Source organism: Eulemur rufifrons, chromosome 19 (assembly GCF_041146395.1).
Source record: "Eulemur rufifrons isolate Redbay chromosome 19, OSU_ERuf_1, whole genome shotgun sequence".
Taxonomy (NCBI): domain Eukaryota; kingdom Metazoa; phylum Chordata; class Mammalia; order Primates; family Lemuridae; genus Eulemur; species Eulemur rufifrons.
This window is the reverse complement of record NC_091001.1, coordinates 26,172,818-26,416,610: the sequence shown is the minus strand read 5'-3', so window position 1 is coordinate 26,416,610 and position 243,793 is coordinate 26,172,818. Positions and strand designations below refer to the sequence as shown.

The following is a 243,793-nucleotide window of genomic DNA, read 5'->3' as shown; positions in this document are numbered from 1 at the left end:
TGCATTCTGTTGGCTCTGTGTCTTCCTGTGCTTTAAATTCCTATGAGTTGTCTTTTGTTAAATCCCTGTCATTTTAAAAATTGGGGGGAGGGTAGGGAGAAAGAAAGACTGAAAAGGTACATAAAATGTGCTATAAGGAAAAGTCTTTAGAAACATAATAAAGTAAAATCCCATTTACACATGGCCAGGCCATCCAAAAGGAAAGGAGCCATGTTCTTTTATGGACCAACATACCAAAGCTTGCTTTCTGTAATATAAAAAAAATAAACTCAAGCACCAAACTTTTAGTGTTCCTACTATTTGATTTTTAGACACAATCATGTAGCCATTACTGAAGCTGTGCTTTGTACTATTAAGAGTTAAAGGTAGGGAATATTCTGCATCTAGAAGACATTCCTTTAAACTTTAAAATAAATGGCTAAAATACAGATGTAAATCCATTTATCATTTTTCATTTAAAACTGGTAACTTACAGAAACCAAACAGTATTCTTGTCTATCAAGAGGCACAGATTTGCTGAAGAGTAAACATGAAATTGTGCCATTGCTCTTACAGCCCACATACCATAGGTTTAAAATACAGAGAAAGAGAAGTATGAGCTCATTCTCCTGTGAATGGAAACATGCTACTTGATGATAGTAGACTATGATCAATTTCTTTTCTATACATATATAACTTTGAAAGAGATTTACTTCCAAGAGATACTTTTACCAATTTGCTTCGAGGTAGTTGGTATCCACCTGTTTTACAACTGTTCATGGGTCAGGTCATCATCACAAATCTTTACAATACTAGCTTTCTAAATCACACAATGTGTTATATATTAAAACTTTGTGCACAGAAATAAAACTGGGGACAATTATGTATTTAAACTTAGGGCATAAAAAACTCACAAAATACCATTAAAGAGAAACATCAAAATCTGTACTGCAAAATTCCACAATGGTCTGGTGTAAAACACGTAAAAAAAACATACAAAGAATATAATCAATGATTAATGCTAATGATTTAATATAAAGACATCACAGGACTAGAAATATTTCAAGATCAATTGATAAACGCTTATTGTTCAGCAGAAAGAACGCTGACATACAAAATAAGGATAGTGCAAGAACTGCATTCTATTTCTCTTCACTTTTGACATTTTGGTTATGAACTGTACAGCTCGCTAGAGATGCTGCTGTCAAATTGAGATTCCATTCAATGGGACGATTAAGGCACATCTTAATGGGGCTCAAAGGGCAACTTGCTGTATTCCCATCAGACAAATTCAGTTTCTCATCAGCTTTCATTTGTAGCATGCTGTAAGAAAAATTGTAAGGCATTTTAGTTTTACTTTAATTTCAGAAATTATCAATCTTATAAAAGAACATTCAGTAATATCATTGTTTGGACCACTAACCATTATCATAGATAAAACATTTACCATCCTGAAAGTACAAGAATTTTATCTCCTACCTCCTTACTGAACTGAATACAATGAAAAATGCCATGTAAGCTTGGTATCTTGAGAGGACACTCACCACTGGACAAAAAACTTCACTGCATATAAAAATTACATCACTATATATCAGAAAGGACATTATTTAACATTCTGAGCATGGCAGGATTCAACCATTTTAACTTGTCTTTTAATGGACCAGGACCAGAGCCACTTTGAGAAAAGAAGGAATTAACATTTGTTGAACGCCTTCTATGTTCTAGCCACATTCACATGTATCATCTCATTTGAATTTCACAAAAGCAAGGTTGGTATATTCATCCTCAAAATAAACAAAAAAATCATGTCTCAGTTAAATACAAATATGCAGTCACCTGCCTGGAATTAGAATACAGCTCTTACTCTTTCTCTTGTGCTCATCTACTAGATCTGTGATGAGGCAGGTAAGTCATCAGGAGTAAAAAATACGATTTTGATGGTGAAAGAGTAACAAGTTGTCTAGACTTGAGGCCAGCTCATCAGAGGAACACATACGGCATCCACTGAATACTAATTCTGGTTGCCTGGTTCAAAAAAATTTTATGTTAAAGGAAAAGTTGGCTTATTTGGATTTATACTAGGTTGGTCAGATTTCAACATTGTTCCCTAATGTACACCCTCTGTTTTGGGCAGACTGGACTGGTGTCTTAGTTCACAGACACAGTGGGGTCAGGAGTATAGTCCCTTCTGTTCCTGAATGTTGTTCCCACCTAAAGAATCTTGTCTTCCACCCTGCTTAAGCAAACCTTACCCATGCTTCAAAGCCTAACCCAAATCTCACATCTCTAAACTTGTTCTTAGTATTTAGTAAAACATTAATCTCTTCTAGATCTGAAGGAAAGAATGTTAACATTCTTTTTTTCTTTTCTGCTTAGTCTAATATCAATTCTGAAAACATTCTTACCTCTATTAAAATAAGCAATGCTGAATACACAGTACCTGCTCAAAAATTCAATAAATATAAAACTCATAGTAAACATGTGGGACAGAGTGCTACTCTTTAGAATAATAGAAACTTGAGCGTCAAAAGAGTAGTTAGTCCACCTATGTGTAAAGCACATGTAATTGCTCGTTGTAAATATCACTTATAATTCATGCCTTCAGAATGTTTATATTTAATAGGTTTCTATACATTGGTCATTTGACATATAACTGTGGTTAGCTCAATTAGACTACATCACTCCTAAGCTTTCTCCAACTGCAGGTGTACAAATCTATTAGTAATGAGCAAACAGGTATCTAGTATATGAGTGACATGACAGAGTTGGGAAGTCCAGCATTCAGACTCTAGTAGATCGCTCCTTGCAACCTCAACCGACTGACTCATTTGCCATTCAACAAGTCAAACTTGTTATTAACACCAGTATCATATTCTTCCCAGGAAAACAGTCCCACTTTAACTTCCACTTAATGACAGGGTTTCAATTTGTATAAGTTAGATACTAGACAAAATGACAAACTACCAGGAGCTTAGCACACATCAAAAATAGTGAATCATTTTTTAAAAACCAAAACATAGAGATGGTGATTAATAAATATTTAAAATAAATCATGGCTTGATATGTGACAAATGGAAGAAATCTAAATACAATATTCTTGTATCAGAAATCTGATTTTTGAAAAAATTTACATTGGTTGTTAGACTGAGGTCCTCAGGGACCTCAAGTTTTTGTTTTTCAAGTTAGCAAAACAGATAAAGCAGTAATATTTTCCTTCCTTCAAGGACTGCTAGTCTTCATATTTTTATTACTTGTATTTGCAAAGCAAAAGTGTTTCATGAACACCTTTCTGAGAAATTCTAAGGCAAGCTATAAAAATACAACTATTTTAATCAAAATAGCTTGGTAGGTAAGTATATGAAGTATTAAACTCAAAAAAAAGAAAATGAAGGCATAGCACAATAAATCATGGTCACAGATAAAAACAAATTTTGATTTTTTTGCTATTTGTTTGACCAAGATATATTCATCAGAGAATAATAATACTGTACTAACATTATTCTTTTCAATACCTTACGGCAGTTTTTTCTAAAGTAACTTTTCTAGACTGTTATACTACAAATTTGGGTACAGAGACCCTAGGGGTACATAAAACTATATGTATGGGAAGAAAATATCAATTAGTTATGAAAAGAACCAGATGTTAGTAATACACAGATTGACGTGTTTAATTCATAAATATACACTTTAAGAAAAACCAGTGGGTGTCCAAAATTTGGGTATTACTGATCTATGGAATTCTAAGGATAGAAGAACACAGCTATCTTTTGAAATGCTGGGACCAGAGGCATTGGAATATTAGAGCTAGAAAGGACCTTTCTAGAATTTTTTTTTTTAACAGATAGGGAAACTAAGGTATACAAAAATAAACTACCCTTTCCATGGTGTCTTAAAATCAGATGTATGTGGACTAATGAAAGAAACAACCTGGTTTTCTGATTAATCTAGTACTTAATCAGAGCACCTTTCAAGTCCATTTTCAATACCCGAGTCAGGTTATTTAACATTTATTGAGTACCTGATAGAAAGTACTTTTGGGATACAAAGATAAGGAAGACATAGTCCATGCTTTCAAAGAGTTTGTGGTCTAGAGGAAGTTTTAATAATTCTTTTATGTTTGGAAATTAAAATTTTGACCAGTTAGGTTCAATGTCAGAAATTTGTGGTTTAATCATACATTATACAGTTTGAAAGATAAATGTTGCTCAACTTTTCTTGACATAACTTAAAATTTTTTTTGTCTTTCACATGTTTTAAAATGGGTAATACATTTTTAAAATTAAAATCAATCAGTACAAAATGTTACACAATGAAAAGAAGTCTCTATTACTACTCCTAGTCCCTCTTCTGGGGCAACTATTATTACCATTTTCTTGTGTATTCTTCCAGATAGTCTCTTCACATTGAAATATGTACACATCTGTGTTTAAACTAACTCCCTTCCCCCTACACAATTCCATATACTGTTCAGGATCTTAATAAATATTTTTGATATTGTTTCATATCTGTACAATGAATACTTGATTCTTTTAACAGCTATATTCCACTCTGTGGATAAATTATAATTTATTTCATTAGTCCACAATTGACAGAGACTTTTTGGCAGTTCTATTGCATAAAATAGCAATGATGAATATTCTTGCATGTGAGCAAGCGTATCTATAGAGCTGATGATGTCTAGGAGAATAGCTGGACCAAAAGGCACTTTTAAAATTTTGATAAAAGTTACCAAAATGTCCTATATAGACTGTGTACCATTTTATATTCTGACCAACAATGTGTGAAAATGTCTTTCTTTCATCACACACTAGCCAATAATGTATAATAAAACTTACACATCTCTAAAAATCTGAAGGTTAAAAATTGGTATGCCATTGTTTTAATTTGCATTAATCTTATAAGAAAAGATAAGCATATTTTCATGATTTAGAAGCTTTTTGTATTTCCTCTTCTATATTCTTTGCCAGTTGAGATGATGATCTTGTCGATACGTAGTTACAAAAATTCTTTGTTCTATAGTGATTTACAATTCCACTCCCCTCCCATCCTGTCCAGTTTATTAGTTGTTTATATGTGCTTATGGTGACTTTGTTATAAATCCATTCTAAATTCTGTGTCAACAGATTTGTTAGTCTTACGGCTTCTTTGTTTTAAATCATGATTAGAAAGCCGAAGAAGCAGCATTTACGTCATCTGTGAGAATGTCATTATATATATCCATATCCTGTATTCTAATGAAAGCTCAGCATTAGTATATATGGTCATACTCTTGAGAGTACAGAGTTGGGGAAAAGAATGTAAAGACCTGGGTCCAAGTGCTGCCAATATTGATAATCAGCCTGTGACCTTGGACCACCTTAGCCTTCAGCCTCATTTTCTTCATCTGTAAAGAAAAAAAGTCACCTTCCCTACTTACCTTATAGAGTTGTTGTGACAATCTAATGAAAGCCAATTAATGTGCTTTAAAACCTTAAGGAGCTATATACAAATGCAAAGGTTTAGTTTACCATTGCATATTTTGGTGAAAGGAGAAAGTGGGAGGACAGGTACATATAAATAAGGCCTCTTCTCTCTCTGTCAAACTAGGAACCTAAATGGTAGGGGAAGGCTAAACAAGGTCTAAAATGGTTATCTGAACATCTAAGCCTAATTTCAAGATTGCAGTCCCTAAGATGGGACCAATACATGGACCCTAAGATGGAGTCCAGCTCTACCCTCCGAATGGAAGTTTATAGAGTATACGCATTTATAAAATGTAAAAGATGGAAATCTTTTGAGGGTCATGGAAATCCAATTATCATTTGTGATTTAATGACTACAAATGTAATACATCTAGCTCTAATAATTTAAACTTGTTTTACTTATCACTGGAGATATTGCGATGATTCATTTCTGTCATACAAACTTTAATGTTAGCTAGCCAACTTGCAGGAGACAAATTTTGGTGCAACCAAGACAAATCTGAAAATATCATTTATAGAACAATTGCTACATGCCACGCACTATGTTAAAAGGCTTTTTACATTGCCACATTCAATCCTAACAATCACCCACTGAAGCTCAGGGAAGTAAAATGACTTACCCAAGTCATATAACTACTAATAATAAATGGAAGTTTTCAGCGGCTATGATCTATTACCCTGTATGTACTGCATAGTAACTTTTAGATTGTTCTAATTCTGTCATGATTCTCCCTTCATGTTAGTACTCAATTATATATTTCTTCAGAATACTTAACATGTGAGATTATTATGAACAAGTGTGTGGTTTACAGGATTCAGAAGAAAAGGGCTACAGCTATACCCCTATCCAGGAAAGCTATATATTTAGCACATGAATTTTCCTCATGGTGTTAACCAAATAAGGCGCTATTACTTGTATCCTTCACTTCCTTAAGGAGAATAAAAGTGTTAGGGCATAGACTGACATGTTTTTGAGAGCTACCATATATTCCTTAAGAATTTCTGGAAACACAAGTTCATATTTTCAAAGGGAGAAGTGAACTGTGTGCACAGATAAACTGGATTCCGGTATAGGATTGGGACTTTGAATAGTTATTGTAATATACCAAACAGCATCAAATTTGAACTCATCTGTTTAAATCCATATTCTGCATGACAGTTTACTTTCCTCTGGAAATGGTGTCTTCTAAATGTTAATAGAGTAAAAATTCACTATTTTGGTTATTATGGTTAGCTCTATCCTGTAGCCTGGTGTCTCCACAAATCTTTTGAAACATCTTACAGGGTTGTTAAATGCACAAAACTAGATGAGAGAAACTTCATGAAGTAGATAAGTATATTCCCATATTTTTGATGCAATAAAAGTTATAAAAATTACAAGTCATTAGTCTGCTAGACTGATTGTGATGGTTCCTAGGTTCCAGGAAGTCTAGAGGCCCTTGCCACAAAGCAAAACGTTTTCAGTTCTATGAGGAGCCAGCAAGAGTTCATCAGCAGGTCTGTGTGGAGACTGCAGTCAGAATTTACTCGTCCTTCCCTCCAGCTCTTAACTAGTACCTACCTAGCATATTAGGAATATAAAAATGAATGTGATGGTGTCTGTCTTCAAGGGTTTTCCAGCTTGGTAAGGAGGCAGGGAGAGAAAGTATTCATATATTACCAGAATAAAAAAAACAGTATGCAATAAATACAAAAGAGTGACTAAGCACTAAGGTATTACAGAAAAGGGGAAGATTAATCCCCAGCAGAGTGAGGAGACTAGTGGAAGAAACATTTGAAAAAGGTCTTTAGAGATGAAGATTTTAGTAAATTGGAACAGAAGGAGGATTTGTAGAGCCTGAGTTCTGATCCTGAGTCCAATCACTGACCAGCTGAGTGGACATTCCTTAATCTTTCTAAGCTTTAACTGGAGAGTGAAGATTAAAGTCACCACCCCTTAATGGTAATATGATTAATAAATGAGTTTATGTAAAGCACTTTGTATAGAGAATGGAATGCATCTAAAATGCCTGGCCCACTGACTGGACACATAGTAGGAACTCAATAAATGTGAGTTAATGTTATACTATTAACAAAACATAAGAAAATCAAAAGGCACATGTGTCTTCATTGGGGACAAAATACGGCAGATTTGTGTATGATTTGTTTCTGCAATGTCCACCGTATTAGGTATTCCTATAATTTTTATAGACAGATAATACAATGATTTAGTTTGTGTAGACAGATAACACAACAGTATAATTTTGAATTCCTGGGCTTAAAGGGGGTCATATACAAGAACCATAAGATCTACTCAGGTAAATGTGGTTTGTCGAGGTGACCACAAGGTCTAAAATTTGAGTAAATCCTTTCTCTTGGTTGGCAAACAGCTAAGTTTAGATTGCACTTTTTTTTTTTTTTTTAAAGATAATTTATTCCAAGACTGAAATTTTCCTTCGGTAGGCTACTGATGTTAAAGGCTTTGGTAGATTCAGTGGGAGATTTTATAGATTTTTTTTTTTTTACTTGCTTATAATTATCCAATGTGACTACTTGGAGTAGAACAACATGGTGGTTAAGACCAAATCTTTGAAGTCCAATAGTCTTGGAATATAATCCTAAATTTGCAATTTACTATAGCCAATTTTAGGAAAATTATATTAATTTTTCTAAAATATAAAAATGACAAAGATTGGCATACTGGTAAGTGTGTTTAATAACTAGTAAGTGCTGCGACTATTAGAGCAAACCACGTTAGTCAAGAACTCATAAGAAAACATCCAGAATGGAAAGAACAGTTTTCTACTAAGAAATGGGGTATCTGAATTTTTAGTCAAATGGAAATGAGAGAAATTATAGTCAGATAAAGGGCACAAAATCAGTAGTCTTCAGAAATCAATGAACACAGTTTGTACTGCTATGCAATTTAGAAATGATTCTTGGACACATAGGAACAAAAAGACTTTTCCTGAATTTCTTAAAGAGCTTGTTTAATTAGTACGACACAAGTGAACTGTGCTTAAAGTAGTATATATGTAATGGGTATTCAAATATCTAATAAATATAAATATGATTCAGCTACCTTTATAAAAAGAATAAAGATAAGAAATTTTATTAATGTGAAATTAAAAGCAATTATAAAGTTATTGCCTGATATAATTTAGAATGTTTTGGGACCCTGTTCCCATTTGCCTTCTTAAGAACTTATTAATGATCATAATCCGCTTCCTCTCTTTTTTTGATATACCCTCTAGAGCAAATTGATTGCATTAATATGCCCAATTCTTTAGCCATCCCTAAATTCACTCTTTTTGCCTTATAATTTGGCAATGTCCTCCCATTCTGTCTTACTTATGTAATTTGCTCTAGCCAATGGGATGTTAGCAAATATGACAGAAGCTGAAGCTTGAGAAATGGCTTGGGCAAACCTGCTGGGTAGATGTGAGACACGTGGAGCAGAGATAAGCTGTCCCTCCCGATAGCCATCTAACAGCAAGACATGTGAGGGAACCCAGGCACGATCAGAAGAACATCCTAACCTTATTTACCAACTATAGACCCATGAGTGAAATAAATGCTTATTTATTTCAAGATAGTAAGTTTTGGGGTGGTCTGTAATACAGCAACAGCTAAAGAGACATCCCTTCTCAATTAAAACAACTAGAGGTCCCTTGTTCTTTAAAAAAACAAATAAAAACTAAGACTTTACTCAATCTTTCATTTTCCTTGAGTTAACACTCTAATCTCTAAAAGCTAAGGTTACTTTAATGAGTTATCCCTTACTTGCTATCACCATTTCCTTACCTACACATTCCTTAACCTACTAGAATCTGGCTTTCACTCCACGAAAACAACACTTACTAAAGCCAACAATTACCCTCACATTGATAAATCCAATGAACTTTACTTCTCTACCTTTTGCCCTCTTGGCAACATTCAACACTGCTGACCATTTCTTCTGCTATGGACTTGTGTTCCCCGTAAATTCATATGTTGAACCCCCAATGTGACTGTATTTGGAGATAGGGCCTGTAGGAGGTAATTAAGGTCATAAGGGTGGGACTCTAATCCAATGGGACTGGTGTCCTTGTAAGAGAAGGAGAAACCACCAGAGAGTCCTCTCTTCATGTGAGGACACAGTAAGAAGGTGGCTATCTACAAGCCAGGAGAGGAATCACCACCAGAAACTGAACCTGCTGGACCTTGACTTTGGATTTTCCAGCTTTTAGAACTGTTAGAAAATAAATTTCTGCTGTTTAAGTCATGTAGTCTGTGGCTTTTTTTTTTTTTTTTTCCTGTGTCTGGCAGTCCAAGCAGACTAAGGAACCCTCTCTTTCTTGAAACTCGCTTCTTTTGGCCTTTGAGAGAAAACATACCAGTGGCTTTCTTCTTGCCTCTTTCACTGCAAGTCATCCTACTTATTTGGGTAATGAATGTTGGAATTTCCTTTTTTTGTTGTTGTTGAGACAGTCTCACTCTGTCACCCGGAGTAGAGTGCAGTGGCTTCATCATAGCTTACTGCAACCTTCAACTCCTGGGCTCAAGAGATCCTTCTGCCTCAGCCTCCTGAGTAGCTATGACTACAGGCACTTGCCACAATGCCCGGCTGATTTTTTTGTATTTTTAGTAGAGAAAGGGTCTCCCTTGTGCACAGGCTGGTGTCGAACTCCTGAGTTCAAGCAATCCATCTGCCTCAGCCTCCAAGAGTGCGAGGATTAGGGCCAAATGTTGGAATTTCTCAAGGATGAGTTCTAGGCTTTCTTTTCTTATTCTATACCTTCCCTTTAGGGGTCCTTGTTCATACTCACAGTCACAGTCATCAGTGATGTCCTAGATATTTCTACTCCATCCATAGCTTATGCATAACTTATTCAGAAAGGATTTCCCTAACCTAATGCAGCTCCTCTTAGAAACTCCTTATGTCGTCCAATTTCATTAACACAGAATTCATCACCGTTTTGTTTTCTTTTTTATTGTTTTTCTCTCTCACTGAGAGACAAGCTTGATGGGAGTAGAGATCCTTGTTGATCTTGTTCGGCATTTTACCTGTAGTACTCAGTATATAGAAACTAGACAAATATTTGTTGAAAGAATAAATCTAGGAGTTCTGCTTCTGGCCATAATGAAGTAACAGAGATCAGATTGACCCTCTCACTTTAAACAATTTAAAAAAAGATAAAATATAGGAAATAATGGTTTTAAGACACTGGATGACAGGAAGTGCAAGATGACAGTGATCCCTGAAAGAAGGGAAACAAAAGGGACACCCTAAAAACCACTCTAGCTTACTGCCTGAAAGTCTCCGGTCTGCATGGTAGACAGAGGAACCCAAGAGAGCATGGAAATACTCCTGAGCTGAGGAGAGAGTTTGGAGAGAGAGAGAGAGAGAGAGAGAGAGAGAAAGAATGGAAAAACTTCCTAACACATGGGGCATTTAGTAGTGTCCTTAAGCAGATATTGGAATTGCCTGGATGGCTTCTATAGTGCGGTCAACTTAGCCCTAGAGCAGGGCTTCTCAACCTCAGCTCCACTGACATTTGAGGCCAGATAATTCTTTGTTGTGGGGGTCTGTCCTATGCATCATAGAATGTTTAGTAGCATCCCTGGACTCTATCCACCAGATGCCAACAGCACCCTCTAAACATGAAAATCGAAAATGTCTCCACACATTACCAAATATCCTCTGTGGGGCAAAATCACCCCTAGTTGTGAACTAATGTTGTGGACTAAAAGCTCTTCTGGCTCTGCCTCACAATGTACAAAAGTGAGACTTATAAGAATCAAAATGTTTCTCAATTAGTTAGCAGTGTCCCAGAACAAAGCCCCAAAACATTTAAAGCATTACAAAAAAATTCAGTGTACAACAATGTAAAATTCACAGGGCTTGGCATCAAAAATTACCAGTCATGCAAAAAATAAGAAAGTAGGATCCATAATGAGAGCAAAAATCATTAACAGGAACAGATAAATAAGTAACACATTATAAAATTACTACGTGAGAATGTTAATGCAGGTATTTGAAATACACTCCATAAGTTCAAGAAGTTGAGAAAGCACGAGCATGAGGACAAACATGGTACATACAAAGGAGACTAAATTTGAACTTCTGGAGATGACAAATACAATTTATGAAACTAAAAATATCCTGGATGGTATTAACAGAACATCAGACTATGTCAAAGAAATGGTTAGTGAACTTAAAATCATAGGAATAGTACTATCCAGAATGAAAAAAAATGAGATAAAAAAGTGAACAAACATGAATAGAGTGATCTGTGGGATAAAAATATTAGGTCATTAAACATGAAATGTCTGATTTCAAATCAAAAGTGTAGTTTATTATCTCTCAAACAAGAAGCAGTACAATTAATCAAAGCATGCACCTAAACTATTGATACAGTTTTGCCATCTTAACAGTAGCTTGTTTATACCAGCAGCAAAGAAGCCTGGAGGTGTTTTCCAAAGCTTGTTGAGAATGTTTTTCCTTGTAAGAAGTGGTCCAAAGCCTGGAAGAAGTGGTAGTCAGTTGGTGCAGTCTGGTGAATATGTTGGATGACAGAGACTTTCCAAGTTCAGCTTTTGTAGTTTGAGCAGCGTTGTGGTTGAACGTTGTCTTGCAAGAGGATTGGCCTGTCTCTATTGACCAATCTCAGCTGCTTAATCACAAGCATCCTCATCATTTCGTCCATTTGGTTGCAGTAGACATCTGCTGTAATTGACTGACCAGGTTTCATGAAGCTGTAGTGGATAATACCAGCGCTGGACCACCAAACAGACACCATTAGCTTTTTTTGATGAATATTCAGCTTTGGACTGTGTTTCAGTACTTCTTTATCCAACCATTGTGCCAAACACTTATCAAAAAGAATCCATTTTTCATCACACGTAACAATACGGTGTAGAAATGGTTCACCTTTATGTCGAGACAGCAAAGAAAGGCCAGCTTCAAGACGATTTCTCTTCTGATGCTCATTTAATTCATGTGGTACTCACCCATCTATGCAGCTTCTTTATCTTGTCCATTTGTTTCAAATGGTCCAATATTGTGGAATAGTAATGCCAAACCTTGCTGCTAATTCATGAGTCGGTTGAGATGGATTCACTTCCACTACAGTCATTGGCACATCCTTCCCAAACACTTTGTTGATATTTAGAGCCATCTGCGCTGCATTGGTTCCATGATGGAATTCATACTTGAAAATAACACAAAGTTTTGACTTATCCATAGTTCCACAAAAATTGCTCTAAAAAAATTTGAAAGATAAGCACAAGCTAAAACGTGCATTTGCAAGACAGAGGATGTATCTTCACAATAAAAATAAAACAAGAAGTGTTAAAGTGAAATGTCAGAGATACTAACTGTCAAAATTAGTACTTAAGGACATTTCATACTTAATAACCTAATGCATGTGACTGAAATCTCAGAAAGAGAGTGGAAAGGGACAGAAGTATATATAAGAAAGTAATGGCTAAAAAATGTAAAAATGTGATGAAAACTATAAACTCACATATTCAAGGAGGTCAACAAACCCCAAGCAGAATATACATGAAGGCAACCATGCCAAGTCCCTTTATAATCAAACTGCTAATAACCAGAGATAAAGAGAAAATCCTAAATGCACCCAAAGGAAATGAAATATTACATACAGAGGAGTCAAATATAAGAATGACAGCACGTCTATCTTCAGAAATACGACAAGCTAAAAGACAGTGGAGCAACATCTTTCAAATACAGAGGATCTCTGACTTATGGTTCAACTTAACAATTTTTCAATTTTACAATGGTGTGAAAGTGATAGGCATTCATCAGAAATTGTTCTTTGAGTACCCATACTACCATTGTTTTTCACTTTCAGTATTCAATAAATTACATGAGATACTGAAAACTTTATTATAGCATAGGCTTTGGGTTAGATGATTTTGCACAACTGTAGACTAATGTAAATGTTTTGAGCACGTTTAACATGTAGGCTAGGCTAAGCTATAATGTCTGGCAGGTTGGGTGTATTAAATACATTTTGACTTATGCTATTTTTAAATTATGATGGATTTATCAGGAACTAACCCCATTGTAAGTCAAGCAGCATCTGTACTAAGAGAAAAATATGGTCAAATTTGAAGTCCACATTCAGGAAAAATATCTTTCCAAAAAAAGTGAAATAAAGACTTTCAGATATACAAAAACAAGGCTGAGTGAAATGATCAACAGCAGACCTTCACTACAAGATATGTTAAAGGAAGTTATTCAGGCATAAGGAAAGATATCAGATGGAAATCTGGATCAGTACAAAAGAAGGAAGAGCACCAGAAATGGTAAATTTGTGGAAAAAAGTACTTATTTTTCTATTTTAAAAATCTCTCTAAAAGATAACAGTATAAAGTAAAAATAATGGCTATGTATTATGGGGGTTATAACATTTACAGAAGCAAAATGTAAGAGGCAATAGTACAAAGACTTGGAGGGAGGAAATGCAAATGTATGGCTGTAAAAATCTTAAGTTATCCATGAAGTGATATAATATTATTTGAAAGTATACTCTGATATGTTAATGATGTACAGTATGAACCTTACAGTAACTACTTTTTGAAAAGCAAATTAAGAGATTAAATAAAATAATAAAACACACTGGATTGATCCAAAAGGCGTCAGGAAAAGAGAAAATTGGGGAAGAAATAATAGGTAGGATAAACAGAAAATAGAAAGATTGCTGATTTAAGCCCAATCATATGAATGGTCAAATTAAATGTAAGTGGTCTACTAAAAGGCAGAGATTGTCAGATTGGATAAAAAAAGCAAGCCTCAACTATATGCTGTCTAAAAGAAACTCGCTTGAAATATAAAGACACAAATAGGTTAAAAATAAAAGTATGTGAAAAGATATACTATGAAAACACTAGTGAAAAGTAAGCTTGAATGACTATAATAGTACCAGATAAAACAGATTTCAGAGTAATGAACATTTGCAGGGATAAAGAGGTTTATTTTATAATGATAAAGGAGTCAATTCATCAAAAGTATGTAAAAATACTAAATGTGTATGCACCTAATTATAGAGCAGCAAAATTCATGAAGCAAAACCTGACAGAACTGAAAGGATATAGAGAAGAATTCACAATCATAGTTGTAGATTTTGACACCCTCTTTCAAGACTAGATAGAACAAGTAGACTGAAACTCAATTAAGAATGGAAAAGAGTTGAACAGCACTATCTACCAACTTGCTTAACTGACACTGATAGACACTCAACAGCAGCAGAATACACATTATTTTTAAGAATCTACAAAACATTTACTAAGATTTGGATAGATTCTGGGCCATAAAATAAATCTCTGTAAATTCAAAAAGATTGAAATCATACAAAGAATATTTTACAACTACAACAGAATTGAATTAGAAATCAGTAACAGAAAGTGTCTGGAAAATCCCTAAATATTTGGAAACTAAACAGCATATGTCTAAATAATCCATGGATTAAACAAGAAATCACAAGAGAAATTAGAAAATACTTAGAATTTAATGAAAACGAAAATGAAAACATAGGAGAGCAAACTTTGTCGGATATAGCTAAAGTAGTGCTTAGAGGGAAATAAATAAACTTATGCTCGTATTAGTAAAGAATTAAGCTTCTTTCCAACACTACAACACTTTATACCAGTGGTTCTCAAAGTGTGGTCTGTGGACCAGCAGTGCAAGTACCACTTGGGCTCCACTCCATACCTACTCAATCAAACTCAGTGGGTATAGCCCAACAATGTCTTTTTTCTTCTTCTTTTTTTTTTTTTAAACAAGCCCTCCTGGTGATTTTGATGCACACTCTAGTTTGTGAACCACTGTTCTAAAGTAGAAGAGTTCTCATCTGGGCTACCACAATGGTCTCTGACTTCACTCTTGCTCTACATCCTTCATTCTTCACAATGCAAACACAAAGATCTTTTAGCAAGGAGAATCTGATAACATCATATACCTTCTCCAACCACTTCCAATTGTAATCTGTACTCCACGTGGAATGAGAAGCTACCGAAAGTACATAAACTTCTACGCATGGTTTACAAGAACCCGCACAGTCCATTCCTTTACTTATTATTTCCCAATCCTCAGCAACCTGACATCCTCTCTTCCTTTCTCTCTTAACACACTGGCCATGTCTTATCCCTCTAACCTGCCAAGAATCTCACACTTCAGCATTTTCTCACATGCAATTCCTTCTTCCTATCAAGTCATTCCTATCCTACTGCTTCTCTGCCACTTGGCCTAGTTAATTCCTACTCACCCATCACAGCTCCGCTTAAAGGACATTTTCTTAAGGAAGTCTTCTCTCACTTGACAAAATGTCCCTATAATAAATTCTGATAGCACCACATACTAATTGAGAACTTACCAGATTTGTGTAATTATTTACTCAATGTCTGTCTCTCCAAAAAAACTTGAGCCATGAGGGCAGGTACTGTATCTGGTTTTGTCTCTCATTATTTCCCATTGTCTATCATACTACCTAACACATAGGAGATAAACATTTTTGAATAACTTAATTGAGTATACAGATATAGGCTTTAGAGTATGGCCTTCTATGCTTCTATAACACAGAAATAAAGTAGTAAACAAATGTATTTTCCAAGTTGCCTGGAACTACGAAAAAGAAGCCAAGGTTCAGTTTAAAATACAACAAATACAAACAAGAGAAAAAAAGCAGCAAGATGAAATCATTCAGACACCTACCCTGCCTTCTTTTTTCCTTTCTTCTTCTTTTTTTTTTTTTTGGTTTGGTAATTAAACTGTAGGTGAAGTCACTAGGCTTAACATTATGATAATTACAGAATATTCAGCTTCACAACAAAGAGAACTATTTACTGCCCAGGAAAAATGAGGGGAAAATATGGTAGCCAGGAGAGCTGAGCTGAACTAAGAATTTTGAATTCTTAAGTGAAGAAACAGAGAAGGAAGAAAACAGGAGGAGAAAAAGAAGGGAACAACTGGACCTTGAGGCAGGAATTTATCATGGTATGAAGCATTAAAATTAATCTCTTCCTAACAGATAGTAGCAGCTGGTTAAGGAAGAAAAGGGTGACCCTTGAACTTACCTCAGATAGAGAAAGCAGGTCGGGAGGCTGTAGGGAGAGAATAAAGATTTACAAAACAGAATAAAACTGGAGCTCATGGCTTCCCCAGCACCACTCTGCTGGATAGACAGATACTGTCCCATAGAGATAAAACAAAAAGAACTAACACATCGAATACACTGCATCATGTTGGAGAAGGGAGTGGATGGGGTGTTGGGGATGAACAGGACAGAATGATCTTAATCTATTTAAGGTTAAATAGATTTTATATTAAATTCTTTAAAAAGCCTATACTTTATTCACTTTTTTCTAGCCACCTCATATCAAAATTGTAGTGATATAAACAGGGGTCAGTAAACTTTTTCTCCAAAGGGCCAGGTAGGAAATATTTCAGACTTTGTGGGCTTTATGGTCTCTGTTATAACTACTCAATTTACCTTCAGTAGCACAAAAACAGCAATAGACAATATGTAAGTTTAAGAGCACGGCAGTGTTCAACAAAACTTTATTTATAAAACAGGCCATGGGACAGACTTCCTGATTTAGAGAATTCTATGTTCAAAAATACTTCTGTATTCTACAACCACTAGTATGGTGAATTAACCAAATTATCTTTCTTCAAGTTATACTAAGTCTGTTGCCAAAGTAAAAACAAACTGAAATATCTTTTAGGTGAGTTCCTTGAATTTCTTTGTGACTCTGATATTGAATAGAATGCTTGGTAAATCAAAAGAAAAGGTATCCAATGTTTGCTGAATAAGTTGAATGGTTTTCTATGAAAGATATGGGGCAATTAATAAAACAGAATATCCTGAAAACTCAGTAATGGTTGAGAAAGTAACAGAATATAAAACGTTCAAGAAAAACTCTAAGAAAAATTACCAAGACAAAGATTGTCAAAGTAGTTGTTATATATTTTATATTTTATATATATTATGGCAAAAGCTAACCTAAAACTCTTCACTTTACTCAATTTCTAAGAAAATTAGGGGAATTTGAGGAAAATTATAGGGTAAAACTCAATTGTAAACAGAATAGATATTTTAAAAATTTCTTATTTCATTAGAATACCTTAAGTAACAGAATCAACTTTTACTAGACTTACTTATGGCACTGGCAATTAGCAAAGCAGCAATATGAAACCCATATGAAAAAGAATGTCACATGAATTAATTTTTACATTAATCTATCTTCATTTCATCCGTTTTTGAGGAAATTAATGCTACAGATATATGCTTGAGGAAACACTGATCTTGTATATTTTCTTAGGTTCATAGTAAGAGATTTTTCATAGTTTATAATATAGATAGTAAGGCCTCATGAATTGACTGCTACCACAGCTTTTCTGTTCTTTACTCAACATGAAAAAAAAACAACTAACATACAAAAATACAAAAGACTGATCAGAACGTGAACATATTTGGCTTAAAGATATTTACTACAGCATTGTTTTAATGGGGAATGTTAATAAAGTACTTACAATATAATTTCGATTACCCTAACTTAATTTATGTACAACATGAACAAATCTAATATATAAATTAATACTTTTGCAGTTGTTACATTCTGGGAATATCATAGAAAAATATAGAGACTCTTTAGCAGGAAACTATGTAGAGTACTATATCTAATTATGTTCCCCATATAGTATTCTGTAGGATATAAACATTTGTAATTTTATACAGAGTTTGGGGAATGAAAATTAACATGCTAATGGGGCACTGCGACTCAGTAAGAACAGGTAAGAGAAAGGGGCATTCCCAATCTTATCTGACCACAGAACCCTTTGCACACAGAGCATCTTGCGGGGCGGGGGTGGGGGTGGGGGGTGTTCCCTGGAATCCATCTGCAGGATGCTCATGTAGCAAACTAGAACAAGGTGACACTGGATCACCTGGAAATGTTTTTCTATCAAAATCAAATTTAGAAAATCATCTACTCTATGCTTCATAGTTTTTCTAATAAATGATAATTATGATGTTAAATAACAGCACATGAAAAACTCTAAATTTGATACGATAATGTCTAAGGATATTCTGTGCAATGGGTGGTGTCAACCATACTAATTTTTAAAAAAACATTGTGTTGAATGTTCAAAATATATGGTAAAACATTCATAAGCAAGATCGCAGTCTTGGTTTCAGGTAGTTGAAGGAGTATATTACTTATTTTAAAATCACTTCATCAGTTATAATCCTATGTGAAAACCAGAATTCTGAATAGGAAAAAATGTGTATTCAGTTATTTTTGAGGACAGATGACAAAACAAGTTGACAAACTGAACATTTTTTTTTCAGTCATGTCAGAATCTAATTCAAAGTATCAAGTGAATTATGAATTTTTATGGGAAAATTTAATGTTTTAGGATGAGTACTATTAGTATAGTAGCTTCAAGTCCACATTAAGTTATTTTTGTCTTAAAATTTTCTTCAGAGGTGTCTAAAGTCCCCTTATTTACCTCTAGATATTTATCAATTAGGAAAAGGCATATGTTTGCTTTGAGAACTCAAAAGACACTGCTATTAAAAAGGTCTATAGTGTTATTTTCAGTAGTCACATTCCATTTTTAGCCATTATTACCTCAAAAATTATCTGCTGCAACTGGCACTTCACATATCCCATTTCCTGTCCTCCACCCCCAAAATCTATATTGCATGTTGCTATTAGGAAAGATTCTCTGAACTCTACTTTGATCATATAGCTTCTTACTAGTCACAGAATGAATACATTCTTAGCTTGATCTCTTTGTCTTTCTATTATACCCATTTGGTGAAATCAACTACTATTAAATTTAAGGGCCCACCTTTCTCCAAGCTTACATCCTGGCAGCTGAGATAAAACCACACAGCTATTGAATCCTGTATTTCTCAAGACAGCTATTTCAAACCTATCCACATTCCCCAATTACCCAATCCCACCATACTACTCTTAGATTATCTCTTGATTCATAGAAAATGGACTCTAATATCTCAATATTCTGACTACAAATTACTGCTTTGCATCCCTAAATATTGTTCATATTGTTCTCACAACCTTCTTGTTTTAAGAGAAAAGTGACCCTTCTGGTCAAGACCAATCTCTCTAACAATGCCCCAGATCCCACACCTAATAATCAACGTAGGGGCTTCACTCCATTTCCACTGCTTGCTATCTCATTTCTGTATCTTCAACCTTTTATTCTCGACTGGCCTCTTCCCACTGGAATGTAAATATATTCTTTTTCAAACCTGCCTTCAACTCCAGCTTACTCTAGCTACCTCTCTATTTCCTCTCCATCTATAGCCACTTACAGCATTTCTGTGCTAATTTTTATTTCTTCTTCCTACAATTACTCATCTAGCATCGAATAAGATTTCTGGCTCTATTATTAGTTCACCAAAGCTGCTCTCTCCCAAATCACTAGGTAACCTCTTGCTGCTATATTCAATGGAAGTTTCAGGGCTCACCTTAACTGACTCCTTATCAACAATTTACACTGCTGTCTTCTCCCTTCTTAAAACACATTTCCATTCATCACACTCTTCAGGCTTTCCTCTTACCTCTTGACAACTCCCATCAGTCTCCTTTTCCCTATATCGTTGGGGCTCTGAGATCCTAGGCTCTTTCAATCTTACACTGTCTGTTCCACTTTCTTGGCTTCAATTATTTGCTGACTTCCAAATCTTTATCTCAGCTCAGGCCTCTTTCCTGGGCAACAGATCCAAACTACCTAACTGCTTCCTAAATATCTTTTCTTGGATATCTCACTAGATACCTCAAACCCCTTACGTCTAAAACTGAACCCCGTAAGAGCATTCTCTCTCAGTGAATCTTACTATCATTTACCGAGATGTTCAAGGCAAAAACCTGGATGTTATCCCTTTATTCCTCTACTCTCTAAGACAATGATTTTACTTCATAGCTTTCTCTCAAATCTATTCTTTTCCATTAATAATACTATTAGGGCTTCAAACATTTTTTATAAAGGTGATATTGTTCTATGAAAAATGAAAAAAAATATTTTTAATTTTGTTAACTGATATTGACCTCAAAATTTGGGCTATGATTCCCTCAGTAGCTTTATCTTCTACCATTTTCCTACTCCCCCCCAACCCATGATTCCTATTTTATGTCTCAGTTCTAATAAATTATTCAATATTCCAAATAAGTTTGCTTTCTTTTGTTACCCAAATTTTCCACATGTAATTTGCTCTGCCTGAAATACTCCTCTTTTGACAACTTCTTTTTTTTTTCTTTTTTGAGACACAGTCTTGCTCTGTTGCCCAGGCTAGAGTGCCATGGTGTCAGCCTAGCTCATAGCAACCTCAAACTCCTGGGCTCAAGTGATCCTCCTGCCTCAGCCTCCCCAGTAGCTGGGACTACAGACACGCGCCACCACACCTGGCTAATTTTTTCTATTTTTGGTTGCCCAGCTAATTTTTTTTTCTATTTTTAGTTGAGACGGGGTCTCATTCTTGCTCAGGCTGGTCGATTTCTAATATCTAGGCATCCTTCAAGCCTCAGTTTAGATGTGACAATGTAGGAATCCTTCCCTAATTCCCTAAGTTGAGTTCAATTTCCCTCCTATGTACTCCCACAATCCATCTTTCTCTCTGATTATAGCACTCATCCTACTGAAATTGCTAATTCATTTTTCTATCCTCCATGAGATAGATGGTGAGCTCCATAAGAGCAAAAATCATGGCTTTAACCATTCTATCCCCTTAAAACATAAAATCCCAGTTAAAACATAAAATATATTCTATGGAATAAATAAATGATGTAGGTCTTGTTTTCTCACTTAGATGGAAAGGGAACTAAGAGCTGTAGGCATTCATTAAATATTTTTGAACTAAAGAATAGAATGGAATTGCATTTCCTCTTCCTCTTTTCCATGTTTATGCTTGACATACACAGCAGTTGAAATATGGTAAAGTACAAATTTAAAAACTCCTATGTATTAAACTATGTCTGGACAGTTAATCTTAAAATGTACAAAAAACAAGACATTCATGGTAGAAGCAAAACTTTTCATCAATAGAAATATTCCAAAATTTCATTACATATATTGCCCTAAAAATTTTTCTAGAAAAGTCCTGTTGTTAAAAGTCTCTTACGTCACCAGTCACTAATTATTATATGACGAAAAAAAACACATATGAAATAATGAGTTTTAGCATCATTTCTAAAAGGGCAAAAAGAAGTATGAAATACCAAGAATAATGAGAAAAAAAAAAACTTTAAGAAAACATTTAAAAATCAGGTAAATATAACAAATATTACTATAAATATAACTTTATAAGAATAATGTCCTTGAGTGATTAAAAAAAGAATGTTAAAAAAATAAAGAAGGAAAGTTATCAGTAAAAGATAAATAAAACTTTAAGCAGAACAGGAAATAGTACTAGTAATTTTAAAAATGAGAAAGATGAAAAACAATTCTTTGTATAATACTAAAAAAATAAAAGGATTTTGGAATTAATTTGAAAAAGTAGTAATTAGGCATCTTCCATCTTACTTTTCTAGAATGATTTCATATTTATTTAGTGGGGTAAAGAATCATGTTAAAATAAACTTTAGCATTATTTCTTAGGAAGACACAATGATTAAGAAACTAAAAGGACAAAATACGGTTCTGTTGTAAAGTGAATTAATGTAAAATACCTTAAACTGGAACAGCATGAAATGAGGATGACTTAAAGAATTAAAAATGAAACTATACATTTTATTTTCCATTCATGACAGTCTTTACAAAATGTGTGCATATTTTTAGGTGAAGTTTTTAAAAAAATCACTATCAGGTTTTTTCCCTTTTTTTCCTGACGTGTCATTTCTTATGTTATTTTTATTTACCCTGAGGGCAAGAAAGAAAGGTCATTTTTTTTTTTTAGTTTTGATTCATTTTTTATAATGTAGATTCTACTTGACCACCTTTAAAATTTTACGCATTTCATGTTAGATTTGTGAAATTTTACTCACTACATGCTAGATATTATTGAAATAAGCATTTTAAGGTTATTCAGTTAAATAATTGAGTTTTTGAGGCCACAAAAATTATTAACCTATTAAAAGTCTAGAATTTACTGCTTTTAATATTTTAAGACCTGCTATTACTTATTTTAGCTTTTAAATTAGTTTTATAAAAGGTAACAAAAATAAAGCCACCAATACTTTCCCAACCTTCAAAAAATACCCCTAAAAAAGATAATATAACAAGGCAACCATATGATAAAATATCCTTAAATTGCCAAATGTAACTTGGCACTCTTTCATGTTAAGGAAGAAATTTAATAAGCACTCCTACACTCCTAAATATCCTGCATTGTCCAGCACCTATCAATAAGCAGAGTTGTACATGCCGGCAACTACACTGTTCCTACGGTATTTTTGCTAGGTTCTAAAGGTTAACAGTCTTTCCCTAAAGTACCAAGGTCAGGTCAGCATAACTTAGTAAAGCACATAATTACTTGCCAAAGTAATTGTGGTGTACATTCTGACTTCAGCATTACCTTAACAATGAATTGTATATTACTCTTTCTTACTAAGCTATGGATTATCTGTGGAAAGGAATCCTCATCTTTATAATATCTGCAGAAATGAGCTCAATGTCTGATATGAAAAAAACCTACTTGGCCAGGTGCGGTGGCTCACACCTGTAATCCTAGCACTCTGGGAGGCCAGGGCAGGGGGATCGCTTGAGCTCAGAAGTTTGAGACCAGCCTGAGCAAGAGTGAGATCCCATCTCTACTAGAAACAGAAAAATTAGTCAGGCATGGTGGCATGTGCCTGTAGTCCCAGCTACTCAGAAGGCTGAGGCAGGAGGATCACTTGAGCCCAAGAGTTTGAGGTTGCCGTGAGCTAGGCTGACACCACGGCACTCTGGCCCATACAACAGAGTGAGACTCTGTCTCAAAAAAAAAAAAATACTCAAGTTTTCTGATTTATTGAAAAAAATTACTATACCACTCTTCAAATAATCAGAGTCTTAAAGTGGGTTCCAAATGGCAACAGCTTGACAGTGGATATGAGCTTGATATTCTAGGATTATAATATGTGATAGCCTTTATCAATTCAGCAATGAGGTAGTCTTTATTTCTTCTACATGGTCTCATAGTTATTAATTTATCAAGAGATAAATATGTATTAGCCTGTAGTACAGTAGTTAATTTGTAGTGACTTAGTCATATTTATCTGTCAAACTGTTTTCTGATTTTATACAGATCTATCAAATGAAAAAGCAGATGTTATAACTTTTATATTAATAACTTTTACATTAATGATATATTTTAAAGACGTTTTCTAGGTCTCTACTAAACATATTTTTATTTGTTTGAAATCCTGGATAAATTAAGAGGTGGGGAAACATACTGGTACATTTGGCAGCACCTAATTTCATGAGTTTCATACTAGGTGCCAAGAAATTAGGTTATCCAAATATTTTGGAAACAAATTAAAACTGAATCAGCTTTTCTTTTTCTACCTGTTATTGTATACTTGACTCAAGGCACCTACAATGAAACTTTAAAATTAATTAGAGAAGAACTTACCTAGGGATTTTGAAAAATAGTTTGCCATTTGTCCACTGTTGCAAGACTGTCGTTTATGTCTTTTTGTTGACATTTCTGTGGTCTTCCATGGTGGTCTTTTTCTTTTGTTCAAATTGCTAAGAACTTCAAAACTATCAGAAGGATTCTTGTCAAAGTTAACACATTTACTTAATTTACTATTGTCAAGTTGGCCAGCAAATTTATCAGTTGAACTATTTGCTTTAGCATTTTCTATTTCTTTAGATTGCTTTTTAAAAGAATTTTGCCTAGCAGAATGAGATCTTAAAGTAAATCGCTTTGATTCCTCTATCTGAGTCTGGTGATTACTTCCATTGTCAATAGATTCAGGAGAGTAAATGATTGTATTTAGCTTAAAAGTATTTCTGTGTTCAAGGTAGTTGAGCTTCCTCAAAAATATTCTACAATCTTTTAAGGTTTTTGACCTCCAATTATCTGGACATACATTTCCTAGTCCTTTTTCAAAATCTTTTTGGCTGCAATTTATTCCATTCTCTTTTGCTTCTGACTTAAATTTATTCTCTAAACTAGCATCTATTTTGAAGTCAGGCATTGCCACTCTTTGTTGCAAAAAGTCCTCCTTGATCTCAGGTGGCAAAACACACTGATTATCTACTGTGCTTTTTCCTTGGAGTGGGATGTCAGCATCTGTTGCCCCCTCAGTCTTATTTAAAAATTGGTTCTGGCAGAAAAATCTTAAGTTCCTCCTTTTAGAGTTCCAACCAACTGTACCATGGTTGTGCAGCTTTCCCTCTCTTCTCCATCTTTCATGATGCAACCTCTTAAACTCAGTCCTTTTTAACCTAGCTATTGCTAAATTACTTTTCACATTTAAGAGTGGAGAGCTAACCACTTTATGTAGTATATGCAACTTCTCTGCTGATTTTGAAGGAGAAGAGAGTGCAAATTTTTTAAAGTGCTTTCTGAAGGGGCTGGTATTAAAATCAGAATATTTCATCCCTAATTTGATTCCCTTAGTATTTATCACTTCCAAAGGATTTCGAGCATTTGCTTTTCTAACTAGTGAAAGAGACTGTGTTTCTGTTGTTTGCATAAACCAGGTACAGAGTTCATTCAAATCATATTTTTTCTGAAAAAGCATTTTTACTGGTGAAACTTCAAGTTCTAAAAGACAAGTTTCCAAAGGGCTTCCTATTTTGAAATGATCATTTCCAATGTATTCTCTTTTTTTATGAACACAATTTTCAACTTCATCTCCACTCACTTTCACCCAAGCGTTTGTTATTTGCTCAAATCTATTGTTTAATTCCTCTAGCAAGGAATCATTTGAAGTAGAAGTAGCCCACCACCTGAGCAGAGGGTTTGAGGAAATTATAGGGTCCAAGGATACTTCAGAAATGGGTACTAATTTATCTTCCAAACACTTTTTTGCATTCCTTGAATATCTAGTTCTTGGGGTATCTTTGGAAGCTATTTTTGTCCTTGACTGCCTATGTTTTCCCTTCTGACTTTTACCTTTTTGCAAATGGAGTTTATATGACTTATGGAGCACAGCATTTCTATAAATAAATGAGCTAGAAGATGCTAATGAATGTAAGAAATGCAGAGATGGCTTTCTATCCCTAACAGAATGTCTCAAAGGTATAGGAGCAACCATACTTTTTGATCCATTCTTAAATATGTCAGCTTTAGCGTGCCTTGTTTTATCCATCTTATTGCATTGTTGGTCATGCTTTTCTTCAGGCAGATTTTTTTCAAACATATTATTTTCTAAAGGAGGTAAGCAGCTGCTAATACTTACTTCTCTTTCCTGAGGTGAAATTCTGTTAATAGTCACAGATATGCCAGAAATTTTCACTTTTGCAGGTCTACCAGGCTTCCTACTTATTGCCAAAGGCTTATGATTTGGTCGAATAATGTTCTTGGAAGGCTGAGGTATCACAGACTTGTTCTTGATGGGTCTAACATAGTCAAAGCCAGATCCCAAGACCTCACTTTCAGTAGTCAAGCTTGATACAGCACTTATTCTTTCACCCAAGTCAATTTTGTGTTCTCTAATATTTCTGAGACTATTATATTCAGTTGGAAAATCGGCAACATTATTGCTTATAGACATAATATTGCTTATGTTTACACTTCCTTCAGAGACATGCCTTTTAGTTCTTCTTGACCGTCCATAAATAACAGTCACTGTAATACTTTTTCTATAAATACCTTCTTTTACTTCTGATAAGACAGATTGTGGGCTTTTCCTTCCAGCACTAAAGGAGTCACGTTGGCAAATGGTGATGTCTGTTTGATCTATTTTAGGCTTTGGGGGTCTCCCAATTGGTCGCTTGATCTGTTTCACAACTTGGGGACCTATTTTTTTTGGTCTACCTGGTTTTCTTTTAAAAGATGAATCAATAGCACTGCTTGAACTGTCCTTAGGTTCTTCTTGTGGCTTATCATTATTTATATTATCTATAAACATTGCAGAAGATTCTGTATTTTCTTTTGCACAATTAAATTTGTTTAGTTCCATTTGAAGGGTGTCAGTATAATGATTAGAACTATAATTTTCAAAGTTAGCATTTGGGATATCCTCATTTGTTTCTGGCTTTTTTTCAATTACATGGTGGTTTGTACATTTTTCAGAAGGAAGATCAACATATGATTGGGAAGTACCAACTGAAGTTAAAGTATATTTGACTCCTTCACTACTTTTAACCTCAGATAAAAACATGAGTTTGATAGGGCTGGAATAGTTGGAAAAAGAGCTTTTGATACCTTCATATTTTGTTGGCACATTTTCAACACTGGAAATCAAGCTACCCATATCTAAAATAGATGACTTTTTCAGATTGTCAAGTCTTTTATTATTCAAATCCACTGGAGGCATATGCTGACTTTTGATATTGCTGGACACTACCATAGATTTTGATAAACTCTGCTCTTTGCATGCCATTCTATTCAGAGTAAGAGTCATATTTCTCCCAGCATTTTGGTCTTTTCCATCAATTTCTATCATTCTCTTGGATGTTTTACATCCTTCTGATAATGGCTGATTATTCCAAGATTTTTTGGCCATATTTATTGTATCTTCCAAACGCTCTACAACAACTTGTAAATTAGAATTCATTGCAATTTTGTTTAGATCTATATTGGGTGAGCTTTCAATTGGAATGTTTTTCATTGAATCTTTTTCTTTTGTGGACTCAGATACTTTTTTGGCCTTAGGGGATTTTTTAAAAATGTAATTATTTGTTACATATATAGAATACCATCCTGGAGGCACAATATTTCGTTTAGTTCTGTTCAAAAGTCCGGACACATCACTTCTCAAAGGAATTTGAGTATTCTCTAATTTTGGATTCCCCCTATGATTTTGCAAATTTTTTTTTCCAGTTGCAGATTTCTCTTGTGACTTTCTTATGCTTATTTTCTCAGGCAAAGTTGTTTTTAAGCTTTCAGAAAATGTATCAAAAGCCAGGTTAGTTTCTAAATTAGGAAGAGGTAGTTGCGATGACTGTAATGCATAATTTGGTGAAAATGATGTTTCTGCATGATTTTTATCTTGAAGGCTTTTAAAATTTTGTAAAGAAGGCCCTTGGCAATCATAGAATTCTTCTTTGTCTGATAAAAGCATCTCATCATTGTGAATCGATTTCCTTAAATTTTTTTCAGTGTATTTTTTTCTTATAAAATTTTCACCAAGATTAGCAAGTTCTCTTTTTCTCTGTAAAGACTGCCTTCTACACATGGGTGAATCAGAGGAGTTGTGCATTGCGAATAGGGTTTCCTGACGCTTCCGAAATCTTGTCTGAATAATTTTATTTTCTACCTTTTTATCATGTTGACTCAGTAATTCCATAAAACTGTAATCACTGGCCTTTGCATTATGCAAGAGAGAGGTTATTAAATCTCCCAATTTTAGGTCATTATCTGTATTACAATCACTGCTAGTTAATTTTACAAGGTTTGTCATTTCTGTGGTTTCTATTGATTTTAATTTTTCATTAATGCGATCCATTAAATCTTGAAAAATTACAGCAGTTTCACCTTTTTCATGAATTGTAGCATAATTATTGCTGTCATCTGAGAGCAAAGAATCAGAGTTACTGGATTTTTTACTTTTATGTATTTCACCTTCATCATCACCCTTGTTGCTGCTTATTTCTGCTGGTGTGAGAGATGGAGGCTGGTTAATGTTTGTTTCAAGTTTATTTTCTAAGGATGAAATCTCTGAGATGACATCTTTCAATCTTTCAAATCCTTCAGTCTCTACAGGTGATAATGGTGGGGGTGAGGGACTTCGAGATCTACAAACATCCTTAAGACTGACTGAAAGGTCACATACTTCCCTTGACAAAAGAGGACTATGAAAGGCTGATGATGTAGAGTGAATGTCTGGTAACAGTGTAGAACAGCACCTGTGAGAATTACAACTGTTTGCAATTCCTCTATTCGCTACTGTCTTAAAGTATTCAATAGTTACAGTTTGGCAAGATAAACAATGCAAATCTTTAATACAGACTGACAGAGGCTCTAAACCAGGGCTTTGTCTTTCATTTTGTAAACACCCTCTTTCTGCCAGCCTATATTCACAACTACAGAACAGACCATGTAAATCATCTTCAATTAAAGGCTTTTGAGATTCTGAAGCCACAACACATGATGTATTACAACAGCAAAGAGAAGCAGCATTCTGCTCTTGGACTAGAAATTTCAACATAGCCAAAACTTGTTGCTGGTGATGTATGCACAAAGATTCCAAAACTTTGCATAATGCTGATTTTCCTTTTTCCATTTTAGTAGCTTCCTCTGATTTTGCATCAACAGTTGAACTAAAAATAAAAATCAAACAAAAAAATGAATTACAGCAAAAATACCATTATATGGAGTTATAATTTTAACAGAGTTTGAACAAAAGATATTGTGGTATTGCTGGATTCCTGACTCCTCTGGGGATCTGCAATAATGACCTCTCGATTATTGTTTAGCAAAAATATAATGAAGCACTGATGATAATTAATTTCCTATGACAAAGTATAAGAGTCAAAGCAAAGCCCTATTTTTGCAATATAAAAGCTGATGATTATATATGATTACATTTAAATACTGATAATGTTTAGTGCTTTGAAGATACTAATATTTTATGGGAAGTGCTTCAGGAGTTAAAATTTTTGTAAAGTAGACATTTTATAAGTTATTTTGATAATTATCAGTCCATATTAGTGCAAATAAGGAAAATAAGATGTAGGAGTAAAATCTTATCTTTATTTAAAATAGATATTTTCTCAAGGCAGTGAAAATGAAATTATTAAAAGAGAGCTTTGCATAGTCACAAGGAAAATGAAGGGATTTATGTTTCATATAAATAACAGAATGTCTTTTCTAAGATTAAGCGGTAGGCATTAGCTATTTAAGAATGAAGTGTATTTTTAATTGATTTTAAATACTGAAGTAATTACATGAAAACTAAAGGCATTACTTACCTAATTATTAAATTTCAAATGCTGGAAAATGTCCCCCTGCAGAAACTAATATAAATCTAACTTTAACTAAGACTCAGGATTGCTTATCAACCAATATAAAAGTCTACAAAAAAATTTTTAATCCAATACCAGTACCAAGAAGCAAAAAATATATTTAAAGAATTCTGTTTCAGAAAAGTATCTATTTTAATTAAACATATCACCAAACTCTGTACATGAAAAATAGCCTTTCATTTGTGATTCGTTACATTTGTTTGTGTTGTTAATAGTTCCTGGTTTACAGAAATTTTATTTAGGATTGGAATTGGGACATGCTAATTATGAATTGCTACTGAAGAATATATTTTGTTTAAATAAGGGATTATTGTGTTCATGCACATTAAAAATGAAAGGATTTTTCTTTTAAAACAAAAGGTGGAATATTTTTATTTTGTTGCTTAAAACTGACATAACCTGTTTCACAGATAAGTATGCAATATTTCATTTACATAAAAATTAGCTATTTGAATAGCAAAACTATGGGAGCAAATTTAAAACAAAATTTGATCAAAACTTCTGCAAAGTACTTAACTTTACTAGATTCAACCAATGTTTCACTAAAACTAGCATGAGATTTGAAATAAAGAAGCTATCAAACAAAGTGAGAAGAGATGTGAAATTAAAATTTTTTAAGTCCACTGCTGCCTCTAGACAGATGAAGATAGGACATGACCCCAGTAATCCCTTCCTTTCTGAAAATAAGTTTTTGTAAATTTTGTCATGTTTAGGAGTATAAAATGATAGAACTGACTCCTGGGATTCAATTAGATACTTCAAAAAATACATATATATATAGACAGCAAAGGCAAGAGCAAATTACTATCAAATATTAAGCTATAACTATATTCTTTTCCAGCAAATTGAAAGGGATAATTTTCATATAAGCAAAAGAAATCCCAAAATGTTGTGACAGACGCACTTCAACAGTTTCTAAAGTGATATTATGGCCTATTAAACATATCTAACTAATAATTAAAGAGAATTTACATGATTCTCAGAAAAATGTTGTACTGTATTTTTAAAGATTAATATTTTTATAACTGTTTCTAAAATGCTCAAAGGCTTTTATTCTGTTAATAAAGTAAGATATGAAGTAGAAATAATGAAAACTAATGACTAGTGTTAAGTATTCTGAATATAATTTCAATTTGATTAAATTCACAAAATTATGAACATTATGATTTTTATATCCCTTTTTTGACATTATAAGTAAGTTTATACTTTAAAAGTTTTCTTCTTGAGTTTATTACTTTTAATAATGGAATTTCAAAAATACCATGGCAGCCAGTAATTCCCATCTAATGCTGTATGAAGAACAGCTTCATAAAGGTACCAATTAGATATTCAGATATTAGATTATATCTTATATATCAGTTATTAGATAACTAAGTTCTCAAATTATAGAACTCCATGATATGCTTATTTGGCTTCTAATTGTTTCTTTTCTGTATTTCTTGCATGTTAGAGTCTCAAAGAAAAGTCTAATATATGAATAAAAAATAGTTGAATACACATGTAAGTCTCCAATCTAGAATTTATTCTGAAATGATTATATAAAGGTTCTAAAATTATATATTTCATAGATCCCTTGCAGATTTTTATTTCAATTTTTTTCTAACCTTTTCCTGTTTGATTCATAAACCAAAACATCCTTGTTTTTCAGTGTTACTATCCATTTTGCCCATTAGAAGCTTCTTGAAATAGCTCTTCAGAAAAAGCCAATTTCTAATACTACTTTTAATAAAACTGCCTAGAATGAATCAAAGAAGTCAGTGTAGTCAGGTTTTTTTCTTTGCTTTTCTTTTTTTTCTTTTACTGAATGAGTAAATCAATCACACACCAACAGTGTTGTAAATTTAAGTGCAAAAGCATTGAAGTGCTTTACTACAAATTACAACCTAGAAACACGTTAACTGAACAATTAAAATTCATACAATCAGATTTAGATATATAACAACACAAAGTAGGAACAGAATTACAGTACATTTACAACACAAGACAGATACATGAATTCATTAGAAAATATTGTAATAAATAATTCATGAATTATAGTGCAATTGATTTATGCATAAATAACTAATTGCCTAACAATCAGTTTATATTAACAAAATCTGTCAAAATCAAGGCAGCCACAGAGTTTTACCAAATTACTGCGACAATGGAAATACTGCAATTAAAAAACAAATACAAGTATTTGTACTGTAAACAACTAAAAAATCAGTCTCACTAAAGTTAGTATACAATTTAATATAAAATTGTCATTAGCTACCAGAAATGGTTTAAACAACTTTACTGAGCAGTAGTTTTCTAAAAACAGAGGCACTGTTTTTTTTCCTTCTTTTTTTTTTAAAATATAAAATACTTGAGGAACATTCAAATAAGTAGAAAGCACATAAGGGTTGCTTTCACCTTCATTAAAAGTCTGCTGAAACTGGATTTTTCAGAAAATTGTCAATTAATAAATAGTAACTGGTAACTAAATTTATAAAGTACTTTGAAAGTTTAACATAAAGAACAACTTAATAGAATCACTGGGGAGAAGGGGAACCCATAAATTTCCCTGCTTTTCCTAGTTTGTATAATCAAAAAGTTAACTCAATAATAGAAACATTTTGTTTCTTTTAAAAGTTATGGGTTGAACATTACCTATAAACTATGAAAAAATATTTTATTTTACTATTTCTGACCAAAAATAAATAATACAAGTACTAAAATGCTGCAAATTAACTATAATATTACCTATAAAACTACTGATCACTGTGAAGTCAATAGCAAAATGATCCCTGATTTATGAATCCTGTAAAGTTTTTGGTCAGGTCATCTTTTAAATGATACAAAAGTGTTCTGTAAGTTTCCCTTTACTATAAACTTCTCAATCAATTTATTAATGTAAATATAGTGTGAGGAATAAAAAAGCTCAATACAATATAAATATTATGCAATGCATTCAAACCCCCAAAGTTTTGCAAGTAAAATTCTGTATAAAGAGGTCAATAAAATTGTTTTGAAACATTTACTTTACCTTTAACTTTGTTTTTCAATGGGGGAAGGGGTAAATATATTAAATAATCCAAGTTCTGACCCTCACAAAATATGGCTTAACTCTTTAAAAAGGAAGATGACCCTGACATCTGCTGTTCTGTAATCTATTATGTATATTTTCTTGGGGGGCAAAAAAAGAGCAAGAGGATTCATACCCTAGTATGCAGGTAACATTAATAGCTGAAGAGGGTTCAGTATAGATCTCAGAGACCAAATAACTGCTTGGCTGTGTAACTTCTCTTCAGTTTCTTTAAACATATGTAAGCAGTTTTTAAATGTAATGGCCGAAAATCTCTTTAGTATTACATATATATGTGATTATTAAATACACACAAACACAAGTGTAAAAACACAAGTATTTGACAAGGTGCACTTATTTTTAAAATTCAGCTATAATTATTCCTTTTGGACTTAGGAAAACTGGCTTAGAAAAATGACCAGAACCTGAATTTTAACAGAAAAGGGGTGCTCGGAGAATTCTGAATATATAAAGCAAATCCCCACTATTTAAATGGAGGCACATGCTTTATAATATTTTACCACTAAAACTGCATACTCCATAAATCCAACATGGATACTTTGACCCATATTTTAAAACTGCTATATAAAAATTACTGGTCTCTCTTATGAGTATAGTAAAAGTTAAAATGCACTGCCCAGCTTCTAACTACCCAATTAGTAGAGTTTACATTACTGAAAGTTCAAAACAGCTTCAGTGTTAAACATCTGTAAATATATTCAAGACCCTGAACAAACTGCAAATTTGGTTATTAGCAAAATGATAATGTATCGCCCACCAAAATGAAATCTGTAATTCATTTTGATAAACTGAAAATGTTTTGAAATGTCACAGCAGCAAATATATTAAAGTTACACTGAGGTTTTTCAATAGTAGGAGTGTATCACAATCCTTAAAATTTAAAGTAGTCATAACATCAACTAACCAGCACATTTAAACCAAAATGATCATTCTCAAGCTTTTTCTGTGCACATCATAAACATGCTCTAAGTTGCATTCCAACTTTCTTTTCTAACCTTACACATTAGCTTATTTTTCAAATGAAAAACAAAATTAAATTATTTTAATAATTAAATTTAAATTATTTTTTGTTCTTAGTATTCCATCTTATATTAAAGGATTCTATAGCTGCTGGGGTTAACTATGTGTCAGTTTTTTTTAAAAGTATATACCTTATAAACCCCAACTTCCTGCTAAATCAACTATTAAATGATAAATATTAAATTTCATTATACATATCCTTTAAGGTTTTCTCTTCTCTTCCTGGTGGATGCACTTGAGTGCATTTTGTATTTCATAGAATGCACTGTAGTGTAATAATACTGTATATATTAATTTTTCTTAGTATGGAGATAACTGTCTATTTAACTTTGATTGGTTGTTTGACATACTTACAATAACTGTAAGTATGTTATATAAAATGTCTGCAAACTATTAATATCATATTTCTATTATAAGATGGTTCAACTGAATGGCTGGAATGGTCTTTCACCAATAAAAATGTTTCACTTGACAATTACTTGTTTTCCCACAACGCTTTATGCTATTGACTACTAAAGAAAACCTGAATCTTTTTCACCTATTTATACAAGGATTAAATACAAACTATCAGAATTAAGTAAGCAACTATATAATTCTGTCCACAGTGAAAACCCTGAATAAAACTTTTTTTCAAAAGGCATGTAAGTGGTTTTTGAACTGTAAAATTTCATGTCTCCTGTCAGAGTGAGCATTTGTAATTCCCACATGTGTGTATATAGACACACAAATACACACCTGTGCACATACGCACACACACGCAAACACACACACATACACACAAACATTTTCCTAACAAGTAATCTACACAGGCTTGCTGCTGTTTTTGCAGCTGCCAGTCCCTGAATCTGTCATATTATATAACCCAGTGTCTGGTAATCGTAGTTTCTTCTTCGGAGGAGTCTTCAGTGTTCCAGATCTTTCTTTTACCTTGTATTCTAAAGTGCTGTGAGGTACCCCATAAATTCCTTGTGCTTTGGAAACACTCATTTTTCCACTCATTACCATTGCAATAGCCTCTTCCATTATTTCATGATCATATTGCCGATAGCGGCCACGTTTTTTCCTGGGCTGCTTATTATCTTTTCGATCCAATCCATCTTCAGTATTTTCAGAGGTTCCATCAACTGTTCCATTTTTAGAATTAAGACACAAAGGAGAGAGGTCCCCATGTAGAAAATAAGAGTCAACACTTGAGTGAGTTACAGGCCCAGAACATTCTATTTTGTTCTGTTTAGGGAGTATATTTTTCAGTTTTTGGAGAGCTGATCCTTCTAGGACTGTAGAGGTTTTGGAAACTTGATACATAACATCCAGCAGACCAGAACCATCAGGTTGTGATTTTGAAACAGAACTTACTCGTAGCTGAGGAATTTTTAACTGTACAGTAGGATTTGAAGTTTCATATTGTAGGCTTTCATTTTTCTCTTTAAATTGAGTAACCATTTTCTGTAGAGTTAACTGATGGAGGTAAGTGGAAGCTGTTGGGAATTTTAATTCTGAGGTTTCAAGTAGATTTAGTTTACTTTTTTCTGTGCGCTCTGCTTGAGCTCTTGCCCACAAGGCTACTTTTTGCAGCACTGCACACGTTTCTTTACTGTCTTTATATGAGTAACTATCATTGAAATCTCGAGTTTTGTTTTTAAAAGATGCAGGCTTCCCTGCTGGTAAGGCTTCTAAGTGGAGAAGTAAAGTTTTTTGAGGTATGCCATAAAGTATGCCTGCTTTATTTATGTCCAGTGCTCCAGACTGAATGTCTTTCAAAGCTTTTGAGAGCAAACCATCTGCAAACTCAGCACTTCTTTCCACATAGTCCTCTCTGTTTCTGTGTAGTCTCCTGGATGGATGGAATGAAACGATGGTAAACTGATGCATGAGAGACTCTCACACAGCTATGGAAGGGAAGGGTCCACTCCTTTATTATACTCCTTGCTTAGGTAACATCACTGCTTATGACACTTTTAAGTCTGTGAGATGTGGTAGTTACTCCTTATCAAAGCAAACGCTACAGTCCTGGTAGGACAATGTGTCAATGATACGGTGGCCTCAACAGGCAGACCTTCCAAGAACATAAAATCCTAACTCAGTATTTATAAAAATATTCTCATGATGTTGCTATTCCTCTGACAGATGCTTGCAGAGCAACACTTATAATTTTTATTTGTACAATTAGAGTTCCATTATAAAAAATACCCAAATCCTAAAGGAGTTTTTGTTAGTAGAAACGTGACGTTACCGCTAAACAAGTAATAAAAGAGTCAACCCCTTTAAAGGAAATTTGTAGCAGCAAGAATATTTCCAAACACAAATATCCCATATTTTTACAAGACTAATTTTTCTCTAGACAAAAACTTAAAATCTGAAACAAGTAGATAAGTTATATTTGGATAAAATAATTTATTTGGAGATATTATAAATGTTATTTCTATTTCAAATGTATCATTGTAATTTTCAAAGTTTCTCAACAGAAAGCTTACTATACCTTATGACTCAAAACTACGATAGCCTTAGTTGAAACAAATTGCACTCTACATCTGAGATTTAAATGTGACAAAAAAAGCTGCCTACATAGTTAGTTAATGGGAAGATGCAAAAGTTATTAAAAAAATCCAAATATCCAACAGAACAGCATTTCACTACTGATTATTTATTTAAATTAATGACAATTTTCAAAACACAAAAGGACTTTTTGTGGTGATTACTAGATACGTTAAATCATTTGCCACCACATCTAAACACAATGAAAAACTGTAAACACTATAAACTAGCTTTAAGAATTAGTAAATACAGTACTTTCAGAATTTGTTCATTGTTTAAAAAAATTAAATATTGAATTACATATTTTCCTTAAAATTGCCTCCTGAATATTTAATTTAAAATTCTCTTACTCGTCCTGCTTCTTAGTTTGTATTCTATGATTAAGTTGGCAGTTCATTTTAGTAACATGAACTAAAGTTTGGTGATTGTTCTGATAACTTTTCTTTAACAGAAAGAATAAAAAAGAAAGAGAAAGGACAAATGAAAGGTATGAGAGAGACACACTCATGAGTGACAAAAATTCTGGAGGAAAACTATGTTATGTCAATACTACTCAGAATAGTATTAAGAGTTCTCTGCAGAGATAATTTTATATTAATATTAAATTATATTTCCTAGATATTGCTTACCCAGCCATTGAATTTTCAGAAGAAGGATCACATATGGATGACTCTTCAGATTTTATGCTGGTTTTCTTTGTAGAGAGATCTAACACTCCATCCCCTATAATTTTTGCAAGAGAAAAAACTTTATATTTGTAACAGATAGGCAATCGTTATATTTTAACATTTCGTATTTTGCTGATCTACTTGTTCATGATCTAAATATTAACACTCGTATTTGATATGTGGCCATTACTTTCTCATCTTACATGGTTTTAGCAACAGGAAATGACTGGGAAGGCACTATATAGGAAAAAATAAGAACAGAGGAGGAGCTGGCATTGCCAGGTGATATAAAAGAAATTAACAGACTATATGATATAAAATCTGTTTAAAAATCAACTCTTGGTCATCTTTCCCACCATTTTGGTAGTAAGTAGCCACTCGACTGCTCATTTATGACTGTTTTCCATTAAAGGCTGCCCAGATAATGCTTGAGGAAGGTAAGAGTGATATAAGTTACACAAAACAGAGAGAATAGAAAATGTGATGATGCATAAGAGAACTGAATAATTAGCATTTATTAGAACTAGTAATATTTGGCACATATACTTTAGGTAAACTGTGACTCTATGTATAACCAATGTATTTTCTAGAATGCACAGTGTAAAATTTTACTATATTAAATTATTGAAATGTACAATAGTGGAATCATTGCCTATATAATGTATTATGGTTACATACATGACTGGATAAAGACATATAACAATATAACATGAGAAAAAATAACCTGTTATAAAACTGCCTAAGCACTTGTTATTAAAATCAGTTATTTTTGTTATTATAATGAATTTACATAAATAAAACCGCAATGGTTTTTAAAATTTATAAGTAAAAAAATTAGCTGGGCATGGTGGTACGTGCCTGTAGTCCTAGCTACTCAGGAGGAGCTGGGAGGATCTCCTGAGCCCAGGAATTTGAGGTTACAGTGAGCTGTGATTGCACCGCTGCACTCCAGCCTGAGCGACAGAGCAAGACCCCGTCTCTCAGATAGATAGATAAAATATATGTTTTTACTGCCAGATAAAAAGCTGAAAATTTTATCTATAAGAAAGAAATTATTATGAAGAAAATGTTTAAAAATATACTAAGAAATTCAACTGGGATTAAAAAAATTAAACAGGGTTTTATTGTTACCCTATCAATCTATTTAATACTTAAATGCCTGGGAAGATACAAAGATGAAAAAACAAAACATCGTACCCATAACTTCCTGTGTAGAACTCAATGATAATTTATTGAGTGCTTACTATGTATACTGTTTTAGGCATTAGGAGAGCAGCAATTAAAAAAAAAAGTCACATAAAGGTCCTATTCTCATAGTGCTTAGGATCTAGTAAGATAATTGATACACCACCTACACCACCACCACAGCCACCAATTATGATAGTGATACCTAGGAAAATAATGCAGAATAAGCTGATAGACAAATGAGGCTAGGGCTGAGGAGGCTACTGTTTTATATAGTGTTATCAGTGTAGGCCTCTTTGATTTGAGCAGGGTCCTGAACAAGGTGAGGGTTACTGATCAAGCACATATATTGGGGAAAGCTTCTAAGAAAAACAGTTTGTACAAAGGCTGAGATATGGAATCATATCTAGAATGTACGAGGAACAGCAAAGAGGCCAAGGGTGGCTGAAGTGGCATTAAGCCAGGCTGAGATGAGATTAGAAATGTTGTAGGAAAAGGTCACACAGGGACATGTGGGCCATGGTAAAAACTCTGAATTTTATTCTGAGAGACAGAAGCCACTGAAGGATTCTAAACAGAAGACTGACATGATTTTAAAGGGTCAATCTGCTGTGGAGAGAATGGACTGAAAGGGGCTAAAGGTGAAACAGCGAAACCTGTTGGAAAGTGCTATGCTATTTCTTATCTCTGGGCTTTCCCAGTCACAGTTGGTTTCCTCTGCCTGGAAGATTCCTACCTCTGTCCTCCTTCTGCCCGCCCCCTGCATTCATCCTAATTCTCACCAAACCTTACTCATCATTCAATCATTCAGGACACAACTTGGACTTGGTTCCTATACCAGCAAAACTTACCTAAATTATTAATCATCTAGGCTATATTCTAGTTGCCAATATACTTACCAGTGTTAGCCACATATGTAAACTATGGGAAGGCAGAGACTATGTATATTTTACTTATCCATATATCTCCACTGCCTAGAATAGTGCCTGGTATAATATATTATTAATATAAGTGTTCAATAAATGTTTGCTGAATAGAATTTCAAAGAACTAGAGAAAATTCAGTGTGGCTACAGGTTGGAATGCCTAGATTAGAAGGGCAAAGGGAAGACTGGAGAGGCAAACTACCTGACACATAATACCTTAACAAAATTGTTAAAGGCAGTATCTTGCCTCAGTTTATCTATCCAGTCTAATTTTATGCTTAGTCTCCAACTAATCTCAAACCTCACATTTCTCATGTATCTAACCACTTGCAGCTCCTCAAACATGCTATGCAATGTCATATCTATCATATTGCAGCACATCATTCCCTCTGCCTAGAATGCTCTTTTCACCTATTCGACTTGTCAAACTTCCACTCATCCTTGAAGATCCACATCCCCTCAAACAGAAACTGCTTATTGTCTCCCTGTGTCAACAGCATCCTGTAACCACTTATAACACTATCGTGCAATTACTGATTTATGTAGCTTTTTCTCCCAAAAGATTGAATTCAAGGTCCGAGATCTTGACTTACTCATTTGTACTTCAATAAACATTAGTATAATGCTAGAATCTATTAAAAGAAGAAAGAAAGACTGTCTTTTCTTTTACTCTCATTTCTTTTTTAGAAATCAAAATTTTACTATTCTGAGAACTTATAAGACCATCTTCTTCAAGAAATGATTATCATCGTATTCGCTAATTTTGATTTTGTTCATGTTTTATGTACAGTTTATAGCATATAAAACACTTTTGCTAATTCAGTTATTCTTAAGTTCAGAACGAATTAGAATTAATGAAATTTCTTCAATTCTAAATCTTCTAGACTTTTGATATGTTCAACTTAATTATTCCACAAAGTAGAAGTAATAAAATGAAGTACAGAGAATCACTTCTTTTCTCTGCTTTACATAAACTATGTAAGCTAGGCTGGAGCTCCCTACTTAGGGCAATAAAAGTTTCTTTTCCTTTTTGGACCACTACTACACAAAGCCCTAGTTATAGATAATTTTAATCTGGATGAGTTAGACATAGCCCTGTTCCATCTTTATGGGACTTACCCAAATTAGGTCTATATTTCTGATTCTTTCTCTTTAGGAAATGTAAACAATGAGCTGATGGGAAATGTTTTTATCTCTTTTCTACAACCCTTTCTCCATATCTATGTTAAAAGTTTTGTTCTAGGAGGAACTGATAACTAAAATCACATATTATAGTTTGTATTTAGTGAAAATGGAAAAAGGTACTCCCTTCAACATATTTGTCACATTAAAATTCTCTTATCAATGAACATTTACATAGTAAATACAAGATACATAAATATGTAATAGTTCTAATATGTATTAAGGATTTTTAGATAAATCCTAGTTATCTATAGAAAATCTCACCTTTTGTTAGTGGTATTAACCACCTACACTAAACTATTTTGCTGGTATCCATGATTCCTTTTTGTATCATAAAGCCTGTGTAGCTCAAGAGCTAGAAAAATCAAAATAAGTTACCCCTAGAATTATCTGAATTAGAAAAGCAAAAACAGTAAAAGAGAAGGGTAGAGATAGCTTGGGAAGGATGGAGAAAAAGGAAGATCAGGAATGGGGGTGAAAGATATTTTCTTGCTCCTGCTGATGATTTATAGTTAGCTGAATGTAGATTACATCACTCTTTCACAATGGAGATAGCATATAACTAGGTTATTTTGTGTGTATTTTTCCAAGGTACTAATAACTAACTCAATGGATAAAAACTAAGCACTTATTATGCTATTATAGGGTTATATAAACTGAGTAGGGGGGGAGGTAATTAATTCATTTTCACCAGTGCATTCTCTGCATCCTATCTTATTATATTGTAATTTATTTCCCATTCACCTATTGGTCGATATCTAGGTTGTTTTAGTTTTTCACTGTCACAAACAATGCTGAAATTAACATCCTTCTCAATGCTTCTTTGTGTTCATGTGCCATAATTTCTCTAAGATATACTACTAGAAGTGAAAGTGTTGAACAGTGGAGTATGTATATTTTTCAACTTTAGTAGAGATTACCAAATTTTCCCACATCCTTGACAACACTTAGTGTTGTTGAGATTATTGTTTGATGAATAAAAGTAAACTGCAGGATTAAATGAACAAGAGAGTCCATTTAGTATGGTATTTATGTGAATTTTTAAAGCACAAAAAATTATTTTGTTTATAGATATATAAATAGGTTGCTTCCAAGGGTAAATAAAAGGATATAAAGGTGTCTTAACTGTTATTTCTAGAAATTCTTTAAGAAAAAAATCAGAAGTAAATATGATTAACACATTTATTAATTCTGGGCGAAAGGTACATAATTATTATGTTGTATTTTTCTATATATGTCTAAATTTTCCTAATAATCAACATAACATTGTTTTCATTTACTGGTTGGAGACTGAGATTCTCATAAACTGTGGATTTTAAAACATTCAATATGTTTTTTAAAAATTCAACACTGGCTCCTGTATTTTTTTGACAAATGTTGACTTTCCTTGCTTGCTGGCACAAGATGTTTTGGGCTTATCTTGTACATTTACTGGTCCAAACCGGGACTCTAAAGAGGCCTGCTTCTTTTTAAAGACAAATAATGTTTACAGACCACAATCCAGGTCTAGGTTTAATGCCACTGAGTTTTCATTACTTTTAGGCTATTTCAGTGGTCAGACTAGGAAATGTATATTTTTGAAAAGAAAAAATTCATGGTTCACACTGACATTCCCAATCTACATGTAATATTAGGTTTTTACTTCTTTGATTTTACTCTTGGCTGTCTCTTCTCTTACTCTGAAAATATTGGTTTCCTAACAATGTTATTAACATGATTACATATTTGATTTGTCCTATAGATTCAAAATAACAATGGCAATATTATTACTAATTTTACTGAAAGGAAGTTTAGGATTTCTTTAAAGCATTCCTTGCCTTTAGAATATATTCATTCCACTAAGAATGTACAGTCAAAATACTGCATAAAGTTACTTGGCAAAATTATTTTCTCGATATTATGTTACCAACATTATGCTACTAATCAGATGCAGCCTATTCATTTGTTATATTCTTTTTCAAATTTTAGGGATTGCTTTACTTTTTAGAAATTTTTATTCTTTGGAATACATAGAACATTTACATAAAACCACATAACAAGTTCTGCTCAGAACACTTCCATTCCTGTCCCCTGTGCCTCATTTATTAATACTTCATATCCTTCTTGGTAACCATCTTCATTAATTTTTGGTTTATCTTTCAAAAGAGAGCATGTAATATATACACTTCTGCATCTTGATTTTATCACCTAAAAATAAAACCCAGAAATGTCACTATAAAGAGATTATCCTCACCTTTTTTTCCAGATGTTTGTCTTCTATTGTGTGGATATAAATTAACCAGTCCACTACTGATGGATATATGGGTAATTCTCTATATTTCACTATTATAAATAATGCCCCAATGAATAACCTTGAATGCATATTGTTCCATATTTGTGCAAGTGTAATTATAAGCTTGATTCCTTGAAAGGAGACTGCTGGGTCAAGGGGTAAATGCATACTTAACTTTAATAGACACTGTAAATTCTCCTCCATAAAGACTGTATCAGTTTTTATTCCACCAATAACCCATGAGAATGCCTGTTGCTTAATAGCCTCCCCAAACAGGGTGTACTGTTAAACTTGAATTCTTACCAGTCTGATAGGTGTGAATCACATAACAGCAAAGTTGAGAGTCTTTTCCTATGTTTAAGTGCTTATAAAATTTCCTCTATGAACTGACAGTATAACTATGCTAATTTTTCTATCACACTGTTTATCTTTTACTTTTCAATTTTTTGAAACTCTTAATGGATTAGAATATTAGTCCTTTATTTTGTAATATGAGTTGTAAGTATTTTTTTGCAGACTGGCATAGTCTTTTGATTTTTCTCATGGTACTTTCTTCTGTGTCATGAAGACGTTTCTTATTTTTAAGGTGATCTTCTAAGCTAAGATACAAATGATGGAAAGGGGCAAGCCAAAGAAATATGAATGTCTGAAAGCAGAGTGATCCAGGAAAAGGGATCAGCAACAGTGAAGTGTCCTGAAGTGGAATAAGCTTGGTTTAAGTGTCAGAAGTAGACAAACAGTGTGATTTGCACCTACTAAGCCAGTAAGAAAGGGAAAGGAACAAGCCCAGAGAGGTAGGCAAGGATGAGATCTTAGTAGAGCTTAGTAAGCCACAGAAAGAAATTTAAATTTTGTCCCTAATGTAACAGAAAACTAAGAGAAAGATTTTAAATATAGAATATCAGCTTTTTTTTAATGCAACATGACCATAAGAACCCTATTTTGGCACATTGATAATTTTAAGGTTATAAAGTAGATATTATGAAAATTATCTCCTTGGGAAGAGAATACATGAGAAAATTTACAAGAAAAGAGAAAAATCTCAATGAACTGTCACTTAGAAACCCATGTGGTGGGTAGCCAAAACTTTTTGAGTACTAACATGATGTCATAAGTAAAAAAATTCCATCCATTATGTACTTAACACAAACTTTGTTTCATGTATAAAATTATTAAAAATATTATATAAAATTACCTTCACACTATGTATATAAGGTCTATATGAAACAAATGAACTTTGTGTTTAGACTCAGGTCTCATTCCCAAGATGTCTCATTATAGATATGCAAACATTCCAAAATCCAGAAAAAATGTGAAATCCAAAATACTTCTGGTCCCAAGCATTTTGGACAAGGGATACTTAACCTGTATGACAAATTTTTTGGAAAACATGGAATGGCTACAAAGGACATTGATTTCTTTTTTTTTCTTCATATATTTAATTAAGTTAAAGTGACGTTTTAGATGGTAACATTTATGGAACTTCTGAATTTAAAGTGCATGACTTTTTATTTATAATGATTTTCTTTATGAAATAGAAAAAAGAAAAATCCAGCTTATATATACCATAACAATTATATTTTTTGACACTTTATGATCTATGGAAAAAGTTTTGAATAATCTCTTGATTTTAAATGACTGAAACAATCTTCATACAGTTCCTCAAACATACCTGATTCATTCCTGCCTTCTGAATTTTGATATTTTGTCTTTGTATTTGATATTTCTTCTACCTTGAATGCCCTGACTGCAGATCTTCATATGCAGGATTTCTCATTATTCAATTCTTAGCTTAAATCACTTCTTCAGGGAGGCCTTCCTGACCACCTTACCTAAACAATCCTCCCCAGTCACTCTTGCTATTTTGCTGATTGATTCTTTTGTAAAATTAGGGGCATGCTGACAGGCATTTTGAAAAAAGTAACAAAGAACTTCTGGAAATAAAAAATATAACACATTAGAACCTCGAGACACAGGTTAAAAAGTGATTAAAATAGCTCAAGAGAAAATTAGTGAATTGGGAAATACTTCTGAATAAACTAATTAGGATGTAACACAAAGACACAAAGAAGTGAAAAATATGAAAGAGAAGATAAGAGATATGGAAGATAAAGACCATCCTGTCTCAATGGAATTTGACAGGAAATAAAGAGTTAAAATACATTTGAAAAGATAATGACTGAAAAATTTCCACAATTGATAGAGATATCTATCCTCAGTTTTAGGAACCCTATGACACCTAAGTAGAATAAATAAAAGAAATCCACTTCCAAATATAGCCAAGCCAACCTGATGAATACCAAAAGCAAAAGAGATAAAGAGAGAGAATTTAAAGAATTTCTGATCCAGAAGAAAATCTGAGATATAGGAAGGAATAATGAACAAGGAATATAATCATGTATGTGATTCTAAACAAAAATTGATGACATAGGACAAATAGTTATGTTTAAGTTGTAATGTCACAAAAAGAGAACCACAGCACTGATAAAATGGCTGTAAGTGCTAAGGCAGGTGACTAGTTAAAATACTCTAAATTTCTTATATTAACTGTTGTGTTAACTATACATTTAAAATTTCTAGAGTAACTACAAACAGAATAACAGTAGAGTATATAACCTCAAAATAAGCAAAGAAAAAAATGTAATGAAGGTAAGAAACTTAATCCAAAAGAAAATGAGGGAAAAAAGCATAATAAATAGGACACATAGAAAACACATAAGATGGCTGAAACAAATAGTGACAAAGGTGAAGAGTGCTACAAAAGAGTACAGGATAACGTGGGAAAATATAGTAAGAGGCCCAAACTAAATATGAGTTCAGAATTAATACAAATATAGGCTCTCTCTGTGTATGCGTGTGTGTGTGTGTGTGTGTGTGTGTGTGTGTATCCAATTTTGGAGATGTGGAGAAGGTTTTCCTAAGGAAGTGATGTTTAAAACGAGACCTGGAAAAAGAGTAAGATGTATATGGAAAAACTTGGCTGGGGTTGAAGGTAGCAGCAATGACATGAGTCAGAGTGTGTGACATATTCAAGAAACTGAGAAAAGGCCAGTATGAAGACTAAAGGGAAAGAGAGACACAAGATGGGACTGAATAGGTGGGCAGGGACTGGTTCCCGGAGTTAAGATTTTAGAATTTACCCTGAGGGCAAGGGGAAGCCATTTAATGGTTGTTAGCAGGTGAGACTATCTGGAATTTTAAAATATTACCTGTTTCCTTTATCCTTACAGTCAGAGAAGGTTAGATTAGAAGGGACACAAGATCATCTAGACATATGGTTTTATTTTTTCGGTTTACTAAAACATGGCATCTTCTCAAGCATGGAACAGAACATTTTCTGCCACAAGTCTTTAGCTTCAGAAAACAAAAGGTCAGCATAGAAAAACAAGATATATAACTCTATTAGAGGATATAGAAACTTTTTTTAAACTGAATTTTAAAAAGCATTAAGTATTTTCCTAACAGAATCACAACAGACTTACTTTATTAACATCATACTTAAGAATAACAGATATATGGCCCTCTTAACACTTCAGCTGAGGAGTTCACCTACCTTAATCACAGTCAAGAAAACATAACAGTGGTAGCAGCAACAAGGGATACTTAATGACAACTAAATATATCTCTGAAATTCACGTCTTATTCAGTGTTGCCTCTCAATTGTTCACTTGAAGCCTACTTTAGTATTAGCCCTGTACATAATTTGTTTAAAAAAATCTTAAACTAGGGTTCCAAAGCTTAATCTACTCATAATATTGTGAAGTAATTTTAAGAAATCTTAATTATCTCTTGCTAATTACCTTAAGGGAAAAAAATCCTAAAAATTTCAAGTCATTATAAGGCAGTGCAAGTGCATGTGCATTAGGACATTCATTATAATGACACTTAATGTTCCACATGCTGTTCTAAAAAGTATAAAGATATTTCAGAATATTTTCCATCCAAAATGTTTAAAGTAAAATTTCATTGCTAAAATATCATAAATCCAATGGTCAAATCTCAATTCTCATTTTAGTTATCAGTGGCATTTGAGAACAGTGAAGATTTTTAATCCAATAAATAAATCTAATATGTCATACATCATACTAAGCACTAGGAACACAAAAGTGAAAAAAGATAAGCTTCCTGCTCCCACAGGAAAATTACAACAGGGAGATAAACACGCAAACAATTACAATGCAGTGAAAAGTTTACTATAAGGAAAGTTCTACCAGAATATTCACTGGACTTCATGGCAGAAAACTATACCTACAAGGCTGATGAAGTGTTTCTGTTCCATCTCTGCCCACATTTGATCTTGTTTTGTATAGGACTGGTAAATTCTTCATGGTTGTCACAATAATGATAAAGTTTCTAAATTGCAAATTTCTTCCTGTACTTTGGAATTTAGGAAAAGTTTTTACTGTAGTAAACTGATTTAAAAAAAATCTTTTAAATGCTAAGATTATTTATATTTGTTTTTAAAGTTAATGTACTAGGACAAAAAAAGAATCACTGGTATGGGCAATGCATGACTTACTTTCCTACCAGTTTCTGAGGCTCAGAGTATTTATACAAATCTGAAGAATTTAAGACACACAAAGAAACAGCATCTAATTTTTGAAACACCTGGAGAGAAAGTACAATGGAGAGGCAAATGGGAATGTTTTACTCAGGATAACCATATTTTAAGTCAGCATAGAGTTTGTGAAAGGGAAGGCAAGGACACTGAGGTATAAGGAAACTGACTTATGAAGAACAATTAAAGCTGAAAAGATCTGTATGAAAAACAGACATTTAGAGAAACATAATAGTTTTTTTTTCTTTTTTGAGACAAAGTCTCACTCTGTTGCCCGGGATAGAGTGCCCTGGCATCAGCCTTGGTCACAGCAACCTCAAACTCCTAGGCTCAAGGCGATCCTCTTGCCTCAGACTCCCGAGTAGCTGGGACTATAGGCGCTCGCCACCATGCCTGGCTAATTTTTTCTATTTTTTAGTAGAGACTGGGTCTTGCTCTTGCTCAGTCTGGTCTCAAACTCCTGAGCTCAAAGAGATCTTTCCACCTCAACCTCCCAGAGTGCTAGGATTACAGGCATGAGCAACCACGCCCGGCCTGGGCCCAAAATTTTTTAAATTCTTAAGGAAACTATTTGAAATACGGGTTTATACCTTTTATCATTGCTAATGAAACTCTTCCAAAGTGTATATTGTTCAATAAGATGTTGATGGTGAAGTCATCATGATTATCAAGACATTTAAAAATTATTTTTAACATCTTTATTTTCCAACTTTAAACATTTTAATTTATATAAAGATCAGTACATAGAATGTACTAGTGGGTACAGACACACACACACGTGCACGCACACAGACACCAAAGGGTATGTGCTCCATTTTTCTTTGTTTGGTATGCAAGTAGTCACATTTTAAGAAATTACCAATGGTTTCACAAAAGAAAATCTGATCCTGTCACTTCTCTGCTTAAAACAATCTAGTAGCTTTCTGTGGCCCCAAGAAAAGTCAAAATCCTTAATATTTCATGGCTTTCTCATAATTTGGTCCCTATTTCTTTAGCTTCATCTATCACCATTTTCCCCCTTCTTCTCTATACTACAAACCACACTAAACTAAATGATTTCTGTCCCAAAGCAAGAATACTGGGATCACGTATGATCATAAGTCATCCAAAAACTAAAATTATGAAGATGATTATTTACAGATTTACATCCACTATCATTACTCTTTCCAACCTCAGGATGGTCACATATTTCTATACTTTGCCTAGAATATCACAATAATTTAAATAATTTACATTACTTGTGTTCTATTATACATATATTTGGATCTATCTTACTACTTAAATTCATAGAATCACAGACTCTAAGGACTAGAAATTTACTTTTAAAATGCCATTTATTTTAACCACTCATCTGATGCTTTTCAATATCTCCAATGATGAGGCAACCTAATCAAGAAATCACTTTCCTTTCGAAGAAATGTGCAATCTGTAGAAATATTCTTTCTTATACAGATCGGAAAACTGTTTCCCTCTAACGTCTAGCTAGTGATCCTAATTCTAATCAATGGACCATTCAGAGAAAGCTCAGTCCTACTTTGGTGTAATAGCTGTACAAATACTTATAGATCACTATCATGTTACTTCTAAGGCTTCTCTTCTGTGGTGGGTAAGGAATGGGAGGTGAAGAGTATGGAGAGACAAGTGTTTCAGTATCTTTTATGAGTTTGTTACTATATATTTAATTCTCACATTGCTTCAGTGATTTCATTATTATTATTGCCAAACTATAAATGCAGAAATTAAAGTTCTGATAGGTAAAGTTACTTGTTAAGTAACTTAAGTAGCAGAGCTGGGATTTCGACCCCCAGGTCTGTCACATACCAAAGCCTATGTTCTAGTCTCTTTAGAACTTCCTAAAAGGAGAGGAGATGTAAGGGAGTATAAAGCATGGAAAAGCAAATTAAAAATTCTAAAAATCCTCTGCTTTCCAATGTCCAAAATTCTACATACTGATTTTTTTCCCTTGGGCCTTATGTTGTAGTTATCGTTGACATTTCTTTCTCTGTTTTATAACTTATCTAATCATTATCTTAATATTTCTCAGATATTTCCACATAAACTCATGCAACCTGAAATTAGGGAACAAAAAGGTGAAAATTATTCCCATATTTCAGCCCCTCTAAATTTTATTGATCTGTTTAGCACATTTAAAAGGCTATCTTCTTCAAACATTGACTACAATACTCTTCTTTAGAGCGTGAACTAACACCACTGCCTTTTGGGATCAAATTTGATAGCTGATTTTTTTATGGCTTCAAGAACTGACAACACTATCCCTAATCGATGTTAACAAAAGCTGCTTGTTCTCTCTCTTCCGGACAAACCCTAATTTAGCATCCTTAAATTAACACTTAAAAGTCTTTTCTTGACTTCCCCTGTGAAGTCATGGTTTTCCTTTGATTAAACTGTCTTAGACAAGTCCAACACGGCCTTCATCATGAAAGGCTTTTATAAAAAACATCTCTATATAGTAAATTAAATAATTACATTATGTTTATCACACATATTACCTTTCCTTTGGTTCCCAGTTACATCATAAACAATGGGAAGGTAAATCATCTATTTTATTTCTGACCTAAGTACAAAAAACTGAACAGCAAGTACATAAAGTTTTCAGCTATAAAAATAATTTTTCTCATGAACATCTCTTTACTAGTATCCTTTATTTTTAAGTTGTCTGTTAGGATTCTCTTACAGTTTATTGTGAAAAGGGATGAGAACAACTCAAATAAATTCCTCTTTTATAAACAATTAAAGATGCAATACAAAAAAAGCTCTAAATTTGCATTTTTCTATAGTTCATGTTATATAGACAAATTAAGTGATATTACATCTAAAACAAATTTTCTTATGAATATAAAAAGTTCTATATATATATATTTAAGGATATTAAAGCATAAAATTATATATCACATGGACAAAAGAATTCTTACCTTGCTGAGTATTTTGTTCTTGCATTCGATTCACAGTGAGGTCTAAGGGGCCTTCCTGCTCTTCCTGGAGGGAGTTTTCCGCTTGATTCATTTGGATACTTTTACATATTAGGCTTGGTCCAATTGAACCATTTCTATTCTCTTGAATTTTACCGCTTTTTGAAATGTACTCAATTGCAAACTGACGTATCATCTTTTTCATTAATTCCTGAGCAACTAGGGGAATGTTAGGATCACAGTTCTGAGGAAGATCTAGGGAAGAAATAAATATAATAATCATTAAAAAAAGAGAAATGCAAATTACCAATCTTTAAACTTATTTTATTACAAATTAATGATTTCAGAAATCTTTTAGCATCAGTCCATAATTGACAATAGTTTCTGAGACTTAGCAATAGAAGCCTCATAGATTTAGCTTTATGATAATACAGCGATCAAAAACATGGCCTATTTAATCATTTCTTACAATTAAATATTCTCTGTCCCAAACTAAAATACGGACAATGAATTACACAGAATGACTTATTTTGAGAGTTTTAATATCCATTCATATATATTTTATTTGATATTAAAACATTTAGTGTGTGAACATAAATTTTATATATTACGTAACCATAAACAAGTGGTTTTTAACTTAATATAGAGTAAGAACATGCATTAATTATTTAAGGAAACATCTAAATTCATAACTCTGTATTCACTGAATTCCTCAATTCTGTCAAATGTGCATTTCATATATATCCTGAATGTCATCATCAGGGATGTTTTTCCCCCCAACTTTTTATATACAAAAATTTCGATCATAAAGAAAAAAATTAAAGAACAGTATGATACTGAGCGCCTCCATCAAGATTCAAGAATTGTTACTATTTTGCCCAATTTGCTTTCTTTTTACTACTAGAACCACTGAAATTGTAGAATCATGACATTTCAATCCTAAATATTTCAGCTTGCATCTCCTAAGACTCTCCTGTAAAATGACAGTACCACTATTGACAGTCTTAATCAATCCTCAAACCCAAAACATGCTGACCAACTACAACTATAATGAAGTTCAGCAGTAATAAATAATTATACGTGAAACTTGCACAACAGGTAAAAACAATTAAATGATTTTAAAATAAGAAGCATAGATAAGGATAGATCACTCATATACACAATATATAATAATGATATAGAGTTTTGGTATTGTGGGTGGTGGTGTTGGCTTTTTTACACAAATTTCTGGCCTTGCTGCAATCCCTTTATTTATTCTGCCCCTTTAGAGGTAGAGTGATTGGTAAATTGGGAAGGATGACTAGTGATACCTGGGTAGACTCCCTACTTCTTTCTCTTAGAAATGGACCTACTTCTACAGATACTAGTTCTCTGTACCTTAAATGTCTAATAGCTTACCCAGGCAGGCAGATCAGTGTTACATGAATAGGCCTGCCCAGATTCAGGGCTGTTGGAGACTGAAGGGGTAAGTCTCCCTAGTTTTGTGTTTCAGTATTAGTTAACACACTTGTCTGAAAGATTTGAAAGTTCTCTAACCAGTACCTATTGTTAATAAGTCCAAAACTCTAAAATGCAAAGTTTGAAAATCCACTATTTAGAGGTAAGGAGAGGCAACAAATCCACCTCTACCACAACTACCATCACAATTGGTAGCAAAATGTGACTTAAGCTGATATAAGTCTATTTATGATCCTGTAGAAATATCAATGTATTTGATCATAGGGTGCTATTTCAGACCTGGTGCAGATACTACACAATAAACATTGTATTATCTCTTTCAAAACAAAGAATTTTGAATTGTGAAAAATATCTGAGTCAAGGGACTAAGGGCCTATAAGAAAAAATAACATTTTAGCCTTCACTTTTATTCTTTGTTTAGAACCTGGCAGGGAAGAGGGGCACTGGAGTAAAGACCTAGCTATAGGTTAGAATCTTAGCCATCTTTATGAACATATAGGCTGGTTACATATTCTCTCCATGTTTTAAGTTTCTCTATTAAAACACAACTGGGAAATCATAATAGGGCTGCTCACAGGATGTTGTAGAGATTATATGAGATTGTAGATACAATACTTAAATCTGTACCTGGCATATTAACAGTTCAGTAAATGTTAGCTCTTATCAGAGGTCATAGAGGAAATAAGAGAAACAAAAAGATGCAGACTGAGCACTTCTATTTTATTTAAACCACAAAACGGCAAATAAGCAAAAATATGAGTGGTCTTTAAAAAGTTCACAGAAAATGCATATTATGAAAAAACTATGCATGGATTTGAAAATTTTTTTGCACCAAAACAAACTCTTACTAACTTGTTATAACAGGTCTGAACAGGACCTAGAGTTTAGGGAACTAAAAAGAATAAGACATCCCTTTGAAAAGAACTCCTGTGCAAGCAACATGAATTCTGATAAAATTGAAGCAAGAACAAACAAAAAATTTATGGTGAAGCTTTGATGGAAGAATGGTGAAATCACTGATCTTTACCAAAAGTTTATGGGGACAATGCACCCAAAGAAATGAGCAGGTTACAAATGAATAACTCATTTAGGAAGGGATGAGACAATGTTGAAGATAAAGCCCAGAGTAGCAGACCATCCATATCAATTGCAAGGAAAAAAAAATTCATCTTGTTCATATCCTAATTGAGTAGGATCAACAATTAACAGCAAAAAAATAATAGTCAATACCACAGACATCCTAAATGATTCAGCTTATACAATTCTGACTGAAAAATTAAAGTAAGCAAACTTTCCACTCAATGGGTTCCAAAACTGTTGAACCCAGATCAGCTGGAGATCACAACAGAGCTGTCAATGGAAATTTTAAACAAATGTAATCAAACTCCTGAAGCATTTCTTCAAAGAACTCTAATGGGAGATGAATCATGGCTTTAACAGAATGATCCTGAAGACAAAGCACAACCAAAGCAATGGCTACCAAGAGGTGGAAGTGGTCCAGCCAAAGCAAAATCAGACTGTCAAGAGCAAAGGTCATGGCAAAAGTTTTTTGGAATGCTCAAGGCATTTTGCTTGCTGACTTTCTGGAGGGCCAAAGCACAATAACATCTGCTTACTATTGGAGTGTTCTGAGAAAGCCAAAGCCTGAGCAGAAAAATGCCTGGGAAAGCATCATCACAGAGTCCTTCACCAGGACAATGCTCTTGCTCATTCCTCTCATCAAACAAGGTCAATTTTGCAAGAATCTCAATGGAATTATCATTAGGCATCCACCTTACAGCCCTGATTTGGCTTCTTATGATTTCTTTTTGTTTCCTAATCTTAAAAAATCTTTAAAGCACAGTTAATAATGTAGAAAAGACAACAATGACATGGTTAAAATTCGCAGGACTCTCAGTTATTTAGGGACAGACTAAATGGCTAGTATCATTGCTTACAAAAGTGTCTTGAACTTGATGGAGCAGCTATTGAGAAATAAAGTTTATATTTTTTACTTTTATCTTTTAATTCCATTTTCCCACAAACTTTTTTTTTTTTTTAAATCCACAAATAGTATTTATTTAAGTCTGTATCTCAAGGGATACCTTGATATTAACAAGGAAGCACAGGCAGAAGAAATAGGCCTAAATGGTTTTCCTTTGAGTCTTGCTTTTAGGTGGCTTGTCATCCTACTTCTACTCAAAGTCTGACCCTAGACTCACATTTCATAATACACTGTGAAGGTCTTTGCAGAGACAGGGCTTTCCTTTTGCTTGGAAGTCCCCTCATATTTATTAAGTAGTTTGGTAACTGGGAAAATATAAAGGGCACAATTTATAAGCCCAGGTGATACTTTCTTTGTCCAGAATAGATAGCATTAGCAAGTGTAACTAAAGTTAATTACCAAAACAGAAAATTTCCAAGTTGCTCATAAGAATTCCAAATATATGTCGTTTCAGAAATCTTTGTAGGCTTCTATGAACCTTCTTCGCTACCTTTTTAAAAACCTAATCTTACTTTTCATTATGTATTTAAAGGAGATACCAGCTTTACTTTTAGGTATTTTGGTTAACTGACCTGCAATTTATTAACAACATCACCTTATCAATTCAAAATGATTAAATTTGCTAGAAAGGAACACACAAAATTAGATTCATACCATGTCGTTTTTACATACTATTAAAATTTGGTTGGTATTAATCCAAATGAGATTGTGTAAATTGAGATGTTAATTGTAATCACTAAGAAAATTTATAAAAAAAATTGTAAAAGTAATTAAAATGGTACACTAGAAATAACTGAAAGAGAATAAAAAGAGATAGAGAAGATGAATAAAACCAAAAGTTGATTCTTTAAAAACATTAAAAAAAAATTACAAACCTTTAGTTAGACTGACCATGAAAAAAATTAAAGACTCAAATTGCTAAAATCAAGAACAAAGAAGGAGACAACCACCAATATTAACACAAAAGATTATCAGGAAAAATATAAAAAATGGCAATTCAATAAATTACGTAACCTAGATGAAATGGCCAAATTCCTGGAAGGACAAAAACTATCAAACTGATTTGAGAAGTGATAGAGAATATAAACAGACTTATAACAAGTAAAGAAACTGAATTAGTACGAAAAAATGTGCCACAAAGAAAGGACTAGGAACAGATGGCTTCAACGGTGAACTCTACCAGACACTTAATGGAAAATTACTCCTAATCCTTTACAAACCCTTTAATAAAAAGAGGAAGGAACACTTCCAACTCATTTTATGAGGCCAGTATTATCCTGATAGCAAAAGCAGACAAAGAAAGCATATGAAAACTATCAAATCAAAAGAAAACTATCCATTGTTAAGACGTATCTCAGAGATACTGTGAGTTTGGCTCCAGACAACCACAATAAACCACAATAAAGATAGTGATACAAACTTTTTGGCCTCCGAGTACATATAAAAGTTATGTTTACATTATACTGTAGTCTATAAAGTGTGCAAAAGGATTACGTCTAAAAAAGTAAAAACACTTTTATTTTAAAATGTTTATTTTTAATTTATTTAAAATTTCTTGCTAAAAAATGCTAACAATCATTTGAGTCTTCAGTGAGTTGTAATCTTTTTGCTGGTGGAGGGTCTTACCTCGATGTTGACGGCTGCTGACTGACGAGGGTGGTGGTTGCTGAAGGTTGGGGTGGCTGTGGCAATTTCTTAATAAGACAACAATGAAGTTTGCCACATCAACTGGCTCTTCCTTTCACAAAAGATTCCTCTGTAGCATGTGGTGCTATTTGATAGCATTTTACTCACAAGAGAAATTTTTTCAAAATTGGAGTCATTCCTCTCAAACTCCACTGTTGCTTTATCAACTCTTTATGTAGTATTCTAACTCCTTTGTTGTCATGTCAACAATGCTTACAGCATCTTCACCAGGAATAGATCCCATCTCAAGAAATCATTTTCTTTGCTCATCCATAAAAAGCAACTCCTCATCTGTTAAAGTTTGATCATGAGATTGCAGCAATTTAGTCACATCTTCAGGCTCCACTTCTCATTCTAGTTCTCTTGCTATTTCCACCACACCTGCAGTTACTTTCCCCACTAAAGTCTTAAACCTCTCAAAGTTATCCATGAGAGCTAGAATCAACTTCTCCCAAACTCCTGTTAATGTTGATATTTTGACCTCCTCCCATGAATTGTGAATGCTCTTAATGTCATCTAGAATGATGAATCTTTTCCGGAATATTTTTAATGTACTTTGCACAAATCTATCAGAAGAATCACTATCTATGGAAGCTATACCTTTACAAAATATATTTCTTTTATAATAAGACTTGAAAGTTGAAATTACTCCTTGATCCATGGGCTGCAGAATAGATGCTATGCTAGGAGCCAAGAAAATAACATTAATCTCCTTGTATATCTCTATCAGAGCTCTTGGGTGACCAGGTACATTGCCAGTGAGTGGTAATATTTTGAAAGGAATCTTTTTTTTGTGAGTGGTAGTTCTTAACAGTGGACTTAAAAAATTCAGTAAACCACGCTGTAAACAGAGGTGCTATATCATTCATGCTTTGTTGTTCCATTTATAGAGCACAGGTAGAGTAGATTTAGCATAATTCTTAAGGACCCTAGAATTTTTGGAACAGCAAATAACCATTGGTTTCAATGTAAAGTCACCAGCTGCATTAGCTCCAAAGAGAGTCAACCTATCCTTTGAGGCTTTGAAGCCAGGCAATAATGATTTCTTCTCTCAAGCTATAAAAGTCCGAGACAGCATCTTCTTCCAATATAAGGCTGTTTTGTGTACAATGAAAATCTATTGTTTAGGGTAGCCATTTTCATCAATGATCTCAGCCAGATCTTTGAGATAACTTGCTGTAGCTTCTACATTGCTGCTTTACCTTGCACTTTTATGTTAGGAGATGACCTCTTTCCTCAAAACTCATGAACCAACCTGTGCTACCTTCAAACTTTTCTTCTGCAGCTTTCACACCTCTCTCAGCCTTCATAGAACTGAAGAGACTTGGGACCTTGCTCTGGATTAGGCTTTGGCTTAAGGGAATGTTGTGGCTGGTTTGATCTTCTATCAAAATTACTCAAACTTTCTTCACATCAGCAATAAGGCTGTTTAGCTTTAACATATCATTTGCGTGTTCACTGAAATAACATTTTTAATTTCCTTCAAGAATTCTTCCTTTGCATTCATAATGTGGCTGTTTGGTGCAATAAGCCTAGCTTTCAGCCTGTCTCAACTTCTGACATGTCTTCCTCACTAAGCTTAATCATTTCTAGCTTTTGATTTAAAATGAGAGATGTGTGACTCTTCTTTTCACTTGAACACTTAGAGGACATTGTAGGGTTATTGGCCTAATTTCTATATTGTTTGGTCTCAGGGAATAGGAAGGCCCAAGGAAAGGGACAGAGATAGAAGAACAGCTGATGAGTGGAGCAGTCAGAATACCCACAACATTTATTAAAGTCATCTTCTTATATGGACATGGTTCATGACATCCCAAAACAATTACAATAGTAACATCAAAGATCACTAATCACACATCACCATAACAGATACAACAATAATACTGAAAAAGTCTGAAATATTATGAGAATTGCCAAAATGTGACACAGAAAAATGAAGTAAACACATATTATACTATTGGGAAAATGGCATCAATAGATTTGCTCAATGCAGAGTTGCCACAAACCTTGAGTTTGTAAAAAAAAAAATGCCGTATTTGCAAAGCTCAATAAAGTGAAGCATAATAAAATGAAGTTTGCCTGCATAGACACAAAAGTCCTCAACAAATTTCTATCAAACAGAATATAACAACACATAAAAAAAAATTGTATACAAAGACCAAGAGGGATTTAGGCCAAAAATGCAAGGTTAGTTCAACATATAAAAATCAATCAATGTAATACAACATATTAACAGAATACTGGACAAAAGCCACATAATCTCCATAAATGTAAAAAAAGCCCTTGACAAAATATAGTATCCTTTCATGATAAAGCACCAAACAAGCTAGAAATACAAAGAAACATCCTTGATCTAATAAAGCACATCTATAGAAAATCCATAGGTAACATCATACTTAATGGTAAAAGACGGAAAAGTTTCCCCCTAAAATCAGGAACAAGACAAAGATAGATGCTCTTATCATTTCTATTCAATACTGTACTACAGTGTTCTAGCCAGGGCAATTAGGTAAGAAAAATAAATAAAGGCATCCACACTAAAAAGGAAGAAGTAAAACTCTCTCTTTCTCTATAGGTAACATAATCTTGTGTATGTGTATATATATATATATTTGTATATAATGTTGTACATATAAATTTCTAAGGAATCTGTACACATAAACAATATTAAGAGCTAATAATCAAGTTCACAAGGTTACAGGATACCAAATCAATATACAAAAATGAATTTTATTTAGTACCAAAAAAATTACAAAATGAAATTAAGAAAACAATCACACAACATCACAAAGAATATTTATAGAAATAAATTTTAGAAAGTGGAAAAGCTGTACATTGAAAATTACAAACAGAATACTTAAAAAAAAGAAATATGTCCTGTGTTTATAAATTGAAAAACTTAATATTATTAAGATAGTAACACTCCCTAAATTTGATCAAAGGAATAACACAATGCCTACCTAAATCTCAGCTGGAATTTTTGTAGAAATTGGCAAGCTGATCCTAAAGTTCATGTGAAAAAGAAAGGGACCCAGAATAGCCAAAAAAAAAACTTGATAAAGAAGAACTAAACCAGATGATTATCACTTCCTAATTTTAAAATTTACCACATAGTACAATAGTCAAGACTAGGTATTACTGGATAAGGATAGGCATATAGATCAATGGGTAAGAACTGAATCCAAAAATAAACCCATACATATACAGTAAATTTATTTTTGATGAGTACTTAAACAATTCAAAGTGGAATAGAGGAGTCAGTCTTTTCAACAAATGGTGTTGGGACAACTGGATATTTATATGCAAAACAATGAAGATGGACCTCTACCACATACCATATACAAAAATTAACTCAATGTGGATCAAAGACAAATATAGGAGATAAAACTATATGACTTTTAGGAGAAGACATATGTATAAACGAATTTTCATGACCTTGGTTTAGGCAATGATTTCTCAAATTTGACACTAAAAGCACAAACAACAAGAACAAAATGGATAAATTGAAATGAAAAATTTTTCGCTCAAAAGAACATGTCAAGAAGTGAAAAGATAGCCCACAGAATGGGAGAAAATATTTATAAATAATATGTCTTATAAGGATCTAATATCCACCACATATGAAGAACTCTTACAACGACAATAAAAACACAAATGCCAAATAAAAAATGGGCAGATGATTTGAGTAGACATTTCTCCAAAGAAGATATTACTAATGGTTTTTAAGCACATAACAAAATGCTTACAAACATCATTAGTCATTAGGAAAATGAAAATCAAAACCACAGTGAAATACTATTTCATATCCAGCAGGATTGCTATAATAAAAACTACAGATAATAGCAAGTATTATGGAGGATGTGAAAAAACTGGATCCCTCATACAATGCTGGTGGGAATGCAAAATGGTATAGTTGCTTTGGAAAACAGATCAGCAGTTCCTCAAAATAGTAAACATAAGCTGGGTACAGTAGTGTAAGCCTGTAGTCCCCGCTACTCAGGAGACTGAGACATGAGGATTGACTGAGTCCAGGAGTTTGAGTATAGCTGGAGTGATGTAGCAAGTCCCCTTCTCCCAAATAAGGAAAGAAAGAAAAAAAGAATTATCATATGGGCCAGTAAATTCCACTCCTAGGTAGGTTATACCCAAGTTAGTGGAAAACATATGTCCACACAAAAATGTGTACTTAAATATTCACAGAGCATTATTCATAACGGCCCCAAAGTAGAAACAATCCAAATGTCCATCAACTGGTGAATGTATAAGTGAGGTATATCCATACAACAGAGTATTTATTCAGCCATAATAATGAGTTAAGAACTACTGTATGCTACAACACAGATGAACCTCAAAAACATCATGCTATATGAAGGATGTCCATTGTAGAATTCCTTTTATATGAAATGAACTGCCTTGAATAGGTAAATCTATACAGAGAAAAAGTAATTTAGTGGTTGCCAGAGCCTGAGGAAGGGCAGGAGAAAAATGAGGAATGACTGCTAATCTGCTAATGGTTATGAGGTTTCCTTTTCAGGGTGATGAAATATTCTAGAATCAGATAGTAGTGATGGTTGCAAAACTTTGTGACTATATTAAAAACCACTGAATTGCACACTGTAAAAGGATAAATTTTATAGTATGTGAATTACATTTCAATTTTTAAGAAAAGGAAGGAAGGATAATTCAAAGGGTGGAACCTCGAGCCCAGAAGGCAGAGCCAAGAACCACAGAGAATTATTCCCAGGCCTTAAAACCTAATCAAAGAACATCCAACATTAGCCAAGGTGGATTTTAGAATTGCTATGGAACAGTGATCCTAGTGCACAGCCCATTGCCTATTTTTGAACAGGAGTGTTTATAGTGGTTATCCTATGCCTGTCCCAAAAAGGCATGTGTGGGTAGATAACTTGTCTTTTTAGTTTCATAGGTCTATAGATCAAGAGGAACTGTAACTGAAGTGCTATACTTAAGGAACTACACCCAAGTAACTTCATTTGCACCTTGAACTGAATTATATAACAAGAGTGTGGCCTCTGAGATGGCAAGACTTTTGGAGGTCTTGGGCAAGGGTGAGTGCATTCTACATATGGGAGACATATAAATCAATTGATTCCCACATCCTTGCATTCATGCCCTTGTTTAGTACTCTTCCACACTGAAAGGCAGCATTTAATGCCATTACTGAGCTAATAAGAGTGATACCTGCTCTTAAAATCATCTAAGACAGGTATGAGCCACTGCATCTGGTTTGCACTGAGGTCTTGATGCTAAGTGTGGTCACTGCTAAGTGGTGTCATTGCTATGGTGTCTAGAATATTACAGTAGTTGAGCTAATAAATTATGTGTGTGTATGTATGTATGTATATATATGAAATCACAAGTTCTTATTAATACCTCCAATACCAATCTAATAGCACAGGCTCTTCCTTTCCTTTCCCCTTTCCGTATTTTTATTTCCTTCTCCCACAGCAGGCACTCTATCAGAATTACTACACCAAGAGCACTTCTGACACCCAATCTACTAAAAACAAGTTCAAAATGTTTATCCTTAGAATAAACTCCATTGAGAGGACAAAGTAATTAATTATTTGAATTATTTTTTCCTGTGTACTATATTATCAATATAATATACAGTTAGGTTCATTTGTTTTTTTGTATGCCATCACAGGGTTCTCTCCCCATCCTTATTGATTTTAGTTTTTAAAAATGTAAAGAATTAACTCATCTCAAAAGTCAAAACTTAGAGACAGTTCACTTATTTTCCTATACCTTATACCATCTTTTCACTCCCAAAGTAATCAATTCCATTAGATCCTAGTTTATCCTTTTGAGTAAAAATAAGTCAACAGATTTATGTATTTTTATTTCTCCTTTCTTAAAAGTTAACATACTATACATACCCTTTTGACTCTTGCCTTTTTCACTAATACACATCTAAGCAATCATTCTTTTCAGTTTACAGAGATGTTCTTTATTCTATTTTGTAGCTCCATGGTAATCTGTTGTGTATTTCTACCACAGACTAGTCAGCCTATCTCCATGGATGGGTATATAGTTAATTTCTGATATTTTGCTATTATAAATAATGTGGCAATGAGTAATTTTGTGCCTATCTATTTTCATGTTGTTAACCAAGTACTTTCAGATAAATTCTAAAAAGTGGGATCATTGGGTTAAAGGGTAACTACATATGCAGTCTTAAAACACACTATCTGCTGTTGTCTGAATGTGTCCCCCAAAATTCATGTGCTCTAAACTTAATCCCCAACACAACAGTTTAATATGTGGGGCCTTTGGGAAGGTGATTAGGTCATGAGGGATCTGCCCTCATGAATGGATTCATGCCTTTATAAAAAGGCTTGACAGAGGGAGCTTGGCCTTTCTCTTGCCCTTCCATCTTCTGCCATGTAAGGACATAGCATTCCTACTCGCTGGAGGATGCAGTGTTCAAGGCTCCATCTAGAAAGCAGAGATGAGGCCCTCACTAGACACCAAATCTGCCAGTATCTTGATTCTGGACTTCCCAGCCTCCAGAACTGCAAGAAATAAATTTCTGTTCTTTATATATTACCCAGTCTCAGGTATTATGTTGTAGAAGCACAAAACAGACTATGACATTGCCTAATGTCTTTGTAGGGAGTGTACTATTTTGTACTTCAAACAACAATGAAAGTAACTGTTTCCTCTTAGGTTTCCTAACAGAGTGTCATCAGGCTTTTAATTTTTGCCAATCTAATAGAAGAAAAATGGTACCTCAGCATAGATTAAATTAGCAATTCTTTCATAAATGTAAGGGGCCAAGTGAATATCTTATTTTTTGTGTGTAACACTCTACTTGTGCCTTTTGTCCATTTGCCTATTGAATGTTTTGTCTTTTATTCACCTCTTAATTTTTAAAAGTTCCTTATGTAATATGAAGATTAACTCTCTACTTGTAATATAAATTGCAAGTATTTTCTCCCAGTTTTTCAGATGGCTTTCAATTTTGATTACTGGGCTTTATTGCTAGACAAATTATTTTTTCTATTTTTAATGTAAATTAATCTTTTAAATGTAGTTAAATATTTTAAATCAAAGCAAGCCTTTGCCCTACATCCAAGTTACAAAAGAATTCACCAAAATTTTGTTTTAGTACTTATACGGTTACTTTATATTTAAATCTTTTATCTAATTGAAATTTATTCTGGTGTACACGAGCGGTAGATCTAATTTTATCTTTCTCCAACTGGTTTTCCAGTTTTCTTAAAGCAATTTATTAAATAAATAGTCCATCATTTCCCCAGTGATCTAAAATGCCACCGACATCATATACAAATTTCCCTGTGTATTATTTCTCCGTGAGTTTGCCTACCAATTCAGGTGCCAGAAACACAGCTTTAATTATAGAGGTTTAATATTATCTTGATTAGCTTGTATTAGCTTTAAAAAAAAACCTATTTTTTAAAATAAGCTTCTTAATTCAAGTATAACATACACAGAAAAGGAAAAAATTCCTAAGTGTTCATTGCCACGAATTTTCTCAAAGTGAACACGTGTAAAACTACTACCCAGACTAAGAAATAAAACACCACCAGAACCCCCCAGATTCCCCTCCCAGCTACACTCTCCCTATACCTACAGGTAACCAGAATCCTATCACCAAATATTATTTTTGCTAAAAAAAAAAAACCTACTCTTGCATATTTGTTTTTCCATATGCCAGCTCCTGAAGGGAGGGGGCCTTGGTATTTCTAAAGGGATATTAAATTTATATATTAATTTGGGAGAACTGAAATTTCTTGTATATTTATTTCAAATTGTCTCTTTACTGCTATTGTAAATGGCAGTATAAAATCTGATTATGTGTATGTGAATGCTCTTGAATGTTCATTTTATATCCTGATACTGCACTGAATTCTTTTACTATTTGAGTTAGTTTTATTATTAATTCTCTTGGTTTTTTATTATCATTTGCAAATAGAACTAGATCTATTTCTTCTCTTCCAACTTTATGACTCTAAAACAGTTTTCTCTTGTCTAATTGCACAAGCCCAAACCGCCAATACAATGTTAAATAGTGGAGACAGAGGACAGTAATGTCTTGTTCTAAATTTAGTGAGAATGCTGCCAGTGTTTCCACATGAAGTATTATGTTGGACTTAAACCTAGGATATATGAGTTTTATTATGTTAAGGAAAGATGCATCAATTCCTGTTCTATTGAGTATTTTTATCAGCAGCATATATTGAATTGTGTCAAAGGTCTTCTCAGCATCAGGGGACATGTACTTCATTTTTTTCTTCCTCCTTAGATTAATAGATGAATTATATTAAAGGATTTCCTAAAATTGAACCATTTTTACATTACTAGAATAAATCTCACTTGACTATGATTTATCATTTTGTTAATCTGGTATAGAATTTTGTTTGATATTTTTGTGTTGACATACGTATGACCATTCATTCTATAGCTATGTGTGTGAACTATCTTTACAAGATTTTTTTTTTTTTTTTTTTTTAAGAGACAGGCTCTTACTGTCACCCAGGCTGGAGTGCAGTGGTACAATCAGAGTTCACTGTAATGTTGAACTCCTGGGCTCAAGTGATCCTTCCATCTCAGCTCTCCTGAGTAGCTAGATCTACAGGTACACACCACCACAACCAGTTAAATTTTTTTATTTTTTGTAGAGATATGGTGTTTCTACGTGGCTCAGGTAGGTCGCAAACTTCTGGCCTCATGCAGTCCTCCGGCCTCGGCTTTCCAAAGTGCTGGGATTATAGGCATGAGCCACTGCACCTGGCCAAGATTTTTATCTAAATTAATGCCATACTCAAAAATGATTTGGAAACTTTTATTTTTCTATGTTCTGGAAAACTTTATGGAGCACTGAGATTATCTGATCTTAGAAGTTTTGGTAAAATATTCCTTTGAAACCTGGGCTTGGAGCTTTTGTTGAACTTTCTTGATACTTTTCTCTATTTCTTCTGAAGAAAATGGTCTAAGCTTTGTATCTCTTTTGGAATAATTTTCACAAATTGGATTTTCTAAGGAAATAATCCATTTCATATAAGTTGTGCAAAACAGAATCTTATGACTTTAAAAATTCTGTTTCAGTAGTTCTTCCCCCATTGTCATGTTTTGTATATTTATGTTTTCTCCCTCTCTGCTACCCCTTTCTCCTCCTCCCATCCCCACCCTCACTAATGAGGTTAACTACTGGTTTGTCTATTCTGTTGACTTTTTCAAACCACCAGCTTTTTTTTTTTTTTTTTTTTTTTTGAGACAGAGTCTCACTTTGTTGCCCAGGCTAGAGTGAGTGCCGTGGCGTCAGCCTAGCTCACAGCAATCTCAAACTCCTGGGCTCAAGCGATCCTCCTGCCTCAGCCTCCCGAGTAGCTGGGACTACAGGCATGCGCCACTATGCCCGGCTAATTTTTCTATATATATATTTTTAGTTGTCCATATAATTTTTTTTCTATTTTTAGTAGAGACGGGGTCTCGCTCTTGCTCAGGCTGGTCTCGAACTCCTGACCTTGAGCGATCCACCCGCCTTGGCCTCCCAGAGTGCTAGGACAGCATTTTTTTTTGTATTTACTTTTCAGTCCTATTGTTTTTTGGTCTTCTTCTGCATTAAGTTTGCTTTTATTAATATCTTTATTATTTCCTTCCTTGTTCTTTACTCTGATTTACTCTGTTGCGTTTTTCCTAGCTTTTTTTTGATGAGAATGTAATTCATTCTTTACTGATATAAATTCATAAGACTGTGAATCTTTTTCTAGTCACTGTTTTAATTATATACCCTAGCTTCTTATATGTAATTTTTTCATTATCAGTATATTTAAGAAATACTGCAACTTTGCTTTCTTCCTTTTCTCCCTAAAGCTCTTTATAAAAGTATTTACATTGCAGATGGAAAGGACTTAAAAACTTTTTTTGTCAATTATGCTCATCTTTATTGCATTATGTTGAACAAAAATTTTCGTGTATCCTTTTTACTTTATGAAACTTAGAATTTCTTTTTGACTTAATATATAAAACTTTTTTGTGAATAATTCCATGAGAAGAAAGTAGATTGTACATTATTTGGGAATAGAATTCTATATATATTCATAAGATATCCCTTGGTGTGCTTTTACATCTTTTATATCCTTACTTGTTTTAGATTCACTTATCTTGGACTAAAAGCGATGCTTTTAATTCTGTGTTTGCCCTTCTGAATTCTCTGTAGTTTGTGTTTATGAAGGCGGTTGCTATGTTACCTAGCACATAGATACTATAATAATAAATGTTATATCTACATTATGATTTATGGTCTTTAACATTATAAAGTAGCCTTGTTTGTTTTTTAATTTTTATTTACTTATTTATTTTGCCTGGTTAAAAATTATTTAATTCCACCCTGGCTGACATCAGGATTACAACAATCTTGGCTTTCTTATTGTTTTCACTTGCCTTCTGTACTTTTGTTCACTCCTTTACTTTTGGTCTTTTTTAATAATTTACTATTAGGTGTTTGTCTCATATGCATACACAACTTAAATGTGGGTCTTGTTTTATGAACCACTCTGGACATCTTTTAATAGGCGAGTTCAATCTTTTTTCCTACAATGACTATTATTGTCAATTTATATTTATTTTTCTTTCTCCATGGCTCTATTTTCTTTGCTTGTAAATTTTTTTAGTATTTAGGATAGTTTGTCTTTCTATTTATTGTCAGTTTTGCCTACCATTTCTTATGATGCCTTTAGTCCCCCCTTTCCTTAGTTAGGCTATTTGGTATTCAGCCTTCAAATGATACCATTGATGCCTACATAATACCTATGTGGCACTCAATAAACTCCCTTCTTCCATTTCCCCAGCTTTATCCTTAGATTAAAAACAACCAATACTCACAATTGCTCCTTTTGTCATTTATTAATTGCATGAAATCTGCCCTACAGTACTAGGGTCAACAAAGAGTGGGGCAAACGTGGCCCCACCATCACTTTTTGTAGATAAAGTTTTATTAAAACACATTCACACTCATTCAAAGGTACTAGGTGTGGATGTTTTTGTGCTACAATGGCAGACATGACAAGCTACAACAGAGACTATATTGCTGGCAAAATACACAATATTTACTACCTGACCCCTTGCAGAAAAAGTGTGCTGACTAGACCACCAGTAGACTATTCAAGTAAGGCTTTAAATATGGTATTTCCTCAGTTCTTAAATGTTTAATAATGTTTTGACCATTGTCATGCCTGAAATACAACTTAACTTGATACAAAAACTTTGGCTCACATATTCCGTCCTTAGTTTTTTTGAAAATGTTGCTCTGGGGTTGTCTGTCTTTAAATGTTGTTGAGAATTATGATTCATTTTGATTTTCATTCTCCTTTGTGACTTAGTCTTTTTGTCTTGAGACCCACAGGAATTTTTTTCACATTATTGTAGTTCCACCAGGATGTCTTAAAATGGACTATTTGGTGTCAATTATTGCAAGTATAGATAGAATGTGCTACGTAGTTTCAAATATTTTATTTCTATAAAGTTTTCTCAAATTATAGCTTTAATAATTATTGTGCTCTATTACTTAGTTTTCTTCTTTAGGGCTCTAATTACACATGTGTTGGATTTGTGTGTGTGTGTCTATCGCCTAAAGCAATAATTTTCTTTATCTGTTTTTTTACCACATTATTTCATTTTCATTCTCTTAGCCATTTTCACACCTTTCTCCAAGGACCCCTATTGTATTTTCAGTCAAATCTATTCTCCTTTGGGTACCCTAAAATTAAGTCCTAAGATGATTTGTTTTTCTAAAATTTTATTCCTGATTTTAGTCAATTCTCAATTCCCATCTTCCTTTTTGTCTACTTCTAATTGTCTGAATTTTGTATAAGGCATTTTATCATACCTGCAAATGCTTCTTTTAAGATTATATAATTCACTTTAGAGTATTATGATACAGCATTCTTCTGTTTGCTGGCTTTTCTGCTTGTTTGCTTTTACTGAGAATTTTCATAAGTTGATAATGCTTTGATCTTCACTATTTTTTTCTTCATATGTCCCATGTTTTGTTCATTTTGAATTACTTTATATTTCTAGACCAGCAGTAACTGTTAATATAAAAAAAAACCTGCTATCTACAGAAAGGATCTGGATGAACAGAACCCTCCTATGCTGGTATAGTACAGTTTCTTTAATTACGGGTGTGTTTTTAATGGCAGAGTGAATGGAACGGTTGATGTACTCCCACTTTTGTGATTTTCTTTTGTTTCTAAAGGACCCTTAATTTCTACCTTCTATTTATTAACAAGATCCCAAACATCCCTTCCAAGTCACCCCTGTCTCTCTGGGAAGTGGTACCTTGCCAAGATTGCTACCTCTGGTCTTATGCTCTTTTAAGACACTTCCTTTTTAATCCCTTAGTATCTAGTACCCAGACTTCAGTATTTCCCCATTCAATGTGGAACATTTTTTCCCTGGGCGCTAATTAAACGTGATGCTACATCTATGTGTTAACTACCTTCTCATCTATTTTGCACCATTTCCAAGAGACTTTTCAGAGCTAACTTTCTAGAGCTGTCGAATGTGGGTATTTTATTTTTTTTTCTAATTATGCTATAGAAATGGACTATGTATGGTTTATTTTCTCTCTTTATTAATTCATATTCTTTCTACAGGAAGAGAAGATTATGGAGAGATTTAATTATACTTTTTAAAGCTGAGGACACCAAAGAGCTTCTGTTTATGTGGGTTTTTTCCTATATTTAAAATATTTAAAATTAAAACTGAGAAACTTGAAAAAAATTATATATTCACTTGAAAATAACAAGCCTATTAAAGGTTATCATATATAATTTTCTGAAAAGTAGCAATATTTTCCAAAAAAAGAATTTAGCAAGAAAGGTGATATTACTTAATAACTTCGCAGATTTCTTTAATGTCTGGCTTAATGGAAGACTTTCATATCTACTTATACATTCAGTCTGTTAGGTATTTTGTTCTGATTGATGTATATAATAAAAATCTTTGTCTCGAAGACTGCGGTTGGAAATGAGAGGTATACTTTTAATAGGCATTTTAGGTATGTATGGCTATTAATACGTCACCAGAATTTGATGAATGGTAGTTTCTTAAATATTAGTTGCAATGTGGAATTTGAAACCATACCAATGAAGATTTCATACTCTGTTACACTAAATCCTTTGTTCTATCATGCAATTTGAATGGATCTTTTACCACTGCATCATTTTCTAACATTGATGCACTGGTCTTCTGGAAAATATTGTTTTATGTGATATACAGATCTTCCTAATGTTAACACATTTCATTATACAACAGCATAAAAAAAAATCACATCCATTAAATTCACCACCAATCTTACCAGAAGTCTTTATGTATTGTAAAGTTCATGGTGGCAAGGTAAGTCTTCCAAAATTCTAATTTCCATTTGAAAATCTGAATTTTATCACTGGCAACAAATACAATCAGTGGTTTTCCTTGTAGACACAAGCTGACTTCATTAATTTTTGAAAAAACGATTGCTATTCAGTTAACTATTATTCAAGGCTGAATAACAACAGTTTGTCTGTCAGTCATTCTTTCCAGTAAAAATGGTATTATAAAAGAGACGGCTAGTTCAGTTCACAACTTGGAAAAAAAAAAATACAAGTGCTTTTTCCTCAAGACAACCAGTGTAAGTCGGTATTTAGCAGAAGTATTTTATGAGTACTTTGCATTTTATTGCACAGAATATTTTTTAAATGTCTAAAACAAGAGTTAAAATTTAATAAATTCAAAAATTTTCTGCCTTCATTTAGTGCATTCTTAAATGGAATGTTTTTTTTTTTTTATTTTTATTTTTTTACAATGTGTGTGGTGAAGAACACAAGAACTACTTGGTATGGTTTATTGCCACTGGCTTGATTCATGATAAGGCACCAGCAATTTTCCCCAACATTGCTTTTGCAACATCAGAGTAAATGTCAACACAGCAAAAATAACAAGTAAAATCTTAGAATTTAAAAAAAAAAGTTTTCACCCTGTAGACTCCTTGAAAAAGTCTTAGGAATCCCAGGGTTCCATGTATCCATTTGAAGAACCACCATTTTACAGAAACTTAATATATTTTTATCCCATCATAAATAGTATACTGGAAGGCAATATGGAAGAACGGCTGGAAGTATATCGTTGTAGTCAGACATACTTGGAATGAACTTCCAGCTCTGCCCATTATAGGTTACGTAACTTTGGGCAAGTTACTTTGTAGACCACACTTCTGAAAGTGGTCTAAATAGTGTCTAAAGGAGTTGCCTCAAGGAATAAATGAACTAACAAACAGAGGGCTTACCAGGGCCTATCACGCAGTCCTCAAAAAGTAATAGTCAAATATTGTTAAAATGTTCATACTGCCCAAAGTGATTTACAGATTGAATACATTTCCCATCAAAATTCCAATGTTATTTTTCATGGATCTAGAAAAAATAAACTTCCTATGGAACCAAAAAAGATCCGAATAGCCAAAGCAATTCTAAGCAAAAAGAACAAATCTGGAGGCATCACATTATCTGACTTCAAATATACCACACAAGGCTATAGTAAGAAAAACAGCATGGTACTGGTATAAAGGTAGATACATAGACCAATGAAACAGAATAGGGAACCCAGAAATAAAACCATATGGCTATGACTACCTGATCTTCAACAAAGCAGACAAAAGCATAAAAAACAAATACCACATGTTCTCATTTATAAGTGGGAGCTAAATGAGAGGTATATATGGTTATAAAGAGGTACAATGGACATTGGAAACTAAGGAGGAGTCAGGGTGGCAAGGGGAAGAGGGATAAAAATCTACCTATCGGGTACAACGTACACTATGCTGGTAATGGGTACAGGAAAGCCCTGACTTCAGCATGATACAATTCATCCATATAACAAAAAACACTTGTACCTCCCTAAATTTTTTGAAATAAAAGAAGTTACAGCCAGATTATTTTATTTTTATACAATATAGCTGATTTCTAATAATGCCTACCAGGAGAAAAATATCAGACAAGGCAATAATTTGGGTAGATCAAAAACTTAATGAGCAAAATCCTCAAAGCATTTTATCAACAGTAATTTAATTAGGAGATGGCTCTGAGACTTAAGAGAAAGGAAGACTGTATTAATCCTTCCAAAGAGTATGCAGATGAGGGGAAGGAAGTAGGAAATAAGGTATAGAAAAAATTCCTAGAATTTTAGAGTGTAAAATTTCAGATACTGGAATATTGTGACATTTTAACTGTAATAATCCTTAAAAAAATATTGATCTTTTTGTCTTCTCTTTGCATTCTATTTCACTAATTTTTGCTCATAATTTCTTTGTTTGCCTTCCTCCTACTTATTTGGGATGAATTTTTTTTAACTCCTTCACTTAGATCTTTTGCTCACTCATTAAACTTCTAGTCTTGTTCTTTCTAATATAAGCATTTAAGGCTACAAATTTCCTTCCACCATGTTAGCTTATGCCTACATATTTTAAAATGTTGTATTTCTGATGTCATTCAGTGCTAAATATATTCTAATAGCCATTATGAGTTTCTTATCCCATGAATTACACAGATTGTATCTTAAAATTTTCATATTTATTTAAAGTTACCATTTTTGTTATTGATCATCATCTTAACTGAATTATAATCACAGAATACAGTATATATCAGTTTTTTACTTATTGATAATTTCTTAATGATCCACAATGCACTTTTTATAAAATTTCAAGTATACTTGAAAAGAATGTGTGTTCTTCAGTGATTGGGGGCTCAGGATTCTACATGTGCCCATGAGATCAAATTTGTTAACTTTGTTGTTCAAATCTTCTTTCTTATTATTAATTTTGGGTCTGTTTGACTTACTGCCTAAGATGTTAAACTCTCCATGATATTCTCCTTGTACATTTGGACAGTTTTTGCTTCATCTAATTTAAGGTTGTGTTATTGTGATCTATACATTTAGATTTATCATGGTTTTTCTGCTGAACATTACCTTTGATCATGATATAAAAATTCTCATATTTTTTGTCTTTAAAGGTCATTATGTCTGATGTTAATATGTTATTACACATATTCAGCCAGTCTTTTACTAGCGTTTATTTTTTTCCCCACCTTTCACCTTTTCAAGCAGTTCTTTATGAAGAACACATAGGTGGATCTGAATTTTATTCTAATAACCTATGTCTTAACTGGAGAGTCCATACTGTGTATATTTAGATAAATATTTCTATTTATTCCTACTTTTTTGCTTTGTCTATGTCTCAGTTTTTCTTTTGAAATTATTCTTTTTCCAATATTATTTTCCTTCTACTGGTTTGAAACTAACATCTCTAAATCTATTCTTTTGTTACCTAGCCAGGGAATTTTCATATGCATATTTTTCCTTGTCAAACTGTAGCATTAATTAATGTATTTGCCCTATTAAAAGGGATGTACAATGCTTTAATTCAAGTCACACTGTTCCCGGTTTACATGCTCTGTTGTCAGCATTACAGCTTTACTAAATCCCACAAATGACAAATGAATATTATTTTTGTTATTTTATACAGTCAGTGATTTTCTATATTTATCCCAACGTTTACCAATTTTCAGTATCATTCCTCATTGCACCATAGACTTCCATTCTGGGATTGTTTTAATTCTTCCTCATATCAGCCTCAGAGCTTTATTTCTAATGAGAAAGTATGTAGGAGGTAAATATTTTTTTAACCTGCAAATGTTCCTTGAAAGAGTTTTTATCAGAATATAAAAACCTGAATTAATAGTTACTTTCTTTTGCAGGAGTCCATTTTTGCAGTTGAGAAGTCAGCTAGTACTCTACTGTTCCACTGTAAGTAATGAGTTTTCTATTTCTGGTTGTTTTAAAGATTTTTCTCTTTCTCTTGGTCTTCTGCAAATAAGTCAGATGCGAATTTATTTTCATGCATCCTGTTAGGTAACACTAGGATCCCTGGATTCATATCTTTCATAAATTCTGGAAAATTCTCCAGGAGTATCTCTCTTAAAATTGACTCTCTTAAATTCCATTTATAACATTGTATCTCATTTTACTTTATCCTCCATGTCTCTTAGCACCTTTAATACTTTTCATCTCTTTGTTGCATTTTTCTGGCTTCTTCAGATCTTCCAGATCATCAATAAACCTCACTATGTATAGCCATTTAAAACTTTCATTAAGCTTTTAATTTCCATTATTACAGTTTTCATTTTTAGATACTCTATTTGGTTATTTTTCATCAATGGTGGGTAGTTTTTGAAAGTCTCTCTTACCTTGCACCTTCAATTTTTAACTTTATATCCCTTTAAATATAGTAAAACATATTCATGTTATAGTCTGTATCTTTTCATCACAAAATCCAGTCTTTGAAGGTTTGGTCCTGTTCTTTATTATTTCTGCTAACTCTTCCATACAGTGCCTTATTTGCTCATGTGTTTTATAATTTATCTTATTTTGGGGGGAGTAAGCTAATTTTTTTAGAACTTTATATTTGGGAATATTTTGAGGTTAAATTTTGGATATGCTCTGTTAGAGAGGCTATGCTTTTGGTTCTACGAGGCACCTTGGAGGAGCTATGAACCCAAGATGATTTTAAATTTAAATTCCAGATTTTTCAATTGTGTGAAATTTTTGAATTAGTGTGAATTTAGGTTCTTAAACATTGTGACAACCATCCAATGTTGAAATTACCAGGTGAGATTATCCCCTTTTGGATACAAATATATTTTCTTATTCTCTAATTTAAAGTTTTGTTCTGTTTTCTAACCTAGGATTTTTCATTGTTTCTTGACTAGTTCTAATCTTCCATATTTCCAGAAATAAAAGTCTTTCTTGGTTATAAAATTCCCTGTCATATCAAAAGTCATTTGTAATTAATCATACAAATTTCCAAAATACTGTAACTAATGATCCATTTACAAGCCAATTTTATTCATTCATTCATTCATTCATTCAGAGACAGAGTCTCTCTCTGTCACCCAGGCTAGAGTGCAGTGACGTCATCATAGTTCACTGCAACCTCAAACTCCTGGGCTCAAGTGATTCTCTTGCCTCAGCCTCCCAAGTAGCTGAGACTACAAGCACACACCACCACGCCCGGCTAATTTTTTTTCTATCTTTAGTCGCTCAACTAATTTTTTCTATTTTTAATAGAGACGGGGTCTCGATCTTGCTCAGACTGGTCTCTAACTCCTGACCTCAAGCGATCCTCCCACCTCGGCCTCCCAGAGTACTAGGATTACAGGCCCCAGCCACTGCGCTCAGCCCATGCCTGATTTTTAAAAGATATAATTCATATAAAGATTCAGAGTTATCTCTTTAGATAACTGAAAGATACTGAAGTGACTTAAGAGATCTATTGTCAATAACCTTTAAAGTTTAACGATATGGTGAGGCATTTAAAGTTTCTGTGGGTCTCTTCTGAGCAGCTCTAACACCATGGAAAAATTTTAAGAATCCAAATGTAGATTAACAAAAATGTAGTGATTTTTCAATGTTGTCATAATCTCACAACAATTCTCAGAGACTTACTATTGGATCCTCGTAAGACAAGGGTAGAGATGTCTATATCCCCATAGTAAAATTCTCCTTGGGCCAAAGTTATTCATTCTGAAAAGAAGCATCTCTTTATTTCCTTTTTGGCACATCTCTGTTTTCCAATGTTAAATAACTTCTAAAAAGCCTATAGCAATAATTATAACAAAAACTGTATTAAAGACAAAAGTCCATGATGTAATTTCGGAATTTTTTCTTCCTTAAAAAAGTCACTGAGTAGATGGCATACAAGATACCTCAGATCAGAGTAAGGAATCTAGTTTATATTCTATGCCTTTAAAAAAATTAGGATCAGCTGGATCTTTGAAAGGATCAATAAAATTGATAACCGCTAGATAGGATATCAAAAGTGAGAGAGAAGATACAAATTACTAATATCAGAAATGAAAGAGGAGCCATCACTGCTAATTCCATGGACATTAACAATATAATAAAGGAGTATTAAGTAAAACTTTATACCCACAAATGTGTTAACTTAGATGAAACGAAACAATTCCTTAAAAGACACAACCTACCAAAACTCACACAAGGAGAAACAGATAACCTGAACAGGCTTATATTTATTAAAGAAGTTGAACAACAAAATAATCTTTCAAAGCAGAAGGCTCCAGCCTAGATGGTTTCACTGGTGAATTGTACCAAACACTGCAGGAAGAAATTATACCAATTCCCTAAAATCTCTTTCAGAAAACAGAAGCAGAGGGAATACTTTATAACTATGGTCAGCATTACCCTAATACCAAAGCCAAAAAAAGATACTGCAAGAAAGGCAAACTACAGTCACTGTCTCTCATGAACATAAATGCAAGTATCTTAAACAAAATATTAGCAAATTGAATCCAACAATGTTTAAAAAGAATTATACACCACGACCAAGGTATCCTAGGTATGCAAGACTGGTTCAACATTCAAGAATCAATTCATGTAATCCATCATATCAACAGGCTACAGAAAAAAAAAATCATATGATTACATTAATTGATGCAGCAAAAACATTCAACAAAATCCAACAACCATTAATAATGCATGCTCTCAGGAAACTAAGAATAGAAGGGAACTTCCTCAACTTGATAAAGAACATCTACAAAAAACCTATAGTTAACATTATATTTAATGGTGTTAAACTAGATGCTTTCCCCCAAGATCAGAAACAAGGCAAGCATGTCTCCTCTCACCACTTCTATTGAACAGCATACAGGAAGGATATCGTAGGTAATGTAACTAGACAAGAAAAAGAAATAAATTAGGAAGAAAGAAATAAAACTGTCTTTGTTTGCATATGACATGACTCTCTATGTAGAAAATCCCAAAGAATTTACCAAAACAAAAAATATAAAAAACAAAGAAAAACTCTAAGAACTAATAAGTGATTATGGCAAGGTTGCAGGGTACAAGCTTAATATACAAAAGTTAATTGTTTTCTTACATACCAGCAATGTGCAAATGGAATTTGAAATTTAAAAAACACCACTTATATTAACACCAGAAAAAAAAAAAAAGGAAATAGGAATAAATCTAACAAAACACATATAAGACCTATATGAGGAAAACTATAAAACTGTGAAGAAAGAAATTTAAAAATCTATAAATAAATGGAAAAATATTTCATGTTCATGGATAAGAAGATATATTATTGCTAAGATGTAGTTCTTTCAAATGTGATCTATAGATTCATTGCAATCTCAATCAAAAACCCTATAAATTACTTTGTGGATATTGACAAAGTCATTCTAAAGTTTATATAGAAAAGGTAAAAGACACAGAATAGCAAACACAATAGCAGAGAAGACCCAAGTTGGAGGATCAACACTATCCAACTTCGAGACTTACTATTATAAAGCTACAGTAATCAAGACAGTGTGTTACTGATAAAGGAACAGACAAATCAATGAAACAGAACAGATAGCCCAGAAATACCAATCGGATATCAGACTGAGGTGGGGGGTGGGGGGTGAGGGGAGGGGATGGGTGTATGCCTACATGATGAGTGCATTGCACACAGTTTGGGGAATGGTCACGCTTGAAGGTGCTGACTGGGGGGGGGGGGGTGGGTATATGCCTGCATGATGAGTGCAATGCGCACTGTCTGGGGAACGGACACGCCTGGAGCTTTGACTTAAGGGGACAGGTGGTACATGGGCAACGTATGTAACCTGAAATTCTGTATCCCCCATAATAAGATAGAAAAAAAAACAAAAAAAACTAAGTTATCAGAGATTAAAACCGCCACGCCAGCTTTAAAAAAAAAAAAAAGAAAAGAAATAGACCCACACAGAGTCAACTGATCTTTGATAAAGGAGCGAAAGCAATCCAATGGAGAAAGGACAATCTTTTCAACAGTGGGGGAACAACTGGACACCCACATGCAAAGAAAAGAATTTAAACACATCTCTTATACCTTTCACAAAAATTAATTTAGAACAGATCATATATCTAAATGTAAAACACAAACCTTATCCACTAGAAGGTAACAAAGGAGAAAATCTAGGAGACCTTGGGTTTGGCAAAGACTTTTTAGATACAACAAAAGCATGATTTATGAAAAAAAATTGATAAGGTGGACTTCATTCATTACCAGTGGGAATATGAAATGGTACAGCTACTTTGGAATATAGTTTGGCAGTTTCTTACAAGGCTAAAAATAGCCTTACCATATGATCCAGAAATTATGCTGCTAGCTATTTCCCTGAATGAGTTGAAAACTTATGTCCACATATAAGCCTATGAATGTTCACAGCAGCTTTATTCATAACTGCTAGAAATTGGAAGAAACCAAGATGTTCTTCAATAGGTGAATGAATAAGCACACTATGGTACATACATAGCATGGAGTATTATTTGGCAATAAACAAATGAGCTATCAAGCCATGAAAAGACATGGAAGAAATTTAAACACATACTACGTGAAAAAAGTGAATCTGAAAAGGCCACATATTCTATGACTCCAACTCTGTAACATTTTGGGAGAGGCAAAACTATGGAGACAGTAAAAAGATTAATATTTGGAGGAGCTGGGGGTGTAGTGGAAGGAGGGAGAAACAGATGGAGTACAGGGAATTTTCGGGGAAGTGACACTATTGTGTATGATACTGTAATGGTGGATATATGGCTGTGCATCTGGCAAAACCCATAGGGTTGTATAACATATATAAAGTGACCTAATGTAAACTATAGACTTCAGTTAATAATGTATCCGTATTTGTTCATCAACTGTAACAAATGTAATAAACCAATGAAAGATATTAATAGAGAAAACTGAGGGAGTAGAAGAGGGAACACATGAGAACTCTTTGTATTTTCTGCTCAGTTTTTCTGTAAACCAAAATCTGCTTTAAAAAGTAAAACTTACTAACTGAAAAAAAAAGAAAAAGTCAAATTAAGTGAAAATCCATGATTTGATTTCACATATTTTTCCTTTAAAAAAACCATGCAGTAGATGGCACCAGAGATCCTTTACAGAATCACAAGATGCATTGTACTATTCATAATGCTTAGTTTTGATGTTGATACATACTTTTGAGATCCTTTTTATTCATTAATAAATAATATAATTGATACTCTGAAAAAGTTGTATTGAAGTCAAACAAATTTAGTTTCAAGTTTTATCATTCTACAAGTAGGTCAATAATCATGGAAATGTGGGAATACAGACCTGAAGAATTACGGAGCAACAGTAATTCTACATTATGGGTCAATAAAAAAGGTGCTACACAAAGCTATTTAAAAACCAAATTGCAACTCACATTTTGACAACCAAGTAGCACATTCATTGGACACTTCTTGACTACTAGTGAACAAGTACCTCACGAGTAAATTGTCTTTTCCATAGACTAAACACGATACCAAGGTATTTAAAATTTATTTTCTCCCCAGGCTGGAACAGAATAAAGTATTATGTCTTTATAAAAAACAGAGGGTGAAAGCACATTCATTACCCACCAATCAACTAATCACCCACCCACCAGCATTCAAACTGACATACTCAATATGCAGTTTAATAGAGAACAAATGATGTAGTCCTGACTTATAAAACAATCTCTTCCCCCATCTTCTTAATTTAGATCACTAAAAAGTGATCTTACAGGTCCTTATTTGTTAAGTACTTTACCCATTAATGAAGTCCCACTACTATTGGTAGTGACAGAAGAAAGAAGGGAATCAAAGTAGTGTCTGGAGAGAAGAATAAAATGTATTCTTGTTCTTTCAGATTTAGAATACAGTTTTCAAAAAACAAATTATCAATGATGGCAACACTAAAATAATATAAATCAAGTATATTAATCATTAATTACCATTACAGACTTTTGTATCTTGGAAAAGAATGACTACTTAACATTTATTTCCATGAAAAAAATACTACTCAGAGTTCCGAATGAATTAGTCAATAAAATATTAGAACATAATTTAACTATAGGTGAAGAACAACAAAAATAAGTAATGAAGTTAAGTCTAGGTACACAGTAATTGAAAACCAATTTTGGAAGTGAATCTTCTGAAAGTCTATCACATATTACTGGGTAATACAAAAATATGGCCACTGAAAGATCTCTGGTTTGTCCAAAAGTAAATGTATTAATCTTAATCTGTAAAACTAAACCATACACCTACACAGTGGGAAATATGCCTTGGAAAATATATGGCATAATGATCTTCAATTTTTTATAACATAATCCCCATTTTTAATTCAAAGGCATGCCAATAAGAGATTAGTCACTTGGTCCAGCAAATTTTAAACAGTAATATTGATTTGGTCCAAATATAAAGAAATTTTTTTTATCTGATTTACAGTCTTTCTGCAGGTAAATGTATGACTTTTTAAGGCCATTTGAAATGTTAAAAATACCTTCTGGACTCTCATCCACCTTTCAGGACCACTAGAATTCTGGATCTACCAGATTTTAGACATGATCTAATCCAATTTTACAGAGAAGGAAACAAAAATCCAGAAAGATCAAGTCAGAGATAGTGGGAAAGCTTAGAACATTGGTTTCCTATCTCCCAGATAAGTATTTTTACTACTAGACCATGTGATTTCACTCACAAAAACACTAGTACAAGTATCACTCCTTCTTCAAATCTATTTGGTTCTTGAGTCCACATAGTTTAGAAGAAAAAATTCAGATAGCAAGGGATATTGTAGAAGTTGATTCTATTTGGTTCCTGAGTTTTCAATAGCAAAAAATTTATTTGAAAATGTGTCTGAATTTATTAAATTTCTGAGTTCAGATAATGAGAGTTCAGAAAGGGATACCTATATTTTATAAAAGAGTGAGGGAGAAAAACTCTGATGCATCATTTTCCTTTTAGTGCATGCGTTTCTAATTCTATCCCCCTTTCCCTCTCTTTCTATTTTCCTTAGTAGGGGTGGTGTAATAATTAGAAAAGATCATTTCAGTTTCTCCCAACTACAAACCTGTCTTCATATATAATATCGTAGAAGGTTCCCAATTACCACCAGCAGAAGTATATACAGTACATTAAATAGGTTAAATTGAATAAATATGTTATATGCCAATACGTTTAGTACTCGTGGGTTATTTTTCACTACTTTGTAATAGTTTCATAATGTATTATTAAATTTATAGTCTTATATAATTTACATATAGGGTTAAAGAATTTATAAAGATGACATATATTACATGCCCTTTTAATCCCCTTGAACAATTCAGAGGTATTTATCCTCTGCTTAGGTTGGGTCTCTATTCCTTGTCCCTACTGCTTAATGCCCAAATAACATTGCTCTAGGATAACATTCTAGCCATTTTAAAGTTTTCAGACAAATTTTGCCAACATTCTATTGCAACCATTTTTCTAGCATGTTGTAATACACTTCTACTGCTAGATACGTCTCAAAAAAACAAGCTCCGGCATCCACATTATACCAGACAACTGGAAAAAGACACTGAAAAAGGAGGGTCTATTAAGAAATAAATGTTATCTTTCACAATCACTGAATTATATCACCAAAACCCAGTAATCCCTCAATGTAGAGTAGCATTAATAAATCTAACTTTTTAAAATATTTGTCAAAATAGAATGCAAGAATAGCAATAATCTCAATTTCTCAGATTTACAAAAAACACCTGATTTTCACTAAAGATTTCACCCTTCTCACCAAAATCTCCTGTGATAAAGATACTAAATGAAAAACTTTTTAGATTTCTTCTCCTTTTTTTCCCCATCATTCTCCAGGGAAATACATTAACAAGTGTGACACTTAAAACACAAAAGGCAAACAGCAGCACAAACCCATCCCCCCACAACTAAGCTAGAGAGCTGAGCCACACAAAAAGGAAATTTGAAAGTCATTAGATTATCAATTTATCTGTTGATAAGCCTAGTTACATATTTTTCAAATATAAAGATCTAAAGGGTAATACAACAGAACAAAGTCTGGTTCAGTTTTACATCTAACATGGAAGCAGCCAAGAGAGTTATTTGACCTGGGCCTCACACTTACAAATTTGCAACATGTTTAGAATTTTCATATAATTTTCAAATGAGGTATATATTTATGTGTGACACGAAGGTTAAAGAAGGTTAACCTTACAACTTTAAATTTCTATCCCTCTACTGGATTACCTGGATATTATAAATTAATATGTTTTATATAATAGGTTCTATAATCTTGTGAATACCATTTTATTTCATTTTGTAAATGTGTCTAAAGCTTAATTTGATATACAAAACATTTAAAATATATACAACAATATTTATAATCCACTAAAAAAGGAAAGTCGCCAAGCCTCTCTCACACTTTCAGATAATCCTCCCCCCCTTTTTTTGGTATAAAAATTTATTACACATAAAGAATATTACCACTAATGAATGCAGACAGACTAGCACACCATGGCATTGAATGGAAGATGGTTAGTTCTTCGGAAAGTGGACAGGTTTAGGTGGCTTGGGGCCTCATGCTACGCTGATTGGTCAGTCAGACAGGAACGCACATGCCAAATGCCACAGAGCACCAGGACATCAAGTGACTAGTCTGTGTGCCCATGCTGCCTTCCCCGCCGATCCGGGGCTTTCAAGAATGGCACACCCAGAAGCAAGCAACTGAATTAAAGGGGCTCTGTAAGGTGGCTGAGGCTTGTCTCTGAAGTCACGGCAACACCATTTAAGCAATATGTTTAATGGGATTATTTCCACAAACTATACACGAAGTTTCTAACCATCACAATTCAGTGAAGTACAAAACATTAAGTTACTGGCTGTGGGAAGAGAAGGCAGCACCAATAGTGGCATCTTCGAATCTGGTTGTGTTCTAGGGGGAAAGGGTAGGGAAAGGGTCTTTTTATAACCAAGCCCCTCATTTCAATGTACAAAAGAATTACTCTGATCAATATTAAACTGTATTGAAAACAAAATGGACTAAAAAGTAAATACTACTCTATGTTGTGGTGGAAGTGGGAGGAAAGAATGAGCCCTTCAAAGCAGGAAAGGAGACAGCTGGGGGAAGGTTCTGTGGCTATGACCCTAGGTAATCACTAACGCTGCTCCATTTTTACTTTTGGTGGTCTCAGGAAGGTCTGATTTTTCTTCTCTTTTTTTCCCTTTGTATTTGCTTGGAAGTTTCCCCAGCTGTCCACACGACCATTTCCACTTTCCTCAAAGTTTTTCTGCCACTCTCTCTCATCTGGCTTTTTCTTGAGCTTCAATCTCTTCTTCCCATTGTTGTTTCCTTTCATGCATCTCTTTGGCTTCTTTCTTTCCTTTTAATTTCGAGCTCAGCAAAGAGTTTCACGGTCTGTTTGTATACTCCTTGTTTAAACAACTCAGAATCATCCTCTACAACTATAGGTTTTCCTTCCTTAATTGTTTTTTTTTTTTTTTTTTCTCTTTCACAGTGTGTTCCACATATTCTTTTCCTGCCTAAATTACATCCAGGGCCCTCTTCGTTTGTTCCTGATCCAGTAGCAACTTATGAACTTTGTCCACAGCTTCAAGCCTTTTGTGTTCTGTCAGCGTCATCTCGACTTTTGTCAGGATGCACTAACATGGATAACTGTCAAAACTTCTTTTTTATGTCTTTATCTGTGACTTCAGGATCTATCTGAAGAACCTCAAATGGGTTCAAATTGAAGTAAGAGGAACCAGGATACGTCAGTCTTTTAATTTGATTTTTGGATGTTAGAACCGAGTCTCTCTTCTTTATTTGTTTCACCTCACTGTAGAAAGTCATAAACGCTTCCTCTCTGCTGCCTCTGCCACCTGAAGTCCCGCTCTCTCCTGAAGTTGCCATTTCCCTGGCCAGCCCCCATCTGACCCTCCTTTCTTATTTTCTTAGTCTTAGCTTAGTTTCTCCTATGTGTCTAGTTTCTTTATCTACCATATGGAGGGTATCAAAACTAATACAGCTTCAACCTCACAAGGTTAATCTACCCAACATATTAGGCAGGAGGTGTAAAGGTACTTTAACAAGGTTAAAGTACTATTCAACAAACACAAACATTGTGAATTGTCTGACAAAGGACTTATATCCAGAATTTATGAAGTATACCTACAAATAAACAACAGATAGCAAACCCAATTAACAATGGACAAATGACTTGAACAGATCCTTTAAAAGGGAAGATATACAAATTGTGTATAAGAACTTGAAAAAGTGCTCAACATCATTAGTCATCAGGGAAATGTGTAAAATGAGACACCAACAAGAATAGCTAGTAACAGGCTGATAACACTAATTGCTAACAGGGATGTGGAGCAACTGGAACACTCATGCATTGCTAACGAGACTGAAGTAATACATTTTTAAGAATGGTTTGGCAGCTTTTAATACATTTGAAACATACACTGACCCTACAATCCAGCAATTCCACTCCTTGGTATTTTCCCAAGACAAATAAAACAGATGTCCAAAAAGATGTGTGTAAGAATGTTCACAGCAGCCTCATTAATAATCCCTAGCAACAACACCTTTTAGAAACAGTAGAAAGACAGACCAAAGAATCAAAAATGATTCTAGTAATTTAATTCAGGAAAGTAGGAAGGTGTCAATGGCACTAACTGAGGGGTAACATGAAAAGAAAAAGAACAGGTTTATAAACGAAAATAAGTTTAGTTTCAGACTCACTGAACTTAAAATTCTTCCCATATTACATATGTAGAAATGTCTAGAAAATATTAAGAAATTAGGAAAGTGGCTGTGGCTCATCAGAGGTTAAGTGTTGAAGCCAGGAGAAGAGATGAAATCTAGAGAAAAAAAGACTAGGTATATGTGTACATAAATATACACATATATGTTTATGTAAAATCTAAGGACACAGTTCTTTTTTTTTTTTTTTGAGACAGAGTCTCACTCTGTTGCCCAGCTAGAGTGAGTGCCGTGGCGTCAGCCTAGCTCACAGCAACCTCAAACTCCTGAGCTCAAGCGATCCTTCTGTCTCAGCCTCCCGAGTAGCTGGGACTACAGGCATGCACCACCATGCCCGGCTAATTTTTTCTATATATATTTTTAGCTGTCCGTATAATTTCTTTCTATTTTTAGTAGAGATGGGGTCTCGCTCTTGCTCAGGCTGGTCTCGAACTCCTGAGCTCAAACGATCCGCCCACCTCGGCCTCCCAGAGTGCTAGGATTACAGGCGTGAGCCACCGCGCCCGGCCAGGACACAGTTCTTAAAGCATAACATTCTGGGGACAGCATGAAGATCAAATATAATAGTAAAAGAGGCAAACAGAATATTTAACTATTTTTGTGCAAGAACTCCTTTGGCAGTATGGTAAACTCTGTGGGCTCCTTCTCAGAATTATGTTTTTAAATGCATGAGTATTTAGAAAACCAATTATATTGAAATATACTTGTCAATTTTTTTAGAAAAATTGAGATGCAGTATATCTGCTTCTTTCTTAATGTATTAAAATGTAAGATCTAGTAATAAGTCTAATATCCACCATAATTTCAAAGTAGTAAGAATATAAACAATAATTCAAGCTATGACATAAAAATATTTATGATTTGTGGTACCATGGTATATCACAGAATATGTAAGATACAGTAAGAAGGACATTGGCTTGTTATAGTACAATACAGTAGAGATATAACAGGGAGAGTAATTCATGTGGTCTTGATTTACTTGAACAGGTATTATGAATACCACTGTTGTTTGTTGTCTACATTTACAGTTGAAGTAAATGTTACATTTCAACAAAGAGTTAATGAAAATAAAAATGTAATTAATTTCTTCTCCCATTGACGTTCATCGACCCATGGAATCCTACCCATCATTTTTTTGGGGAGTATGTGACTCACAGGTTAAGAACCCCTGAGCTAGAAAGAAAAATTAAAGAGACATAAAAATCTGAGAAACAGTATCATGAAAATTATAGCAGCAAAGTAGTACATGCCAATTTTAAATTGCAATGATAAATACTATATCCACTACTTCATTTCTTACAACTATGAGGTAGTAAAAGTCTCAGAGACAGATCAGAGAACAGCTTGTTAAGAAAGGTAAGGTAGAAAAGATTCAGAGGTTTCTGAATGTTTTCAAAAAAGAAAACAAATCTTTAAGAATGGATTCCCAACAGGAATCACTGATAACTACCATAACCATACACTGCCATACAATAATTATTCTGTATCAACATAGCCAGATATTCCACTCCCATCCTGCTTCATCCAGCTTCCACTTCTTATACAATCTGCTGATAAAATTCTACTAGGCAAGACAGATTCAGAACAGATAAATGATAATGGCACAAGTCTTTCAGTTGGCCTAACTGCTACCTTAGATATATGAAACAGTTAGTTATGGTACTGAACAGAAAGAAAGGTAAACCATTTTCCTCTTATAGGGATGCAGTCAGGCAATTTACTCTAAATACCTCCTTATCTGAGGATATCCTAAGATATACTCATCTCTCTCTACATAATAGTGCGAGTTGTAGTGGAAATCTGACTGGAAATTACTCGGAATGCTGAGTATTTCCCATGATGGGCTGTTTTTCTGCCTCCTCAGCAGTGATGGCATTTGCTATTAAGTATTAATAGTATCAATCTCTAACTCAACAAAGTAGTTGTTTAGATAATGCCCTTATTCCTATCATGGCAACCTTCAACAAAGTTTTGAAGTTATTATCCAGAGGCTACTGTGGGGAAATATAGTTGGGAGTGTCACAAATGTTTGACTTATTGTGCATACTCAGTCTAACCAATGTGCTACTCAAGAGATGTCAACACCTTTATTATTGTTATTATTTTTTTTTTTTTAGAAACTGCATCTCGCTCTGTTGCCCAGGCTGGAAAGCAGTGGCATGATCATAGCTCACTGCAGCCTCCCACTCCTGGGCTCAAGTAATCCTTTCACCTCAGCCTCTTGAGTAGCTTCAACTACAGGCATGCACCACCACACCTGGCTAATTTTTAAATTTTTTGTAGAGATGGGGTCTCACTATGTTGCCCAGGGTTGTTTTGAACTCCTAGGCTCAAGAGATCCTCCCGCCTCAGCCTTCCAAAGTGCTGGGATTATAGGCATGAGCCACTGTGCCTGGCTGTCAACACATTTAGATACGTTTTTAGATCTGCTACAGCTGGTAAAATTATTAAAAAGCAGACTCAACCTGGCACTGTGGCTCACGAATATAATCCTAGCACTTTGAGAGGCCAAGGCAAGAGGATCACTTGAGGCCAGGAGTTCAACACCAGCCCAAACAAAATAGTGAGACTTGTCTCTACAAAAAATAAAAAAATTTAGCCTGATGTGGTGACACATACCTGTAGTCCCAGCTACTTGGGAGGCTGAAACCAGAGGATCGCTTGAGCCTAGGAGTTTGAGGCTGCAGTGAGCTATGATGACGTCACTGCACTCTAGCCTGGGTGACAGAGTAAGACCTTGTCTCTAAAATAAAATAAAAATAAAAAGCAGACTCCCTACCAAAGAAAATCTAAGATTGCAATAATAGAGTGAAGCCCAAATAAGATTAAAAGTCTGTTGTCTATTGCAAATTAGTTAAATTAGTTTGGTAAGGACTGTTATGGATTACTAGAGGATTTAAATGTATTGTTTTCTGGTCATGACAAGACCATGCAGAATATTTAAATTCCATAGTAGCACACAGAAAGGTAAACTGAGGAGGCTTAATACTCAACTAGGAAGACTCATATTATTGCTCTTTCTTGCCTATTGAATATAAGCCATAAAAAAAGACCCTTCCAAATGTTGCTTTCCTACTTTATCATCTCTACTTTTAAATGGCATGAGACTCTCAAACAAAATGCAAATAAAGTACTATTGACAAGTATTTTAAAGAGTTATTTATGTAGAAAATACTGTAAAAAGCATAGCTACAGATGCACAGAGCTATATTTTAACTAAAGATCACCTTTTGTTTTTATAAGTTATTAAAATATTGTCTCTAATATAACTATGAAACTTGCTCAGGGTAATAAGAGAGACCCTGAGAAAGAATACATATTTTCTACTCTCTAGGAGTTAGCAATCTAGTATGGAGGGACACAATGTAAAGATTATATATTTCATGGAGGAGTACCTTGAAGTTCATTTTATCTTCAATTTCAATACTCCTGAGTATAGTATAAGAGTTTTAAGATGACAAGAGAATTAAGAGCACGTGACTTACTCTCCCTATTGTATCTCAATTGTATCCTGCTACTACAACAAGCCAATGGTTCTCCTTCCTATGTCTAACTCACATATTCAGTGATACCATGGTACCACAAGGTAACTTGATAAATATTTCATAAATGCATGATTTCTCACTCTTCAAAGGGAATAAGGACTGCATTACCAACTGAGTAATAAGCTAATCTTTTAAAATTTGTAGCCTACAGAAATACAAAAATGAGAAAATATTCCTTTATTCTCTCACACTTTATACCAATAGTTACTGAACAGTCACTGAAAGGAATTACCAAAGGAAAATTCTCTTCTGGATTTCTCTTCTGGAAGGAGTATGAGCTATTTGGTTCAAAGGCTGGCAAGAATGAAGACTTACACATTGCTTATGCTGCTTTCACTTTGGCTTACTATTTCACTACTGAACCTATACTGTAAAAAATAAATACAAAATCAAGCATAAAGTGTACAGATATAGGCTTTCTGAAGTATATTTTTATCCACAAATTTGACGGTCTCAACAGTCCACGCAGAATGAGAAATTTGTCACATCATAGGAATATAAACAACACAAATCATAAGATCTCTGCCTTTTATAATACTTTAGGATTTTGGGGGTGGGGGGAGTAAAGGGGAGAGAACTATATTATCATAAGAATCCATACCATTATCAATAATGGAAAATCATGTTGTACCCCAGTTACATATTTAAGTTTCATTTCTTACTCACAGCTTACTTAACGATTTAGTGAAAGCCATGTCCTATCACAGCTTCATATAGCTACTTATCTATATAGTCTTCCTTTAAAAAAGATATGGACACGGTATTTTCTTTTAGTGCTAAATCTAGTTTTCCCCTCTTATCCTTGCTATTGCCCACATTTTTTTTTTTTTTGCCTCTTTAAAGCCATGACCTGACCACTGTATCTGAATCTCCTAGACTCGTTAAAGCAAAAGTCCAACTCCCTTGTGACTACAGTTTTCCCTATTACAGCTTTTAGCTGTTAAATAGTCTTTGTAAATAGGCTCACCGATTATAGACTTCGGAAGTCTCTAAGAGTAAAACATATCTTCAGAGAAGAGTTCTTGGAACTTTGTTAAACATTCAGCTTATCAGTTAACAAAACTGAGAATGCACCTTAAATGTAAGTATATTATGTATAAAATGCATAGTCTTACTACTCTTACGAGCCAAACATCTCAAAGCACAGCATATACTTGGAGGAATGTTTATCAATGATCCAACCTTTTAAAGCCACTTATCTATTTTTTGAGACTTAATTTAGATAAAAAAACAGAATATGTATGTCCATCCACTTAACTGGGTCATATAAACTGCAATATAGCACAATACTCTGAATGCAAATCAGAGAATGAGGACTCCATTATCAATCCCTCATTGAGGAACTGCATTCTCACTCTTCTTCCCCCAAGACAGTATGACCTCCTTTATGTGACAAGGGTCATCTGATTTCGGAGTAACGGTGCCCACTGTCAGTCTATATATTAAATATTAGTAAAGGTTAACTTACATTTTATTTTTATTATGATTTTAAATCATAATAAAATTTTAAAATATTTTTAACTCTGAAGTAATTTTAAAGTTTCAAAAACAGTACAAAGAGTTCTTGTACATCCTTCTCCCAGTTTTATCCTAATGTTAACATCCTATATAACCACAGTAAAATTATTAAAAGCAGTATGATACTAATAACTAAACTATAAACCTTATTTGAAATTCATATTTTCCACCAATGTCCTCTTTCTGTTCCAGAATCCAATCCAGGATCTCACATTGCACTCAGTTGTCATGCTTCCTCAGTCTTTCCTTATCTTTTATGACCTTGACATTTTTGATGAGTATGGTCAGTTATCTGGGTAGAAGGTCACTCAGTTTATCTGATGTTTTCTCATAATTAGTTTGAGGTCATGCATTTTTGGCACAAATACTATATATGTGATGTACCTTTCTCGGTGCATCAAAATGGGGTACATGATATGCCACTTTCCTGGTGATGTTAATCTTGATCACTTGGTTAGCTTGGTGTCTGCTGGGTTATTCTACTGCAAAGTTAACATTTCTTTCCTTGTAAATAATTAATATCTTGGGGGAGTCATTTTTAGACCATCCAAATATCCTGTTTCTCATTGAACTTTTGCCCACTGATTTTGGCACTCATTGGTGGATGCAACAATTATTACTATAGTGTTTTAAGGGTAGTTTTTATTTCCTTTATTCTTTCTATTAATACTTTAAAAAATTGGAATCTTTCTGTAAGGAACAGCTGTTCCTTCTTTCTCATTATTTACTCACCCATATCACTAGGAAAACATGGATATTTATTTATTCTATAGTTTATAATCCATATTATCATAACTATTGCTACGTATTTTGTTGCTTAAATTGTTGCAACTTTGGCCATCAGGAACTCTTCCAGGTTGGTTCCTGTGTTCCCATTTTCTTGAGCACTTCCTTACTTTCTGGCAACACAAAATGCTCTAGACTCATCTTGTATTTTCCTAGCCCTAGTCATGAAAACGACGGATTCTTCAAGGAGCTGTGGGGTTCCTTTTATTGGAGAATCCTTATTTTATGAAGGATATATATCAATGTAAATAGAAGCCTTGCACTTTAGTGGATATCTTATACAAGATACAAGATATTTTAGACAGAACTTGTCTTAGTCCATTTGGGCTGCAGTAACAAAATACCTCAGACTGGATAGTTTGTTTCTCGCAGTTCTGGAGGCTGGGAAGTCTGTAGAAAAACTTTGTAAAACATTCTGAGCAGGCTAAGGATATAATATACAACTAGTCAATACCAAATAAGAGAAATTCAGAAAGAATTAGCCACTGAGGTTCTAAAGTACCTTAGAGATTAGGTAATTCTTAAAACACAATTGTAACTATATACTATTAAATGAGAAAAAATGAAAACTCATATATTAGAGAATGTTTAATAAAGTACTGTTGCTACAAAAACTGTATTTATAAAAATAATCTTTTATGTGAGAATAGATATTAGAAATATCAGATTCAAAATTATAATAAAACAGAACTTTTAGTCTTTTATAAAATCGTTAAGGTGGCAGATTGATTCAGAGGCTAGCTTTTAATTAATTTTTTTTTACACTGTATTTTATCATGCATAAAACTACAGTATATAGAGAAAATTATCTGGGAAAAAACAGCTGACCCACCAACATATCCCTCCTCTTCTTTCTTTTTATTTCAGTTCAGGACACTGGGAATATTTCAGTCCTTGGCTCATTTCCTTGACCATGAAAAGTTTTCTTTTTTACCGGGGTGTGATGGCTCATGCCTATACTCCTAGAGACTTAGGAGGCTGAGGTGAGAGGATAGCTTGAGCCCAGGAGTTCAAGACCAGCATGAGCAACATAGTGATAACCCGTCTCTACAAAGATAAAAAGAAATTAGCTGGGTACAGTGGTGCGCACCTGTAGTCCCAGCTACTCGTGAGGCTAAGGCAGGAAGATCACTTGAGCCCAGGAGTTCAAGGCTGCAGTGAGCTATGATTGTGCCATTGTACTCCAGCCTGGGTAATACAGTGAGATACTCTCTTAAAAAAAAAAAAAGTTTTCTTTTTTCCTTAAAAGGCCCTGAACTTTAGATTCTAACATCACCTAATTAAGTATGTTGGGCTATCTAAAATTTGCAAGTAGATTACAATCAAGTTAAAGTCTTACAGTTAAGATACTAAGAGGAAATATAGTTTTAAGAACTCTGGGGTTAGAGTTTTAGATGCATCATTTATGAGAGAAATCAAAATTTTCTCTTTTTATACTTTGATAAAGTACATCTTTAAAAAAAAACTAAGTGAAAGAACTGTCACAGCATTTTTACTTTAGTTATCTAACAACCTGCTGTTTTTAGGTACATAATGACACAGATTAGTACTATTTCTAAAGTATACAAACGATAAACATTGTGGTTTAATTTAAAATATCATGAAGAACTTAAAAACCTAAGGAGACAAAATTTAAAAAGAAATAAGAAAAAGAAAAATCAGAGAAAAGCAGACCTCAAAGACATGTAGATTTTCCAAGAAGTTTAAAAATACCAAACTCTTGTATTCACAGCATCCTCTAACACACACAAAAAACTTGTGGCAGGAGCACTGAATAAACGTGTAAACATCAGTTCTCATTAAGAAACAAAACCAATCGGACACGAAGGTGCACACCTGTAGTCCCAGCTACTCGGCAGGCTGAGGCAAGAGAATGCCTTGAGCCCAGGAATTCGAAAAAACCCACTCTAAAAACACATTATTTCATAGAACAAAATGTTAAGATATCTGCATATATAGCAACTAAGAAGGGAATGATGACCAGGAAACTGCTTTTGCATCATCTTTTGAATAGGCTCCTCCTTTATTTGCTCGGCCTCTTAACATATTTCTAAATTTTATTGCTGTGTATCAGCGGTACCCAGTCTTTTTGGCACCAGGGACTTGTTTCATGGAAGACACTTTTTCCACTAGGGGGTGTTGGGGTGGCACAGGCAGAGATGCAAGTGATGGGGAGTGGCTATAAATATAGATGAAGCTTCACTCACTCACACATCGCTCTCCCTCTGCTGTGCAGCCCGTTCCTAAGTTTTATGGAGGATGGTTTTTACACAGACGGGGGCTGGGGGCGTAGAGAGTAGAATAGTGGTTACAGAGCCTGTGGCATGGGAGCAATGGGGAGATAACGGTCAAAGGGTACACAATCTCAGTTATGAAGAATATGGTTTGGGTTTTTTTTTTGGAGACCTATTGAACAGTGTGGTGAATATAGTTAATAATAGGGTATATTATACATTTCAAATTGCTAAGGGAATACATTTCGAATGTTCTCACCACAAAAATGTTAAGTATTTGAAGTGATGAATATCTTAAATAGCTTGATTTAATTATCCCACATTGTACCATAAATCATGACATCACTTTGTACCACATAAATTTATACAATTATAAGTTCCCAATTTGCAACAAAAAAAATTTTAAAAAAAGAACAGTAAATTCATATATCTCTCATATCGCAGTCCCTGTAAGTTGTATTCTGACCAAATAGAACAGATGCTCACATGATACAGATTTTTATTTTTTATTGTACTCCTTTTGGCCCCGCACATAAAATTCTTGTTCCATTTTGTACATACAACATGTTAGAGGAAATCCAGAAAGGAAACTTTCATTTTTGCCTGGAAGTAATGGAGAAAAAAAGAAAAACAGGAATGGAGAGAAGATGAAACATTTCTTCCTTGAAGGATGATTTAGGGTTCATCAAGCAAAGAGGAAACACGAAGGAGCAAAAACACTGAAGTACATCTAAGTACAATCAGATTTCAGTGTGTCTCTACTGTTGAAACTAAACAAAGGTTCTTTGAGTAAGAGGATAATGGCTGTTTTAAAAAGAAAATTAGTGTCAAGATAAATATGTGGAAGGCTATGGTAAAGCCAAGAAAATATGACCACCCACCTGCATGGCCAATAAAAAAATTAATTTTTCAAAGTAGAATCAATGGGATTGAGGGGACTTGGTTGATTCAATTCCTCAACAAGTATTTTAGAGTGAAGTTTCTAGTCAGGGTAACTGGGAGTATAGGTTACTTACATAAGTAACCTTCCTTCAAAATTCTTGTGGGTTATATCTGGAAGTAGATAATCTAGATGCAGCCAGGATTATGAACCTGAAAAATCAACACTAGCAACACAGATTTTCTATCAACTGAATGTGAGGGCTTGAAACTGTAGGATTGGGTAAGACTGTCTAGAGAAAATGCATAAAATTAAAAGGAGGCTGAGAACCTTAAGAAAGAACAACATTTAGGGGATGAAACAAAGAATAAGAACCACCACCTTACCCCCACTTGTATCTCCCTCCTCATATTAAACAGAAAAAAACAGAGGAGAGAAAAAGGGAAACAAATGTTCAGAAGAGTAAAGAGAGAACTGGCAAAAAATGGTATAGTGAAAAAAAGAGTTTTTAAGAAAGACTGATCGATAAAAGTCAAACACTGTAGGATCTAAGCAGCCTAAGGGCTGAGGAGGTGTCGGTGTCCTTGTTTTGGGCAAATTAAGGGTTACAGTGGATATCTGGCTTTTTTTTTTTTTTTTTTGTACTCTTCAGCACCCAAGTCTCCTATTTTTAGCACCCTAACCCCCACTTTTTCCAGGGATTTAGCTGGTAGGTAGAAAGTACCACTAATAAAAAACATACACACTTCACCTGACAACTCTACAATCTTCTGCTTTTTATATACCTGGTCTGTTTGGGCATATTCATTTTCTAGAGAGCTATTTCCATCTTTTGACTACCTGTACCATAGATGTGGAAGAGGCTAGATCCATCCTTTTGTCTCTCTGTCCCAACGGTGCTGCAGGTGGGCAGGTAAATGTCTTAGATTCAGCCAATGGAATGATTCCTCTCAGGAATTGGAAAAACAAACACATTAGGGAAGCCATAAACCTCAGCGTATACATGACATATTTCTTTATTATGACCTGTCCTTGGCTGTGGTTCCTCTGTATTCCTAGTTTCCTTATTATTTGCCAAGCTTGGTCCTCTAGACTCTAGATAATTTTAAGAACCTTCAATACTCCATAGTCTCCCAATAACTTCCCGCTTTTCCTTAACAGCCAAAGTTAGTAACTTTGGCTAAAGAACACTGATACAGGAGACATCCATTTTCCTTTGCTTTCTTCTACTGGGGAAATTCTGCTTAACTATTTACCTCTATTGTAAAGCCTAAACTGGCAACAGTATATTTTCTTCTGAGCTCTCACTTCAAATAGAATTATTTGTACCATTTTTTGTAATTCCATAAAAATTTCTTAAATTCTTATAACAAACCTCAATCACACTGTATTGTTGTGTAACTTAGGTGAAGGAGGCAATGATTTAGTGAAGAGTTGAGTTTTAAAGAAATCCAGAATGGTTTGAGAAATTTAAGAATTGTGTAAACGATATAATTTGAAGATCACAATTCAGTAAGCAGTTTCTGCTGATAGTGAGGCTACAGCAGTATTCCTTGGTGAATTAAAAAAAAAAACTACAGTATTGGCAAATGTGTTTAAACCACTACACACATTTTCAATTTTGATGAACTACAGCTTTTACGGGGAACAAAATGCCACCTCAAATGGTTTTTACACAAGAAAGAACAGTGTTAGAACATCACGATGTCCAAAAGATAGCTCAACACTGCTTTTTAAGTGGAAATTGTAAAGATGATATTAAACTAAAACCTTTGTTTGGTATACCACTTCAAAAACTCCAGAGCCATTAAGGTAATGTTAAAGAGTAGAATACTTCTTTTATGAGGTTCACATCATAAAGACTGGGTGTAAAGAAGGTATTCATGATGTTGTGTGGAATTATTCTTCATGATTCATCGAAGAACATTATAAAGAAGGAAAACCTTCCAAACTATGCTATTCTGATAATAGACATTGCTTAAGTACATCTCTCTCTAGTTAATTGTTTTAGAAAATAATATTTAAATGTTTTTTTTGCCTACCAATTATTAATAAATGTTATTAATGCAGCCTATAGGCAAAGGAAATATCACATACTTCAAGCACATAGATGACAAATATCTGACGTGAGGTGTTAACACAACTGGCACTTTCTTTAATGCAGGATTTATGAAACAGTTTGATGACAAGATACAGTTAAGTCAATCAGGCTTGGAGAAAAGAATCACAACAAACAATAAATGGAGTAAGAAACAATCTAGCACATTTTTTGCTAACTTCCAGGAGTTAATGAACATGTTGAATGTCATACATCTTACTAAAGGAGGCTGAATTCAATGATGTAGAGTGACAATGTTAAAGAATCAGTAACATGACACTGTGAAAAGTTTATGACTGAGAAAATCTTTCAACTTAATGTTTATTGTTAGGAAAAGATAAAGGAGTCACAGATACTTGACCCCAAATATTTTTTAAAAATCTTAGATCATGTGGATAAAATGTTTGCTGTTACAAGTGAATCTGATCATGACATGAGAAAACTCATCACATTAAAAAATGAAACTATAAGCAGAGTCTTGGGTGATCAGGAGCTAAAAAAATACAAGTGAAGGGAATTTTAAAAATTCAGTTATTATGAAGTTGTTTTTTTTTTTTTTCATCTCATTGCGTTGTCTATGGCTTCAACTGATGGTTCAGAGCTAGTTCCATGGATTCAGACATGGATGAACCTCAGGAATTTACAATTTCACTGCTTCACAAGTTCACTCTGGTTTGGCTTAACTCACCACCAAACAACAACAGGAACTAAAACCTCCATCTCTTTTCTTACCACCAAATTTCATTCAAGGAATTCTATAATCCATTAATTAAACAGTTTTTAAATGTCTTGTTTATTTTGCTAAATGCTATTGGTGATCATGAATTATCTAACATCATTTCGTTATTTGTTTACATTATAATACCTGTTTCCTGGGTCAAATTATTTGACTGCTATTTCTTTGTCTGTAAAGAAACAGAGACAAATAATCTCTAAATCCCCTTCCTGCTTTAAAGTGCTATAATTTGAGATTGGTCTTTAAAGGAAAACAAATATTCTATATTACTGAAGAATGGGAATAGCAGACACCTACCATATCCACAATCCATAATTTTTCAAAATTGCTATTATTTTAATTCTTAAAATATATTTCTTCTAAGACCGCTATAGTTTGCTACCTCAACTTTTTTACATGTTCACTCAAATATCATCTGACTACCATATATAAAAAAGTGATCATCACCTCCATTCTCTACGTTCCCCTCTCTGCTTTGTCTCCACAGCACTTATAGATACTTGTGTATATCCAGCATGTGTGAGATTTGTGTATATATATATATACATGCATCTGACCACAAATATAACTAACTTTTTAATTATTAGGTTATTAAGTATGGAATGTCCAATTCTCTTAAGTACTAAATTTGACAATTGATATCTTTGACATTTCACTTTGACACTTCTTGTTTTATTTTTATCATGAAGGTACATCCCGCAGTCTTTCAAACACACGTTTTACTTTGTGATTATCTTTCAAATATTTTTTTAGAGCAATTTTTGTGAAACCATGGATAAGTCAAAAATTCATGTTATTTTCAAAAATGAGTTCTGTCATAAAACCAATGCAGTGCAGAAAGCTGAAAATATCAAGGAAATGTTTGGGAAGGATGTGGCTAATGAATGCACAGCATGTCGATGGTTTGAGAAATTCCATTCTGGTGATTTTAATATTGAAAATGAGCCACATGGGCAACCTGAGACCAACGTGGATAATGATGAGCTGAAAGCTGTAGTGGAAACAAATCCATCTCAACCTACACGTGAATTAACAGCAAGGTTTGATGTTACTATTTCAACACTATTGGACCATTTGAAACATACCAGCAAGGTAAAGAAGCTGGATAGATGGGTACTGCATGAATTAAACGAGCATCAGAAAAGAAATAATCTGAAAGCTTGCCTTTCTTTGCTGTCACAACATAAAGATGAACCATTTTTACACTGTGTTGTTATGTGTGATGAAAAATGGATTCTTTTTGATAATCCCAAGTGTTTGGCACAATGGCTGGATAAAGATGAAGTGCTGATACACAGTCCAAAATCGAACAATCATCAAAAAAAAGCTAATAGTGTCTGTTTGGTGGTCCGGCACTGGTATTATCCACTACAGCTTCACAAAACCCTGGTCAACTGATTGCAGCGAATGTCTACTGCAACCAACTGGATGAAATGATGAGGATGCTTGCAATTAAGCAGTTGAGATTGGTCAACAGAGACAGGCCAATCCTCTTGCAAGACCACATGTCACAGAAACAATGCTGCCCAAACTACAGAAGCTGGACTTGGAAACTCTCTGATATCTACCATATTCACCAGACTTTGCACCAACTGACTATCACTTATTCCAGGATCTGGATCATTTCTTACAAGGAAAAACATTCAATTCTTAACAAGCTGTGGAAAACGCCTTTCACAGTTTCATTGCCACCTACTCTCCAGGCTTCTTCACTGCTGGCCTAAGCAAGCTACCGTTAAGATGGCAAAACTGTGTCGACAGTTTAGGCACATACTTCGATTAATTGTACTGCTTCTTGTTTGAGATACAATAAACTAAACTTCTGATTCGAAATCGGGTATTTCATATTTAATGACCTAATAGCTATCTGAGGACAAGAAGGTTTTTTGTCTTTTTTTTTACTGGAATAGTGGCTGGCATGTAGTAGGAACTCAGCAGATCTTTGTGAAATTAATGAACTAGTCATAGAACTGAAATATGTTTTATAAAGGCCAACATGCTAATCTTGCTTAGGGGAAAGTCAAACTTAGGGAAAAGAAAGAACTAAATTTGTAGCATTCTACAAAAGAACACACAGGTGATGACACAATTGGTGAGTTCATGAGTTACTCAAGAAAATCGGGAAAAAATTATAAAAAAGATTTAAAAAACTGTAAGTTAATATTTATAGCATATATGGTTCTTCTGTTACTTCCACATAAAAGTGCTTCTTCCTATTTAGCACTTAAGTATAAAGCATATATACATAGATTGTTACATATAATATAGTTGCATACAGGCTACTTTCACTGTCTCCCATATTAGAGACAGAGTACAGGGAAGAAATATTATCCAAAGACAGATGGAAATTCAAAAAATAGGGTCCCAAATAGAATTACATCTCTTTTGACAATCAGGTCAGCAATTTTCCCTTTCACCCACTAGACTACACTTTCTCAAATGAATTAGAATATGCAAACAAATTTAGACAAACTCCTAAAGAATTATATAAAGATAAACAAAAGAGCCATATCTTCCCCCAAATTTAAAACACTTCCTCAAAAGGATATTTAGGCTGTGTGAAACCACTGAAAGAATAATTCAATGACGAAACGTCTTTGAAAGGAATATTTGCAGTATTTTGGGTTCATCTCCAAAACATCTTAGAATACCTGCTTGTCACCTTCAAGGAGTCACTAAGATGTTTTTCTAAAGATCTAGCATATTGTACTGTCAGTCTTTGTAAAAATTGTGGATGGGCAATCATGATTTTAAAGGATTGCTTTTGATTTTTAAAATACGTCTTTTCTAAAAGGTTTAAATGCACTCAATTAACTTACTATTACCTACACCAGGTGCTAAAGATATAGCAAAACAGACAAAATCGCTGCCCAAGTTGTTCCTACATTCTAGAAGTGGCAAATAAACACATTTTAAAAGAGAGGTCAGGAAGACAAAAAAAAAAGAAGAATGCAAAAGAGAGTGACTAGGGTGAGTTATTATAAATAGGGTGGTCAAGGCAGGGGTAATATCTGATCATATGAAGAAGTTAACAATGTGTACTGGATTCCAGACAGAAGTACCACCAAGCATGAAGACACTGATATGAGAATAAGAGTAGCACATTTGAGGAAAAGCAAAAAGCCAACAAGTCTTCAAGAGAATGAACAGTAGATGTGGTCAAAGAGGAGGCAGAACTATAGTTCTTAATAGATTTTTATTACATTTGATAGGCAAAGCCACTAGAAGCTTGTAGGCATAGGAATAATGATCAGATTTCAGCTTTAGAAACATAATATTTCTGTCTGTGTGAAAAAATGAACTGGTGAAAAAGGGGAAAAGTAGGGACAAAAAGACCAATTGGGAGGCTCTTCAGTAATAGAAGCCAGACATAGTAAGTCTTGGATTAGGGTGGTAGCAATGGCAATGATGAGACAAGGTCAGATTTAGGATAGATTTGAATGTAAAGACTTGATAATAGTTTGGATGTGGAGTATAAAAGACACTGAGAAATCAAGAAAGGCTCCTAGTTTTTGGGCCTGACCAACTAGGTTAAGAGTGATACCTTTTACCAAGATAGGAAAGGTTGGGAAAGTGAAATAGATTAAAATCAGGTGTTTTGTAGGTCATTCTAAGATGCCTGCTAGACATTCTGGTGAAGAATATCAAGTAAGTAGTTAGATATAAGAAGGTAAAGCTGGAGGAAAGGTCAGGATTACATTTAATATGTAAGTATCATCAGCACACACATGATAATTATAGACATAGGACTGAAAGAGGGCATTAAGTGAGTGAAGGTATATCAAGAAGAGAAGACAGCTGAGGACTAACTCCTGGGGCACTTCAATATTTATAGGTCTAGAAGATGAGAACCAGCAACGAGTATGCGAAAGAAGCTATTTCTGAGAAAGGTAAGAAAATGAGAAGGGTATAATTTCCCTGAAACTAAAGTAAAAAAGTAATTAATTCTATCAAATGATGCTGAACGGCTGAATAAGATGTCAACTGACTGGTATTCCTCTGAATAGGACAAGATGGAATTACCAATGAAATTGACAAAACAATTTTAGTAGAGTGGTAGAAAGAAAGGCTAAGTGGGATGGGTTGAAAAGATAAGGGATGGCAAGAAGTGGAGATGGTAAAAGTATGGACAATAATGAGTATTTATTAAACATCTACTGTGTGCCAGGTCCTTGAGATACATTAGTGAACAAAAATACAAAAATCCAATTTCTTACGGTCCTTATGTTCTAGCAGAAGGAGACAAATAAAAAACAATAAGTAAACTATATAATATATTTGAAGGTTATTGTGTTACAAAAAGGAAGGATTTTTTAGTTGTTGGAGGTTTGAGGAGAGAGATAAAACAACTACTTATAAGAAAGAAAACTGATTCGATAAGTGAGACTTAGAAAGACAACATGATTGGGTGTTTTACTCTACTCAAGTTCAGCTGTTCCATGGCAAGGTATAGTAAATGGGAGTTGAAATAAAACACAGATAAGATTCTAAGAGCCAAATATGACAAAGGGAGCAAGAGGGAAGGGAGTTAAGATTTTATATAAAAAATGATCATGATGATCAACCGCAGTATCTGAACCGAGTAAAAAGAAAAGCGAAGTCATGAGAAAACAATGAGCAGAGAGAAGTGGTGTGGTCAATAGATTGAAGGTTGCAATGAGGTAAAAAAAAAAATATGTATATATATTGGATACCTACATAAACAATCCCATTAAAAAGTGGGCAAAGGATCTGAATAGGTATTTCTCAAAAGACATAAAAATAACCAAGAAGCATATGAAAAAATGTTCAACATCACTAATTATCAGGAAAACGCACAACAAAACGATGATGAGGTATCATCTCACCCCAGTTAGAATGGCTACTACCAAAAATACAAAAAATAACAAATGCTGGCTTGGATGTGGAGAAAAGGGAACTCTTATACACTATTGGTGGGAATGTAAATTAGAACCGTGTTATGGAAAACAGTATGGAGGCTTCTCAAGAAACTAAAAATAGAATTACCACATGATCCAGCAATCCCACTACTGGGTATTCATCCAAAGGAAAGGAAATCAGTATACCAAAAGGACACCTGCATCCCCATGTTGACTGCAGCACTATTCATAATATTCAAGATAGGAAATCAACCTAAATGTTCACCAATGGATGGATGAATAAAGAAAATGTGGTGTGTGTATATAAATGGAATACTATTCAGCTATAAAAAAGAAGGAAATCCTGTCATGTGCAGCAAAATGAATAGAACTGGAGGTCATTATGTTAAGTGAAATAAACCAGGCACAGAAAGACAAATATCTCATGTTTTCACTCATATGTGGAAGCTCAGAAAGGTGATCTCATGGAGGTAGAGAGTAGAATGATAGTAAATAGAGGCTGAAAAGGGGAGAGGGATGAAGAGAGGTTGGTTAATGGGTACAAACATACAGTTACACAGAAGCAATAAGTCCCAGTGCTTGATGGCACAGTAGGGTGACTATAGCTAACAATATACATTGTAGTTTTCAAAATAGCTAGAAGAGAAGAGAAAATTTGAAATGTTCCCAACACAAAGAAATGATAAATGTTTGAAGTGATAGATATCTTAAATACCCTGATTTGATCATTACACATTGTATGCATGTATCAAAACATCACATGTATACCATAATTAGGTACAAATATTATGTATCAATAAAATAAATGAAGAAATAAAACACTATAAATACTGAAATGAGAATATTGGAATAAGATGATAGTCAGAAAAGGGGATGGTTGAAACTAGATTTGGGAGGTGGTAGAAGTGTAGGGATGTGTGAAAAGGTGGCTAGAGTAGAATGAAGGAAAGATCATTGGAGATAAAGAGATCAAGTAACTGAAAGGTCAAAATGTTGGATGTAATAGCTACATAGAATTTGAAGTCACCATGAGCTAGGATGGGAACAGTATGAAAAGGCTGGTAGAGATCTTCAACATGGTAATGTAGCTGGACTATTTTGATGTCATGTGCTTCAAAGGAGCTCAGAGTTTTGAGGGAGTAGGGAAAATAAATGATAAACAACTACAAAGATTTTGGAGGTTGCCTGCCAGTTTTATTGCCCTTATATTATGTAAAGTAAGCAATTAAAAACAATCAGCAAGTGAGAGGCTACAAAAGCATCCTTTATGAATATATAGGTTTCAATTACAGCAATAAAGTAAAGGAAACACTCAGAAAATAGACTAGTGCCAGGAGACATGGCAGAAAGAATTTGGTAGCTCATAAAGGGGAAAAAGACTGAGTCAAATTAGGAAATAAAAAAGGCAGAGAGAGATAAGAATCTGGGCGATGATGAACGACCTGGTACGTTTCCTTTAATTCCTTCTCTGTATGGTATCACAGGTAAAAGAGTGATTTTGTTAGAAATGCAAAGAAGTATTAAACTCAGTTCTAATTTTAAGTGTGTTCTTAGAATTGATTAATATCCTACAAGTACCTGGTAAGAAAAGAAGAAAAATCTTTTCATGAACACCTCTGAATGCAGCTCATGATGGTATGTGAATTATTTTATGGCACTAATATACAGTTAGTTCCCTAAGAAGTCCAAAAGGGCAAACCATATAAGAGAAATCCAAAGAATGACCACAATGATATCACAAAAAAAACGCTTGTATAAGAACCACTTAAGGCCTGAATGAATCATGTCAAATTTACATTGTCACTCAAGGATACCTGAATTTAGAGAAGAGCAATCTAAAAAATTAATACTGCCTGTGTCTAAGAAACCAAACATTTTATCATTAGTCACAATTCAATTGGTTAGTGAACTGCATGAGTATTTATTTCATGCTATAACACTTAAACATTAAGAGTTGGAATAAGAAAGGGCTTGAATTCAGAAAAGGCATGGAAAACTTTATATATAAAACCTGGCTATCGATTAATTTAGGGAAAAGGGTCGGTTAATAGGAGTTTTCAACTAAGTGCATCAAATCCATCAGGAAAGTCTTTGGGGGAAACAATAACCCAACACACCAGATTAGTAGTTACATGAATGCTAACCACGTGTGGGGGTAAAAGATGAAGCAGGAAAAGCATACTATATTTTGATGAAGGACAGTTTCATTTTATTATACATTTAGCAGTATGATTCACTTAGCTACTATGTGCATACTGTCCAATTTAGTGAAGTCCAGCAGTCTTCAATTTAAAAATAAAAGATGAGACATCTTCCTGAATCATAAGCCACTGACTTACATACTTCAGGTGACCAGGGAATGTGAAGTGAAAAGCCAAAATAGTTTACATTTCATAGCAACAGCTTGTACAGGGCATTTTATATCTACATGCCTATGTATATTCATAGTCAAAACAGACTGCTATTCAAACTATACACAGTAATATTTAAGTACAAAGCAGGGAAAGGTAAACTATAAGTACATGCTAAATAATTTATTAAATACTTCTTCAAATAGAACAAATGAAGTACTAATATTACTGAATATTTAGAGTAACTGGAAGACACCTGGATATAGTTTATCTTAGTATTCATTCATTCAAGAAATATTTACTCAGGACCTAAGATGTGACAGGTACTGTCCTAGATGCTGAGGGTTCTGCAATAAACAAAACAAAGTCCCTGTTTATCATGAAGTTTTCATTCTATTCCAGCATGCTAGTTAATTTCAGGGTTAACCTCTAGAAGAAATTCAATTTTGAAACATTTTTAAAGTACAAATATATAAAACTAGGTAAAAGTGTTTACCTCTGTACTAGGACATCCCTCACCCCCAATTCAATTTATTCAACCCTGAAAGAGTATTTTTAATTAGCTTCCAATTAGAAGGGATTGCCTGACCTGTATTTAGTTTAAGGAATAAGTTTCCTTCATTACTAAGAAAGTCGAAGGCCAGTTACATTCTTACAATCTATCTATTATTAAATACTACAAGGGAACCAATCACTAAAATTATTCACAGTTCATATAAAGGAAAAATAGAAACCTATGAGAAATATAGAGCCTTTCTCATAGTTCCTCTCTAGTCTGCCTAATTCAAATAAAATAATTCTAATCCTAGGCTGCTAAATAGCAGAGAATGCAAAGATTTTCTACTTAGTTCTTAAAAGAATCTAGGTGTTCTTCACAGAGAACATCTTCTATCTTTTTAATTTTTCCTTGATGGTTCAAATGTTCACAACCCATAGCTAAAAGACATGTTATTTAATGTCTCTGAGCTTCTTTCTCCCTACCTGTTAAAATGATAATAAGCAACACCTACATCTTAATAAGGAATTAAATTAAAGCATAAAAAAGGCATTAGTACTCAATTATAATTGATGACATCAATTATCATCACTATTCCAAGTAGTAATATTCTCAATAATAATAGCTTACATTTATCATTAGCACATCTCCAAAAACGTAAGTTGGGAAAGACAATAAATAAATAAAGTACAATAAGGATATTAAAAGATTTCTTTATATTTTACAAGATGATCAACATGCACAAGCTCCTCAAACTAAGCAACAGATTTAAAGTATCAGTAATACTAATGCCACCAATGTCCAGAATTCCTAAAAATGACCAAATTTTGGAAATCTTCAGGAAACAAAAATCTTCACTAAAAAGACATATGTTATTTGCTACTCCAAAGACTCAGAAGTATTTCCTGTCTTTAAAAACAAATTTCTTGGCTTTTATTTCAAAATAGAGTTAATAGTAGAACTTAAAAAAACAACAAATAAAGGAGTTATTATCTTCTAGCCCCATTGTGGTCAGATCATATTGGAAATCTCTAATTCTACTGAAAGAAAATTTTTAAAATTTAATAAAATGATAAAAACAAATCCAAGAAAACAAGTAGAAAAACCTTTATGTTTAATTAAATCTGGAAAGTGATGATGAACTACAAATAAAGAAATTAACAAAGATAAGACTTGAAATAAAGCAAAAACGCTAAGAAGAATCTTTAATTTAAAAATTCTGTGCAACCTTTCAAAGGATTTTGAAGAAAAAAATAAGAAATCTCCAAATGGAGAAGTCACTAAATATCCAAGAACACTCACCCAACCATTGGTAGGAGACCTCACGGAGACCCAGATGCTTGAATCAGCTGAAATAGTACCAAGTTTTTACTGATTACTCTTAATAGGGGAATGGAGCATAGGCTAACTCCATACTATCAAAAATTAAAAATTACTATTATTGATAATTCTAGTTATTACTATTACAAATGACTCAAAGGAAAATGAGACTGAGTAATGAGTTCCAAGGTAAATGAAACTTACTGTGTGTGTGTACGTGTAAATGTGTATGTTTTCTCCAGCTCTCTTTGTGATGTAAGTCTGATAACATAATTCTTCCTAGCGTAAATATACTGACAGAATACAATCTTCTAAATTAATGCTATAAAATTATTAAAGCATGTAAAATACTTGTTTCTTATTTTTTGAGATAGAGTTTGCTATATTGCCCAAGCTGGCCGTGAATTCCTGGGCTACCCCCAATCTCAGCCTCCCCAGTAGCTGGGACTATAGGCACATGCCACCGTGCCTGGCTATAAAATATTTTTAACATGGTTTAGACTAAAAATTTGAAAAAAGAATTTGTTTTAAAAGATAATGCAAATTTATCAACACTAAGTACTTCAGTAACACACAGGAAAAGATGTTCAGTCCTTTGCACTTAAAAAAAAAATACAGTTCTTCACTTCAGGCCTTTGAATTATACTAATAATTTTTATAATCAGAGGATTCCCATATTTCAACATAAAAGAATTTGTAACACTTATGACTAAACGAAAGACTCCCTTCTCAAAGATGAGGACTGTTTTAACATCATTGAATAAAAAAAAAAATGAAAGTTATCAATTTAATAGAAAACATCTGGTGACACCTAATTCCAAAGAGGAGAAAAATAGGGTTAACAACTAAATGACAATATGGTAATGTTTACTCAATCTCTAGAAGCTGAGAGATACAATAATCCACCTCCCTACCCCAACATATACTGTAACTCACTCCAAAGGTCCCTGTGGTAGAAATAAGACACTCTACTCCTGTAGGAACAGTCAAGAACAAAAAACGGAAGGTTCTATACTTCTATGTTTTTCCCAAGTAACTAAAATATAAAAACTATTTCTGCTTGATACATGTGTGTCAAGTAAGGGAACAAGTAAAACAAGAACTATCTGGTTTGAATCATTTAGACAGACAAGAAGTAAAAAGGAACATTGAATTTTTAATTCACATAAGCATATTCAAGCTACCAAATAAATATTGAAATAGCAAGCCGGCAAATATACTCCAAAAAGGCACATAAATGATTTAACTGTTACATTATTAGCGATAGCTTTGCAGTATCATATTATATATCTGTAACTTTTTGAATACCAAACAACTTTTGGAGTCTTGAGAACAGCAATAAAATAAGAAAGACGAGAAGCATAAAAATTTTAAAAAGGGGCCTATTCATAGACAAGGAAAATGTCAGGGAGATAAAGCCAGGGAGAGATTTGAGAATAAATGGTGAAAAGGAATCCCTAATCCAAGACCAGCACTAGAGTAAATGAGAATCCTACTGTCCCTAAAAATAAGAAGAAACTTTAAGGATAAAGAAATAATCAAAAATGAATTAGAGAGATTGGCATGTAAAAAACTTTCTTGTGGAAAAAATTGAAACATTTTAGATTTCTATGGCAAATTTTAAATGAGAAAACATACCAATATTACCTTTCTTTCGAAAGAGTGTATTTAGGTAATTTTCTGCTTGGTATTCAATCTTATCAGTGTTGGACTGGCCCTGAGATGATAGCTCCTCCGTTGGTGTTGACTGTGAAGAATCAAGAGATGGTATACAATCCTAAAAGTATAAGAAAACAACAACATACAAAATCACTTATTTAAACATGGAATTCCATTAAAAATGGCAAAAAGTTAATTCTCTAAATGCCCATTTATTCTTTTGAATTATATCAAGCTATATAGAGGGAACACAAAATTTGGGACAAGAGTCAGGAAAAAAGAAATTTAGCTTTGATAGAGGGTCAAAATAGCCTTATTCCTTAGCAAAATGGTATTAAAAAAAAAAAAAAAGGGAAGAGCAGATAAAATATACTTCAATAAATTCACTACATAGCGTGCCTGTAATGTAATCCTATCAGAGTTTTAACAACAAAGCAGGTATGTTTACCCACTAATCTGAACAAAATTGGTATAGGTTCTCAAGTTCCCATTTCTTCTCAGCCCTTCTCACAACAGTAGAAAAGAAATCAGGACTTCCCACCACATAAGATGCTGCTGGTTGCATAGGTTATGCCCTGCATACAGTAGACACTTAAATATTTCATCATTTACACAGGAGATAATTATGACATCCAAAAGACTTCAAGAATAAGTGAAAGGCTAAAAAATAGCACATTATCCCCTTATTATTGATTCCTAAGAAATCAGATTTTAGGGTGGTCTCAGATCAAAGTAGGCCTTCAAGTTCACCCCTGTATACATAAATATAAAATAGATCTGAACTGAACTTCATGAGTCAGGGAACAATAAGAAAGAAATGTGAAATAAATAAGCAAAAAAGATGAGTTTTCTAGCATTTTCACCTGCAAGTTAAGCCTAATGTTAGACTTTTAATATAAGACTTTAAAATATTCTTTTCATTTACCAGATCAAGTATTTAAACTTCCACTGTGAGTGACAAATTTTCAGAACAAATTAGATTTAAAAAAAAAAAAATTGTTTTACAATTGTGCATTAGTTTAAAAATAATTTCATAGCACTAAAACTTACACTGACTGCTTCTCTCTGTAGGTTACAAAATGAACATTTTTCATCCATAGACCAGTCAGTCAGCTCTTCTGGTTCACAGTCTTTAAAAGAGGGAAAAAATTCATTAAATACACTAACTTTTATTAAATCAAATAAAATTATCACTCTCCACAGCAATGGCTCATATTAAAAAAAAAAACTACTAAACAATAAGGGAAGAAGGACTAACTTCAAAATTAACTGATGACATCTATAAAGAAATAAACAGAGAAAGCTGTAAGGAGAGTAATTTTGCACTATTATGGGACAAAACAGCAAGAACAATGAGCTGTTTATAAATTAATAATTTTCCAACAATAGGATTTTAATTATCATCTAACCTTCTGAAAGATTCAATTTATCATTGTCCATTAATTTTATTTTCACTATGAAAGAAAACAGAACAAAGGGGAAGATATGGAGAGGAAAGGAATAAATTTTGCGTACCACAAAAGACAACACAAAATAGGGAAATGGAAGAAAGCACTAGAAATGCGCACAGATTTAAGAAAATGAAATTATGCCCAAGGAAACAAGTAGAAATCTATACCTCAAAAGTCAGATCAGATTTTTGTTACCTCGTTCAAAAGGCTTTGTTGCAAAAGTTAGAGTAAAAATCAGGTAAACAAATAAAGTATATTATTCAATACAAAACATGGATTTTATTTTCAGAAGAATATCTTATAATTCAACTATTGTATTAGAGAATTCTGGAAAACAAAAACATTTCTACTGAAGGAATTTTATGAAGTTATAATAACATTGTCATCCTAACCATACTTGGGTATGGACAGTGATTTCTGAACTTAACCCTTGCAGTAGAAACTCCCCCTGAATTCTTTCCCCAAATAAATCCATACATGAAACTCCAAACATAAAATTATTATCATCTGAGGCAGCTAAACTGTGACTATTGTGAAAAACACTGCTCTACTATAGTAATTTTCTCTCGTACTTTTGAAATACATAATGAATTTGAATATATGTCTCTGCTAAATTATACAGAAAATAAAGTTTACCTTTTTTGGAATCATAATGTATAAATACTAGTTAGGATCAGCCCGTAGGACCCCTCTGAATCAAGCCAGATATACAGATCAGAATAGATGATAATATAATTTGTTGGAATATAAAGAGGGCAGTAGTATCTCCCTTTGACTTCTTTAGTGGTACACAAATATAATACTAACTATTCACATAAACTTGGAAAGGAAATGTAAGTGCAGTATATGGTACTAGAAAGATAAGTGAATTTGAAGCCTCTCAAAATCTGGGATGGAATACCACTTACTAAGTTGTAAACTTTTCAAGCTACACAGTTTTTTGTTTTAATTACCTCATGTAAAATAAGGATCACATCCCCTAACTTCTCTGTGGGTCAAAAGAAAAAAATGAGAAAATACTTCATAAACTATAAAACACCATGAAAAGGCTAGTTACAAACAAGGCAGAATTACTAGTCACTGTTTTTTTTTTAATCCTGTACCACTGTATGTGTGTTTAATAAGGTTAATTTGCAGAAGACACATAATTTTAATTAAATATATGCTTAAGAAAATTGGTCACTTTCTGTAAACAACCTGACATATCAAAAAGCTTAAGCAATCTATACTATTAAAAATCAAGTCCTTATAGAACTGTAGTTATGTAGGCTTATGTAGATTTCAACCTTTCACTCCCTGTCTAGAAAAGAATCACATATACAGACTCTTGACTGTAAGATCGGCACAGGGTCTCTTACTAGGAAGCGTAGCTTTCTAATCAATGGAATGAATGGGGGAGAAGTGATAACATGCCATTCCAAGCTGAAGCTTTAAAAGGAATGGCAAGTTTCCCCCAGTCTTCTTGAGTTTCCACCATCCAACATAAAAGGAACTTGCCCCATTAAGCCATTATACTCCTCCAATCTTGGACCTGAAGTTCTTGTGGAGAAGATGTTAACCCCATCCAAAGTTTGAAGTCCAGCTGAACCAGATCACCCATAAGCGTATAACAGATTTTGGAATTGTTTGAAATGATTCATATCCCAAGCATAATATAATTTTGATAGGTCAAGAAAATCTTACTCCCCCTTTTTTTTATCATGGCCTTATGAAAGGATTTTTTAAAAAATAGCTGGTAGACCTGGAGAAGAGGTATTTCTGAAAAATGGTTGTAAGGTTTCAAGAAATTTCAGTGATAAATATGTTGACTCAAGCAACAGCTTTAGATTAAGATAATTGTCACTTGTAAAATAAAACTCAAGGCATGCTGAGATTATGTCACTTATTTTAGGTATTTTAACAGGAATTCTTCAAGAAAATGTTAATCAAAATAAATGCCTACATAAGTAAATGGCACTGAAAAATCAATTGAATACATAAAGGCCATTAAATTTTGCAGAGCTCAAAAGGTACAGACTAACTTACAAATATTTAATAATTACTCAATCTACATTAACTTTGGATGTTGAGTCAAAATAAATGATGGTGGGATATATTTTTTCTATTTGGAAAAACAGATTTTAAAAAAGCCAACTCTAGGACAGATATCCTCTCCTCTCTCCAGGTTATTTTATCATGTCACTAAACATTAAATAAATACCAGAATAAAACATTCATTTTATCTACCAAAATTTGACAATGAATCAGATGTTCCTCTCTAAAAGAAGTTATCTCTCTTTTTGAAACTTTAATATGTGAAGGTATAAGTTCAAAAAACATTAATTATATACCTTACAGAAATACTTTTATCAATAAAAGGCAATGTCATAATGAAAACTGATAACAAATGACTGACAAAGGTCAACCTTCCACCATGGATATATTCTCCTGTAGTTAAAAGTCTGGCTACAATCATTTTGCCTAATCCAGACTTTGAAATCAGAGAACCTTCACACTGAATCATGGGCTTCTTTACATACTAGAAGCGGCGTCAGGCAAGCTAACCTCTCTTGAGTTTCAGTTTCCTTGTTTGTAAAATGAAGAGAATAACAGCATCTGAAGGCTGTAGTAAAAATTAAATTAAAACATGTAACACACGTAACAAGTTGAACTTGTTTTCTTCTAAATAACCTCATTGTTTTCTTCTAAATAACCTCATTTGTTTTTAATATTTCTGTTCTTTTTAGTATCCTTTATCCATAGGATATGAATTTAGAGTTCCCAGAAACAAAACCCAATGAGAAATGAAAAAGGAGAATATTAAACAAGATTTTTTATAAAGATCATGAAACACTGATTATAACTGTGTTGATTTGGGGGGAAAGATACTTAATAGTGGGCAATGCAATTAAAAAATAATTTTTCATTATGAAACTACATATTAACTATATCAAAAGTATAGAGAAAAGAAAAATTATTCATAATCCCATCATCGAAAGATAATGATTAACATTTTGCTACAGATTCTCCCAGTCTATATTTTATTCCTTCTTAAAAATTAGGATCAGCTGGTTCTTTGAAAAGAGCAATAAAATTGATAAACCTCTAGCCAAGCCTGGCTAGTCAATTAAGAAAAAAGGAGAGAAAACACAAATTTCTAATATCAGAAATGAAAGACAGGCCGTCACTACTGATCCTATGGACATTAAAAGGATAATATTAATAAAAGAATATTATGAACATTATGTCCACAAATTTAACAACTTTAGATGAAATGGACCAATTCCTCAGAAGACACAATCTATAATACCATATCTCATACAAGGCAAAATAGATGACCTCAATAGGCCTGCATCTATTAAAGAAATTAAATCAATAACTGAAAACCTTCCAAGACATAAAGCACCAGCCCAGATGGTCTCTCTACAATCCGTTTCAGAATATGGAAGTAGAGGAGATATTTCCTCACTTATTCTATGATTCCATCATTACCCAAATACCAAAATTTATCTGAACAGGCACATCACCCAAGAAGATATACAGATGGCAAATGAACATATAAAAAGATGTTCAATATCATGTCATTAGGGAATTACAAATTAAGACAATGAGACACTGCTACATATTTATTATTAATAGAATCGTTAAAAATCTAAAACACTGACATCAAAGACTGGTGAGGATGTGGAGGAACAGGAACTTTCATTCATTGCTAGTGAAAATGCAAAATGATACAGCCACTTTTCAAGAGAGTCTGGCAGTTTCCTACAAATCTAAACATAGTCTTTTTACATGATTTATCAATGGTGCTCCTAAGTATTTACCAAAATGAGTTGAAAACTTTTGTACACACAAAAACTTGCATATGAATGTTTAAAGCAGCCTATTCAAAATAACTAAAACCTGAAAGTGACCAAGACTTGTTTCAATAGGTGAATAGATAAGCAAACTGGAACATCTGTACAAGGCATTATTATTCAGCAATAAAAAGAAAGGAGCTATAACACGATGAAAAGATCCAGAAGATCCTTAAATGAATATTGCTAAGTGAAAGAAGAAAATATGAAAAAGCCACATACTACATGATTCCAATTATATGACATTTTGGAAAAGAAAAAACTTTAGAGACAGTAAAAAGATCAGTGTTTGCCATGTTGTAGGGAAAAGGGTAGATTGACAGATACAGTATAGGAGATTTTTAGGGCAGTGATACATATTGTGTATGATACTATATACATGCATTTGTTAAAACCCATAAAACTGTACAACACACAAAGAATGAACCTAATGTAAACTATGGACTTTCATTAATAATAATTTATATAACAATAAAATAGTATTAGATACTCTGGTTTTAGTTCTATAATATTAAACGCCCTCACTTCATACTAGAAAACCACTGACCTTTGAGTTAATACACTAGGCCATGAGTTCCTAGTAAGAAGACATCTTATTTATTCATTTTTCTTTCCTTATTGCTAATCAGTATCTAACACAAAATAAGCATTCAAAATATTTCATCTAAAAAATCTTATTAAAAAGTCGTTTTGTTGTCCCTATCATCATAGTGTTAACAGTTGGAAAAAAGGATATTAAGCTAAACATAGTAAGTTTCAGTCAGTGTTGTAAGTCAGGGGTCAATAATCCTTTTCCATAAACAGCCAAATAGTAAATATTTTAGGTTTTGCAAGCTGTATGGTCTCTGCCACAACTGCTCAATGCTACTACTGTAATACAAAAGCAGCCACAGCCATCAATGAATAAGAGGGATCATGTCCAGCAAAACTTTATTAACGGAATAATTAAGTTTGAACTTCATATAATTTTCACAAGTCATGAGATGTTAATTCTTTTCAACTATTTAACAAAGTAAAAACCATTTTTAGTTCACAGGCCATTCAAAACAGTAAAGACACTGGATTTAGCCAACATGCAACAGATTGCAGACCTGATATAAATAATCCCTTTGATATGTGGACACACCTAGAGAAAAATCAATAAACACCTATCAACCGGTTTCCACAGGCCTACTGCACTGAGGTTCATGTCACATACAATCTGTTCCCACTGAGTAAATTTTTGCTTAAAAAGTCCTATGATGGCAGGAGAAGTGCATTTAGGGCAGATGGAAGAGAAAGAGAGGCCTAGAGTACTGGGAACTTTTCTGAGAGCCATAAATGTGTGAAGTTCATGACATTTAAAGGTTTTTGGAGACCTCAAAGAAGAGAGAATAGATATGCTTTCCTCAAAAGGACAAAGAGTCGTGAGACAGACAAAAGAAGACAGAAAACTAGGACTCCTATTTTGTTTCCAACAAATTAAAAATTAGCAGCACTCAAAAACCTTCTTTCAAAACCACTCAAACTTGGCGTGGTTCTGAATCAAAATTCAAAAATTAAAATGTAAACCTCCCAAAACACTAGTGTATATGATACATAAGTCTTCAACTTTAACACACATGGTGTGCCAAAGTTGATTTTTAAGGTATTAGGATGAAACTTAGAATATATTTTTCCACAGAAATAACAGCAGGTTTGCAAATTAAAAGTCTATTAAATTAAATGTAAATAAATACTACGCATTTAATTTCATAATTAAAAGTAATTTAGAACAATACAGAAGAATCCTTTGTTCTCGAATTTATTTGGTTTCTAAGTTGAGAATAGTGAGTAACAAGGGCTCAGATTTCCAATGGTTTACCTAAAAACATATACTAATTTAGATTCCTGCATACAAATTTGTATAGTGAGGAATATCTATACTCATAGTCCTAGCATCTAAGTAATAAACCATTTTTAATAATGGCAATAACAAAGGAAGCACACTTATGTAGAACAGGATGAGAAAAAAGCTGGAGATGTCTATAACGAATAGCTTCTACATGCTTTTTCAAGAGGCTCTAAACCTTGATAGCACTGGATTAAATTTCCTTCAAAACATATAGCTGTCTTCACCCTTGCACAGATTCAGGTTTATTATTATAATACCATTACTCTTTAGCTATCAACTTTGATTAGAAACTTTTTTAATTCAAAAAAGCAAGAAAAAAGATGAAGAATTTACCTAAGGCTCCTGGAGAAACAAAGTTTGAACATTTGGGGTAAAAGGTCAACGAAGCAAGTATGTACCTATGTGTGAGCAAAAGAATGCCTGAGATTCAAAGTTTAGCTAATTTTATAACTTCCCCCCCCAAAAAAGCACAAAAGAGAACATGAAGTACAAGATCTATCTGAAAAAGAATGGAATGCATATACAGCAATGGGATATTAAACGAATTAATTAGCTAAATTAATTATAGTATTTCCACAAATCCTGTGCAGCCATTAAAAATGATGACTTAGAACTTTACATACCCAAATGATATATAAGTGAATAAACACAACAGGCACAAAAGTGTGTGTGTATACACAAACACACATACACTCTGTATATATATGTATATACACACACTATGTATACAGTGTACGTGATTTTAATAAAAGAATAAATATATGCAAACATTTTATTTTACATTTATATAAAAATGTTAATAGAGGTTACCTCTGGGTAGTGGGATTAGGGGTAATTTTTTCTTTCTGGCTTACCTATGTTTTTTATTTTTCTAAAATGAACATGTGTTATATATAAACAAATAATATTCTAAAAATAAAATACGGGCATTTATTTCCTTAGAACATTCAGCCCTTTGTATAATAACTAATTTCTGAAGGAACACAAATATACATGTATACATAACTATATAAACAAATAAACAGAAGTGGGGGAAGTTAAGAGTGGGTAAGTACATAAGAGTAAGTAAACTGCAACCTGGGTTGCCAGAAGGCAAGGAAGTACATAACAGTGACTTCAAACACGAATACGGAAGAACAGCAAGTAAGAAAGGAAGGCTGAAGAAACATCAAGCATAGGTTAAATTATTGATTCTTTAGATTTTTCCTTTGTTAATTCATAAGCTCAGCAGAAAAACTCATGAAACTAAAATTAGTCAGCACTGCTTAGAAATATTATATACTAGATAAAAATATTTAATTCAGTGTAAAACTATGCTAAAATAAGAAATGACTAAAATTAAGAGATTTAAGAAAAAGCTTTCCTTAGCCATAAGAATGATAAAACATCGGAGCGGCACATTTTGGAGTTTCTATCCTTAAGGTCATGTTCTCCATAGATATCATTCATCTGACTGAAGACAGGTTGTTACAACAGTTCACATGTACTTTTAGCTCTATGATTCATCACTGAATAACCCTGCTCAACATTAATAAAGAATAAGCAGAAAACTTTTGACTACTCCCATCACCACTATCACTCTCTCAACTTAAAACACTTAACTAGTTAAGGCCAAGTATGGCAGCTCCCAACTGTAATCCCAGCACTTTGGGAGGCCAAGGTGGGAAGATTGCTTGAGCCCAGGAGTTCCAGACCACCCTGGGCAACATGGCAAGACTCTATCTCTACAAAAAATAAAAAAATATAGCTTGTCATGGTGGCACACATCTGTACTCCCAGCTGTTTGAAAGCCTGAGGCAGGAGTTTCGCTTGAGTCCAGGAATTTTCAGGATCCAGTGAGCTATTATCAGGCCACCACACTCTAGCCTGTGTGACAGCAAGACCCTCTCTCAAACAAACCTTTCTCTCTTCTTACTTACACAAAAAAGGACCCTTAGAGATACCTTTGGTCCCAGTAGAAAGGTATCAGAGTGTAACAGAAGGTAACAGAGTTAGCACATAAAACTGATCAGATACAAGATTCAGAAATAATTCAATCAAAAATCAAAATAGAAAATTTATACTGACACTACCCAACTTGTAAATGAATTGTAAGATAAAATTTCAGATACACCTATAAAAATGTTCTCTCCTAGTGCTCTACATCTCTAACCAAATAATAAAACAGCTAAATTATGGTATCACAGCAATTATATCACAGATCAAAATATTCTATGAGTATTTATGCTAGAGCCTTTGGAAGAGGAGGCTATAACAAATAACAAACAGTATTACGTAAACATAAAACTCTGAACACACAAGGCAGTATTTTGCAGAGTGGCAATCTGAGTTTTAGGCTGCCTGTATCATGAGCAACAGGAGAGAACAGCTGCAAACCTGTAACCTACATTACCATACAGGAGCTAGGCGCCCAAGAGCTTCAATGAGCTATTCAAACACTTTTGAACTCTGACTGGTTGCTAGGAATACACAGTTGAACACCATGTCCCTGACCTCAATGTTTAAGGACCTCAAAGATCTTAAAGCCACTGGCAATACATTTAAGATAATCCACAGGTTCTTTAAAAACTAGATGGGAAAAATTAAAAATCGCTGTGTCCCTATATTCCCATAGTCCCCATTCCCACTTCAAGGATAGTTTAAGACAATACAGGTTATGTGTCAAAGAAAGTGTTCATAAATTTGAGAGACCCAATAAAATGAAATTTCCTTTATGGTTCTATAATTTATAAAATTGAATAAAGTTCATCAGATATTCTACACTAGTCTATTATTACATACATAATATGATTAACATCACTGAAAAAATAGTTGGTTAAAATATATAATGCTGTCAGTTTACTCACCCATAGACCTGTCTTTCCAATATTCATAGGTTTCAGTAAAAAAAATACAAAGTGTGTTTTTAAAAGTTTAATATTTTAAAATTATAATATGTTTGATATTGAAAAAAAATCATACATAAAAAGAAATGAAAATCATCCATAATCTATACTTCAAATATAACCATCATGAATACATTTTTTGCTTTTCTAGTCCATTTACAATAAAAACATACTTTTTTCTATAAAAACAGGATAAATTAGTATACAGTATATGCAATATAACTTGCTTTTCTTCAATCTAACAATCTTTCTATGTCGTTAAGAAACTCTCCTGCATAATTCTTAATGTCTGCATATATTCTAATTCATGGATATAAAATAATAATTTATTAAATAGTCCCTTATTTTTAAATACATAATAGCAAAAAAATTTGGAAATAACCTTAAATGGACTACAACGAGCAGCCTTATATATATAATATATCTTTTGCACACTTATCTGATTATCTTCTTAAGATACTTAAAAGTAAAAATACTGTATAGGTATTTATTCTTTTTAGGTTTTTGATACTTATTGACAAACTGCCTCTTTTAGGAAAATTGTACTAGTAATACATAGGGGCCCTAAATTGTATTAAATAATGCACAAAAAGTCCTTTTTCCCAACCATTCCTTAAAAACATTAGATTTTATCATTAAAAATAAATTACTTTGAATTTGATAGTAAACCTTTGTAAGTTGTATAAAATATGATGGTAAGCATATTAAAAAACATTTATAAGCATGTTGCAACACTTTGGGACCATAATCTAATCCTAAAATAATAAATGGTACTCAATTTTTAAAATTTGTATAAGAAATATTAAGAATCTCATAGATAGCAGAAATAAAAAATCATAATTTTCAGCAAATATGAGAAAAAGCATTTCAGTACGGTTTAAAGACATAAGTCTGAAAACAAATTAGTAACATTATGATGAAATTACTACTTAGGAATACCCTTTAGATACAAGTTGAAAAGAAAATCAAAGCAAGTCACATCTAGTAAGAAATGTATTCCTGTTAACAAAATTTTTTTTGTTATTAATCATTACCAGCACCAATACTACCAATAACACCACCAAGAATACTTCTCCTTGGAATAACAGCAACAAAGGCTCTACTTATTCTCACCAACTATGCCAGTAAAGAGCCAAGTTTATAGATTAGAAATACGCTGAAAGGCTTAAATGACCTAAGCACCTTTCCCAAACTCAGTAAAAACTAGAAAAATTAGACTCTTGACTTTCCTCAATATTCTTTTCTATAAATTCTTCATTGAAAAAAATGTTTTATAATACCTCTAGCTTTTTAGGTATTAGAAAGAGATAGCCTGACAAAAACAGATAAAGGGAAGTCAATGTATTAGTTCACTTAGCCATAGATTCTCCCTTTCCAATGTTTGTATTTCACGAAGAAAAATATAAAAAGACTATAGAATTTAAGAAAACAGAAATAAAAATTTAGATGACAGCTTTGTACAAGACACTTATTTAAGTGAACATTCATTTAAATTTACCAATTCAATTAATTAAAATTTAATGATTGGATCAATCAACACAATAGATTTAATTAACATTTGTTTATCTTAATCCTATTTAAGAATAAGTTAGGGCATGTAATTTATAAAACAAAAAAATTGTATCACTAGATAAAAACAAGTGTCTCTATTATGATTTAGTGTAACAAAATATTTTTAAAAGACATTATGTAACCTAACAATTTATTTTAATTACTAATTTTAAAATATTTTCTAACTAAAATGGTTTATACATTCATGTTTAATATAAAGTTGATGTAAAACCACAATTTTTCATTTTTTAAATTGGGCAGGAAGTTAAATTTTTAAGTAAAATTTTAAAAATTACCTTCGAATAAACTGAGGTCTCTTCGTAGCCGTGGTCCATAAAGCCCTTCTAAAATACTCTCAAAACCTGTTTTTAAAGAAAGAAAAGTATATTAATCATAGGAAAGCTTCATTTCATAATAATTAAAAACTATAAACTCTATATCAATCAGCAAATTACTAATTTAACATAAGTATTATTTTTCCTCTAGTTGAATTAAGCTGAACTAGGCAATATACAACATAGTAAAGAGGTGCACGTTGACTACTAGAAATGACATGATTGTAAAGAAATCAAAATATTCAAATGCAAATATTCACTACTAAAACAAGTAAACAATTTTGTCATTTAGAAATATTCCCGAGTTAAAATATTATGGGCAGATTTCTTAGGTAATCATCTTGTAGAAAAGGGGAAAGATAATTAGAAGACATGTATTACATTTGTTTCCAAAAATATTAATTAAAAAAATAGCATCTTTAACCTCAATTACACAAATGAGTGAATGTCAATGGGGAGAAACTGCTGCTGTGAAAAGTATGCTGTATAAAATTTAAACCTACTGTAAAGCCTAAAACACAATAATTTGTTCACTGCTATGGACAGCCTTAAATTTTAGGAAAGAAAATTATTGAAAATCTTGTCAGGTTAACAAAACCCTAGTTCATTAATTTCCCAAGTATTCTACTTTTTGGACATACTAATTCTAAGATTTTACAACTTCCTATTTTGAAGTCTGTATCATATTCAATTTTAAACAATGAACTACAGGCATTCAAAAAAATGATAAGCATGACAAAATAACTGGGAAACCAAGAAAAAGAAATAAGGTAAACATATATGGCTCAGGGAGGGAAAAACTAAGGGTGGCAAGACAGACCCTACAAATGAAAGAAAAAGGAGATTTTCTCAGTGGTATTCCTAAATTGTAAAACATTGGTAATACTTTTATAGTAATATTTCACGAATTATAAGATGCTTTTGGAAATCATTTTAACGTCTCTAAACATCAAGAGTCAACTTAGAATCAACGATGTGTCATAGTCTAAAAGTGACCACATTTTTTCATTTAATAAAACATGAACTAATGATGCATCTTCAAACTAATAATATCTTAGGTTTGACAAAGTAAGGCAGTTATCATGGTATTTGGTAAATATGTACTGAATAAAATCTTTGTGAAATGACTTAGTCCTAGTTCCCATGAGTGGAAATTTCACATAGAAAAGTGAATGAACTACGTACCGCCAGAGCAAGCTTTCAAGAAAACTGTAGAAAACACTTTCATACCAGGTAGAGACTCAGATAGATTAAGTCCAAACTCTCCTATTACTAAGATATTCTATTTTGTTGTGATCAATGTGCTTCAAAAATATTACTGCAAATTACTGTTTTAGGATATTACTCTATGTTATGTTAGACAAAATGTATAGCCTCTCCTTGTATAAACTCACTGAATTTAAACAATGCGCATTTCCTGGATTAATGACTGAAGAGAAAAAAGCAAATAAGGAGATATACTTTTGTTCTATAGTGTTTCTTAATTCCTCAGTGTGTAAGACCAGGGTCTTACATATATCCTGTTAAAATTTATTCACACTGCATAGTGTTGGTGCTATCGTAAATGTTATCTTTGGTTAAAAGTCTTTTTCTTGCAAGTTTATAGAAATACAATGGATGTTTGCATACTAACTTTGTATCTACCAACAATGCTGAACTCTCTAATTATAATAATTTATTTATAGATTCTTGGAAATTCTCTACATATATAAATATATCATCTATAGATAATGACAGTTTTGGTTTTCTTTTCTTTCCAATCCTACTGCTTTCCCTTTTCTTGTTCTTGCCTTACAGCCTTGCTGGACCTCCACTGTGATGTTGAAAAGCAGTGGTGATAGCAGGCAGGCACTCTTGACTTATACACAATCTAAATGGGAAAGCATTCAAAGGATCATCATTAATAAAATGTTTGTTATATTCTTTTAAAATAAATACCACATCACATTAAAGAATTTCCTTCTATTTCTAGCTTGCCAGGAATTTTCTTCTATCATGAATAGATGTTGAATTTTATCAAACTTCTGAATCTACTGAAATAATTTTGTCCTTTTTCTTTTTTAAATCTCTTAATGAATTACAGATTGATTTCTAATGTTAAACTAACCTTCTTCCATTCCTGGGAAAACCCATTATCATGAGGTATTTCCACATGTTTGCTGGGTTTACTGTCCTGGTATTTCCTTTAGTATTATTTTTAGTATTTTAAAATAACTCCTTTTTGATTCTTCGATCTTCTCTATTGTGTATTATTTTCCTTATCCATTAATTTCTGTTCCTGTTTTTATTTCTTCCTGTTTTTTATTTTCAGTTTATTTTGCTCTTATTTTCAGTCTTCTTGAGATGGATATTTAGCTCATTAAATTTCAGCCTTTCTTCTTTTCCAATATAAACACTTAAAGTTATAAATTTCCATCTAAGCACTCCTTTAAGCTGCATCCCACAACTTTTGATACATTTTCTTTATTTTTATTATTCAGTCAAAATATTTCCTAATTTCCATTACAACTTCTTTTTTGACTCATGGACGTTTAGAAGCATATGTCTTAATTTCCAAATATAGAGAAACAGGGTGGATGCAGTGGCTCACGCCTATAATCCTAGCACTCTGGGAGGCTGAGGCAGGAGGATCACTTGAGGTCAGGAGTTCAAGACCAGCCTGAGCAAGAGGGAGACCCGGTCTCTACTAAAAATAGAAAAAAATTAAACGGGCGTGGTGGAATATGCCTGTAGTCTCAGCTATTTGGGAGGCTGAGGCAGGAAGATTGCTTGAGCCCAGGAGTTTGAGGTTGCTGTGAGCTAGGCTGATACCATGGTACTCTAGCCCTGGACAACTGAGACTCTGTCTCAAAAACACACACACACACACACACACACACACAAAAAAAACCCAAAAAACCAAAAAAACAAAAAACCCAGAAACAAAAAACAAATATAGAGAAATAGTCTACCCTTTTTTAAAATGAATTTTTAATTATATTGTAGGGCACAGAAAATGCCCAATATGATTTTAATCCTTTGAAATTTTCTAAGACTGTTTCCATGGTCAATAGAGACCATTTTTAAAAATCCTCTACATATGCTTGAAAAGAATATATATCCTGAAATCGCTAGATACAGCATTCTATATTTGTTCATTAGAGTAACATGTTAATTGTGCTTTTTAAATCATCTACATCCTTACTCATTTTTGTTCTATCAATTGTTGACAAAAGTACATAAAATCTTCCATAAGATTGTGGCTTTTTCTGTTTCTTTTTAGTTCTCTAAATTTTTGCCTTTAGTTTTTGAGGCTATGTTATTAAGTGCTTATAATTCTATAATTGTTATATTTTTCTGGTGAATAGAACATTTTATAATTATGAAGTGATCTATTTCTAGCCATGATTTTTGCATTAGACCATATGGTCTAATATTATATGGCTATAAACAATTTTTAAATCTCCTCTGACATTTCTGTCAGAACTTATTTTCACATTGCTTTATTAATGTAGCCTTATAGTAATTATAATAAAACATTTTAAGATTTGGAACCTATTGTCACAGGAAATAAGACAAATAATTTCAATTTATATATATTACTGTAAGTATGAAAGGGTGATCATAATGAGATATTTAAGCAAAAAATAAATAAGTGGGACAATGGACCAGCATCAAGGAGACAAAGCAATAATATTAAACATATGACAGTTAAGAAAAACTTGTTCATATATTCTTGTGTTAATTATTTATTTTTACTTTCTATCTTTCTTTATCTGTAAAAGGAAATCATCAGACCATGTCATTTTATTTCCTCACTCAAAAACTTATTTTTCCAATATGTATAAAGTACATAGACAGACTCTCAATGACTACATGGAACAGAGCTGCCCTCTGCCAATTAGAAATATTCATTTTGAATTCATGCCTAATAAAGAAAGAGACTTCTTTCATGCTAAATCTCTTAGAGTTGGTATGATAAAGCAGTTGGTGCTACCTTTAATAATAAAGGTGGGCAGGCTGGACTCTTTCTGAATGAACATAGTGACTGATCCAAGAAGTGGTCACATTTTAAGTGTGATCAATCACAGCACTTCCATGAAACTCAATATGTGACGCAAACAGAGACGTTAAATTTTATTTTGGGGGGGATCATAAGTTATAAAGGTTGTATAAGCTGGAATTCTTGCAGGTATTCTTCTCTCCTTATGAAGAGATTCTACCTGAGAATGAAGCCAGCTCAGAAAAAAGCAGCGCTGAGTGACGACAAGAATTTAGTAATTTAATAGTTACCAATATATTTGAGTTTAAATTTCCTATCTACTTTTGTTCTATTTATGTCAGGTTCTATAGTTCTATTTCTCTCCTTTCTTGCAAACTTTGGAATTGACCATCATTCCATTTTCTTCTTCTTCTATCAGTATCAAAATTATGACCTCTATTTCTATTCCCAGAAACTAGAAAACTAAGTCTAAAGTTAATAAAAATCTTTATCCATCCTTCCAAGACTTAGATTTCCTTCCTATTTATGTTATTGTTCTGTTTACTTCCCTAAACATGCTGTTCTTTTATGTTTGCACACATATTTATCACTTCTTTTTTCATTACTTTCTCAGAGCAACTATCTAGGATTATTTTCCTTCTGCCTACAGTATCTCCTTTAGTGAGCATCTGTTACTGATAACACATTTCCTAAGACTGATGAAAGGTACATAAGTTGGTTTCATTATATCCTATTCATGTTACACCCTTTCTCTTCTGTATTTTACATCTCTCTTTCCTTATGGCATTTTGGTTAATTTCCTCTACCATATATATTCCACTTTATGAAATTCTTCCACTGTACAATCTGTTCACAAATACATCCTTTTTAAAGTGAAATTTTTTGAGGCATAATTTTCAGATAATACAGTGTACCCATTTTAAGAATAAAGTTCAGTAAATTTTGAAAGCCCATATTTTCATTTACCCAAGAACATAACCAAGACAGAATATTTCAATCAACTCAAATAGTACCCTTGTGCCCTCCTGAGCAAATGCCTGCAACATCCCATACATACAAGTTTCTAAACATACATTATCATTTCTCTTGAATAAATACCTAAAAGTGTTATTTCTGAGTTGAATGGTAAGAGTTGTTTTGATTTGCGGGAAATATTTTGAGAAACTGAAAAGCTGTTTTACAAAATTGTTGCACCCTTTTAACATTCCCACCAGCAATGTATGACAGATCTAGTTATACTACATCCTTACCAACATATAACACTGTAAATCTTTCTGCCTTTAGCCATTCCAACTGTGTGCATGGTTATCTCACAGCAGTTTTAATTTGCAATTTCCTAATGACTAATGATTTTGAGCATCTTTTCTCTTGCAGTATCTTTATTTGGTTTTGGTAACAAGGTAATGCTAGCCTCATAAAGCAAATTAGGAAGTGATCATCCTTCTCAATTTCCGAGTTTATGTATTTATTATATATATTAATTATTAACCACACTTGGAATTTTCTTTGAGATAAGGTTTTAATTATGAATCCAGTTTTTTTAAATTCATAAAACACCACTCAAGTTATCCATTTCTTATTGAGTCAGTTTAGCAATGTGTACAATTTATAGCATTTATTGGCAAAAAATTGCTCAAAAGATAGCCTTATTACCCTTTTAACGTTTATAGAATATGTAGTAATATACCTTTTTCATTCCCGATATTGGTTTAGGTATCTTCTCTCCTTTTTTATTGATCACTTTGACCAAAAATTTAGTAATTTTAGTGATCTTTTTTCAAAATATCAACTTTGGGTTTCATTGATTTTGATTGTTCACTCATTTTCTATTTTTTATTTCTGCCCTTACTTTTATTATATCTTCCTTCTAATTATTTTTGTTTCATTTGCACTTATTTTTCTAAGTTAAAATAGAACCCTAGATCATTGATTTGAGACCTTTATTCTTTTCTATAGAAGCATTTAATTAATGCTATACATTTCCCTTTATTCACTGTTAGCTCCATCCTACACATTTTGAAATACTGTCTCTTTATTTTCATTTAGTTCAAAATGTTTATACTTTTCCTTATGACATCTTGTTTTACCCACAGAATATAAATGTATAAATATAAATTTCAAATATTTGGGCATTTTCCAGAAATCTTTCTCTTAGTGAATTCTGATTAAATCCATTGTAGTCATAAAACATATATAAGATTATCATTTTAAATTTATTGAGACTTGATTTGTGGATGGCATATAACCTACATTGATAAATATCTCATGTGCCCTTGAAAAGAATGTGTAGCTAGTGGGAAAAGTGTACTATAAATGTCAATTAGGCCTAGCTGATTGATAATGTTCTGTAAGTCTTGTATATCTCTATTCATTTTCAGTCCTGTTTTTCTCCTTTAAACTTCTGTTGCGTTTTGCTTCATGTATTTTGAAGCTTTGTTACTGGATACACATATATTTTATATTGTTATGTCTCTTTTGTGAATTGATATCATTATAAAATGTTTCTCCTTGTCTTTATTCTGAAGTCTATTATGTCTAATGTTATATTAATAACAGCCACACCAGCTTTCCTATGCTTAATAGCATTTTATCTTTTTCCACACCTTTAACTTTTAACTGATCTATGTCTTTACATTTACATTGAGTTTCCTGTGCAACATACACTTGAATCCTGAATTTTTAACGAGTCTGAAAATCTCTGCTTGCTTTTTAATTGAAACGTTTAGACGATGAAAATTTAATGTAATTATTCTTATTGCTAGGTTTATATCTATCATCTTGTTTGTTTTCTATTTGTTCCACTTGTTATACGTTCCCCCACCTTGCAACATTCTTTTGGGTTAAGTAAGTTTTTAGAATTCCATTTTATTGCCATTATTGACTTATTAGCTATACCTCTTAGTATTTTTAGTGCTTGACGTAGGGTTTACAATGTTCATTTTAACTTTTCACAGTCTGCTTTCAAATATTATTGTACTACTTAGTATATAATGTATGAAGCAGTATATATCCATTTTCCACCCCATCCTGTGTGGCATGGTTATACATTTCACATCTGCCTGTTATAAATCCCACAATACATTACTCTTACTTTAAAATAGTACCTTAAATACATTAAGACATTAGAAAGTCTACATTTACTCACAATTTACAATCTTTTTGTGTAAAGATCTTATGACTAAAGAACTTCCCTCTATATTTCTTGTATACTGAAAGTTTGCTAGCAGTGGATTCTTTTAGCTATTGTTTTTCTGAAAAAAAAAATATTGTCTCTATTTTAAAAAACTGTTTTTTGAGCATAAAATTCTAGTTGATAGTTTTTTGATCCCAGTACATTGAAGATATGCTTCCACTGTCTAATAGTTTACTTAGTTGCTGTCTAGTCTACAGTCTTTCTTTCTTTTGTTCCCCTGTATATAATATCTTTATCTTTAGCTGCTTTTAAGACTTTCTTTTTATCAATGACATTCAGCAATTTGATTATTACATGCCTTGGTATGGTTTTGTTTGTATACATTGGGATAAGTTGGGTTAACTGGACTTGCAGGGTTAACGTTTTCAACAATTTTTAAAAATATTTAGACATTATTTCTCCAGGTATTTTTTTCTGTGGCCCCCTTTTGTTCTGCCATTCTAATTATCCATTTGTTAAACTACTTGATATTGTCCCATGGATAACTGAGGCTCTGTTCATTTTTTTCGTAGTTCTTTTTATATCTGTGCTTCATTTTGGGTAGTTTGTTATTTTTCAAACTCATTGATCCTTTCTTCTTTCTTCTGCAATGCCTAATTTGCAGTGGAGACAATATATACAATTTGAAGAGTTTTGTTAATATATATAATTTGAAGAGTTTTGACATATGCACATACCCATGAAGCCACTGTCTTGATCAAAGTAAAAAAATACTTTCAACATCCCCAAAAGTTTCCTTGTGCTTGTTTGTAATCTATCTATTCCTCCACTCACAACCCTAGGCAAATGTTCACATGCTTTTGGTCACTACAGCAGATTAATTTGTATTTTCTAGAATTTCATGAAAACAGAATCTGATAGTACAGACTTTATTTTTTTTTTTTTTGTCATGGTCTATTTCACTCAGCAGAATAATTTTGACATTTATTCATATTCACATGGTTAACATTAGCTATTTCCCATTATATTCTATTGTATGGATATGCTACAATTTTCACCTATTCAGAAGTTGAATATATGTTTTCATTTTTATGTTTAAATAATAAACAGTGCAACAGCAACATTATAGGTAGGTTTATGTTTAGCTTTTTAAGAAACCAACCTGTTTTCAAAATTTTTGTGTTGTTTTACATGCCTGCCATGTGCTATCCATGTATGAAAGTTACTGTGGCTGATTCACATCCCCGTCATCACTTGGTATGGTCAGTTGTATTTTCTTCTGTTTGCTTTTTCTTTTCTTTTTTTTTTTTTTTTTTTTAAAAAGGTTCTAATGATTAACAATCATTCTAATATCACCATATCTCATTGGGGTTTTAATTTGTATTTCCTTGTTGACCATCTTCTCACATGCTTACTGCCATTCAGATATCTCTGATCTCATCTTTTGCATAATTTTTTAAGTGGCTTGTTTGGCATCTTATCATTGTATTGTAAGTGCTTTTCCTGTTTTGTTTTAAAATATATTCTGAATACAATTCCTTTGTCTAATAATACACATTGTGAATATCTCCTCCAAGTCTATGGTTTACCCTTTTGTTTTCTTAATGGTATCTTCCAATGAACAAAAATTATTAATTTTGATTAAGACCAATTTATCCATTTCTTTTCTTTACAGTGGTTGTTTATGTGCTCTAAGAATCCTTCCTCTACTCCAGGTTGCACAGGCTTTCTCCTAAATGTTACAGAGATTTAAGTTTACAGTTAAGTCTATCGCTCATTTTGATTATGTTTTATAGATGATATGAGAGGACTAACATGCTGTTTCTTTTCTTGGATGCCAGACATTGTGAATTTTACATTGTGAGTGCTGAGGGTTTTTCTTCCCCTTTAAATTAAGAGCATCAGACTTTGTTTACTCAGGAAGGAAGTTACTCGAAAATCATTTTGAGGTTTTTTTAAAAAAGACTTTTAAGGCAGAAGCAGAAAAGCCTTTCATTACTAAGTTTAATTTTCTTAGATCTCCACCTGGAATACCTCTTGTATTCAATGACTGCTTTCACTCCGGGTGGTGGAAACTTGAATGATTCCCAGGCCCATGTGAGTTCTGGAAGTTGTCTGCATTGTAAGTCCTAGAAACCATCCTTTCCCAATGGTATTATCTGTCAGGATTCATAAAGTGTCACCCTACACATACATGGACTGTTCTTCAGCCAGATTCAAGGACACCATATACTGACTTCTTGGCCCTACAAATTGCAGCCACTCACAAAACACTGAATGCTGATCTCTGTCTTCTCAAGTCAGTGAGTCCACTGGGCTCTTTTTAGTTTTACCCTGCTTGTGGCTGCATTCTGGAAATTACATACAGGCAAAGAAGCTGGGGTGATCATGGGCCTAAATCATTAGCTTCCTTCTTCTCAGGGATCATAGTCTTGTGCTCCCTGTTTTCCAATGTCTAAAAATTTCTGTAAATATAGGGTCCAGTTAGAGGTAGAAGTTCATCCTCTGGCTTGTTAATTTCAGCAATTTAATTTATACAAGTTTTATTATGCTCTTTTTCAAATATCTAGCACCTTTTTAATAACGCTCCATTCTTTACAGATACTTAGATCTGTCATTTATTTCTTTATAAAATATTTTAAAATCAGTATTTAAAATAAATTTAAATCAGTATCCAATCATTACAATACCTTGAGACTTATATTGTATGGGCCTGTTTCTGCTATCTGATGGTTCTTGCTCATCTTGCCTTCTTTGTGCAATTAATTCATTATTTATTGGCTTTACCCTCACTTTAAAGATTAGATTCCCTCAGGCCTAGTATGGAAGTGCCGGCCTCCAGAGAGTCCCAACATCCTTGAATAAATTATGTTACATAGAAAGGGGGAATTAGGTTGCAGATGGAATTAAGGTTGCTAATCAGCTGACCTTAAAATGAGATCATCCTGGTGGACCCAATGTAATCACAAGGGCTCTTAAATGGGGAAGAGGGAGGCAGAGGAGTCAGAAAAAGAGAGAGTCAACTAGCCACCGTTAGCTTTGAGATGAAAGAAGACCGCAAGCCATGGAATACTGGCAGTCTCTAAAAGCTTGAAAATGCAAGAAAATTAATCCTGGCCTAGAGCCTTCACAAAGGAATATAGCTCTGCCTACAGCTTGATTTTGGCCCAGTGAGACCCATTTCAGACTTCTGGCCTTCAGAACTCCAAGATGACAAATTTATGCCACTAAACTTAAGCCACTAAACTTGTGATATTTGTTGTAACAGTAATAGGAAACTCATACATACTTCTAACTAACTTCATGTCTTGAAGTTCCCTCACTGACTCAGGGAACAGATCTACTAGAGGGCCAGTCTGTGGCAAATTCAATATTTTTCTCCCTTTACTTTTTCTCTTCCTGCTCTGATTATCACCAAGGCAACCTTCTAGGACTGGGGAAAGGAAGGATGATTTAGATCTACATGCTTTATCCTGAAGGTGTGACCCTTTGATGTCCCAGCTTAATGTAAAGACAATCTTCCACAGGTCTATCTATTTGGACAGGCCCTGGCACTTGAATTCTGATCCTCTTGCCTAATCAGCCATGAAAATACAAATATATGGTATTAACAAATGACTTGTGCTTAAGCGACTTTTTATTTATTTTCTACTTACCTCTAAAATTTGCTTGCGTAGTCTCAACTGTCTTTTCAGTTCTTTGCCTCTTTTAGCTTTTTTTTAATACAGAATTTTTTAATTGCTTTTAGCAGAAAGGTTAATTTAGATAACTTAGGTCACCCTTCCAAAGACCAAAATTCCTAGTTCATCCAGTTTGATTATACTATAAAGTTCATTTATAGAAAGACATTCAGTTATCCATTTCCCTATTGAGAGCTGTCTTTTCATGTTTTTGTTATTATAAACAGTGCTGCCCTGAAAACCTTCATAAATATCTCATCCTGTTCAAGTGTTATAGAGTTTCTCCTGGGTGGAAATCTACAAGTGGAATTACTTGGCCTCAGGATATGAACATTTTCAACTTTACTAGATATTGCATTATATGGTTGAATCATTCTTACAATTTTACCAGCAATGTTTGGGTTCCTGTTTTCCCCAAATGGTCTCTAAAAGTTGGTATTATCAGACTTTATATTTGCCCAATACATGAATATAAAATTATTTATCATTTTAATTTGTAGTTCCCTGAATATTACTGAGGGTTAGCATATTTTCAAATACTCTATTTTCAGATTTCTCCTTTGGCCACTTTTAAACTAGACTGCAGGCCCTTTAAAAATTTAGGCATAGTTTTATGTACTCTGGTTAATAATGATCAATTTTATAAATTGCAAACCTTTCCAATTATGGCTTGACTTTTCATTTTGTTCTTTCATAGTTTTGTGTTGTTTTGTTTTTCGTTTTTATGTACCATAGTAAAACTTTTTTTATCTTGTTTTATGGTTTGTATTTTTTCTTATATAAGAAAAATTTTTGAAAAGTCAAAGATAATTATTTTATGTGTGTGAGTGTACATTTAGTTTTCACATGTAGTTCCTTAATCCACCAGAACTGACTTTTTATGAGGAGTACAATACAGATAACCAATTTTATCCCAAGCACCATTCTACCTCAGTTGATTAGTAGGCCACCTTTATTATTCATGAAATCCCCAAAATGTATGTGGGTCTGTATTTTTATAATTAATAACTTTATCGAGGTATAATTTACTACCATAAAATTCACTTACTTTCTGTCTCTACAGATTTGCCTTTTCTGGATACTATATATAAATAGAATCATATCATACATGTTTTGTGTCTGGCTTCTTTCACTGAGCATAATGTCGTTGAGGTTCATCCATGTTGTAGCATATATTAGTACTTCAATCCTTTCTATTGCTGAATGGCATTCCATGGTATGGATACACTACATTTGTTTACTGATTTGCCAGCTGATGGAACTCCACTTTTTGCTACTGTGAATAATGCTTCTATGAACATTTGTATCCAAGTCTTTGTGTGGAATATATTTTCATTTCTACTGGGTATGTATATAAGAATAGAATTCCTAGGTCATTTGGTAATTCTATGTCAAATATTTTGAAAAACTGCCTGTTTTCCAAAGTGGCTGCATCACTTTACGTTCCCACCAGCAATTTCTCTACATCCTAACACTTACCTTTTTTATCATAGCCATGCCATTGGATGCAAAGTGCTGTCTCAACTTCCTAGTGACTAATAACACTCAACATCTTTTTGTCTGTTTATTGGCAATTTGTATACATTCTTTGGCAAAATGTCTATTCAGATCCTTTGCTCGTGTTTCAGTTATTTGTTTTTTCATTATTGAGTTGTAATAATTTTTTGGAATATAAATCCCTTATCAGATATATAAATCAGCAAATATTTTCTCCAAACCTGTAGGTTATCTTTTCAAACACAGAATTTGTAATTTTAAGTCCAATTTATTCATTTTTTTTCTTTGTGGTTCTGTTTTTAGGCTTTCCATTGGTCTGCCCATCCACTTCTAAGCTGATACCACAATGTGTTAAAAAAAACACTATTTTATAATTTTTTAAAATATTCCCAATAACATTTTATGATTTTCTTAATAAAGATCCAACATATCATTTATTGGAGTTATTCATGCTTAACTTACAGTTTTTAAGACCACCAAAAATGTCAACTTAAAAAAAAAAATTTTGTTTCTTTTGGGTATACATGGATGTGGCTGATTTATATCCAAACATTTGCTAACTCTATTGGTTTTAATACATCTCTAGATTCTCTTACATTTTTCTACACAAATACCTGCAAAAAACCACAACTGTAATTCCTCTTTCAAATCATGTGTTTTCTCTTTTGTTAATTTTATTGTTTTGGCTATAGCTTCTAGTTAATGTTAATTGGTAATAGTGAGCATCCTTGACATTCTACTGATTACAAATGAAATTCTTCTAATGTTTTAAAATCACATATAATGCTTGCTGTAGATTTTTGGTAGATACCATATCTTTATCAGAACAGGTATCAGAGATACCTTTTGTGGTATCTCTTTTTGTTTTCTTCCAGAGTAACAGAATTTGCTGACTGGGCATATAGAAAAAGGGATGGGCAATGTCCAGGACACTAGATATTTCAATGAGATGAAAACAAGTTTATTGAGTGACAGAAAGTAGTGGGAGGATATTAAATTACACTAAAGTTTAAGATTTCAGATGTTGAAGAATTCTAGATACAAAGTCTAGGGAAGTATCTTTCAAACATTTGGAACACAAGTCCCATCCGTAAAAATTTGACTATGTACCCTCACTATCTGTATATATGTTCAAAATAGAAAATAAAATAAAGATGAAATTTTAAAAACAAAACAAAAAACAAAGTGGAGTTTAGAGGATACCCCCAAGAGTGCAATACTCTCCAACCACAGAATAATCTTTCTTTTTCTCTAAATTGTACAAGGTAGATTTAAAAAATTTTTTTCAAGTTTTATTGAAACTCAGACTTAATTAATTCAAATGTACTTCCTAATGTATGAATGTGTGTATGCCAAGTAAAAAATTTACTAAGCAAAGAAAAAAAAAATTTAAATGTCTTTGAAATAATCATTAGTTGATCACTCAAGGCATGTGTATTATTTATCTATTGCTGAATAACAAAAGACCACAAACTTAGTGCCCTAAAACAGCACAAATTTACTCATTCACAGTTCTTTAGGTCCGAAGGCTGGCACAATGTGGCTGGTTGACCAAGCTGAGTTCTCATCTGGAGGTGCTGGGGAAAATCTGCTTCCAAGCTCATTCTTGTTAGCAGAATTCAATTTCTTGTGGCTGTAGGTCAGAGGTGCTCATTTCCTTGCTGTCAGCCAAAGGCTATCCTCTGCTCCTAGAGGCCACCTTTATCCCTTGATATGTGGCTCCCTCCAATTTCAAGATAGCAACTGTGCACAGAATTTGCATCTCTCACTTCCTCTTTTACTACCAGCAGGAGAAAAAATTCTCTGCTTTTAAAGATATTAGGTCAGACCCACCTGGATAATCTTCCTTTTAATGTCAACTGTGCCTTTATGACATAATCTAATCACAAAGTGGCAGAGTGAAGTGAGGGGTTGGAGGGTGGTCTTGAGGGCTATCTTAGAATTTTGCCCACTACATCATGATATACACTTAAGGTAAGGTTAATTGTTAATGATAGTGGCTACAAATTTACATATTAAATTTCTATTTTATGTTTCCATTCTTTGGTCCCACTTCTTTTCAAACAATTAGAATTCCATTGCTTTTAACTTCATAATAGGGCTAATTTAAAGCATTTACATTAGGATAGGAGAAATACTGTCAGCTTTAAAATTTTCTTCTTGTTCACCTATGCTTGAATTTTAGCATTACCTTTAATCTGTGGTTTCTTTGTAGGAATCTCTGTAAGCTACTTGTCTATTTTGGGAACCGTACTTAAAATTAAATAATAAAGCAGTAAAAAATATACTTGACGGAGCCAGGCAAACTCCAATACCTTAAAAGTGAATGTAAAAGTAAATGTACCACTATGAAGCCAAAGTGACCTTCTGACACAGAACTATTACTAAGTTGTATGTTAAATTAGTAAAATAATCACTTTTTGTTGAAAAAAGCAAATATCTCCAAGATATTCTAATATTTTCTTCCCCTATCTCTTAGACTGAGTGGACTACACGTTGGAGACCATTTGTTAAAAGTATGGTCCAGCTTCTACCTAGAATGTTGAAAGCTGGAAAGAATGTCATTCCCATCCTATTAAGATAAAGCTGGATGATCTACAAAAAGTGTAACTTTTCTTAAACCCACTGGAGAGCCAATGTTACAAGATAATCCACAAGCTTGAAATCTATGAGAAAAATAGACACCACCAAAGAGATGGGCCATAGAAACTGACTCATCTGTCATATAGAAGTGGGTAAGAATTCAACTAAAATTTTTAACAAATTGCTACAGGGCAAGTGAGGGCCAATGTGAGAGTACAGAATCCCTGGAAGCTGCAGATATTCACTCATGGGCTCTTATCCACGGGCCTCACCAGCTGCTCACAAGAAAGAGTCTAAGAACAGCAGAAGACTAGAGAAAGTCTCTCTTAGTTTTACAGGCCTAGGAGAAGGGAGAGAATGCCACTGTGGGAAAAGCACAAAGCCCTGCCCAGTCCCTTCTCCCTTAAGGAGTAATAGCTTTAAGCTGCTTGGCATAGAGCAGCAAATCATGTCACCCGAAGAGCATAGGCAAACAAGACCCACTGTGACTTGGAGTAGGTTTAAAAAAAAATCTTTCTATCCCTGAGGAAGTAAGAGGACATTGTCCTCATCCTAGACCATTAGATGTCTCCTACAGATGGAAAAGGGTGAGATCACTGAGAAAACTCCACTCCTAAGGCCCATGGACACAAAAGCCTGCCTAAAACTGAGGCTGAATGAAGACATCAGAGAAACTCTTATCCCCAGACCCCACTACCAGGATAGGAAGCACAGAGCAACAAACATTAACAATCTACCACTGGAGAAAAAGTAATAGCTTGAAGAAACCCTCCATGAGGTGAGGTGCTGAAGGAAAGGTAAAGATTAAGTGGATCAGAAACTTTGGGGTGGGGAAAGCACTCAGCAAAACAACTCTCACCCTAAGTATCTGGTAAAATAAGAGGAATTTGAAGCTGGTGAAGGTAAATGAAGGTAACTACAGTAACAACAAAATCCAAATCCAGCTCAACTCTTGACTAGATAGATTCAACCCCCAATACTTATAGTCTAGCAGCAGAAGACACACATCCATTTCCAAACATAATGGCTATTCACCTCAGTGTCTGCTGTTGCACACATTATATCTGATAATCATTAAAAAATTACACAAAAAGAAAAAACAACTCACCATCAAAAAAGAAATTAACAGAAGCATTCAGACATGACACAGATGATAGAAATATCAGAAAGGAACTATGGAAATAACTATAATAAATATGTTAAAGACTAATGAAAAAGTAACATGCATACACACAAAGGGAATGTCAACAGAAACTACGGGAAAGTCAACTGGAAATTCTAGAAATAAAAACACAGTAAAAGAGATGAAGAAGGTCTTCCAAGGGTTTTTTGATAGAGTCAATACCGCCAAGAAATCAGTGAACTTGAAAAGAGGTCAACAGAATGTATTCAAACTTAAACACATAGAGTTAAAAAAAAAAAAAAAAAAAAAAGCGGAGGGTAAAAAGAATGACCAAGAACTATGAGACAATATCAAATTGTCTTAATATAAATGTAACTGGAATCCCAAAAGGAAAAGAGAGAATGGAAAAGAAGAAATATTGAAAAGATAATAACTGAGAATGTTACAAAAGTAATGAAAGACTTCAAATCACAGACTGAAGAATCTCAGAGAATATTAAGAAAAATAAATACTTGAAGAAAATCTTGAAAGCAGCCACAGGAAAAAAAGCCAAATTATATAAGAAAGAACAAAGATAAGTACATTTCATATCCAAAACTATGCAAGCTAGAAGACAGTGAAGTGACATCTTTAAAGTGCTGAAAAAAAGTGTCAACCCAGAATTCTACCTACACTCAGCAAAAATATCTTTCAAAAATGGTGAAATAAAGACATTTCAGACAAACAAAAATAGAGAGAATTCATTATCAGCAGACTTGCACTATAAGAAATGTTAAAGGAAATTCTTCAGGCAGAAGAAATGGTACCACACAGACATGAGGATCTATAGAAAGAAATGAAGATTCCCAAAAAATGGTCAAGATGGAGGTAAATAAAAGATACCTTTTTCCTATTTTCAAATCATTCTAAAAGATAATTAACTAACATAAAAAGTCATGAGTTTATAGCACATGTAAAGTTTTTGCTAATCATATGTCTGATAAGACATATCTAGACCATATAAAGGACTCTTAAACTCAACATTAAGAAAGCAACCAAATTTTTAAAACAACAGGCAAAAGATTTGAACAGAAACATCACAAAAGAAGGCACATGTGGACAGCAAATAAACACACAAAAATGCCCAATATAATTTATCATTGATATGCAAATTAAAACCCCAATAAAATAGCATTATATACCTATAAGAATGAAGAAATAAAGCTGTTAATAATGTGTGCTGGTAAGGATGCAGAGCAACTGGAATTCTCATAAATTGCTGGTAGGAATGCAAAATGGAAAACAGTTTGAAAATTTCTAAAGTAAACATACACTACCACATCATCCAACAACCTCACTCCTAGGTATATACCCAAGAGAAATAAAACTTACATTTATACAAAAACCTGTATACAAGTGTTCATACAGTTTCATTAATTATCACCCACTACTGAAAATAACTCAATGCCCTTCGACTGTTGAATAGATAAACAAACTGTGGTGCAAAGGGATACTATTCAGCAACAGAAAGGAACAAACTAGTTATATGTGGGAAAACATGGATGTATCTCAAACACATGTTGTGAAGTAAAGGAAGCCAGATTCAAAAAAGTATATATTGTATGGGGCAGATGTGGGTGGGGGAGGGGATGGGTGTGTACATACATAATGAGTGCGATGCGCACTGTCTAGGGGATGGACACGCTTGAAGCTCTGATTGGGGGGGGGGGTTCAGTGTGCGGGAGCAAGGGCAATATATGTAACCTAAAGTTTTGTACCCCCACAATATGCTGAAATAAGAATAAAAAAAATACAAAAAAAAGTATATACTGTATGATTCCATTTACATGATACTAGAAAAAGCAAAACTACCAGATCAAAAAGCAGACCCATGGTTGTCAGTGCCTGGATATGGGAAATGAGATGACAACCAAGGCACACAAAAGAACTTGTGGGGATGAACTGTTCTATATCTTGATTGTTGAGGAGCTAGTTACGTGTTTGTGCGTCAGAAATCACTGAACTGTACTGTCAATTATGCTTTAATAAACCTTAACAAAAATTTTTTTTTAAAAGAAATATGGCATAAGAGATAGTTTCTGAAGCAGGGAAAGTGAAGTTCTTTATTGAGAATTAAATGAACTGTGAGGTTACAATGCTTGTTGGGCTATCCTCAAGAACAATCAAATACAGGAATAATGTCAGGGATTAAGTAAAGATGGAAGACTAAAAATTAGATGTCAAAGTCATCAGTGAATGACATACAAAAAAATCCCAGGATCCTCAAAAAAAAAGAAAAAAAAAGCATTTTGTATAGGAGTACAACAATAATTTGAAAGCAAAAGCACAAGACAAAGTAAACACAGAAAAACTACTATTAAAAAGAAAAGCTTTTTGAGAGTAAATGTAAGGATAATGTGATATGTTCATATGAATATGACATTCTATAGAAGAGTTCATATCAGATGATAGTAATCCCTTTCCTATAAAATCAACATATATATGCATATATATGTATGCACATATATGGAAATTAGACAAAAATGAGAAGAAATGACATTTTGAAAATTGAAAAATTAATAAAAGAAATTATTTAAGTTAGAGTTAACCTGGATTTACCTAGTATAACCTCTCTCACTGAAACTGCCTATATTAAAATAACAGAAAGCCCCAAGGCAGGAACAGTGATATGTGATAACTCTGATTTCTATAGAAGTATAGATATAGCTAAAAGTTAACCAGCCATTGTTCCCTAACTTCCCTACTGCTGTAACTGCTGACAGCTTAAGTGTCATGTATCCTTTACAGGGGCAAGATTTTTTACTTTCCCCATTGCTTCCATAGATAACATCAGTATTATAAAACCTAAAACTGGTCTTTGAGATATCTTCCAGAGTTTGCCTTTAGGGGGAACCAACTGATGTTAACCAAACCAGTGGCCTTGCGTGGGAACCCACCCAACAAGTCCTGTAACCCCCTATCCAGGAAATGTCCCTGCCAAGAAGACAATTTCTGCTTCCCAACCCTATGAGTTCATTCCCAGCCAATCAGTAACCCAATTCCCCAGCCCCTTGTTCACCAAACCACCTATAAAAATCTTAGCCCCAAAATTCTCAGAGAGATGGCTTTGAGAAATTTCTCTTATGCCTTTGTCTGGTACCTTGCACTACTAAACTCTTTTTCCACTATAACTCCTATTGTCTCAGTATATTGGCCTTTATCTAGACAGTGGGCAAGAGACCTGGTTGGGCGGTAACATCATCACTAGTCAATTCTCCACTTTAGTCAGCTGCTCTTATCCTGTCTCACTTTTATTCCCAAACTCCTTTTTCTTTGCCTTTATAGGCTTCTACTCCTTGTCCCTCTCCATCCCTTCTTTTGCCTAACTCAAATTCTAAGAAAGCACACCTAATTAAACTATTCCTCATTAACATAACATCTGTTGGTCTTTAAATGTCTACTATACTTACTTGTGTCATATAATTTAAGTATCTAAGCTATATCAAAGAAGCCTTTCTAATCACAATGTAGCTAAATTCAACTGAGTTGAGAAAACTGGGTTCTGACAGTTATACATTCCAAATTTGAATATTTGAAATCAGAAATACCTTGGGAAATCTATTATTTCCATAAGACAAGTAATAAAGTAGCATTCTAATACATATTTGGCATCTCAACCTATTCCACAATAGACTCATTTTGCTGGATGGATTAACAAACTCCAAACCAAAACCACAATCAAAAAACCCACCTCTTTTTAGAAGATGCATCCAGATCTCTGGTAGGAAAAATATAGTCACCAAATCGATTACAAATAGGCAAGAGAAAGAGCATGCTTTTACCCCTTTTCCAAGGCACAAGACCAGCCCCAGGCAAAAATTTGTAGTCTTTCCTCAGGGGGAAAAAAAAATCATATCATCTTATGTTCTCCTCTTTGGCCCACTAATGCCATTTCTGAAGCCCTAAACTTTGCTGAATCTAATCTCTCCTCACTCTCACCCTCAAACAGAAGTATATCTAGATTCATGATTACAGAAGTGAAACATATCAAGCAATGGTGAGATACAGAGTATAGTGGGGTAACTAAGTAGAGCAGAGGTAAATCTCACTAATGACAAGTAATCATACTTGAGAGTAAGTACCATGCTGATGTGCTTTCTAAATTCCCTGCTCTGCTAATCATAATGCTAATTATTAAAGCTGACCTGATGGGATTAATACTGTGTTTTCGTAATGGAAATTCACCTTATTTTCATTACATTGTATCATTCTGACACAATGCTTTTTCTACCTACCTATAAATTTATCTATTTACCTTTCAAAAGATTTTTGAGTTGCCAGATTCAGTTCTATGTTTTAAAATGTGATTAAATGTATGCAATTATCACTTTAGTAGATCTGATAACTTTAACCTACATAACAAACTGACTCTGTCTTCTCCTAAGCACATACTTATCTAATGAAGTACTTCTTCAGTCAGTACTTGGATGATAAAGCCATTTAAGTGTCTCTTTTACTTCCATGCTGGCAAATACATACACCATAGTAAATATATGTAAAATTATAATTTATATAAAATTTCAATGCTTTGTTGGAAGTTTGCTATTAAATACTGACTCCTAGATTTAAATGTAATAGACATTAAAACAAAAGGTAACAACACAGACTTTAGGGTTGGGGGAGATACAAAAAGAAGGTGCCTGGAAAGGTTTTCCAGAAATGATGATGCTTAAGTCTTAACAGAAGAGTAAATGTTAGTTAGGAAAAACAAGGAAGGGCACATCATATATTTTAGAAAAGGAGAGCAGCATGTATAAAGACATAGGGACAAGAGAACTTGATATGCTCAAGAATAGCACTAGCCAATAGAATTTTCTGTAATGACAGAAATGTTCTGAATCTGTGCTGTTCAATACAGTAGCTAAGGAACTAATTTTAAAATTTTATTTAGTTTTAATTAATTTAAATGTCCATGTCTAAAAATTGAAAAAATATGGCAGGAGTAAAGAATGCAATGTGAAAGAAAGGCAATATAAAAGGCTGGAAAGATGTGCAGACACAGATCCTGAAGAGCCTAGCACGCTTGCCAAATAGTTAATTTTTATCCTGAGAGCCAGAATGAGTCATAGAAGGCCTTTAAGAAGTCAAGAAGCAGGATTACCTTTGCATTCAGAAAAAAAATCATTCAAGCAGCAATGGCAAACAGACTGAAATGCGAAAAGAATGAAGACAAGATGGTTAGAAAGCTTGCAGAAATACATCAGAGAAAAGACATGAACTTAAATTTAGGCAGTATAACTTTGCTTGAGTGAAAGGAGATAGCTTTGATCAGCATTAATACAATTAAATGGAAATAATGAGTGACACAGCTCATTCTTTTAAGGTGGCAGTGAGAGAAGTATTTGAGACATAGAGTAGATAAACATTCACTGAGACAGAAAATCCATGAGGTTTTTTTGTCTTGTTTTGTTTTGAGTGGTAGATACAAAAGAAGTCATTTTTGATTGGATATGTGGGCATAAATTAAACAAATAAATCAGGAAACATTTGCATATTAAAAAAGTCTTTATTACACAGACTGAGAAGTCATCAGAACCTAGGTGGAAGATGGAGCCTCATTCTCAAATTAATAATAACAAGTTTTCTTCAAGTATCAGAATCAAACTATTTTAAAATTACCATTTAAAAGTTGTTTTTCTATTTTAATTGGTAATACTGTCATAATATTTTATTATATTCAGCATTTCAGTACATAATAGAAGAAAAATTAATATTCCATCGCATACCATGCTACTCCCTCACACCAACCCCTGCTAACACACAAACCCCTCAAAAGGCCACAATGTATTCCACTTCAGGCATTCACAGAAGCTACTCCTTCAGCTACAATACATTCCAAGCCCCACTCCCAGTCCCAAAACATGTACAGATAATGCCTACTCATTTTTAAAATCTTGGTAAGAATCACTGCCTCAATTTAAAGTTTCATCTAATCTGATCTAGCTTTAGACTGGATTAGATACAGTGTTACACGTTTTGTATTATATAACATTTTGTATTATTCCTTTTGGAGTACTAATCATAACTCTACTTAATCACATGCAATTTTTTAATGCCTCTTCCCAACTAATCAATTATTCATTTAACAAATATTTGCATGTCTACCAGTTGTTCTAGAAGTTGGGGAGCCATCAGTGACTAAGAAGAGACAAGAATTCTGCCCTCAACTTGAACTGGGGAAAGGAGAGTAATAGAAAAAATTTTCACATAAATAAATCTTTATTTGATATTTTTATTGGATAAATGCCACAAAATTTTGTAAGAACCAAGGAAGCATGGATCATGTCATGATGCTTACTATGCTAGCCCCAATGCCTGGCCCATGTTAGGCACCAAAATGTTGAATAAATGAGGAAAATTTTCACTCTGAGACCCAAGACATTCATTTTCAAAACAACTTTTAGTAACAGACTATAGAAATGATCCCTGAAAGTATAGTCTTTCAAAACAACTTTTAGAATGCAGCCCAATTTATAAGTTAAAAATTGCCTGTTATTAATAATTAGTTTTCTTCACATCAAGTAGCTTTCTGAAATTCATAGCCATGTACTGTATTTATTTACATCCTACTTCGTCTTAAGGACAACTCATCTTTGTATCTTCCTTAGTTCATGCTTTTTCTATTTATTTACTTTCAGTGTAACTACTACCTCTCTCTTAAGCAGTTTCTTACTATCCTGTTTGGGCTGTTCTTTCTGTAAGTACATGTCAGATACATTTTCTGTTATGACTTAGGGATTATGGTGCCTCTATTAATAAGATGTCTTTATTACAAGGTCCTAGTCTGCCTAATCCCAAACATGCACTACTAGCATATTGTGGGAAGAGGCCAATGGTGCCACCAAATATCTGAAACAACCCCCCATTAAAAAAGAACTGTCCAGCCCAAAACGTCAACAGTGTCAAAGTTAAAGAAAGAGTTTAAAGAGTTAAAGAAATTGGGTCAACATACCTCAATAAACATTAAAAGAGAAAAATCCAAGGAACACCTTAATTATCCACCTAGTTACCTAATTTACATTTATGTAACAAATGGAAACCAAACCAGTCATAGAGAATTACTGAGGAATATGCACATGTACAAGATATATGGTTACCCTGTTGAAAGCTTAAACACAGTTGATTTGACACTAGAATAATTATTTCCCTGCATTTAAATGCTTCTTCACTGCTACCTACTGAGGAAACTAGTCCCACCCTCTCATTAGCATCCCCTGATTTTTATCTCATGTAAGTCTGTTTTGCCCTTTCATAAAATATAAGTTGGTAATGGATATGAAGTTAAGAGATAGGTTGGCGCTCCAGATTTGCCATAGTACTAGCTGTAGTGATCCTGGACAAATCACTAATTCCTCTTCTATAAGACTTAGAATATTATTAACACCTCATATATTGAAGATGTATTTTATTAAAACATTTAGTAAAACACATTGTGTTCTAGGTATAGAGTTATTCTGCAAGAAATTTCTTGGTAAAATGTAAGGCGATAAACAAATACTGGAAATACACCATTCAAATGTCTGAACTAAATTTACTTCTACCTGAGTACATAAGCACAAATTCAGGAGACATATTCTAATTAAGCTGTGCTCATATTATTTCCCTTTAGCTTTTACTAAGTTTATAAGTTACTCTTATAAAGCTATAATACTAGAATATCAATATTTATAGCACCAAGAGGCCTCATTTTATGCAAATCTAGTAGTTAAAAATCTAGATTTATATAGAAATGAAAAGACAAAATCTGGGGTTAACATGCCTTAAGAAGAAACTTATAATAATTTAAATGAAAGGTTTGTTGAGCACTGAAAATAATCAGACACAGAAACACTCAATATGTATCTTTTATGAAAGATACCTAGTACATAAAGTATAGCTTGTTCCCTACATTCAAATAACTTAGAAAATAGACTGTGAATACTACACAGAAGACAGAAAGCGAGGAAAAAAAAACATGTATCTCCAGAATGGAGGAAAGGGAATGGGACTGGCAAATTGTAGATGGGATTTCAATTTCATTTGTCATATTTTATTCCTTAAGATAGAAGGTGCTTGAATATACATTATATTAATCTGTACAACTTCTGGAGGCCTGATGTAGTTCATAAATAGGAAAAAAAAAAAGTTTTATAATTCCAAAGAGTAATTTGTTACCTTAAAGATTCACCTCTGTTGAACACCATTCCCAGAAGTACAGAAAATTTTAGGTTTATAAGAATCTCTTATTATCAAGGGTCTTATAATGGATATTGGAATCATTGTTCCAATCAACTTTTACCATTCAGAAGAGAAAACTATACTAATTCTGCTTAAAATTCTTCAATGGATCTCTACTGCCTACATGATAATATAAATGTTCTAAGATAGCATACATGGCCTTCTTTGATCTAACTCCTACCTATTCTCCAACCTCATTTTGTATCATCCCATCGTAAGTAAATTACATGCCACTTACAAGAAATAACCAACCCATTACATGTTGTTTACACATCTGAGCTTTTGCACACACTATCTGAAATATCTTTTCCCCATCTTTGTTCAATTGTCAAGAGTCCTGTCTTCCAAACTAGTCTAAAACATTTTCCTTCCAGTTTTATCACTAGCTAACAATTACTTCACCATATTAAACAATATTTTGTTCATAGTATATATAAAATACAAAGACCTGGTATATAAGTAAGTACTGCCTAAATGGTATCTCAGAGCCTTGTCCAATCTTATTTGTCAGAATTCATTGTTACCAACACCACATTCTCCAAACATATTCACATTCTATTTTGATTTACAACTTAAGACTTTTGGGAGAGGAGGAGCTAAAATGTTTAGCTCTTTGACAAAAAGAACAATATTACTGCCTTTGTATTGCTGTGACAGTGATAGTAATACACCTAATAAATGTAGTTGAATTTTATGGCTGATAGAGGATTTGGCTGACAAGAAGGAAGGACCATCTATATTTAACATAATGCTTTTTCAATAAAAGAGAACAGTTTTTAATAATAAGACGACTAATGTAAAAATGAGCATTTGTAGCAAATGACAATTTGCTTTAGAGAAAATTAAAACAGGTAACAAAGAAAGTCTTCATATATCTAAGAAAACATTTTTAGAGCTTCTAATAAATACCTGCCTTTAACTCATAGTTTAGTGGAAAAGAGACAAAGAACTAGACAAGATCAATAAACATTACATACAATGTCTGAGATGAGCAAGAATAAAAGAGCTAAAGCCTAAGAGAAAGTGGAACAAAGATGGTAAAAGGTACACTACCATTATTATTTAAGTGAGGTGAGGGAGAAGCGTTAGTAATGGACATGATGGTTAAAACAGCGATGAAAAATTTAATTTCAGAGAAGACAAATTCAGGACAAACAGGGCTAAAAATGTAAAAATATGCATACAAATTAAAGAAATAATACGTATAGATTACAGTCATGCATCCCATATAAACAATGCGATACATTCTGAGAAATGTGTTGTTAGATGACTTTTTCATTGTGTGAACATCATAGAGTATACTTACATAAACCTAGATAGTATGGCATACTGCACACTTAGGCTATATGGTATAGACTATTGCTCCTAGGCTACAAACATACACAGCATGTTATCGTATGAATACTGTAGGCAACTGTAACAATGGTAAGGTTTGCATATCTAAACATACCTAAACACACAAAAGGTACAGTAAAAATACAGAATAAAAGATAAAAAATGGTACACCTGTAGAGGGCACTTACCATGCATGGAGCTTGCAGGCCTGGAAGTTGCTCTGGGTGAGTCAGTGAGTGAGTGGTGAGTGAATGTGAAAGCCTAGGACATTACTGCATGTTACTGTAGACTATAAACACTACATGCTGAGGCGACACTAATTTTATTTTTTACTTTATAAACTTTTAATTATTTTAAACTTTTTAAGATGTAGCTTAAAACACAAGCACATCGTACAGCTGTACAAAAAGATTTTTTTAAATATTCTTAGTCTATAAACTTTTTCCTATTTTTAATTTTTTTTAACTTTTTATAAAAACTAAGACACAAGCACACACACTAACTAGGTCTACACAGGGTCCAGATCTTCAGTATTATTGTCTTCCACCTCCACATCTTGTTCTGCTGGAAGGACTGCAGGGGCACTAACGCATGGAGCCATCATCTCCTATAACAATACCCTCTTCTGGAATACCTCCTGAATGACCTGCCTGAGCTTCTTTTACAGTTAACTTTTTTTAAAAAGTAGAAGTATACTCTAAAATAATGATAAAAAGTACAGTATAGTAATGCATAAACCAGTAACATAATCATTTATTATCATCAATAGGTACTATACATACTTGTATGTGCTAGACTTTTATATGACTGACAGGACAGTAGGTCTGTTTACACTAGCAACACCACAAACACATGACTGATGCATCATGCTACAACATTATGATGGCTAAGATGTCACTATGTAACAGAAATTTTTCAACTCTATTATAGCTTATGGGACCACCATTGTATATGCAGTCCATCGGTGACCCAAATGTTCTTATGTGGTACATCACTATCCAAGATAAGTAACTTGAAAGAGTAATTAGTTTTCAAGGCATATGAAACTCAAAAGCACAATATACTATACACTCTGGCTTATCTCCTTGACTTAACTTTACCTAAATTCAGTGACTTAATTCTGTAAAAAGAAAGTGTTTTTAAGGCCACACTGGGTGGGAGGTAGGGGAGGAGAGTCAAAGTTTTTTAAAATTTCAACTCACTTTTGATATAGTTTCTCATTCATAAAATTCCCCAGCCTTGGTTCCAAATGTCTTTTGGCAATTTCCAAAACTCAAGACCACCCTTGAAGGACAAATATTAAACTTGTCACAAATAAGGTTGTTAAATGTGCCATGAATTATAAAGAAAATGTCTAAAAATACTTTACAAAATAGCTCTGTGGTAGAATGAATGTACGAAAGGGACAACACAGATGCCTGCCACATTAAAAATTTTTTACATAATTTGGTAATAACCCATTTTAACGTTAACTATGCACATCTAATCAAACAGAACACAGGCATAGAAAGTTTATTAACCAATTTCCATTAGATTTATGTTTATGTTAACTTGTTAGCATAGAAAGAGTGAATGTATTGAAAACTCATTCACTCAACAATTGTTAAGTATTCAGCGGGTGCCAGGAAGATAAGGAAGGAGAAAACATAACTTTTCTTTGCCCACATGCACACACGCACATATACATGCACACATTCTCTTTGAACTTGATGAGAAAAAGCAAGCGATTATTAACACAAAATAGCATAAATGTTTATGACAGAGGAAAGAGTGATATCAGTGCACACAGAAGGGTACAAATCCCGAATCTGGAGAGGCTAAAAAAAGGATTCCTGGAAAAAGTGAAATCTACTCAGCTACAATAAAGTTTAAAAATATTCCAGGAGTTGAATCAAAATTAAGAATGTATAATGTACAAAAATGTTTACTTTGTTGTTTGTAATAAACTGGAAAAAACCAAATACCCTTTAAAAGAATAGATGAATATTACATTTATATATTAGAATATTATAGAGCACTGAAAATGAATAAGCTATATCTATAGGCAACCACATGAATGAACCACATAAACAAAATAACTTCGTTGTGTTAAAGAATAAACACAAAAGAATACATAGTATATAATCCCATTTAAAGAAAGTTCCCCAAAACAGGCAAAAATAACCTATTGTGTTAAGAAGTCAGAATACTATTCACATTTCTGGTTGGGGGAGGGAGGGGAATTAGTAATTGGGTAGGGATATAAGGGGACTTCTGGGGGGTTCTATTTCTTGATATGGTGGTAGTTACAATAGCATGTTTACTTTGTTTAGGAAGGTGAAAATTTAGTCATCTGATACTTTTTTCTATGTAGTTATATTTTAAAAAACAAAACATGTTTATAAAAAACAGCAATGGAACAGCAGCTATTGTAATCTAGAAAGAGAAAATAAATATGCAAAAGCCCAGATGCACAGTGCTTGAGGATTCAAAGAGTTCAGCATGGCCCTTTAAAATGCTAAAAACAATACATATATTCAAGATTATTGTGAGGATTAAAGGACATAATACATGTAAAGCTCATACTGGTATAAGTTATTAACAAGTAGTCATTAAATGTTAGCTGCTATTATTACTATGCTACTATTACTACACTGTTTGATGGTGGTGCTCGAGGTAGCATGAGAAACAAAGGCTAAAGCATTATATACGGAGCAGGTTATGCTGAGCTTTCTAAATCATATTATGAATTTAAGAATTTATCCTAAGGTTATTGGCAACCAATGGAGATTTTTACGCATGGAGTAATATGAACACATTTGAGTTTAGGGAAATTATCCAATGAAAAAAAGATGTGAAGCTTAAAAACAGAAAAGATATTAAGAAGAAAGGGGCTATCAACAATCTTGCAGAGCAAGGTCCAACATACAGAAAAAGGAAGAATCAGAAAGGACTGATTTGAAAATCAGTACATAACAATTTTTGAGAGAATAGCTTATAATTTTCTCAGAGTTACATAGTTAACAAGTGACACCTACAATATGAACATAATGTATAAACTCCAAAAATCACAATTTACTACAACATCACAATGTAATACTTTCTATATAATTTTAACTCTACATAAATGGCAACAGGACATTCTTTTCAAAAACTGTTCATTAAAACGAAACTAAAAACTTTTTTTAAAGTCTCCCAGAATCACCATAATTGTTACCAACTACAAATTATGCAGGTGTGTGTAGATATGGACCTATACACACATCTATACACACACACACACACACTCACACACATGCACATAAAATATCTCTATTTGTATCTCCCAAAATTCAGATTTTGCAAGGCGTAAATTAATTTGGTGTGGATCTTTAATGAACATCCAAAATATAAATACCAAATTATCACCATTGCCAACAAATATCTAACACTAGTATGAAAACATTTTTATTAAGTTATTGTTATTTCAACAACAACCAAATAAGATGAATGCTCTGAGGAATTTCTACACATTAGCTACAACACTGTTAATTTGGTGTCTCTACAAGCTTGAAAAACAATGAACTGCTGTTCAGCATAAGCAATGAGTCTATTAGTAAGTGATACCTTCTTTGGTTTGCTAGACGAATATAAAATGTCAGATAGATAGACCCCAGACATAAGCAATGATTTCTTCCTACTGGTTTTAGAGCTATTCAAACTGCAGAGCATAAACAAGCTGTTCTCATTATGACCCTCTTCCCCCGCCCCAGCTTCTAGGGTCTAGCATTCAACTTTTTTGGTTTATAACTAAACCAAAAGTAGTCAACATCAAGCTAAAAGCAACAGTAGACATCATGATAATACTTTTTACCATTCTGGTGTAAATTCACAACAACTGCAAGAAAATGTGTAATCTGGGTTGACTCACATTAGAACATGGAATGAATTATATATAGTACATTAGACAACCAACGTATAAAATGTTTGGTTTTGATTGATAATTTTTATATTAAAAATTGGGCCAGAATTTGCTATATCATTAAACTTGGGTCACGGAAACAGAGATTCACTATGCTTTCTCCTATTTCTGCCCATATTTGAAAAATTTCCATAACGATTTTTAAAAATTATGCCCACATCTTCAAACATTACTCTGGGAAAGCTTTTGATTTCCTCCAAAGAAAGAGTAATCAGGGTTTGCAGAGGGTGGGTATAAAAGAGAACTCTAACAGTAAATTCACTGAATGGAATGTGGAAAGTAGCATTCCTCTGAATGCTACCGCTTAAAAACTAACAAAAATACCAATTTAATCCCAACTAAATATCAAAATAAGGATAAAATCCATTAGGACAATATTTAAAAAAATTCTCAATCTGACTATATTTTATTTGATCATTTGCCATTTTTGAGGAAAGTTCCAAAGAGATGAAAAGGTGATGCTCATCATTCTTAGAATTGGGATAGAAGGTAATTTTATATCCACACTAAAACTTAACATTAGCAATCTACTGTGGAACAACCTTGTCCCACTAACTCCACATTCTCACCACCACCCATTTTCAACTGTAAGAGCAAGAAATAAATCTGGGGATATTATTCTCTGATTAATCCATCTCAAGAGAATCCTTAACTCTGTTAATGTGCATTCAAATACAGAAGCCCCTGTTCTAACTCCAGGGCAGGAACAAAGGGCCGAGGAGACCTAAATCCAGGATACTTTACCCCCACCCCTGAAATTCAAGGTTCTAAAATAAAATGAGAACAGCTTTACTAAAGTTTTAAATGAAACAATCTGACCAGCAAGGGTAAGACTTGCTAATTTTTTAACCATATTTGACCTGGTATAATGGTTAAGATAGAAATATAGACCTGGATGTGAATTCTACCTTCATATTTACTAAGTGGAAAAGTCTTGGGCAAGTCATTAAGCCTCAGTTTCCTCATCTGTAAAATGAAGATAAAAATTTTACTATTTCATACATGAAAATTAAACATGATAATACACATAAAAACTTAGCATATATGTAAGACATGGTAAGCACTCAATAAATATGAGCTATCATTATTTCAAAGAGCAATTCTTGGTGCCAAAAAACCTGTAAGACAATTTATATATTATTAATTATGTAGTTTTAAGGGCTGAAAGTGATTAATTCACAAGAACATAATTTGTAGAGGGATGAAATTGCTTTTAAATACTTTTTTTTGGTAACAATCTTGAACTTATAGAAAACTTTTTAAATATAGTAAGAAAAACTTTTATTTTCCAACCATTTGAGAATAAATGGTCCACATAATGTCCCATCACTCTTGAATTCTTTAATAAGTATTTCCTTATAAAGACATTCTCTTACAAAACAACCATTAACATCAGGAAATTAACAATGACACATTATGCTCACTGCTATTGGGGTATCACTGCTCTTAAGCCTTTTCTCAGTGACCAGTACACTGTGCGTATATACCTACACACACATGCATATATACCTACACACACATTTATTAATACTTCTATATTTCTATACCTACATATAATGAAAACCACAAGTTTACACCAATATTTCATTTCCAATCCAACACTACAGACAGCATTCTAATCTTCCCTACTCCCGTATTTGTAATTCCCTTCTCAGACTATAAGAAGCCTGGCTCCCACTACCTTTAATATTTATTTATTTTGATCAATCTCCCAGTATGTAACCAATCTCTCCTTGTGGCTGTCTCCTCTTCCCCACATAGATACCCTCTCCTCACCCCTCTTGGCCCCAACACCCCTACCCCATGTGTAAAATCTCCTCATTCTGTTCAGGCCCCTATGCCCTCATGCCTGGTACCCCTCCTACAAGAATATCCTCCCTACCCTAATCAGGCTCTGACATCCCTTATTGTGCTGACCCTCCATTAAGATACCTCCCTGCCCTCCCACCAGGCTCTGATACCTTGCACTCAGACACCTTCATGTATGGACTCTCTTCTCATCCCATCTGAGCCTCAATACGCCCACACCAGACTGCAATTCTACACAGACACCCCAATACTCCCTGCTATCTGTGGGGCCCTGAGAGCTCATGCAGGGTCACTTCCCATCCCAAGTAGATGCCCTCCTCATCCTCTGACCCTGTTCCAGTCTGGATACCCCTTGCTCAACCACCCGACTCTCCACCATACCAGGACACTCTCCTTCACAGATACCATACCTGCTTGCGCTCCGACATCCTGTGTTAGCATACCCTTCTATGCAGACATCCTTTTCACCCCTCACAACTCCATCAACCCACATGGACGCTCTCTTCACCTTGTCAGGCTCTGACATCCCACTCCTCCTGCAGAACATGGCTCTGCCTCCCACACATCCTGTCCAGTATGGATAACTACCTTTGTTTGGTCCCACTTAATAATTTTAGTACTGAATTGTTCAGAAAAGAAAAAGGAAAAAGACATTGAAGAGCAATTGATGATATTTTGAAAAAGGAGATACCAGTGAATAAACTATATAAGCACCTATAATTCGAGCTAATTAAAAGAATAATGTATTTGTCAAAATACAGGCTTTTTTCCACTTAAAGAAACAGTACTCTATTCTTTTATACTAATTCCTTCTAAATTTAAAAAGTCAATTGAAAATTATGATACATGAGGAAGCCTTGTCTTTCTTTTCTAGCCAAACATGCACTTTACTTAAGTATCTTACATAGACCTATAGAAAATCCAGGGAGTTTAAAAAAGAAAAAAAAAAACCTATTAATTTTACTTTGAGAGTTTAAAAAATATAGCTAACTGTTCCAAACACTAAAATTAAGTATTTTTGTAACATATCCAGAACATATAAGTTTGACTTGTTTTCTGTACAATAATGATTGTATAGTTTCCAGTATACTTATCCCCAGATACAACCCTGCAAAAATTAACCCTGATTGTTAGAGGCATAAGACTTTTTCCTTGCTCCTGGATTCTATGAGAAATGATGATTCAGAAGCACAATCTGAGCCTCTTTTCACTCCTAGGTAAGTAAAGTTGACTTACCTGATGATGATTTTGGAATGAAGAACTGAGCAGACAAAGCTCAGTTTTGTTCCTCTGGTCCTTGAGAACGAGCTATCAAAGAAGAACATACTTGCAAAGACTCATATTCTGCTATGCCTCTCTAGAGTGCCTAGGACTGGATGGATAAATTGGCCTACCCCAGACCACCTGACTCTCCCACAAAGCTATTCCTCAAATCTGGCCTGTATCAGTAATAGAGGATATTTTGGCTTGCATCTTTCTCCTTGTTTTATTTCTCAAGTTGTTCAGAGCCCAGGGAGAAAAGAAGGATGCTATTTGACAGTATTTCAGCAATCTAATGTCTTAAGCAAAGACTGCTCATTTTCCCAGTTTTGACTTAAAAGGGCTGCTTTAATTTGAGCTTCTTAAACCTATTGCAAACAAAAAAACCCTTAAACCTGAACCAACAACAGATGTTCCAAATGAAAATAAGCTGACTTATCTGATCATGCTTATTACCCATTTAAAAAAAATAAAAAGCTTCAAAGGCTCATAATTCCTCCTTATAGAGGCCATAATTTATACTTCAAGTCCTACTTCTTACTCCCATCCTATACTCCAATGACCCTATAATGTTGAATACTTTCAGAATGTATCATTATTTAGACTTATTTATCTTTGCTTATACTATCCCTCTGCCTGTTCCCTCCACCCTACTTTCCTGCTGCATCCTCTAACTCAGGGATCAGCAAACTATGACTTGCAGGCCAAATCCACCTATTTTTAGAAATAAATTTTTATTGCAACACAACCATGCTCGTTCATTTATGTATTTCGTTTGCACTACAACATAGGGGTGAATAATTGCAATAGAGACCAGGAGGCTCTAAAAGCCTAACATATTTACTATCTTGGCCTTTACAGAAAAAGTTTGTCAATCCCTGCTTTCACTCAATCCTTTGAAGGCTAGTCATTTCGAAACCTTCAAGTCAAAATTAATTGCTTCCTCCTCTATCTTTCCATTATATTATACCAAGTCTAATACTTAACATCCCTAATCATTTTGAGCTCTTTAGAAGTAAGGTCGAAACTCTATGCCTTGTGTAAACAGTAAGCTTTTTGATCCAACCCACAGTTCCTGCCTGTCCCATAAAATAGAACTCCCATAAACACTTTTCACACTCTTGGGGTAAGTACTTTGGAAGAAGTTTCTGCTCTTTAGCCCTTAGTCAGTCCTCCCAAAGGAAGGAGGAATAATTAATATTGGCTACACCCTCACAGTTGTCCCTAGTGGGATGGATTAATGTTTTAAAAGTCATTTTTCATTAATGGCCAAGGCTCCTGCTCACTACTACCAATGAGAAAACTGAATGATAAATTCATTGGAATAAAGCTTACTTGTATTTTAGAAGAGGCCTGGAGCTTCAGCTATACTGTCCTTGATAGGTTGTTAAATTCAATTCAGGGGGTTAGGGGAGTTAAGGAAGGCCAATGTCTCATTTTGGCCCAGTTCCAAGTCATGTTCTTCAATGTAGCCTTACCATTAAAAAAGCTAACAATTTTGATTCCTGATTCCTATTTCCAGTTTAGAAGCCAGTAAGGAAAAAACATAGAATTATACCCTAATTAATTGTCACAAAGTAGGACTCAAGATATTTGATGATTGACTGACAACAGTAAATTAATTGTGAAAAAAATCATTCCTTTAAAATGTATAATGTAGCAATGCCACACATACCATGTGTTAGTGATTAACATGATTAGGAAACCATTTTTTGAAGAAAAAATGATCAATTTAGAGTTCATATTTAGACACTCAAACCAAGCCTAACCTATTTTTTATCTAATATAGCTGTCTCAATATTTTGCTATCAGCTCTCAGTTTAATTAAATTCACATATAAAAGAATCATGGATATCACTGATTCAGAAAAGTATTCCCCATGTTACTTAGTATTGTAAACGCTGTCTCCCATCTAAAAAACAAACATCCCCAGACCCCAGATGCCTCCAATTAGTGCTCCATTTATTTGTGCTTCCTCAAAACATAGCTCTTAAATGAGCAGTTTACTAGAAATGTTATTTCCACTTGCATATACCTTCATTACTTTCTAACCTATTACAATATGGCTCCCATCTCCATCGCTCTGTTGAAATTTATCCAGTCAAGGTCACCTAGAATAGGGGTGGGGAAACTTTTCATGTTGGAAGGCCGCATTAATTTAGCTGTAATCAAATAAGGCCGCATTCAATAAACTTCAATTAGATACACTTAAAAATGTACATCATTTTATAAAAATGTAACTACTATGTAGTTAATAATTTCAAAAAATAAAAACTATTTGTTAATTTTAAAGTTAACTAACATTTTAATGACTTTGTTGTGTCTGCTTTTTGTTGGAAAGCATTTGAATATTTGGTTGCAGCCTGGAGGTTTGCAATTTCAGCTGATCCTCTAGATGGGTATCATTTGTAACCTTAAGGGCATCTTGATTTGGTTAGGTAGGAGAATGTAGATGTGCAGCAATAAGTGGGTGAAAAGCAAGAAAGCATTTTTAGAGCATGTTGCCAAAAGTATGGGTATTCTACTGTATTTTTCCATATTTCAATTGGATCTTTCTTGGCATCAAACAATGATTTTAAAATATCAACCACTGAGAGCTCAATCAATTCCATCTGTAGTTCTTTAGGTGCCTTGGTGATATCAACTAGGTGAGGCAGAAATGCTAATTAATTTGAGTGTGATGTCATGATTCTCAAAGTCAGTGAAGCTTTCACAGTATTCTCCAATTAATAGGTCTATAACTGCTGTGTATCCTTCAAATGATTTGCATATATCATCCTGCTCATCAATGACCTTTGCTAAGTGGGGAAAAATGTCCATCCAAAATTTCCTTTCGAAGAATTATTTTGAAAAAAACATAGGTTTTTTTCAAAATGCTTGGATTTTTTGCCACATATCATATATAGACTTAGTTTTACCTTGCAAAGAAATATTCAAGTCATATTGATTTGACATGGTATCACAGAGAAATGATGCATTCCTACGGAATTCTTCTTTCAATAATTCACATTGCTGATTCTGTTCTCCATAAAAGTTAACTATCTGTTCTCACAGAGATAACATTTTGGTTAACACCTGTCTCTGCTATAGCCAATGCACTTCAGAATAATAAGGCAAATCCACACTGAATACCTCACCATTCAACTTTAGCATGCTATGAAACTGACCATGCTATGTTGCATTTGCACCAATATAGTTAACAATACTTATAACTTTTTGCAAAGTGTCACTTAAAATATTAGCGTTAGCACAGAGATTTTGTTGATGCAAGATACAATGAAAACAAATGAGAGCATCTGGATCTGTTAATACTTGTTTAATCTGCACAATAAACCCTTCATGTTTTCCTGTCATGGAAGGTGCACCATCTGACACACATTCACTAAATTTGCCAAACTCAGTCCAACTTCATGACATTTATCTTGAAAGCTGTTGATGATATCTGTTCCCCATGTTCTGCTTACAATAGTGCCCAAAGTAACTCTTTGTACCAAAGAATCTTCTGTTATGACCCAAATGAAGTATAAAACCTGCACCAAGTCAGCAGTATCAGTTGATCCATCCAAAGCAACTGAATAATATATATTTTCCTTTTGAAGTATTGTATCAAGTTGTTCTGTTAAGTTGAAGGCTAATCATGCTGCCAATCTGTCACAGGTCTCCTTGAAAGAGGCAGTTGATTTGTACTCTGAAACATTATCAGGGTCTAAGCATCCTGTAACTTTGACAATGTATTCTTTCTCAATTTCTACATCAGTGAATGGCTTCCCCTTTTCCCCAAGTACATAAGCTACTTTATAAGTTGCTTCAGTGGCATTATTTCCAGGTCTTATTGCTGCTTGAAAGAATTGTCTTTGCCTTTGTTTTTCATCTGTTAATTTCTGCAATACAACCGTTTGTGCCTCTCTCTCTAGTTTAAAATATGTATGGTCCTTATGAGTGCTATAATGCTGATGAGCATTGAATTTCTTTAATGTTGATACTGCAGTATCATGAAGCAAGCAAATCAACTTATTGTTGGCAGAAACAAGATAATACTGCAATTCCCAATCCTCATTAAAAAATTTGGTTTCCTCCTTTAGCATTCTCTTGGTCTTCTTTGACATGATGGGTTGTTAAGCAGACAGAATTAAAAAATACTGTCGAGCTGTGCAACTATTCACAAATTCCATTTCAAAGAGAAACACATTACACCGCTGTCACAAGCTGATAACAAACTGGTGTTCTAGACCCCCATAAACTCTTGTCAACCAGCCTTATGCAGTAGTGGTGCCAGCTGGGCAGGGAAGTTAGAACTAAATCATGAGCACAGGAGCCATCAATTTAGCCATTATGGCTTACCAATGTTCTAATTGTGCTAGTTAATCTGGGAGGATTATTTCATTGAAACTTATTTTATTCTTTGGCATTTTAAACACGTTCATTTTAAAAATAAAATAAAAACATAAAAGGTGAATAAAAATGTATCAATAAAAATAAAAGGATTTGTTCTGCAAAATTCGGATTCAGTCAAAAGGCCGCACTTAAGGACCTAGAAGGCCACAGGTTCCCAGGCCTGACCTAGAACTTCCATGTTGCCAAAAACAATGTATACTTCCCTGTTCCATGGTTCTTGACATCTAGTCAACATGTAACAATTCCTCTTTAATGTAGCATTCTTCACTCCTCTTGGATTTGGTGATACCACTCTCCCTTGGTTTTACTACCCAGCCAATGGCCTTACTTTTCTGTGTACAACTTTAGTGGCCTTACATTATGGATCCTCTTCCTCTGCCCAAAGAACGTGAAGATTCCTTAAGGTGTGGTACTGAGTCCTCTCCTCCCCTCTAGTTACACCATCCTGTACCCCTAGATAATCTCATCCATTTCCACGGATTTAAATATCATCTTTATGCTGATAATTTCCTAATTTATACCTTCAGCCCAGAAACCATTACAACATAAATATTATAGCATCTTTCATAAAAACTAAAAAAGCAAACATCTTAGGACAGATATTATCTCAGTTTCATAGATCACCACCTGTAAAAAGTGAAATGACTTGTGCCTCAGGTTACAATGACAGAGGATAAGAGGAATGGTTCTTTCCATTTAGTCCTTTCTACCACTTGTGATGACTTATCCTTTGTCCCTAAACAGTTCATTGCTTACATATAAGAACTAATGGACAAAGTTACTTCTTATGTACACACCTTGCAAATACTCATCAGAAAAGAACAGGCCAATCTGAATAAATGAAAAAAGTTGTCAAATTTGTTTTTCAATAAATGCTTTGAAAAAGACTGTAGGTTGCAGGTAAATTTTAAAGGTGACTTAGGATGCAGGATAGAAGATATGACTAAAAAGATGAAGAATTTGGGGCAATGTGTATAAAAAAGAATAAAAGCAGATGAAAAGGTTGGGTTGTCAAAAGAAGAAACTAGACAAACAGAGAAGCAGCAGTCTGCTAAACTGTGACCAACATGGTCAGGAGATTTTACTTGATGGGGAAAAAAAGACAAATGGGAGCTACTACTGCTTTGTAAACTATGAAATCAATGCAGATATTTCAAACAATGACTTACTGTAGGTTATAAATTAGACTAGAAGACAGTAAAACCAGTAATGCAGACACTGATATAAACCAGAATCTTATCTGAATCTGCCCAAGTGCCTACTGCATCAGAAAAACAATCCATGAGATACAGTAAAGAAAGTAATAATAGCTTGGCAACAGATTAAGGTAAAAGATATAAATAAATAAAAAAGAAGGAGGAAAATAAGCAAACACAACCAAGCAGGATAGGCGTTTCAATTAAAGGAAAGCTACACAAAAGGAAAGGAGATGAGATACAGAAAAGTAATTCCTCATTCTGCTTTGTTTTCTAGCAAACACACAAAATTCTCAAAACAAAATTTTTATTTAGCTTTAATTAAGAACAAAGTACTATTCTTCAAATACAAAGATGGCATTATTTTGTTAATACCATCTAGGGAAGAAGTAGGTTGGTCTGAGACCATTCACATTCTCTTATCTAGATTCTGTTCTGAATAAAAACTCTTGAAAGGATTACTTGATTATAGATTCAGAACTTAAGTATGGACTCTAATAAAATTAAGCAAGTCTCCAAAATTTTGGACCTATGACCTTCGTGCTGTTATCTATCTGCCATGAATGTTAGCCATATATATCAAAAGGAAGGAGTATTATTCAAAAAGAAAAGATACCAACTCCACTCATACAAAATATAGGATATTATAATGCAAAGATAAGACTTACTAATGAAGAAAAAAAAAATCTTCATATCCTTGCTGCTCCCCACAAGATTGGACCACGGTAGAAGATTGAAGACCAAGGTTGGAAGTAAAACAAGTTAGAGGAACGTGGAGGACACAACAAAAACTTCTCATGTGCACAGCTGATCAGGAAGAGGTGCACGCACACATGTAGCCAGCCAAGGAAGCACAAAGAGATAGCACTACCCAGAAATGAGGCTATGACATGTTAAGACTGATCTGTAACCCATATCTAACATCTACAAAATAAAAAATTTACACACTGCTAGGTCCTAAAGATGGCAAAATTTTAGCCTTCCAAGTATAAAATGATTCAAGAGTACAGACAAATTTCAAAATTTGTATGCAAAATTCATCAATATGCCTATTTTACACAGAAATATGGATATGTTAACCATCCAACTACTCATCAGCATCATAGATTCCATTTGTCCAATGCATGTTATTAGATGGTGCCACAATTTCCACCTTTTAAAATGGAAAACATATTTGCTAGTGCTTGAAAAAACAGTTAGTTGTACAAAGTTTTTGGGTAGTTGACCCATGTATACCAGTCCCAGCAATCCAGATTTCTAAGTAAATCTACTCTTTTGGGATTTACATGGTAACAGTGACAAGATGAGGTAGAAGTTAATGGTAAGATAAAAGAGCAGGAGGCAAGAAGCAGCCAGAAAGAAGTATCAAGCTGGTTAAAAGGAAGACTAAAATAGAGAGTAGATAACCAACAAAGAGTAGTTTTAAGAAGATCTAACAGGATACTGATTTTTTTTCAATGAACTAAAACTAAGTTCTTGTATTCAGTTACCACATAGCCAAAAGATTCCTTAGAATGCAGGAAGGTATCAAATGCCTTTTGGTCTTCTCAAATACAAAAAGCCAGATTAGACTAAGTGATACTCCATGATTCTAAAACTCTAGAGTTTTATGGCCCTAGAACACAGCTCATTTGAGCCCTTATTCTCTTTTCCTCTAACATGTCCCATGATCTTTTTATTGTTCATCAGCATTACCACCAGAAAGAATCTACCAGTAAAAACAAAGCTACTAATAACCTATGTAAATCAATAATAATAGCTAACATTAATGAATACCTTTCTATATGGAAACACATAGTAATGTCAACATATATTAATACAATTACAAACAACCCAATTATCTTTAATTTACAGATAAAGGAAATGAACTATAAAGAGGTAAGTAACTTATCTATACCAGTAAGTGGTAACACTAGGATTCAAACACAAGTAGTATAGCTCAAGAGCCTATATTCTTATTCACTGTTCTATACTATTGAATTAAAAGATTTGGGGAAAGATGAAATAAGCTATAGCTTTGGTTATTGTCAACAGATTTTAAGTAAGTGAAATCATGGTAATCAAGAGTTGGCTGAAGCCACTACAAGTATAGAACTGAACTGTCCAACGTGGTAGCCATTTTCCACGTGTGGCTATTAAGCACCTAAAATGTGGCTAATCCAAATAGAGATGTGCTACAAGTACAAAATACCTAATTTTGAAAACTTAATATTAAAAAAAAACGTAAACTAACTCATTAATAATTTCTATATGGACCAATGTTAAAACAATAATATTTTGAATAGGCTGGGTTAAATAAAATATGCTTTTTTAATGTGTCTATTAGAAGATTTAAAATTATATATTTGGCTTCCATTTTATTTCTACTGGACAACACTGTTACATAGGAAAGACAGTGGAGTTTATAGAATGATTTTACCCTAATCTTTATCATTTTGTTTTGCTGCTGTAACCTTAGACAAAACAATTACATGATTATCAGATTCTGTATCAGAAAAATAGAATTTAAAAACAGTCCTGAAACCTAGTGCTTAGATTGTTTTGTTTATATCTATTTTCCACTCAGAAGAATGGAAGCCACCTTGGAGAAACAGCTGATGCCAGAGCTGGAACAGGTAAAATACAAGATGAACCTGGAATTATCTTGGTATGGCAGAAAAATACTGGACACAGATTGATGAGGCTCCCATTGGCAAAACTTGGGACAATTTGAGAACCAAAATAATGACAGTAATGGATTTAACTATCGAATAAAATAAGAATCCATAAGTTCATACTGATAAAAAGTACTGACTAAATAAATACATGGAGATGGAAAAGACTGTTTTACAACAGAATGTCAACTAATAATTACAGAAGGAATGAAGTTAGAAAATCATCAATGGATGCTAAAACTTGTGGGTAAAATTTTGATAAGACTATGTAAATATACTATTCCTCAAATTATTTTTCCACAAATTGCATATTAATAACAAAGGGATAAAAAATAACTTTTGGGAAGAAATATGAATAATACCATCTTAACCAAATTTTCACAGTTAACATCACCAACATTGGGACAAACAACATTATGAATCTCAAGATATGATGTACTGAGAAGGATAGAACATCTCTTCACTGGTATTCCTGCCAAAATGCATAACCAATCTAATCATGAGAAAACAACAGACAAATTCAAATTTAGGGACATTTTACAAAATAGCTGCCCTGTACTTTTAAAAACTGTCAAGGTCAAGAAATACAAAGAAAGGCTGAGAAGTGTTCCCAATTAAAGACACTAAGGAGACATGATGACCAAATGCAATGCATGATTCTGGAGAGGATCCCAGAGTGCAGCAGGGTAGCTTACAGAGAAAATAGACAAAAAAGCAAAATCTGAATATAGATTATAAATTAGGTAATAGTATTACATTAACATTAAATCTTCTGGTTTTAATAACCACACTGTAATTAGGTAAGACAATGTTCTTGTTTTTAGGAAATCCTGAAGAATTTCGGGATAAAGAAGTATGATGTCTCAAACTGTTAAAAAAAAACAAAAACACATGGATATAGAGCAAGAATGATGAACAAATACAGCAAAATGTAAAACAATTGGTGAATGTGGTAAAGATATATAGGAGTTCCATGTACCATTCTTCCAACTTGTAAGACTGAAGTATTATCAAAATAAAATTTTTTTAAAATTGGCTTATGTCCCCAATCAAATATTCTAACAGTTTCTACAAGTCCTAATAATGTTTTACACTGTACTAATGCATTTCTTTTAGTCTAGGCTTTCCTGTTTTTAATGTCATGATTTATCAAATACTAATCAAATATTTCATAAGATTCAGGACTATATCTTCTGTTATTGCTCAATATCGTAATGAGAACTAGGATACTCTTTACTACATCAAGTACCCAAACATTTTGTTACATGAGCATACCGAAAACTATAGCACAGTATAGGATAATTATAGAAAACAGCAGAATTATAAAAAGTACCACATTGTAAATAGCGCTATTATTGGGACAAAGGGCTTGTAGGACAACCCTTCAATTAAAAGGAAAAAATCAAGAACGAATAAGAAGAGTAGTCAAAAATCTAAGGTAAAGAGATGAGTGTTACAATTAGAGGAAGGTAAATATCTCTTTCTATATAGAGTTAAACATTTTAGCTTTTCAGCTAATGACAAGTAGTCATGACAACTAACTTTCTCCTCATAAAATTAGAATATTATATGAGTTATAAAATGAATCAGATTACTTTAAAGAGTTAATTAAGAACTGAGATTCAAACCTCCACTAAGGGATCAATACTAATTTGCTGCACAACCATGATATACTGCTTACAATTTCCACCTCTCACTTAAAAATAAGACTTTTGGGTCATTTTCTTCCCCAAAGACAACAAGGATATTATTTATAAAAATGATTTTAAGCAATAAAAGCACTGAATATTCAATACACATATACTAAATATATCTATGTATGTGTATATATGTTTACACAGGTATACATATGCAAAGTGAAAAGAATATGGCTTTTTTGTAAAATATGTTTACAAAGCAATGACCATAAACATTAACAGCAAAAGGTAACTTAAAATAATTACACAAACTACATTTCATCCCAATTCCTGCTATAAATAAGTACTTCAAGGCCAGGTGCAGTGGCTCAGGCTGTAATCCTAGCATTCTGGGAGGCCAAGGCAGAAGGATAGCTTGAGGTCAAGAGTTCCAGACCAGCCTGAGCAAAAGCAAGACCCTGTCTCTACCAAGAATAGAAAAAAATTAGCCAGGCACACGCCTGTAGTCCTGGCAACTCGGAGGGCTAAGGCAGGAGGATCACTTGAGCTCAGGAGTTTGAGGTTGTGGTAAGCTGTGATGACTCCACGGCACTCTAGCCTGTAGCCTGGCGACAGACTGAGACTCTGTCTCAAAAGAAAAAAAAAAAGTATTTCACTCCTAAGGTATTGAATTGAAAAAGTCCAATCAACAAGTGTACACTTTGTTCAAAAGGATTTTATTATTTAAAAATAACAATGACAAAAACAAAGCATGAGATGGGTCTCAGTAGGACTCCTGACTAGGACTGGGACTGTGGGAAACAATTCTCAAATACAGTTAGAACTCAGGGAAAAAATTTCTTTTCACATACAGTACAATATACTTATACATTATATTAAAAGTGTAACATAAAGATTGTATTAGACATAACTCAATTTTCAATGTCTTTCAATGCTACTTGAGTATCCAAGTAGGTAAGCTGAAAAGATAGTCTAGTTCCCTTTTCCATCAAATCCGATTTTGTTTCATTTAATTAAAATTTGACTATTTTTCAAAAGTACATATATTTTTGTGATGAAAAGCCATACTTAGAGTATCTAAATAAGCAAGAAGAAAAAAAAAAAAACCAGAATATTCTAAAACGTAAAAACTGACAAAAGACAGCTTCAAATCATCGTGTGCTTTGACAAAACTTAACACTGGTAACATCGTGAGCTAGTGTTGCAATGCAACCTACCTGATTCTGCCTGAATGCACTCGGCAATTTCTAAATTCGTTTTCAGTAGAAAAGATCTTTATGTTCGCAATTATAAAAACGGTCCCATTTTGTATATAAGAAGCACAACAACATCTAGCTTTTTAAAAAATTATATAAAGAAAACCGTGAGGGGTTTTTTACACTTTCCGAACTAAAATCTACTTATGACTACTTGACTAAAGCTATTTCCCAAAACCTTTCCTTAGAGAAGACCAAAATACATTTTATAAGGGCAAAACAAAAACAGTAAATTGCTTAAACATCACTTAAATGCCCCTCATCAAAGTAACCTTTTTCTTGTACATGTTCCCATATTCATCGCATTCTGCAGCGCACATTTGTTAACTGAAGTCGTAGTAGTTTAACCTACTACGATTTCCTTCCCACTAATGAGAAAAGGAAAGATCACAAGGCATTAACCAAACAAATCTGGGGGTTGAGGGGAAGGGGCGCGAGGTGGCGCAAGAACAGATGCAAATAAGGTAAGGGAGTTGTTTTGTTAAGGCACTAAGGTTACTCCCCAACTCCAAATGCCAAGATTCACTCGACAGTAGAGCAAGCTGTTGTCACTATCCACTCCTCACACAATACAACCTTCCTTTCTACCTCTTTCCCTACACTCCCACCCAGAACCCCCTTCTAAGACAAACACCCATAATACGCCCCATCTCATAACCCGTGTTGGCCCCTCTAAACCCACTAAACTAACCTGCTGGGTAACAGCTCCATGCACACGTCTCACTCAGGCAAAAAAAAAAAAAAAAAAAAAGCGACTTCAGCAAAGTGGGGAGTCCCACCACCCACCACCTCCCGACACCCTAAAAAACCCACAGAATGAGAGCCCCAAGTCCAGAAGTTTGAAGCAAAACGATTCAGAGCCCACCAAAAAAGAGGACGGGGCTGCAGTTGGATAGGAGGTGGGGAGGGCGATGCGTGCGTGTGCAGGGAAGAGTCCATCACATGACAGTGAAGAAGGACCAGAGTCGTCCGGGCGTCCGCAAGGAAGGGGTGGGGGGTGGAAGGGTGCCGCTGCCATGGCAACACCCCCCATCCGTCCAGACTTCCAAAGAGGGAGGAAGAACTTCAAATCCCAACCGTCAGCGCTCGAGCGGCTCCTTCTTAAAGGGGTACACACCGCGCCGCCGCCGCGGAGCGCGAGAGGGCAGAGTTGGGCGCCCCCCGCCCCTCGGGCGACGCCCCCGCCGCCCCTTGCCCCTGCCGGCCCACCCGCAGCCCCAGCTCCGCGAGCACCCGGGGGGGGTTCTCTTGGTTCGGGTTCCCGGGAACTCGGCCGCTTCGTCCGGCCCGGCCCCCGGCGGCGAGAAGGGGGTGTGTGTGCGCTCGGCGGGGGCGCGGACCAGCCCGCCTTCCTCTCGCCGCCCTGTCCGCCGGCTCCCCTCTGCCGGGGCGCAGACCCGCCGGGCCGCTTTCTCCCTCCTGTCAGGGTGGACGGCGGGCGGCGACCGGTGCCGAGTAGTTTCGAGGAGAGCGCGAGCGAACGGCTTTCCCCCGGGCACTGCGAGCGGGTCCGAACTAACAGTTCCTGGGTAGCCCAAGAGCTGAGAAGGCGGAGGAGGGCGGACCGCGCCGGCCGAGGAGCCCCCAAGACAAAAGGCGAGCGCCGGAGCCGCCGCCGCTCCCATCTCGCTCCCCCATTGAACTGACCCGAACGGGAGATTCAACTAAACCCACAGCCACAAACTCCTCGGGCTGCGGCAGCCGTCGCCGCGCGGAGCCCGGGGCCCCGGCCCGCGTCTCTCTTACCTACACAGTGCATGAGACGGTGGCGCCAAGAGTCGAGTTCCCGCCGGAATCCTCTCCTCTCCGCCGCGCACCGAGGGCTCCGGCACTGAGCGGCGGCGGCGGCGGCAGCAGCGGCGGCGGCGGCCATTCTCTCTCTTCCCTTGTCCATCTGCGTCCCGCGTCACGCGCCCTCATTTACATACGAGCGGCGCAGGCACGAGGCAGGGGCGCGAGCCCTCAGCGCGAGCCCCGGAGCGCGCGCCCCCCCCCCCCGAGGGGGGGTTGATTGACACGTGTCACTACCTTCCCTCTGCCCTTCCCTCCCCCTCCCACCGCTCCCTCTGGGAGAGGCGGGGAGGGAGTCGGAGGAGAAGGAAGCAACCTGCCGCTTCCGCTGACCCCGCCTCCCCAGCCACTCCCCTCCTCCCCCTCCCACCGGAGTTTACTTAGGCGAGCCATACTGCTCCCGCCGCCCGCGAAAACCCTGAGTGGGAGCAGGAGCCCCGGAGCCCCGCCAGGAACCGGCGTGCCGACTAGCAACGCCTCCCTTCTGCCTTCGCGATGGGACTGAGACAGTCCGCAGACTTCACTTCCCAAGCTCCATTGCGCCAAGGCCCCGAAGCCGAGCTTGACGCCTTGGCGCTGTGCATGCCGGTCACTGTAGTCCAGCAGAAAGGGCCACTCACCGTTCCGCCTCGCACACTTTGGCTACCGGACTGGCCTTCGATTTCTCCGCGCTGCGCTGCCTGTGCTCTTGTCCTCCCACTCCCTGCGCCCAGGACCGTGCGCTGCCAGCGTTGCCGGGCCTGGCCCAGCTGCTCTGGCTTCCTTAGGCTCCGCGGTGGGAGGGTAGTGGAAGCAGAAAGAGTTGCCGGACCCCTGCGGATTCAGGCTAAGCTTTGTGTTTTAAGTGCCGGAAACTTTTCGGGGTCACTGTCATCATGCCACTCTACAGTTAAAGGTCAAGCAGGCCATTCGGCTGCATCTGAAATAACTACCAAACGACCAGAGAGAAATCCCAAAGTGACTTCGGCTTCCAAGGCGAAGAGATCTCGGAAAGGAAGAATATTTGCAAGGATTAGGGAAAAGATGCGGGTCTTTTCACCGAAAATTATTTACGGGGGATTTAGTGTAGCTGGCTGAAAACTACAGAAGGGAAATTTTTTTATGCTTCACAAAAGGTGAATTCCTGGAGGGCAGAGACCCACTGAGACTTCTGTACCGTGGAATCTTTCACTCTCCAGACCCCAGTACAGTGCGTGACACGGGATTAAGCACTTTACAAATGTTATAGAATGAATTCTACGCTGTGCTACAAAAAATAACTTCAGAGAGAGAGGACTCTTTTGATTAAATATAGACTCCGATTACAGCTTTTACTTTTGCACCAGAGTGACTGTGCGTTTGTTTCTATGTATCTGCAGTGTATCAAATCAAAGCTAAGCCACCCAAAGTTTACTGAGAAGTACTGTGTATTACTGTGAATTTATTCACAAGTCTGTGGGAAATATGTTTTAATTCTTACTGGAAGCTTATACATTTTTAGATTAGTACCACCTTCCCTGTTTTGTAGCTTATCCTTATCCACCTTCTTTCTTTCTCCCTCTATAAGAAAGTATTTCATTGTTCATCATTACCTCAGTAGTGAAGATGTAAATTAAAAATAATGAAGTTTGAAATCTCATAACCACCTTTTCTAGAATGGTCGCAATTGGAGAGCAGGTGAAATCACTAGTGAACATGCTTTTGGAATTATCAGTGGATGGTTTCAGTTACCAATTCCCCTCATTATTATAATTGACAAGATGCTTGGCATTTGTAGCTTTCCTGATCTCTTTTATAGTAATCTACATTAGTTAGGATGGCACAAACTATGGTGAAGTAACAAAGGATTCAAAAAATCACAGTGGTTTAAAACAAGTTTTGTTTCCTCCTTATCTACATGTTCATCTCTGGGGTAGGAGGCAGCTTCATTCCATGTGGTTCTCACCAAACTTAGGTGAGGTGGCTTAGGGAGGGTAGACTCTCTGGAACTTCTCCCCTTGCATGGTAGACAAAAGGAAGATGAAGAATAGCAAACTGGTTCTTACTAAAAGTGATACAAGTCAGTTCTCACGTTTCACTGACCAAAGCCAATTATACAGTATATCTATCTTCAGGGGGGTGAGGAAGTATAATCCTCGTAGTTGCCCAGAAGGAAGATAACAAGAATTTATTAGTGAATAACACCAAGGATTACTGTGATCCATCCTTCTAGTCACCAACTTACAATTGATTTTACTTGTGCGACAAAATACATTCACTCATCACAAAGTGAAACAATCCAAAGTTCTATTCCGTAATGGCATTGCTCTCAAAAACTCCAGCATCTCTGGGTGATGCTTGGTAGTCTCTATATTAGAACTTGATAAAGCTTCTCTTGTTATGAAGACCTATAAAGGAACAGTATCTACCCTCCCTAATCACACACACATGCACACATACTCAACATACATTGGTGGAACAGGGACAAAATAACCACGGTGGCTTAGTCCATTTTGTGCTGCTATAACAGAATACTACAGACTGGGTAATTTATAAAGAACAGACACTTATTTCTCACAGTTCTGGATGCTTGGAAAGTACAAGATCAAGGTGCTGGCATCTAGCAAGGGCCTTCTTGCTCTGTTATCCCATGGTGGAAATGCAAAGAGACGCCAAGACAGTAAAAGGGGGCCAAACTTGCCCTTTTAAAATGAGCCTGCTCCTGCTATAAGGAACCCACTCCCACAATAATGACATCAATCCATTTACTCCGCCCTCATAGCCCAATCACCTCTCATTAGGTCCCACCTCCCAACACTGTTTCATTAGGGATTAAGTCTCCAACACGTGCTTTTTGGAGGAAAAATTCAAGCCATAGCATATGGCAAACATTGCTATGTGAAAGGGGAAGAATGGGAGACACACATTAACAGTTTTAGCAAATATTTTACCACAGTCTCACTAACTTTGCAGCCTATAACAACAATTTCTCTGCCACCACCCACTGAGCCTCTAAGTTAAAGCCACATGTTTTAGATTTTCTGTTAGTCAGAATGGGCTAGGTTAGGCTTCAGTAACAAACTCAAAAGCCAGTAAACCCCAAATCCCAGTGATTTAATACAAAGGTTCATTTCTCGCTATACTATCTGTTCTCCAAAGGTCAGTGTGAGGAAAGATGGGAAGAACTATTCCATGTCCATTCAGGGACCAAGACTTAGGGAGCTCTGCCATCTGGAAAATCCCCAGTCACCATGACAAGAGAAAGATGATGCTGAATCAAGTCTCTTTCTTAATGGCTTCTGCCAGAAGTGACACATTTCAATGGATGGAACAAATTATATGGCCATGCCTAACTTCAAAGGAGTGATATATTAGATAGCTTTGCAGGCATAACAAACCACCCCAAAACTTAATAGCTTAAAACATCAACTATTTATTTAGCTCATGATTCTGTGGAATGATGGTTTGTGCTAGGCTCAGCTGGCCATTTCTGCTGGGCTTGACTGGGCTCACTTAGGTGTTTGTGGTCAGCTGCCTGTAAGCAAGGCAGCTCTGTTTCTGAGGGTTCACTGACAGTCAGCTGGGACAACAGAGCAATCAGGCCAGGCATCCCTCATCATCAAGAACCTAGCCCTAGCTTATTTATATGGTGACAGACACAGAATTCCAAAGAGCAGCAAGAGAGCAAGCCCTGGTGCACAAGCACTCTTCAAGTCTCGGCTTGAGTCACATTTGCTCCAGTTCCAAAGGCTAAAGCAAATCACATGGCCAAACCCAGAGTCAATATGGGAAAATAGATTCTACCTCTTAATAGAAGGATCTGGGAGTCACAAGGCAAAGAAGTTTGGACAGAAGGAAAGAAATAATTTGTGGCCACTTTTCTAGTCTATCACATTTGGAAAAATACAATGCTATCATGGTCTCCAAAAGAAGGAGAAATAGAGATATGAATAGAGCTAATGAATATCACACCTCTAGAATTTCTAGGAGAAGGGAAAGATTAAGGCCAGATGTGATGAAATATGCAAATGGAGTTAACTTTGGAATTCAGTTTCACTTAGAAGAGCAAGGAATTTTCCATAGCAAGTATCACAGAGTATATTACAATTAACCCAATGAACATAAAAGTAGGAGTCTAGCTGTTAATCACTGCACTCTAAGCTTCTCATGCTGGGCCAGGCCCTCGGTTGGTGACTAACATTTATTAAATGATTTGATAAATGTTTGGGATATTTATCAAGTCAAAGATAGAAAGAGGGTCATATCCAAGATTTCTCCTGCACTGATAGTCCAGTTACTCACAAAGGATTTTGATATGACAACAGGTATATGAAATGAACATGTTAATGTTTTTTGGAGAGATGTTTTCACTCTGCTATCTACTTCTTATACATGTTGTATCAGTTATTTATTGACGTATAACAAGCCAATCCATAATGTAGTTGCTTAAAGAACAACCATTTGTTATTACTGTCAAGTCTACAGGTCAGGTGGGCTGTTCTGCTTATGAGGCTCTGCAGATCTTGGCTGGGGTTGCTAATGCTGGAAGCTGCATGATCTAGGATGGCTTCACTCTGGTGTAGAGTTTGGCTCCCTGTTTGCTGGTGTGATGGGAATGACTGAGCTATGTGTCTCTTATCATCCAGAAGCTAGCTAGAGCTAATTTACACAGTGGCAGCTTGTGAAGCACAAGAAGAGGTAAATACTAATGTGCAAGTGCTTTTCAAGTCTTGTGCATCATATTTGCTTGCTACTATCCCTTTGGCCAAAGCAAATCACATGGCCAAATCTAAAGTCTGAGTGAGAAGACGCTAACAAATGACATGGATACAGAAAGGTATGAACAAATTGGGGTCATTTCTGCAATCAAACTACCACAAATATCCATCCAAGTTCACTATTATTCACCTAAAACTGATAAGCACGTCTGTAGAGTTCTTAAGCAGTACTAAGAATAGATATAAACTGGGATTAACTGGGATTAATTAAACTGGGATTAATTAATACTGAAATTAGGATAAGCATGTTTTCTAATTTTTTTTAAATAAAATCATATGCCTTTGACCTTGGTGCCTGAATTTAATACCATTTACCATCCACTTTCTCTTGCATCCAACCATGATAATAGGACCTGATTATCACTATTCTTTTTGTGTCCACTTGAAATCACTCCCCTGGTCTAACACATTATTTTCACTCTCATTTTCAACCTTTTAATAAAATTCCAATGTATTAGAGGGCTAATGATGGCAATTTGATCCAATTTGATCCAATTGCACAGTTCAGTATCAAAGTCAAATACAAATGTCATCAACAGCACCTAGACTGCTATAGTTTAGAAGGAATACGGACCATCTGGGTCAATCCCTTAATTTTGCAGATAGGAAAATTGGGGCCCAGAGAGGATGAACAATTTATGTAGGTCACATTGCTTACAAGTAGCATACCCAAAATAAAGATCAATTTCCTGATTCCTAATCTTGACTCTTTGCTATAATGAAAGTTGTCAGTAGTTTGGCACTTACACTCATTATTAATTCATTTAACCTTTGCCTTAACCTGAGTATTTTTATTATTATATTATCCCCATATCAGAGAGAAAGAAATATAAATTGGCTCAGAGAAGTTAAGCAACTTAAATAAGTTAACATCACCCAACTTGTTAGTGGTGGAACTAGAAATTGAATCTCTATCTTTTCAAATTTAACTACTACTTTTCACTGGAGAACAGAAAAGAAAGTGATAAAGCTGCCTGGTAAGGAATCAGAAATTGAGGAACCTGAATTTTGTCTGATTTGCAGAAGGGGCTACTGATAATATCACTATCTTTGGGGGAAGATAATGATACATACACAAAATTATGGTCTTCCAGTATTTGATTTGTCATTTGGTCAAACTGGGGTTTTTGATGTCCTCATCTGACACTCCATGCTGTGCTACTCCCAAGAAGCTTGTTCAGCACATTTCAGCTGATAGTGATTACTACTTTCTGTGCTCTTAAAACACTTCATTTGTACTTTTTCTTATGGGTCCTACTATATTCTTTCATGTATTATAATTATTTGTGAACATTTCTTACTGTTCCTCTCTGCCACCTTGTAGATTGTGAAGTCAAGGCCTGGGTGGGTAGTCATCATATCTGTACACCTGCATTCCACACTTAGTTGGTATCAAACAAACTTCTGTTGAATTGAAATGAAAAAGTAAAAAATTGCAATTTTTAAAAAAGTAAACATGGAAGATATAGGACTTCTTTCACCCCCACCGCACCCCTATTTTCAAACCCTACTCATAAACCCAAGCTTATTTTTCATCCCTGATTCAAAACAGTGGCAAAAGGAGATCACATGATTGCATTTTACAGAAGTTATATTTCAAATCAAGAAATTAACATCATTTGGCCTTTCTTTATGTTGGAACTCTTGATACAAACTAAGTCATAATATCTTATATGAATAAAGCATATTATTTTATTTATTAAAATGCCTTATGGAAAAGGCATTTTAATGGTAAAGAGGCCAAGCAATAAAGCTACGATGTGAAATACATTGGGTTAAAGAAGTTTATTTTAACATACTACCATAAGGAAGATTTATTTAGACTGTAAAATCTGATATTAATATCCACCTAGAAATAGATGTGAAATAAAGATAGAAAAGAACGAAAAGGTTAAATTATGTCATGATTTTTCCCTTATAAAGGAAAGATGTGAATGAAAATGTGGAGTTGATAAAGCTTTAGTACCTTTTACCTTGGTCAAAATTATATAATATTTGAAGATTTAAATTATAATAAGATTAAATTATAATTAATAATCACTTCTGCAACAGTGGAAGGTAAAGAACAGTCTAATATTATCCTATAACAGACTTTCAAATTCAATAGTCAAAATCACCTGATCTTATTCTTACATACTAAAGTCATGAAGCTCTAAACCTGAAACTTGAAAAAGAAATCTATGAAACTCTGAATCTATTTTGAATATCAGTGGTCTCCCCCAATCTCTTTCTCCATTGATCCCAGGCACTAGAACAATTGTAAAGCAGAGGACAGGGGTGCTAGTCAGAGATGGAAGCCTGGGGATAGGTTGAAATACTGTATCAGGAGCTGTGAAATCCACCACCTCCTCCAGACTTTATCTCCACCATAATGCAGCCAGACATTTTTATCCCAACCCTTGCAAGACATTTATTCTGTGGAAAATTGAACTGAAGAGATTATGGAGTTGAGGACGCCAAGCATAGTAGAAGGTATAGCTAACGTTATAGACTGAACACAGCTTATTAAGTAAAAATTTACTGACTTGCCCCTACCTTGTTCTTGAAACTTATAATCAGATTTATACCTTTCAGCAGGAAATCAGAGATCCTTCTCAAGAGAAACTCAGTCTCAGAGAAAAGACATACAAATACTGATATTTGAATGTCGTCCCAATGAAAAGCTGGCATTCTGATTGATCACACTTGAGTAAAACCTCCCAGTCATCAAAACTCACCCACTTACACAGAGCTTTCAATAAAACCTTTAAGGACTTCACTCATATGTATTGACATTTGAGGGAAACATCCAACTTGAAAGACAGAGAGAGACCAAACAAATGGATAAAAGGAATTCAGAGAAAAACAGAGACATTGCAGGGAATAGAAGAAAATTTCCAATTAATTATAATTATAATTAATAATCTCAAAGAGATAAGAGAAGATATTGCATCATTGAAAGAAGAATTACTTTGAAACAGGGTGCTATAGAAACAGAGAACAATGAAAAATCAAGAAAGGGCTTTTGGAAATTAAAAAATTTGTCAGATGAAATTAAAATTCAAAAGAAGTGGTGAGGAAATTTCTTTGAAGTAGCACCAAAAAAAAAAAAAAAAAAAGATGAAGATAGATAATAGGTGATATGAAAATTTTAAGATCAATCCAGTCCAATTATCTGACTAACATGACTTTCAGAAAGAAAGAATAAAGCAAACTGAGGGAAGAGTATCATCAAAGCAATAATAAAATTCCTAGAACTGAGAGAAATGAGCCTCTAGATTAATTTATTCACTCCAAGACACATAATTATGAAATTTCAGAAGTAATGAGAAGATTCTAAAAATTTTCAGAGAGAAAAATGAATGAATGAATAATAATAATAAACTTTGTGCCTTCCTCCACCAGCACTCAACTAAGTTACTTGGACATAGACAAACTCTATGAATGTTTATTGAATTGTATGAAGGCAGACTGTTTACTTAATCATTTTTAATTCCTCTATATTAATCAGACTTAGTTTTGAAGAACAGAAATTAAATTTAAATTTGCTTGATCAAAGAAAGGAATTTATTAAAATTCTGACAAATTCTAGGTGATACCGTTAGTCACAGAATGGATCCAGGGATTCAAAAATAACCTTTTTCCCCTGTCTCTCTCTCTCTGTCTCTCTCTTTTTTTTTTTGAAACTCAACAGAGGGATGTGGAAACAACCCAAGTGCCCTTCAATACATGAGTGGCTTAATAAAATGTGGTATATGTATACTATGGAATTTCCCCTGTCTCTTACCTCTGCTTGCTTCTTGGTTGTTACCATTCTTAGATCTCTTCATATGCTGGAAAAGGTGGTCATGAGTAGTTGCAGACTTAATCCTCCGGAATAACAACATCTCTTTTTCTGTAGTTACGAAAATCCTAGAGCTGACCAACTTTTATCAATTTCCTGAGTCAATTATTATGACCAGGGGAATGGAATATTCTGATTGGTTAGGCCTGAGTCACATGCTCAACTCCAGAATCATGGGTCAGCTTCATCCAACCACATGGTCTCAAAATCAAGGAGAGACACTTTCTCAGGGAAACACCAGGGCACCATTATCAGAAAAAGGGAATATATTATACCCAGATAGGCAAAATCAAATAGCAACTTTATTGAAAAAAAAATCACCTATTTTACTCTGACCTCTACTAGAGAGACAAATACTCCTCCAAACAAGTCTTTCAAAACAGAAAATAGTATTGGGAATGCTTGTCAAATATGACTTCATATCTCCTTTTATTTAATCTCTGAGCATTCTAACTTCTTGGTGTGTAAACTGTGTAGTAGCACTGTTCAATAGAACACCATTATCAGAAAAAGGGAATATATTATACCCAGATAGGCAAAATCAAATAGCAACTTTATTGAAAAAAAAATCACCTATTTTACTCTGACCTCTACTAGAGAGACAAATACTCCTCCAAACAAGTCTTTCAAAACAGAAAATAGTATTGGGAATGCTTGTCAAATATGACTTCATATCTCCTTTTATTTAATCTCTGAGCATTCTAACTTCTTGGTGTGTAAACTGTGTAGTAGCACTGTTCAATAGAAATATAATGTAAGACACAAATGCAAGCCATGTGTGGAATTTTAAGCTTTCTAGTAGCCACTTTTAAAAAGTAAAAGTGAAATTAATTTAAGAATATTTGTTATTTAATCCAATATATCTAAAACATTATCATTTCAATATCTAATCAGTATAAAATTATTAATGAGATATTTTATGTTCTTTTTTCTGTACTTTTTGAAATGCCATGTGTATTTTATACTTACAGAACATTTGAATTCAGATTAGCCACATTTCATAGCTCGGTTGATAGAGGCTATATTGTGCAGAGCAGTTCTGGACTGGGAAAGATTTTATAGACTACCAAGTGAAGTCCTCAGTTTTCTCCTTCCTTCTACCAATTTCCTCTCTTAAACACCTTCCCTTTCCATTCGAGTTATCTTTCTTCCTCCAATAAAACAGTCCAATGCATCAAATAGGACAAGGTTAATTTATTCACAGTCTTATAATTTGGAAAAGGGAATAAAAAGAAGTATTCTTTTTACTACTTTTCTACTTTTCAATTTTCTACTTTTCAAGAATACGAGCTGAAATAAAATGGCAAATCACACTGGTGCTTTCATTCAGCATGAGTTACAGCAATATGAAACAGATGAACATGTCTTGATGACAATTATGGTACTACTTGGCAGGCAGAAGTGAAGAAAGAATTTGGCTTGTTAGCATTAAATAGCTGCCCAGATAGGTTCTACAAAGAATAAGGAGAGTGAGAAGAGTCAAGCTATTCACATGCAGCTAATGAAATAGTTGCATCATGCTGTTGGGGGACTCTCAAATGCTAAGATAGAATACTCAGTAAACACACCTTTATTACGCAAAGAAGTCTTGCTTGCGCATACATTTGAGACTAAATCTTCAGATGTCCTTTTTTATATATTTTAAAAGAAGTATTTTTTTCTATTATGAATCCCTTGATCCAAGAGTTTATTTTGGCACTTTGAGAATTATGTAAAACTTATTGCCAAAGCAGCATTTTCATTTAACGCATTGGTTTCTGAGCACTCCTTAGGTTAAGAAAGATAAAAATAAAATAAAAAGCCCTCCAAAATGTCAACTACTTTGGGATGGATTTTCATGATTTTTCTCAGTTCAAACAAAACTGCAGTATATATAAAAATGTGACAGGATTTTATTTTGCAAATTTAGTATGATTAGAATTTATATACAGCTATAAAAATCCAGTTCATTTTTCACAGACATATCCTAAACAACTTGCATTTGTGTGAACTGGGGGATTTAATTTTTAAAAAGTCAATGTCAATACTTTATCATAAAATATGTCTTTTAGTCAGAAAGCAACACCTTACCATAAAAATTCAGTGAACACTTTGGGCACCTAATATTGGTCAAACGCTGTACTAGGTGCTGGGTCTTCAGAGATAAGAAACAGAATCTGCTCTTGCGATCACAGTGTATGTCTGTAGTTTTTCTTGCATTTGTAGACTTTTCTTTTTGTGAACTATATCTTGATTTTTCCCTGAAGACCATACCCTCTCCTATTCTCAATTTATCTGTTTCCTATGGAATTAACTCCATCCTCTGACTGTAGACTTGAGCAGGTGCCTCAGGACTGGCCAATCAGAACATTGCATCCACTGGTCATAGTGATTGGTTGGAGAATAGACACATTACCTAGTCTATGTCTCTCAGTGAGACCCAGAGAGATTTGGGAAGAGACTCTTGCTCTTTTCCACTAAATGTGCTACAACCATCTTGCAACTACATGGAGTCTGGAAACAAAACCAATACCAAAGAACAGAGCTCATTGAAAAGAGAGAGGGAAATCAAGCTCTGTAATGAGTTTGTCTAAAGCCAGTAACCTTGGACTAAAGTATAAGAAGAAGAAAGCAAGCCAAATGAAGGCAATTAGGTTGAGGGGGAAAGAGTGTTGGAGTTTAGAAGAATAAATAGAATTTTAACCAGATCATATAAGACTAAAGGCAGATACAGCATGATGAATGGGGAAAACCTCAAACAGTTCATTTTAGGGGGGGACATAAAGTGAGAATAACAGAGTAATCAGTGAAGAGACTGAAGAGATAGGCAAAGGACAGATCACAGAAGATCTTATCCTCCAGGTTAAGGAACACTGCACAGGGGGTAGCAGGATCACTGATATATTTTAAGCAGGAGAGTGACATGGCCATATTTTTATTTGGAGACAGAATACTCTAGAGGTGGTGTGGGATGGATCGGAGGAGTCTAGAGACAAGGAAAACAGAAGTCTTTATCGTTGTCCATTCCAATAAATAAGGTTGTAACAGGGCAAGACAAAAAGAATGTAAAGAAGAAATAAAATATTTATTTACTTTACTAAATTGGAGTCTAAAATATTTTTTAATCAAAGTAATACATACCCATGATTTAAGAATGTACTAGTAGAGTGGTTTATAATGAATGAATTATAAACCACTCTCTTCCTTCTTCAAGCCCAGTCCTATTCCCCAGAGCAAGCTACTTTTAACTTTTTAAACTGTTGATGGCTATTCTTCTGGTCAATTAGTACTGCCATATTCAATTGTACCTGAACAACCTGCAAAACTGAATGTGGCAGTCCTCGATTAGCTCCGTATCTCAAAATTGTATGTTTACCACTATTTCTTGACTTCAATTTTAGACATTATCAAACTTTTCACTTTCCCCTTCTTCTCCCTTTCAAAATAGTTATATCACTATTTTAATACATATTTTAAAATGGATTTGTGATTGCTACGGGCTGAAATACATCCCCCCAAAGTTCATGTTGAAGCCCTAAACCCCAGTATCTCAGAATGTGACTGTATAGGGAGATAGGGTCTTTAAAGAGGTGCTTAAGTTAAAATGAGGCCATTAGGATGGGCCCTAATCCAATGTGACTGGTGTCCTTATAAGAAAAGGAAATTTGCACACATGAAGCAATAGGAATGTGCACTCACAGAGAAAAGACCACGTGAGGACATTACAATAGGGCAGCTGTTTGCAAGCTGAGGAGAGAGGCCCAGAAGAAACCAGCCCTGCTGACACTTTGATCTTGGACTTCTAGCCTCCAGAACGGTGAGAAAATAAATTTCTGTTGTTTAAGACATTGAGTTTGTGGTTCTCTGTTATGGCAGTCATAGCAAACTAATACAGTGATTAAAATTTTAAAAGTATATGTACTATGCTTTTATTGCTTGTTTCATCAGCCACAGACAAAATATTTGATTCTCCGTTTCTCAAGATAAAGGTTTTTAGCATCCTTTCCTTTCCATTTGCTCTTTCTTACCCTCTCAGGTTCTACTTTTCATTCTCTGTACTTTCAAGTACTTTATTAAGTTTGATAACATTTACAATCTATTCCATAACCATATTTTAATCTATACTTTATCTATAGGTTGATCCTAAATATTGATAAGTAATAAAAGTTGTCTACTCATTATGACTATGTTCATTGAATAACCTAATAGTCTATTTTTTATTTTCTTTACGTTTTCAATTGCCTTGTTGTCCTCTTGCACTATGAATCCTAACAGAATCTTTAAGTTATTTTTAAGGATACTTGCAAATATCCTGAATTTCCACTTTCTCTAGATACCTCCTCTGGCAGTCCTCTTTTCTCCTACTCCAATATGGACTGGTTCTCCTTCATGTAGCAGGATTATATTCTCCAGGAATTTCCTGAAAAGAGATGTCTGAAAAGTAAGTTTTCTCAGTCTTTAGATTTTGAATGTTTTCTTATTCTACTTTATGTATGTTTTATACAGAACTTTGAAAAACTTTGCTCCAATGTCTGCAAACATCCTGAACTGCTGATGAAAAATGTCATGACATTTTGATTTGTATTCCTTTATAGGAATGTCTTAGTCTATTTTGTGCTGCTATAACAGAATACCACAGACTGGGTAATTTATAAAGACTACAAATTTATTTCTTATGGTTCTGGAGGCTGGAAGGTCTAAGTTCAAGCGGCACATCTGACAAGGGCCTTCTTGCTGTGTCGTCCTGTGGCAGAAGGCGTCACATGGGCTAAGGAGAGAGAGAGAGAGAGTGTGTGTCTGTGTCTGTGTGTGTGTGTGAGAGAGAGAGAGAAAGAGAGAGACACAGAGAGAGACAGAGAAAGTATGATCACAAGAGAGGGCTGAACTAGCTTTTATACCCAAACTGCTCCATGATAAGGACATCAGTCCATTCATGACAGCTGAGTTCTCATGACCTACTCACCTCTCAACATGATTGCATTGGGAATTAACTTTCCAACACATGAACTTTGGGGGAATTGTTCAAACCATAGCAAGAACCATTTAAAGAAAATCTTTGGAAGCTCTTAATGTTTCTTTATGCTGATGTGCTAAAATTTTATAATGATATATATACTTAAAAGAATCTTTAAATTTGAAGACTCATATTTCATCTCTGGGAAATTATACATATATATATTTTTTGGTGAAAATTTCTCCTATTCCATTTCTCCTTTTTCCCTTTTTTATACTCCTTGAAGTCAGGATTCATTCTCTGTTTCTTATTTTTCTTTTATATTTTTTCATTGCTGTCCTTTTCTCTACATTGTGGAATATTTCTTTTAAATTCCAAACTATTCTGCTAATTTTTTTTTTACTTTGAAAAAACTGCATTTCATATCTATATGTTCCTTGTAATACAATGACTGTCCTTTTTCATAGCATCTTATTCTTGCTTTATGTTAAATTTTCCTTTCAAATATGTCTGAGGATAGTAATTAAAATTTATTTTAAGTTAACTTCTCCTTCTTGAATTGTTTCCTATAGGATCCCTGTAGGATCCCATTCTCTTGTATTTGTGTATCTTATCCCCATGTTCATGCTTACAGTTGCCTTAAATGATTGGCGATCCTTAGTTATACCTTTATACTTAATGATAATAGAAAAACTGGTTGAAAACACTGTGTTCACAGACTGGGCTTTTTAACTATTAATAACAATCTATATTTTAAGGTGAACTGGTAGGGCAGAGTGTGGAGGGCTTTGCCCTGGGGCACTATTAGCCAGCTTTTGCTTCAGTTCTGCTGTGTAATACTTAATCCCCAAATGTCTGTGGTTTATGACAGCAGCAAATATCTCTCTTTTTCTCTCTCAACGTGATGGACCTGTGGATTTTCTAGATTCAAGTAGGCTTGGCTCCAGGTTGCAGGTCAGGCTTATTTATACTCCACGTTTGATTTTGGGATTCGAGGCTACCTGGAGCATGCTGTCATCATGAAGATGGCAGAAGTGCACAAGGGCAAGCAAGACAACATAAAACATTTGAAGCCTCTCCTTATAGCACACTGGCTAACATTTCATTGGTTAAATCAAATTACACAGCCAAAGCCAATGTCAATGAGGTGGGATGTGTATTCTGCCCATGATGAACCTTGGCAAAGATTATGGGGAGAGAAGGAAGAATTATACAATCTACCACAAGTACCAATGGCTATGGTAAACTGCCATAGTTTTCCTTAGATTATTTGCTTAATTCCTTTAGAGAGGAACACTATTTTTTTGTTTTACAGGCAAATACCAGACTTTTGTTAAAGATCATATACATTTAAGAAATAAACTCATATGTAAAGAATAACAATGCAATAGCATATAATAATTCCTCATAAAAAGCAAGCACTCAAAAAATATTTGCATAAATAAATGAATGAAAGAGTGAATAAAAAGAAAATAGTTTTTTAAAAGGGAACACTTGGAAAGATCTGGAAGTTTTAAAAATATTTATCTTTATTTCCTCCTAAATTGTTAAGTCAGTTTCAGAGTCATACATGAAAGTATACCTTATCTGCTCTGTATTTGTTCTCCTATTAAGTGGAATTTTTCAGTGAATATATTAAATTTTTGTCTTTACAATACATAGAAAACTAATTTAAGATTATTTGTTTCACTAAAAAATATTATCATGCAGGATAATTTGCTTGAAAACTTTAGGACTTCATAGTGCAGCTGCTTTAGAACTTAAATGGAAAATATTTCATATTGTAAAGGCCATAAAAAATAAATTTTTATCAACCATCTCACTTCAAAAGAGAACAGACTGGCCTGAAATACATGGAAAAATTCAACCACAAAGGTGACTTTTTCCTTTGCTTGTTGGACTACATCTACTGGCTTCAATTTAAGCCTGGATTTGCAAACATTCCAGAATTGGAAAGTATTTGCACAAATGATTTTATTTTCTAAAAAGTTTAAAAACAATTATTATTAGATAGTAAATTTTATTAAAAATAACTTCTTTGATTAAGCGATTTGGCGAAGATGAAAAATAAAAAAGCCATCTGGGCCAGCACTATGGATTCTATCCATGAAATGAGGCCAACTTCACGGCTGCTTTAGCAACCTTGGTTTGAGTTCTTTCTGAAAGCTTTCTTATTATAAAATGATGAATTTGGTAATTCAGTAATCTCAGTAATGTTAATGGAATGCAAGTTTATATGGTCATGGTGGCATGTCCATTTTAAAGTGTATGGTTTGGCTTCACCATCTTGTTTGCTTTGTTGAAATACTTTCCTCTGTCTGTCAGTGGGAGACTATTGTTGGAGGACAAATAAAGTCCTTATTCATGTCTTGGCCTGAATATACCTCATTGTTTCTTTGGCCATTAATCTTTGTATTTTAACTGGTATTTGAACCAGTTATTTTTTCTCCAAGAATGTCTATGACAGAGAATTGGAAAGATCTTACAGATGGGTGAGGAAAGTTTTTGTTGTCATGGAATGTTTCAGGTTTAGGAAGCTTCTATTCTTGAGAGTTTAAAACTCAGGAATAAGCTTGCTATTCATTGCTTGCGGAAGCATATTGGTGACAGCCATTAGTATCTAATCTCTGGATTTGTTTTGAAAGAGTAGTTTTATGTGGTAGGCAGCAAGGGAATTTTGCATAAAGTCAAATTTCTAAGGCTAAAAAAATGATTCCACAATATGTTTTTGTGAAAGCTCAGATGCCAATCAGCTATCACTGGTTGTGTTAGAGAGGACCCCCTTAAATTCACTGCAGTTTCTGCTTTGGAGTAGCAGATGTCTATTCAATTAGAGAAGAAAAAAAATAAAAAAGATGAAGCCGGGGAGAAGGTAATTGCTAATTGGCAGCGGGCAGGGTTACTCTCTTCTTTATCAGCCTCACCTGACAAAGTGAGATAATATCAGGCATGTGTATTAGTTTCCTATGGCTACCATAACAAAGTACCATGAACTGGGTGGTTTGAAACAAGATAAATATGTTATTCAACAGTTCTGGAGGCTAGAAGTGAAAAATCAAGGCATAGACAGGGCCTATTCCCCTCTGAAACCTGTAAGAAATCCTTCCTTGCCTCTTCCTAACTTCTGGTAGCTTGTGGAAATCTCTGGAGATCCTCAGCTTACAGTTGCATAACTCTAGCCTCTGCTTGCATTGTCATATGGCATTCTACTTGTGTGTCCTGTCGTCACATGGTATTTTTCTTATAAATACATCAGTCATATGGAGTAGGTGCCCACCCTAATCCAATATGACCTCGTCTTAATTTAACTAATTATATCTGCAATGGCAATGACTCTACTTCCAAATAAGGTCACATTCTGACATGCTGGAAGTTAGGACTTCAACATCATATATTTTTGGGGGCGTACATAATTTAACCCATAATAGAGTGTAAGGGGGTAAGTTCAAGAGCGGAAATGAGTCCTGTCAGGAAAAGAACTCTACGAGCCTGTGTATAGTCTGTATGAATTAGGAAGGATGCTCCCTCTGGTCTGGGTGGACACCTGCCAGGATTCACAGCAGGAGATCAGAGGACAAGCTGGATTTCAGCTCCCCACCTCCCCTGGGCATAGTGTCTTTATGCAATGCACCAACAGCCCAAATTAACTAACAGTGGCCCAGAGTCTGGAAGTAGATGATGATGGTGAGGTGTGGGTGGTAAGAACGTTAGCAAGGACAAGCTTATGAAAATGGAATATTTGGGTGGAGATGGAGAGAGAGAAGACAGTATGCATTCACGCATTCAAGCAGTATTTATTATCTGTTTATACTAGGCACTATGGAACTTGATATGCATCACGGAACAGATAGGAGTAGACATGTTCTCACTCTCTGTTCAGTTTTTCTACTTTTTTATGCACATGGCCAGGGGGTGGGCATGGGGGAATGGGGAAGGGAGGCTGACCCAAAGTGAAGTTCCAGCCCTCAGTCTACAAACTTAGCAGCTGCAGATGACTAATGTGTGTACATTGTCTCAGGTCCTCAATGACAAATACCCAGTAGAGAGAGCTCAGTAGTCCACTTTATTCAGTGTCGACTCTCGTCTAATTCATCGTGGTTGGACAATAGAGTTGACCTAGTACAAAGGCCAATACTTTGGGTGAAGTGGTATGAGAGAAGTCCTTAGTGAAAGGAAGCAGATACTGGTTATATGTCCCATAAATGTTTACTATGACTTTCAAGGTGACAGCTCTGGGGAAGATGGTCACTCATTTAAAAGTATAAGTTCTTGAATGTTTGCTTTAAAAAGTCCGTTTAGTTTATTTATAGTCACCTCTTCTTTACAATTTGTGAAAATTTGACAGAGAATTAATGGGCAAACAATTCATAGAAGACTGTAAGTGGGTAGCATAAATTAAGTATATGAGGAAGAAGTCTTAACAAAATCATTGCAGTAGATGAAGATTTATTATTTTTAATTTTGAAAGCAGGAGAATTTTTATCATGGCATTCCAAATAAGGGAATTCAGAAAGGTAACCAATAAAAAATATGGAAACTATTCAATACAATTTCCTTATTTCCAGAAACAATTAGTGAGAGAAAAAATAAAATTCAGAATAGCAATAAAAAATAGGCTTAAAAGCAGTGTTAACAAGAAAGTATAGCATCTAGAAAACTACAAAACTTTGTTGAGACATAATAAAAACAAGACTTAAATAAATAGAAATGTACCATGTTCATGGATGGGATGGCTTTAGTATACACAAATTTGTAGGCATGCAGAGGTGGAGGCATAACCAATCCTGGGCCAAATATAGTATTTTGTTCCCCTTGCTGGGGTAGTTGGTCCAAAATGTGAGTGCTCAAACCAAACTGAAGCATTCATAAACTTTCTCAGGATTTCTAAAAATTGAAGCTAGGAGAGACATTCCACTGGTTTTCAGGTCTTGGAGGTAAAAGAATGTGACTCTGGGACTTGTGTCGGCTATGTTTCCTACCATTTGGAGAAAATCAGTCTGTCATAGCAGAAAATGAAGCCCAAAGAGACAAGCATTGATGAGAATTAAAGTCAGCAAAAGTCCAGAGGTATCAAATTTCTGGGTCCAGTCACTAAGCTTTCTAGAGCTATTTTACTCCTTACTTTATCAATTTATATTCATTCTGTGAAGTACTTCGATTTCCTTCCAGTAAATCCTCATGTCTTTATTTTTATTTTTTGCAACACTTATTGAACGTCTAACACACACAGGACAAGTCTTCTTTTGCTCATTGAGCTTAGATTCTAATGGGTGATGACAGACTATAAACAAATAAATAAATAAACCACAAAATATTAGGTTGAGATAAAAGCTGTGATGAAGATGAAAAAGGATGATGGAGCCAGAAATGAAAGGAGGAATACTTTAGCTTGGATGTCAGGAAAGGCCTATCTGATGAGAAAACATTTAAGCTGAGACCAAAATAATAGTTTATTTATTTATTAAACAGATACTGTAACTATATGCCAGATGATATTTAATATGATTTACAAATATTAACAATTTTATCTGGATTTCTTTCACCAGCAGTGGAAAGAGTTCAGATTAATACAAATGTCAATTGTTCCCAAATTCAGTTTCTACCAAATTTCCAGGTTTGTCAAATTTAATGTCCAAAATCTGTAAAATATACAATTATAATAATTCCAAAAATATTATTTATTATTTATTGTATATCTATTTATTATTCTTTTTTAATTTTGGGGGAACATGAAATATCAAAGCAGCCAAAAATTTGGAAAAGCACAAATAATGGAGGGAAAATTGCCATATTAGATATTAAAATACATCATAAATATTATAATTAAAAATGATTGCATGGAAATGCTACAAGAATAGATAAGCTGATCAACATCAAAGTATAAATGACCTAAAGTGGGATCTTTGTATATATAAATATATGCAATATGATGATGGTGGCATTAAAAATGTGGCAATGGGAGAAATTATTATGTACATTAAGCTTGATAATTAGGTAACTGTAGTAAGCAGAATTCTAAGATGACTGCCAAGATTTGTGGCTCCTGGTATGGACAAACATTCTTCTAGTTATTTAGTCAAAGCTGAATCTAAGTGCCACTGTGAAGGAATTTTGCAGATGTAATTAAGTCCCAAATCAATTGACCTTAAAAAGAGGGAGATTATCCAGGTGCACCTGACCTAATCAGATGAGCCTGAAAAGGGACTAAGCTCTTTCTGGAAGGAGATTTTAAGGGTGAGCGGGATGCTGTTTGAGGGAGATTCTCCTTTGTTGGCTTTGAAGTCTCCAGGATGCCAGAGTGGCCTGCATTTGGCAGCCAGCCAGTAAATGTGGACCTCAGTTCTACAACTACAAGGGCCTGTATTCTGCCAACAACCTCACTGAGCCTGGAAACAGATTCTTCCCCAGAGCTTCCAGAAAGAAAGGCAGCTCTGCCAACACCTTGATTTTTTAGCTCTGTGAGAGCCTTAGCAGAGAACTCGGTCACACTATGGTTAGACTTCTGACCTACAGAGTTATGAGCTAATAAACAGATGTCATTTTAGGTTGCAAAGTTTCTTGTAATTTGTTAGGCAGTAATAAAAAACTAATATATTACATGCTTTAAAAAGTAAACATAGAGAATCACCTCTATGTAATACAGCAAAATAAACTACATAAGTATTGATGCTGTAAATGCAAGGAATGAAACCATAAAACCAGCCTATCTGATCTCAGAATGTGGGGATATTTTCCTTAATTTTTTATTAGGTAATATTTGATACAGAAAAGAATACATGCAATATATATGTATAATTTGATGCATAATCATAGAATGAACGCCTTTGAGCTCACCATTAAACTTAAGAAATAGAATATTACCAATGCTGTTAGAACCATCTGTGTTCCCCCAGGATCCTTTCTTCCTTGTCTGAGCCTTCACTTTTCTACTATGAGATAAACTATCTTGAAGTTAATGTTTACCCTTCCTTTGCTTGTGTTTGTATTAACAATAAACAATAAATACCATAGATATGTCCTTAGACAAAATATTGTTCAATTTTGCTTGTTTATGAGCTTTATAATATATCAGACTCAATGTAGCCTTCCGTAGCCTGCTTTCCCTGCCCCCCCACTTAAGGTTATGTTTTTAACATTTTATTCCTATTATTGCCTATAGCTTTATTTAGTTCATTCAATTTTAAATCAAATGTTGTCAATGTATTATAATTTATCTAACTTTATATTATTGCACATTTTGGTTATATTCATTATTTTTGTTATTATATTATAAAAAACACCTCTATGAATATTCTTGTACATGTTTCCTCGTTTCTCTAGAATATATACCTGAGAGTTAAATGGGTGGATTGTCGATATGTACATGTTCAACTTTTCTAGACAATGCCACATTCTACACTAAAGTAATTGCACCAAGTTATAATCCCAGCATTATTCTTGTCACTGTTTGTTGTTATTATGTTTTCTGATTTCTAATAATCTATTGGGTATATCATGTGCCTTATTGCAGGCTTACTTTACATTTGTCTGTTATTAATGGAGTTGACAGCATTTTCATATGTTGAACTGATAGCTTTCCTTTGCAGTTCAATGATTGTCCATATCTTTTGCACATTTTTCTACTGAGTTATTTGATTTTCTTATTGATTTAGAGAAGTTCTTGATGTATTCTAGATACTAATCATTTGTCAGTTATTTGTGTTGCTATTTTCCTCAATAGTTTCTGGTTTGACTTTTAATTTCTTTATGCTGTCTGTTATGGATTGAATGTGCCTACCCCAAATTTATATGTTGAAGCTCTCCCCCCCAATATGTTGGTAGCTGGAGATCAAGGCTTTGAGGTATAATTAGGTTTAGATAAGGTATTGATGGTGGGGCCCTCATGATGAGATTAGTGTCCTTACAACAACATATACTAGACAATGTGTACTCGGGAACATGTCTCTTTCTCTCTCTCTCTCTCTCTCTCTTTCTCTCTCTCGTTCCCTCTCTGTCTCTCTCTCTGTGCCATGTGGGAACACAAGGAGCCAGCCATCTGCAAGCCAGGAAGAGAGCTCTCACCAGAACCCAACCATGTTCGCACCCTGGTATCATGCTTCCAGTCTCCAGAACTGTGAGAAAATAAATTTCTGTTGTTTAAGCCACCCAGTCTATGGTATGCTATTATGGCAGTCTGAATAGACTTAATAGAGTCTTTTGATGAAAAGAAGTTCTTAATCTTATTATAGCAGAATTTATAAGTTTCTTCCTTAATGGTTTGTGTCTCATTTAAGAAATCCTCTATTATCGTAAGGTCATAAGATATTCTTCTATATTTTTCTTCTAAAACTTTTAAAGTTTTATCATTACTTGTATGCTTTTAATCCATTATAATTTGATTTTTATATATGACATAGAATAGGGATTTGATGTTTACTTTTATTTTTTTCACATAGATAACCAGTTGTCTCAGCATCATTAATTGAAAGTCTATTATGCCAGTTACCTGTACGATTGTCTCTGCTAGATGTCGAGATTCCATATGTGCAGGAGTTTGTTTTTTGGCACTTTATTTTGTTCCGTTGATCAATTTGTTTATCTCTGTGTTCATAAGACACAGAGACTAAATAACTCCATAATAAATCTTGATATTTGATAGGGCAATTTCCCACATTTTAATTTTCTTCTTTAGGGTGTTTTGCTATTCTTGGGCCTTTATTTGGCCATATAGATTTTAGAATCAGCTTGTTAAGTTCCTAGAAAAAAATCTGTTGAGATGGAGAAAAAATTTTTTGTTATAAAAAATTTCTAACATACATAATATAAAGAGAATAGTATATTGAATATATCAGTGTATCAATCAACTAAATTTAACAATTACTAACATTTCCCATATTGCTTCTCTGTTTTTTCATTGCTGAAGTATTTTAAAGCAAATCCCAGATGTTCTAACATTTCTGTCCTATATATTAATATTTCAGGAAGAATCTTTTTAAAGCAGGGTACATTTTCTTTTATATCCAAGATACCATATTATGACTAACATGGTTAAGAACAATTTCTTAATAAAATCTAATACACAGTCCATATTTAAATTTCCCTAATTCCCCCTCCCCCCCTTTTTTTGTTTACAGATGATCTGTTAACATCTAAGATATTAACACAAATAAGGTCTTCATATTGCATTTGGTTGTTATATTTCTTAAGTCTCCTTTAATTTAAAGAGTTCCTTCACTTTTTTTTTATGTCATTGACTTCTGGAAGAAACCATATCAACTGTCCTACAGAATGTCCTATATTTCAGATATATATCTAATTGCTTTTTGGAGTATCCTTTACCTTATTTCTCTATCCCTCGAATTTCAGATCTAAAGTCTTACTGTAACTCAAGTTCATGATACATATTAATATAATGTCTGGTTGTATCACTCTCAGTGATCCTAACAAAACTCACACAAAGTGAGGAAGAGGTAGGAGGAAAGAATGCAGGAAAGATGGCAAAAATATGGAAGAAAGTTTGTGTTTCGACTGATGCCACATAGTGGGAGGTGCGTGTGCAAAGCACAGAGTAATAGTAGAGAAGGTAGTTTCAGTGGGATGATGGTGCAGAAGATATACTGCTGTAGGTTGAGGGGTGAATAGAATTTATGGATATAGATACATGAGCATAAACTATTTCTTTGAGAAGCTTGGCTGAGATGGGAAAGATGTATAGGATAAAAATATAGGATATAGGGTAAGAATTAAGTCTTAAAGATTGGGTAGGATTTAGGTTGAAGAAAATAATGGTATAAAAATCCCAAGATGGAGGGGTATGTCGTGGTAACAGGCACAGATGTGGGGATGTAAATGGTCTTTCATGCTGGAGAAAATTATTTTTGTAAGGGAGTGGTGGGGCTTAAATATAGAAAGATAGTGTGTTTATTTTCTAGGGGTTGTCATAACTAAGCACCACTCACTGGCCAGCTTAAACAATAGAAATTTACAGTTCTAGAGGTGGAAGTCTGAGATCAAGGTGTTGGCGGGATTGGCTCCTTCTGAGGGCTGTGAGGAAGAATCTGTTCCATATGTCTCTCCTAGTTTCTAGTGGTTTGCAGGCAATCTTTGGCATTCCTTGTAGATGGTATTCTCGTGTCTTCCTATCATCTTCCTTCTGTATGTGTCTCTCTCCACATGGTGCTTTTTTTTTTATAAAGACAATAGTCAGATTAGGGGCCCACTCCACTCCAATATGACCTCATCTTGACTAATTACATCTGCAACAATCCCATTTCCAAATAAAATCACATTATGAGGTACCTGGGATTAGGACTTCAACATCTGAATTTGGAGGGACACAATTCAATCCATAACAGGTAGGTTGACACAATAATGTGGATGGCCTTGGAGGATATCTAAAACAGTTTCATATTTGTCCTATGGGAAACTTTTGAACAGAATAGTGATATAATTTAAGAGGTATTTCAGAAAAAATAGTTTGATAGTGTTTTGTTAGAGAGTTATGGTTGAAAGCTAACTTAAGCTCAAAAGTAATTTTTAGGGGAAGACCCTGGGTGAAGGAGATACTTTGAGAAAATTTTGATAGTGCCCAAAAGACAATTAATGATGGTGAGGTTATGCACATGAGTGATTTGAGGGTGATGACAAAAGCAAGGTGGTTGAGAGGGGAAGCTAGTTTTATAGGGAGGTATAGGAACATTTCTTGGTTTTGGCTGACCATCATCCAAACACTGTCATATTTTAGAAGGATTCCAAAATAGGAAGTCATGGTCCTATTGTGATTGTTAATTTTGTGTGTCAACTTCACTGGGTCACAGGGTGCCCAGATAGTTGGTTGAACATTATTTCTGGGTGTGTCATTGAAGGTGTTTCTAGGTGAAATTAACATTTGAATCAGGGACCTAGTAAAGCAGATGGCTCTTCCCATTGTGGGTGGGCCTCATCCAATTTGTTGAGGGCCTAAATAGAGCAAAAGGCAAGGAAGAGAGAATTCTCTTTTTCTCCCTGCCTGACTGAGCTGAAACATCAGTCTTTCTGCTCTTAGATTGCGACTTATAACATCAATGTCCCTGGTTCTTAGGCCTTTGGACTCAGCCTAGAACTACACCACTGGGTCTCCAGCTTGTGGCAACAAATTGTGGGACTCCCAAGCCATTATACACTTTTATGTCCTGTTGACTCTATGGAGAATCCTGACTACCCTCTACCTTCTACCAGGAACAGATAATCTCTTTCCAACCTTCTACAAACAGTAGCTAGGTATGTGACCTAAGCTGGGCACCTCCGATGCTCCCATCTGGAACTTTGGTTCTTCAGGGAGTGATGAAAAGGGGCAGTGGATGATCAGCAATTATTTTTTGTGGCAGAGTGACAGTCCAGCAGTATGATAGTCAATGTTTGGTGGTGCTGACATAGGGCAGAATCCTCAGCAGCCCTGGTCTGTGGTGGGGTTGTAGCTATGTCTTGGCTCCCCTAGATTTCTGCCTGTTTTCTGAGGTTGATGCCCCAGCCCTCCCGCCGATCCTCTGAGGTAGTCTGCATCTTCCAATCAATTCATTTTCTAGTTAAGTTGAGAGTTTGTTTCTTTTGTTTGGAAAGGTGGATGATGATGTGGTGTCAACAGTGACTGGCATTTTAGTCACGATGAATACAAAGCAAATAGCATGGCAATCACACAGAAAAGCCCGGAGTCAGCTGGATAAGTACAAGGAGTCAGGAGTGAAGGTGGATTTAGTTGTTATCTACCTAGATGTGATTAAAGCAGTTATGACAGTGCATGAGTTTGCTGGAGAGAGAGAGTATAAGAGAGAAAAGAATGCCAAGGGCTAATCTTTGGGTTACTCCACAGTGAGAAAATAAAAGAAAGAAATGAATAACAGCTTTCACAAAAGTGGGTGGAAAGATGATATAGTTCAATGATATAGATGTTAAGGAAGGAGCGAAGTTTAAGGAGAAGGTGAAGGGTCAAATGAATCATGAAGTGTTCAAGGAGAATGAGAACTAAGTATAATGTATTCAATTTGTCATTGGTAGTGTTTAAAAAAATTATAAATATCAAAGGAAAATATAATCAATGTTGTGATAATAACTAACACTCATTTGGATGTCTGCTATTTGGCAGAGGCCCTGGGATAAGCACTCTGTATATTATTGCATGTAAAATAGATAATATTATTATCTGCCTTATGTACACAAAGAAACTAAAACTTATTAAAATGAAGTATTAATGATATGCCTGTGTTCACATGGCCAGTAAGTTGCAGATCTGGGATGTAAATGTTTCTAGGATTCCTGAAGACATGCTCTCAACCACCCACCAGAGTTAATAAGTTTGGCAAGACAGCCATATTTGAATCATATTTTAATATATGCTTTAAAGTGGAATTTCTCAATTCTGTGAAGCCTTTTGATATAACACCCCAATCATTTTCTTTGCTGTTGATTCATTTGTACCTTGTATCACTTTAAAGTTTCATGATACTGGAACTTTGCCATTTATAAATGCAGTCAGATATGGCTATTTTCAAAAATAGGCTGTGATTATGTTGAGAATATTTGAATGATTTTTAGCATTAGAAAGTTTATTGAACTTTTATAAACCATAGGAATCTCTCTCTTTTTTTTTAACAATTTAGTTTGTTTTGACTTAAAAAATCTTGCACAATAACTTTAATGGTTTCCTTAATATTTACCAGAAAACAGATAAAAATCATGTATGCAATGAGTTACTTAGATGTACATATATAGTACTTACATACATGCAAAACATATATTTTCTCTATCTTTAGTATAATATTTTAATTTTAAGCCTATAAAGAGGAAACACATTTAGAAGTCATTATATCCCTTGCTTTTTTCTTCCCCCTCTCTTTCATTCTAGCATAACAGCTCATTCAGGTCTTGAAGTTAGACCACCGGGGTTTAACTGTTGTTTGTGTCATTTATTGAGTATTTGGCCATAGGGAAGATATTCAGCCACTCTGAGCCTGTTTCCTCACCTGGGAATGAAGATTATAGTTAATACCTACTTTATTGGGTTCTTGCAAGGACTAAAAGAGAACACTGGGAAGAGCTCAGAATAATGTCTGACACATAGCAGGTCCTCATTACATGCTGAATATCTTTATTCCAGGTTGTCCCAAACTCTACATAGTGGGCAGGGAAACTTGTTTTCTGGTCTTGCCATGGAGTTTGTTTAGAGCCTTCAAATTTCTACTGTCATCTTTTCTTCTCATTGGATGCCTTTTTGTCTCCATCTTTCCCACTTTTCATCAAAATATGACTCAGAGGTGTTTTCTGTATGGCCATCCTGCCTAACCTCAAGAATGTGACCATTTCATTCACTCAATGGGTTTCTAGATTCTTAAGCCAATTGTTTCTTACAGCTATATCAATCTAAAGTTCCATTGTACATCAAGTCTTATTTTTTTTCAAGTTCTTTTTCCCACTCTTATTTTTTGTTGTTATGACATGTTAGAAAAGTAACTGGACTGGGATTGGGAGATATAAGTTAAAATTCTGGCTCTGATACTAACGAGTTGTGTTACTTTGCACAAATCCTTTATGCTGTCTGGGTCTCATTTTTATCTTCTGGAAAATAAGGGATTGGGCTAACAATAAAAGCTAAGATTGACTGATTTCTGTGTGCTAGACACTGTGTCAAGCATTTTTGTATCACTTTTATGATAACCTATAAATTTGGCTCCATAATTATGCTCATTTTACAATGAAATAACTGAGGTTCAGACTGGCTAACTAATCTGCCTCTGCTTATCTATCTAACATTTGAGTTTGTACTTTTTATTATTTATTTATCCTAGGAGATAATGAAATTTTGGAATATGGACTAATATTCTGTTTGATTTTTTAAAAATAATTCTTGTACAAAGCATAACCAACAGTCTTGATTATCAATGCACTTGAAAACTAAAAGTACTTAGGTCTGCTTTGAGGAACTGGAGCTAACCAGACTTTGGATAAATTTAAAAATCAAACAAACTGACATATGAATATGGTCATTATAAACATTTTTGAAAGAATGCAACTATTTTTTTTAAACTGTTTTCAAAAGGCTTTTGAAAATACAAAACTCAGACTTTTGAAAATACAAAACTCAGACTTTTGAATTCAAAATTATTTGGTAATGCTTAGTCCTTTCTGTGCTTGTAGAACTAGGTCACTGAGTAATGTTCAAGACTTTTTTTGTTCTTATGTTGATATTGGGATAGAGTAGTATTTATATCTTAAAAATCTGATAAAGATGGTAAATTGGTGTTTACACAATCTGAAGAAAATAGACTATTACAGAACTCCAACAATCTAGACTATCTCCTAGAATTGAGCGGGTTACTATAGCCATAATGTCAGAAAACTGAGTAAAGTTTAAAAGGTTGTAAGGTCTCTACTTTCCTAACAGCCCTCTCTAATGGGAACTATTCAGACCACTGGGTACTAGTCTGAGTGCCTTCAGCAATAGTCACAATTCTAGAGAGTTCAAACCAAATATTCTGTAATCTGTAGAACAAAGCAGATTTCTTTGGCTTGATTTATTGCACCTACCAACATTTCCTAGAATTTGATTCACAAAACACTATTTCTTTGGGCTATTTAATGTTCCTTGAAAAAGGTGTTCTGTGTTAAGACACGTTTGAGTAACTCTGGGTGAAGCAAAACTGAAAGAAAAATGTTTAAAATTGCTGTTCTTCTCAGAGTTTAGTATTGAATATACATTTAATTTTTTGGCCAACAAATATTTGTTAAACACTTTTTATGGGCCAGACACTGTTGTAGTCTTTGGGGCAGAGTAGAAGCATCTTTCATAATTTTAGGGGAATAAGGGCCAGTGAAAATCTTGATCCATAAGCAAACAGCAAGGTATGCAGAGTTTCTCATACTTCTTTTTTGTTTTTCAGCAAAATGTTATCAATTTTATTTATTTTTCCCAGATTTATTGAGGTAAAGTTGACAAATAAAAATTGTATACATTTAAGGTGTATAACATGATGTTTTGATATACATGTACATTGTGAAATGATTATCACACTTTTTTGAACACAGAAATATTTTTTTCTCTCTCTTTTTTTCTCCTTTCTTCCTCCTTTCCTTCCTTCCTTCCTGTCTTCCTGTCTCCCTTCTTTTTTTTTTTTTTTTCTTTTTTTGATGGAGCATTTCCAGGGGCTATTTTTTCTGAGGAACATGCTTTGGGTAAAGGTAAGTCTACACAGATTCCCTAGATATTGTTTTTCTTGAAGAAGAAAAGTGATTTCTTGTTTTCCCTAAGAAGTGCAGATGTTAGAGAACAAGGCCAGGATGAGCAAGCAGTGAGGTGGACCCAACTGATGGCTTTCACACCAATGTTTCCTGGATGCACCCAGCCATGGTGTGGTAGCACTGGGAACATGGGGCCAAGGTGGGAAACGCAGTACTTTGATGTTGTGAAGGTTTTCGGTAGGTTAACATCAACAAGGATGCTGATGGACGACATTTATATTTATAAGTTTTCAAAATGCCAATTATCCAATTTGAATTCTAATCAGAGGTATTCTGTGAGCATTGCATCTTCTTTCCTGGCTGGGGGTGGGGAGATACCACCAGGAGACTACTCTGTGCTACAGGGTTAAAGCGCTCCAAGTGTCTTTTCTTTGTGGATGAGAACCAAGGAGGCAAAGGTTTGAGATGATGGGGGCAATGGTGGTGGGATGAGAGAGAAACACGAGTCAGGAACACAAGTTGGAGAACTGAGATTATTTCTAACCTAGAAGCCAAGTGTATAGGTTAATTTAAATCTTCCATATAAGTGGAGAACTTGCTGCCATAGAACCCTCAACACTGTTTTACAAAATGAGTGACTCATTTGTTTGTGGTGCTGGGATGGCATCGGGAAAGGACAAGACTTTGATGTTAGATAGACCTGGATTTGAAACTAAGCTGTTTCACTTTCTGTTGGACGCCTGTGGCTTACAATTACTGTGTTCTCAGCTATGTGCATAGGCTCTGTGAAAGTTGCAAAGGTGGAATAAACAGGAATTTCTTCTTCAAAGAGGTTATGATTTGAATGGGAGTTAAGGCATGTACTTTTATCCATGATGTAAGGTAGAAAACGAGTAAGTATCAAGAAAGTGTTATGAAGTGCTAACCCTATATTTTCAGTTTATAATTCCATTCACTTAAAATAATGAGGGCCTTTCATTCGTGTTTGAAGACTGTATCACAGTGAATCTAATTTCTTGATAAAAAGAAGTTTGTTGCAAAACACACAAAAATTGCACATATCTTCACTTTGGATATATTTCTAGCAAGTATTGCTTTATTTGTTAAAATTAGGCAATAAACAGTTAATGGTCTTTCTAATAATAAGCAATTTGAATAATTTGTATAGTATTTTTAAAGTTTCAATCTGATTTCACATCTGTTTTCTCATTTGTAAGGTAAGGAATGTACTAGCACTTCCATTTGACAGATGAGGAAACTGAGGGTCAAGGTCATTGGGCCAAATTCAGCAAATGAAGCTAAGCTGGAAATGAAACCAGAGTTTATTGGTTCTAATTCCTGTATTTATTCTTACAGATTGTCGTTTCCCAGCTTTTGGGCTTCCAAGCATTAAAAAGACTACAAATTTATGGCAAGAGATTAGTGAATACAAATCACTTTACATCAGAACCTAACTGTAGATTAAAGAAACACATTTTCACACATGTATTCACGATTATTTCTGCATGTAGCTAAGATGTGATTGTGATAATTATAATGTAATCTCATTTGACTGTAAGTAATTCATGTTTTTTTTAACCATCACATGGAGTGTTTTTATCATTATTATTATTCTTTTTAATATGGAAAAGGAATCCTTAATGACTGTTCTTCTACAAGGAATATTATCGACTGTTTTAAATAAAATGCAAATCAATCAAATTAAAACAGCACTTCAAAGAAAGTTTTAAGAAAACCCCAAATTTCCTGCTGGTCACGACTTTGGAATCCTGTGGTTTCTTTGTAATCCATAGTGCTGTTTTTAGTCTGCACCCAAAAGCCTCAATTCTCATATTGACACAGATGACCAAATTTTCCTTTTGACCAAGCTATTGATGAGACAAGGCACAAAAGTCTGTTTCTACCATTATTTTTGCAATTGCTGTTAAAGTCTTAGAATATTATAATAGTTAAGATTCAGTGATCCAGAGAACAAAAAAATTATCTTATAATTTTATATCAGAATGAACTAAAAACTGATTCTGCTACTGTTACATGAAATGATGAAATCTTTACAGTTAACTCCTAAGTAAAAAGAAGCAGCTTTTGAATTAGGGTTAAAAAAAAAAATCTGTGATATTTTGGGCCAGAAGGAAACAATGGCAGACCATGGAAAAGATGACTACCCAAGAGGAAGGTGAAGCAGGAAAGAGACTCCTCTTCCCATCCCCCTCCACACAAGTCCCCAATCGCTAGGATACTTTTGACAATGAAAGAAAGTGCTATTAAGAATTATGCTGGTATATACTGGACAGTCTGCCCCTAAAAAACTTAGACTCAGTCATGGCCTTCCTATTTATCATTGGCACAGGAAAGTGTCTCTCAATGTTGGTAGTCACTTGAAGTCTAAGTGGGTCTTTGGCTTTGTGTAAGAAAGAATTTAGGATTGAGTCAACAGTATAGAGTGAAAGTGAGTTTTATTTAAGAAAGTATAAAAAATCTATTCTATAGAAAGAACAGGGACAACAGGATCTGGGTTCAGTAAGGTACATTTTAGAGCAGTTGAAGAGTTCTAGAATTCCTTTTCTACTCTCTCACATTTGAACTTTGACTCCTTGTATTAGCAAAATGGCATGCAAGCTTAGTTGTTTTCCTGTTCAAAGACAGCAAGAATAAGAAATGCCTTTCAGTATGTGTTAGAGTGATACTTGCATTAACTTTTGTGTTTTAGCTCTCTCAAATGTCTCAGCATTATGAGATAAGCGGTTGACAGAAGAAAGTCTTGCCAAATATGCAAATAAGGGAGAATAATTTCAATAAAAGTTATTTTTATTTAAAGATAAATGTATTTTATTTCTTAAGGAAAGCAAAAAAGAAATTTAATTTAAAAAGATATTTTGTAAGAATTAGTATGAATACATATTTTCAAAGCATTTAACATTTTTCACAGTTTTCATTAAGTTCACCATTTCTTTTTTATTTTTTTATATGTAACTTGTTTTTATTGGACATTAAACTATACATGGCATTTAGAGAAATAACATGACAATGAGTTATGAATCATATTAGGAATCTGCACAATTGAAGGCTTAAATTTCACCTGTTACTGATTTTTTGTTATATGATTCTTCACCCTTTTTATCTTTTTTAAAAATTTTTTTTATTTCAGCTTATTATGGGGGTACAAAAGTTCAGGTTACATACGTTGTCCATGTACTGCCTATCCCCCTGAGTCAGAGCTCCAAGAGTGCCCATTCCCCAGACAGTGCGCATTGCACTCATCATGTAGGTATACACCCATCCCCTCCCCCCACCCCTCACCTCCCCGAGTCAGCACCTTCAAGCGTGACCATTCCCCAGACGGTGCGCATTGCACTCATCATGTAGGCATACACCCATCCCCTCCCCCCCCACCTCAGTCTGATATCCAATTGGTATCATTCCCAAATGTGCATTTAGGGAGTTCACCATTTCTTGTTACTAAATTTTTGTCCCATTAATTTAATTTTTTGTGTGTTTCTACTTCTTACTGGTTAATTATAGGTGAATTTATTTTAAAAAAGATGAAAATGTAGTACAATGGACACTATTCTGGTGATGGATACATGAAAAACCCCAACTTCAGCATTTATACAGTTCATCCATGTAACACAAAACACTTGTACCCTTTAAATCTGTTGAAAAAAAGATGAAAATGACTTTAAAAAGATGAAAACTTATAAAAGAAGAAAATTTATTTAAGAAGTGCGAAAGATTGACTATTCTGATTAAAGAACAGAGATATTCCCCCTCATGCAGTCGATGATGTACTGAGTATATTAGCCAGAGATCTTCAGATAGACCAACAGGACACATATAGATAGATAAATATAGACATAGATGTAGATATTTGAAAGAAGATTTATTAGGAAAATTGGCTTACATGATTATGCAGGTTGAGAAGTCCCAAGACAGGCCATCTGCAAGTTGGCGATGCTGGGATGTTAGTGGTGTGGTTCAGTCCAAGTCCAAAGGCCCGAGAACCCAGGGAACAGCTGATGTAAGTCCTGGAGTCCAAAGGCGGGAGAGCCTAGTGTTCTGATGTCCAAGGGCAGGAGAAGAAGAATGTATCACAGCCCCAGGAGAGAGAAAATAACCAATTCACCTCTTTTCTATTTTTGTTCTATCTGGGGCCCCAGCCAATTGGATGGTGACTGCTCACGTTGAGGGCGGGTCTTCCCCACTTAGTCTACTTAGACTCATATCCAATTTTCTCTGGAAACCCTCTCACAGACACTCCCAAAGTTAATACTTTACGGGTTCTCTAGCTATTGCTTAATCCAGTAAAGTTGATACCTAAAATTAACCATCACACTGATGTTTCTAAAGAAGATTTCAAAAGTATCCAGGAAAATAATTAATAGTGATTTTTAAATAAAAAAATAAAGTGCTATTTAATAACCAGAAAAAAATGTTGATGTAACATAAATACTGATTTCCCTATTTTTGGGAATTTAAGGAGGCTGGAACTGGTAGACTGTTTAGAATATTTTAGATATTAAAAGAATAGGGAGAGCAACTGGTCAAGTTTAAAGAATATAGTTGGAACTATATTTTTCAGGCTTTTAGATAGCTTAAGTTGTTTTTATTTGGTAAAAATTATATATTATTTAAAAGTTTTGCTCTACTTAAGAACAAATAAGATAGAATCAATTTTTGTTATTCATAGCAAAGTTCTATAAAGTCACTACAAACACTCAGTTAACACACACTAAATCATTACTTCTGGGGATATACAGGATTAGATTCCTTTGAGCCTCTGGTCATAACATTTGCATCAACTGATCAATAACCTTGTTTTTTGTGTGTTTGTGTTTAAAAACATCTTATTTAATATATATTGTTAATTCATTAACTTGAACTCATGGCCAACAGCACTATGACTCATGCATGAATGAAGCTTATCTAACATACCTATCTTCTCTGTGATTACAGCCTTCTTGGGCTTAGGAGCACTAGATAGCACTTCAGTGCTATGCTTGGGGACCATTTTAAACAGTGAAATTACAAAAAAAAAAAAAAAAAACCCACAAAAATGAGGCACTAAATAGACCATGAAAAAGACACTTGTTTATCGTATGGTAGCTGAAGTAAGAAGGTAGAGTGTAGCCTTGTTTGACCTCAGCTGGGAATGTAGGATTCAAATTTTTCACTGATCTGCTCATGCCTGCAAATGACTACAAAAGTGCTGCAAGTATCAGTTTTGGGGTTACAAATTAATTTTAGTGAGATGGTGAATTTGCAAATATGGAATCCATGAATAAATGAGGATTGACTGTCCTTTGTTCACCTGTGTGTCCCTGGTGACCGTAATGTTTTCTGGCATATAGTAGAAGTTTAATACATGTATGTTGAATAAAGGGAAATAGTGTCCCTTAATTTTTAAATGAATCCCATTTTATTGGTCTGTTCTGTTTTATATTCTTGAGAAGTTTATGATATTTTATAAATATTCAGTTAGCATGTAAATGTGAATATTCTAGAATAATATGAATGCTTGCTTGGTTAGGCTCACAATCATTTCCCCTTAGAACTGTGAAGATCCTGCTCCCTTACCTCTGGCATCTAAAATTGATGAAAATTCTTATGCCATTATAAATCTCGGTCTTTTGTAGTATTCCTCCCACTCTTTGTTTGAGGGGAGGCTTTAAGATTTTTTCTTTTCCTTGGAATCCTGAAAATTCAATATATGTATTTAGACTCTTTGAATTGGAACATTCATATCTTTTGTTAGTTCTGGGAAATTTTCTTCTTTTATTTTGTTGGTTTTCTTTTCTCCATTCTCTCTGCTATGGTTTATGAAAATTGTATTAAGTTTGTTCTAAACTTCTGAATCTAGTTGACATATTTCTTGAAGTTTCTTTTATACATTCCTTCTTTGTTCTTTTGTACTATGTTCTGGGAGTATAAGTTGACTTAAATTGCCAACTCACATATTTATTTTCAGCCATATTCATTATGCTATTCAGTCCATGTATTGTGTTTTTAAAATATATAAATAGTCATTTTGAACTAATTTTTATATATGGCATGAAGAGTACAACTTCATTTTTTTGCATGTGGATATCCAGTTGTCCCAGCATTGTTTGTTGAAAATACTAATCTTTCTCCATTGAATAGTCTTGGCACCCTTGTCAAAAATCAATTGACCATAAATATAAGGGTTTATTTCTGGACTCTCAATTCTATTTCATTGATCTGTATGTCTATCCTTATGTTGGTACCACACCGTCTTGATTACTGTAGCTTTATTTTAAGTTTTGAAATCAGGAAACTCTCCAGCTTTGTTGTTTTTCTTTAAGATTGATTTGGCTTTTCTGGGTGCCTTACATTACCATAAGAATTTTAGAATCAGCTTATCAATTTCTGCAAAAATGGCAGCTGGGATTCAGGTATGAATCACATTGACTCTGTAGATCACTTTGGAGAGTATTATCATGACATTCATAATACTAAGCCTTCCAAATCTGTAACTTTCCATTAATTTAGATCTCCTTTAATTGCTTTGAATAACATTTTGTAGTTTCCAGTGTATAAATCTTACACTTCTTTTGTTCAATTTGTTCCTAATATTCTATTTGTTTTGATGTTATTCTAAGTAAAATTATTTTAATTTTCTTTTTTTTAGTCTTTTTTTATTTTATTTTATTTTATTTTATTTTTTCTTATTTCAGCATATTGTTGGGGTACAAAAGTTTAGGTTACATATATTGCCCTTGCCCCCCTGCCCCCTTGAGTCAGAGCTTCAAATGTGTCCATCCCCTAGACACTGTGCATCGCACTCATTATGTATGTATACACGCATCCCTTCCCCCACCCACATCTGCCCGACACCTGGTCAATGTTATTCCTAAATGTGCTCTTAGGTGATGATCAGTGAAACCAATTTGATGGTGAGTACATATGGTGCTTGTTTTTCCATTCTTGAGATACTTCACTTAGTAGAATGGGTTCCAACTCTTTCCAGGAAATTACAAGAGGTGCTATATCACCATTGTTTCTTATAGCTGAGTAGTACTCCATGGTATATATATACCACATTTTATTAATCCACTCATGTATTGATAGGCACTTGGGTTGTTTCCACATCTTCGCAATTGTGAATTGTGCTGCTATAAACATTCAGGTGCAGATGTCTTTTAATAGAATGTCTTTTGTTCTTTTTGGTAGATGCCCAATAATGGGATTGCTGGATCAAATGGTAGGTCTACTTGTATCTGCTTAAGGTATCTCCATATTTCTTTCCACCAGGGTTGCACTAGTTTGCAGTCCCACCAGCAGTGTATGAGTGTTCCTGTCTCTCCACATCCACACCAACATGTATTGTTTTGGGACTTTTTGATAAAGGCCATTCTCACTGGAGTTAAGTGATATCTCATTGTGGTTTTGATTTGCATTTCCCTGATGGTTAGGGATTTTGAGCATATGTTTGTTAGCCATTCTTATATCTTCTTTTGAAAAATTTCTATTCATGTCCTTTGCCCACTTTTGGGGTTGTTTGATTTTTTTTCTTACTGATTTTCCTGAGTTCTAAATAGATTCTTGTTATCAGTCCTTTATCGGATGTGTAGCATGCGAAAATTTTTTCCCATTCTGTAGGTTGTCTGTTTGCTCTCATGACTGTTTCTTTGGCTGTGCAGAACTCATAATACTCTTTTAAAAATAATCCTTTTTATTTTTGTAAGCTTGGTAGAGATGGTTCTTTCTTTATTACTGATTTTAACAGTTTGAATCTTCTTTTTTTCTTGTTCAGTCTAGCTAAAGCTTTGTCAATTTTGTTGATCTTTATAAGGAGCTTATTTTGGGTTTTATTGATTTTTCTCTAATGCTTTTTGATTCTCTGTATCATTTGTTTCCATTCTTTTTAAAAATTGTGTTTGTTTTTATTTAGTTTGCTCTTCTTTTTTAACTTTCTTAAGATGGAAAGTTAGGATTCAATTTGAGATCTTTCTTCTTTTTAATATAGCCATTTATAGCTATAAATTTCTCTCTAAGCACTGCTTTAGCTGATTAGTTGCATTTTTATTTTCATTAATCTAAAAGTATTTTGTAATATACATTGTAATTTCTTTTACAACCATTAGACATTTAGTAGTGCATTGCTTAATTTCCATATATTTGTGAATTTTCCAAATTTTCTACTTTTGTTGATTTCTAATTTCATTCCATTGTGGCCAGAGAACATACTCTGTATGATTTTATTATTTTAAGTTTATTGATGGCTGCTTTATGGTCTAACATGGTTTATCATGGAGAATGTTCCATGTGCACTTGAGAAGAATATGTGTTTTAATGTTTTTGATGGAGTTGTATTTAGATGTCTGTTTGGTCTAGTTAGTTTATAGTATTGGGCAAGTCTTGTATTTTCTTGTTGGTCTTTTGCCTAGTTTTCCTATTTTGAAAGTGGAGTATTGAACTATGCAATAATTACTATGAATTATTGATTAAATGGTCAGTGCTTGTTACAAGTATTAGCAGTGATCTTTAATTCTTCATGTGGATTTAAGCTACTCTTTAGTATCATTTTATTTTAGCCTAAATAACTCTCTTTAGTGTTTCTTCTAGGGAAAATGTGCTAATGATAAATTCTCTCAGTTTTTGTTTATCTAAGAATATCTTTAATTCACTTTCATTTTTGAAGGATAGTTTTAAGGGATATAGAATTCTTGGCTGACATTCTTTTTCTTTCAACACTTTGAATATATTATTTCACTACCCTCTAGCCTCCATGATTTCTGATGAAAAATCAGCTGTTCATCTTATTGAGGATCCCTTGTATATGATGAGTTGCTTTTTGCTGCTTTCAAGATTCCTTTTAGCCTTTGTCTTTTAGTAGTTTGATAATGGTGTGTTCAAGAGTGGATCTTTTTAAGTTTATACTACCTAGAGATTATTGAAATTCTTAGATGAGTAGATCAATGGTTTTCATTAATTTTAGAAAGTTTTTTGGCTATTGTTTCTTCCCCTTTCTCTTTTTCCTCTCCTTCTGCAACTCTTATTATGTATATGATGATACACTCAATGGTGTTTCATTAGTATTTCTTTGTTACTCACACTGAATAATTGCAATTAATCTATTTTCAAATTCCCTGATTCTTTTTTTTGTCATCTAACATCTGCTGTTGAGCCCCTCTCGTAAATTTGCATTTAAGGTATTGTACTTTGCAACCCCAGAGTTTCTCTGTGGTGCCTTTTTATAATTTTAATCTATTTATATTCTCCATTTGTGCAACATTGTTCTCATGCTTTCCTTTAAGATTTTAGACATGATTTCCTTTAATTCTTTGAGCATATTAATAATAGCTGTGTGTAGTAAAGAGTTAACCTGGTAAACTTGGGATGTTTAAACGCTGTATATTATAAGGAAAGGATTGGCCTTTGGCCCCTGGGAGATAATCTCTAATTCCTCAGAATATCCTGATGATAAAATTGTCTTTGTATACCTGGGGCCTTGAGCCAATCCAGATAGTTTATGCTAACAATATGCTTTATGGTGAATGCCTGCTTTTGTTTGCCTGGGGCCCTAGGCTACGCTGTGTCATTTGACCACCGTGACAGGGGAGAAGGGTCTGGAGAATAAGTAGTTAAAGTCAGTCACATGATTCAGTCTACATTATTGACTCCCAGTAAAAATCTTGGACTCCAAGCCATGGTGAGCTTTCTTTGTTTGGCAATACTTAGTATGCATTGTCACAGATCATGGCTTGGAGAATTAAGTACTGACTGTATGATTCCACTGGGAGAGAACAACTGGAAACTTGGACCTTGTATCTCTTGGATTCTGCTATGTGTGCTTTTTCCCCCTTTCCTGATTTTGATCTCTATCTTTTCTCTGTAATAAACTGTAATCAGAAAAGTTCTCCTGAGTTCTGAGAGTCCTTCTAGTGAATCATTGAACCTGAGTATAGTCTTGGGGACCCTCAACACAAGCTGATTTAAAATCTTTACCTAGTAAGTTTAATGTTTGGATTTCTTCAGGGACAATTTCTATTGACTGCTGTTTTTCCCATGTATGAGCCATACTTTCCTATTTCTTTTCATGTGTTATAATTTTTAACTGAAACTGGATATTTAAAAATATGTAATATGGCAACTCTGGAAACTAGATTCCTCCTCCCCTCTTCTCCATGGTTTGTTGTTGTTATTGTTTATGTTTGTTTTTGTTGCTGTTTGTTTGTGAAGTGATTTTCCTGAACGAATTCTGTATGGTCAGTATTATTTTTTGTCACATGCAGCCAATTCAGTGTCTGCTCAGTTAGCTTAGTGGTCAGTTAATGATTCAACAGAGATTTCCTTGAATGCTTCAAACCTGTTGGTTCTCTCAGCCCTTGCCAAAGGGTTCTGTGTGCCTGTTTTGGCACACTTTCAACATTCTGGTTGTTATGATTTTGCCTTAGCCTTCATTTCCTGCTTGCACAGAGTCTCAGGTTCCACCAGAGGTCAGAGATAAGAGCCTTCTCAGTTCTTTCCTGGGCATGTGCACAGCCTTGTGCATGTGCTATGCATATGTTGGTGCTTTTTCAAAGCCTCCTATGGACACTTTCTACTTAGCTTTTAAATAAAAATTAAAGTTTTTTAGTTAGTCTCTTGTTTGCTTGTCCCAGTTGTTAATCCTAACTCAGACAGTTGTCACGTTAAATAATTGCCACTGATTTTTTTTTTTTTCCCCAAAAAATGATCTGGGGGAAAGATTGTTCATATTAATCGAGGTCCAAGTAAGGTCAAACACAGACAAGTCCTATGAGTGGGGGGCTTCCAGGGAGCTTCCAGACAGGTCAAATAATGATATCTTGTAAAGAAGATTTTTAGAAGCACTCCAAGCATGGTCTGCCCCTTTCATTGGCTGTGGGCTGCTGTTCCTTATTTGGAACTATGGCTTAGTTCCTTATTTCATTCAGGCTTCTAATCTAATGTCACCTTATCAGACTATCCTATAACAAATAGCATCTCTGTCTTCACTATCACTCTGACCCCTTACACTGTTTTTTCTTCATAACAGATTACTATCTCAATATATTTATTTTTTCCCTCTATAGCATGTATGAATGCCATGAAAGTAGCAACTTTATCTTGTTCATTGGTATATCCTCAGGTCCTGGAACAGTGCCTGGTCCATAATATGTACTTAATAAATTTTGTGGAACAAATAATTTTATGAATGAGTATCTGACATAAAATAGGCAGCCTGTTATTTTAATCTATAATTTTAATTAAAAAATATATCTGGACCCTAACTTCCTATTGAAGTTTGGGGAGTTAATGTGGAGCATGGAAAAATAATGTTTTAAAATGTAGATTTTTAAACTCAGTTTTTACAATTTATATTTTGTGTAACAACTGCTAGCAATGGGTAAAGTTCTCATTCTATTACAGGGTTGGCTTGCTGATTTGCCAGAAAAATTAAATAAGATAAGTGAGTATATAATCACCTGTTGAGTATCTACTATATTCTGTTTTCATACATAATCTTAATTAATCATTGCTACATATATGTAAAATGGAGATTATTATCCTCATTTTTCAGACAAGGAAGCTGAGGCCAAAGAGGATAGATTATCTGCTCAATGTTATTAATACAAATAATCCAATGAGGTTGGATTCAAACTTAGGTATTCAAACTCTAAATCCAGAGTTTTCTCCCTAGATTGATTCATTAATTAAAAAAATATTTCCTGAGCTTTATGTGCCAGGCTCTGTTTTAGGCACTAGGGTTAGAGCAGCAAATAAAACAGAAAAAAACTATCCTCGTGTTTTGCTACCTTTTAGTGGTAGTGGCAGGGGAGACATAAAAACAACAAATTAGCAAGAAAAAAATATAACATATTAGATAGTGATTAGTGCTATGGAGAAAATAAAGCAGGGAAGAATTATTCTGGAAAGGATATCGGTAACATTGGTGTTAATATTTTCAATAAGGTGGTAAGAAAAGACTTCTATGAGAAAGCTGAACTAAGATTATCTGGAGAAGGAACATCCTTAGCAGAAGGCATGACAGATGCAAAGGCCCTGAGACTAAGGGGTGCCTGATGTATTTGAGGGCAAGCAAGGAAGCCAGTGTGGATGGAGTGGAATGATCACGGTGGAGAGTGGCAGGAGATCAATTTCAGGCAGGTAAAGGAAAGGGAATTAGATAATTAGGGCTTTACAGGAGATTGTAAGGACTTTGGCTTTTACTGTGAATGAAATGAGTAGCTATTGGACAGTTTTGAGCAGAGGAATGGGGTGATATGATTTAACGTTTAAAAAGATTAATGTGATTTATGTTTACTGAGCAAGTTTGGCTTGAAAGACCAAAAGTCTGTCCATCTCAAATTTGAGATGCCTGACATCTTGAGTAGAAACATTGAGCAGGCAATAGGATAAAGAATCTGGAATCCAAGGGAGAGGTCTGGGCTGGAGATATAAATTTAAGAATTGTCAGCACATAGATGGTTTTTAAAGTAACAAGTTTGGATGAAATCACCGAGGGAGTGAGTGAAGTTGGGGAAGAGGTCCAAAGATTGAAACCTGGGGCCCCAACATTAAGAGAAACCAGACAAGTAGGCTGAGAAGGATTATTCCGAGAGGCAGGAAGACAACCAGGAGAATGGGGTGTCCTGGAAGCCAAGAGAAACAAGTGCTGGAAGGAGGAAGGAATAGTTAACTGTGAAAAAGGTGCAGAACTGGCATGCATGAAGGGGAGAGGAGAGAGAAATGTTTGGGGATAGATTCCTTTGTTTCAGCTGAGAAAGCTTTTCTTCACTCGCAAACCCTCTGTAAGTTCAGCCATGCGGTGATGTAAGGTGATGGGCTGGGTTGGGCGCCATGGTTGACTTGCTTTTGGGATGTGTAATCTCCCTCCGACCCTACTTTGCCCCGATTACTGATGATCCTGGCGAGGAACATTTCCGTGGGGATGTGTGCATTTGCTATGTCTGGCTTGTAGACAACTAAATACAAATGCTGCTTTATCAATTTACAGTACAATTGCTCTGTGGCCAAAAGCAGAATTGGAAGTATGTCTCTCATTGCCTTCGGGATAAAAGGCCAAGCTCCGGAGCATATCACATCAGCCTTCAGAAGATGGCTTTATTCTTACACACTCCCACTTCTCTACCTCCTGTCTCCTTCTCCTGCCACACACCCCGATGCTCCGTTCACACTGGACTGCTTGCCATGCTGTAGGCATGCTGTGCTGCTCTATGCCTCTGCCTCTTTACACATGCCATTCCTTATGCTCACAATGCTCTTCCTTGCTCTTCTGCTCAGGAAAGTACTGCTGGTCCTTTGAAGTCCTGCTCATGTGGGATTTTTACAATGAAGCCTTCTTGATCCCCTGGATGGAGTACTTATTTCTTTCTCTACTTCACTGTCTTTTATTGAATTTCCACATTTTGTTGCAATTGTTTACATGTCTGACATTTCTCACTGGATTTTATGGTCCTGAAAGTCAGGGGTCATATGTTACTTATTGCAGTATTCTCTTCTCCGTCAGGCACATAGCAGGTACTTAATGATAACAATAGTCAATTAAAAAAAAAACCCAAACTTTATAATATGGTCTTTGTGCTAAGTGCTTTTGCATGTATTTTCTTACTTTATTCTCTTAACAACTCTCTGAAGTAAGGTTTATTAGTTCCCCATGCTATAGATGAAGAAATTGAGATTCACAGTGATTATGAAATTGCCCAAGGTTGTATAACCTAGATTTTAAATATAGTTGATTACTGAGCCTGAGGACTTAATTTCCATTCTGTATATCTAAACACAGGAAAAGGAAGGAAGGGTTAGAAGTGGAAGTTCTTTATTGGTTTTCTGGATTCAAAAACTTCTATATCCATTTACCTTGTTTCTAGATGACTATGTGGCATCCTTTCTCTTGTTCTTTATCTAGGACATGTTCAATCTGTGTACCGGGCATGCCCAGATTGACATCTATGGCCAGGCCTGAGCCCGGGCAAAGGGTCTGTGTAGTCAGGAGTGGTGGGGTGAGAGAGAGGAGGGGAAGCAGGATGGAGGGCTACCACATTGTACAAGCCCTGGGAGAACCCATCTCATTGTGAGCTCATGTGAATGGTCCACTCAGGGCAGATGGAGGAGAGATGGGTAAATGTGACAGTCAGTCATTTGTGTTGACTTGATTAAACTATGATCCCCAGTTATTCAATCCAACATACATCTGGGTGTTACTGAGGAAGTATTTTGTAGATGTGATTAACATCTACAATCATTTGACTCTAAGGGGTTACTGTTCTGAATAATCTGGATGAACCTGATCCAATCAACTGAAAGGCCTTAAGCACAGACCCAAGGATTCCATGAGAAAGAAGAAATTCTACCTGTGGACTGTGGCATCAGCTACCACAAGAGAGTTCGCATCCTGCCCTTCCTGACAGCCTGCCCTATGAATTTCAGACTTGCCTAACAGGGACCTACAATGTTGTAAGCCAATTCCTTGCAATAAATCTCTCTCTCTCTGTCTCTCTTTCTGTCTCTCACTCTCTCTCTTCCCCCCTACCCCCAACACATAAACACACACGTACACACAAATCCTACTGGCTTTGTTTCTCTGGTGGAAAATTGATCAACACAGTGAGCAAGTCAAAAAGGTGACTATAGGAGTAGCCAAAGAGGAAAAAGTAGCTTAATAAAGGAAAGGAAGAGTGTGATAATATAATAATAGCTTCTATGAAGAACAGCTGAAGAATGGAAATGTCTAAGCAATTGTCATCGTCTATATCTCTGCTTACCTGCTTCCTCATCTATGCAATCAGTCTTCCTTTGCCTAGGCAGTTTTTCTTATTCTCTCCTGCCTGTTGTCACCTACCACGGCACAGGTATTTTAATTGCATGTAGATATGTTTGTAATCCCTCCCACCTCCTTCCCCATCCCCTGGTATGTGAGGTTGAGACCTGAGAGTATAATTCATCTCTTTATCTTTAGTGCCTAGCTCAGTGCTTGACTCATAGTAGGGGCTGAAAAACTTTTATTGATAAGTGAATGAGTGTTTGCAGCATTAGGTGCTCACAGATTCCCAGTCCAGGCTGGCCCATGGACCAGGGAGGGCTTCCTGAAGGAAGCAGCCTCTGACAACCATCAGCAGGAAATGTCAATCAATAGTTCTGGTTCTCTTCTACTCCATGCATTTGTTAGCACCTTCAGGAACACACACAATTCTGTGTCTCCTTCCTTGCAAGGTAACTCCACCACTGCCATTCTAGTGCCCCTAGGATATGGCATTCACTGCCTCCTGCTGAGACTATTTCACAAGAGATCCATGGGTCACTTAATACATGCTGGCACCTCTCATATGGGCATCGGAGCTGAAGAGCTTGTGGATATTTTCATTTTTATCAAAGATTTTCTCTGAGCTCCTTTTATTCTTCTCTTTGTTTGCACCAGAGTTTGAACCATTTCTGGTGCACACAGATGTGCTGGATACTTGTCCTCTCTTTGCCGGGTGAGATGCAAAGACACTTCCCTGCAGGAAGGATAAAGCAGAGGTTCTTCTCCAGGGAGAGTACTCACTCAACGGCTGTTCTGAGGCAGTCCAGGTAGTGACTTTCTCCTGCAGATGGGCTTGTCCCTCTGGTAGACTGAGAGTATGGACTCACCTGCTGGAACCAGCACAGAAAGGGAGATGCAAAACCTCTTCTTTCTCCCTTTAGTAATCTACAGTGTTTGAGCTTATTTTGTTGTGTCTTCATCTCATCTCTTTGTAGGAAGTGAAAGGAAAGAGGAATCTTACGATTATTTATTGAATAGAGAATTGTTGAAAGAACTAAAATTGATAGTAAAGATGAAAATACAATATAATTGGAGAAATGGCTAATACTAGGATTGGGCAGGAAATAATACACAGTGAGTCTGGGACATCTTGTAGTGCCCAAAAGTAAGGAAGTGTTAAAAACCAAACACAAATCCACATTGATGTGTGCATGTCAAAGGGGCACAGAAGCCAACTAAAAAAGCTGCCAATAGCCAAAGTTGGAACCATTTGATCAATAAAATAAATAAAATAGTACTGTATTATAGTCCAAAGTATAAAATATTCTTGAGTCCTTACTAATTCAGACAAATGATTGAGTAAATAAATAAATGGGAGAGATGAGACACATCTCCCAAGCAGAAGAATTTCTGATAAATTGTGTAGATACTGCATCCTAAAGCAGGGGGGGCACACCTCCTCGCTCCTTAAGAGTGGGCTTCATGTAGTCACTTCCTTCCAAAATGTAGAGGCAGTGTGGAAAGGAGGAAAAAAGAGTAACTTTGTGGCGAATAAACCTGACAAACACTACTTCAGCCAGGAGATCAAGGTTAACATTGACAGTGATAAATCATGTTGGCAGTATGTTCCTTGAATATGATGTAGTAAAAAAAAAAAAGGTCCTTTATCTCTGTGGTCTTCTTCCCAAAAATGCATAGCCACAGCCTAATCATAAGAACAACATCAGACAAATTCCAACAGGGGAGCATTGACAAGTACTCCTCAAAACTGTCAAGGTCATCAAAAACAAGGAAAGTCTGAGAAACTGTCACAGCCAGGAAGAGCCTAAAGAAACCTCATGACTAAATGAAATGTGGTATACTGGATGGGATCCTGGAATGAAAAAAGGACATTGGGTAAAAACTAAGGCTATACACATTAGTTAATAATAATGTATCAATACTTGTTCATTAATTACAAAAAAAAAAGCACTGTACTAATGTAAGATGTTACTAATAGGGTAAACTGTGTGCCAAGAAAGGTACATGGTAACTCTGTACTATTTGCTCAATTTCTCTGTAAATCTAAAACTGTTTTACAAAAGCCTGTTTAAAAAAATGAAGGGAAAAGGAAAAAGGCATAAGGGCCTGCTATGGTTATATAAGTATGTAGAATTAAGTGTGCACATGCACACACACACACACACACCCCCCCACCCCAACACCTTATGACCAACTGCTAAAATGAAGGATAAGATATTGCTTAGTAATTAGTATGTGTCACCTGCCTCTTGCCTCAGATATCTTCCTTGTAAGTTTTTGTCCACTGGAGTTTGATTACTGTTTCTCATGGCCATGATCTCTTGGAGAGAAAGGGAAACGGAGGGAGGGAGGGGGAGAAGAGGAGCTGCTGGGTACTGTGTTTACTTGGAACACTTTTCCGTCTTCTTGAAACTGACTCATTGTTTAACGTTGTATTTGTTACGGTTAAGATAGTATGAAGTAAGACTGACGGAGAAATTTCAGGATCTGAAAGGATTTGCTTAAAAAAGAAAGTGAGCGAGAAAGTAAACAGCTCATAGTCCAAACTCTTAGGATATCCTAACCCTCACTCCTTAATTTTCCATTGCCTTGGATGAAAAGGAGAGTAGCTACTCTGGTGAAGGAGATGTTTCCGTATGAGATTTACTGTGTCTTCTTGACATATGCTATTCAGTATGGACCAACAGTGGTCTAAACTCCCCAAAATGTTAAACTGAATTACCAAAATGAACAAACATTTGATAAAATGGTAAAAAAAAAAAAAGAAGGAAAAAGAAAGAAAGAAAAACTGCAAGGCAACTTCCTGGAACCTTAGATTTAGAGTAAGCTATACCTGAATTGAGAAATAAGAGAAACTGCAGAGTTGTTGAAGAATATACCAGAAAACAAGTAAGCAATTTACTGATGCATATTTTCCAAACCAAAGTCATGACACATGGGCTAGCAAGTATGAGGGTGTTTATAGAGACAGAGGGATAAAATACTTTTAACTGAGATTGCCTTGGGAAGTCTGGGTCACAGAGTCAACAGAAAGTGAAGGGGTGATAAGCTATTGATTCCACCATTGCTACTTATCTTTTGTGATTGACTTTAATTGACAAACCAACATCTATATTTTCTTTTTTTTCCAAACTAACCGAACATCTCTTTTATTGGTTGGCAATATGTCCAGCTAAAAAACACATTTCCCAGCCTCCCCTTCAGTTGGGAGTAGCCATGGGGTTGATGAACGAGATATGTATATCATTTAACATGGTTACGTTCAACATTTAACAAGGTATCCTGGCACATTGTAAGTATTCAATAGTAAATGGTGATTATTATTTCAAATGAATTTTTAAAAGCTTTTCCAATTGCAAAGAGTTATACGGTAGAAGGGATGATTCTTCTGATTATAACTGTGCCAGTTATTAAACTATTGTATTTCCGCTCCAAATCTTCTTTTCTATATAGATTCTGCTTTGCAACGTTGGGGCTGGGACTTTGCAAAGCATATTTCTGCTTTGTCAGTGGTCTCCCCTTACTCTTCCATTAGGGGGCACTAGAGGAAGATTGCGAGTGGAGGAGGAAATAGGTGCATGATTCTTCCTGTTTGCTTCCTGTTGGATTCTGATCTGCTTCCTGTTCCTGTGAGCTGCACTCTAGCGGAGCTTTTCCACCCTGGCACCAGCAGCGATTTCCTATAGTAAGAATTGAATCCACTTTGCAGTTTCTCTGGCGCTTGCTAATATTGTGCTCTGCTTCTGGGTTACCAGCACTAGCCACACCTCATCTTTTAGAGGTCTGTGTCTCAGGCCCATGGGGCCTTCTCTCAACACTTGTCACTAGTACCAGCTGAGCAGCACCCCTTCCTCCGTGAGAGTTTCACCTCTGCAGGGCCACTCCTCCAAGCTTCTATGTTTTAATAATTCCAGCCTCTTTTATTCTCCAGCCCTGAGGGATGTTAGCTGTCTCCTGCAAAATTTTCAGGAATTTTGCAAGTAGTTGGTAAACCACTGGTAGCTGGATATCAGCCATGGTGGGAGGATTTACACCATGGAAGTTGGCCAATGCTACAAGTAAAGATTCCCCAACCAGAGAGCTGGTTGTAAACACTTAGCAGCCCACCACTACTTAAGAGTTCTCTTTTTATCCATTCAGTTACATATTCATTTCATAGTAGTTATTTAAATAACTGGTGTGGTTTCTCTGTTCTGAATGGATGTTAAATGATTCAATAACCTTGTAGGGTTGTTATCCATCAATCCCAGTTGTACTCTAGGAAAACTGGTACCTATGTGTAATTTCTTTTTTGACAAATATTTTTTGTAAAAATTGCCTGACATCTAGAATTTTGGAAATATTCAATTAATATTAGTTGTGTTACTAACATAAGCTAACATTAGTAACATGAGTTGATGCTGGTTGCACCTCCAGGACATGTGCAGAATGTGATCTCACCTGTTTTAGAATGTCATTTATAATTCTGTCCTTTGTATAGAAGGACATGAGATGCAGCCACTAACTATATTTTTGTTTCTTGGAAAAAAAATCAAATCCTGTTTTAAGCATGTTAGGATACTCTGGGTCATAAGGTATCGTGTCATAAATTTTTTGTAGAAGAAACAACCATTCCCAATTTTGCCACTGGTATAGATTTGGTTTCACAAGTCAGGTGTCTAAAAAACAGGGTATACTTGATATTTCTGATTCCTTAAGATATATACTCTGGCTCTCTTGACAACTATATGCTTTCTGTTAGGCATTTGTTCTTCATTTTAAATGCATAGTTTTGCTTACTAGACTTGGAGAAACCTTTCTTTGGCTATCCAAAGCTTTGATCTTGGCTCAACATGCCTACGTGAGGCCCCACAAGGTTATATTCTGAAAAATGATGCCAACACTCTAATATAATCGTCAAAATGACTTGTAAGAAAAAGCAAACTTTTCACATAGATCCTATATTTAAAGATGCCTTTCTTCCAATAACATTCATTAAGCGACCATCTGTTTGCCTTTGATTATCATCTGGACTACTAATAAGCGAGTTTAATCTGAACAATGTTATTTGCATGCTACTTCTAAATTTAGTGCTTTTCAAAGAAGTCAGCAAGGCTGGCCTCCAGGAAACATTGACTTTGATGTAACATCTGGTTTTCAGGGAGTTTCTGTGTAGTGCCCAACTAGTGGGTGGACTAAAGGGCAAAGGGAAATCAAATCATTTGCCCAGAGTCATGTAATGAGTTAATGACTTAACTTGGCTTACTTGTTGTTTCTTTCTGTGGCTAAAAGTGATAGCCTGTATATTTCTATTCTGTATGTTGTATAGATAATGTATATGTAGAAATAGCACCCCCTTTCTCCCAAATAAACAAATGTGTATTAATCTGTAAGACTAATTATAGATTTATTTATCTGTATCTTTGTCTTTGGTGTTTCTTCCCTGTATTTTGAGAAGAAAATAAATTTCCCTGCATTATTCTCCTTTTCACTTAAAAAAATAGTTTGAAGTAACGGAAAACTGATATTACCTGCAAAATCTTTTGATCTTTCTGATCTTTTCTTCTGATCTGATTTTTTTCTTGCAAAGGAAATGGAGGATTAAATTGAGCGGACAACCCACCTGATTTGAGGGAGACTGGAAGGCATCATCAATATTCAGCCTTTTCCCCTTCTCTATTGTTTACCCCATTCTTCTTCTCTGGGCTCGGAAGGAGAATCACAGAACTGTCAACACCTAAAATGTGAGATTTTTAAAAAAGTTCAAGGTTATGATGCTTTTATTATAAAAACAATTCTTTTTTGTTATTTTACTGGGTCAGTACATTTTATAATCAATGTATGATTTTAACACCCTTGCAGCAATTATATCATAATATATTCCATCTGATTAGTGCTTTTAACTTTAAAGATATTTCCACATTTATGATTTAATTTAATCCTCTGTGGTTTTTATTATAAAATAATTTGCTTATTATGCATATTATATAGGTTTAGAATTGTTTTCTCATTACCAAAAGAACTGTTCCAATTTTTATACAGTCAAGCATATCTTATAAATTAAGAAAATTAAAATTATAATCTGACGAATTGTAATTTAAGTCTTAGCTCTACTGGATGTGTGATCTTGGGGAAATTATTAGATCTTTCTAACCTTCAGTGTCCTCATATGTGAAATATCTCAGAGTACTGAGAGAACGCAATGAGATTATATGTAAAGCTGATAGCACAGTGCTCTGATACACATTAAAAGGTCAGGAAGCAGTCCTTAATTTTCTTTCTTGTCCTTTTTTTTCCTTGTAAAGTGTATGTATCCTGTGCTGCTTCTTGCCTGACTCTTAAAGAGTTTATGAAAATCACAGATACATCGTGGAATGAGAGGGATCTTGGAAATCTTAGAAAACTTAATTAGGAAATTAAATGAAATGGTAAGGTAAAGACTTTTGGTATTTGGTTGGACAAGATCCCCTCCTGTTGCTTTAGGTGATGCCACCACGATTTACTTTAAGGGAGTTCTTTTTGCTCTTTTCTTTGTAAAAGGGAGCACTGTCAGAAAAGTGACAGGATCTCCCCTGGCCAAGGGCTGGGCACGGGACCCAAGCCATTTCAATTGTGTGCCTGTCCTAGGAATTTGAGTCCTGGTGAAATAACACAAAAGGAGGAAAATGGCTAAAGTTACTTATGGCCCTGAAGTGAGTATCCATCAGAAAAGCCATGTAGTACAAGGAGTGGCTAGGAGCAGAGACATTAGGCCAGATAGCCTGGGTTTAAACTCCTGCTTATGGTTTAAGTGATCACAGCCAGGGCAAGTTACTTATGGTTTAAGTGGTGACAGCTAGATACGTTTCCTGTGGTTTAAGTGACCATAGCTGGGGAAAATTATTTATGTTTTAAATGACCATAGCTTGGGAAAGTTACTCAGGGCTTAAAGTGACCATAGGTATGGCAAAATACTATGGTTTAAGTGACCATAGCTTAGGAAAATTACTTAACTTTTTTATGTCTCAGTTTCCTTATCTCTAAAATAGTCATCAATGGTACCTGATTCACAGGGCTATTGTGAGAATTAAATAAGTTAGAATATCTAAAGGGCTCAGAATGTACTTAGTCCATATTAAGTACGGTATATATTATAACCGAAACTGCAAATACTGGTAGTACTATTATGCTGCGTTCTTGCCTCAAGAGGCCCAGACCTAGCCTAGTTCCTGCTCTTCTCTGATGTCAATTCTCTAGTCTTCCCTTTAGTTCACTGCTGAAGGGCAGTGAACAAGAAAAGGAGTCGTGAGCTTTGAGGGGCAGCCGAGAAAGACCATATGGAGCATGAGTTCATAGTAAGGACTTCAGATTTTTTTTTCTAAGTGTGACGGGAACAGTAATATCCTGGAGCTGGTTAACACCACTCATGAGATTTGATTGTTAGTGTCTCTTCCCAAGCCAATGTTTAGTGATTTCATGCTGGCTATTAAACATTGATCAGCAAATCACTAGATGAGAAACTCTTGGAGGAATAAGAGAAGGACTGTGACACAATCTCATTTACCTTTTAGGAGGATCACCCTGGCTGCTCCGTGGAGATCCAGTTAGGAGACCAGTTAGGAGTCTCTTGCTATAGTTCTGGGAGTATTGATGCTGGTTCAGGGGTTGGGAATAGTAGCAGAGTATGTAAGAAATAGTGGAACATAGGAATATATTTTGGAAACTGAGTGACAGTATATGCTGATGAATTAAATGAAGGGTGGAATGAGAGGAGTCAAGAATGACTCCAGATATGAGTTCTAAGCAACTAGGGTAATGGAGGTGCTGATTATTGAGATGGGGAATACTGGGGATGTGGCAGATTGGGGTAGGTCCTGTATTAAAAAATTGTAGTTTGAATCTCTGTTTACAGGGTAGGAAAAACTGAGAAACAAAGGACACACTTCATTGGGAAGCGTGTCTTAGTCAGCTTGGGCTACTATAATGAAAATATCACAGACTGGTTGGCTTAAACAACAGACATTTATTTCTCACAGTTCTAGGGGCTGGGAAGTCCAAGATCAAGGTGCCAGCAGATTTAGTTCCTGGCAAGGGCCCACTTTCTGGCATGTAGATGGCTGCTTTCTTCTTGTGTCCTCACACAGTAGAGACAGAAAGAGAGAGTGAGTGAGCAAGAGAGCTCTCATATCTTCCTCTTATTATAAGGACATTAGTCTCACTATGGAGGTTCCACTCTCATGACCTCATCTAAACTTAATTACTTCCCAAAAGCCCCACCTCTAAATACTATCGCATTGGGGGTTAGAGATTCAACACTTGAATTTTGGGGGAATACAAACATTCAGTTGATAGCGAAGAGTAACTATTATTGAAAGACTATACAAAAAGGAAGCTGCAACCAGGAACTTGTCAGTTGGCAGAAACAAAGGCACTGATGAGAAGTCAGATTATTGCTGGGTGTGAAGAATCAGAATTGAAACTCTTGAGGGCAGGTATTAGCCTATTAGATTGAGAATTGGTCATTTCTTTTTCAAAATGTAAATAGGCTTCTACCTAACATTAAAAATGTACCTGTTGCATAAAGACCTTGAACAAACATATACACAGAGAATAAAAACATTTAATTAATTATTGCCTTTCTAAGCCTATGCCAGATTCTCACCAGTGCCCAAAGAAATTGCTGATTATAAAGTTTCTACTTAACATTCACCCTGATTCTTTCAGGCCACATTATTATAGTAGCAAAAATATAGAATAATGGTTAAGAGCACAGGTGCTGGAGCCCAGATGTCTGGGTTCAAATCCCAGCCCTTTCCATTTCCATCTGTGGGACCCTCAGCGAGGTGATGGAGCAGTTTCTTATATGCACTTGTGGGCCTCATGGCAGAGGGAAAATACACATGACCAACCATGTGTTAACTCCTAAAGCTTCTTTTCAAAAATGACAAATGTGACTCTTGCTCACATTTCATTGGTCAACGGCAGTTATATGGTCAAACCTAACATCACGGGGCAGGGATATCTGTCTCATGGAGAGGCAACACAAGCCACAAGATCATGCCTGATTTCTGTCTTCTTCAGGGAATGACAACAAATATTTTGAACAGTAATACAGACTGCTTGAGGGTGATACAGGTATAGGGTAATACATGGGCCTCATTTTTCACATCTAATGACATAGAGTCTTAAAGCTTTAGTTCCATGTTTATTACTGACAGCATCAAGATTCTCTAAGACAAAGAAAAATTCTCATTAACTTCTAGAAAGAACAGACCAGAGAATTATAGTCCCGGTGGCTCATTATAAGAGAATGGCTTTCCCATCTTAGGATTTTAGATTGTGTTGTAATAGCAGATTTCTTTCGGGGGCCTGGGTGTCTGTGGGTTTCATGTCTGGAGCTTAGGATTGCTAGCTAGTGCTTGGTTGTCTTCCCCTTCACCACAGGCATGGTGCAGAACTCTGCCACTCCTCTCATCCCCTGGGTCTCATCATTTTTTTCTATGAATCAAGGTAGAGCAGTTGTCATCCACTTGACTCACAGTCATGTTGTGAGGATTAATGAGTTAAAGTTTGTAAAATGTCTCCAGTTCCTGAAGGTTGATAAATAGAAGGCATAATTATTGGTATTTGCCCATCTTTATTTAGACTTGAAAGGCCTTTCTGGTCACATTTGAGATTTTGACATAAGCAGGCTACAGTGGTAAATTTAATTTGTTTTACCTCCGTTCTGTTTGACATTTCTGTACTCTCACCCCATCACAATGACTTTAAAGAAGGAATGTCAACCTTAACCTTTCATGTCTTCATCTGTTAAGATTTTTGGCATGTCTTATTGTTATTTTGTATATTTTATTCTACCATTTATAAAAACGTGCTCTCAGACCTCTGCTATTAGCTAACTATCACAGAGACTTAAAGGGCAAACTATAGTCACATATTTATTCTATATAGGACCTGGTAAGTTCATGGGGTGGTTAAATGATTAACCAGCATTATTTACAAACACAGGCTTCCAGTGAGCTCTCAATCTAAATGTCTCACTGCTAATTTAAAATAGAGTTCAAAACAAATGTTTATTATTAATATAGTCAGTGAATTAACATACAGGCACTTTACATCCCTGGCTCTACTAGATAGCATGTAGAGAGATGAGAGAGGAATACTCCCTGTGGAAGTTGTCATTTTAGAGATGTCATTTAAGTTAGCACTATTGTGTCCATTTTGACTTTTCCTTTGGGGCACAGAAACAAACTGTTATACTTCTCCAGCCAGACAAATTTGGTTTCGCTCAAAAAACATGCAAATAGATGGCTTCTATTGTCACTCATTGCCACTGTTAGGGCAGAACTTTTTGCAGATTCATGTTTCTCCTTTAAATCTTGCTTCTGCAAAGCTGATGCTGGTTAGACCCACCTGACTCCAACCATGAATTAATTGTCTTTCCTTTAGCACTAATGGAGGCAGGTTGGTATGGTAGATAGTAGTATTCAAGAGCTAGTTCATATAAAGCCCTATCTATTATACAAGGAAGTTCAAAAAGTTACATGTTAAATTTGAATCAGAAAGTTGGGGTTCATTTTGGCTCATTTCTCTATCCAGTCAATGAACATCTATAACGTATTCATTAGGTGTGGTCCTATTTATCTAGCATCCAGCGAGTCCTTGATTGACATCAGTTTATTCAGTATGCAGTGATTGAGTGCAGCAATGGAAGAAGCTCTGGGTTCGTTTTACCAGTCATCTTCGTATGCTGTGTACTGGTCATGAATTAGGCCTTCCTGGGATGGAGTAATTTAATGTATGTTAATTTCTACCTCACAAGCATTTTTGGAGAATTATAAAAATTAGATGCATAATTAAAGTATTTCCTTAGGCTCACTAACTTACATTCCTTGGCTGGAAGACTTGTTTCAAAGCTGAACAGTATTAATGACAATGAGCATCATTAGTAATTACTCAGCTTTGATTAAATAGACATTCTAAATTGCTCAATGTATTATTCTATTTATGCTTCCAAAATCCTCTGTGACTGATCTTGGGCAAGTTACCTACCTTCTTTGAATTCTGGTTTCTTTACCTACGCGGTGCAAATGATCTTGATTACCTTTTAGCATTGCTATAAAGACTAAACAAAACCATGCAGTCTTCATACAAGTATTTATTGAGTGCTTCCTATGTGTCAATCATTGAGCCAGCTTCTAAGGGTATATCCATGAAACAATTCTGGCTTGTCCCTGTCATCACGGAGATTACAGTCTAGGGAGGGAAAGAGATGTAATGAAGATTACTTTATTTTTAGAAACAAGGTCTATCCAGATTATTATTTAATTACACTTGTGATCAGTGCTTCAAGTAAAAAAGCAGAGTAATAACTACAAAGCTTCTTTGCTTGATCACACTCCTGAACCTTCTCCTAGGCTTCTAGGTTACGTCCATTATTAACTTCCTTGTAAAATCCAGTTTTAGCAAGAATTCTGCTGTAAGTTTAGCAAGAACCTCCCACATCCTCCATACCTGATTATGCTTTGATATCTAATTGGGCTACTCCTCCTCCACCACCCTAAATAAAATCTGCTTTTATCCCTTTATCTACAGTCTGGCTCTGGCTTTTCTTTGGTACCATGAGGGAGTCTTGCAGGGCAACTGACCAAGAATGTGGAGTCGAGGAAGGAAGGCTCTCTTGGGAAGGGGTCCTGTGAGCTGAGAACTGAGCATGAGTGAGGGTGAGACGGGGAGATTCAGGGGGGAACATTTCAGGCAAAGGAAATAAGCTGAGATGAGAAGGAGTTTGCACGTCGGCGAGCAAGAGCCAGAGGGATGTGGATACGCTCGCAAGACCTTTAGGAGTCTGATTGTGCAGGGCTTTGCAGGCTGTGGAAAAGGACTTTCAGTCTACTCTAAAGTTGTAGAAACCGCTGAAACATTTTTAGTAGATTTGGATTACAGGACCTCTTTTTATCTGACTCTGATAGCAGTGTTTATCACTGAGACAAGTTTAGAAGAAAAGTTTAGAAGGAGTTCAGAATGGATGCAGGAAAACCATTTAGGAGACTACTGTAGTTCTTCTCCAGGGAAGAAATGCTGGTGCTTTGGGGTGAGGGAGGTATCTGTGGATGGAGAGAAGGGCTGCGTTGGATGTGGTTGCTTGGGGAGAGGGAAGGGTGTGGATGCTGCCCAGGTCTTCTGGTATGAGCTACTGAGTGGATGTGATCATGGGGTCCTTACTAAGAAATGGGACAGTGGATGAGTAGACAGAGAATACTTTGGGGTAGACAGAGAACCCTAAGTTTATTTTCAGCTATGTTCATTTGAGGTGTCCATGAGACACACAAGTCAGGACAACAGGTACACAGTGAATATATAAAGATTCAGAGCTCAAAAAAGAGGTCTGGATGGAAAATAGATTGTGATGTTGAAGGGATGGTTATTAAAGTCATAGAATGACTGAGGTCGCTTAGGAAAAAGAGGATGTACGACCACACTGTAAGGAAAATCAATATTTAAAGGTTAAATAGAGTAGATGGGATAGACCAAGAAGGTAGGAAAGAATAGTAAAAAAAAAGATGAGAAGAAAACTAAGACTGTTCTGTCACAGGGCCAAACAAAGGGAGTTTTTAAGAAAACAGGAATGAATGGGCCTAAGGGATATTTTTGAAATGATGGAAATATTCTATAATTGGACTGTGGGGATGACTGAATGGCTATGTACGTTTACTAAAAAGAATTGAATTTTACATTGAAAAAGGATGAATTTTATGGCAAAGAAATTATATCTCAGCTGTAAAGGAAATAAAAAGAAGGCATGGTAATCATGTTGACAGTAGAAGAGGGATTGAGACAGATGAAGACTAAGAAGTATCTTTTCGTTTTTTTCTCTCAAAAGGAGACCTTCCTTAGAAAGGTAGAAGGAGCTGAGGACTGAGTGAATGGTGAGGAGTGATGATAGTGAGTTTGGACAACCCTTCCTAGACACTTGAGTGCTTTGAAAACTATAAATTGGATATTATATTTAGATTTTATTTCTTGAAAGCATAACAAGCTCTTTCCCTAGAACAGTGATTTTCAAAGTGGGATATAAGAAGAAATATTAGAACGTGTGGATATTAATTTCATCTAGTAATAAGAAGACAGCTTTGCCAATTTTTGATGTATGGATTGAGAGTGGGACTCTCCACTGGTCCATGAAGATTTTTCATGAACAGTGTGTATGGTGATGTGGGGAAAGTGTGGGAGTTTCACAAAGTAGAGGGTAGATGGTGGTACTGACCTTGTGAGCTTGTTCACTTCCAGTGAAATGTAGTATGTTCCAGTTTATGCCTGCGTAAGAAATTCCATAGGTTACATTATCAGGCTTTAATGAAATGAACCTTCAAAAAATGGACAAACTTTCTTAAAAATACTACTGTAAACAAATTGCATTATCAAAGAGAATTTTAGTAATTTAACTACAAAGAACAAGAAAACACCTCCTCCCTTTCTGGTACAAGTTCTCAGTCCGTCAACATTACAATGTTAAAACAATGGTTTGACCTGACCAGAAGTTAGCCAAAACACTTGGAACAATTACAACAATTTGAAATATGAATCTCATCCACTATTGTTACCAATAGTGTTACCAGACTTTGTCCCATTTGTTTTTTATTGTGTATATTGTGCCTTTGTGAACTATATTTTCTAGCGCCATAGATAAAGATATAAATCCATTAAACTCACATATTGAAATAAACTGAACACAGTAGCAAATCTTCAAATTGCCATGTCACAAAGTAATAAACCAAGGCTTTTAGAATATAATCAATGCATAATGACTGCATAATGCATTGCACACATTAAAATTAATAGTGATTATTTTTTGAAGAGCAAGATAATGTAAAAATGCTTAAAATATGTTTATGCTACCCCTACAATACTACTGTTTACCACCTTGGTCAGTTCAGGGCAAAAACTATAAAGGGAAAGTCTGTTTTTAGTATCTGCTTCCTGCCCTCCACCCAGGTCCCAGGAGTGCCTGTTCCCTCCAGCCTGACTTCCCGTATCCCTGTTCCTCCCAATCCACCCACGTGAGCTCACTCCTGAGGGCAGCCCTGCTTATTCCACTGAGTGACTATGGTAGCTGTAGATGACAACAGCAATTTGCAGGCACCCCTAAACATGTCCTTTGCTGTCCTGCCCAGGAGAGTGTAAATTGACAGTGCCTAGGAAATTCTTTAAAACTCTGCATAGCTGCTGACCTCCAAATCCCCCTTTTAGGAATTTGTCAGAAGGATATTTCTATAACAGGCTAGATTTAACTGTAAAAATATCACCTTGTTGATAATACAGAAAAATTGAAAACTATTTAAATATCCAATATGTAGGATTAAATTTTGATACTTATATGCAATGTATATGATCTCAGCCATCAGGAATGATGTTGTATTAGAACATTTAGTGATCAAGCTATTTGTATTTAGCAAAAAAAGTGGAATATAAAGTATTTTGATTCCATGATTAGAAAAAATGAATATGAATAGCACAAAGACTTGAAGAATATGCATGAGAACATTAAGAATCACAACCTTTTGGTTAGGATTTTATGGGAGATTTTTAATTTCTTTTGTGTGCATATCTAGATTCCTTACATTTTCTAGAAGAAATGTAACATGTTACTTCTGTAATAAGGAAAAATAAGTTATTGAAAAAAAAAATGGTCTTATTCCCCTTTCTCTCCTTCTCCCAAAGAAAGAGAAGTCAAAATGATTAGGAAAATCAGAGCTTTCAATGAGACTACTGTTGACTGGAAATGGTCAGGATCCCTGATGCTCAGGATCCTTCAGATATAACCCAGAACCTCCTCTCAGAACAGAAGGAAGGTCAGTGAGCATAGAATCGTTAGCAACGGTTACTGAGCACCTGTCAGTGCTAAGCATCCATCTGGGCTCTTGGAACACCGCAATGAACAATTTGATGTTCCTGGCTTCAGAAATTTTGCATTCTATTAATAGTGAGCAAAGACAGTCAATTATAAATTAATAAATATATAATGTCCCAGGTATGATACGATCTATGGAAAAAGCATAGCAAGTTAAGAAGATAGAGAATGATTGGTATGGTGAATGTGTGTACTTGCAGGCCACACTGGGGGCTAGAGAAGGCAACCTTGTGGAAAGGCCTCAAGGCAGAAGAGGGCGTGTGCTGTTTGAGGAATAGGAAGGAGGTGTGCAGTGCTACAGAGTGTCGGGAGGCTCTATCTGACAGGCATCCAGGGATCAGATCTTGGGGAGTCTTGGGGATCCTGGGAATCCCCAAGTGCTTTGGATTTTATTCTGACATGAGACACCCCTGGAGGGCTTGGAGCAGAAAAATGACATGGTTTGGTTTAAGTTCTAAAAGTATTAGTATCACCTTGACTGCTGTGGGGATGATGGGCTGTGGAGTTGCAAGGGTGGAAGCCAGGAGTCCAGTTAGAATAATAGTGTACTTGTTGGTAGGATCCAGCAATTCCCCTTCTAGGCATATACCTCCAAGAATTGAAAGCAGAGACTCAATTCTTTGATACTTATACAACAATCTTCCTAGCAGGATTATTTACAATACTCAAAATGTGGAAACAAACCAAGTGTCCATCAACAGATGAACTAATAAACACAATGTGGTATAGACACACAATAGAATATTATTCAGCCTTAAAATGGGAGGAAATTCTGACACATGTTACAACATGGATTAACCTTTAAAACATTATTCTAAGTGAAATAAGCCAGACACAAAAGGGCAAATAGTGTATGATTCTGATGATATGAGATACCTAGAATAGTCAGATTCATAACAAGAGAAAGTAGAATGGGGGTTACCAGAGGGTGGGGCTGTGGGTGAGGTGTGAGGAGGGGGTGGGGATGGGAAGTTATTGTTTAATGGGTACAGTTTCTGTTTGGCATGATGAAATAGTTCTGGAAATTGATAGTGGTGATGGTTGCACCACATTGTAAATGTACATAATGCCAGTGAATTGTATACTTAAAAATGGTTAAAATGATAAATTTTAAGTATATTTTGCCACAATTAATGATTAATTAATTAATTAAGAAAACACGACGACAGTGGTTTGAACTAAGAGGCAGAGGAGAAGGTGATGGGAAGTGTTGGATTTTGGATGTATTTTGAAGGTTGAGCCAATGGGATTTGCTGCTGGTTTAGATTTTTATGTGTGAGAGCAAGAAAGGAATCAGTGTCAATACCAAGTTTGTGGGCCTGAGCAGCTAGGAGTGTGGAGTTGTTGCTTCCCGAGATGGGGGAGGCTGAGGGAGGAGAGGGTAAGGGAATAAAGGAGAAGGTTTACTTCTAGACGTGCCAAATTTGAGAAGCTTATAAAGACATCCAGGTGAAGATGGTGAGTTATCCATGTGCTAATCATTGGTCCATCCAGCCAGGCCTTCCCTTTGGAAATCCATTAGAATCTTGCCACAAGAAGTACAGTACAGGGTCTGTTATTATAATAAGCAAATACTAAACATAAGAAAGTGTATTCATATTAATATCAGAAAAAATTAGAATTCAAAGCAAAATATACTATTAGAGACAAAGAGGGAGATTTCATAATGATAAAATGATTAATTCCTCAGAACAATATAGTTTAAAAGGTATACTTATACAATTATATCACTTCAAAATATAGATAGCAAATACTAACTTAAAAAAAAAAAAACATCAGTTATCCAAATTATGTCAGATTTTATTTGAATATGTCATATGAAACAAATAAACAACCAGATAAATGAGTGGATAAAATAAAGCAAGCCAGCCTTCCAGGACAATTGAGAAAGAGCTGTAGTGTTCTGGCGATTATCCCTAATGTAGAATTTGTGGCTGTGCAATCCAGGGCTAATTGTGCTTTTGAAATAAGTAGAATAAGTACATTCTGTTCATTATCTTTTATCACGAGGTGGCCCTAATTCACTTGCTGCCTGAGATAAAGTTTAATGGAAGAATCTAAGAGTCACCCTGACTCCTTTACCTGATAAATTAGGGTAATACAGGACTCAAATCTAACCCGAGCTCAAAGTTGTTAAATACTTTTAATTTTCATCTGTGTTTTGTGTTGGAAAATAATTTTAATATTAAAGGACAGCTGTAGACTGCTAATGACTTGAATACAGTTTGACTGTTTTCATGAAGTGCTCTGTGGGATGTCAGAATATTTAATTCAGGATGTTAAAAACATCCCAAAATGTCACAATAATTATATCACAGCAGGCAATTAAAACACTGGAAAATGCCAACTGACTAAGAGTGTTCCTTGTTATTTAGGAAACTATTAGGAACCTGACATATAAAGTAAAAAACACTGGTTATAACTTTCTATTTCAATAGACAATTCCATCATCATATATAAAACTGACACTTGATACAGTCAGGGTCGTGCTAAAAATGCAGCCTAAAGAAAGAACTAAGGAAGAGGTTTCTACTTGATCTTTAACTTTATAATATCTATATTCACACATTATAAAAAACATTGTTTGGTTTTATATATCATACCATATGTGCTGCAATACCCTCCACACAATGGTTGTGTTAATTATATCTTATGTTGGCAGCCTTAATTGATCTGATTTTACCATCTTAAATTATGGGAAATGGAATTATTTCCTCGTTTTTTGAATTGTACTTTTGTAAATCCTAATGGATTAACAATGTAATGCTGAAGACCAGGGGCAGTGTTTATGTAATCCCTGAGGATTAGAGTGTCATTCTCAGTGGAGATGTCAGGCACAGACTATGATGAGCTGGAAAGGAGTATATTCAGGCAGGGTGAGGTGCAGAAAACAGAGTGTACCCAGATCCCAAGAGTTTAACTGTAATTACAGGCAGGTGGTTATCTGGAGTGTAAGTGAACCATATTTGCCTGTCCAACTGTAACATTTGGAAGGACTGTGTTTATGGACAAAGAGCCCACAGGCTGCATTTTTTACCTGGAGCTGCATTTTGGGGAACTATGGCTGAGTTTAAAATGGGCCACCTAAAGGGTTAAATGTTATCTTTAACCAGCACACATAAGAAGGACTTGTTAAGATATATAATTAGCACCATAGCCTTCATAGAGAGCAAGAATTATTATAACCGGCATTTGTTTTTGATTTATGGGAAATATGATAGAAAACAACTGCTCTACCTTCAAGAAAGGTATATGATTAAATAAGGTAATGTCATAGAATGACTAACATGATGTCCAGCAGAGAGTAGCTGCTTAAGATAGTTTGGTTCCTTCTTTTGTTTGTGAAAACAGACATCACCATAAAGAACTGTGGTGTAGAGGTGGTATTTGGGCTGAGCATTAAAGGAGAAGTAGACTCGGTAGAAGAGAAAGACAATGTCTTAGAATAATGCCCAAACCCAGGGCACATTTCAGTGTATATACAATTTTCTTAAATTTTTCTTTAAGAAAAAGAACACAAAACGTTCACTATAAAAATGGAGAACAAAAGTGAATAATTATGAATGAGAAAAGAAAATACAACAAATAACACATTTAAAAAATCTGGCCAATACCACAAATATCCCCAAATCTAGAAAAATATATATATATTTTTATTAATTGTGTATTTGCCTCACTCCTAGAATACTTGATTTTCTTCATTTTTTTTTTTTTTGGGTCTGGGTACTTGTGATCATGTTTTCACATGACAATGATTTTGTAATATTTTCTATAGAGAGTAGAATGTAGGCTGATAATTCAATCTTTTCTTTTGCATTGTAATTAAAATGTGATTTTTAAAAATTAAATTAATTAATTAATTAATTTTTTTATTTCAGGATATTATGGGGGTACAAAAGTTTAGGTTATGTATATTGCCCTTGCTCCCCCTCCCGGGGGTGGGGGTGAAGAGGATGGGTGTATACATAAATAAAATGTGATTTTTAAAAAACATAACTAAATTTTAAGAAAAGTTTCAGTTTCACAGCTCATTATTTGTGTGCTATGTACATATTCGATACTGTTGTCAAATTTGGAGAAAGCTCTGTTAAATTTCTCCCAAATATGAGTTGTGAGATTTCAGGCCATTTCACATTTTCTTGTTCAGTGATGAATCTTTTCAGTACTGGTAGAGTTAATGACACGCATTAAGTAATTTGTCAATGACGTCCTCTTTGCAGCAGAGTGTTAAGAGTTAACTGTCATCTTTGCTGAAGTAAGATTTTCATGTAAAATCAGCAAGAAATTTAAGCCTTTTCCCAATGTGTTCACATTATTCACTCCTTTTCATTAAGTAGGTTAATAAAATATCTAAAAGCCTATTCATTACTTCTATTCAAAATTTACTTTTTCCTCTTAATCATTTCATTTGATATGATCTGAAAGCTTTTTGTTACAAGTTGCTTTTCAATATCAGAATAATTTCTGTTGATTTCATTCCTTATCTTTGCTTTCATTTTATACTTAATCATTTGAATCTGAAATTTATCAATTATTTTAAAAATAATTTAAAAGTGATGAGAGATGGTACTCTTCATATATACCCAAATTAGGAATCTGTAATTCCTCACTTGTTTTATGCAAATGTCTTTCCAAACGGCAATAAAAAAATTGTGGGTTTGAACTTTATCAAACATGCCGTTCTCATCAAAAAAAGAAAAAAGTCTTTCTTACACTGAGATGGCTTGCAATGAGTTCACCATACTTAGAGGTGATTGTGAATACCAAACTCAAACTAGATGTAGAGCCCCACTTTACTTCCCTTAGCTAGATCCCAAAAAGTGCCTTAGCCACTCCACCACCCATTGACACTTGAGGAAGTCTGAAGGAGGAGGACAGAGTGGAAAAGATAGCTGTCTTTACCAACTGCAATGAGAGGATCTTTCTCTTTTAAAATTTGCAACAACATGAGAATATGTGAACACCTTGCTAGGGCCCCTCCCAGGGCCTTGGAAAGGTTTCAGGGAAGTGGGGCCTTGGAGCTTAAGCTTCATTAGCTTTAAGGCAATTCTTCCTTTGTCCAAACTTCTTAATATAGTTATTGATGAGTTGGCTTCTGCTAACTTCTCCAGCTCAATCTGTCATCACTTTCTCTCCTCGCTTCCTCTGGCTGAGGCTTACTCGGTTTTCTTCAGTTCCTTGATGCTGCCATGCTCTGTCTTCCCCTGGGGCATTCGCCAGAGCTGTCCTCTGTCTGGCTAAATAGTCATTCTCCATGTGTCACTTGAGAAGACCCTTAGCTTTTCCTGACGACCCAAGTCTGAGATAAATGTCTCCCTTATTTGCTCTCATGGTATAGTACATTAATAATATTTAATAATAGCCAATAATTGATAATCTCATGGTATATGTAATATAAAAATACGTAAATAATATGTTATAATATTTATATTAATATAAAAATAATTAAAATCTGTGTTATATCCAGTTATTTAGTATATATGTACTTTCTCATCTGTATTCACCATGCTAGGTGAGCTTGTGAGGGTAGAGACTTTGTCTTTCTTCTTCTCCATTGTAACTCCACCTCCAGGCACAGTTTCTGGAACATTCAATAAATATTTCTTGAAATGTCGAAAGGAAGGGGGTAGAGTATTCCAGACTGAGGGAATAGTAATGCCAGGAGCGGCTTAAAAGATAGTATACTATAATATTTGGGAGCCTAAGCTCTGGAGTCGAATTTCTGGTGTTTAAATCCCAGGCCCATCAGCTGCATGACCGTAGGCAAGTTACTTAACATTTCTGGCCGGGCGCGGTGGCTCACGCCTGTAATCCTAGCACTCTGGGAGGCCGAGGCGGGTGGATCGCTCAAGGTGAGGAGTTCGAGACCAGCCTGAGCAAGAGCGAGACCCCATCTCTACTAAAAATAGAAAGAAATTATATGGACAACTAAAAATATATATAGAAAAAATTAGCCGGGCATGGTGGCGCATGCCTGTAGTCCCAGCTACTCAGGAGGCTGAGGCAGTAGGATCGCTTAAGCCCAGGAGTTTGAGGTTGCTGTGAGCTAGGCTGACGCCACTCACTCTAGGCAGGGCAACAAAGCGACATTCTGTCTCAAAAAACAAAAAAAAAAAACATTTCTGTGCCTCAGTTTTCTCACCTGTGAAATTGGGATAAAAGTAGAACCTACCTCATAAGGGTTGTGAAAATTAAATATGTCAAAACATGTAAAGTACTTAGAACAAGCTTGATACATAGTAAGCACCCAATGTTAGTTACTATGAAAATTCATAGTTTACTTGTTTTAAACTACTGTAATCTCTTTTCAGCTTCCATATCAACCTGACATTGAAAACATGAGGTCGGGTTTGAGCTAAAAGTCATTAGATATTGTTAATCTAACCTCTTCGTTTTACAGAGGAGGAAATTTAGTGCACAAGATATTCAATTGTTTTTCCTCAGCTTACTCAGCCAGCTGGGTGGTGCCAGGACCAGAACCCAGATCCTCGTGGGTCAAGCTGATGACTGTGGCACGTTTAGAACCAGAGCCTTGGTGAGACATGGCTTGAAGTGATATGAGAGCTAAAGGTGGTTGAGCTGCTCCCCAAAAGATCGTGGTTGTGTTTTGCTGTAGCACAAGTTGTCACCTGCCTCAAGGACTCTAGACTGCCCATTATATTTGCCAATCTTAGTACTAAGGGTCAGGAGCAAAAACAGATGCACAATAGACTTGTGACTTGTGATCCAGCCTATCCTGGCTTTATTCAGATGTCACAGAGGTTGATGCAATGAGTGGAAAGTGTGAAAAACTATCAAGATGATTCTAGGTTCTTCCTCTTAGCCTCCAAGTGGAAAGGCCACATGAATGTTACCTTCCTTAAATGTATCTTTGGTTTGCTTCTACGTGCCACACCGCTCTGAACTGGAGGTAACAGTCTCTTTGTGGAATTTGAAGCTGAGGCATGTGGAATTCTAGGGCTTGGGTATCTGAGGTTTTAGAGTTCCTATTCTTAGGGAGATATCACACACACAGAATTGGAAAGAAGCAGTTCTGCCTGAAATGTTTGGCTTAGGTGGCTGACTTTAGAATTCATCCTAACGTACTGTAACTATTTTACATGTCTTTTAAGATGTTGCTCACCCAGATGAATAGAAAACGCCTATTCACGCATAATTCTGTCAGGAGGGCTTCTTGCCACTTCTGCTCAAAGCGTAATTACTACTTCATTAAAAATGTGGATTTGTGCAACCCCTGTGGAAAGCATTATGGAGGTATCTTAAACAGATTCAAGTAGACCTGCCATTCGATCCAGCAATCCCATTATTGGGCATATACCCAAAGAAAAAAAGGTCATTCTGTAACAAAGACACATGTACCCGAATGTTTATAGCAGCACAATTCACAATAGCAAAGATGTGGAAACAACCCAAATGCCCATCAATACATGATTGGATTAGTAAGCTGTGGTATATGTATACCATGGAATATTACTCAGCTATAAGAAATAATGAAGATACGACATCTCTGTGGTTCTCCTGGAGAGAGTTGGAACCCATTATATTAAGTGAAGTATCCCAAGAATGGAAAAACAAGCATCAATTTATGTACTCACCAGAAAATTGGTTTCCCTGATCATCACCTAAATACACATCTGGGAACGACACCAATCGGAGTCGTGGGGGGTGGGGGAGGGGATGGGTGTATGCCTACACAATGAGTGCATTGCGCACGGTTTGGGGAATGATAACACTTGAAGGTGCTGACTCGGGAAGGGTGGGTGGGGAAGGGAGGGATATATACCTACATGATGGGTGCAACGCGCACTACCTGGGGAACAGACACGCCTGGAGCTCTGACTTGGGGGGAAAGGCGGTACAGGAGCAACGTATGTAACCTGCAATTCTGTATCCCCCATAACAATAAGATGAAATAAAAAAAATGTGGATTTGGTCCACTTGATTCTGGTACCTCTCTTTAACAATAAATTTCAAATGCTCCATTTAACTCAGGATTTTGGAAGACAAAAGATTGGTTGGGAAATGTGCAATGGACAATAAAGAGTTAACTATATTTATTTTACTAAACTCCTTCTGATTGAGGCCCAGCCCATGGATGGTGTGAGGCCGGTAGCAGCCCTGTGCACTGGGCCGGTTCTTCCTGGAGTCAGGTTGCTTGGGAATGCAGCCCAGAGTGGGTGGCAACCTCCTTCTAAGGCTAAATACCACACAAGACTGATAATCAACAAGTACTGTCATGCTGTGGGCCCCAGCTGTGGGGCTGTGGCCCGGTACGGTACTGGTCTGTGGCCTGTTAGGAACCAGGTGTGCATCACTGCCTGAGCTCTGCCTCCACGCCGTCTGTGGAAAACTTGTCTTCCGTGAAATCAGTCCCTGGTGCCGAAAAGTTTGGGGACCGCTGCCGTAAGGGAAAGTTGAAAAGAACTTTACCCAGAACAGTGCAAAGAGCACAAAGATAGACAAAGATAGATGGGTAGCTGGATGGATAGGACCAGGATGGGGGCCTGGGGCTGGTTGGCAGGCAATGACTCAGTCAGAAGGGGTAACACAGTGTCTGCATTTCATTTCAGCTCTGCTCATTTAACTCAAATATATTTAAAAAATATTTATTAAACGTTTACTAAGTGAAACTGTTTCGTGCTAATTATTGCGAATGTAAGGCTAACTAAGCTGTGGTTCTTGTCTTCAAGCAGCTTACTTTTGAAAGGGGCTGGTGGATATTCTGTGATCTGAGCCAGATAAAGATTATTTGAGGCTTTTTTTTTTTTTCCAGTTGTCCTTTTACTTTTATGTTGAACCATATCCTTCACTGGACTAATTGCTTCTCAGTGTCAGAATGTTTTTTCTCAGTATAGAACAACTTTAGTTGGTTAGAGTTCAATCTTTCACCATCAGTTAGAATTCAACTACTATCTATTTATTGCATTGGCTATTTCCGTTCCCACTTGTTATTGCACAAATGTAAGTAATGCAGGAAATGACAAAGTGAGAAGATGCTGTAAATAATGCCTTTTGCCTGTGATCACTTGTGAACGCTGTACTTTGCTGAGGTGGGAAGAGGTTTATAGTCACTCTTGTTTGGAGCAGGAAAAGACATATACTCATGCTTAGTGTTGCCTAGAAGACTACTCCTTGTCACTCTAAAGATTTTTTTCTTTAAGAGTATTTCCTGTCTCACATAAGCAGTTAAATTCTCTCTGAAATAGATAACATAGAGATAAGAGCTGTTCCTTGGGAAAAAGTGTAGCATCCTTAGGCTTTTCCTGCTTAGAGTCTTATGTATTTTCTCTGTAAGTTATATCTAAATAAAGTAATATTTTTATTTTTGTGTGAAGTCTGACTCATGACTATGAAGACTAAGTGATTAATTTTGTTTGCTTACAATCTCAAGTATTTTTGCAAAATTCCCACATTTCTACCATAGGGCTCTGTGTGTGTGTGTATAGATATATATATATGTACATTTACATTTTATGTTCTTCTTTTATGTAAATCTTTTAACTCTTCTGATCTTCAAATCTGCCCAGTGATGTGGCTAGGGTGTGTGAGACGACTACTCAAATACAGATTAGGAAACTGAGGCCCAAAGAGCTGGCTTGCCTTAGGTGGAAGTGATTAAGAGCAGAAATAGGACTCATTAGGTGTTTGTCTCCCTAGCATCTCTTCGCCCTTCTTTCAGCAATAACCAGCAAGTGTCTTTTGGGGAGCCATGCCTTCCCCATCTTCTGTCTGTGTGTACCAGATGGGACTCTACTCACAGTTTCCAGGATGTATCTTGTGCCACAGGCCTAAGACAATCACACTCTATTGTCCGGCCCAGTGAAGAGTTCAGAGTAGGTAAGTGACCAACATGGTCCCATTCAAAGGAATCCTAGACTTTGGGGGAGGTGTGTAGGAAATACATCTTCTTTTCCTCTGGGCTTGGAATTGGGAGGAGGTGGGGTTTCAGCTGCTTCCCACCACATGGAGTCTTGGACGAAAGCCAAGAGAGCAGAAGGCAGTGCCAGAGAAGAAGGAAAAAAAGAAATCATGCGCTGCTAGCACCATTTGAGCACCTACCTCCAGCCATACCTCAAAGTCAGTCTTACTTTTGAACTTTTTTAGTTCAGTGAAAAGCCTTTTTCTGCTCAAGCCTGTTTAGGTTGGATTTTCAGTCCTAAATTGTATAACTACATAGGTAAGTCACAGTTCCAATTTTCAAGGACCACAATTTCCCAATCTAGAAAAGCAATGTGCTTTTATACCTATTATAGCTCGAAAGTCATGATTCTATCTTAATCCTCTAAGGGTCATCTCAACAGCATGGTGAGAGGCAATGCATGTTCTTTGGTGTCTGACAATTTGGTTTTACTCTTAGGTGTGGTGTTTATTTCCCTTTAGCAAATAGCTGATATTCTAAGGCTAATTGAGTCTACAAAAGATGTATTATAACCCAAGATTTTGATTCAGAAATGGCCAGGGGATCATCTTTTAAAACATTGAAGAACTCCATCAAAAGTCGTCATTGGAGAAAGTAGACTGACAGGAACCTATGTGCTAAATCCATGCAGTATTTTGACATGAGACGATTTGTATTTTAGTATATAAATATAGTCAATTCCCTCCATGACGTGGTAAGTGTGACCCCAAATATTTAGTCATGAAAATTGTGGTGTTTTGTTGTCTTAGTGTTATGCAAACACAATATGTATTTTAGTTAGCATTGTAGTTAACTGTGCAGAGAAAGAAAGAGCAACATGTTTTTCCATTTATTAGATGTGTTGGGTGTAGCCTGATTAGCACAACAAAAATGCACATGATACACTGAACTGAGAAAGGCTTGAGTGTTACGAGAAAGGTCACTTTAAGCACTGCCCCTCTCCTCACAGAAGACTACACAAAGTGTCCCGGTGGGGATGCTGAGTGAGGGATAGGAGCACACTGCCAATTGCTTTATAGTCATCTTTGTTGCATTGTGAAGTTTGACTGTATTTGATGAAATGGCATGAACATCCTATTTAAATCCTCATGACAAATTAAATGTTTGAGGATTTCTAGAAAACGATTACTGATGGTTCCACAAACACATCAGGGCGTTTCATATTTCCACGCGTTTGCATATGCAGTTCCCCTAGCCTGAACTGCCGTTCCTTTCCCTTTTCACTGAATATACCCCTGCATACCTTTCAAGACATAGTTCAAGCACTTTATTTTACCTGGGCTCCTCCTCTAGGCATTTGATTGCTCTGACTAGGGTCCCACCACAGTGACATACATATATATTTACTGTAGAGCCAGTCAAAATATATTGTCCTATTTCTCTGTTCCCCATCTCTGGACTTTGAGGACCTTGGATTCAAGGACTTGCCTTATGCTGAGAGTAAGTGCCCAACACATGTTTACTTGATGAATAGATAACCTTAGTGGTCCTCATTGGAACAAACCTTCTAACTATTAATATAATTATAATGGCTACCCATTTTGAACACCTAATAATGGCCACGTAATTTATATGCATTGTAATTTATTATTATTTAATCTTTAACCCTGCAAAGTATATATTATCCCTCCCCCCATTTTATAGATGAGAAAACTGAGGCTCAGAGAGGTACAGAAGGTTGCCAAAGATGTCACTGGTAAGTGGCAGTGCAGGGATTCAAAGTGTGTGCTATTTCCTCCACATAATATCTCCAACTTTGCTTGAAATAGTTATTTTAAAAATTTCTAAAATGCTTCCTTTTAAACATTCCCTGAATATTCCCTCGAGGGTTCTGTTTCCTGCTAGATTTGTGCTACCTGCTTCCGTCTGCAAAATCAAATAAGCCACTTTGTGCAGATCCTTCCTCAGGAAATCTGGAAAACTGAGCTGTTCTTTCTAGGAACACTAACAATTCATCTCCATTTACTGGCTCAGCTTATGATATTCAGTTTAACTCATTGTGGTTCATGTTTCCCTGGGCTGGGGCTGTTAGCATGTTAAAGCTCAAGAAGTTTTCCTTCCCAGCAAATAGAAGCTGGAAACAGAAGCAGATTTTTGGAAAAGCTGCTTAAGAAAGAAGTTATTTCCGTAATTGAAGCCAAACAAACATTTTTATTAAAGCTATCTAATTCCAATTCTTTCTTTGCCTGCACAGATCTGGTCCACACCTGTTATACGCTGCGGCACACTTTACCCAGTGATTGCCGAATGCGGGGCTGTCAATTCATCCCGCTCAGGGTTTTGAAGAGGTTTTCACCAGTCTGAGGAGAAACCAGAAACAAAGGGATAGTTGTAGGTGCCTCTGAATATATATGTACATCTGCACAGCCCGAGTGTGTGCGCGCTCACACACACACACTCACACACACTTGCTCTCTCTCTGTTTTACAATCATTGGTCCCCTTTTTGATCAGGATTGTTTTTTATTCTGAGATTATGTCCTTCCACCTATTTTTGGTGTTAAAATATCCTTTCTTTTAAGAATTGTGAGTAGAGAGTAGATAATTTTCTTAATGTCTCCAACTGACAGAATAAAAACATCTCAGAGGGCCCTATTTTGTTCCCCTAGATTTTTAAACAAATTTTGCATGTCTATGAAATTTCAGAGTCCTGAAAACACATCTGCTTTTTTATTCCTTGTTTTTTTTTTCTTTTTTGTTTGGTTAGCCATGAAATAACAAATATATGCTCCCAAACAGGGAAACCTAATGTTTTCAAAATGCTTTCCTCCTCTGGACTCTAGTTATGCCTGTGGTCTTTACCCTTCATTGGCAGCTAAATATGGTGCTTTGTATTATTAGATATAGATTTATGTCCTAGCTATTAAAGTAAACTGTAACTGCCCCTACCCAAGGCAGAAAGCATCGCTTTCTTTCTGTGCTTTGCTAGAATCTATACATAATCAATGCTTAGCTGTTTCAATATAGATTTAGTGTCAGGAACTTGGGGGCAGAAAATGAATAAAAATGATGATGACAGTAATTAAAATTAATATTTATTAAGTGCTTTCTATACACTAGCCACTATTTTAAGTATTTCACATGTGACTCATTTAATCCTCCAGACAGCCAAAAGAGAGTTTTTATTATCACTGCCTTCATTGTAGAGGGGAGGGAAGTGGGATAAAACAGGGTGGAGTAACCTGTCTAGAGTCACATGGCATTTATTAAATACTTGGCAGTGGTGGGGTTTGACGTGGCCTTTACTTGGCAGTGGTGGGGTTTGAACCTAGATAGGTTTAGCTTGAGCTCTCAACATTCCTAACTACTGCACCATGCTGTTTTCTGCAAGAACAGTTCTGAGAGCTGCCTGTGGAAGAATGCCAGTAACAGCAGTCACAATTACAACTAGAATTAGGATGATCCCAGGGCTGTGTGTATGTTAAGGAGTTATATGCATTATTTCATGCTCACAACAACCTTTGCAATCTGGGCTCCTGTGGTTCCTATTTTACAGATGAGGAAGCTGAGGCCCAGAGGTCTAAGGTGAATCGCCCAGGACTGGCAAGTGGCAGTGTCTGAACTCAACCACAGTTTGGTCTGACTTCAAACCCTGTGAGCTATGATGGTGTGGTTGGGCGAGCCTGGGATTTGGGGTGGGAAAATTTCTTCTCTAAGCCCTCCAGGGGCTGAGTGGCCATGGCCATGTTACCGGGCCCTCTGAGATTGTTGCATCTCCTATGAGGAGGAGGAGAAGTGTGCAAGGTGCTTAATAAACAGTAACATGCTGCTTAAATGTCATTTTTTTATGTATGCGTAAGAGGCTTGTTCCACTTCCTGATCCTCTGGATATCTCTGTAGGTCCAGAAAGTTCACTGTGCTTTGCTTGTCTTGCTCGTTTCATATTCCAGCAGGCGCCACAGAAAGGTTTGGGCTCCTCCTGTTCCCGCGTGGCTGTAGAAAATGTATTTTGAGTTGCCGATCACCTATAGCCACAGAAAGAAAATCAAAGCTGACAGGCACTGTGCTCATTAGGCAGATACTCAGTTTTATCCAGCCACAAAGATATTAGGAAATGATATTTATAGCTGACCTTTCAAGATTAATAATTCCAGCGAAAAAGAAACTATGGTATTCAACACAGTTTTTTAAAAAAAAATCCTGAATATTGAAGGAAATAATTATTTTACTGTTTGTAGTACAGTTTGTCACAGTTATTAAAAATTTAATAAAATGCATATGCATATCTAGCATACTTTAAAGACAGTAACAGATAATTTAAAATCAGTTCAGTCTGTATCTTTAAAATTGTATCGTGGCATTCTTATGATGCCTCGTTATTTTGATGTTTTCTTAAAAATATGTGCATTAATCTTGTAATTTGAGAAAGTGAAATTCCATAATAAGCAGTTAATAAAAGAAACTCAAAATTGGATTTTTTAGGCATATTAAAGCCTTCATGATTTTAAATGATAGGAAATAAAAATAGAAAAACACAAGAAATTAACATATTCTCTTTTTCTTTCTTTAGACTCCACATTAAATTGGCAACTAACCTCATGTTTAAATAGCTAGCATGTATCTGGTGACGATCTCTTGCCTTGAAAAGGCAAAAATTAGGAGAATCCATTTTGTCTCCAAATAAATACACTCTCATTGAGGTAACTTCAGTTGAAAATCCTTATGTAGTAAGAATGAAATGCTCTGTGCTGTAAACATAAAGGATGGCATACCGTGAGTGCAAAAACCTCACAACCTTTCTAGATGGGAGAGTCTTTGAGGCGAGGAGGGTGAGGCTGTAGGTAGGCAGAACCTAGTGTAAGTAAACATTGCAGGAACATTTGCCTAAGTACTTGATGCATCTGGTTGGTTGTTTTTAGTGGAAATAAAAAGATTATTATAAATTTAGCTGACAAACAATTTAAAATAACTTTGTAAACATAAAAGCATTTCCTGAATATAAACACCTCAATCCTTTCTTTTTAAAATAGTAAATTATTATGAAAGGATTTAAAAAAGACTTTTATTAAAAAACAAAGCATCATTAACATACCAAACTGCCATTTTTATTAGGTATATTTGTTTAAAGTCTTTGTTCACATATTATAATCAGAATCATCAATTTTCTATGATTTTAAGAATATGCAATGACATTACATTTTCTCCATTATTATCATTATTAAAGTCTTGATTCAGTTAGTCACTAGTTATTTAACCATTTCCTTATTTTTTGATAATTAGGTTTTTGTTCATTTATTTTGCTTTTCTAGAAATCACAACTATGCATTTTAGATTTTCTAAATATTTTGCTTCTAGTCCTTTAATTTTCTTTGTATTTGTGTGTCCTGCTTTTTGCTTAAGAAAAATATGATCTTGATAATCACAGTTAAAAATGCAACAATATGCCTACAGAATTTTTTCCTATGGTGAGTCATTGTATTTCTTCAAGACAAATTTTTCTCCCTCTGCCTGCTACTTTTTCCCCATATTCTTATCATGAAATCCTACTTATCATTTAATATCCAACTTATATGTCTTTTCGTTGAGGCTTTTATTGATATTCTCTAGCAGTGTTTGTCACTCTGTCCTTTATTTATTACTTGTTTATAGCGGAGAGGACGTAGTAGTGCCCCTATGTTTAATTTCAAATGCTTTCTGTCCCCGTTGCCCTGTGCATTTGTTTGGGACGGGTTCTGAGTGAATTTTGTACATATATCCACACTTCACAGAAGAGTGTTTGAAAAATTCAATGTTTATAAAATAATTGCATAAAAAACTTATAAGAACCTGGAAAAGTGGAAGAAGATACAAGGTTCTGTATTAGAGGGGTTCAGGGAAAGGCAAGACAATTAGAGGCTGAAGGAGAAGGAGAAGGGGTGGGGGAGGAAAGGAAACCTATTTCTGTAGAGCTTTGTTATGTACCAGGCACCATGCCAGGTGCTTTACACACCTTATCTCACTTAACCCTGAGAACAACTCCCTCCCAAGTTGGTTCTGTTGCTCTCATATTGGATATTGCAGATAAAGAAATTAATATTCATAGAAATTTACTAATTATAATACATAAGTTCATTTTGTTAGTAAGTGCTAGAGCAGGAGAAGAGGGAGAAGGGGAGTTTCACTGACGTTTAAAGGAAGGGAAAAATGGGTGGATTCTGCAAAAGCAAATGCACAAGCGCAAGTAGGAATGTCAACTAGTGTTTACAGGTTGCCGAGGAGGCCAACCTAGCTAATTTGGAGAGTTTTACAGGGATGAGAGATTGGTAATCTGTGTTCAAAGTGTCACATGCTTTAGGAATCATTAAGGCATTAAGGCCTCTGACAGAGTGGAAGGGGTTAAGGTTCTGCTGAAGGGTGTGTCTGTACAAATAATGATTACAACTAGGTTGTCCTGGGCAACCCCTGATACCCAAGGCAGGTCATATTCTTACTACTGCTCTGTTATCAGATGATTATGTTGAGCCCATAGGAACTAATTTACACTGCCAAGAGCCTTTGGGAATGCCCAATGGAGGGTTTTAATGAAACGAGAGGTGGTTGAACTAAGGAAAATAGTTCAAGATAGAAAGCACACTCTGCTACTTGAAGGATGACATTAAAAAATACAAGTGCTTTAAAAGGGAAAAGAACATTACAAAAGTTGTTCGTTTAATTCCACTTTTCTCTCTGTCAGAACGCTTATGAGATACAACTTTTAGGCATGGGTGGTTATAGGCATCTTTTGTTTTTACCAATGGCTTGTCTTTGTGTTTTTGCATCCCTACCACCACCCCCACCAGGTCATCATCTGTATCACCCAACATGGACCTGCTGATGTAGAGCGGTAGTCACCACTGGGTACGCCAAGAGGCATAAGGCCCAGTCCCTGGTCTCAAATGGCTTGTGCCTGAGGAAATAGGGTGTTCAGGGAAGGCAATAAGGGAACAAGCATTTATTTAGCATGTTCTATGTGCTGTCCACTTATACCAAATACCTCCCATGAGTAACAGATTGGCCAATATTGTGTTGTGACAGCTGGCATAAGAGCTATTTTAGGAAAGGGAGAGTCTGTATTTAAAAAACATTGTTAGGCTGCTTTGGTAGTGGGAAGTGAGGCCTGGAGAAATGGTCTGGAATAAGACTTAGAGAGAGATGGCAAAAGTGAAAATTAAAAATTTAGGAATGAGGTAAACAGTGAGTCGGTGTAGCACCCCACACTGCTCCCCTTGGAAGTAAAATATAGATGATCTATATTTAAAACATAGATCAAATATAGTTTGATTGCATTAATATGAGTCACATGCATGCTCAAACTGTCTATACAAGGAGGACTAGAAAAAAGAGCTTTGAATTCTACTTTGGAGAAGTGAGAGACATAATTTGGGGCATTCCTCAAACATTTGAAAGCTGTTTAAAAGATGCTGGGGGAGCAAAATATCATAGGCCCACTACAAATAGAAATCTTCTTTTGAATCTATTTCCATCCCTTCCTTCTTGATTATAGAGACCCATGAAAAGTAGTTTCCAGGGCCACTGTGTACAGAAATTCTGGCTGTGCACTGCAAGACTTCTCAGGGTGTGGCATTCACACAGACTCTGATGCAAATGGCTCTACTAGGGTTGTGCAACTTGGAAGCCCTCACTGTTTACTTTGCATTTACAATATTAATTAATAAGAAAAAGCATTATTGAGTGCCTACTATGTTTCAGGTTCTGTCTTGGTGCAGAACAATGGAAAGATCTAGAGACTGGGCTTCAGGGTCTAGTGGTCCTGGGTTTGAATTTCATGTCTGCCGCTTATTAGCCATGAAGCCTTGAACAAGTCAGTTAAACTCTTAGCTTTCTGTGTCTATAGAATGGAGGTGCCAATACTTACCTTGTCATGTTGTTATGCATGCCTGGCTCAGAGTAAGCACGTGGGAAATGGTAGCTATAATTATGATCTACAAGCATTTTTTCACTTATAGGCTTATAATTTAGCTCTAACTCATGGGGAAATTGAGGTTCAGAAAACATAAGACTTGCCCAAGATAAGATAGCTGTGGAGCGGCAGAAGATGGATTCAAACTCAGATTAGAGAGCTGTGCTCATTCTACACTAAGTTGATTCTTACCTATTGTCAAGGATGAATCTCCAATCTAAAGTCCTTTTCCTCCAAGCCTCTCTTACCATGTCCAGCATAAATATTAATGCAGCTACCATCTGCCACCATGTAAAACACTTGGTCAAATCTATTTTAGCAAATGAGGGAAAATTGCTTTTTGCTTGTTTTAGTGTATCTGTATCATGCCTTCTTTTGACTATCCAGTCCATTTTTGAAGTGGAGTCTTGGTTACCTAGGGAACTAGCATACAACAGTGGTAATTTTTTTTTTTTTAATGAGATGTAAGTTCAAAGTTGTTAGAATTGCTGGCTGAATTTCAAGTGGTGACCTCTGTATTGACTAGAAAGTAACATAATTTTACTTTTTATATAAAAATAAAATTAAAGGTGGGAGAAAATTAGAGGAGTTGATGAGAACTGGTGGAAAATAAGAATCTTTAAGTTGCAGCTATTCTGCCTGCCGTGGAAGCTAGATAATCAATATCTTTATTTCAGGCTGTATAATTTGCACATAATTCTTATTGCTTTGGGACATGTTTTATGTGTTTTTAAATGGAAATAAATTTTGTGTGCCATGTTATAGGAAATATGCAGCCATTAATGTTTTTAAGTTCCTTTCTGGAATGGCTCTCTATAAAGTCTGTGGAATCTTGCCTCTCCCTAGACCTCTCATTCTCTGTAAAGAAGCCTGGGCTTAGTTCAGGGATTCAAAACTCTCACGATGCACCAACTATCATAACAAAATAATTGAAATAAAAAAATGAAATAAAATTACTCAGAGTTCCTTCCTCTGCCTCAGGGAGTACAGCTTGTCAAGAGAAGGCCAGGGCAGAGAGATCCAACCGGAAGTGACTCAGGACTTTGGAAAGTAAAGGCATGAGTCAAAGCAATACTTGTCTAAGAAACCCAAGGTTCCTATGCCAAGAAGTATAGCATGAGGACCAGCTTGAAGGGCTGGAGAGATGGAAATCGAAGGGTTCAGAATGAAAAATTTGGGGCTAAAGACTCAGAGAGGATGAACTTGAATTGCCTTTGAACGAGGGGCAATTTGGATGGTGTTTGTGTTTTGCTGTAATGGTGGCAGGTGATGGAAACTTGAGTTGGTCAATGTTAAAAAGCCATTGTTGATGGAAAGATAAATACTGCATGTTCTCGCTCATATGTGGGGGCTAAAAACTTTTTTTTTGAGCTCATGGAAGTAGAGAGTAGAATTGTGGGTACTAGAGGCTGGAAAGGGTAGGGGGCAAGGGAAGTTGGAGAGAGGTTGGTTAGTGCCTATGAAGTTACAGCTAGATGGGGGAACATAGTCATATGTTCCACAGCACTGAAGGGTAGCTATAGTTAACAAGAATTTATCTTATATTCTCAGAGAACCATAAGGGAGGATATTGGATATTCACAACACACAGAAATGATAAAAGTTTGAGGTGACGGATATGCCAGTTACACTGATTTGATCATTACATGTTGTATACACCCATCAAAATATCACTCTGTATCCATAAATATGTGCAATTATTACATGCCAACTAAAAATAAAAAGAAAATTAAAAAGGCCAGTGTGAGGCAAACTTGTCCTCACAGAGCATGAGTCTTAGTTTTTTCATATTTTCTTCTTATCATTTACATTAACTAAAATTAGGTTTGACCACGAGGAACGGTGTTCAGCTGGATTTCCTAAAAGAAGAGCCTGAGAACACAGAGCCAAGGGAGGCACGTAAAAGAGTCCAGGGCTGAGGTTGGTATGGAGGCCACACACAGAATTACTGAAGTATTAATTTGATGAGTCTGGGCAGAGAGAGAATCAATCATGGGGTGGGAAACAGAGACACCAAAACTGAGCCAGCAGAATGGAAATGTATGGCAGGAGGTGCCACAAGGCGCTGGATATTTTCTAAATTGCCTGTGGCCTGGTCTGTGAGCGCCAGGCAGGAAGCTCTAAGGGCACTGCACCAGTTTAGACTAACTGGACCCTGAGGATGGGTAGGATCTGATGGGGTGGAACAAAGGGGAGGGCATTTCAGTGGAAACGTGCCTGTGATGAGCCAGTATGGGAGGGGTGGTTGCTTCACAGATCTCTTTAACCTGTTCTCCCCAACCATGTGGCACCGACATTATGCCATTTGATCTTCACTTCTCTGGCATTTATTGGCCCTTTCAGCTAAGATTTTACCTTAGTAAATACTGAGGTAACAAAGCCAGTGGTTGGTGATGCCCTGCATTAGGAGGGTAGCTGGTAACATTTTTCTGAAGAGCCTCCTTCCCACATATAATGATGTTATTCTCTGATTAGTGGAGAAATAACAGAACAAAGTGGCCTATAACGACATTCAGATAGAACAGATGAAGAACTTTGCAGAGGAAGTTCATTGGAAGGCAAAATCTTTCCAGCCCCAAAGGGGCAGTGGCAATGATGTGCAATGCACAGACTGAGCAAAGGCAGAAGGGCAAAGTATGCAAGGACCAGCAGTTGGAGGATGAGGGGAAGGTGAGCTTCTAAGAACTCGTCCCTCAGAGCAGCAAAGTCTGAGTAATGCAATAAAAGGGTTCAGAGTAAATGCAACGGGAGTATGTGAGTGTGCTGCAACCCACATGAGAGGAATCAATAAGGGAAGACAAGTTAGAGAGGGCAGCAGTCAGACACCAACCGCCAGGCACAGAGGGGGCGTGTGGACCAGCTCTTGGTGGGAAGGAGAGCTGGTGGTCAAAACTGGAGACATAGGAGGTTCATATTTATGTAACAAGTACCTTATTCAATAGTTCAGCAAAATCATTTAGTATGAATAATGCATTATTCCATTATGTTTCTTAAAAATTACTAGTTCTAATTGGGAATACCAAAAAGTTAGTGAAATGCGTCAGTATAGGGGGATTTTACTAGCTGCCTGTTCCCTGGGTTAATGCATACCCTGGATGGTCTCTCCTCGTTTGCATCTACCTATATCATTATTTTCCTGGAAGGAGTGAAGGGGCTTTGGGTACTTACTCATATATTTGAAATAAAAGATCTTTGATGTAATCGAGTTGTATATAAATGTAGACAAGCTGCCTACTCTTAAAAACACTTCACTTTCCAAGTTCAGAAAGGTGCAAATTTAATGACAAATTTATATAAATGAATCACTCCATATGCACTTACTGATGTATGAATACACAATGCTTTCAGAAACAAATAAAAATCGACTGCAATGTTTATATGAACATGTAAATTTTTCACATTTGAAAAACATGACCAAGGACACTGAAATATTCATAGAGGCCCCTTTTCAACAGAATTGACTTGAGACTTTTCCCCCTTGCAACAGACTGTATATAATTGCCACGAGGACTAGAAAAAAATCTGTCTTTGTCCTCCCCAACAGGTGTGAAGGCAAATACTCTGTTGGAAGACCACACGCTTTCAAACCTGTTCTGAGTGAATTGTTGGTACATTATAAATCTCCTTGAAGCACTGAATTATTAGATTTAAAAGAGCAGGCATGCATAGTCGTCAAGTAAATGGTTTATAATCTTGTTATAGTTACATATGGCACTATTTGATAATCTAAAAAGAATGGCTTGGAGGCATAAAAATGTATCTTTGAATAAGGTGCCAAGGAGAGAAAACTTTCACATTAGTGGCTTTAATATTTGTTTTTTGACTATTTCTGAGTGACCCTGGAAATCCAAGAAATATAGTGCTTTGCCATTTTGCTACAACACGTGTAATATAGAATTTATGGTAATAACTTTGTAAATTATTTCTGTTCCTATAGAAGCTTTATAAATGGCAAGGGGGTCAGCTGAAATTTTCTGGTTATACGTGACTCCATTTTTCTGGGAGAAATTATACGTTGTAGTGACATTCTTCAACATTCCTCATGGTTGTTAAGGGTCTGTCATATGAATCAATGTATTAGAAATATGTTACCATGTGTAGTAGGAGCTCTGGAGTGGGAACAGCTTCTGAAAACTGTGGATTGTTAGGAGCACACGTGGGAGTAGCCCATGAGCGGTGATAAAGAAGTTACATGACTTGCTGTCTGTAGCTGTTCTCTGCTGTCACTTTTGTGTTTAATTCTTAAAGAACAAAAATGATTCCAAGGAGAACAGGAAAGCCAAAACTTGATCTTTGAAGGGTCAAGTTCAAAGAGCATGGCAAGGATTGAGGGCAGCTGGCAGCCAGGGGAGTAAGAACATGCAGGGCAGGGGATCTGATGTCCAGCACAGGCAGTGATGGACATGTTAACTCATTTGACTATGGTCATCATTACCAATTGTGTACATATATGAACTCATCACATGGTGTACCCGGAATGTAGTCAATTTTATCTGGTAGTTAAATATTTTTTTAAAAGAGCATGGAGGACAGGAATTGAAGAATGGTCAAGGGTTTACAGTAGCAAATGCAAGGAGCATAAAATAAGGAGAAAGATTGGAGGTTGGTCATACTACCTGGAAGTAAGATCTTTAGCTTTCTTAACAGATGGTTGCCTAATCTCTTTTTGAATACTACTCTCAGAGGTGAGACATTCTAAAAGTAGTTCTACTTTTCTAAAAGTTATCTTCTGTATGTTAAGCACGAATCTTCATTTCTTTTTATCTATTACTAAGAGATAATTTCCAGATACCTCATAATTCCTCCTTTTCCAAGTATTGAGTGAGGACCTGCTTACATGCAGGCACTGTTACTAGTGCTGGGGATACAGTGTTACCAAGACAGATGAGGCCTAAAGACATGGAGCCTACATACTAGTAAGGGCAGACAAAAAATACACAAGTAAATGAGTAGACACAAATGAAGGTATCAGAGAGTGACGGGTAGTATTCAGAGAATTAAATAGGGAGACATGAAGTGGAGTGACCAGGAGGCCAAGGAAAGGGCTCCCTGAGAAGGTAACTTGCAAACTATGCAAAGATTGGGCACTAACTGTATGGGACATCT

The 243,793-nt window shown here is 35.0% G+C and overlaps 1 protein-coding gene and 2 pseudogenes across 5 annotated transcripts; all 3 read right to left on the bottom strand.

The window, feature by feature from the left end:
• Nucleotides 1-1,235: 1,235 nt before the first annotated feature.
• Nucleotides 1,236-162,827, bottom strand: LCORL (ligand dependent nuclear receptor corepressor like). Of its 5 annotated transcripts, none has more exons than XM_069494347.1 (8): nt 162,550-162,742; nt 117,029-117,094; nt 106,187-106,266; nt 105,125-105,254; nt 49,860-50,111; nt 36,766-36,859; nt 24,005-28,809; nt 1,236-1,302 (listed from the first exon to the last, which is right to left on the bottom strand). In XM_069494347.1, exons 1-8 carry the CDS (start codon nt 162,695-162,697, stop codon nt 1,289-1,291), a joined length of 5,589 nt encoding a protein of 1,862 aa, XP_069350448.1. In that variant the 5' UTR covers nt 162,698-162,742; the 3' UTR covers nt 1,236-1,288. The 5 variants fall into 5 exon arrangements, with proteins under 5 accessions (XP_069350448.1, XP_069350451.1, XP_069350452.1 ...); XM_069494350.1 differs by lacking the exons at nt 1,236-1,302; nt 24,005-28,809 and adding exons at nt 31,282-35,435; nt 103,460-103,506 and having other exon boundaries at nt 162,550-162,827; XM_069494351.1 differs by lacking the exons at nt 1,236-1,302; nt 24,005-28,809 and adding exons at nt 31,282-35,435; nt 103,460-103,506 and having other exon boundaries at nt 162,554-162,827.
• LOC138400137 (dnaJ homolog subfamily C member 8 pseudogene) lies at nt 81,024-81,778 on the bottom strand (annotated as a pseudogene).
• On the bottom strand, nt 139,470-139,546 carry LOC138400333 (small nucleolar RNA U3; annotated as a pseudogene).
• Nucleotides 162,828-243,793: the final 80,966 nt, after the last annotated feature.

Coding starts and splice junctions, on each gene's coding strand:
- LCORL (XM_069494347.1), bottom strand. CDS start 162,697: ATGGACAAGGGAAGAGAGAGAATGGCCGCCGCCGCCGCTGCTGCCGCC. Junction 106,267..117,028: donor AGACCTCAGTTTATTCGAAG/GTAATTTTTAAA, acceptor CCTCTTTTAAAG/ACTGTGAACCAGAAGAGCTG. Junction 36,860..49,859: donor AGAACAAAATACTCAGCAAG/GTAAGAATTCTT, acceptor CAAAAATTATAG/GGGATGGAGTGTTAGATCTC.